General features: G+C 41.8%; 1 protein-coding gene and 1 pseudogene across 5 annotated transcripts; both read right to left on the bottom strand.

Moving 5' to 3' along the window:
• Positions 1-42546: 42546 nt before the first annotated feature.
• On the bottom strand, positions 42547-42665 carry LOC133364655 (5S ribosomal RNA; annotated as a pseudogene).
• Positions 42666-128222: 85557 nt separating this feature from the next.
• Positions 128223-283470, bottom strand: DCHS2 (dachsous cadherin-related 2). Of its 5 annotated transcripts, XM_061584521.1 has the most exons (21): positions 281206-283466; positions 209497-209688; positions 203195-203426; positions 194481-194717; positions 191419-192438; positions 189252-189439; positions 186595-186694; positions 180963-181120; positions 178358-179198; positions 175844-176083; positions 171147-171281; positions 170621-170830; positions 167167-168021; positions 157320-157430; positions 149522-149733; positions 142436-142587; positions 136896-137026; positions 134377-134663; positions 134141-134279; positions 133587-133648; positions 133333-133421 (listed from the first exon to the last, which is right to left on the bottom strand). In XM_061584521.1, the coding sequence occupies exons 1-20, from the start codon at positions 283084-283086 to the stop codon at positions 133626-133628; spliced, it is 7344 nt and encodes a 2447-aa protein (XP_061440505.1). In that variant the 5' UTR covers positions 283087-283466; the 3' UTR covers positions 133333-133421; positions 133587-133625. The 5 variants fall into 5 exon arrangements, with proteins under 5 accessions (XP_061440502.1, XP_061440504.1, XP_061440503.1 ...); XM_061584518.1 differs by lacking the exon at positions 133587-133648 and having other exon boundaries at positions 128223-133421; positions 281206-283467; XM_061584520.1 differs by lacking the exons at positions 133587-133648; positions 281206-283466 and adding an exon at positions 266369-266502 and having other exon boundaries at positions 128223-133421.
• Positions 283471-288358: the final 4888 nt, after the last annotated feature.

The raw sequence follows: 288358 nt of genomic DNA, 5'->3' as shown, positions 1-288358 counted from the left end.
TCATGTGTATTGATTTTAATGGGTCTACTCTCACTAACACTGGATACAGCTCCTAGTTTCTTCCCCTCAAACATGGAAAACAGAGCTGTGATAACCCTGAACTGTTCTTCTCAGTTTGTTATTGGGAGGTAACTATTATTGGCAGTGAAATTGTTTGATAAGGACAGGGAGCAAAACTAGCCTACACTTTACTTTGGGAAAGTTATGATTGTATACAACATTATGGCAGATAGGTCTCCTATATGGCTGGGATTCTACTCAAAAGTGTACTTAGCAAAGTGGCTGTTTCTGCCCTCTTCGCTTTTCCAGGATCCTGTATATGGTGTTGTGGCACCAACACTTTGGAATTCACTCCCTTTAAATATTAGACAGGCACCATCTCTGTTATCTTTTTGGCACCTACTGAAGACCTTCCTTTTTCAATAGGCCTTTTTAAGTAGATACCGTATCCCAGTCTGTGTCTGTATTGGAATTGCTTTTAAAGATACTTTTAAAAAGATTTTTTTAAGATTTTTGTTTTAATAGGTTTTTAAAAAGACTTTGTTTTTAACATGTTTTAGAGTGCTTTTGATATTTTTGTTTGCTGCCTTGGGCTACTTCTGGGAGGAACGGCGGAATATAAATTTAATAAAATAAATAAATAGGCACAGACTATGTTACAATTTCACCTGTCAACTGCAGTCCTATTACACAAGTTCACTACCACATATTAGATTAAGCTTATCACACCAACTTACATAAATATATATGACACTACTGTCTCGTGGCTGTATACTATAGCCAGCATGGATTTTTCACATTCTGCAATATTAAATTGAAAATACCCCCATGCCATTCTGATGCTTCCCATAAGCTCATTTCAAAACAAAACCTTACAAAACTTATAGTCCTGAACTCAGAAATGCTTGCTTAACAACATTCTCAGTTTTCATGGCAATACACAAAACAGTCAGAAAGAATCGAGAGTTCAAAGTCTAAAAAAAGAGACAAAAACCCCATAGCCCTTCTGGACTTTTTTCTGTCAGAGTTCTCACAATCTGTTGAAATTCATTAAAAATCAGCCATGTTCACAGAGTACCTGTAATCCTAATACTGACCTTGCCCCATACTCTGACCTTCATCTCCTGCAGTTTAAAAGTTAATTTAATGGCTGGCTGTTTTTTAATTGATTTAAGAAATTTTGGCTGGAACTCAATGATAATGTTGGGCATGCTCAGTAAGAACCGTCAGTGTTCTAAAAGCCAGACTCCCAGCTGCTTGTCTTGCCTAATCAGGGGGCCACACCCACACCAGACTTTGATTGCAGTTGAGACAGTCATTGCTTCCCCCAAAGAATCCTGGGAAGTGTAGTTTCTGAAGGGTGCTGAGAGGAGACTCCTATTCCACTGACAGAGCTCCAGTGGCCAGAGTGGTTTAACACTCAGCCACTCTAATTAAAGGTCTGTGAGGAGAACAGGGCATCTCCTATTTATTTATTAAATTTATTAGTCACCCATCTGGCTGGTTGTCCAGCCACTCTGGGTGACGTACAAGATAAAAAACAATACATTAAAACATTAAAATTTAAAACCATAACAGTAAAAACCTAACCCACCCCAAAAGCCTGCCTGAAGAGCCAGCTCTTCAAGGCCCGGCGGAAGCTCATCATAGAAGGGGCATGGCGGAGATCATTTGGGAGAGAGTTCCACAGGGTGGGGGCCACTATTGAAAAAGCCCTCTCTCTAGTCCTCACCAGTCTAGCTGTTTTAACCGGTGGGATCGAGAGAAGGTCTTCTGAAGCTGATCTTGTTGAGCGGCATCCCTGACGATGCTGGAGGCGCTCCTTCAGATAGACTGGGCTAAAACCGTGTAGGGTTTTAAAGGTCAAAACCAACACCTTGAATTGGGCCTGGTAAACAACCGGTAGCCAGTGCAACTCCTTCAGCACTGGAGTGATGTGATCTTGCCAGCGGCTGCCTTTAATCAGATGAGCCGCCGCATTCTGTACCAGTTGCAGCTTCCGGACCGTTTTCAAGGGTAACCCCACGTAGAGCGCATTACAGTAGTCTAGGCGAGAGGTGACCAGGGCATGTACCACCGGTGGGAGCAGATGGTTGGGAAGGTAGGGGCGCAGCCTCCATATCAGATGGAGTTGATACAGTGCCGCCTGGCTCACAGCCGAGACTTGAGCCTCCATGGACAGCTGGGAGTCAAGAATGACCCCCAGGCTGCGGACCTGGTCTTTCAGGGGCAATCGTACCCCATTGAGCACCAGGTCCACATCCCCCAGCCTTCCCTTGTCTCCCACAAACAGTACCTCGGTTTTGTCAGGGTTCAGCTTCAGCTTATTCCTTCCCATCCAGCCACTCACCGACTCCAGGCACTTGGACAGGGTTTCTACATCCAACCTCAGTGAAGATTTAAATGAGAGATAGAGCTGCGTGTCATCCGCATACTGATGACATTGCAGCCCAAATCTCCTGATGATTGCCCCCAGCGGCTTTATATAGATGTTGAACAGCATCGGGGAGAGGATGGAACCCTGTGGCACCCCACAAGTGAGAGGCCAAGGATCCGAGACCTCATCCTCCAATGCCACTCTTTGGTACCTACCAGAAAGGAAGGAATGGAACCAATGCAATACAGTGCCCCCCATGCCTAACCTCTTCAGGCGGTCCAAGAGGATAATGTGGTCAACGGTATCGAAAGCCACTGAGAGATCAAGGAGGACAAGGAAGGTGCATTTGCCCCTATCCCACGCCCTCCTCATATCATCTACCAAGGTGACCAAGGCTGTTTCAGTCCCATGTCCAGGCCTGAAGCCCGATTGAAATGGATCCAGATAATCTCCTAGCAACTCTTAGCACCCTTCACTAACTACACTTCCCAGGATTCTTTCAGAGAAGCCATGACTGTCCAAAGTGAAATAAAGGCTTGTTGTAGATGTGGCCAGGGACAGCTTTGGATTAAATTTGGGTGGGAGGCTACATGTGCCTGCTGTAGAATAAAAAGGTGGGGGAAATGCTGAAAAGCAATGATACTGTTCACAATGTTTTCCTTTTGGAAAGGAAAAGAGCTTCCCTTCTGCCCAGTGCCCACCCACCCAATCTCCTCCTCTCCCTGCCCCTCCCCCGGGTCAGTGTTGGAGTACGACCTGGGAGACCAGGGTTCGAATCCCCACACAGCCATGAAGGTCACTGGGTGACCTTGGGCCAGTCACTGCCTCTCAGCCTCAGAGGAAGGCAATGGTAAACCCCCTCTGAATACTGTTTATCATGAAAACCCTATGCATAGGGTCACCATAAATCGGGATTGATTTGACAGCAGTCCATTTCCATTTTCAAACATGATTGCACAGAAATAAATCCCACTGAACTCAAAAAGTATGCAAATGATCAAACCCACCCTCCCTTCTCCCTCCTATTCCCTCCTTCTTGCCCCTTCCCTCCCCCTTCCTTTGCCCCTCCCTCCTGATCCCCATCCCCTTCTTCCCCTCCTCCCTCCTCCCCTCCTCTTCCTCCTCCCCATGGTAAGTTTTTTCTATCTTAAGCATGATTGCACAGAAGTAAATACCATTGAACTCTATAAGCCTGAAAATGATCAAACCTGCCGTCCCCTCCCCCTTTCTTTGCCCCCTCCAATCAGTTCCTTCCCCCTCCCTCTCCCCCTCCTCCTCCCCCATGGTTAGTTTTTCCTATCCTAACCATGATTGCATAGGAGTAAATCCCATTGAACTCAATAAGCATGCAAATGATCAGACCTGCTTTCCCCCTCCTTCCCTTCCTCCTCCCCTCTCCTCTTCCTCCTCCCCTGCCCACTCTGTCCCTCCCTCCTTCCCCCCTGGTCAGTTTTACCTATCCTAAGCATGATTGCACGGGAGTAAATCTCACTGAACTGAATAAACATGCAAATGATCAAACCTGTCCTTCTCCTGCCCTCCCCCTCCTACCTGCTCCCATCCCCCTCCTCCCCTCTGCCCTTCCTCCCTCCCTCTTCCTCCTCCTGCTCCCCCCCCATCCCCTGTGGTCTTTTCCACTTATCCTAAGCATGATTGCAGGGCAGTAAATCCCACTGAACTCAATAAGCATGCAAATGATCAATCCATTCTCAGCAAACTTGCACAGGATCCCATTTCTTACCTTCCGGATTAAAAAGCAGGGAAATTCACTATAGGCAAAAAACCCTTGCGGTTTAAGAATGTACCTATAGCCATCAGATATTTCTATCAAACTTGAAAAAGCAGGGAAATTGGGCAGCTATAGTGAATGCACCAGGGGAGCAGGAGACCTGACCTCCTCTCTGAGATATTGGACTGCCCTACAAATTGGTCAAAATGCAAACACAATTTGGGTTTGTCTTTCACAGTCCAATCCACTTCCTGTGTAGCTTGGAAAAATTTGGTAACAAGTTAGTAGTGCTAAAGACTTGGTGCTGGAGTCTGGATCCAGGACCCATTGATTTTAGTTTTACAAAATGACACACCCAGTTAAGGATATCGGGTTGCAACATTGGAGTGCCCTGCGACCAGCAGAAGTTCTGGGCCAAATGGGAAGCAGTGGCATCTCATAGAGGACACCCTCCCCTTTCCTAGGGTGTATGATTTGTCCTGGCCCAGAGCCGATTTTGGGGTGGGAACCCTCAGCTACTTATTTTTTATGATTTTATGACACCATTATGCATTTATGAGCATTTCCGAAGCCTGATAATTTTAATTGAATAATTTCATTGTTATTCTTGACAGGGAGAGTCTCCACATCACAGTGATATATGATACAGGGTACCCCAACATATATTTTGGGGTTCAGAGACATGTAAACTTTCCTTTGGAGTTGCTGTAGCTGTGAACTTTAATTTTTTTTAATGCTTTGAACTTTCAAGCAAATAAGTAACTAGAAACCAACTTCAGCATGGTGACCACATAACCAGTTATCAGGGATGATGGAAATCGTAGTCCTACAACATCCGGAGGGCACCATGTTGGCTATCCCTGGTCTGTAAGGCCCCACAAGTAACTTTTGTTGTTTGTTGCAATACATACAAGAACATAAGAGCCTGCTGGATCCAAACAGTGTCCCATCTAGCTAGCATCCTGTTCTCACAGCGGCCAACCAGATGCCCTAAAGGGAAGCCCACAGGCAGGACCTGAGTGCACGAGCAGCACTCTCCTCACTTGTATTCCCAGCAACTGATATTCAGAAGGATACTGTCTCTGACAGTGGAAGTAGAACATAGCCATCATTGCTAGGTGCCACTGATAGCTTTATCCTCCATGAATTTGTCTAATCCTCTTTTTAAAATCCATCCAAGTTGGTGCCCATCACTGCTTCTTGTGGTAGCTAATTCCATAGTTTCACTATATGCTGGGCAGGACCAGGAGAAGGGATAACATTTATTCTGGTGGATTACTTTTGATGTGTGCATTTTCTGTTTACCTACATTATTTCTCTTAAGTTCTACTTCTGACGGTTCAATTGTGCATACATGTCTACCCAATGAGTTCAGTGGGACTTACTCCCTGGCCAGTATGTACAGGATTAAATTACCTCTAAATTATACTGTTGACAAAAAAAATTACAAAGGCAACTAGTAAAGTACTAAAGTTTGCATTTTTCTTTGATGATAGGGGATTGCCATATTGATCAAAATGTGTTTTACTTGAAAGGGGAGGGGTGCTGCTCTGGTTTTTGCAGCACAACACAGGCATGCCTTCAAGCACCACAGCAGAACACCTGATCAGTACTGGTGGCAACATAATGACTGTAAAAAGACATTCCTTGTCTTATGTACTCTTTGAGCATCTTGTTCTTTTGAGATATAACAGAAATGTATTGTAAAAGCAGCATTTCAAGTGTAAAATTTGATTTCAAGTGAATTATATGTGTGTTGGGGTATCATCATTGCTGGAGGTGAGGTGGGTTGATGTGAGATTGTGTTATGCCATTCTTTTAATCTTATGGATAAAAAATTACCCTCTGTGTTTTTTTTTAATGTTGTTTTAGGTTACTTAGATGTGCGGCAGCCAAGGCCAGCACTTTGTAGGCAATTTTTTTTAAAAAGTAACTAAAATGTAATTGTAGTGATTACTTTTGAGTAAAAATAAAGTAATCAGTTACTTTCAGAACAATTGTAATTGTTCTGAATATTACTTTTTTGGGCCATGTAACTGTAATTGTAATTTATTACTTTTTTAAAAGTAATCTTCCAAGCCCTGTGAGAGATGAGGGAAGTGTCATTGCCTACTATGTTGGAAAAAGTGGTTTCTATATCCCCAGGGTGAGAGCCTGGTGGGCATAGTTTCTGCCCCCTTGAGTGAGAGACAAGGGGGAGTGTTTGGTATGAACGTTGTACTTAGATTATGTGTGGGCATTATTTGGCTATACGTAGATTTGAGTAGTTGTCATGGTGATTTTTATGGTATGTACATGTGAGTATGCTCTTTTTAGGATGTGGAATTATGTGAGTGCTTGTAGAGTTGTATTTGAGGTAAGCATGAGTGTGTTGGTTTAGAATGTTGATATATTTGAATACAAATGTGCTGATCTTGTAAGGGTGTCTTTGAGTAAACTAAAAGTTTTTTTTTCAACTGTAAGACAAAATTTTGTTATAAACGGGGACAGCTGTTTTAATTATTTTGCTTTTTATTATACTGTGATTAAGAAATGAGCTGATTTGTTTAATCTATTATGTTTTAAAATAAGCTTGTTTTAACTTTTTTCCCTTGAAACCTAGGGAATATTTTGTTTAGTTTATTATGTATATTATGGGGGGGGGGTTTTCTTGTATTTCTTGTACTTAATTTTTTATGCAATGTTTATATTATGTTGATACTAAAGAGGATGTTTTGTTCAGTTAATTGTATTTTATTGAGGTTTTTTGTAGTTGATGTTTTGACTTGTTATACACCACTTAGAGTTTTATTTAAATATAAGTGGTATATAAATGGTCTAAATAAATAAATAAATAAACAAGAAGATTCCTGCCTTGGTTTATTTTCACCTCCTAATGCCCCAGCAAGGGAAATGAGAATTCAACATCTTATGAGCTTTTTAAAATGGTAAACCACCTCTGAATATCTCTTCCCACGAAAACCATATGAACACAGTATCCAAAATGCAACACAAGATAGTTCTGGAAAATGAGACCCCCAGGTCAGAAGGCAATCAATCAACTACTGGGGAAGAACAAAGGACAAGTACGAGTAGCGCTGTGACTAATGATGCAGCTGGGACAAAGCCAAACGGAAGCCCAGAGGCTGATGTGCACAGATGCGAAAGGAGAGTCTGGAGTTGTACGCCACACACAATACGAACATGGAATGTGAGAAGCATGAACCAGGGAAAGTCAGAAATAGTCAAGCAAGAAATGGAACGTATCAACATTACAATACTTGGTGTGAGTGAACTAAAATGGAGAGGAATGGGACATTTTCAATCAGGCAACTACAAAATATTTTATGCAGGAAATGAGAAATTAAGAAGAAATGGGGTTGCTTTAATAGTGAGAAGTGATGTAGCAAGAGCAATTAGGAGCTACAACGCAAGGTCTGAGCGAGTGATATCAATGAGATTAAACGGGAAACCTATCAACATAACCATCATCCAAGTCTATGCTCCAACAGCAAACGCAGAAGAAGAAGAATTGGAGAGATTTTATGCAGAAGTACAGGAAGAAATTGATCACACACCAAAACAAGATGTGCTGATAATCATGAGGGATTGGAATGCAAAAGTAGGGAACAGAGAAGAATTAGGAATTGTGGGGAAATGGGGCCTAGGAGACAGAAATGAAGCAGCAGAAAGACTTATTGAATTCTGTGAAGCCAATAATTTGTTTCTTGTGAACACATTTTTTGAGCAACTGAAAAGACAACTGTACACATGGACATCACCAAATGGTCAATATAGGGATCAAATTGATTATATAATTGGAAACAGAAGATGGAGAAGTTCCATACTTTCTGCAAAAACAAGACCAGGAGCAGACTGAGGTACAGATAATGAACTGGTCGTATTGAAAATCAGAGTAAAGCTACAGAAGAAGAACAAAGCAATCATAATGGCAAAATACAATTTAAATAACATCCCAGAAGAATATAAAGATCAAATAAGGAACAGATTTGAGGCTTTAAACTTAGTTGACAGAGAACCAGAAGAACTATGGAATGAAGTCAGAGACGTTATCAGGGAAGAATGCAAAAAGACAATATCTCTAGTTAAAAAGACAGAAAGACCTCAATGGATGACTGAAGAATCTCTTAAAATGGTTAAAGAGAGAAGGAAAGCAAAAGCAGAAGGAGAAAGAAACACAGTCAGAACCCTAAATGCAACAATACAGCGATTAGTACGTAGGGACAAAGAGAACTATTACAATAGTTATTGTATAGAAATAGAAGAGGACAACAAAAAGGGTAGAACAAGAGCCCTGTTTCAAAAGATTAGAGAAATGAAAGGGAAAATTAAACCACGAGTAGGGATGTTGAATAAATCAACAGGGGAACACACTGAATGACCAAGATGAAATAAAAAGAAGATGGGAGCAATACACTGAAGAACTCTATAAAAGAGATGCCAGGATGACAGATTCATTTACGGAGGAACCGTATGATGAAGAACCAAACATTTTAGAATGCGAGGTGAAAGCTGCTCTTAAAATACTTGGAAGAAACAAACCACCATGAATTGGCATACCAATAGAGTTGCTACAAGCTACTGAGACTGAATCTGTCCAAATTTTGACAAAAAGTTGTCAAGAAATATGGAAAACTAAACAATGGCCCACAGACTGGAAGCATTCCATATACATTCCAATTCCAAAGAAAGGGGATCCCAGGGAATGCAGTAATTATCAAACTATAGCCTTCATATCCCATGCAAGTAAAGTAATGCTCAAGATTCTACAACAAAGGCCCTTACCATATATGGAGCAAGAAATGCCAGATGTCCAAGCTGGATTTAGAAAGGGAAGAGGCACCAGAAATCATATCACTAACATACGTTGGATAATGGAACGGAGCAAGGAATTTCAGAAGAAAATCACCCTGTGCGTTATAGATTACAGCAAAGCCTTTGACTGTGTAGATATGAAAAACTATGGAATGCTTTAAAAGAAATAGGGGTGCCTCAGCATCTGATTGTCCTAATGCACAACCTATACTCTGGACAAGAGGCTACTATAAGGACAGAATATGAAGAAACCGATTGGTTCCCCATCAGAAATGGTGTGAGACAGGAGTGTATTTTATCACCCTATTTATTTAAACTATACGCAGAACATATACAGAAAGCAGGATTGGACCAAGAGGAAGGAGGTGTGAACATTGGAGGGAGAAATATCAATAATTTAAGATATGCAGACGATACCATACTAATAGCAGAAACCAGTAATGACTTGAAACAAATGCTGATGAAAGTTCAGAGCTTGGAAGATTACTTTAAAAAAGTAATAAGTTACAGTTACATGGCCCCCAAAAAGTAGTAATTACCGTTACAATTACAATTGCTCTGAAAGTAACTGATTACTTTACTTTTACTCAAAAGTAATTGCTACAATTACATTTTAGTTACTTTTTAAAAAATATCACATCCCCTCACCCCACCCCCAGCAATGATGATACCCCAACACACATATTTTTTGTATATATATATTGCCTCCAGCTCTTTTCTCCTTCCACTCCTGTCAATTTTTAAACAATTGTTTTCTCCACACCATCTCACTCTCCACCTCCTCCCTTGTCACCTCCTAAGCACCCATAGAGCATGAAGGAAGAACAACGCTGCACAGAAGCCCAATTTGAAGCACATGATTTTTATTCACAAATCAGAGGAGCAGAAGACCTCCCCTGCTCCCCCCCAAGTAATGCATGAAAGAAATGCTGGAAACATTACAATTACTCCTCAAAAGTAATGAAGTTACTACTCGTTCTATTACCAGCAAAATGTAATGAAGTTACCCACTCGTTACTCAAAAAGTAATAAATTACAAGTAATTCGTTACTTGTAACTAGTTACTTCCAAGCTCTGTGAAAGTTAAAGAGGAAAGCTCAAAAGCAGGACTACAGCTGAACATCAGAAAGACTAAAGTAATGACAACAGAAGATTTATGTAACTTTCAAGTTGACAATGAGGACATTGAACTTGTCAAGAATTATCAGTATCTCGGGCACAGTCATTAACTAAAATGGAGACAATAGTCAAGAAATCAGAAGATGGCTAGGACTGGCGAGGGCAGCTGTGAGAGAAGTAGAAAAGGTCCTCAAATGCAAAGATGTATCGCAGAACACCAAAGTCATCATCATTCAGACCATGGTATTTCCAATCTCTATGTATGGATGTGAAAGTTGGACAGTGAAAAAAGTGGATAAGGGAAAAATCAGCTCATTTGAAATGTAGTGTTGGAGGAGAGCTTTGCGAATACCATGGCCTGCAAAAAAGACAAATAATTGGGTGTTAGAACAAATTAAACCAGAACTATCACTAGAAGCTAAAATGATGAAACTGGGGTTATCATACTTTGGACACATAATGAGAAGACATGATTCACTAGAAAAGATAATAATGCTGAGAAAAACAGAAAAAGAGGAAGGCCACACAAGAGGTAGATTGGTTCCATAAAGGAAGCCACAGACCTGAACTTACAAGATCTGAACAGGGTGGTTCATGACAGATGCTCTTGGAGGTTGCTGATTCATAGGGTTGCCATAAGTTGTAGTCGACTTGGAGGCACATAACAACAACAACACCTACCTGACTAAAAAAAGTGTGACAAACCTTCTTCATTGCACACAGTAGCCTGTATCTACGCCAAGGCTTAGCTGGGCATTATTTACATCTTCCTGAGCTATGTGGTGATCATCACTTTTCACTGATTGAGGGGATATGTCTTTGAAAGGGAACTGGTGTGGCTGTCTGGATCACAAATTACATACAGCTAAGCTAACTCTTGTCACACATACAGGATTTCTAGTGTCAGGCAAAAAGAATCTGGATCATCAATTTTCTGTCCTTAACTGTTATTCCCCATCAGATGGTTTTGATTAGAATGGCTGTTGCATGAAAGTTAGCTGCAGCTTGTTGATATGTGGGGAAGGTTTGTTGTGTGGGTGACGGATCTCCACGGTGATGGCTCATTTCAAAATTTACTAATGTGGTCAGCTGGCCTGGCTAACGCCATTCTGCATAGCAATATAAATAACACATGCTACTTGCAAATAGTTCAGAAACATGTTTTCTGCGGAGAGGATTTTTATGCGCTGAAGGGATAAAGGGTCTCATAAGATCATTGCTCTATGCCTTTTTTTGGTTTTATGTATGAATCCATTTTGACTCCCAATATATATACTAACATTGAAATCTTTCTCCAAATGTGGATCTTTAAATAGCACCATCCACGCACAAAGGGGAGGTATCAGTCCGCTTGAGGAAAACACAAGATTTGGAGGAGCATACAAAACATTTGGGGAGGGAACAAAAAGGGGCAGCCCAAACAATCCAATGAGGACTGAGAATGGTCAGTAATCACAGCATGCTGACTTGTTGGGGGAGGGGTGAATGGAAAACTAGGGGAGGGGGGAAGGAAGAGCATAGCTAGCTAACTGGCATCCTAAATAGAAACAACATTCCACCATTTCATTGCAAGTCCTTGCTGTGATGGATAAATAAAACCTCCATGTCCAGAAGCATTGTAGCTATGAATGCCAGGTGCTGGTGCATACAGCAGCACCTTTACGCTTCAGTTATGAGCACCCAGAGACATCTGGTTGACCCCTGCAAGACAGGTCTACTAGATTATGATCCAGCAAAGCAGTTCTTACATTTCTGTGTTTGTTCAGTTCTTTCCTTGTGAATGATGAAGCCATACTGAACAAGTATTGATTTTTTTTGTCTTATAAATACATCATTCATTATTTCGTAGTTTGGCAGAAGCCATATGATCTACACAGAAGCCTGGATTTGGGACATGGAACTCCCGTCAGCCCCAGCAAGCCTGGCTAATGGTCACTCAGGGATAATGGGAGCTGGACTCTAACATTATCTGGAGGGCCACAGGTTACTCACCATTGGCCTAGATACTACAGTTTCCAATATGAAGGTAGCCAATAGAATCTGGGCTTTGGGGTGTTTGGAGGGGTGGCTTTAGACAGTGGTGTATATTACTTCAAATACTTTCATGAGCCCCCCTCTTTAGATGCATATGGGGGCTAGGGTTACCAAGTCTCTGGTTTTTACCTGTAGACTCTGAATTTTGGGAGTCCTCTCTGGGTCTCCGAGTGAGTTACTTTAATACCCGGAGTATCTGCTTTTTTTTTTTTTAAGTAAGTTTATAGGTGGTCTGGTTCATGACACCAAAATGTCAGCTGCTGCCCCCTGCAACTTCTATTAAATGAGCTTGTAAGCTGGCTGCTCTAACCCCACACTTTCAGGTTTGTAGCCAATAAGTGAAGTCTGGGTTGTGATTGACAAGGGTATTGTTGACCTCCAGGCAGTACCTAGACCCCATTGCAAAGCCAGAACACTGTTGCTTTTCCCTGCTTATCTGAAAATCTCATAAATTGAGTAAGTATATAGCTTTCAGTCTTTTTCTTTCTTGTGTGCAGGAGCCAAACAAGTTAAATTTTCCTGGGCTGTTGAAGAAGGCACTGTTTTGAAAAACTTTCAAATATGAAGCTTTAATCCAGTACTCACTTTTCTGGGAGTAATGAAGAAGGAAGTAAACCTCATTGAATTCAATAGGACTTACTTTTGAGTAGACATGGTTAGGAATGTGCTGTAATTTAATGGGATGTTTGAGTGAACATAGCAAAGAATTGTGTTTGTGTTGTAAATCTTTCTCTCCCCTTCCAATCCTATTTTTAAAGCAAGTAGGCAGGGCTTACTTAGGTATCACTGCTTTTGTTATGTAGGAAACTAATACTGATTTTATTTTTTTAACAAAAATGTTCTGCAATGACCAACTGGTTTTGACAATAAACTATTATATTAGAAGTTCCAGTCCTGTGCACACTTCCCTGTATGAGTAAGCCCCATTGAATACATTGGGACAGATTAGGCTGTGAGATGGTGAGTAGCCCATGATCACCCAGTAAACTTTATAGCTTATTTCCACTTTAAAAAAATAATTAAAACAATTTACAGGCAGGCAAAATTTATTAATTAGATACACACAATACATTTAAAGTACATCCAACTCACATTTAAAGGACATGACTTCCCCTAAAGAATCCTGGGAAGTGTAGTTTCCCCCTCACACTTATTGTTCCCACCACCCTAGGCGGCAGATCCTGGAAAGGCGCGGGTGGCAGGCCACACCAATTTAGGGGAACAAGGGATAGATGCATAATATCTATCCCCTGTTCCAGGCCTGTCCATAACCAGAAAACAACTGGGGGACGCAGGACTCCATCCGACCTTCGACTGCTGCTGTGTAATGCCAGGTCTGTGGTACAGAAAACAACGCTCATCCATGATATGATCCTGGATGAGAACGCAGACCTGGTGTGTATCACGGAGACCTGGCTGGATGAGGCCTCAGCTCCTACACTTGTGTCCAGCCGGTTTCCAATACGCACAGCAGCCGAGGGTCGGTAGGCGGGGAGTGGGAGTGGCAGTCATCTATTGAGGGTCCTTGGTCTTTGCCAGGCCCCCTCTCCATGAGACCAAGTTTGTTGACTGCATGTACTGGAGGTTGGGCCCAAAGGGCAGTCTAGGGATTCTACTTGTGTACCGCCCACCCCGCAACACAGCAGACCTGTTGGTTTTGGGGGACTTCAACGTGCATGCCGAGACCGTCCTCACTGGAGCCCCTCGGGATTTCATGGAAACCATGACTTCCTGGGAACTGCACCTTAGTAATATAGGGCCCACCCATGTAGCCGGTCATGCTCTTGACATTGTGTTTGTCTCGGGAGGGGAGGGAAGTGCTCTGAAAATGGGGGCTGTTTCTTCCAACCCCGTGTCATGGTCAGATCACTACCTGGTGAATATGGACCTCTCAATGCCACACACCCTCCGCAGGGGACAAGGACCTATTCAGATGGTCCGCCCCAGATGCCTGATGGATCCTAAAGGATTCCTGAATGCGCTAGGAGATCTGGAGCCAGTGGAAGGTCGCCCGGTCGAAACCCTGGTGATGGAGTGCAATAAGGAGATCACTAGGGCAGTAGACCGGGTGGCTCCGAAACGTCCTCTCCCCCTGAATAGAGCTCTGATAGCACCCTGGTATACACCACGGCTCCGGGGTCTGAGACAGGAGGTGAGACGACTAGAGCGCCGGTGGCGGAAATCGCGCTCTGAAGACGATCGGACACTGGTTAGAGCAGCAATAGCTGCCTACCAGGTGGCAACAGGGGCAACAAAGAAGGAATTCTTTGCTGCCTCTATTGCATCTGCAGAGTGTTGTCCCAGGAGGTTGTTCCAAGTGGTCCGAAAGCTGGTCGGTCCAGTTGTTCAGGAACCCATGGAGCATTCTAAAGCCTCCTGTGACATATTTGCTAAACACTTTGCCGATAAAATCGAGCGCCTGAAGAGCATGATTCTGGACGCCGTGGATACAGGAAGTGAGCCAGAGACGGCCAGTTGCATTCCGGTACGCTGGGATCAGTTTCAGCCTCTTCCCTCTGAGGAAGTGGACAAGGTGCTTTCTACTGTGAAGCCAACCACCTGCTTGTTGGATCCTTGCCCCTCGTGGCTCATTATGAGCTGCAAAGAGAGAGTGAGCGGAGGGATCGAGGCAATGGTAAATGCATCCTTGGAAGAGGGTGCAATGCCATTGGCCTTCAAGGAGGCAGTCATAAAGCCCATCTTGAAAAAGCCCTCCTTGGATCCCCAAGAGTTGAATAACTTCCGCTCTGTCTCTAATTTACCATTCCTGGGCAAGGTGATTGAGCGAGTGGTGGCCAAACAGTTACAAACACACTTGGATGAAGCAGATTATCTAGATCCATTCCAATCGGGCTTCAGGACTGGACATGGAACTGAAACAGCCTTGGTCACCCTGGTGGATGATATGAGGAGGGCGCTGGATAGGGGAGAATCCACCTTCCTCATCCTCCTGGATCTCTCAGCGGCTTTCGATACCGTTGACCACGGTATCCTTTTAGATCGCCTGGAGGGATTAGGAATAGGGGGCACTGTTTTATGGTGGTTCCGTTCCTATCTCTCAGACAGGCACCAACGGGTGGCATTAGGGGATGAGGTTTCTGTCGGTGCATGCGTATAGATACCACACAAGTAAGAAATTCTGGTGCCGGATAGATTCAGTAAATAAGCCACGCCAGGCAAGTTTCTTGTAAGAGTCTTTACTGACAAAAGACATTAGACACAGTTCTCTCCAAATGACTTTCCCCCACACCAGAGCTTCTGCAAGAGCAGCTTCTTATCTACCAGGTTGCCCTTGCCAACCACCTGCTGGCCTTGAGGAACCTAGCAACCCCTCTTGCTCTGTTTAACCCGTTTATTGCAGGTTTCCTTCTTTCACTGAAAACCCTGTCTGTGAGTCTCATAACTTGCATTACTGATCAACAGCCCCCACCTGAGACTCACAGATCACAAAACCACATGTATCTTATTTTCAGTTATACATTACAATTTCAATACACACATATATATACACATCCTTTTGTTTCTCTTTACAGTCTCTGTTTCCATTTCAGTTTTGTTTCTTTATTCATACAGGATATACAGCAATTTCTGTTGACTTTATTAGATAACACTCATATATATATTTCATTCTTCAATACAGTATTTCCACATTAGATCCATAGTTTCTTTGTCTATTGATCCTTCTTTTTCCCATTCTACAGGATATTCATCTGTCTCATCATTCTTTTGTGTAACGTTAAATGTGAATCTATGAGGTGGTTTTCCTTTCGTTTTTCTTTCTGACCGTCTAACAGTATCTATTTCCATTTCTTCATCACTCTCGATTTTACTTGGTCCTGCACCTGTGTCTGCACTTGTTCCTGCACTAGTACCTGGCACCTCTTTATCTTGCATTGCCATGTCTTCACTCCTCAGTATTTTCACAGTACGTTTGCCACTTTGAATTAAGTCAGTCAATGCGGTTCTTAATGGTATTTGATGCCCAAAAGGAACATCTGCTGCTTTCTGCTTGCTTTCATCATCAAGTATTACTGTTTGACTGTCTTTCCAAGGTTTATCTATCACCTTTATGCTTCTACTTAACACTAATTGTTGTTTCTCAGGCAACCAAATTCTATAATATGAATTCTGAAATCCCAAAATGCGACCTGCCTGAGCTCTTGGGGCTAATTTACCATGCCTTTTCTGCTTTGAAACATGCACCCAGCATTTTGCTCCAAAACGCTCTATGTGTTTTACCCTGGGTTTTCTTCCTGTTAATTTCTCATAGGGAGACATGCCTATGATTCTGTGCACAAGGCGGTTCTGTATGTAAGCAGTGTACAGAATACATTCACCCCAGTAGGTGTTATTCATGTCTGCATCAGCCAGCATGGCTCTCATTGAATCCTGCAGCGACCGGTTCCTCCTCTCTGCAGTTCCATTGGAGGATGGTGAGAAAGGAGCAGTGAGACTTTGAATTATTCCTTTCTTTTCTAAATATGTTTTAAACGAATTACTGGTAAATTCTCCTCGATCTGATTTGATATTTTTGATAACAACCCCATATTGTGTCTCTGTCCTCTGTATAAATGCCTTTAATTTATCTTCTGCTTCACTTTTCTTTTTCAATAAGAATACATGTGTAAATCTGGAAAAATCATCTACAATCACTAAATAAAATCTTGCCCCACCTTTTGAACACTGGAAAGGTCCAGCCAAATCCACATGTATAAGCTGATAAGGTTTCGTGGTAGTACTTTCAATGCTCTGATTAATTGGAGTCACTGTCATTTTTGTTTTATAGCATACCTCACATTCATCCACATGCTCACAATGTGTTAGTTCCAAATCTTGACTATGCTTTGGGGTATTTTTCACTTTCTCAAAATGTGCATGCCCTAATTTTCTGTGCCATTCATGTATACAGTTTTCGTGTATGTTTTTATTTACTCCTATCCAGGCACATGTGGGTTCATCAAGCTTGCTCTCTACCATAAACATTTGGTTCTGTAATTTCCCTTGCATACAGATTTCACCATCTTTTCTCACAAAACATCTATTCCCTTCAAATGTAATTTTACAACCTATTTGAGCTAGTTTTCTCACCGATAGTATGTTATATTTTAAACCAGAAACTAATAACACATCTGTCAATATAGTTCCCAAATTACTTAACCTGATTGTGCCTCTTGCAATTGCATTCTGAGTCGATCCGTCAGCCAGGTAAATCTTCTCTTGCACTGGCTTTGATGTGTAAAATAAACTAGAGTCTGTGATCAGGCAATTAGATGCTCCGCTGTCCAGAAGCCATTTAGAGTTAATTAGTTTATTGTCCTCCTTAGCAATAAAGTTCACACTTGGTTTCTGATGTCCAAAGTCCCTGTTATTTCTCTTCTTACTTAAACAATGTCTCTGTATATGTCCACGGGACCCACAAAAATAACATATTTTATTCTCTTGCCTGTTTCTTTGATATTGTTGTTGTTGTACAGCCTCAGTCTCTTTTATCTCAGTACTCTTACTCTCTTGTCTCCTATTCCATTCTTGTTGAAGTTTCTGCTCTACAAAGTCCAGAGATAAAGTTCTGTCTGGTAAAGTCTCCAAACTAGAGACCAGTACATCCCATTTTCAATCAAAAGAAGATAACAGTATATAGACCATCTGAATGTCACTATGATGTACTCCTCTATCTTGAAGTTCAGCAAATAATCTACGAAATTCAGCCAGATGCTCTGTCATAGTCACTTCATCTGTAAAACGCATCTGATAAAGCTTCCGCGCTAAACACAGCCGGCTCCCTGCAGTTTGCTGCACATGAGCGGTTCTTAGCTTCTCCCACATTTGATTAGCTGTCGGCTCATTACTCACCAGCAACAGTTGAGAATCAGACAGCCCCAGAGTAATAAAAGCCTTCGCTTTCTCGTCTTTCTTCGTCCACGCTGCTGAAGGAGCTGCCGGAGGGGGGGTTTCTACGACATCATTCAAATCTTCTTTAATCAGAACTGCTCTCATTCTCCATTTCCAGCTGGAGTAGTTTACAGCATTCAATCTCTCCATCGGCATCCCGGATGACAGGTTTACAGCCATGTTGTCCACTCTTTACTTGCCTCTTTCTTGCACTTTCTTTTCTCTGCAGCAATGTCACGTAAACAACACTTGAACCCCTTACTTTGTGTGATAAGCTGGGCCCATAACCCCTGTCGGTGCGTGCGTATAGATACCACACAAGTAAGAAATTCTGGTGCCGGATAGATTCAGTAAATAAGCCACGCCAGGCAAGTTTCTTGTAAGAGTCTTTACTGACAAAAGACATTAGACACAGTTCTCTCCAAACGACTTTCCCCCACACCAGAGCTTCTGCAAGAGCAGCTTCTTATCTACCAGGTTGCCCTTGCCAACCACCTGCTGGCCTTGAGGAACCTGGCAACCCCTCTTGCTCTGTTTAACCCGTTTATTGCAGGTTTCCTTCTTTCACTGAAAACCCTGTCTGTGAGTCTCATAACTTGCATTACTGATCAACAGTTTCAGACCCTTGGCCTCTCAATTGTGGAGTGCCACAGGGTTCTATCCTCTCCCCCATGCTATTCAACATCTATGTAAAGCCGCTGGGGGCCATCATCAGGAGATTCGGGCTGCGGTGTCACCAATATGCGGATGACACTCAGCTCTATCTCTCGTTTAAGTCCTCACCAGAGTTGGCTGTGGACACCATTTCCAAGTGCCTGGAATCCGTAAGTGGATGGATGGGAAGGAATAGGCTGAAGCTAAATCCTGACAAGACCGAGGTGTTGCTCGTGGGAAACAGGGGCAGGCTGGGGGACATAGACCTGGTGTTCAATGGGGTAAAATTGCCCCTAAAAGACCAGGTCCGCAGCCTCGGGGTCATTCTTGACTCCCAGCTGTCCATGGAGGCTCAGATCTCGGCAGTGAGCCGGACAGCTTGGTATCAATTACATCTGATAAGGAGACTGCAACCCTACCTTCCTGCCCATCTACTCCCACGGGTGACACATGCCCAGGTCTCCTCTCGCTTAGACTACTGTAGTGCGCTCTACGTGGGGTTACCCTTGAAAACGGTCCAGAAATTACAACTGATACAGAATGCAGCGGCACGCTTAATTAAGAACAGCCGTCGCCGTGATCATATCACTCCGGTGTTAGTAGATCTACACTGGCTACCAGTTGTTTACCGGGCCCAATTCAAGGTGTTGGTATTGACCTTCAAAGCCCTATACGGTTTCGGCCCAGTTTATCTGAAGGAGCACCTCCAGCATCACCAATTATGCCGTCTGACAAGATCAGCCACGCAAGACCTTCTCTCGGTCCCACCAGTTAAGATAGCGAGGCTGGTGCAGACCAGAGAGCGGACATTTTCAATTGTGGCCCCCACCCTCTGGAATTCCCTTCCTTTTGACCTTCGCCATGCCCCTTCCCTGATAGGTTTCCGCCAGGCCTTGAAGACCTGGCTGTTCAGGCAGGCCTATGGGATCTCTGGGGTGGGTTGCTTTTAATATTGGTATATTAATTATTGTTGGTGGTTTTTATTGGTTTTTATTGTATTTTATCATGTACATGTACGTTGCCTAGAGTGGCCGTTAATTCGGCCAGATAGGCGACTCACAAATAAAATTTTATTATTTATTATTATTATTATATTAACAAACTACAGTTCTCCGTATTCTGTGGTGTGATTCATGTGCTTCAAATATGTGTTGAAAGTGCTGTAAATGAATGGTGTGGATCTGTCCTAGGTATGATGTGCATTCATTAGTGAATTGAAAAGAACAATTTTAAAAGATACTTTTTTGAGCAGGGGAAGGGTTGTAGCTCAGTGATAGGGAATATGCTTTGCATGTAAAGGTCCAAAAGTCAGTTTCTGGAAAAGACTATTGCCTGGAATCCTGGAGAACCAATGCGAGTCCATGTCATCAATAGCGAGCTAGATGGTACCAAATGGCCTGAGTTTGTATAGGGCAGATTCCTGTGTCCTCAAAGTGAAAATAGACCCAAGGGCCACAGTGACTTCAAAATTTATTTATGTATTTTATTACAACATTTAAATATCACTTTAATATGAAAAATCGCAAAGTGGTTTACAGAAGGAATTAAAGCAATGAAATTACTGCAAAACAGTTAAATACAGGCATTTAAAAACGTTCAAAATAATAAAACCGACAATGAGTTAAAAACAGATAAAAAACACAATTGCTTCTACATGCCTGGATACGCTCGACTAAACAAAAATGTTTTTAGCAGGTGCTGAAAAGAGTACAATGATGGCGTCTGCCTAATGTCAATAGGCAGGGAGTTCCAAAGTGTAGGTGCTGCCACACTAAAGGGCTGATTTCTTAAAAGAGCAGAACAAGTACTATGTGGCACTGATAACATGAAAAGCACACCTTGAATTTGGCCTGGTAGCAAATCAGCAACCAGTGCACATTTCAGAGCAGATGTATTATGTGCTGATAGGATCTCACTCATGTCAGCAATCGTTGCACAGCATTCTGCACTAATTGCAGCCCTCCAGTCAGGTTGTACTGCATGGGGATTTCTGTGACCTTGGTTGTCTAGCTGCCAGGATTTTGTTAGTTTTGGTTTTTGGTTAGGAATCTTGACTGGTTGTGGGATCCTGAGTTTTCTGCCTTTCCCATAGGAATTGTGTTGTGGTTGGTATGGTATTGCATTTAGGAAATCATCACTGTCTCTTCTTATTCTATTTGCATTTCATTTACCTCTGACCTCACTCTCTTACATCAATAGAAGCAACAACAGTGGTTCCATGTGCTCAGCTCAACCCCTTTAAAACTACTGATGATGCGCCTTGTTGGTTGCATGACAGTTTGTTTCTTGCCCAATAGTGGTAAAAGAGAATTCACATCTTGGGAATTGTGGCTGCAATTGTTGTTTTCCCCAAGCTACTGCCTGTGAAGGTGGACCAAATCTTGTATATTTTCTCTCTGTCTATTATTACTCACTGGAATTGGATTGGCTGACAAAGTGAGTTTATAGCAGCCCACAGGGTAGGCAGAAAAGGATAGAGAATCTTCTTACTCTTATTCATTTCTCAAACCTCTTTCTGAAGTTAAGGTCAGTCTGTAAAGACATTTGGAGCAGCCATGTTAAAAGGCAGGGGCAGGGCATTCCAGGCAGAAGGCTGCCAACCCTGCTTTGATATCAATATCTTTGCAGAGGATCTCTAGACAAGCCTTACCAACAGCACCATCCTAACCATGTCTACTCAGAAGTAACTCCTATTGTGTTTGGTATAGGGTTTGGTTCCTTAGTACATGTGTTTAGAATTGCAGCCTTCAGGAGCATCCATCTTTATTCCTGAGTCTAACATCTAACATCTCCATAACACTAGGCCCCTTTCTTCGTGCAGTGGCCTTCTGGTGACTGGCCTGGCCTGAGGGCACTTAAACCTTTTTTGCCAGAAGCAAGTAGGCTAGATTAAATGTTCCCTACCCAGGCTCCATCTTTTAGCTAAGATTTCTATCTTAGTTTTCAGTCAGAGAAATGTTTTTTATTGAATGGTATGCTCCAAGCAACTGTGGTTGATAATGTATCATGATTAATGATATCACTTGGGCCTGCCCCTGTGACATCACTTGGGCCTGCCCTTGTGACATCTCAGGCCCATCCCATGACATCACTAGGGCTCACACCTGATATCTCAGGTTTTGGGATGCTGACCTGGCAACCCTATTGGGGGCCCTTCTATTCATTCTACTGAGTGGGGTCTTGGACCTCTGCCTCAAATTCCTGATGGCAAATATACCACTGAAATGTAGCACAGAAGCATGGCAATTCTTGGCTGTATCTACACTTATTAATAGCACTCATAGTTCTAGCATTAGCTCCACATAATTTATAATGAGTTTAAAGATAACTGTTCTGGCCCAAAGTGTTCTTTTGGGGGGAATGGCAGAAGCTTAGTATCATTTTCACTTTTCAATTTAATTTTCAACATTTATGCTGCAGGATGCTATTAAATTAAATGGGATTTTTTTGGGGGGGGACTATTTAATTTGATAAATTGATGCTTATCACTGTTGCCTTAAAATTCCTTTTAAAAGACTTAAAACACACAAGGAGTATTTTTAAGTATCCCTCAAATTGATTTCAACCTGAACTTTGTCAAATTTCTAATTTTCATAAGATTTTATTTTATTTCTTGGAAAAATATCTAACTTTATAGTTCCAAGAGGCCCTCAAAGCAGCTTACAAAAAAGTCTTTGCAGTAAAAATACACTGAATACTGTATTGGGAACAGCAACAATGATTTTCCATGTAGTGCCAGCTTGCATCAGGTAGAGTTTCTGACCTCACCCTTGGCATTCCCCTGTTACCATCCTTTGGTGTTACTCTTTGTCCACTGCCTTCCAGGAAGCAAAAGGGTCTCTGAGGACTAGGAACTTACTCAGCCTGTGACAGATATTCCCTTGCTGGCAGCTGCTAGCAGGAGTAACTTCTGAGAAGGAGCAGTATTATCTTCCAGTGACTGGCCATTGGGGCAAATGGGGCACTGCTCCACCAACAGAGCCAGTGTGGTGTAGTAGTTAGAGGGTTGGACTGGGAACTGAGAGACCAGGGTTCGAATCCCCACTCCGCCATGAAGCTCACTGGGTGACCTTGGGCCTGTCACTGCCTCTCACCCTAACCTAACTCCCAGGGTTGTTGTAGGGATAAATGAGGAGGGGGACAACCATGTGCGCCACCTTAAGCTCTTTGGAGAAAAGGTGGGATATAAATGCAATAAATAAATAAATAAAAACATAAATAAATTTCAGTCTGCCCTTAGCCAGCCCCCACCTGCCTACCTGCCTTCTTACTTACAACCACTCCAGAGGGTGGCACTGCCTGTCACTTTCCTCCTCTGCAATATACATTGAAAGTAGTATCATACCACCTTACACAGTCATAGCTTCCCTAAAGAATCCTGAGAACTGTAGTGCTGAGAATTGTTAGGTGACCCTTATTCCCCCCAATTCTTAGAGTGGTTTAACAATTAATCTCTTTTCCCAGCGAACTCTATTTCCGCCTGCAGGGTTAGTCCTACTAGGAGGCACACTGTATCGATTCAAGTTTGTCCTTTGTCTGCTAGCCACTTTTACAGATTCATTTTTTCTCCCACAAAAAATAGTGATATTAATATTTTTTGAAGGAAATCACAATCATTTTAAAGGAAATATCAATATTTTGAAAGGAAATATGGATACAATTATTCTTAATATCAATATCTTAGAGGGAGAATTTTTTTAAAAAAAATCCATTTTCTAAAATAGCTGGGGAATAGCTACAGAAAAATCACTACAGAAAAATCTCATCTGCAACAACAGAGAATATGCAAATTAATGGTGCCAAATCCAACTTGTGTGGAATTCTAGCACATCTCTAGCTGCTGGCATAATGTAGACCAGGGATGGGAAATTTGGGGCCTTCCAACTCCATGGCCAACATGGTCATGTCCAAGATAATAGTCCATCAACTGTAGTCCAACAACATCTGGTGGCCACAGGCTCCCCATCCTTGATGCAGAAGATGCAGTTGGGTGTGTATAGTGTTTAATAAACCCCTTAAATTCCATATCCCCAAATATCAGAATCTTAGACCCAAAACACAAATTGATGCCTCTATTCGTAGCCCAAATTGTTACATATTATCATAAACATAAACGGATGGGGCTATCAATTTATTTTACATGTAACAGGTGTTTTTTTACTGTTGATTTGTGCAATTAATAACTTAGAATAAAATATCCCATTGCTGTACCCTTGTACTTCATTCTTATTCTTCAGTATGATGCTGTTTCCGTTAAATGTACTGCACATCACTTCAATTATTTATTCACTGACATTTTCAGGAATGCATTTTCAGTAGTTTGATTATGCAAAAGTAGCCCGAAGAGAGTATGCATTGCCAAATTTTTCTTTGGTCGCTGCTACTGATATCTCATTTCATATGCCAGTGTGACTAAATAATAAGGTAAGGGAGCTATAAAGCCAAAAATTACACACACAATTATTACACATGCATTATATATAAATTGGGGTGATTATTCAATGTCAAATTCAACAAAATTAATGAACTATAAAAACACATCTCAGGAAAAGCACTTGGAAACTTCTGTTAAAATATAGCATGACTACAAAAAATTATCAATTACTTTATCCCAAAGTTTAGCAAAGATGCTGAGAAAACAAGGTAGCAGACATTTATATAATTCCATGCTGGAATATGGAATGGAGAAATCTGAAATATGGTGAACATGCCTTCATTCTTTACCATGGATCCTTCTGTTAACACTTGCATTTTAGTTTTGCAAGGTCAATAATACTATGATTGCCTAAGAAAATTTAAATCAATCACTGATGGATCAAGAGCCGCTATAGTTATTGGCTGTGTTTGGACATAATGCTAAATCATGGTTCAGTGTTACAAGAATGAGACTAGCACACACAGACACACCACAGACTCATGTGCTCCCCTCTCTCTCCTCCTGTAGCATAGCTGAATGGAAGAATTTAGAAGCTTCAACTTTAGTTTTAGATTAACTGCAGTTTGGGGCTCCGTCCATCAACCTTGGGTCCCCAAATATTGTTGGACTACAACTCCCATCAACCCCAGCCAGCATAGCCAATGGCCAGCAATGATGGGAGTTGTAGTCCAACATCTGGAGACCCAAGGGTGGTTTAGGATGTCATCTAAACCCTAATGGGTGATTAATCATAACTATGGTTAATGAAACAAGACAACTTCATAAACTGTGGTTTGAAGATGGCTTGTTTCCACTAACAGTAGTTAAGATTAAACACAGTTTGTCCAGATTTGGACAACACAGTAAGCTACGGTTAATAAAAAATAGATGTGAACATTTCTGAGTACCTCATCATGGCTGTGCTGGTGAGGGGAGAGCATGCAAGCCCAAGGCTCATTATGCCTCATTCTCATAATGCTAAGCTATGGTTTAGTATTACACCCGAACCAGCCCATAATGTTACTATATATAGGTGATGAATGATCTCCAAAGAGTAAAAGATTAATTCATAGTACTATGAACAGAATAATGTGATGAATTTTGGGGTTTATTTCAACATGTGCTGCTGTTTATTTCAACATGTGCTGCTGTTGTCTCTGTGTGTTTGAAAGTGTGATTAAGGTACTGGTTTTTGGGACCGCTGACATCACAAAGTTGGCATTGGAAGGAAAGGAAATCTGAACCATTCCCAATCTCAAATTCCATACAAAAACTGCATTATTTTAGTTACCAGAAGCAAGACAAACAAACGTCCAATGACAAACCTTTCAAAACCATAGCCAAAGGCTGACTAACCTGTGACCCTCCAGATCAGGAGTCACCAACCTGTCACCAATAGGCACCATAGTGCCCTTGAATGTTTTATTGGCACTCCTAGCAGGTAGTCCAGAATCAGCTTTTTAAAATGAGCTTTAAAAAAGTACATCTCTAGAACCCCTAGAAAGAACGTTATAGAGCAAAATGTACAGTTACTCTTCTAAGCAATTTATGTGAAATGAGCCAGTCCGGCTGCTCCTGCCTGTCAGTGTTATTAACCAATGAGTGAAGTTAGAGCTGTGATTGTTAAGTGAGTTGTTTGGACACCAGGCAATAGGAATCATTGAGGTTCTAAAGAGTTACTGTTTTGCCCTCCCTTTTAGTGCACTTTTCCTGCTTCTGTCTTTTCCCCCAGACCTTGGAATCTCCATAGTTTGCCCTTCCCTTTTCCCTATCAACCAAGATGAATCTTGTTCTGGGTTCGCCTGAGATCAGGTAGCACCTAGAAGTTATTTTCTGCAAATACTACTACACAGTAAATGTGGGTGAATGTTACAGAAGAAGCTTAGGCACATATCCTGGTTTATTAAGAATTAATTGCATAGTTAAGTTACAGTATAATGGTGTACATGTCTACTCAGAAGTAAGTTTCTTTGTCTTTAGTGGGGCTTACTTCCAGGTAAGTGGGTACAGGATGGCAGTTTTAGGCTTTGTTTTAGGGTTGGCCCTGAGGAAAAACAGGATTCCCGAGCTTTTAACAGCTGTGTGGCAGGCAGAAATTCAACAGGTCAAACCTTTTCAAGTGGAAATACAATTACAGCAAAATCTTCACTATAACTACTCTCTAATTTTGTGTTATGCCACACTTCCTTGACAGCCATTTTGTGTTATGCCACGTCTCCATGGTAGCCATTTTGTGACTTGTGCCTCCAGCACTCTCAAAATTTGAAATGTGCCCTCTGGTCCAAAAACCAGGTTGGTGACCCCTGCTCCAGATACTATTGGATTCCAACTGCCATGAGCCCCAGCTAGCATAGCCTATGGTCAGAGATGATGGGAGTTTTCTCCAACAGCAACTGGAGGGCCAGAGGTTCTCCATCCCTGCTCTAGTCAGTCTAGGATTTTTATGATGCTATAATGCCATTGTGAAATGGCACATTTCACAACAAACAAAGCTTCAGTCTCAGCAAATTCACATCAGCCAAATGCATAGACATACATTTATAACTGCATGAACCAAGCTGTGATAGATACACTTCTCTTGTGATCTTCATCACAGCAGCACATGATAGAAATTGCAGTGGGTATAATTGGGAACATTAGTTCACACAATACACTTCTCCACATGATTCATGTGGCTGGAAATAAGTTTTTTGGAATTTCATGGTGGCTGTAAACCTGTTCAGGCATTTGCCAACATGCAGATGGGTGCAAGGTGTACATGCAAGCCATTTGCCAGTGTCCACATGTACGTGGGCATCTCTTTAGATCTTTGCAGATTTATAGGATTTCCCAAAGTGTCTATTGTCACAGCACAATAGAGAGCTCCTAATGAGCAACTTACTCTGGCAAAGGCTGAAAGTGATTGGCCTTCATCCACCTCTCCATCTTTCTTTCTTTCTTTCTTTCTTTCTTTCTTTCTTTCTTTCTTTCTTTCTTTCTTTCTTTCTTTCTTTCTTTCTTTCTTTCTTTCTTTCTTTCTTTCTTTCTTTCTTTCTTTCAGAACTAGAGAGTCTTAAAGACCAGGGCCAACCCCCTAGTCTGAAGACTGGAATGTCTCCTGTACTCTGTGGCCTTCCATCTGCTGTGCTCCCTGCACTGTTGAACTGCCAATGTACTGTCAGAGGCACTCATTTCCTCAGGTCCTGGCGGAAGTGCCTTTTAGGGTCCTGGCTTCAGTTCTACTGACACTGGTGCTCTGGGACCTGATTCTGCCTGCCAGCTTCAGGTTCAGTTGAGCCCTGATCACTGCCATCAGGCTCAGAGCCAGGAAGTCACTCTGGATAGTTAACCAGTGACACTATAGCTTCAGACTTTCTGTCCTGATCACTGCTGGAGTCAAAGTCATGACAGGAACCCCGATAAGACAAGGTTTCTAATCATGGGGAGGTTTCTAAGTATGTTCAAGGGGACATGCTTACAGACTCTCTGTAGACCTTCATGGTAGGCATGTGAAGATATAAAGAACTGCACACCTGGGGACATTAGGGTGGGGCTTGTACCCCATCCATGTCTATAGCCCTCACATGTTCACACATTTGCCTGATTAGGCTTGTTTATGTACATAAACAAGTTCTGCAATGGTATCTTGATGCAAATCAGCCACAGATGCAAGACAGGAGCAGGAGGAAATTGCTCAGTGAGTTATGCTGAGTAGCTGAGAGTGTGTGTATGAAGGCAGGGCTCAGTAATAATTGAAATTAGCATATTTTCAAGATGCAAGTATTTTGCTTCCAAAAACACTGATAAAATACAAATATACAGCTTTCCAGTTGCTAGGCTTGAAGCTTTGGACTTAAAATTCAATTGGCAGAATATCTAGTGTAAGCTTACATAATGTGTGACTCGTCAAGCTGAATGCAGCCCAGAAGACACATATTTTTGTTTGCCAAGTGCTTGACTTAGCTACCCAACCCATTCCCCCCCCATTTGCAGTCTGAGGCAGGTTTATTAAAAACTTGGTGGGATGTATTTGGTTTGATGGCACACACATTTGTAGGTTTGATAATAATAATAATAATAATAATAATAATAATAATAATAATAAAATTTTATTTGTTAGTCGCCCATCTGTCTGACTTAACAGACACTCTGGGCGACTTACACAATATAAAACACAATTTAAAACATATTCATACAACAGTAAACCACCTGTTAGTAATAGCCTAACCCACCCCAGAAATCCCATAGGCCTGCCTGAATAACAAGGTCTTTAAGGCTCGACGAAAAGCCATCAGGGAGGATGCATGTCGAAGGTCAAAAGGAAGCAAGTTCCAGAGGGTGGGGGCCACGACCGAGGAGGCCCTCTCTCTGGTCCGCACCAGCCTAGCTGTTTTCACTGGTGGGACCGAGAGAAGGTCTTGTGAGGCCGATCTTGTTTGGCAGCATATTTGGTGATACTGGAGGCGTTCCTTCAGATAAACTGGGCCGAAACCGTTTAGGGATTTAAAGGTTAATACCAACACCTTGAATTGGGCCCGGTATACAACTGGCAACCAGTGTAGCTCCATCAACACTGGGGTGACATGATCCCGGCGACGGCTTTGCTTTATTAAGCGTGCCGCCACATTCTGTACCAGCTGCAATTTCCGGACCGTCTTCAAGGGTAACCCCACGTAGAGCGCATTACAGTAGTCTAATCGAGAGGAGACCAGGGCATGTATCACTCGTGGAAGCAGATGTATAGGAAGGTATGGTCGCAGCCTCTGTACCAGATGAAGTTGGTACCAGGCTGCCCGACTTACTGCAGCTACCTGGGGCTCCATGGACATTTGAGAGTCCAAAATGACCCCCAGGCTGCGGACCTGGTCCTTTAGGGGCAATCTCACCCCATTAAGCACCAGGTCAAAGTTTCCCAACCTTCCCTTATCCCCCACCAGTAACACCTCGGTCTTGTCAGGGTTCAGCTTCAGCCTGTTCTTTCCCATCCATCCACTTACCGACTCCAGGCAATTGGACAAGGTTTCCACAGCCAACTCTGGTGAGGATTTAAACAAGAGATAGAGCTGCGTGTCATCCGCATACTGGTGACACTGCAGCCCAAACCTCCTGATGATAGCTCCTAGCGGTTTCATATAAATGTTGAATAGCATGGGGGAGAGGATAGAGCCCTGTGGCACACCACAATTAAGGGGCCAAGGGTCTGAAACCTCATCCCCCAACGCTACTCGTTGATATCTGTTGGAGAGATAGGAACGGAACCACCGTAAAACAGTGCCTCCCATTCCCAATCCCTCCAAGCGATTTAACAAGATACCGTGGTCAACGGTATCGAAAGCCGCTGAGAGATCCAGGAGGACGAGGAAAATATGTTCTCCCCTATCCAATGCCCTCCTCATATCATCCACCAGAGCGACCAAGGCTGTTTCAGTTCCGTGTCCAGTCCTGAAGCCTGATTGGAAAGGATCTAAATAATCTGCTTCCTCCAAGTGTGTCTGTAACTGTTTAGCCACCACACGCTCAATCACCTTGCCCAAGAATGGTAAATTGGAGACTGGGCGAAAGTTGTTTAAATCTTGGGGGTCCAAGGAGGGCTTTTTCAAAATAGGTCTTATCACTGCCTCCTTGAGGGCTAATGGCATTGCATCCTCCTCCAAGGATGCATTTACCATTGCCCTGATCCCTTTGCCCAGTCTCTCTTTACAGCTTACAATGAGCCATGAAGGGCAAGGATCAAGCAAGCAAGTGGTTGGTTTCACAGTAGAGAGCACCTTGTCCACGTCAACAGAGAGAAGAAGCTGAAACCGATCCCAGCAGACCGGATTGCAACTGGCCGCCTCTGGACCACTACTTGTAACCACGACGTACGGAATCTTGCCCTTTAGGCGCTCGACTTTATCAGCAAAGTGTTTTACAAATGTGTCACAGGAGGCTTTTGAATGTTCCATAGGTTCCTGCGCAACTGGACCGACCAGGCTTCGGACCACTTGGAACAACCTCCTGGGACAGCACTCTGCCGACGCAATAGAGGCAGCAAAAAAATGCCTCTTTGCTGCCTTTGTTGCCCGCTGGTAGGCCGCTATTGCCGCTCTAACCAGTGTTCGATCGCCTTCAGCGCGCGACTTCCGCCATCGGCGTTCTAGTCGTCTCACCTCCTGTCTCAGACTGCATAACCGTGGTGTGTACCAGGGTGCAGTCTGAGTTCTGTTCAGGGGGAGAGGACGTTTCGGTGCCACCCGGTCTATTGCCCTAGTGATCTCCTCATTCCACTCCATCACCAGGGTTTCGACCGGGTGTCCTTCAGTAAGCTCCAAATCACCCAGCGCATTCAGGAATCCTTTGGGCTCCATCAGGCGTCTGGGGCGGACCATCCTAGTAGGTCCTTGTCCCCTGCGGAGGGTATGCGGCAGTGAGAGATCCATATTCACCAGGTAGTGATCTGACCATGACACAGGGCTAGAAAAAACATTCCCCATTTTCAGATCACTTCCCTTCTCTCCCGAGACAAACACAAGGTCAATAGTATGGCCGGCTACGTGGGTGGGACCTATATTACTTAGGTGCAGTTCCCATGAAGTCATGGTTTCAATGAAATCCCGAGGGGCTCCAGTGAGAGCGGCCTCGGCATGCACGTTGAAATCCCCCAAAACCAATAGATTTGGGGTAAACAACCGCACAGCCGAGACCACCTCAAGCACCTCGGTCAGGGAGTCTGCTGTGCAGCGGGGTGGGCGGTACACAAGCAGAATTCCTAAACTGCCCTTTGGTCCCAACCTCCAGTACATACAATCAACAAACTTGGTCTCGTGGAGAGGAGGTCTGGTGAGAACCAAGGACTCCCGATAAATAACTGCCACCCCCCCTCCCCGCCTACCAATCCTCGGCTGCTGTGCATATTGGAAACCCGCTGGACACATGGCCTCAAGTATGGGAGCTGAGGCCTCATCCAGCCAGGTCTCCGTAATGCACACCAGGTCCGCGTTCTCATCCAGGATAAGATCGTGGATGAGCAATGTTTTCTGAACAACAGACCTGGCGTTACATAACAGCAGTCGAAGTTTGGATGGAGTCTTACATCCCCCAGTTAGATAGACAGCAATGACCTATAAACATTGTATAACATGGGTGATACTGAAAATCATGGAGGGATATGGGAGGAGGCATTTTTTTATATTTTGCTTAGGGTGCCAAGATGCTTGAGGCTAACATTGTTCTGCTCTAGATTCTGAGCCAGAGCTCCAGAGCTGGAACAAGGCAGAATGGAGCGATTAAAGTGAAAGACCCATGTCTGTAATTTTTAAATACAGAAATATTTATTTAAACTGAAAACTACTGCATAGCATTTTATAGGCCTTTTTCAGTAACTGAAACTCTTGACAGCTTCTCTCAAAGTCATCGGAAACAGATGTGCAGAATTCCTGAAAAGGGGAGGGGGAAGATGAGGAACCTACAAAGTGTTACTGGAGGTTGTGTGTCATTTTGAATTTTAACAAGCTGCAAAGATCACTGAAGATGCAGTAACTCCCTTTCGGATGACTGCACAACCACCTTTCAAGCAGAATGAAGAGCAGTCCACGCTGCATCCAGAAGCAGACACCAGAGAGTCTGTGCCAGTGGTAAGAATCCTGCTGGTCTTGAAACAGGCTGCAAGACTACAAGTGTGGGAACTGGGTGGTTTTTACTGCAATGGAAAACAAGAGATGGCCTTTTCTTTTCTAGCCTGCATTTGAGATGCTTGCTCTTTCTTTCTTTCTTTTTGGTTTAATGAGCTTTCTACACCATGCTATGTTAGTGAGAGGAAACACATTATTCTTATTTCTCTCATTTAAAACATTCACAAAGTGAACTTGAGTGAGTTATGGCACAGCTTATATGCAGTTTTGCACACCTTAGCCCAGGCCAAAAAGAAATGAACCTAGCCATTTGCTTCAGCGCCCACAAGTCTCATCCCACAAGGAGGCGCTCTGTCATCAGAATATCTAAACAGCTTATCCCACTAATGCAGTGCATGAGGCATATATGTTGTTTACCAGATGTGTGGCAGACCCTCTTCACCACCTGAGGAAGCATACACAGCTTCACCATGGGAGAAGGATTCAGAACAGGCACCATGGAGTGGTGAACTGAATAAATTTAGGGCTGTGCCAAAATCTGTCCTTCAGTTTCTCATTTTTTTTTCCCCTTTGAAGAAGGCCCTGCCATTTTTCTGCCTCATGTTCAGGACACTTTAATATTTCGGTGGATGCTGAGTTTTGTGCTTACCTTTTCATTGCAAGGTGGCTGAGGGTGGTGTTGTAGTGACAGGGGAGAAATTTGTTTCACTTTACATTTCAAGATGTATCTACTTGGGATGGTGTAGAATATTTGCAAAATCGGATTTGGTATCGAATTCTGGGATAATCCTCAAGTTCGTCTCATTGTTGAACGGACTCCCACACTTCGTGTGCATTCACAGCTGTTAGTGACACCATAATATTTTTTAAAATCCACAGTGAGAATTATGTAATTATTTACGTAATTATTTTTGTAATCTGCTGCTGCTGCTGCATACATTATATAAATATACAGCAGCATAAGCAATAGTGGAGAAAAGTAAGTAATTTTTCAGAAAAATAACAACAACAAAAAGGGGAGAACTGGGAATCGCAAAAACTAGAGGAACACAATTTCTAGCGAATAGGAACTAGCAGCCCATTTGACGAATTGAGAAACAGAACGGAATCAGATAGCGAACCCCATCCCTAGTATCTACCTAACGCACTTTCTGAAACACTATGTGATCAGCCAAAGAACACAGCCATTCTTTGACAATTCTTCAGATTTTGCAGTTCTGTTCTTTAGCCAAATACTGTGTACACAAATGCGTATACTAGGGTAAAACAAACATTAAAATGCATATATTATTGAAAATAACATACAAAAATGCATTGTGTTAGGGGAAATTGGTTTGCAAAAACGTGTATGCTAGGCAGCATTGCCTAGAAAAATGTGAGTAAGGGGAAATTTCCACAAAAATGCTGGTGAATGTTCATAAGGACTTTAAAAAAAACAAGCCAGTAACTGATGTGGAAACATGGAGAACGGACAACTGGAAAAATGAGAAACTGAGGGAAACTGAATTTTTAAAATATATTTATTCTATTTATATACTGCCCTTCCGCTTTGAAGGAGTCCAGGGCAGCAGACATATCAATGATAAAAATCATTTTTAAAAATGCATTTTAGAAACAGTTACAATCATTCGAGATCTCAGGGTTGCCAGGAACTGTATATTTCAGCCTTCAAAAGCCTGGGTAAACGGGAATGTTTTTTGAAAATTTCTCCTGACAATTATTAATGAGGGAGATAAATACACTTCACCAGGGAGGACATTCCACAAATGGGGAACAGCCACTGAAAAGGCCCTGCCACAGGTCAACACCAACTGGGCAGTCCCCAGTGGCAGCACCACCACCAAGTCCTCACCCGCTGATCATAGGGTCCAAGATAGTTGATACTGGGGAAAGTGCTCTTTTAGGTATTTGGGTCAGATACATTTCATCCCTAGTAGTATGTGTGTATTTTCCAGTAAAAATTCTCCAGCACTCTGTAGCCTCCCTGACTTCCCGCACTTCCTAATCTGAAAAAGACACATTGGAAGAGTTTGATGCAAGAAGTTGGGGAGGCCACCGAATGCAGACCACTAGTGAAATGATTTATAGAATGAAAAGGACACTTACAAGTACAAGAAAGGTAAGCATGACAAAATCCATTCCCCACTCCTGAAAATTTAGCTGAAAATGTCTCTCTCCCCTTTGATAATTTTCAAATGCAGTATTTTTTCTCAGCAGTTGCTGGAGAATTTTTTCTCAGTAGCTGCTGGTCAAAAAACTGTGGGAGAAAGTTTCAGCACAGCACTGAAATAAATCCATTTCAGATTCATTTTAATCTGTTGTTGTAACACAAGAAAAGGTATTAAGTAAAAGATCATAAATGAAGAAATAGGTATGTTTCTGGCAATAAAAATATGGGGAGTGAGGTCATATGAATCTTTTGGAGAAGCAGTCAATTTTCTAACATGGTTTAAAAACTGGATGTGTTCCTTGACATACATTAAGTTACTGTAAAAATGCAGAAAATGAAAAAGCTATTATTGATGCAAACAGCCAGTTTGGAAAAAACAAAAACAAATTAAAGGCCAGACTCTGGTCCCAGATCTGTGTAGGCCAAGAAACACTGGAACGTGCTCCAGTTCCATATTGGGTCCATAAAGTAATATAAGCTCTCTTGAGAAGCCAAATTCTAGATAATTTGATTTCTAACTGATCCTTCTGTGAAAGATAGGAAGCCCTTATGGAAATATCCTACAGAACATATATTTTAAATGTTGTTTGTAATTTCTCTGCAGCAGCAGTGTGTGAGGGGTGGTGGTCCTGTGCTTGCCAGGGAGGGGCTGGGCTCGGGCAATGAGGTCGGGGTGGGAAACCTGGGTTGCCAGTGACACCTGTAGGGCCACCATTGCCAGCTGGAGCTCCCCCCACCTCACCATGACCTTACCATGCCCCATTCCTAACCTGGCAAGCTCAGTCCTGCTGCCACCAGGAGGACACTGCTGCCGCTGCTGCTCCGCCCTCTCACAAGCTGCTGCTTCTCTTTACAATTGTTCATTGTGTGACATTAAGACTTATTTGCAGTAGCAGCCAATGAGGCAGCATGTGCAGGATGGTGTTGCTTACCTGGCTTTCTGACGCCATGCATCACTGCTGGTTACCAAGAGGGGAAGGGGAGCTCCTCACAGCTTCAACCCTCCTTCTCTTGGTAACTGGCAGCAATGCATGGCATAGGGGAAGCATTCCCAACACCATCCTGCCCATGCTGCCCTGCTGCCCACTACTGGTTACTTGAGAATAAGTCCTATTGAACTCAGTAGAGCTTATTTCAGAGTAGACATGCGTCTGTTTGCATATGAGGGACAAGGGGAGAGAGTGGGTGCATATGTGAAGAGAAAGCTCAATGTATCTCAGTCACCCTTCAGTGTAACCAAGAGATGGACAGAGCTATGAAAATAAAGGATGGCTGTATGCAGATGAGCAAGGACAGCAAGCTTTGTAGACTGAGATTTGGATCTAGAAAACCACTGCCACCTTTCTCCTTCAGTAGGAGGACCAGCATTAGCTTTAGGCTGTTGCCATGGCAGATAGAGAGAAGTAAGCTTTTATCCCAAGCTGGGTTTGTGTTTCCCCACCTACTTCCCTCCCTTCAGCAGTAGCCTGAGAGCTGAGACTGAAGCAGGATGGTGAAAAGAGGAACCACAGCTCGGAAGGAACCAGGCCATCTCTCTTGCAATAGTTGCAAAGGATCTGAGGGACATTCTTGGACACCACTGAGATTGGGACAAAGCATGGGTGCTGTACTGACACTGGAGCCACCAAGACACCAGGTCACGGCTGGGGGAAATGTCGTCGTCATCATTCATTCATTCATTCATTCATTCATTCATTTCTATTCCACCCTTCTACCCTAAAATAGGGCTCTCAGGGCAGCTCACAATAAAATCATGTGTATGTGTTATGTGCCTCCAAGTCAATCACGACTTATGGATCAGCGACCTCCAATAACCTCTGTCATGAACCTCCCTGTTCAGATTTAGTAAGTTCAGGTCTGTGGCTTCCTTTATGGAATCAATCCATCTCTTATTTGGTCTTCCTCTTTTTCTACTTCCTTCTGTTTTTCCAACACAGCTGGTATAGCACAGTGGGGAGGAGAGCCTGCCTGGGAGTCCAAAGTCTGTGAGTTCAAATCCCCCCTTGTGTCTCCTGGGTGTCAAGGGCCAGCTAAAGATCACCCCCACAGTGAGTGGCTCAGGGGTTATGTGTCCTGCCACCTGTACAGCTGTGGGCAAGCTGCATAGTCCCAAGGAGCCCAGTTGCCCCCCAGCTGGCACTTGCGGACAAGGAAGGGGCTGGCTTGCGCAGCTGTGGCAAGCTGAGCAGGCCCTAGGCAGCTGGGGAGGACTAGCCTCAGAGGGAGGCAATGGTAAACCCCCTCTGAATACCGCTTACCATGAAATCCCTATTCATAGGGTCGCCATAAGTCAGGATCGACTTCAAGGCAGCCCATTTCCATTTTTCTGTTTTTCCCAGCATTATTGTCTTTTCTAGTGAATCATGTCTTCTCTGTGTCCAAAGTATGATAACCTCAGTTTCATCATTTTAGCTTCTAGTAATAGTTCTGGTTTAATTTGTTCTAACACCCAATTATTTGTCTTTTTCGCAGTCCATGGTATCCGCAAAGTTCTCCTCCAACACCACATTGCAAATTAGTTGATTTTTCTCTTATCCGCTTTTTTCATTGTCCAACTTTCACATCAGTACATAGAGATTGGGAATACCATGGTCTGAATGATCCTGACTTTGGTGTCCAGTGATACATCTTTGCATTTGAGGATCTTTTCTAGTTCTCTCATTGCTGCCCTCCCCAATCATAGCCTTCTTCTGATTTCTTGACTATTGTCTCCGGTTTGGTTAATGACTGCTCCAAGGTATTGATAACCTTTGACAAGTTCAATGTCCTCATTATCAAAGCTGAAGTTACATAAATCTTCTGTTGTCATTTCTTTAGTCTTCTTGACATTCAGCTGTAGTCCTGCTTTTGTGCTTTTCTCTTTAACTTTTATCAGCATTCGTTTCAGATCTTTACTGGTTTCTACTAGTAGTATGGTATTGTCTGCATATCTTAAATTATTGATATTTCTCCCTCCAGTTTTCACATCTCCTTCATCTTGGTCCAATCCCACTTTCCGTATGATATGTTCTGCATATAGATTAAACAAATAGGGTGATAGAATACACTCCTGTCTCACACCCTTTCTGATTGGGAACCAGTCGGTTTCTCCATATTCTGTCCTTGCAAGTAGGCTCTTGTCTAGAGTATAGGTTGCCCATCACAACAATCAGATACTATGGCACCCCTATTTCTTTTAAAGTATTCCATGTTTTTTTTGTGATCTACACAATGAAAGGCTTTGCAGTAATCTATAAAACACAGGGTGTTTTTCTGTTGAAATTCCTTAGTCCTTTCCATTATCCAACGTATGTTTGCGATATGATCTCTGGTGCCTCTTCCCTTTCTAAATCCAGCTTGGACATTTGGCTTTTCTTGCTCCATATATGGTAAGAGATTCTTTGTTGTAGAATTTTGAGCATTACTCTACTTGCATCGGATATTTAGGCTATAGTCCGATAATTACTGCATTCCCTGGGGTCCCCTCTCTTTGGAATTGTGATGTATATTGAATGTTTCCAGACTGTGGGCCATTGTTTTATTTTCCATATTTGTTGACATTTTTTGTCAAAATTTGGACAGATTCCATCTCAGTAACTTGTAGCAGCTCAACTGGTATGCCATCTATTCATGGTGATTTGTTTCTTCCAAGTATTTTAAGAGCAGCTTTCACCTCACATTCTATAATTTCTGGTTCTTCTTCATACTGTTCCTCTGTGAATGAATCTGTCATCCTCGCATCTCTTTTATATAATTCTTCAGTGTATTGCTTCCATCTTCCTTTAATTTTATTTCAGTCAGTCAGTGTGTTCTCCTGTTGATTATTTAACATACCTACTCTTGGTCTGAATTTCCCTTTCATTTCTCTAACCTTTTGAAACAGGGCTCTTGTTCTACCCTTTTTGTTGTCTTCTTCTATTTATATACAATAGCTATTGTAATAGTTCTCTTTGTCCCTACGTACTAGTCACTGTATTATTGCATTTAGGGTTCTGACCGTGTTTCTATCTCCTTTTGCTTTTGCTTTCCTTCTCTCTTTAACCATTTTAAGAGTTTCGTCAGTCATCCATTGAGGTCTTTCTCTCTTTTTAATGAGAGGTATTGTCTTTTTGCATTCTTCCCTGAAAACATCTCTGACTTCACTCCCTAGTTCTTCTGGTTCCCTCAGCTAAGTTTAAAGCCTCAAATCTGTTCCTTAATTTGATCTTTAAATTCTTTTGGGATGTTATTTAAATTGTATTTGGGCATTATGATTGCTTTGTTGTTGTTCTTTAGCTTTACTCTATTTTCGATATGACGAGTTCATGATCTGTACTGCAGTTTGCTCCTGGTCTTGTTTTTGCAGAAAGTATTGAACTTCTCCATCTTCTGCTACCAATAATATGATCAATTTGATTTCTACATTGACCATTTGGTGATGTCCATGTGTACAGTCGTCTTTTTGGTTGCTCAAAAAATGTGTTTAGCTTCACAGAATTCAATAAGTCTCTCTCCTGCTTCATTTCTATCTCCTATTTTCCCACAATTTCTAGTTCTTCTCTGTTCCCTGTTACTGCATTCCAGTCACCCATGATCATCACAGCATCTTGTTTTGGTGTGTGATCAATTTCTGCCTGTATTTCTGCATAAAATCTCTCCATTTCCTCTTCTTCTGTGTTGGCCGTTGGAACGTAGACTTGGATGATGGTTATGTTAATAGGTTTCCTGTTAAGTCTCATTGATATCACTCACTCAGACTTTGCTTTATAGCTCCTAATTGCTTTTGCTACATCACTTCTCACTATTAGAGTAACCTCATTTCTTCTTAATTTATTATTTCCTGCATAAAATATTTTGTAGTTGCCTGAATGAAAATGTCCCATTCCCGTCCATTTTACTTCATGCACGCCAAGTACTGTAATGTTGATACGTTCCATTTCTTTCTTGACAATTTCTAACTTTCCCTGGTTCATGCTTCTCACATTCCATGTTCCTATTGCGTGTGTCGTATAACTCCACACTCTCCTTTCGCATCTGTGCGCATCAGTCTCTGGGCTTCTTTTCGGCTTTGACCCAGCTGCGTCATTAGTCACAGCGCTACTCGTACTTGTCCTTTGTTCTTCCCCAGTAGCCCAGTGAGTGCCTTCTGACCTGGGGGTCTCATCTTCCAGCACTATATCGTGTTGCATTTTGGATACTCTTTTCATAGGGTTTTCATGGTAAAAGGTATTCAATTGCCTTCCTTTGAATCTGGACACATCTTAGTCTGGTGTCTCAGCTTTGACTATTCCGCCTTGGGTAACCCTGCTTGGAGTCTAGCCTCTTGATCTAGATTCCTGATGGCATTGCTCTCAGCTTCATCAGTACTCTCAAACTCCCTCCCCACATTAAGGTGTGCATCCTAGAGAGGGAATAAAATCATACACAATAATAATAAAAACATTAAAATATATAAAAATACGTAATATAGAGTTAAGAAATCTAGGCATTGATATTAGCAAGGGACTAAAGAGGTAAAACTAAAAAAGGAGGAACTAAAATCAGTTTCAGACTCAGCCTTCAGTCCCTTCCAAAGGCTCTCCAGAAGAGGATGGTTTTCAAAAGTCTCCAGAATGTCATCAGGGAGGAAGCATAGCAGGCTGCTTTGGGTGGGGTATTTCAGAGCTCGGGGGGATGTCTATAAAGGCTCTCTCCCATATGCCTGTCAGTCTGACGTCTTTCATTCCCGGCATTCAAAGGAGACCAGAGGCAGCTGATCTTAAATCACAAACAGATACATATGGGCTTAAGCAGTCCCTCAGGTACATTGGTCCATGGCCATTTATTTTTAATTAATTTATTTATTTATTAGATTCATATCCTGCCCTTTCTCCCAGTAGGAGCCCAAGGGTGGCAATGTAGGCATTTAGGGTTTTAAAAGTCAAAATCAGCACTTTGAATTGGGTCCAGAAACAAATTGGGAGCCAGTGGAGTCAATAAAGCACAAGAATGATATGATCCTCCAGTCGCAATCCAGTTAACATTCTGGCTGCCGTGTTTTGAATCAACTGCAATTTCCAAACTGTTTTCAAAGGCAACCCCACATACAGCATGTTGCAGTAATCAAGCCTCAATGTCACCAATGTATGTGTTACTGTGGCCAAGTCAACTGCTTCCAGAAACGGGCGCAGCTGGTAAACCAGTTTGAGTTGGCCAAAAGCACTCCTGATTACCATAGCCACCTGATATTCAAGCGGTAGAGCAGGATCCAGGATCACTCCCAAACTGTGGACATGATCTTTCAATGGGAGTGCAACCCCATCCAGAACAAATTGCAGTCCTATCCATGACACAGCTTTCCCCTTGACCAGCAACACTTCCATCTTGTCTGGATTGAGTTTCAGTTTGTTAGCCCACATCCAACCCTTCACAGCCTCCAAGCACCAGTTTAGGATGAGTACTCCCTTCCTGCAGTCAGATGGTAAGGAGAGAGAGCATATTGATGACATTGTACTTCAAATCTCTGGATGACCTCTCCCAGGAGTTTCATATAGGTGTTAAATATTATATAGATGTTAAAGAGTGTGGGAGACAGAATGGAACCCAGCGGGACCCCTTAGGCCAGCGGCCAGGGGGTCGAACAGTAATATCCAAGTACCACATTAGGGGACCTGTCTGCCAGGTAGGACTGGATCCACTGTAAAAGGGTGCCTGTCAATTCCATCCCAGCTAGATGGCCTAGAAGGATACCATGGTCGATGGGGTTGAAAGCTGCTGAGAAGTCCAGCAGCACCAACACAGATGCACTCCCCATCTGATGCCAGGCATAGGTCATCAAGAAGGGCGACCATGGCAGTCTGACCCATGACCCCTAAAAGGTATTCCTGAGAACAGTGGAAATCAAAGTTCATGACAATACTAAATAATTACTTTGACATTATGCTACACATATTGGGAGATCACTGTGTTACACAATAATTGCTATAAGTTTTTCCTGGAAAGGCCACCAAAATGTGATTTCCTGAAAAAGATGAGGCTTAAAGGAGGACAACTTATGGAAGTGTTCCCAGTTATATCAAACCTACATGCAATCTAGCCCACAGTCCAATTAAGTTGGGGTACTTGGAGTTAAGTGTATTTTTTTGGTGTGCCCCTGGTTAATGTTTTTCATAACTCCTCTCAAATATAACATGGAGCCAATCAACATTTCAAATAATGCCTTGAATATAATTATGGCCAGCCAGTGAAAACTAAGCTGATTGCACAGAAATCAACTGTAAAAGGAGAAGAATCATCTTGTGTTTTCAGTGGAGAAAATATTAAAGAGCAGGCAATATTATACATAATACTCACCACAAAGAGTATGTTGTAAGAGTGAACATTGTAATTCATTTCTGAAATATGTTGCTGCTTTATACTGTCTCTTGTTTATGAACCCAAGAGCCTTAAAAGAAGGGAAATAAGATAAGCCATTGGAAAATGACTGAGAAGGGGAGCATGTTCATATTATACCACATGAAAAGGAGGGGGGAATTATTTTGTAACGAGAGATAGAGCCTGGGAAATTGTTGTGGATTTTTTTTTTTTAAAGAAAACGAAGCTCATGAGTCTTAAAAGAGGGAAACAACACAGTAATGGAAAATGTCCATTTTGAAGTTGGAAATATATCTTAGGTCCTAGGCAGGCTGACTCTATGGACTGGCTTTAGTGGTACCATAGACATGCCAACAGAAACAGAGTCATCTAGCTTTGTCATATATGTGTCATTTTAGAACCACTTGTAAAGATTATTTACTGTCAGCGTACACACAGCTGCTTTGACTGGAGGCATGCTGGGCTTCTCAAACAACCCTTTGGAAGTAGTGCAAGGAACTGTCACACAGGTTCCTGCTCCACCCCTAAGGGAGCAATTAGTGCTGAGGTTAGAATTGTCAGGGACTCAGGAGCTTCATTGTTGGGAACTTCAGTGCCTAATGTTGGGAAAGTCAAAGCAAGCTTCTGTAGACTATATGTGTTTAGCACTCACATCCTTTTCTGGAATGAATGGGGATATGCAACACTGGCCCCTGCAGTTAATAGACAGTGTGAAGCTTATGGATCCATTTTTGCCCACGTGGTTTGAAATAAAACTGTGCTGGCAAAAGCACCACGCTTTGCAAACCCTAACAATCAGTTGATTGCTGTAGCTTCAAAGCACTATGCACTGGGCTTTGCATGGGGCTTTGCAGATGCCTACAAGTTCCCTTTTGGCCCAGGTGCATCCTTACCTGTCCCATACCTGATGTCATATATGTAGGTCAGGTGGGTGTGACTTGGCCAAAACAGTCTTATGAGCCAAATGGGGAGCCTGGCAGGCCTAATTAGACCTGGGGACCAGAGGTTCCCCAACCCAATATAACCCTTTTGACAGTTATAAGAAACCCCAAAATTCAACAATCTGCCTGCTTTTTAAAAAGCAGGAAAATAGCAGAGTCTCTGCCAGGAAAAACCCAGGAGCCCTGCTTCAAGACCACAGTAGAAGAAACTTGAACAGAATTCTGCTCTCAAGAAAACAAATTAAAAATAATTAGAATGCTGAATGTGTAAGAGGAAGAATTGTTGTTGTTATATGCCTTTAAGTTGATTATGACTTATGGCTACCCTATGAATCTTTATATATACCGGGAATACCGGTATTATACTGGGAATACCGGATGCCGTAGGCTTAAAGGAAGGCAATGGTAAACCACCTCTGAATATCTCTTACCATGAAAACCCTATGAAATGGGTTTTCATGGTAAGAGATATTCAGAGGTGGTTTACCATTGCCTTCCTTTAAGCCTACGGCATCCGGTATTCCCAGGCAGTTTCCCATCCAAGTACTAACCAGGCTTGACCCTGCATAGCTTCCAAGATCAGACGAGATTGGGTGTGTTCTGGATAGTTTGGCTGTAGGCTATGAGGAAGAATATGATCAGAGAAATAATAGGTTTATCTGAGTTCATTTTTGCCCAATAAATTAGATGGAACTATTTAACTTGGTGTTTTTTTTAAGTTAGAATTTAATGGATTAGATTAATTGTTCTGAGGAGTTCTTGGTGCTGTTTTTAATCCTGTAATCTTTTAAGTAAAAATTGTCTTCATCATTTCTGATTAAAACACATGCATACCCCAAAGTTTTCTTGCTCATTCATTGTTATGCCAAAGAACCACTCTTTTTGGATATCTCACTCAGTAGTAAATTTCAGCCTCAAATTTGGGGAATTCGTTAATGTAGAAGATGAAATATTTTAACATCTGAAATGCTGCTCCTCACTGACTCTTCTTTAGTTCTCTATATATTTTTAAAAGGTGAAAAATTCTGGAGAAAATATTATTGTGCAGTTACAATGCCAAATAATGGTTCGTGCTCAAATGTAAATGATGTGGATGAATTACATGAAATGAATGGTATTCAACCATCTGCAAGGGAGGCTAACAGACAAAGCAGCTTTTGCTGGAAGCCATCTGCACAAACACTGAGCAACTTCATAAGATCCCTATTTGGTAACCCATGAATTGAAGTGGTGTGATCTAGCTCCCCATTACTTGACTGAAGCTAAAATAGTAAGGGAGTTTCTTTTGCTATTATAATTATTGCAATTGGGGATGCTGGGATAATATCAAATGTAATACACTAAGAGGGTCTATTTTTCCTCCTGTCATCAGGCTAAGATATGTCTTTCCCCAACAGTGAGTGATTCTGAAACTTCATGATGTTCACCTTATCCATTAGTGTGCTTGATTTGCCTCATTTGAAGTTGATTCTCTCTCTGTGACTTTCAATCCCTTCTCCATTAATTGGATTGTAAATACTGCAGAAGTACTTCTTTGAATGTTGCAACTGGTTTTCCAGATGTTGCTCTTGTCACAATGATTCATATGTTCATGATTCTTGGCTTGATTGTTGACTACAACAGGCTGTCTTAAAGTTTGCTCTTACAGAGCACTTGTACAATGACTAAATCATCACTTTTCTTAAAAGGAGACTTCTCACATAGAAAAGTTGTAGTGAAGGAAGTTCTATTTTGTTTGTTTATTTGTGTTTTGCTTTTATGCAAACACATGTTAATAGCTTGTTTTAAAATACTGTTATTAAAGTTATAACAATAACATTAAAGTTATTAAACTTTATTGTGCCTAACTGAGGGATTGAACAAGGGAGCTAGATCACACCTCTGAAGATTTAGGATTTTAAAAATGTAAACATTACATTAGACCAGCCAGTTGAAAACAAGTACTTTTATCTGAAGTAACTGATACTGACTAGATTGCAAGTCTTTCACGGAGATCTACTATCCCTTTCAAGAGATAATCTCTAGCATCCTTTCAGGAAGTGATGAAAACAGCTTTATTTTCCTGTGTTGATAGGCTTTCCTTAAATTTGCTAATGAATGATGGGATTGGCTTTCTTATGTAGCACGTCTGCTGTTAATATGAGAAAGTGATGATCTACTCAAACTTCAAGATTTGATGTGCATTGCCAGGGAAGAGATTATCAGCATGAAATAAAGACTCCCTCATTCAACCTTCCAACACTGCCCTTGGCCCTGTTGTGGAAAGATTTAAAAAGCAAGAGTTTGTCCACCTACCAATATTAGGTAAGCAGCAACTGCTGAATGATGGTCACTTTGATCTCATATAGCAAATCAGTATAATGGGTTGAATCCAGTGACTGTGTGAGGGGAAGGAAGCTAGCAGAGTCAGTCTAACTCCCCTTCCTCCTCTAGAGCCCCCTGTGCCTGTCTCCATGTGGTGGCGGCGGCGGCTCTCTGCAGGATGCCTCCTGAACAGTGTAAGATGTGCTGCAGAATTGAGTGGATTGATGGCAACTCGCACTGTTGTGACTCGCATCAATCTCACCTCAGTTCACATTGATAGAAATGCAAATTGTAAGTGAAAAAGAGGAACAGTGTTTTGTGAAAGGAGAGCCACAGATGAGTAGCTCTTCCCCTTCACTCAGCCCAGCCCAATGGTATGTGCTGATTGCATATTGTATATCACAGTGGGACTCTGTCTTAGGGCATTATTTTGGAGCTGTTCAGGATCTTCATCAATCTGCAATAAAATATGCAGGTATGATAGGACATATATAAGGAAGGTTTGGGGGCTCTTGGAGACCCATATATAAACAGTAGTCTATGATTAAGAGTATCTGAATTCTTTAGAATCAGCCCTTCTGAAACAGGGTGGAGATGAAATCTGAAATAATGAAGGATTTCCTATCAAGAACACAGGTTGATGTGCAGCTGTTCTGCCTTGAATGCTATTATCAGAACAAGCCATTGGCAGACAAAATATATGTTTATATGCTCACCAAAGCTTATTTTTACCAGTTAACTACAATATGAAGCAGAGTCTTAACTGCTATGAGCATTACCTGCTGGGTACTGCTTATCCCAAGAGCCCTGTACATAGACCAAACATAGTTTTTGGAACGTTTTTGGAGCTCTATTATGACAGGAGTCCCATTTCCACTTATAACCACCACATTCAAGAGAAATATTTTAATTCATAACCAAGAGTCCAGTGATGCCCTTAAGTTTATGTATTATCAACTGCAACCATATTTATATATGTTACTTTTTTAAAATGAAAATGATAAACATCTGAGGTTCTGCAAAACCAGGAATAAGAGAGGGTTCCACTCTGCTGTACAAGTGAGGCGCTTAAAAAGGTTCTCGTAATGCATTTTCAATAAAAGATTTATAAACGGAAACATCTGACTTCTATTTTTCAGGCTAGCAACTACATAAAAAAAAAAATCCTGGAGGTTAGAAGAAAAAAGTTCCATTAAACCACCTCATTGGATCTCATTTTATGATCTCTCTAGAGACCCATGCATTAATTCAGGGTGAGGGTGATGTCCCTTTTATAAACCACAGGAGAAAAGAACTTACTGCATGGGTCATAAGTCACAGGAAATATACAGGGTCTAGCTTTGTCTAAATAGTATTAGGTTTGAAATTAAGCAAGTAACAGTTAATTCTGCATTTTGTAGTACTGTTGTTTCATTTTCACTTAAGTTGTGGTTAAAATTTGATCACTTGAACAAGGGAGACTTCATTATTTCACAAATGCTTTGGAGTATGTTCTTCAGGGTGCAGACCTCTCTGCCTGACGTTAAATAGCTGAGTGGAGATTGGGGGAGGCATACGTACATGTAAATTCATGCACACGGAGAGGAAGTGCTAGAGCATTACTTCCCTTCCATCTGCTTCCACATATTGAGAAAATAAATAGTGCTAAGTAGGCTTGGCTTGCAGTCAGGGATGGGGCACAAATCTGATTAAGCTCATTTAAAAGGGAACTTACCTAATTTGCACTTTTTGTATTGTTTTGAAAAACAGTACATTGGTATCTGTTGGTAGAGCTGGAAAAGACCCCTGTCAGAGAGCCTGAAAAGTCTCTGCCAGACAACACTAAGTGAGATGGCCCAATGGTCCAACTCAGTATCAGGCAGTTTCAAATGTTTACATGTACATAACCAGGAATTGCAGGTGAGAAAGGCTGAGGTTTACAGACCAATTTGAAATCACCTGCCAAATCTTTTGCTGTAAACATCCAGAAAGTGCACCACAGGTTTGGAGGTGGGGAAAGAGGTGGGGAAAACCTCTATAGGGTTTGAAGAGGTTGGTCTAGAAAAACAATATTATCAGCCATGTACATCAGTTCATATGGGTGTACTATCCCTTTTTACAGTTATTTAGTGACCTCAGGAAAACATTTTCAAGCTGTTGTCTCAATTACTATTTGTTAAATGATTTTGTTCAGGAATAATTATCACTGAATTACTTCACATACCTTCAGCATAGCTTACTTGCTGCTGTTAATAATAAACTAATGAGATTTTCAGTCATTCATGTAAAAAGAGAATCTGGTTTTACCAGGAATGGTAAAGCAGCATAACATCTTACAAAGTGGGCAACGGTTGAAAAAACTGAGAGTTGGAGTCTTTTAAAGTGCCTACTTTTCATTGTATCTAAAAGTGGCAAACAACCTAATCACAACTACTACCCCCTTTCCCATTAGAGAAACATCCTAATGGCCAAGCCTAGTCTGTGAAATATTCTCTCAAGAGAAAAGTTTAATCACTTAATCCATTTAAAATTGGCCTGAACTGAGCAAAAGTATTGAAAAAAATTGACTGTATTATTTGGTATTGTCTACTGGCAAGGGCAAGCTTGGAATTATTATTTAATCAGATGTTTCCAGTGCTAACATCTATCATTCTATGGAAGGTCACCAACACTGCCATTTTGAAAGTGTTGGATTGTAAAATACCACATTAGGAACTTCAGGATGAGGGAATGTTTTAAGTACACACTGGTATTTCAGCAAGGCTTCTGGGAAGAGATGACACCTTTTCATGCTACAGATGAATAAAGGTTTTCCCAAGCTATCCAGGACACATGGCATTCAGAGGGGACAATATGGATATTAAGAAGTTGTGCTGTAATGCCTAATAATTTCAACAGATTTGAAGAGGCAGCTGGACAGCCATCTGTCATGAATGCTTTTATTTGGATTCCTGCATTGAGCAGGGGGTTGGACTTGATGGCCTTATAGGCCCCTTCCAACTCTACTATTCTATGATTCTACACTAATAGGCAAAAACCCTTGAAGTTTAAGAATAAACCTATAGCCCACAGATATTTCTATCCAACTTTTAAAAGCAGGGAAATTGGGCAGCTATAGTGAATGCACCAGGGGAGCAGGAGACCAGACCTCCTCTCTGAGATATTGGACTGCCCTACAAATTTGTCAAAATGCAAACACAATTTGGGTTGGTCTTTCTCAGTCCAATCCCCTTGCTGTGTAGCTTGGAAGAATTTGGTAACATGTTTTTTAACTTTTAAAGTGCAGAAGATGAAGGTCAGAGTATGGGGCAACGTCAGTATTAGGATTATAGGTACTCTGTGAACTTGGCTGATTTTTAATGAATTTCAACAGATTATGAGAACTCTCAGGGAAAAAAGTCCAAAAGGGCTATGGGGTTTTTTCTCTCTTTTTAGACTTTGAACTCTCTATTCTCTCTGACTGTTTTGTGTATCACCATGAAAATTGAGAGGGTTGTTAAGCAAGCGTTTCTATGTTCAGGACTATAAGTTTTGTAAGGTTTTGTTTTGAAATGAGCTTATGGGAAGCATCAGAATGGCATGGGGGTATTTTCAATTTAACATTGTAGAATGTGAAAAATCCATGCTGGCTATAGTATACAGCCACTCTCGTGGCTGTATAATGAATAAGAACCTTTTTAATGTTTCAGAAAGTCATGGTGCCCATGGTGAAATAGTTATGGCTCTTCACACCCTTGTAAACCTTCCAAGAGTAGGATGAGTGTAAATGTCCAGATGATGGCTTCTTCAAGATCAAAATGTTAGCACTGGAGCTGAATGCTTGCAGAAGCCAAACTATAACAAGATTGCTGTTGATGGAACACAGTTTACCTGGATATAATCACACTGAGACTATGGCTTTAAGAAAACAAGAAAGCTTACATTTATTGTAGGAAATACATATAGAATAGGAAAGATCCTAGTTCTAATTTAAAGGTGACAATGGAAAAAGCCGTGCTTGCTCTTTCATCTCAGCAGGAGAGAGACAAAGGAAAGATGTCTCCTCTCCCAAGGTGGGATGAAGAAGCACAGGAAATGAGGTTAGGTTATATATCCGAGGAGCATAAGTCTAGCACTTAAAGGAAGGTCAGCACTCAGCACAGATTAGGTCAGAAAAACAGTTTGGGAGGCACAGAAGTCCCCATCTCTACCTACTGTTCTCCATGCAAACCCACCAGCAAGCTGAGTTGTATCCCATCACTTCCAACACAAAATGCCCACCTCATTTCAGCAGATATAAAGCACTGTGTGAATAGATCCTAAACACACTGCCAGTTGGGGATGGGGGTAGGCTTCATCTTAGCACATAGACTGTCATGATCCCCCTGAGTACTCTGATTCAGAACAGGAGTGGGAGGCACTTGAGGAAGAGGACTCTGTAGGGGAGGAAGGATGGGACAATCAGCCAACATAACATAAACGTGTTGACAACCCCCTTCCCAATGTTCCTGGATATACTGATTAGCTGAGAGGCTGCTTCTCCCTCACCAGCGGAAGAGAGGGGGGCTATTAGAGACTGCAGAGGCTGTTTCCCAGGCAGAGGATGATACAGGTCTGACAATGTTTTCCAGCGAGCAGGGCCGGATTAAGTTGAGGAGGGCCCCTAAGCTGATTGGTGTTTGGGGGCCCCTTCTCCCTACCTTTCTGCTTTTTTTCACGCAAGCTTGCCATCAATCAAGATGGTGGCCTGTGACGCCCTTCCCTGGTTCTCCCTGTCAGGTTCCCACCTGCTTGTGGCTACTGCCTTTCACTAGGCACCACCAGGGATACCACCAGTCCGGACCGCCCTTTATATGGTTTCTCACTCTGCTCTAGCACAGATCTCACTAGATCCCCCTGCTAGGCAGCACCACCAGTCACGTCCTATAACCAATACTTCCAGAGACTTTGCCTGAGTCTCTCTCTAGCTGGTTACTTTTGTGACTGTGTGCTTATGCTGTTCCCAACCCCCTTGTATCTTTATAGATAACGCATACAACTCTGGGTTGCTCTGGATACTTGAATTGTTATTATTCCTCCCTTCACCGCTGCCACCATTAGATACTGTTTCTGTTCAGCCTTGGTAATTACCTTGCCCTCCCTTCTGGTATGTATATCCCCCAGCCAAGGATCAGGCCTTTGGTAAACAAAATAAGTATTTATTAAATATCAGAAATAACAAGATTAGTTTTAGAATGTTTCACAAGCGTATGGTTTCATCTATTCCTGTTTTGTACTTGACTTATTATTAATCAGAACTCCAACTCCCTCTTTCTCCACACTCCTGACCTCCACCCTCAAACACCTCTTTCTCCACACTCCCAACATCCACCACCAAACACCTTCTTCTCCACCATACTAACATCCACCCAGATTCAACTGTCATTCTTCCATCTATACTCCCAGCCATTCAAACGCTCAGCCAATCATCCAGCATTCTACTGCTCATGTACTCCCCCCTCCTCTTTAACTCCACTTACCATATGTCTTCTATATAAACAGCACATACCATATTTACCCTACAAGCAGGAACATCACACGGCCAAGGTTTCCCTAAGGGGCTGAAGCCTCTGCTGCCATCTTGGTTGATGGCAGCAATGCGCGCGTGTAGCAAATCAGAGGAGCAGAAGACTTCCCCTGCTCCTCCCCCAAGTAATGCCCAAAAGTAATGCTGGAAACATTACAATTACTCCACAAAAGTAACAAGATTACTCTTAGTTCTATTACAATCAAAATGTAAAGGAGTTACCCACTCGTTCCCGAAAAAAGTAATGAATTACAAGTAATTCGTTACTTGTAACGAATTGCTTCCAAGCTCTGGCCTATTGTTACTACCTCTGTGCTTTGTAAGAGCATCTGAACCATCTTCTCTTTCCACAATACTGAGCTGGTACTGTTAGTTTGCAATAATAAATATTCACTTCTTTACTTACAAGAAAATGCATCTGCTGCCATTTTTGGGTGGGAACCATTAGTGCCTATAAGTAACTCGTTATTTTTAACGAGTTACTTTTAATTCGTTACAATTTTAAATAACGAGTGGGTAATTCCATTACATTTGGCAAGTAACGGAACGAATAGTAATTTCCCTACTTTTCAGCTTCAACTTTAACGTTTCCACGTTAGGTTGGACGTTACTTGGGGGCGGGAACAAGGGGAAGTCAGCTCCTGGCTGTGATTGGTTAACACAAGACATGTGCCTCACACTGATTGGACTTCTGCGCAGACTGTCTCTTCCCTTGTGATCTGAGTTAGGAGGCACGAGGGAAGAGATGAATAGGCAGGGGGAGCCTGCTAGCGTCTGACTCTGAGAGGAAAAAATGGACGCCGAAGGAAAAAGCCAGGGCAAGGACAACAACGGAGGAGAAGGCTGCAGCAGAATGGCGAAGAGCTGTGGAGGTGAGTGACGATGATTTGTGTGTGTGTGTGCCCCGGTGTGTGTGTTTTCGGCTGGAGTCTCTGGTTTTGGGGGGGGCTCCGGCTCTCTGGCTACCACCCCTTACTCTCTGGACTCTCCGCTTCAATTTAAAAAAAAATTAAGTTTCTAGGTGGTCTAATTCCCGAGATATACACCAAAACGTAAAACCCCCCTGCACAACTTTTTTTTAAACAGATCATGCTCTAGCTACAACTCCCATCAGCCCAATCCAGTGGCCATGCTGGCTGGGGCTGATGGGAGTTGTAGTTTAAAGTAACTTTTCAAAGCTCTGGCTGCAACCCCGCCCTTTCATGATTGTGAGTAAAGTGCAGACTTGTGTTTGTGTTGTAAATCTCTCTCCCTCCAACCCTATTTTTAAAGAAATTAGGCAGGGTTTATCACAGTTTTTATTATGTAGGAAACTAATACTCATTTTTTTACAAAATGAATGAAGTTTATTTATTTATTTTTATTATTTTATTTATATCCCACCCTTCCTCCCAGTAGGAGCCCAGGGCAGCAAACAAAAGCACTAAAAACACTTTAAAAATCATAAAAACAGACTTTAAAATATATTAAAACAAAACATCTTTAAAAACATTTTTAAAAGCTTTAAAAACATTTTTTTTAAGAAAAAGTTTAAAAACATATTAAAAAGCAATTTCAACACAGACGCAGACTGGGATAAGCTCTCAACTTAAAGGACTTGTTAAAAGAACAAGTTCCTTATCACTTGAGGCTGCAGTTTTCCCTGGTTGAGTAAGCCCCATTGAATACATTGGGACTTGCTTCTGAGTAAACAAACATAGGATTGCACTATAAATATCTTTACAGGTTATAAAAATAAACATATTTGATAGTCATGCTTATATAAATATTTTCATAGAACCATAGAATAGTAGAGTTGGAAGGGGCCTATAAGGCCATCAAGTCCAACCCCCTGCTCGATGCAGGAATCCAAATCAAAGCATTCCCGACAGATGGCTGTCCAGCTGCCTCTTGAATGCCTCCAGTGTCGGAGATCCCACTACCTCTCTAGTAATTAGTTCCATTGTTGTATGGCTCTAACAGGAAGCTTTTCCTGATGTCCAGTCGAAATCTGGCTTCTTGCAACTTGAGCCCATTATTCTGTGTCCTGCACTCTGGGATCATTGAGAAGAGATCCCGGCCCTCCTCTGTGTGGCAACCTTTCAAGTACTTGAAGAGTGCTATCATATCTCCCCTCAGTTTTCTCTTCTCCAGGTTAAATATGCCCAGTTCCTTCAGTCTCTCCTCATAGGGCGTTGTTTCCAGTCCCCTGATCATCCTTGTTGCCCTCTTTTGAACCTGTTCCAGTTTGTCTCCATCCTTCTTGAAGTGCAGAAACCAGAACTGGACGCAGCACTCAAGATGAGGCCTAACCAGTGCTGAATAGAGGGGAACTAATACTTCACATGATTTGGAAACTATACTTCTGTTAATGCAGCCTGATATAGCATTTGCCTTTTTTACAGCCACATCACACTGTTGGCTCATATTCAGCTTGTGATCAACGACAATTCCAAGATCCTTCTCGCATGTCGTACTGCTGAGCCAAGTATCCCCCATCTTATAACTGTGCATTTGGTTTCTTTTTCCTAAGTGTAGAACTTTTACTTCCACCCAGTTTTGTCATGCTGTGTCCCTATAAGTATCCAATTGCATACTATGGTTGTACAATACTTCCTTTACATTTTAAGTATGCCTTGGGGTAGTCATGGTTCTCCATTGTTTTCATCCTGAGGGGCAGATAGGCTGAGAAATGGTGAGTAGCCCATGGTCACCCACTACACTTTATAGCTTATTTTCATTTTGAAAAATTAATTAAAACAATTTACATGCAGGCAAAATTTATTAAGTGAATTCACACAATATGTGTAAAGCACATCCAACTCGCATTTAAAGTGCATGACTTCCCCTAAAGAATTCTGGGAAGTGTCATTTTCCCCTCACAGTTATAGTTCTCACCACTCTTAACAAACTGCAGTTCCCATGATTCTGTGGTGGGATTCATGTGCTTCAAATGGGTGTTGAATGTGCTTTAAAAGAATGGTGTGGATCTGCCCTAGGTATGATGTTCATTCAAGAGTGAATTGAAAAGAACAATTTTAAAAGATACTTCTTACTCTTACTCATTTTTCAGACCTCTTTCTGAAGTAAAGGGTCAAATCTGTAAAAACATTTGGAGCAGCCACATTAAAAGATAAGGGCAGGGTATTCCAGGCAGGGGGTTGCCAACCCTGCTTGGATATGGATGTCTTTGCAGAAGAACCCTAGTCAAGGTTTACCAACAGCACAGTCCAAACTATATCTACTTAGAAGTCAGTCCTGTTGAGTTCTATGGGGCTTAATCCCTTAGTAAGTGTGTTTAGAATTGCAGCCTTCAGGAGCCTCCATCTTTACTCCCCAAAGCTCCCATCTAACGTCTCCACAATACTAGGCTCCTTTGTCTCTGCTGTGGCCTTCTGGTGACTGTCCTAGCCTGAAGGCACTTAACCCTTCTTGCTGAAAGCAAGTAGGCTAGATTAAATGTTCCCTACCCAGGCTCATATATATAAAATATAAACGGCATTTTGTCAAAAGTATTTTTGTCTACATTTTATACCTCATCCTTGGTTTTCCAAGCTTGGCATGGAATGCTTCTCATACAGAATTAATTTGAAATGCTGCATATTTATTATCATAATCATCATATTCAAAATAAAAAATATATGTACCGCCTTCAAGTTGATTCCAACTTATGGTGACCCTATGAATAGGGTTTTCATGAGGCTGAGAGGCAGTGACTGGCCCAAGGTCACTCAGTGAGCTTCATGGCTATGTGGGGATTTGAACCCTAGTCTCATTTTGTTCTCACAACAACCCTGTGAGATAGTAGGTTAGACTGGCCCAGGCAGGGTTATTTAATGACCAAAAATGATGCAAATAGGATCTCTTTTAATTGTGCTATCGACCTGCTTACTTCCACTCTGACTGGGGCATCTTGCAGCATGGGGAAGAGATGGGGGCACATCACAGCTGAAGTTCACCCACATAGGAGCATTATCTCTTGTTTATTACAGAGACGCCTGTTGCAGGTTTTGCTGCTGAGAGCAGCAGTCAGTTAGTGCGGCCACTTGAGTCACAGCTTGTTGATCCTGAGGAGGCAAAACTAGAAAGTGAGGTTCAGAAAGGAGGCCCTGTGCACGAGGAGGAGGAGGGCATGAAGCAGTGCCAGTTGCCCACAGCCACATCTGCAGAACAGCAAGTACCATGGTTTGGCTTTGAGAAAGCTTGTACATTTGTGAGCCAGAGTGGGAAAAATGTTGTTGTACGATGCAATTACTGCCTTCCAAGGATCAAAAATCTGAGATCAGCTGTTTCCTCCTCATCCAATGTGAAGAAACATTTTGAGGTAAGCCTTTGTCATGCTGGTCCTCAAAGAGTGTCCATTGTCTATTTATGTTTAAATTGTGAAGTTCCTCTTCCATTTTTTCTTGGATTCATGCTTTGTTCTTCTTCCTCAGAGGGCACACCCTGAGAAGCTGAGAGCAATTGAAGAAGCAATAAAGGCAAGGAGACGTGGCCTTCCTGAACCAATGCATGACACCCCTCCTCCCAAAATGCTGAAGCAGCAGCAGACAACCCTTGAGAGGTGGGGATCTGGCAGGGATCTGCTTCTTCTGGCAGCCTGCGTACACCCTCGCTTCAAACTAGATCGGCTGGAATTGTGTCAGGCCACCACCCATACCAACAAGTAAGAACATTAGGGAAGCCCTTTGGGTGGATTACTCCAAGGGAAATGTTGTCTCAAGGGAGGCATCAGAGGGCTTAAGGTGGTAGGCAGGGGCTGGGCCTTTTCTTCCTGGGGCTCCTCATCACAACCTTGGGTTGCTGCAGGTAATCCTTAAGGGTCTGCTGTGCTGCCCCATGAGTGTGGTGACTTGGTCACCTTCCTACCTTCCATGTCATCATCCACAGGCTCAGGCTGGACCCTGAACCAGGGGACATGACAAGCATCAGGAAATGAAGAGCAGATGATGGTTTCCTAACATATATGTGTTAACATATCCTCTCTCTTTCTTAGATACACAATGGAAGCCTTGTTGAAAGCTGAAATAAAGATGGGTGTACTTAATGAGGACAGTGATCAGTCTTCAGATAAAGACCAGGAAGGAGATGACTTAGAAGATGACTTCTTTAACTTTCTGCCCCTGGGCAAGAAGTCAGCAGTGGACACTGCTGAGGAGGAACTGGTGAGGTACCTGAGGTCTCCCAGCAGGGAAGTGTCATCACTCCATGGCTTTCCACGTGTGCTGCGGTGTTTTTTGCAGCACAACACAGGCATGCCTTCAAGCGCCGCAGTAGAACGCCTGTTCAGTACTGGTGGCAACGTAATAACTGTAAAAAGACATTCCTTGTCTGACATGCTCTTTGAGCATCTTGTTCTTTTGAGACATAACAGAAACATGTTATAAAAGCATTTCAAGTGTAAAATTTGATTTCAAGAGTTGGGGTATCTTCATTGCTTGGGGGGATGTGAGATTCTGTTATGCCATTATGTTAATCTTATGGATAAAATTTTTTATTCTACTACCCCCTGTGTGTGTGTGTTTATTTTTAATATTGTTTTAGGCTTCTTAGATGTGCAGCAGCCAAGGCCAGCACCTTGTAGGAGTTTTTTAAAAAAAGTAACTGAAATGTAATTGTAGTGATTACTTTTGAGAAAAAGTAAAGTAATCAGTTACTTTCAGAGCAATTGTAATTGTAACGGTAGTTACTACTTTTTTGGGCCAAGTAATTGTAACTGTAATTTATTACTTTTTAAAAGTAATCTTCCAAGCTCTGCCTATAACAGAGCTTTCTTTCTGAAAACTAAAAAGAGCCTGGACAAAACAACAACAACAACAAGGAATTCCATTCTGATTCCAGTATTTGGGGTACTTTTTTACCCCATCAGATGAAACTTATTGGGGTACTGAATGCCCCATGCAGTTTTTGAAACAAAAACTGATCCAGAAAAGTAGAATTAAGGTGTCTGCTTCTGACACACACACATGGCTTATTGTAGGGCATTTTCCTAATCCAAGATACATTAGAAATTGAATTGGGGTAGTAAATGTTCCAACCACCTGTCTATGTCAGTTTGTTTTTGTTTCTGTTGATGAAAGTTAAAGATCAGATGGTGGAACACAGCCTCCCCCCCCCATCCCCAGTATATTTCTTAGTCCCTTTATTTCCCTCTGAATTTTTTTATTTTTTATTTAAATTTTTATTTCATACAACAAAAAACAACTTCTTGATGACACAGTGGCCCTATCTGCACTATACATTTAAAGCCCTATTATATCACCTTAAGCAGTCATGACTTCCCCCAAAGAATCCTGGGAACTGTTGTATGTTAAAGGTGCTGAGAGTTGTTAGGTGACCCCCTATTGCCCTCACAGAGCTATAATTTCCAAGGTGGTTTAACAATCAATTGGTCTTCCTAGGGAACTACAGTTCCCAGGGATCTTTGGGGGAAGCCATGATTGTTTAGAATAGCATAATAATGCTTTAAGTATATAGTGCAGATGGGGCCAGAGTCTTAGGGCTCATTCACATGGGAGCTGAACTCTGCAGTAAAGATGCAGCATTTGCCATCACAATAGATTTCCGAGGTTCACACTTCCTACTTTCAAATCCACTGTTTTCCTTTCACACAAGTAGGCTTTCCTCTGGAAAGGTTGAGTATCACTGTTTCCCTGTGGCCCTGCCCCTTTACTACCTCCGGAGTATCGATATTGCTAATGGAGAAGGGGAGGGCTTTTTTCTCAGTTTCATTGTTTCTTGTCAATTGCACGCCTCTCCCTGATGAAGCAGGAGAGTGTGGGGGTGCAATTGACACGAACCTGTATGAAACTGAATAGAGGGGGGAGTGAGTGAAAAGCAAAGTAGGCAGCAGCTGCCACAGCTTTTGCAAGCAGCAGAGAGAGAGGGAGCTGACAATGGGGCATAAGAGAGCCTGCCCACTAAAACACTGAGGCAAAGCACCTACACGGAGCAGTGCAGCGAAGCTGAGACAGTTTTGCCTTTCCTTTTCGCTTTAGAATTGGATTAGGTTGATACGGGAAAACTGTGTGATAGCTGCTGATTGCATGCAACATCATGAGAACCACACAAATTAAACAGGGATGCAAGTAGCACCAATTTCACAGTAAGTTGCCGTGTGAACAAGCCCTTACAGTCAAGCTACCCAATGTGGCAGATTGCATATTTGAATGCTTCACCATGTAAGAACTAAACAGTACATGTAAAAGTACCTTGTCAGACAGAAGGTGGAGCTAGAACTCCATTGTGGATCTCTCATTTGCAGTTTGAATCTAAGACTGAACTGCACCACATGATCAGCCTCCTGTAGCTCAGATCCATGTTCGACTTCTTAGACTGAGAAAATCAAGATAGCACATGTACTTTGGTATAAGAGGCATTGTATATTTAGCTAAATTTGTGCTCATCAGCTTGTCCTAAAATGTCAGCATTTTATGATAATTTACATACATATGGAGTATTTCAGGGTTTTAATTAGTCATAGCCATTGAAAAAGAAAAAGTTAAAGAGTTCCATTGCTGTAACAGCTGCTCTTTAAAAAAATCTTTCATCTGGTTTCTCTCATTCACTGGCTTAACCTGTATGTCAAGGGAAGGAACTTTCATCCATCATCTACTAAGCATGTGTTGGGATGGCCTAGAAAGTCCATCGCTGAACTTTGAATCTTTCCTTTCTGTATTCCATCAGACAGTGGAATATATAGTTAGTTCTCACTATATGATTAATCTCTTTTTGAACCTTTGTATTTTGTACATGATATCTACACACTTTGTTTCAGCTTTGCACCATTATTCTATTTTTTGTGGAACTTAGATTGTGGTTTTTGTATTTCGTTGAGGTTGTGAATATACTCAGTGTTATTTCATGGTGTAATTCTACAGAACCATAGAGTTGGAAAGTTTAAAAGACAGACTGTACTGCTGCAAGACGTGCTTATCTATTCTCTAACCAAGCACAGTTCAGCCAACACACACATGGATATAAAACTGGCCTCAAAGTGCCAACACATAGTGAATTTTCAAACTCTCTCAAAAGAAACCAATACAGCTTGAGCCTATGGGAAAGTAATCTTTGGTTCAGTGCCACTAGCTAACTAGGTCTTGGCAACAAACATGTGACCTATCACTGTCACCCTGCAATATGCAAACGTTCAACCAGCTAAGAATACTTTAGGGTTTTCATTGGCTAAAATAAAGGATGCACACAAAATATTTTCAGACAGCACTAGAACAAATTCTGCATTACACCGCTGTGGCAAAAGTGCCACCTCTGAGACCATCTAGAATTTGGTTGAGAAATAAAGGAATTTGCCTCCTTTTTATGAATGTTCTTGTGTTTACATTCCATTTTAAAGGGGAAGCAGATATGTTCATTAAAAAAACAAGACGGGAATGAAATGAAGGCATTCTTTACATTATCTCAGTGACTTTGAATCATTCTACCATATTGTTATGGGTTTGGGGTTGAGATGGATGATTTCTATGAATCCCCTTCCAGCCTCTGATTTGGAGACTTTCGCCTAGGGGTGAGAAACCCACTCTGCTGGTCAGATGAGTTTCTTTTGTTAATCTAATACAGTGGCCAGGTTGGTTAATGTGTCTATCAGGTGCCCATCAACTGGTGAATGGGCCAGGGAGATCCTTTTGTCACTGAAACTCTTCAGGAGAGCCTCCCCCCCTCCTGGGTTCTAGGAGAGGCTTGTGTAGTTAGTTGTGTCTGAGAAAGGCTGGGAACGGGAGTCAGGCAGAGAGACTGGCTCTCTGCACCATGGCTTTGGGGTGCCTCCTGTAACCCTGATGGGAAAGCTGGATATTAGACTGCTGATGCCTTGAATCCCTCCATCCTAAACTCAGGTTGGAATGTGTGTAAATAAATAAACCATATTATATAAAGACACCACAGTCTCCTCTGGCCTTCTTCCCAAGGAAACCAAACCCTGGGTGAGTGCAGGGACCCCTGGAAATCTCACCGCTTGGAGATTGGGGTGGCACGCAACAATATCTTTGATAGTCTTATTTTAAATCTTTGTTCTGAAAACATCTCAAAGGTCAAACCTCAAAGATGTCTAGCTCATGCCATTAAGTATGTAAATTGATTTTAAGAGTTTATAAAAACAGGCAAGGAGTACAAATTCTAGAAGATTAAATTCTTGCTCAGGCAGGGGTGCAGTCGTCCAGGGTCACGGGGGTTCATAGACCTGTTACTTTTTTGGGAAGTCAGCTCCCTGTATATGAGCCAATCAGCATGAAAAGGGAGCATGTTAGCCACTGAAAAGAGTCCTTGTCTTTTTGTGCTGATTGGAGCCAATCAGAATGAAAGGAGATGAGTCAGACATTGAGAAAACTCTTCTTATTTGCTAACACACAGCTTCCCCTTTCATACTGATTGGTTCCTAGGGATGTCTGTTGTGGAGTGTGGCCTCACAAGACAAGGGAGACGAGGGAAAGTGGAAAAGGAGGCATGGCACCATTATCATGAAGGGACTCTGCACTTCTGAATTTCCCACTATTCTACTGCGCTCAGGATCTCATATATATTTTCTGCAGCTATAAGCACCAAATATTTGATCCACATACAATGCTTAACATAAGCATGTGTGTGTGCTATGTGCCTTCAAGTCGATTACAACTTATGGCAACCCTATGAATCTGTGACCTCCAGTAGCACCCTGTTCAGATCTTGTAAGTTAAGGTTTGTGGCTTCCTTTAAGCAATCCATCCATCCCTTGTTTGGTCTTCTTCCTTTTCTACTCCCTTCTGTTTTTCCCAGCATTATTGTCTTTTCTAGTGAATCATGTCTTCTCATGATGTGTGCAAAGCATGATAACCTCAGTTTCATAATTTTAGCTCCTAGTGATCGTTCTGATTTAGACTGCTTTCACACTGCACTTTATTCCATTATTCTGATGATTTCTTACCTGGTAATTTGCACATTATATTTATCTTTCACATGACACACAAACTAGCTTCAGAACTCTAGTGGAAGTTTAGTGCAAATTTCCATGATAAATGATACCAGAAATAATCTGTTAGCAAGGGTGGGAACCTGGAAGATTGCAGGAGTTTTTCGCTAGCTGCGGCCGCTCATGTGACAGGCATCCCAGCATGCAGTGCGTTCCTGCCCTTTAGTCGTGCTGGTGTTTTGTTTTTTTGTTTTTGCCTGGTGAATGTTGTACCAGTATTCCAGCATTGGCACAGATACCAGCAGCATTTTCCACACGCACCCCAGTCTTGATACAACTAAAACAATTTAAAAAGTCAGATCCTAAAGGGAGAGGGCTTGGATGGCAATGGGATGAGATCTTAGACCTCCTACACAGTGGGGAACAGTGGGCATGGGTGAGGGACAAAAACAAGCTGTGTGAGTTGTGCAAAATGCCAGTATATCGGCTGAAAAAGCTGCTGTGCCTTAACGCAACAGGTACTGCAGTTTGAAAGGGATTTTAGAAATCGTGACAGAAGCACTACCTTTTAAATCTGTTAAACTGACGCAATCAGCTCTATGTGTGAAAGCAGCTTTAATTTGTTCTAACACCCAGTTATTTGTCTTTTTCGTGGTCCATGGTATCAGCAAAACTCTACTCCAACACCACATTTCAAATGAGTTGATTTTTCTCTTATCTACTTTTTTCACTGTTCAATTTCACATCCATACATAGAGATTGGGAATAACATGGTCTGAATGATCCTGACTTTGGTGTCCAGTGATACATCTTTGCATTTGAGGATCTTTTCTAGTTCTCTCATAGCTGCCCTCCCCAGTCCTAGCCTTCTTCTGATTTCTTGACTATTTCTTGTCTCCATTTTGGATAATGGCCACATTCACATGAGACATTTATTCCACTTTTATTCCACTTTAAACAGTCATGGCTTCTCCCAAAGAATCATGGGAAGTGTAGCTTGTGACGGGTGCTGAGAAAACTCTGAGAACTGTAGCTCTGTGAGTGGAACATGAGTGTCCTAACAGCTTTCAGTACTCTTCACAAACGACACTTCCCAGGATTCTTTGAGGGAAGCCATGACTGTTTAAAGTGGAATAGTAGTGGAATAAATGTCTGGTGTGAATGTGCCCGACTGTGCCAAGGTATTCATAATCCCTGACAAGTTCTTCCTCATTATCAACGTTGAAGTTACATAAATCTTCTGTTATTACTTTAGTCTTCTTGACATTCAGCTGTAGTCCTGCTTTTGTGCTTTCCTCTTCAACGTATATCAGTATTCATTTCAGATCATTATTGGTTTCTGCTAGTAGTATGGTATCATCTGCATATCTTAAATTATTGATATTTCTCCCTCCAGTTATCACACCTCCTTCATCTTGGTCCAATCCCGCTTTCCTTATGGTATGTTCTGCATATAGATTAAACAAATAGGGTGATAAAATACACCCCTGTCTCACACCCTTTCCGATTGGGAACCAATAGGTTTCTCCATACTCTATCCTTGCAGTAGGCTCTTGTCTAGAGTATAGGTTGCCCATCAGAAAAATCAGTTGCTGTGGCACCCCCATTTCTTTTAAAGCATTGCTTAGCTTTTCGTGATCTACAAAACACAGAGTGATTTTCTTCTGAAATTCCTTGGTGCGTTCCATTATCCAATGCATGTTTGCCATATGATCTCTGGTGCCTCTTCCCTTTCTAAATCCAGCCTGGACATCTGGCATTTCTCGCTCCATATATGGTAAGAACCTGTGTTGTAGAATCTTGAGCATTACTTTACTTGCATGGGATATTAAGGCAATAGTTCAATAATTACAGCATTCCCTGGGGTCTATACAATAACTATTGTAATAGTTCTTTTTCCCTACGTACTAGTTGCTGTACTATTGCAGTTAGGGTTCTCTCACCTTTTGCTTTTGCTTTCCTTCTCTCTTTAACAATTTTAAGAGTTTTATCAGTCATCCATTCAGATCTTTCTCTCTTTTTAATGAGAGGTATTGTCTTTTTACATTCTTCCCTGATAATGTCTCTGAGTTCACTCCATAGTTCTTCTGGTTCTCTCTCAGCTAGGTTTAAAGCCTCAAATCTGTTTCTTATTTGATCTTTATATTCTTCTGGGATGTTATTTAAAATGTATTTTGGCATTATGATTGCTTTGTCCTTCTTCTTTAGCTTTACTCTTATTTTTGATATGACCAGTTCATGATCTGTACCACAGTCTGCTCCTGGTCTTGTTTTCACAGAAAGTATGGAACTTCTCCATCTCATGCTTCCAATTATATAATCAATTTGATTCCTATATTGACCATTTGGTGATGTTCATGTGTACAGTTGTCTTTTCAGTTGCTCAAAAAATGTGTTTGCAAGAAACAAATTGTTGGCTTCACAAAATTAAATAAGTCTCTCTCCTGCTTCATTTCTATCTCCTAAGGCCCCATTTTCCCACAATTTCTCATAGTTCTATGTTCCCTACTTTTGCATTCCAGTCTCCCATGATCATCAGAACATTCTGTTTTCGTCAATTTCTTCCTGTACTTCTGCGTAAAATCTCTCCAATTTGTCGTCTTCTGTGTTTGCTGTTGGAGTGTAGACTTGCATGATGGTTATGTTAATAGGTTTCCCGTTTAATCTCATTGGTATCACTTGCTCAGACCTTGCGTTATAGCTCCTAATTGTTTTTGCTACATCACTTCTCACTATTAGAGCAACCCCATTTCTTAATTTATCATTTCCTGCATAAAATATTTTGTAGCTACCTGACTGAAAGTGTCTCATTACCATGCATTTTAATTCACTCATGCTAAGTATTGTAATATTAATACATTCCATTTCTTTCTTGACAATTTTTAACTTTCCCTGATTCATGCTTCTCACAATCCATGTTTGTATTGTGTATGTTGTACAACTCCAGACACTCCTTTCACATCTGTGCGCTTGAGCCTCTGGGCTTTCTTTTGGCTTTGACCTAGCAGCATCATTAGTCACAGTGCTACTCCCAGGCTATGGTGTGAAGGCACATGAAGCCAGCACCCTGCTGAAGCTAAGCAGGGTCAGGTCTGGTCAGTGCCTGGATGAGATACTGTCTGGAAACCATATGTAAGCTGCCTTTGGTTTCTATCATGAAAATAAAGGTGGGGTATAAATGTAATAAATAAATAAATAAATGCTTGTACTTGCCCTTTGTTCTTCCCCAGTAACTCAATGAGTGCATTCTGACCTGGGGCTCTCATCTTCCAGCACTATCTCATGTTGCATTTGGGATATTCTGTTCATAGGGTTTTCATGGTAAAATGTATTCAGAGGTGGTTTACCATTGCTGCTTTCTGAGTTTGGATGCATCTTAGTTTGGTGTCTCAGCTTTGACCATTCCGCCTTGGGCGCCCCTGCTAGGAGTCTAGCCTCTTGATCTAGACTCCTGATAGCATTGTTCTCAGCTTCTTTGATACTCTCAAACCTCCTCACCACGTTAAGGTGTGCATCCTAGAGAATGACCTAAGCATGAGTTACTTTAAATCTCTATTTTTGTTTTGTTTACAGAAAAGTAAAATTCAGTTAATTTCAGCTTCATTTATCTATAAACAAATAATACAAAATTACACAATTTATCACATTTCTAATATGAACCCATTAAACAAGTCTGAAAAATAATTCATTAACCAGTGTAAAAATATAATACAGTCACACATACATCATCACCAAATTTGTCACTTCAAAAATTAATGAATACTGACCATTTCTTACATAGAATTGTATGTGCCTGAATATAGTATGTCAATTTATGCATTACAGCTATGTTCCAGATCTTATAAAATAACTCAACAGATACATTATGCCCCCCATACATACCAACTTACATTTCTGCTGCTGGCAATATATTTATAACAATGTCAACATCTGTATTATCAATGCATTTTGTCAAATAATTGAATAATATTATAAATACCTTGTTTGGGATATTGTTCCCAGTTATCTCCTCAAACCTTTGATGTTGTCACATTTCCAAAAATATGCAAGGAACCCCCCCCGACTGCTTCCTTGAATGAAGGAAGAAAGGCCAAAAGGTCATAGAGTTCCGTTGGTACATCTGGACTTTGAGAGGAAAGGAGAAACTTTGAATGTGGGGATAGCTTTGTATAGTTTGTCTGCATTACCAGTCTCTTGTTAATGCTGCTGCTGTTGGTTGACTTGAATAAATACAGTTCTTTAGCCATATATCAGATTTGTGGAGGTGCAGTGGGCAAAGATAGCTATCCAGACATCCAAATTGGGGGCCCATTTTTCCTGGGTAGGGCCAGATACAAAAACGAAAATAACCCCTACCTGGGTGCTGACCCAAGCGTTATATTTGTAAAGCTCTCTGTGCAGGGTGTGTTTGTGGTGATGAATAAGTGTGGATAATGGAAAATTAAGAGAAATGTTTGCAAGCAAAACTGTAGATGTCTTGAATATTTTTATGAAACACAGTGCGCACCATATATACACATATGTGGGTTCCTACCAGGAAGAAGGGCAGGAAATAAATTTAATAAATAAAATACACATTGGTATCTGTATATTTTAAGTCATATGCTGTTAAGAACTGCATTGTTCTTTCTGAAGAAAGAGTTATGGCTATTAGGTAGATTTTCGAAGAATAACTTAAGTGCTTTTACCACCTAGAGGACATAATATCACAAACAGGTTTGGCATCAAAACTTCTGGAAGTTGGAGACAGAGTAAAAATGTATTTAATTTCTCATTGTTTACTGTAATTTGAAGGGTAGAAAGGCACCCCCCATTATTGCATAGCACAACCACATATAAGATGAGATGTTTTGTTTAAAAGATTAAGATTTTATTAATTTATTTTAGCAATATAAAAGGCTGTGGTGGTGGGGAGAACTGACCTTCATTCAGCATCCAGTATCTGTGGTGCTTTTCGTCAGTTTTGATTGGTAATGTAGCATACCAGCTAACAGGATATTAATCGCATAAATGCAATTAATGGGAAGATACCTTTAAATGTAAATAGTAACCATAGAGAGCCTGATCAGCATTGGGACAACAGGGGCTAGGGAGGGAGATTTAACCATTTCCCACCTATTGGTGTCCCTGCAACTACCATCCCCCTCCCTCCCCGAAGCTGCTATTTGCACTGGGAGGAAAGCCCCCATTGGTGCGAATACCAACACCATTAAGAGCTTTGGGAGGGTGGTAATCTTTATGATAAGGGAGTGGTTAATCCCCCTCCAACAGTCCTGATGCTGATCAGGCTCCCCTGAAGCTGTTATTTATGCATTTTTAAATGTGGACATTAGGTGCATTCCCATTATTACTGTCACATCTAGAATGGTCCTAAAAGTCTCAGTTAAAAGGCCCAGGAAGTCACCAGTTTGAATCTTATCTTTATCACAAATATACTAGATGACCTTAAGCAAGCCACTGTCTCTCAAGTTCTCCCCCCTCCGCCTCACCCTTGCATTTGCATGATGGGGATAACAATACTGACTTATCTAATAGGCTTATCAGTTTATTGATGGCAAAGCAAAGACACAGGCTGGTCAGTTTCACCTTAAATCAAAGGCACAGGCTTGAAAGTTTATCCTCAGCAAATCAAGGCTGGTCAGTTTCACCTTTTAAAAAAAGCCTTCCTTAAAAGGTTTGCTCCTGGAGGTTTCCTTAACTGAGGTATTACTGTACATAAGCAGCAGTTCTTGCCAATAGATTGGGGGGGGTATAGGGGGCCCAATCTACAAACAGTATACCAGGGCAGGAAATCCTGCTGGCACCCCACCCCGCATCCATACTTGTCATTTTTTAAAAAATTGAACAAACCTACAGTATAGGTTTGTGTGCAGTATAAAAAATTGCAAACCTTTATTATTAAGGCCATAATCATATGCACTCGAGCTTTTATTTGGAGTATTGATCTATCTGAATGTATTATTTACAGACTATGCTGAGCCAGCAGAAGCAGCTTGGAATCTGCCTGCTCTCCTTAATCAGAGTAGCCTCTGAAATGACAAGAGGCTTCCTCTGATGAAGAAGCCTATTCCTTCATTGTCAAGATGGTAATAACCAGTAGGAAACCAGAACATCTGCTTTTATGTAAATAATTAAAATGCATGATTTATTTAATGGATTTTGCTTGAATTAATCTTTACCCAGACAAGGAGTTAGAAAAGATTGCACAGCTGGTTTTACTTCTTGTTATCACCTGATACCTTAAAAAAAATCTACACAAATTCCTTAACTACAATAGATTTATTACCTTCAGCAGAGTTACATGGTGTGACTATCTGCTCACTCATTCATTTTGTCAGCCCTGGACTCATTCTGCTATGTGCTGTATGCTACAATCTCAAAAAGTTAACCATTTCGATAAAAATGTCTAAGCCACAGGAAAAAGACATCTGCGCTGCAATCCTGCCAAACATTGCATGCAAGTAAGTCCACTGGGGAGAGGCATGCAGCAGGGGCAGGGGACTGGGAAGGAGAAGAAAGGTGAAACTACAGAAGATTGGCTTCCATAAAGAAGTGGGAGGAGAGCCATTTGCCAGGACCACCCCAGAGGCAGCCAAGAAGCAACTGGATGAAACTACAAAAGAGCATATTTTAGGCACCATATCACACAAATCCTCCTAGCAATAAAAATGTCTGGGCAGGGGATAAATTCCAAACGGGTAGCCATGTCAGTCTCTTGCAGCAAAACTGGCAATGAGTCCTATGGCGCCAGTAGTGTAGTGGCAAATTCAGAAGTGCAGGGTCCCTTCATAATAGTCACAGCCATGCCCCTCCCCCTTTTTTGCTGCAGGGTTGAGAGTGAGATCCTTGTTAATGCCTTCTCCAACAACAGACGTCCCTAGGAGCCAATAAGCATGAAAGGGGAGAGTATTTGCTACTGAGTAGAGTCTTCTCAGTGGCTGACACACCTCCTGATTGGCTCCAATCTGCAGGAAAGGATAAAGAAGCATGTTAGACTCTTCTCAGTGGCTAACACACTCCCATTTCATGCTGATTAGCTCATAAGATGCTAGGGATATTAACCCTGCTCCCAAAAAAGTAAGGGGTCTAAGTCCCCTGAGACCTCAAACGACTACACCCCTGCATGGTGTCTTAAAAATTTTGAAAGTTGGCCCTTTGACTCATGAGACAGCATTCTCCTTTATATCCTTCAGTTTCCAACACAGACAAACTCAGTGGATGAAATAAAAATCAGTCACATAAACTCATTGCCCTCATCAATAAAAGGAAAGTAATACGACTTTACAGTGCATCACAAGATTGTTTTGAAAATGAATAAGATAATTTTTCTCAGTGTTCTACACACTCTGCACTACCTTGATTCTAAAAATATGCTTAGATGTGATAGTTCAGTGGAAAATTGTCCAGAACAACCAATAATAAAGGTCACATTTACTACAAATATTAGGCCCACAAGGTGACATTGAAATAGTTCCAGGTTACCATCTAATTCCATGTATGTACTATCCTTCATAAGGTCTCACCCCTCTGTTTATGTGCTACTGAACAACTTGGGCAATTATGGCTGTTATGTCAACTCTGTAGTCAGTGTCCCAAAATTTAAATAATAATATATAGGAAACAGTGGAATCTAAAATAGTAATATACAAAAAGAGTGGCAGGTCATGGTCTGAGATCATATTATGCCTTGCTCAAGCATAGATACCATCTTATCCCAGTATATAACCCAGCAGGTCACGGTGTTCTACAGGCGATTTTCTCCTTGAAGTCCCTAAAATATTAGAAGCTCACTCCACAGTAACTTGGAGCAGAAACTTCGAGTGTTGCTGCTTCTGTTCTGTGGAACAGCATCCCAGCTGAGAACACAACAGGTGCCCTCTATTTGTACTTTCTGGAAACCATTGAAGAGAATTGAAGACTTTTTTGTTTCAACAAGCTTTTTTAGCTAGCTCAGAAAGGTCTCTGCCTTAGGTGTTTATTTTGAATCGTTTTTAAACCTATCTTTAAAAACTATTTCTAGTTGATTGTATGTTTGTAAACCACCTTGAAACTAATGTGGAAGGCAATTCATAGCATTGATCAAATAATAATAAAATTAGCAAAGCAGGTCTGGGTCTAGTCAGGACCTGGATAAGGAGACTGTTTGTGAGTCCCATGAGTATTGCCTTGAGTACCACGATGGAAGAAAATATATTAAATAAATAAATTGTATATATGCACTCCTATCACTGTTTGTGCTTCTGAGTATGCACATATTGAAGGTACCTAGGGAAGCAGGGAGCTTTAGAATCATAGAATCATAAAATAGTAGAGTTGGAAGGGGACTATAAAGTCACTGAGTCTAACCCCCTGCTCAGTGCAGGAATCCAGCTTAAAGCATACCAGCCAAGTGGTTGTCCAGCTGCCTGCTTTCACCAAGGGCTTCCTGGACTAGCTTTTTCTTAAGACACACAATATGAGGGTCCAGTGCTAGTTGCCATAGACTTTCAGGAGATTGAGACTTTTGAGAATCTTTTCACCTAGATGATTCAGGGGGGAAATACAGCTAAATTTGTGCTCCCTCCTTCCTTCCTGTCAGTATTTTTATGCATACCAACTCCTTACCTAAATGTCTAGCTATATAATATGCAGTCAACAATCTAATTTTGTTGTAAATGGAAATAGACATAATTTTCCATGTTCAGCCTTCCAAATAAGTTCTCGAGAATGTTAAAAGCATGAGCTCTGGGCAACAATGGCCCTTTTCATGCTAATTAGTGCAAAGCTTAGCAAAATGGATCATTGATCATTGGCATGGTGGTCTCTAGCATTCAGTCCAGTTTCAAAAACTGAGTGATGCTGAAAAGTTGGATGCATAAGCTGAATATTCCTCTGATGAAAAACTACTGCAGGTTCATGTTGCAAGTCTTCATGATTATCTTACACTTTTATACTAAGTTGGAGAAGTCTTACAAACCCGACATCATCCTTTTCCAGCTGTTTTATAAAATTCATCTTAAACCTGAAAGGTCATTTTGCAAGCACAAATAAAAGCAGCAGCAGTAGTTTGCTAGTTTAAAATGCCCAACTATCCTTTATTTATGAAAATGCATACCACCTTTCAGCCCTAACACAGAGTCTCAAAGTGATTTACAACAAAAGAAAATAACAAAAATTTAATTTAATTAAACACAATTACAACTGATTATTAAAGCATGTCATTAAAACAGAGTAAAAAAGGTCAGAGTTAATTAAAATAAGAAACCATTAAAAACCAAGTGGAATGAAAATGATCAGCCTGAACGTCATCAGGGCTAGAGCCAGACTAACATTTCAGGGAGGGAATTGCATAACTGGGTGCTGCCACAGAAAAGTCTCTGTCCTGTTTCCACCAGAACATAGGACTCCTTGACTGGCAATGCCTAGGCTTGGCTTAGAGACTTTAGCAAAGAGGGGGAGGGAGGTTGGTTAAGACAATCCTTTCACCTGTCAAATGTACTGGGATGGCCAGTTATCTGACACCAAGGTGACTCCCCCTTTCCACATCTGATGGTTTCTCATGAACCACCAAAAATTGGTTAAAAGAATTAAAGAAAGATCTCTTCAGTAAGGTCCTGACTAGTGCCAAATCCAAATAACAAACATGTTCAGTGGCAAGTGAACAAAAAAAGAAGAGCCATCCAGCTCCTAGGGTTACATAGGGGTATCATGTCTAAAAACAAATGTGGGACATCCTTCTGGAGGCATTTCAGAAAGCTGAACACCTTGGAGATGCAATGTGCACCCAATGTACTGTACACCCAAAGAAAAAGTGATTATATAACTTTGTCTTGAATTTGAAAAGCCTCTTTCACAAAGGATCTGGGCTTGGACTTGAGTGTCATAGTGGAGGAAAAGGCATAGGTGGCAAGTTCATGGGACATCCTGAGCCAGTACCACAGGGCTGAAGCCCAGCCATGAAGGCAACTCTGTCCTAATTATTTTTAACAACATAATCTTGCCTTTGTTGAAAGGTGTGAGTTTGGTAGTTCTCAGGAAGTACAAAAAGGGTACTTGATTTAATTAATCTGGTAGGGAACTATTTACTCACAACTGAAGATTTCTGGCCTAATTGTAGCATTGTTTGCATTAGCTATGATATTGGATTCCAGAATCAATTGGGGATAGGGATGGGATCTGTTGGCAGGTGCTGGTTCGAAAGCATTCTGTCGAACTAACAGGCCAGTATCGATCTGAGTTCAGTCTTTGTCTGATAGCCACAGTTTTTTCTGTTCCTTTTACCCCCTGGAAAAAATATTATATTAATATTGATATTGATGTTTTTAAAAGAAAATAGCAATAATTTTAAAGGAAATAGCAATAATTTAAAAAGAAATATCAATACTTTGAAAGGAAATATCAATTTTTTAAAAAGGAAGTATTGATATTTTGAAGGAAATATTGACAAATGAATAATAAACATTGTTCTTAACATTTATATTTTAGAGGGCAGATTTTTTTTAAAAAAATCTGTTTTCAAAAATAACCGCAGAAAGTCACTACAAATAAATCCGATCCACAACAATAGAGAAGGAGCAAATTAATGAAAAATTCTATACCAAATCAGAATTGGGCAGAATTCCAGCACATCCCTAACTGGGGTAGAATGCAATCTCTTGGCATGTGCTGGTGCTAGTACTAGCTAATATCATAGGGGCTTTCCCTGAGTGATTACCACTCAGTGATTCATTAATTGTTCTTTCCAAACTCTGCACAACACTCATGAATAAATTTATAGACCAATTCATTGATGTAGCATGATCCACCAGAATAATAGCAGCAATACTTAGCAGAAGGACAGCATCTGGCTTCTGCATAGAAACCAATCAGGTCCGTTATAATTTAGCCTTTTCCCTGCAGCCACTTTTAGCAACCACAACTTGTTCAAGCAAGATGCGTAACATTTTACATGTTCGTAGCTGGCTCTGCCTTGCTTCCTGCTTTTCTACAGCCTTCAGTTGGAAATGCAAAGGCCAGCGTATATTACTAAATGGTCTAAGTGATACATGGCACAAACAGTTTGTACTTTTGAAATAAATTGTGGGTTCCTTGCCAACAAACTGCAATCCATTTACTTTAGAACTTTGAAATGGCAGAACCAGAACTTTTGGTTACAAAATATTTTAGGTAATTTATTGCTTTTAAATAGTTCTTGTTTAATGACCTTTTTAATGTTTAAAATAAAAAGAACTTTGGAGTGTGTTTATACATTCGCTAGACCTGCTTTTCCCAGTACATGACATACACCCTCCTCACTTTTACTGGACAAACAAGTTTTTAAGCGTGACTTCAAGAAATTTAATTCTCTAGTTTACTCCCACTGATATCATCCATGATCGGTCATTCTGCTCCATTATTTAAGTTTTCCCCAGAACTAGTAACAATGTTACTATTCATAAAATATGAAAACAGGCACCATGTTCTTAGCTAGGCTTATTTATTTATCATTGGCCAGACTTCAGCAGGGTTTAATCTTAGAGTCCCTTTTCAATGTTAGCTCTTAGCCATCGATTATGTAAAGAAGAAAGAAAAACTATAAGCAGGTGAGGCTAAGGAAAGTATTCCTAAGGCTGAAAGTGTGATTTCTAGGTTTGACCTACCATCTAATTTCTGAACTCAGAACTGCTCTGTACATGTAGCTGAATGAGGTAGAAGAGTTCTGAGATGGAAGAATGGAATTATGTTTATGAATTCTTTTTTAGTTTTATGTTTACTCTACCTTTCATCTATGATGAAATTACCTTCTGGTAATTGCTAATACACGATCCCCTAAAATATGGTCACCACTGATATACAGCAATAAAAACTAAAACTATCCTTAGATTACAGCAAAGCCTTTGATTGTGTGTAGATCATGAAAAACTATGGAATGCTTTAAAAGAAATGGGGGTGCCACAGCATCTAATTGTCCTGATGCACAACCTATACTCTGGACAAGAGGCTAATGTAAGGACAAAATATGGAGAAACCTATTGGTTCCCAATTGGAAAGGGTGTAATACAGGGGTGTATTTTATCTCCCTATTTGTTTAATCTATATGCAGAACATATCATACAGAAAGCAGGATTGGGCCAAGATGAAGGATGTGTGAAAACTGAAGGAAGCCACAGACCTGAACTTACAAGATCTGAACAGGGTGGTTCATGACAGATGCTGTTGGAGGTCACTGATTCATAGGGTCGCCATAAGTCATAATTGACTTGAAGGCACATAACAACAACAAATCCTTACAATGACATATTCAGCTGACAACGTCCATAACTCCACACAACTCTAATATGCATATATGGTCCACACTTTCAACTATCTCCCAAAAACCTGAATGAATAAAAGCACCTTCATCTGACATTCGAAGTTCACCCATGAGGGGTACAGTCAAATTTGCAAAGGAAGGGAGTACCCTAGTTGGGATTCCATTGCAAAGAAGGCCCTATTCTGCACTGCTGTGGAAAGTACCTTTCCCGTTGGTGGATCCACAAGCAGGGGACTTTCTTTCAAACAATACCTTTTTGGAATTTTATACAATCCACTATTTCACATTTGTGCACAGTCTACTTGTCTCCCAAAGAAGGTGATTTGACCCCAAGTTGAAATTAAAATAATTGTGGGGAACAATGTCTACTGGCCTCTATTAAATTTCTGGAGGTTAAGTTCAGTTCAATTTAAATTCTGGGTGAAACTTAAACATGGTGCCAGATTGTTATCTGCTGTTGCCTCTTCTTCCCTAGTGTGGATCATATGGTGAGAGAATGTGATATGCTGTTGCCACTATGCAGGAACCTCAGACATAAAAAGCAGAATTCACATCATATTTCATTGTGCATTTTTATGTGAAACTGAATCAGGCAACAGATATTAGAACTGATGGAATAACATTAACCCTGTCTAGACACAATAAAAGATACACTATATAACAATATACATTTGATGACAGAGAGAAACAATGGATGTAAAGACTATCCGGCTAACATCTCTATACATCTGTATACATCTATACATCTGCTATAGACCTTTGTGCACAAGCTTGATTTACAGCTCAGGTACCACAGTGAGGATGTTCTTTCAATTTTCGCTTCCATATTTGAAAATAAGAACAAGATTACCTCTAGGTCCTGCTACCAATTCTGGTTGGACCAGTTTTTCAGTGATGTGTGGGGTTAGACATGCAATTTCCTGGACTAAATGACTTTGCATTTGAGTTCCTTGACCTTCCATTCAGTTACTGGAGGCGGGGACTGCACTACAGATGGCTCTGGCTAAGAAAATAACAAAAACAAGCCTGCATTTTGCTACAGGGATAGCATGAAATTAGTTAGACACAAAGTAATGGAACAAGTGTGACTAGGCTAATTGTAAACTGTTATGTACTATGTGGCAGTGCAGTTACAAGAGTTCATATGGGGAAAAATGTGGTTACATTCAGTAGTTAGTTCTAAAAAAGAAAAACAAGTTCTAGTACAGCCATCCTCCTCTGGAAACTCCAACTCATAACCCCAGACACTTTGTTGTTGTTATGTGCCTTCAAGTCGACTACCACTTATGGTGACCCTATGAATCAGTGACCTCCAAGAGCATGAACCACCGTGTTCAGATCTTGTAAGTTCAGGTCTGTGGTTTCCTTTATGGACTCAACCCATCTCTTATTTGGCCTTCCTCTTTTTCTACTCCCTTCTGTTTTTCCCAGCATTATTGTCTTTTCTAGCGAATCACGACTTCTCACAATGTGTCCAAAGTATGATAACCTCAGTTTCGTCATTTTAGCTTCTACTGATAGTTCTGGTTTAATTTCTTCTAACACCCAATTATTTGTCTTTTTCGCAGTCCATGGTATGTGCAAAGCTCTCCTCCAACACCACATTTCAAATGAGTTGATTTTTCTCTTATCCGCTTTTTTCACTGTCCAACTTTCACATCCATACATCGAGATTGGGAACACCATGGTCTGAATGATCTTGACTTTAGTGTTCAGTGATACATCTTTGCATTTGAGGACCTTTTCTAGTTCTCTCACAGCTGCCCTCCCTACATTATGAGTGTTCAAATCTCTTCATGTCGAATGAAGTAGTTCACAAAGCATCCATACGTCTTCTCAAAGGTAATGGTGCTGCTGTTGTTAAAATGTGGGTTTAAAATTGTGGCTAAGGTCCAGTGAGCCTTTCAAGGCAAAATAATGAAAGACAGATTGGGAGGCAAGAGAAAAACTATCTTTTCTGGCAGTCAAAACCCTCTTGCCTGTGTAACTTTAGTTCACTTACTTAACTTTAAAGATAGTTATGAAAACTGTTGTTCACAAATGGGGTATATACAGACAACTCTTTACCAAATGCTGGGTAAGTTGTAATTTCTACAACACATTTAATTTTGTGTATATTTTGTTGCCTTTATTGTATCTTTTGTCTAACAACAGTAATAATATTGCAGGTTTTTTGTGTAAAAAATTCAGCACAATTTTGTTTTTGTATAAAGGTGACCTACAAATTCACATGGCATTTCTTCACTGAGATCATCTTGAGAGGCCCTTCATAATTATAACACAAGGACTTCTCAGTGGCTTTAGCACTCCTTCCTAGGGAGGTCTGCTTCACCACCACCACCACCCCCGGTTTGATGACCTTCTGCACTTATGCAAAGGCTTTTCTTTTTTGACAGGCATTTCACTTCTGCTTTCTTTTTTAAATCTCCCTGGTACATTATTCTCAACTGTGCTCTTCTGTTGGTTTTGTATTTGCTAGAAAAGTTGTATTCTCACTATATTCAGTAGCTTACGATTTATGTTAAGCCTTTTCAATGGATAGGTAGACAAAAATATTTTAATAAATAATAATTAATAATGCTGGGCATAATAACCTGTTGTTAGTGTCATCTGACAATTTTCTGGTGAAGAAAATTTTCCCACACAGAAATTTGGGAGAGCAGGAGAATAGTAACATTTCCCTCAACAATTAGCAGGACTATATCTGTTTGTTTGCTTGCTATATTTTTCGAATGTCTGTTATACCTGAAGGATCTCAAGGTTGTGTACAATCTATAAAATGCAAGCATAAACAATTAAGTTAAAATGAAATTGAAAGGAAAACATATAAACATAAAATAATCAGAGCAGCAGTGAACAATTCTCCTACTCCAGTCTTCACCAACATCAGAAGGTCATCAGCAAGGGAGAAAACCACACCTCCAAGAAAAGGGAATTCCACAAATGGGGGCTGCTACAGAGAAGACCCTATCCTAAGTCACCAAACCACAGATCATATCTATTGATAGAATCATAAGAAGGATCTCCCCTGCAGAACGCAAGGCCCAGGTTAGCATTCCATATTTCCCTCCCATGGATAGACCTAATAGCAGCTTCAGAGGGTTAACTGAACTGAGGCAATAGCACAAGGGGTAGGTTAGAATCATAGAATAGTAGAGTTTGAAGGGGCCTATAAGGCCATCAAGTCCAACCCCCTGGTCAATGCCGGAATCCAGATCAAACATTCCCAACAGATGGCTGTCCAGCTGCCTCTTGAATGCCTCTTGACACTCTCCAGTGTCGGACAGCCCACTACCTCTCTAGGTAATTGGTTCCATTATTGTATGGCTCTAACAGTTAGGAAGTTTTTTCTGATGTTCAGTCGAAATCTGGCTTCCTGCAACTTGAGCCCATTATTCCATGTCCTGAACTCTGGGATGATCGAGAAGAGATCCCGGGCCTCCTCAGTGTGGCAACCTTTCATGTACTTGAAGAGTGCTATCACTCTTAGATACCATCTTCTTGCAGCAGCACTGCTCTGATCCAATTCTGACTCTCCTGTATCTGTCTTAAAGTTTAAAAAGAATGTTGGGAGATGCAATCACAGATCTTTCACATTATGCATGGTTTGTTCCTTCACCTCTAGCACAACCTCCCCTATTGACAACAGCTCCAGCAGTGAACCTTAAAAACTTCAAGCTGGAAAACACACAGTAGTAGTACATGTGGTAGAGTGGAGCCACCTTCCCAACACTGGTGTCACTGTTGCTTACCTGGATAGGGCTGCATGAGTACATCCCACCTGTGCAACGACTTGGGCCACCATATGGGCCACTGCTGAAAACACATGCTTTTGGCCTGGATTCAGGAAGCACATACTGTAGATACCCATGCCCGAACATGATCCTAACTTTTTCCATATCAAAGATAGTTGTGTATCATGCCAAATAGCTGTTTCAAAAGGACCCTGTCACAAAAGAAGCCAACTGAACTTTGCACTTAAACTCACTAAGAACACAAGATTGGTATCATTTGCTACATTAGCTGATGATGTCTTCTTATGCTAGCTCTTCTTTATGTTCAAAAGAAATGAGGTGTCTGGTTTTTATCATACTCTTTACGGACTGCAAGTACTACATATATTATTATTCTTTTTAGAGTTACCAGAAAGGATTTTTTTATGGGGCCAAATACAGTTGCCAACATGTCCATTGCTCTACAAGCATTCCCAAAGAGCTAAATGATTCCTTGCGTAATGCTGCTAAAATGCAATTTTATTGCAGCAACTTGTACTAGTAAAGGATTGACCCGGGATGTTGTTTCTGCTACCATGACATGTAATCTCTGTTATGCTGCGTAATTGTACTGCATAATTGATATGCCATAAATGTAAGTTATTTTTCCCATAATTTATGGGAAAAAGTGTGTCCATCAAATAAGTAAGTTGAATTATAACCATCCTTCCTATAAGAGCTTTAAATCAATGGAGTTATGCTAATAATAAATATGCCCAGTTATACTTGCATTTTGAATTTACAGGTACTAGGTGCTAAATAAACTAACTCAATAAAAACAGATTGTATAGCAAACTATTCATGTGAACTTTCACCAGAATGCCTATTTTACTACATTTATTAAATTGCACAGTTAAAGAATAAGGCATAACAACTGGTGTGTTATGCTATGAATTTTTTAACAAATTGTTTATTGTAAATGTTTTCAAATACATGAAATAAGGGGACATAATGTCCAACGTTCAAAAGAGGCAATTTCAATAAATAAATAAATAAATATAATTACAATAATAAAGGGAGGGATGAGTGGTAAGGAGGGGAGAAGAGAGAGAGGAGAGGAAGGAGGGAAAGAGAGGGGAAAGAAGAAAGAAGGAAAGAGAGGAAAGACAGAGAAAGAGGAGAGGGAGGAATAGAAAAGAAGCTAGAGAATGAAGAGAGAGATCAGAATAAGGCATTGCTAAGGAGTACTGTAGAGGGGCATATGAACAACATCCGAATTATAATATATCACTATTTAACATATATATACATGACAATAAGAAGAGCTATGAGGAATGTTAGGGTGAGATACAGAGGGATGACTTATATGATTCTAGAAGTTTTCAACCAATGACATCTCTCCATAGAGAGTCATGGGTGGAGGGGGGTCTCCAGTCGTGTTTCTTTGTTGCAATATGGCTAATAAACATGTACTATTTTGTGTGAAATGTATCTTCCTTTGATTGGTTATGTCATTTTCTTTGTTATTGCATGTGTTCTCCATTTGTTGGCACCATTCTTTCATTATGTCATGGTAAACTGTTTCCAGTGGCATGCCATGATGATGTGATCTGCTGCAAGAAAGGAGATCAGTAACTCTCTGAAGTGCAAAGCCTCGCTGTCTCCCTGGAATATTGAAAGGAGAGCTGCAAGTGGGGCGGGTGTTTTGTTGTTTTGTGATGAGTCCAGTTTCATGGACTACTTTGTTCCAAAAAGTCTGGATGACTGGGCATGTCCATCACATATGGAAGTAGGTACCCCTCTCCCCACACTCCCTCCAGCATGATGAAATAGCATCCTTAGTGATTCTGCTGAGGGTGTGTGTACCATCTGTGAATTAGTTTGGAAGAGTTCTTTTTCAGTCTGGCTGATGCAGAGTGGAAGATATTTTTCTCCCAGACAAAGTTCCATTTGGTGAGGTCAATCTCAGTGTTAATATCTTGTTCCCATATGTTGCAGAGACTGTCTAGGGTTCCAGTTGTTGCTTCTAATTGTAGTTTGTACAGTGTTGATAGTAAGCCTTTAACTGTGAAGGAGCTCCAGGAGAGCAGATTTCCGAATGGGGTCAGAGTTTTAGTGCTTTGTTGTTTGAATGAGGAAATAGATATAAAGTGTTGTATTTTATGGAATTGGAACCAGGTGGAGGGGGGGACCCCAGTTTTTCTCTTATTCTCTGTGGGGTTATGGGAGAAGAGTCAGGGAAGAGAAGTCTAAGGGTATAAAATCCTTTAAGTTCCCAATTCTGAAATTGTGTCAGTTTGTCTATTGATTGGGAAACACACACACACGCACACACTCACCCCAGTACCCATATCCTGGACAATTTGTACTAAATTTACTTCGTACTCTGAAGTTTATTTTCTAGTTTGCTTTGAAAATGTTTATTCAAGAATGTTATTGACCCTTTGAAAATTAAATTGAGGTTATCAAAACCCAAAACACAGAAGACAAAAGTTAGGCTTTGTGATCAGAATTATTAACTGAGCTCCCTGTATGTGGAAACTGTGTCAAATATAATGGGAAGAAGATATGGGAATGCACATTGTGGTTTTCCAGGGGTTCTTGTTTGTCTGAATCACAGGACAGCACTGTAAACTACCATGATGTAGATCATTGATGGGACCAAGCGCGTATTTGATATTAGGTAATGCAATGACAACAGGTGTTGTAAGCAATGTGCTCTTCCTGTTCTTCATAGTTCGGATAAATGGTCAAAGTGGATGTTTCACATCTTCCCCCACACACACACACACACATTTTTCTTCACATCAGACAACGATATGCCCAAGCTGTCTTCACATGTGGAGTGTATTTCATCAAGATGAAAGTTTCACTTGAATTGTTCCAAAGAAGTGTGAAGCATGGAAAGCATGAGTGACTCATACTTCTTGCTTATTCCACATGATGAAGCTGTTATTATACTCTCTTAAAGAATTCTGAAATCTTGTTCAAAACAACTCTCCCCAGGTTCCATAGTATAAAGTGATGAGTGTTAAATCACTTTAAAACTAGTGAATATTTAAGAACATAAGGAGAACCATGCTGTGGATTAGACAAAACACCTCTGTGGTCCAGCATTTTGTTCTACGTGCTGTGTGAAGAACCTCCTTCTCTCTGTCCTGAATCTCCTAACATTCAGTTTCACTGGATTGCTCTGAGTTCTCAGATTGTGAGAAAAGGAGGGGGGAAGGACTTGTAAAATGGAAGTTTCCAAAAGGTGCCATCTACATTGCTCAAGCTTTGTCCAGATGCTACAATGGATGTAAAGCAAACCTGTATTCATTCAGCCATGAGTGACACTAGTTTCTGTAGCACATAAGAAGCAATTTGTTCACCAGGACTGTATTTCACTTTTCCCCCCCTTATATGCAAACAATGAGAGGGGTGACTAAAAGTGAACACAGATCTTTCCCACTTATTGAGAGATTATAGTAAAAACGTGCAAAGCCTAGTCAAAGTTTGAAATTATATTTACACTTAATGTTCTGCCAAAATATTTCGGATGTCAAAATAAGTTTGCATCAGAAAATAAATAATTGGACTATAAATAAATCTTATCTACTCATTAGTAAGTCTATAAAGCTAAGATGAAACCAACCCCATTTCTTAGTTTCATCTACATTAACAGGCTGAGCAGCTTTGCTCCCTTTGAAACTGGTTTCAAATTACTTGCAGATGGCTGGAGGTAGATGAAAGACTCTGTAAAGGTGTTCCTTATTCTATTCTTTGGTCCCCAGACTATTGGACTATGTGCTGACACTTGGATGCTTGTTTTACAATATCATTTGACATGTGGGATTTATGTGTCAAAATTTCATTTAAAGCCAAGAAAATGTTAACTAGTAAGTACAGTGAAACAGCAAAAAGGCTGTGTGTGTGTGTTGTTCTTTAAAAAAAAAAAGCAGGAAAAAGACAGAAGTCAGAAAGTTGGCCAGTGCCAAGTCTTCTTAACCCAGTACCAAATGCACACAAATTTGAGTTGACTGCCAACAGACTCAGATTCCTTTGGTGTGCTCTGTTGAGATTCTATTACTGCCTTTATCATTAAGAAAATATTGTAAAAAAAATGGTACCTTTTCTTTGACTCCATTAATAAGATAAACTTGTTGGTCAAATTCCAAAACCACTGGAGCCACATTTAATTTGCTGCTTTTTTATGGATTAAGGATTTGGTATGCTGAGATATTCACTAATATAATGGGAAATTGTAGCAGCATATCTGAAGAGAAGGTTTTGGAATTTGCCGTTCAGTCTTTACAGCAACCTCCGTTTGCATATATTCACAATTAAATGCAACTAAATTATTCTGTAATGGTACATGCAGTGGTGTGCCATCCTTAGACAAAAGTAATAAAAACAGAAATCAGCTTGCCTTTCAGCTGCTTGCATAAGAGGGTGCAGTGCTCAGTAGTGTCTTAAGCCCAGGACACCTCCCACAAGCCAACACTGATGCTCCTCACATTTGTTAAGGCTGTGCTAAGGAATGAGGCCTTGTTGGCTTTTGTGTTTGTTTTTGCTGTGTGTTTTTTTCCACCTGGAGAAGGTGGAGCTCTGCCAAAGCCTATGTGTGCACTGCTTCATAAAATATTAGGTGACATACTTCTTTATTTGGAGACAAAGAAAAACAGTGAGCTAAACAAACTTGTATTGCATCCCTCACACAGTGGTTCAGAAAGGAAGTTGTTCATTTGAAAGTCACCCTCTGGCTTTTCAGGAATTCTTCACCAACACAAACAACCTTCAAGGAAGCTGTGCAGCTGTGGGCTTTTACCTGCAAAAGGGGACTGAACTGAAAGACCCTGAGGACCACCCTGCTGCATCAGCCCAAGGGTCCACATAGTTCAAGATCCAGTTTCCAGCGGTAGCCAGCCAGGTGCTTCTGGGAAGCCTTGGATCAGAACATGAAGTCCACAGCCCTTCCCTGTCTGCTCCCCAGAAATTGGTATTCAGAGGTGTCTTGCCTCTGAAGCTGGAAGCTTTGTACAGCTGACATGGCTGATAGCCATTGATCAAGCTATCCTCTCATGAATTTGTCTGATATCCTCTTAAAGCTAGTGGCCATCACCATATCTGATGGCAGTGAATTTCATAACTTGATTATGCTTCACATGAAGAAGTATTTTCTTTTGTCATTCCTGAATCTACTTCTGAATCTATCTACAGAAAAAAAAGGGGGCCTTTACTTTTTTTAAAAATGGAAAAATAGAAAAAAATTGGATTATGAAACATTTTTCATAAAAATGGGTTATAAAATATTTTATTTTAGAAAGACGAATAAATGATTAAGACAGGGTGTTCATATGTTTACTCTCCCAAAATTTCTAAAAACTATGTAACGGGAACAGAGATATGAAGGCCCAGGAAAAAACACATTTTTCTTTTCTTTTTCAATTTTTCAGGGAAAAAAAAGGCTTTTGGGGAAAACCCCCAGAAAAAAACCCCTTTTCACTTGCATTTTTGTTTTTGTCTGGGTTTCACATCTCTAAACAGGAAGATTATGTACAGTATTATATCATTACAATTCCTGTACACTGAGGACAAGAAAGTCTTCAGTTGTATATTGACTGTACAACTCTCAACTGCAAGAGCAAGATGCATTTTGCCTCTAGGAGGCACCACCATTGACACAAGAGAAGGAATCAGTATCTTTTTTGCTTCTGGGCTTCTTCATGTTTGCATAGTTGGTGAATCTGTTTCTGTCCTAATGACTAGGCCTCTACGGCCAGGAAGTGAGAGACTGTACAGAGCAACACAAAGAAGCAGAAGCTGATAGAGATAGCTCAGAAAATGAAACTGATTAAATTTCAGGAAGTATTAATTGAGACTTAGCCCCCCCCCTCTTTTTCTCAGCTTTTTCTATGGAAATTAGTAGGGAAAGGTAGAGCATGCAGAAGGTCCCAGTTTCAATCCCTGGCATTTCCAGGTAGGGCTGGGAGAGACTCCTAAGTTGAACCCATGGAGAGCTACTGCTAGTGCAATACTGAGCTAGCTGGACCAACGGTCGGACTCAATATAAGGCTTCTTCCTGTATTCCTGGTGCTTTATGCCTCCTTGACACTGTGGTGAACTGGAAGAGACACAACAATTTTCATAATACATACTAATTTTCTTTGTTTTACTATAATGTAAACTGGGAAAACTAAAGAGATGCTAGGTTCCTTACAGTTCAGCAGCTTGTAGCTCTGTTTATAACATTATTTTCTTTTGTTAAAAAAAGTAAATTCAGTTTGTAATCATTGTCTGAATGAACTGTACTTTTAATACACAAAACATGATAATTTTATGGCAAACCAAATTATACAAAATAAATTTTATGTTCCTAAAGTAACAAAGTGACTTTCAATCTGTAAAGAGTACTAAAAAGAAAATAAGTATCGCACACTTTTCAATTTTCCCATAAGTTTCTCTTTTTTGTTTTTGTTTTTTATAATGGAAAAAAAAAATCTCCCGTTGCTCCCATGGCTTCAGAGTTTTCCAAAATTTTACATCTCTAGCTTGGTGTCAGTGTCATTCCACCAGAACACAATCTTAGTATTTTGGAAATGCATGAGGTTGAGACCCCAGGGATGAGCCATATATAGAATCATAGAATATATCCAAGCTGCAGCAGCTGCTCTCTCAATGATCTAGGAGACGGGGGTGTAAAGAGCTAAAACTAGAAGTCTGTTTTGTGGGAATAACCTGGACTAAGGCAAACTTTGATTCTTAGGGATTCTGAGGGGTTTAATGAGCTGGAAGGCAGATTTACTGAGCCATAGAGGGGGTGTAGTGAAAGCTTTGAACACTGTGATCAGCTAGCTCTTCCAAATACAAGGTCAAGACTGGGGAATATTTAGCTCTCTCAGGGATTGCAGAGATGCTAAATAGGTTCTGAGTGGTATTATCTGTCAAGTTCACACTATTGTCAATCAATTTGATTGGATCACCCCAGATTCTAGTACTGAGACACATTTCTCATTATCCAACCTTCTTCATACCATTCATAAGTATATAAACCTCTCTTCTGTTCCCCCCCAAATATTTTTTCTAAACTAATATTCACCAAATGTTTTATCCTGTCTTCATATGGAAGTGCTGCAAACCCTTGATCATTCTGGATGCTCTTCTCTGCATCTGGCATGCCCTTGGCTTATCTTTAATGTAGCGCTAGAACTTACCTTATCTTTGACAGATGACTATCATGTTCAACTTCTTTCATTGCTGCATATAAAGGTCAAGTATCTGCCTCACTTAAATATATTGTTGCGTGCCTCCCCAATCTCTGAGCGGTGAGATTTCAGGGGTCCCTGCACTCCTCCAGGGTTTGGTTTCCTTTGGGAAAGAAGGTCAGCGGAGACTGCGGTGTCTTTATGAAATATGGTTTGTTTATTTACACACATTCCAACCTGAGCTTAGGATGGAGGGGTTCAAGGCATCAGGAGTCCAATATCCAGCTTTTCCATCTGGGTTGCAGGAGGCGCCCCAAATGCCATGGTGCAGAGAGCCAGTCTCTCTGCCTGCCTTCAGTCTCCAAACATTCTCAAGACACCACTAAACTACAAGCCTCTGCTGGGCTCCAGGAGAGGGGGGGATGACAAAAAGGTCTTCCTGGCCCATTCACCGTTGCTGGGCAACTGATAGGCCCATTATCTTACCTGGACACTCTATTTGGTTAACAAAGGAGATTCATCTGGCTAGCAGAGCCAGCCCCCAGCATAGGATTCCAAATCAGAGGCTGGAAAGGGGACCCACAGGAATCATCCATCCCAACCCCCATGCTCATAACAATATCTAACTTGGTACTATATTCTGGCTTCACCCCATATACTCCTGCTCAGCAACTGCGATCTCAGATGGGGCACTGCTGAGAATACCATATGCCCTAGAATAATCAGGCTTTAGTGTTACAACATCAAGTCTCTGGAATCAATTATCAGCTGAAATTAGATAGGCACCTAGTGTCATGATTGGGCTTTACTGATTGTAACTGGACTGGGATATAGCAATGAAGGTCTGGAAACATCCATATAGTATATATAGTAATCTGCTTTCTAATCATTCATATGGCATTAGAAAAATGAGCAAAAATATTTTTCTCTATTATTTCTAGCCTGACTTGCAGCTTTCTATGGTTTCATTTCTTTTCATTTATTCTTGGCCTCCAAATTAATTTAGCCATGTTAGTGAAGGTAAAACCAGGTTATCCTTGTATTAAAAAATAATTCAGTTTCTGAGATGCGATAGACGTTTCTGCAATTAGTGAACTAATTCTTTACAAACAAAAAAGGCCCAGAAGCCATTCCTATTATACCTCTCACACAGGGAACTGAGCAATGTTTGCCTGTCTTTCCCAACTCTAAAGCCCAGATCCCATGTTACATTAAACTGCAAACGATGGTCTAATGTGTTTTAGAATGTTCTTAATTGTTTGTTAATGCTTTTCTTTTTGTTTGTTATTAAATTCTTTAATTGATGTGTTTGCTGCCCTTGACTCTTTTGGGAGGAAGGGTGGGATATAATTCAAACAACAACACACAACAAGAACAACAAGCAATGTGCTCGTGCATGCTGCTCAAAAGATCCTTCAGTGCTCCTTGCCCACTCCTGCTGCCGCCACACCATGGACATAGAAAGCAAGAGGCTGGCTTGTCATGCCATCCAAACCCAGGCTTGTGACGCATTTCTCTAAAACAAACCTTGAATGGTAACTGGTAAGCCAAACCTTAGTTACCAGTGTTGTTTAACTATGGCTTAATGTGATGCGTGGACCAGTCCTAAGAGTCTCCTAGCTCTAATTTATATAGCTAAAGCAAGCTTAACTCTGTGTTGGATTTAGACCTAGGGGTCTAACTTCATGTTATGTTGTGTGGCTTGCAAACACATCTGGAGATTTTAAAATATAATTGTAAGTATCCCCCACCCAACAATTTCTAAACTGCAGCATATAAGTTAACCCCTCCTCCCCAATCATGGTTCCAATGGAAACCTCTTCTCTGTGCTACAGTTAGCAATGGGCTGGGGACTTCCACTGGTGCCAGTGAAGCTTTGGGGGCAATTTCCATCAGGATTATGACTGAAGAAATGTTTTGTGGTTCCAATGGAAAATACCTTCCTATGATTACATTCTTAAATTCGCCAGACATGGCTTCAAGCCACACAAGTAATGAAACATATAATTAGCCCTAACCTTTAAGATAATATGTGTATATATAGTTTTGATCAAGATCAATAAACACCTGTCAGTATTCAAAGATCAGATTTTGTCCTGTTTAACCTAGGGTGCTCATGTGTCCCATTTTCCAGAATGCAGTCATCTATATGAAGGGATCCTGTGTTTGAAGGGCTGTCTACCGTGTTTAACCTAGGGTGGCCATGTGTCCCATTTAAAGATAAAGAACCATAAGAAGTGAGAACAGGAGTCATGAAGTTGCCCAACAACAGTTAGCATCTGGACAGCAGACTGAGTAGGCACACAGATCACTTGGTGATATGCATCGTGTTTCTATTTAAATTATAAGAATGATGTATAAGTTTGCACTTATACATATAAATTAGCATATGCAAATGTTATGCAAATCTATGACATCATTTTTGTGTGTGATGCATTTCCTCTTTTTTAGCAATGTGTAAATGGCCAAGGTAGTTTAATCTAACAAAGGCAATGGTTAGAGCAATGCATGCTGTATATAAATATTTCTTACCGATGCTAACATAATTGTGTATCAGGTGGCTCATTACATAGCACTGCTTTATTCCTGTGGAGCTTGTATAGCAACTTCTTGATCACCGATGGAACAAGTGAGGGTAATAACATCTGTGTCTTTTAAGGCCACTAGGAAAAACAGGGACATAGAACAAGAGACGGGATTTAAATTTATCCAAAATGTTCTTCCCATACATTTAGCATAATTTGTATCATCCAATCCATATCTTAGATGCCAGAATTTGGTTAAGTCATGCAATCTGGCTGCCAATTCTAATTCTTCTATGATTAGTTGATACATGCCATCTTTTTTCTGTTTTAGAAGCTGTTTATAACTACAACAGGCCAACATGAGCTCCTTCTCTTTACCAGAGGACCTTTTTTCCTCAGGGGTCCATGCCAGCTTATGTAAATGTTATTGTGCCTTTTCACGCTTCAGTTAAAACCAACTCAGGGATTCTTCCGCTTTTTCTATTTGGTTTGTTGCAGGAAAGAAGTGACTTCAGCTCTTGGACTGTATCTCATATGCTGGTAGATCTCTCATTGAACAGGATGACTTAAAGTAGATACTTTAAGACAGGGCTGGCTAATTTGTGGCCCGCAATCCAGATATGGATCGCCAAACTGTGTGGTGTGGCCCACCAGCACCTGCAGCTTTCTTTCTCAATCTGAATTTTTAAGTATTTGAAGAACAGGTGACTATTTTATTTTCAGTCGTGTTATTTTGATCCCGCCCTACAGTTTGATCCAAAACAGAATCCTGTTTTGGAGAACCCCAATGACACAATTTCCAATCAAATATGACTTTGAAATTGATAATAGTACATTATGTGATCCTTGTGTTAAGTTTTAAGTTTACTGTTTTAGAAGAAGAACTGCCATCATTTATTTATGAGTTCTTCTATTCCCTCATCTCTAATCCACTTTGAGAAACAGAACCACCCAGAAAGTGGTCATCAGCCACTTTAGAGGATCTCTAAAGAGTAGACAGGAATCTTTTATTTCTGATCTCAGCTTTAACCATCATGTTGCTCAGATTGGAGTTTTCCTCTGTCTGCTCATAAAGAGTAGGAAGCATTTCTGCCCATCCCAGCACTGGAGTGAAGGCAGAGGAAAATGCTGCCTTATATTCTTAAAGAGCAGGCACAGGGATTTTATCTTTCAATCTCAGTGCTAAGATCGGATCTTAGCACTAAGCAAGAGGGTGCACAAGTTGCCATGCAAGCAGAACATCATATTTGGATTTGTTTCACTTTTTGCACACAGTGCTGTAGGGCAAAGCGTAAAATAGTCCTTCTGCAAATGGAAGGATCTAACAAGAATCCCACACTGAGCTACAGCCTAGATTCTGACTGACTCAGATGAGGAGGTGCTGGCTGAATCCATCAGACCAATGGCCCTGGAGGGAGAGGTACTAGAAATCAACCCAGCAACATGATGAGGCCTGAGCCACAACCCAAAACCATAGGTTCAGGGGCACTCCAGCTATGGCCTCCTGAGTTGGCACTTCTAGAGCTCACCCCCTGCACACCCCCAAGCAACTGATCCCCTTCCATGCCAGGGGCCTGCACCTGCATCTCTGTGTCAACTAGGGTTGCCAGGTCAGAAGCATCCCAAAACCTGAGATTTTAGGGGCGGACCCAAGTGATGTCACAAGGTGGGCCCGAGTGATGTCACAGGGCAGGCCCAAGTGATGTCATTAAGCATGATACATTAAGCATCAATCACAGTTGCTTGGAGCATACAATTAAAAAAAATCTGACTGGAAATTAAGCTAGACATCTTAGCTAAAAGATGGAGCCTGGGTAGGGAACATTTAATCTAGCCTACTTGCTTTCGGCAAGAAGGGTTTAAGTGCCTTCAGGCCAGGCCAGTCACCAGAAGGTCACTGTAGGAAGAAAGGAGCCTAGTGTTGTGGAGATGTTAGATGGGAGCATTCAGGAATAAAGATGGATGCCTCTGAAGGCTGCAATTCTAAACACACGTACTAAGGGACTAAGCCCCCATAGAACTCAACAGGACTTACTTCTGAGTAGATATAATTTGGATTGTGCTGTTGGTAAAGCTTGACTATGGATCCTCTGCAAAGACATCCATATCCAAGCAGGGTTGGCAACCCCCTGCCTGGAATGCCCTGCCCTTATCTTTTAATGTGGCTGCTCCAAACTTCTTTACAGATTTGACCCTTCACTTCAGAAAGAGGTCTGAGAAATGAGTAAGAGTAAGAAGATTCTCTACCCTTTCTGTCTGCATAGATGCCCTCATCCTTCCCCTGCGCCCAGCAGAAGCTCTGGGCTTATTTTTCCTGTATGTCTTTTTCTGCTTTGATTTTGTATAGATGCCCTCTTCTGTGCCCGGCGCCCAGCAGAAGCTCTGGGCCAGGTGGGATGCAGTGGCATCTCATAGAGGACACCCTCCCCTTTCCTGGGGTATATGATTTGTCCTGGCCCAGAGCAGATTTTGGGGTGGGCACCCCCAGTTACTTATTTTTCCTGTATGTTTTGGTCTGATTTGATTTTGTATAGATGCCGTCTTCTGTGCCCTGCGCCTAGCAGAAGCTCTGTGCCAGGCGGGACACAGTGCCATCTCATAGAGGACACCCTCCCCTTTCCTGGGATATATGATTTGTTCTGTCCCAGAGCAGAGTTTGGGGTGGGCACCCCCAGTTACTTATTTGTTATGATTTTATGACATCATTATGTATTTATGATAATATCAGAAGCCTGATTATTTTGATTGCATAAATGTATTGTTATTCTTGACAGGGAGAGTCCCCCGATCACAGTGATATATCATACAGGGTACCCCAACATATATTTTGGGGTTCAGAGACATGTAAGTTTGGTTTGAAGTTGCTGTAGTTGTCAACTGCTCTTTTTTAGTGTTTCGAACTTTCAAGCAAATAAGAAACTGGGAACTAGGAACCAACTTCAGCGTCGCATCAGTTAAATAGATTAAACAGTCGCGGGGGGGCGGCTGACATTTTGGTGTATATCTCGGGAACCAGACCACCTAGAAAGTTAATTTTTTTAAAAAAATTGAAGCTGAGAGTCTGGAGATTAAGGGGTGCTAGCTGGAGAGCCGGAGGGCCCCCCAAAAATGGGAGACTCCAGCCCAAAACCGGAGACCTGGTAACTCTAGTGTCAACCCACTAATGTAGGCAACACACATAGAAGTAATTGTCAGAAAGGATGTGTGCCAGCCAGACGCCAAGCCAGAGACCTGCCCTTTTAAAGCCTTCTACTCTTCGAGGAAGGGGTGAAATCCATGAGGGATTATCTGATCCTGGAAGTACAAAAACTTTAACTTTGCTCTTTGTTGGACTGAGTTATTTATTTGGAACTTTCCTTGACACATTGGATCCTTATCAAAATGAGGATAGGATAGAACCTTCCATGAAAGGAACGGCACTTTTGAACCCAACTCTCTCTCTTCAATCGATCATTATTTCTCATCCAGTTTCTTTAATATTAATATACCAAACTATACCATGAAAGTGAAATTATATTTAGTGTACATGTTTTGTTTTTATTTGTATGTTCTCATTTCTCACAACAGCTTTCCAAACACGACACCAAAAGTCCTCATAGTGTCTCCGTTAATGGAACTGTTTGTTAAATATAAGGCCATTCATATATACACCTGTTCAAAATTATTTCCATTACCACAAATTCTATCTTCTGCACATTTTTTTTAAAAAAATGGGCTATTTTGGGGAGGGATAGTAATTTAATAAATAATTTAAAAAAAACTTTTAGTCATTTAATTTGCATGAAGTCTTCCTGTTTTTCTAGTAATTTCCCTGACAGTAATCTTCTTTATCCTGGGTGCCAAGGTACTGCAAAGCAGAGATTACTGGCCAATTTAAATCACAATCTTTTTTTCCTTTCTTCTTCATTTAGGGTGAGAATCACAGCTGCTACCACATCAATTAAACAAAATACAATCAACAAACTTATTAAAGGGACGCAGAACCAAGTGTGGCAAATGGGATGGAAAGAGTACAGGCAAGAAGAGGAACGCCTCTCCCGATATGAACCTACCCATACACTTCGTTCAACATCGAAGGCCCTCCTCTGGGTGCCTACTCAGAGGGAAGCTTGGAGGATGGCAACAAGAAAAGGGGCCTTCTCAGTGGTGGCCCCCGAACTGTGGAACGATCTCCCTGTTGAGGTACGCCTGGCGCCAACATTACTATCTTTTCGGCACCAGGTTAAAACCTTCCTCTTCTCCCAGGCATTTTAACATTTTAACATCTATGTTTTAACTTTTTAACATTTTAATTCAGCATTTTAGTATACTAGTATTTTTGTAGTTTAGTATGTTTAAATAGTTTTCTTTGTGCTTATTGTATATTGAAGTTTTACTGTTGTGAACCGCCCAGAGAGCTTCGGCTATGGGGCGGTATAGAAATTTAATAAAATAAATAAATAAATATTAAACTGGCTTCCCACCCTGTCCGGAGCCTGGTCCACAAGACAACAATAGAAACATTAACTTTTTAAAAAAGTCAGCACAAAGCAAATCCATTTGTGTTGGTCTTGTTTAGGTCTGTAGTTGTGAGAGAAAGGTATTCCTGGGAAGATACCTAGCTGGTTAATTTCACTTGCTAAAATCATATGCCCAATGTTTTATTTCATGTTCCATTGCCAGTGCTGTAGATATAAATGTATTCTTCAATAGTCAGTTGCAGATTAATGGTTCATGAACGGCTGGTTGCATTTAGCTAAAAGAGTCTACATTGCATTGACTATAATTTACAAGGGTTGTATCTGCGTTATAATTACATTGTCCTGTAAGCAAATATAATACAATTCCTAGGTAGTTAACTTCTGCCAACATCCCAAGGGGATGGAAACACTGAAGACTTGTACTGTTTGATTTGCTATTCATCAGGTATTCTTAAATAAGAACGTCTGCATTTTGTTAACTGTTTTGAATCAGTGTTTTGCTACCGATATTCTACAAGTAGGTTCAAATGAACCTTTTCACACTACTGTGGGTGTATGGAGAATAAAGACTGGGGTTATCCTCCAATAAGATTAAAAGCAGATACAGTGATTTATGATAAGTAATTTGTCCGTTCACTTAGTGTAATAATCCTTGAAGTGGGGAAAGGGAGGGACTTACTGCCATTGCCAGGAACACAAATTTTAAAACAGGATAATTCCAAAGAATTCCAAATTAAAAGGTGTGAGTCTTCTCTCTGACTATACTACATTCAGTACAAAAGAAAGCACTTCTTCAAAACAGTGGATAAGTAATTTATAGAAATGACTGCCACAAGATGTAGGGATGGTGACTAACGGAGGGCCAAATCAGACATTAAACAAGCCTCGCTTGTGTGCATGTTCAAGAAAGATTCAAATGCCACTTCAGTCGGCTTTTGCATGTGGAATTGGAGGAGCCGTCTGGTCCTTTGCCTCAGGCAGCAAGACATCTTGGGCCAGCCCTGGCAGAAGCTGATCTCTGCCCTCCACTTTCCAGGCTAACAGTATCGCACTTAAAAAAGAACCCCATGGGTATAGCTATTAGGCCTAATAGTTTAGAATGGAAACTTTATCTTTGCTGACATCTCTCATGTCATGCTTGTGTACTTCTAGGGTCATTGGGCATTCATTGCAACAGAACATGATGGACCTTTGGCATGATCCAGCAAGACAATTTATTTACTACAAGATCTGGGCCAATAGGTAAGGATACCATGTACAAAAGTCATCTCTGGCCTCATCTCTTCACTTTTCCCCAGTGTCCAAATTATAGCTACAGAATGACACTGCTAATGGTTGACTGCTCCAGTGAAGCAAAAGACGGTCCTCCGAAATAAAAATCTCCAGTTGGGCTCTTACGCTAGTGCTAAGCATGTGATTTGCAGAGCACTGTCTCAGGACTACTTTTTAGTAGTGACTGGCCCGAGGTCGCAGAGTTTCCTGGCTGAGTGGTGATTTTTACTGTAGTCTCCCAGGTCCTAGTCCATTTAATTTCCCTGCATTTTATTCCACATTCTGTAAAAAAGGGGGGGAGGGGGAAAATAATATTTTCCCATAGGTGTGGAAATGCTTGGGATCTCTTGTTAACAGTCCTGTGTGGCACCTTTTAGACTAACCAATTCAGGCTGCAACCTTGTACATCCTTACTAGGCAGCAATCTTCAGGGAATTCAGATGGGACTTACCACTGAGTAATGTACGGTTATTCTGGCATGAATCGACACTGCATATTTTGACAGCAGGGAGCCCTTCTGAACTACGTTGGTGCTAAATATTAATAAAACTACAATGTTTACGTGTCCACTGCTTCTTTGCAAAGGAGGAAGTTCCTTGAATCTATTGGTTATTTCGAAGTTTGAACACATTCTAAAACAGCAAATTTTAAAAGAAAGAAAAATGAATGTGTTCTAGCCTTCCACCATTCTTTGTAGGCACCCTATTTATGGAATGCCCTTCCCTTCAAGGTGTGGTTGGCACATATTTCACACTTTTCTTTCCACTCAGGCATTTGCAGGATGTTATTGGTCAGACTATGTTAGAACCTAGCAGTTGAAATCGCTCTGTTATTTTTAAAGATTGTCATCTTTATTAATGGCCTTTTATTTGCTCGCATTTGTGATACGGAATTTGATGTGTGCTCTTGTTTTAAATTGAGTTTTATTGTGATGAACTCTGCCCTGAGATCAGTTACAATGAAGGGCAGGCTAGAAATATTTTAAATAAATAAATACAATAAACAACTCAGTCCCATAAATTCAGTATCACAGCAAAGACCTTGCACTGGGTCTTAATGCCTGGGGCAGATAAAATTATTGGAGGATTTTCAGTTAAAGAATGCTAGGGACTCCCTGAATCAGCTTCTCCCAACCTAGGGTCTCCAGGTAGTGCTGGGCTACAGCTACCTTTATTCCTGACTATAGAGGCTAGAGCTGATGGGAGTTGTTGGTAACTTTTGGAGGATCAGGTTCTCCATCCCTGCGTTAGATGGGCTAATCTGCAAATAAACCACTTATTCAGTGCTCTGCTTTAGTTTTTCACTGCTTTGAGTGGGTTGTCAACCAAGGGTGGGGAACACTGCCCTGAGACACCTCTAAATGCTGTTTTGATGAGAAATTACTGAACTTGAGATATCGATGCATTGGCTATGAAATGATTCAAGAAAAGTATTACTAGCACACTTGCCAGGTAGAGGTGGTTCATAAGCTACCACCATCACCTCAACACCATGATTCACTTTCCTTCCAATATATCTAATTGTATATTTTTGTAAACCGTCATGCATGGAGGCAGGACGCAGCAGGAGGGTGACAGGCAAGTGAGGCGAAGGAGTGAGGGAAGCAAGGATGATGGGCGAGCGGGGGGAGTGAGCACATGGGTCAGGCAAATGTGGGCAGGGGCTAGCAGCAGTGACCACATGGATACCATTAAGCAATTGAGGCATGGTGGCAGCAGCCTAGGCAGGCGGGGGGCTGGTAAGCTGCCTAAACAGGGTGGCAGGGAGTGCCTGGGTGGCTGTTTTGGGAGTTGTCAGGGCTGGGGGAAGCTTTTGAGCATTGCCTGGCTTTTTGTGTATGTGTTTTGGAGTGCCGTGTGTGTGCGTGTGCATGCGTGCATGTGCGCTTGGGGTGTGTGGCTGGGGGAGCCTGGGAATCTATCATTCTGTAGCAAGTTCTCTCCACTAGAGAGAAGGCTGTCCCCAAGCATAGGATGCCAACTTTAGTGGCTCCAGCCAAATCACTGCATAACCCAAATTAAATTGTACTGGTGCCAGGTTATGAACTTTTTCCAGTTTCTGAATTCAATTTGAATGGTAAAAATGTGTTTAGGATGATATCTTTAAACCACACACAGTCTCCCTCCCTCCCTCCCTCCCTCCCTCCCTCTCTCTCTCTCTCTCTCTCTCTCTCTCTCTCTCTCACACACACACACACACACACACACACACACACTTAAACAATGTTGGGTTACAGTCACATTTTCAATGTTTCAAGTCTTCTCTAGTTGTGGTCATTCTTCATCGCAGATTATTTTACATCCTTTCGAGGCAGATTTTGCAATATTTTCCAACCGCCTTGATCCATGATTTTAAAATGTTTCTCTAGATTACTTCCACATACTAAAACATTCAACAGAGTTGTCATTCACTTTTAGCATATAGTGTCTTATGCATGCAGTTTTGGCATCAGCAACCAGAGTAGATGGATTTAAAAGAGGATTAGACAAATTCATGGAGGATAAAGCTATCAACAGCGAAAACCCATGATGGCTATGTTATTTCTCCACTGCCATGCCTCTGAATGCCAGTTGCTGGGAATCACAAGCGGGTAATGCTGTTGCGCTCAGGACGGTACAGCTTTTGGGCTTCCCTTAAAGCAGGAAACAGGATGTTGGATTAGATGAGCCATTGGCCTGGTCCAGCAGGCTTATTATTATTATTAAATTTATATCCCACCCTTCCTTCCAAAGAAGCCTAGGATGACAAAGCACACAAGTGTTAAAACAATTAAAACCATTTTTACAGTTTTTACTGACTTTATTGTGTATCAGTTACATAATTAGGTTTAGTTTTCAATTTGTTTAAAATATGTTTTAATTGTATTTTGGATGTTTATCTGTTGTGAACCGCCCAGAGAGCTTCGGCTATGGGGCGGGATATAAATTTAATAAATAAATAAATAAATAAACAAATAAATAAATACATAAATAAATAAATAAATAAAACATCTAAATCAATTCCAATACAGGTGCAGACCAGGAAGTCTCTATTTCAAAGGCTTGGTGAAAGAAAAAGATCTTTGGTTGCAGATGAAAAGACAGCAGAGACAGAGCTTAATATGTAACATATGGGAATTCCTAAGAGCAGGTGCCATGACATTAAATGCCCGATTCCTATATTATGCAGAACGGATCTCCTGATAAGATGGTATCTGCAGGAGGCCCTCTCTGGCAAAGCACAGTTGATGGGGTATGTAAGGGGTGAGATGATCTTTTAGGTATCCTGGTCCCAAGCTCTATAGCAGCCTTTCCCAACCAGTGTGCCTCCAGATGTTGTTGGACCACAACTCCCATCAGCCTCAGCCAGCATTGCCAATGGTCAGGAAGATCTAGGGCCTTCTCAGTGGTGGCCCCCAAACTGTGGAATAGTCTCCCCGAGGAGGTGCGCTTGGCGCCGACATTGTTATCCTTTCGGCACCAAGTTAAAACCTTCCTCTTTTCCGAGGCATTTTAATTTAACTTAATTTTTAAAATTTGTTGTAACTGATTTTAGATTGTTTTATTTTTATATGTTTTGTTGTATTATATTGTGTGATTTTATTGTATTTCTTGTGTTCACCGCCCAGAGAGCTATTGCTAGTCGGGCGGTATAAAAGTCTAATAAATAAATAAATAAGATGGGAGTTGTGGTCCAACAACATCTGGAGGCACACTGGTTGGGAAAGGCTGCTCTATAGGGCTTTACACTTCAGAACTAGCGCTTTGAATTTTGTCCATTACCTAACTGGTAGCCAGTGTTTATGTTCTTAACTGGTCATATTAAATGATTCATTTTAATATTATTGTGAAAGGCAAGAATATATCCTTCAGGGTTGTGGTTAGAACTTTGACGATATTAATTTGACAAATCATTGTTTGTTTTCTATAACAAGAAAGGAAGGAGATCCATCAGATCCACGGAATTATAGACCCATCAGCCTTTTAGATGTCACATCTAAACTCTATGGGCGCTTCCTATTAAACAAGCTCCTCGTATGGGACTCCACCAACTCCATCCTTCACAATGAACAAGCCAGGTTTAGGAAGGGCAGGTCTACTGTCGATCATGCATTCGTCCTTCAGCATCTAATATATAAAACCACCACAGGCCCTAACAAGTCCCTTTTTGCGGCCTTTGTAGATTTCACTGCGGCCTTCAATCTAATTGACAGGGACCTACTATGGTGAAAACTGGGCCAGACTAACATTGACAAAAGGCTGCTATGGCTTATCCAGACCCTCCACCAGATCAATACCTTGCAGGTCCGGTTGGGTCTGCAGGGCACCCTATCTCGCCCCATCCAGATCGAGAGGGGAGTGAAGCAAGGCTGCATTTTGGCCCCATTTCTATTCAACTTTTATATCAATGATATCATCCCCGCGTTGGCATCCCTCTCCTTCTTTCCGCCATCGGCCGGGTCCTGCAAGATTTCAACACCGCTTTATGCTGATAACTTGGTCCTCCTTTCCTTGAATAAAATTGGGTTAAAAAGGATGCTCGCCCGCCTGGGTAAATTTTGCCAAGAGCAGCATCTGACCATAAACTATTCTAAAACCAAGGTCATGATTTTCGGCAAGAAGAGACCTAAGTCGAATTGGCCTTTAAATGGGCACCAATTGGAACAGGTTCAATCATTCAAATACTTGGGCCTACACCTTGGTGAGAAACTTTCCTGGAAATATCAACTAGAGGCAACCAAACTCTCATGTGCCAGAACAATAGGCCAAACCAGAAGGTTTTTCTACACCCGAGGGGGATAATTAATTGATCCCATGCTTAAAGTTTTTGAGGCCAAAATCTTGCTCCAAATCCTTTATGGGGCAGAATTGTGGGGGGACCCGGTAAAACAGACGGTGGAAGTCCTCCAAAATAAATTCATGAGGCAGATCTTGGGTTTGTCCCAGGGGGTTCCATCAGCCCATCTGAGAGCGGAGCTTGACCTGCCTTCCCTTGCAGCAAGAATCGACCTAGCATACTTTAGATATTGGCGGAAACTATTTAGGATGGAGGGCTGCTCTTTACTGAAACTTTGTTGGACAGAGCAACTCAGGACGGGGGGATGGGCCACCAGGTGCCAAGCAAAATTAGCGTCCTATAATCTCTCCATGAGGGAATTTTCTATTCTCAGCCAACACGCCCTCAGGAACTGGGTCTTTGCCCTTGATGCGTGCCAGGATCGGGCAGTAATAGCAGTAGCCCCTTTCTCCTCCTGGTCCCCCCTAGTTAAGATTAACCATGCCAGACCACACTATTTTGAAGTACTAACGCACGCCCCCTTGCGCCGGGCGTTCACGGAACTCAGGTTTCAAATGATGCCTTCGGCTCATCTGGATGGGAGATACCTGGGAATCCTGACCAAGGACTGGAGATGTGTCTATGGGTGTAACCAGATTGAGGACATTGCCCATTATTTGTTACACCGACCCCTGTATGAGGACCCTAGAAAGAAATTTCTAGCCCATTACATCTGTATGTATATCCACGCTGGGAAAAATTCCCAGGACCTGGTAGGTGAACTTTTAGCCGACAACTGTAAACAAACAACAGTTGCAGTGGCCAACTTCGCATTGGCCGCTAGGAAGCTACGGGCGAGCCATATTAAGATTTATAATGTTTTATGATTATCTAAACTGGAACTACCTTTAGTCTCCTCGACGTTTATTTGTATTTATCTGTTTTTATACTTTCTGTACTTTGCAAAGGCCTTTGGCTATATGCAATAAAGTTTGTTGTTGTTTGTTTTCTATAAAGTACAAATACAAGTCATTTGCAGGTGTTCTCTACATGACTGTAATTGCATGGAGAAGGGAAAATGGTGTGTTGTCTACTGGCCCTGCCCCCCCACTCATTCACACATTTATAAGACATCTGTAAAAATAATGATTCCTACAAGCAGGGTGTCCATCTGATTAAGAATTCTGACTGTGCAGGGCTCCAGATCACAGAAAGAGCCTACATGCATTCTGCAGGCTTTCATTTACAAGTGCCCCCTCAACAGGTGGATGTAGGAGATGCAGCCACGCTCTCCCATTCCATGCAATGATATTTGCAAAGGGGGGTGTCATGGTGGCCTGGTTTACACATCACACTAAGGACAAATCATGGCTTAGCATGAACATGTAAACATGCAGGCTCCCAGGGAGGAGATTGCAGCTATTTGCTCCTTGCCCCCCAGCTAAGCCATGGCTTGACTTTATTATTATTATTATTATTTATTAAATTTATTAGTCGCTCATCTGGCTGGCTGTCCAGCCACTCTGGGCGACGTACAAAGTAAAAACATACAAATACATTAAAACATTAAAAATCTCAACAATAATAATAAAACCTAACCCACCCCAAAAGCCTGCCTGAAGAGCCAGGTCTTCAAGGCCCGGCAGAAGCTCATCATAGAGGAGGCATGGCGGAGATCATTTGGGAGGGAATTCCACAAAGTGGGGGCCACAATTGAAAAAGCCCTCTCACCAGTTCTCACCAGTCTAGCTGTTTTAACTGGTGTGATAGAGAGAAGGCCCTTTGAGGCTGATCTTGTTGAGCTGCATCCCTGATGATGTTGGAGGTGCTCCTTCAGATAGACTGAGCCAAAACCGTATAGGGTTTTAAAGGTCAGAACCAACACCTTGAATTGGGCCCGGAAAACAACTGGTAACCAGTGCAACTCCTTCAGCACTGGAATGATGTGATCTCGCAGGCTGCTGCCTTTAACCAGGCGAGCCACTGCATTCTGTACCAGTTGCAGCTTCCGGACCGTTTTCAAAGGTAATCCCACATAGAGTGCATTACAGTAGTCTAGGTGAGAGGAGACCAGGGCATGTACCAGGGCGTGTCATCTGAACCTGGGCTCGTGGTTTAGCTCTCTCCAGACTAAACACGAGCTGTAAACCAGCAAAACAACTGAGGACAAATGAAGCGGCTGTGATCTCCTCCCCAAGAGCCGACACAGTCACATGTTCACACTAAACCATGTTTTGGCTTAGTGTGACATGGAAATCAGGCCAATGAGGTGTGAAGTTAATTAAGACTCCTGTAGAAGAGAACTATTTACTGTCTTCGCTGCACAATTTAAGACACTAAGTCTCTACTCAGAAATAAGTCTCATGGAATTCAGTGGGTCTTTCTTCTAGGTAAGTGAGGTACGATTGTAGCCTGATTCTTGAGAGATGCACCTCAAACTCTGGTTGGATGTTTGATTTTGGCATTGAATATTTACTATTTAGTAATACATCTCTTCCACTGTAGTTCCTAATTTTAATATCCACACTCGCTATGAAAGTATTTTGCCTCTGTGTTTCATATATTTAGATTTATGTGGAGGGTTTTTTCTTCTTTTATTTATTATTTATTTATTACACTTATACCCCACCTTTCTTTTCATGATAGAAACCCAAGGTGGCTTACATATGGTTCCCAGGCAGTCTCCCATCCAGGCACTGACCAGACCTGACCCTCCTGAGCTTCAGCAGGGAGCTGGCCTTATGTGCCTTCAGACCATAGCCTGGGACTTTTGCTTGTGGTCAACCCTTTAGGGAAGTAAGAGGTGAATTAGCACTGGTTCCAGTTCAAAGACAAAAGAGGGAGGTGGGCCTTTATGCTATGTTAATTAGAACCAGGGTCCAAGTCACTGTGACCTATGTTAATGATGGTTGTTAGAATCTGGCCTATATGACAGGTCATGATGAAATGAATACCTTCTTATTAGTTGTTAGGCATCACATATAAAAGTTTTTAGAATACATGTTTAGGTCTTCTTCAAAGACAGAAAGCTACCATTACAAGGAAGGACAGAGGGGAAAAGATAAAATATTTTAACATTTTTTCAGACTATAGCTTTTAGGCAAAGAACTTTTTTAGGAAATGTTGAAGCATTGTTGAGAAACTCTGAGGCAATAACAAGAGAAATACTGGAGTCTGTATATCAGTGTTTGCTGCAAACAAGAAGTCTTTGCCAGAAATGAATACTTGACTATGTGTTTCTTGACAGAGATTCAATGGGCCTGCTAAATGTGAAATCATATAAACAGTGTGAGCAAATAATGTGCTATTGATGCTGACTATTTTGCAAAGGGGACAATGAGCATGAAAATCAGGATAATACAATGCGTCAGTTTCACAGAAACATATATTAGAAACAGAGAACTGACATGGTGTTTTAATTTGGTGGATAAAATGTTTTGCTTGCCTCAAAGAAACAAGTTTATTTTCAATAACACTCAGAACCCATTTTTGTTCCTCTTTCTAGACACATTCCCAAGAAAGAGTAGCAGACAATTTTGCTACTAAATGGGCTTCCTATGGCACACAAAGCAATTTTCTTAATATTTGGGATGGTTACAAAAGGTATGTAAAAAGCTTTTCCGCACCAAGATCAAATTCACATTTTTATATCAATTGCTTGCTGTCGGCAAGTAGTCTTGGGAAGCCACTGATGAAAGAGAAATAGGATACAGAGTTTCCTTTTACCATTGTTGCCTCTCAGTTCTATTTGTCAAATTTACTGAAAACAGCCTATCAGCATAGCTTGGACAAAAAAACTGCCTCTGTGGCTACCCTTCTCTCCACACGTGGGCCCCAGCCTTGAAGATATCTGTAGGATTTGAGCTAAATTGAAACTTGCCATCAAACACCATGTAGTTATAGATATTTGGCAGGTTTTTTTCTTGGGAATGTTTTAACCATCTGTACAAACAAACCAAAACCTGACTGTAAAAGGAGTTAGTTTTTTAAAAAATTATGTAGTGAAGGCTTGAAGACATGAATTTATTTTAGCCCAATATTTAGAGCTACACAAATTGCTAAGCCAGTACTAAAAGCCTCTCATGGGAAGGCTCAGTTCCATATATAATGGGCCTTCTGTGTGCCCTTATCTGACCATTTCCCTACGAGTGGTGAAGCTTTGCTGTGTACACGCAAACATTGACAGGGCATGTGCGCAAATGCTCTGTGTACTTACAAAAGTGTGCACAGGAATCTAGATTGAGGTAATTAAGGAGGGGAGTAAGGTTGGACGGAAACGTACAGGTAAAGCTTTTGGAGCAACCGAGGCCATAGGGCAGAATAGGGAGTTGAAAGCAGCAAGATAAAATCCAGCAGAATAAATGTAGAATTCTGCATTTAGGTACAAAGAATCAAAGGCACAAACATAGATTGGGGGAGACCTGGCTCAGAAACAGGAAATGTGAAAAGGATTTAGGTATTCAGTTGATCACAAGCCACCAGTGCAATGCAGCTGCTAAAAAAGCTAATGTAGTATCTGGCTGCATAAACAGAAGCATCACACCCACATCAGGAGAAGTAATACTTCCACTCTATTCTGCACTGGACAGGCTATATCTAGAGTATTGTATCCAGTTCCAGGCATTATATTTTAAGGACACTGACAAACTAGAGCATGTCCAGAGGAGATCAACTAGGAAGGTGCAGGGTCCAGAAACTGTGCTATGAGAGAATGGTTGAACAAGAAGATAGAAATGTTTAAATGGAGAAAATTAAGGACAGGTTTTCAAATATTGGAAGGAGTATCATGCGAAAGACAGGGCAGACTTGTTCACTAGTGCTCCAGAGGGCAAGACTAGAATAATACAATCAATTGCAGGGAAGCAGATTTCATTTGCTAGAAATTTCCTAACAGCAATTGGTATTCTACAGTGGGACAGGCTACCACGGCAAGCAGTAGGCTCTCCTTTGCTGGAGGTATTGAAGCAGAGGCTGAATGGACATTTGTGAGAGATGCTGCAGTTGCAACATACACTGCAGATTATGTCTGAGGCTGAAATAAATGACTGCCTAGATCACTTTTAACTCTGATTCCATGACTGTTTGCATCACACTTTCAGATACCAACCTAAACAGAGATTGTAAGCCTTTATCAGCTCTGGAATGGAAGGGAATAAATGATACTTTTTCCAATTACAGTGAATATAATGAAGAACTTGCTTCATTGCCTGTTGCCTGTTCAACATCTGCCCACCTTAGCAAAATGTTGGAGCTATATCATTTTGGAGCACTGGCTATTGCTTTTGATATGATGAACCATGGACTTACAAAATACATTCTCATGCACCCTGTGCGGATACACCAATGTTCCATAATGAGCCTCAGTCTACTGAGATTACATGATTGACGTTTGAAAACAGTATCGTTTAAAGACAACAAAACTGCCAGAAGACCCAACTTTTTGCTCTAAAATTGGCAAATATCCCATAGACATATTTGAATGAAGAAAAAAGATTAAACCCTGAACTATTTTCCAGGTTTAATGAGGTATCCAAGCTATACATGAAGCTTCATTGATTAGGAAGGAAGCCCTGTTTCAACAATATGGCATCCTTATTTTCTTACTGTCATTGGCCATGTGAGGCAATGGGCCCTTAAAAAGTACAAATATTAAATAGGAAAACCTTGAGAGTTATTTAAAATATATTATTTATAGGTTCATCTTTTGGATTTATGAAATGTAAAGCTGTTAGCACTGGCAGTCTGCTTTATGGATAAATACATACAGAAAACAGAACCAATAAAAATGTAAAGCTTGCTAAAACATATTGAAAACATTGTTCAGGCTTCTGCAGAACTCACAACAAAGAGGATTCACTGAGATGCCATTATCGTAACCTACTTTGGCTTTGGCAATTATGAATAATTCAGCTCTAAAAAAAGGGGCACTACTCGTCATAAACTCATTAAAGTCTGTGCTGCAAGTGTTGTGCTTAACACTTATTTCTAGCTATCTTTAATTCACTGAATATTCTTCCTGAATTATTTGGCAGTTGACAACAATAACATTTTTACCAATCCAAAACTTTCCAAAGAAATGTGTCCCAGGCTTGATTACTACAGTGTGGGCTCATATGGAAATATGTTTTATAAAATGAGTTATCCCTAAGAGAATATTTCTCAAAAAGTAAGTATGATGCTTGTTTTACTCCAAAACTTTCTTGTCCTGAAGCAGTACTGATGGACCTAGACAGTTTTGTGGACTGAGCCCAGAATTTGCAAGCCACGAAGCCCAGGAGTATAGCTTGCCTGTCTGTCACTGATTTTCCCTACCAGAAACCTCCAGGTTGACTATTCTCCATTGAAGCTATTTAGCCAGAATTCCCCATCCAAGTCAGTTTGAATTACATTTTCAGATATAATTTCTTATTCTCTCAAACAATATAATAAACTATACTTCCTTCAGGAAAACATTTGTTGCCATATCTTCATATAACTGTTTGTCGTTTTATGGACAGTGACATTTTTGAACTTTTTATAAACCTCCATTGCTCAGCAGAATGTCTTGCATCCCATTCTCACAAAAGTTGTGCCCGGGAAGTCTAAGCACTCTTCTTCCTCTCATATGTATGCTGGTCAAGATCCAGCAGACTACCCACTGCCATCCTATGGAGATTGAACAGATCCCACTAGATAGCCATGGGTGAATTGGTCAGTTTCAGTTCTTTCAGTTTCTCATTTTCCGAATTTTAAATTCAGTTTTCCACATCTCTGCAACAATCTGCAAACTAAAAAAAACATTTTAGAGTGAATTTCTTCTAACATGCATATTAGTATGCAATTTTGCCTAATTTACATATTTTTGCAATGCAACTTTCCACCAAAATAATGCATTGCTATATAATGCCCTGCTTGCTGCGTAGCTGGCAGGCTGGGCACAATTGCAGGTTGGGATGAAGCTGCTGCCTCCATCTTGAATGAAGGCAAAGTCGCACATCGCGTCTATGATGCGAGCGCGATGCAGCAGAACTTAGGGGTGGAGCTGCTGTGCTTATTTAAGCCCAGCCGCCCCTCCTACCTTCCTCTTGCAGCTGCGACATCGGCAAGGGACAGATGGAGCAACGGAGCAGCGAGGAGAGGACATCGGCAGCGGCCCTTTTAACGCGGCCGCGTGGTTGGCGCCATTTTGGCACTTGCTTTTCCAGCCATTTCGGCAGCGATTGTGGGCCGAGCGAGGCCTGAATTGGCCTGCTTCAGGAGGCGCGTGGCTTTTAGGCTGCGCTGCCCCACGGCTGCTTAGGCAGCTAATTTAAATAAGGCAGGAGGCGCGTGGTTCTCCGGCTGCGCAGCCAAATAGCTGCTTGAGCAGCTTGTTTAAACAAGACACACATATACAATCCCCAGGCTGGGGGAGATGGTACAGCTGCAAGCCCTTCAAGCATCATTAATATTACTATAACACTATAAGGGAGTATATAAGGGTTTATTACATTCATATTGTAATTGGTATTATTTGTTGGGCTGGTGACCAGTAGGCATTACTGTCTCTAGTTGTTTTCCATGAAGCCTGCAAGTTTGAAGACATAACTGTGGTTAAGGGGGAGATGTCTATGCCCTGTCTGGGAACGGACTGCCAGGGCCGTTGCTATGGTAGCCATCTGATAGCGACTGGGAAAGTTCTAACAGAGTCTGTGTGTTGTCGTCTTCTGAATTATGCCTCTGAGCTGAGAGGCTGTCTTTTGTTTATAATCTATGGAGAGAGATGTACCAGAAGGGGGGTGACTGAAGAATCTCTACATGTATTTACTCTTAAGCCTCTGGCCTTAATGTCTTTCAATAAAGACTCTTAACATGCTCTGAAGAAGTTTCTTGCTCAACTTAACTCCAATGTAATGTATGCTGTTTCACACAACAACGCACACACGCCAACAGTGGTAGCAGAGGATGGTTGCGCTCCACAGCGCATTACACGGGAGTAAGTTGCTGGTCTGAACTGCAGACGGAGTTCCAGAGAGGGCAGCTTGACCAGACGGAGGTGAGCAACATGGCTGTAAACCTGTCTGGGGGAGGCTTGCCGATGGAACGACTTAATGAAAAGAATTATGGCAGCTGGAAGCCGAGGATGCGGGCTTTGCTGATAAAAGAGGATTTATGGGACACAATAGATGGACCCATTCCGGCGGTACTGACTGCGGCTTGGACGCGTAGAGATCAGAAGGCGCAGGCTTTTATGCTTCTGGCTCTATCTGACTCTCAACTGCTACACGTGAGAGATGTTACAAACGCCAAGGAGATGTGGGACCGGTTGGAAGGCATTCATGTGCAACAGACCGCGGGATCTAGATTGTGTTTGGCACGGAAGCTGTATCAAATGTGCTTCACGGGTGAGTGCAACATGAGTGAGCATCTCACGGAATTCAGACGCCTGTTTGCTGAGTTGACGGACCGAGGCGTCGAACACTCTGAACTTCAGAAGACCTATCTGATTCTGGCTTCACTTGATGGGACTTGGAATAATATGGTCATGGCTTTCGAAGCCATGCCTGACGGAGGCTTGAACGTTGCGTTTATTGAGGAAAAATTGACCCAAGAATGGCAGCGGAGACAGGAGGCGAAAAGAGCCGAGTCGATGGAGGCTGTCAGGAGGCCAGAGGTGAAACATGCCGTGCCGAAGGATAATAAACAGGAGCAGCAACAGAGGCTGAAGGCTTGTTTTGTTTGCGGAGATCGACGACATCTCCAGCGGGGTTGTCCAGTAAAGCGAAACTCCAGGGACGGAGGCTTGAAGCAGGGAAGTGTGAACTTTGTTTGTAAACAGAACTCTCAAGATTTATGACCTGTGAACTGGTTGCTCGACAGCGGAGCAAGCCATATATTAATTAAAGACAGACATTTGTTTTACGTTTCAGAAGAAGTGAAAGACTTTGTTTTACTTGCTGATGGATCGCGAAAGAACGTTGAAGCTCGTGGTCTGGTGAAATTTGACAAGCTTGGCATAATGTCAGACTGTTTGTTTGTTCTGGAATTGGCTCATAATATTTTATCAGTTAGCAAACTGGTGAGTTGTAATTATTCAATTTTGTTCCACAAAGACCAATGTTTTATAATGAGGGGAGATGAAGTGTGCATGCAGGGAAGCCTTAATGATTCACAGTTTGTAATAAAGAGCAGTCAAGCAGGGTGTGCTGTGTTAAACGCTGAGGCACAGGTACATCAGGGCTGCGTCCATGAATGGCATCAAAAGCTGGGGCATGCAAACCTTGACACGATAAGAAAAACCCCTTTGCACAGTGAAGACATGCGTTTAAGAGACTGTGGACAGATAATGGATTGTGATTCTTGTAATCAAGCTAAAATGACTATTGCACCAATAAACCGGGAGGCCGAGAGAACCACAACAGCTCCCTACCAGCTAGTACATGTTGATTTAGCAGGGCCAATAAATGCTTCACGAGGATTTTGTCATGTTTTTCTGTTAAAGCATAAAAGTGAAGCTGAGCAGAGGCTGAAACTGTTCATTAAGAGAATCGAAACTCAACACTTGGTCACGGTGGGGGCTATACGCTCGGACCAAGGTGGGGAATTTACGAGTAAAGCATTGAGTGACTTTCTGGAGAGTAAGGGAATAAACCAGAATTTCACTGCTCCACACAGCCCGTTTTCCAATGGAACTGCTGAGAGAAAAAATAGGGTGCTTGGGGAAGCAATGAGAGACATGCTGCTGGATTGCAGTTTAGGGAATTCTTTCTGGGCAGAAGCAATTCTTTATGCGAATTACATTCACAACAGGGTGTTACACAGTGCTATTGGAATGTCTCCTTATGAGAAACTTACTGGCAGAAAGCCTAGAATACAACACATTCAAAAATTCGGGGCAAGGTGCTGGATCCACATTCCACAGGGAAAAAGGAGGGGCAAGCTTGCGCCCAGAGCACAGCAAGGTTTTGTTTTGGGATTTCAGAATGCATATTACAGAGTTTGGTGTCCAGAAACACAGCAGTTAATTCTGAGCAGAAGCATTAAAGTCTCAGAAAAGCCTTGGGATCAAAGGGAGACAGTCCTTCTTACAGGAACAAATGACACACAAACACAAACACGAACACAATCACAGAAATTTAAGCCAGATGTTGACATTAAAGTGGAAGGTACACAAATACCTCTCAGAGATGCTTTGAATGAGCTCATTTCTGGAAAACGCAGATCAAAGAAACGAAAAGCTGAGGAAATGGAAGCTCCTGCGCAGGTTGTGCCAAGCACAAGCACAAATGGGGGGGCAGAGAGAGCCAAAGCTCTGGTTCCTTTAAGTCGCTCCACGAGAGCGAATTTAGGCAAACCGCCTGACAGATTTACTGTGGGATTAATAACAAGTCCTGGCATGAATAACGTTGTAGACATGGATCCTGAGACACTTTATTTGACATGTGTTGAACCAAAGTTTGAGTGAATAAAGTTTGAACTGTACTGTACTGAAATGTATTGCAAGAGGTATTGTAGAAATGTATGACTGTATGACTATGTATTATGGAGATGTATTTCATGTGTATTTTGCAGTCTTAATGGAAAAAAGGGAGGCTGTTGGGCTGGTGACCCGTAGGCATTACTGTCTCTAGTTGTTTTCCATGAAACCTGCAAGTTTGAAGACGTAACTGTGGTTAAGGGGGAGTTATGTCTATGCCCTGTCTGGGAACGGACTGCCAGGGCCGTTGCTATGGTAGCCATCTGATAGCGACTGGGAAAGTTCTAACAGAGTCTGTGTGTTGTCGTCTTCTGAATTATGCCTCTGAGCTGAGAGGCTGTCTTGTTTTTTATCTATGGAGAGAGATGTACCAGAAGGGGGGTGACTGAAGAATCTCTACATGTATTTACTCTTAAGCCTCTGGCCTTAATGTCTTTCAATAAAGACTCTTAACATGCTCTGAAGAAGTTTCTTGCTCAACTTAACTCCAACGTAATGTATGCTGTTTCACACAACAACGCACACACGCCAACATTATTTGCCTTGGTAGATAATAATAATACTAAAGCAGTAATGCCGCCCAAGACAGGAAAAGGGGTGTGTGAAAGGTCCCCTCATAAAATGCAGGCCTTGGGGCAATTTTAACCACCACCACCGCATACACATGGGATAGGTTTTGGTAGTGGTTGAGGTGTTTGGAATGTGACCCGGGAGATCGGGGTTCGAATCTCCCCACCAGCCGTGGCTGCAGGCTCAGAATTAATTACGGGAGAGGAGGCTGCACAAGCCTTTCGAGTCTCACCAGGCCCTATTTACACCTCTTTGGTTGCCAAGGCTGGGTGTGAGTTCAGCCTAGGTAGGGGGCGCAAGACAGTGAAGGATATAGGTGAGGCCTTGGCAGTCTCTCTTGGCCATTGTGCAGGGTTCTTTGGTTCAGCTTGCAGCCTTTGCTTGACTTGGGCCTTTATTAGGTTCAAGGTACTTTATTTTCTTACTTTTATTACATGGTGGCTGATTTGGGGGGTGCAGAGCTCTTTGGTTAGGCTTCTGACTTCCTGCTAGGCCCAGGAATATTTGGTTGAGGTAGTTAATTCTATCATTATTATATTACATGGGGCCTTTGTAGGGCCGAGTGAGCCTTTTGGGACTTTCAGCCTTCCTATTTGGATACTAATGGTGTGCAGAGATGACAGGGTTTGCTAGAAAAAGTCTACATCACCATAACCTAGATGACAGTGATCCTTTTCCAGATGTCAGTTACGCATTCCTGGGTAACTCTGAGACAGGAGTTGCATTTATTTGAATTCAGTCTCATATCAAACACAAAGCATATGGCATTTGTTATAATTAAAGAAGGGCATGCAAACTTCTGCAAGGAATTGAAGGTCTAGCAGATGATAGTGTGGCTGGATGGTTGGATGGCAATAAAGAGGAAAGACGGATCACTTATCAGGACCTTATCCTCATTGCCAGGATCTTGGACTTTACTGAAATAGGAGCTGCCTTGACGGAAGATTAGACTGTCTTTTGACACAGAGGCTGCATTTTAAGATCCAGGCAGACTCTTCACCCTTTCCTGATGATTTTATAACAATAACAAAACCTTTCTTTGTTGGGATTTCTGATAACAATTATCTGAAATCTCTGCGCTTTAGGGGAACTGGGTTAGCTGCAATGAACTAGTAGTTGGTAAAGTGTACTTACTCATAAATGATTTCCTTCCCTTTTGCAGAAGGATATATGCAACAGTGAGATAGGAGGCAAGAGCCCTTCACAGGGGTAAGAAGAAGCCCCCAGCATAAGCTGCTCAGGGACAGGTGTTCCTCCCCGGTTAGACTCAAGGTACTACGAACTTTGCTTGCAGGCTACCCGGTTTAAAGGAAGGTTTGTCTGTGTTATGGTGTTTTCCTTTTGGTTTCCCAATCCCATACTCCAACTCCCAGCCGGCCTTCATGGCCTCCAACTCCATGCTGGCCTTCATGGCCTACAATCTGCAATCAGTTTTCGTTATGGCAGTAATTTGCCAGGGCAGAGTGTAAAGATGCAAATTACACCTGATTCACCACCAGTCTTATTGAACGGTTTTGGCTGTAAGGGGTTCATACCTGATAGTTTAGGTACCATGCGCTACACTTCATTTCACATGGTGCGCGTATGTGGCAGAGGTGCCTTATGCATTTATGCAGTAGAGCATTGCCTATGGACTGCTATATTTCTTACATGAAGTGTTCCAGATCCTCCTGGCAGGGGGCAATTAGGAGACAAGTGGCCTTAGAAGCAGTAAAGCACTATCTATATGATTGGCTGTTCATGGGTATGGCAGATTTGGTGTGCATGTTAGCACCTGAGGTCACAGTTTATAGTATGGCTATGTAATTGGGGGTTCCCTTGACAATGGGGAGTTGTTCACCCTTCTGGGTATCAAGACTGACCCTGGGGCCCAGGGCTGCAAGCTGCACATAGACATGTTTTCACTGTTGCAGACTGGGATCCTGGAGTTTTCAGAGGCCATGCAAGGTTTCCTTTCAGCCCTCCAGCTGTTAGGGGTCTTTTACGGGAGTCATGATGCCCTGGCAGGGCTTGCACAGCCTTACTATAGGTTCAGGGTCATGGCTGCCTTTTGCGCCGAGCTGGCTGTGTGGCCCTCTTTCCTGCAGCTGCAGGCCTGGATTAGGGAAGGGTTAACTATGGATGTCACCTTTCATGAATTCTTTCCTGGTGTGTTTGATTTCAACATGGGCAGAAGGGTTCATTAGCCATGGGCCAGATTTCGTAACCCCCTTATATTTAAGAACACTAGGATTAGGGCCGTGGATTCCATGGCCCCTGGCACACTCGCCAGCTACCAGAGAGTGGATAGGGAGTCACCTGCTGAAATTCCTAATGGATGGCAGGAGAAGGGGCCTATCAGTCCCAGCACTTAAAGGTAAGCTGGCAGGACTTTCCTTCCTAGCTAGGCTGGTGGTTTTTCCCTATCTAAGACGGACTAGAGATGTTTGGGGCGGACCGTACATTTGACCATGGGATCTGGAGAAGGATATTTATTCTCCCATGCAAATGAGGATCCTCTCACGAAATACCAGTTTGAGGTCTCACAAAGTCGGCCTTGCAGGGGCTAGGGCATGACCCCTCAGAGTTGGGAATCCACTCTTTTTGAATTGGTCCTGCTTCTACGGCAGCAGGGCTTGGGTTTTCCCAGGCAAAGGTGCAGGCCGTTGGACTCTGGTCCTCGGGCGCTTATAAGGGTTATATGCATTTATTGGCCCTTGCAAGTGAGGATCCCCTCACAAAATACCAGTTTGAGCTCTCGCACGGTGGGCCTTACAGGGGCTGGGGCATGACCCCTCAGAGTTTGAAATCCACTCTTTTGACATTGGAGCTGCTTCTACAGCAGCAGGTCTTGGGGTTTTTCCCAAGCGAAGGTACAGGCAGTTGGATGCTGGTCCTCTGGCTTATAAGGGCTATATTTCCCCCTTTTTCGGAGGGCCTGGGAATTCTGCAGCCTAACTTGTTATAATTATTTCGCTGCTGGACATTGCTGGATGGGGACGGAGCAGATGCGCATCCTAATATGTGGCCACAGCATGGTCTTTGGGGCAGCCCGGAGGGCCGCGAAATCGAACATGGGCTCACAGCTGGGCCTCAGTAGATGGGCTGCAGTACAGTAGCTTGGCCAGAGAGGAATGCGTTGCGATGGGCTCCTACCCACTTTTGTTCCAGCTAGGTGCTGTGCGGACAACTCTGCACGTGGTGGTCATTCACCTCGGTGGTAATGACCTTGGCGGGATGCAGGGCAAGGCCCTCATCGTTCAGGCATGTATGGACATGCAGCTGATAAGGCAACAGTGGCCTTCGATACGTCTGATGTGATCAGACACGCTTCCACATCTGATTCCAGCAAGGTGCTGTGCAGACAACTCCGCACGTGGTTCAAGGTGCTGTGCGGACAACTCCGCACGTGGTTCAAGGTGCTGTGCGGACAACTCCGCACGTGGTTCAAGGTGCTGTGCGGACAACTCCGCACGTGGTTCAAGGTGCTGTGCGGACAACTCCGCACGTGGTTCAAGGTGCTCTGCGGACAACTCTGCACGTGGTTCAAGGTGCTGTGTGGACAACTCCGCACGTGGTGGTCATTCACCTTGGTGGTAATGACCTGGGCTTGATGCAGGGCAAGGCCCTCATCGTTCAAGCATGTATAGACATGCAGCGGATAAGGCAGCTTTGGCCTTCTGTATGTCTGATACGGTCAGACATGCTTCCACGTAGGGAGTGGCGTGGGGTATGGGACCCATGGGCTATAGATAGGGCACAGGAGGTCAACTGAAGGATTTGGTTGGCTCTTCTTGGGCACAGAGATTTAACCATTCCACATCCCCACATTCAGCACTGGCAAGGGTGAACTTTACAGGGCCGACGGCGTTCACCTGTCCGACACAGGTAACAGGTGTCTGCGAGAGGTGCTTCTCGGCAGTGGGGCAAAGGGGGACTAAATAGAGATTTGTCCCCCTTTTGTGGCGGAAAGGTGCGGGAAGGGAATAGTTAAGGACAGCTAGGTGGCCCCCTTAGGCACCTTTGGAGGTGATTGGCGGTTCCAGAGGCCTGTCTGTCACGGCTATGCAGCTCAAGGACAGGATATAGGCTGCCTTTGGGGCCAACTCATCTCATCTACCCAGGGGTTATTTGGCCCTGGTTGGGGATGACGTGGGAAGGCCCCCCTACTCACCTACAAGGTGTGGTCAGGGTAAGGGGTAAGCAGATGGGCTTGCCCTTACCCCAACAGGGGCTGGTTGCCCGAGAGCTGTTTGGCAAGCTACTTGCTCATAGACAGTTCCCGCACCTAGGCTTCCCTCTGCAGGTCACTTTAAATTGGGTTTTTTCTTGCTGTAATTTAATAAAGTGGCCCTTGTTCAACCCAAGCTGATGTCTCTGTGTTTTATTTCGTCCCTTAACTGCAAATGTTATTTTCACTAGTATATGCATTTTATGGACCCTTTACCCCAATATATACATTTTTGTCCATATTATTTGGCTGGAGAACTGCACTGCAAAATTTGGGGAAGTGCACATTTCGAAGGATGGCTGTGTTTCAGTTCTTCTTTTTTCCAGAAGTGTGAATTAGGTAGATTTGCCTTTAAATGTGAACTTTAAATTTTCTCCCATCCCTAACCAATAGATAACGTTTTAGGAGGTAGGATTACCGATGTCAAATCACAATCTCATACTGGGACCGATGTTAACATATTTTAGCATTCGCTACTCAGCTCAAAGGTTTTCTAGTAACTTGGGCATCTGTGGACATACTCTGATCTCTAGATACAACCCAACAACAATTTAAATTGGGATGGGCAAAGAGAAATTGCAAAAGATATACAGCTTGGACCAGGATACCTAAAAGACCGTCTTATATACCCAGTCGATCACTGTACTCTGCAGGTGAGGGTCTGCTGCAGATACCATCTTATCAGAGGTCCGTTCTGCACAACATAGGAAACGGACCTTTAGTGTAATGGCACCTACCCTTTGGAATTCCCTCCCCTTAAATATTAGACAGGTGCCATCTCTGTTATCTTTTTGGTGCCTTTTAAGTTGAGACCTTATCCCAGTCTGCATCTGTGTTGGAATTGCTTTTTAAGATGTTTTTAAACCTTTAAAAACAAAAAAATTATAACATTTTTTTTTAAAATGTATTTAAAGCTTTTTAAAAAAATGTTTTTAAAGATGTTTTAATGTATTTTAAACTCTGTTTTTATGATGTTTCAAAGTGCTTTTGTTTGCTGCCCTGGGCTGCTGCTGGAAGGAAGGGCTGGATATCAATCAATCAGTCAAGGTATTTCCCTAGGAAAGACAGAAAAAAAGCAGCAGAAACTTAAAAAACGGGCACATGACAGTAGTCAAACCCTGCCCCTTTTTACTGCAAATCCTGGTGGGATCAGCTTGAGTGTTTTTCCCCCCACAACTGATTGGCAGATCAGTCCTTTCCCCCTCCAGGTGTGGCCAATGGAAACACTTTACTGTAGGTGACTAGTGTGCTTACAGCCCAAGAGTCATCCTTTAAGACCAAAGCATGCACCAGCTGCATTTGGGTCTTTGTGCATGTCATGAAATGAAGCACAAGTGGGGTTAAAACTAAAATTAATTTATAATACTGCTGAGATGCCTAATTTAACAAGGGAGCCAAGAACAACAACAACAATAAAAAATGTTCTAAACAAAAAAACAGTATGGGACGGACTCTTCAGCCACATTCTGAAAATGAAGCCAATAAAGCACAATAAAATAATGCAATCAATCAATAAACAGTAAACCAGGCAAGAACACATAACATAGTCAAATAACTATTTACAAACTGCAAAACTATTTACAAAGATTTAATTCATCTTCATGCAGATGAATTAAATATTTGTAAATAGTTTACACTTTGTAGATAGTTATTTGACTGTGTTATGTGTTCTTGCCTGTTTTACTCTTTACTGTATGGTTTTTGTGCTTTACTGACACTCTATTCCGCTTTGGAATTATTTCACAATTAAAAGTAGGTAACAAAATTTATAAAATAAACCCCATTCGCTAAATCACCCCGGCTGGAATGTGTTTTTGAACTGTGATAATGCCTCTTGCTTGCATGAGAGAGGTGTGTTTGTGTGTGTATAAACTTCTGACTTTTGCGTGGGTAAGATGTAGGCTACTGTACACATCTAAGGGTGTTTTGCTTCTGGCCCACCTGTCATTGGCACACAGGCCCTGCAAGAGGCCTATGCCTATGAGGGAATGTGGCCCTTGACCTATAATTGCCTATGAGGGAATGTGGCCCTTGGCCTGAAAAAAGGTACCTAAACACTGTCCTCCTAATGAGAAAAATTATGCCCGAGCCCTATAGGAAAATCTTTGCAATCAAATAATTTTGCAGTACAATCCTATGGTGTTCAATGGGTCTTATTCCCTAGTAGGTGTGTTCAAGACTGCAGCTTTAAATACTGTAATAGAACTTTCAAGGTCTTATATTCACAATCTCAAAGTTCTTGTAGATTTTTCAAAGTATGCAATATAAATTTTAGAAATGGCAAAGGAGACCATTTATGTTATTTATTTACTCTATCATACATTTCCATATGTGCCCAAACTCTAGCTATTAGTTACTACTGAGTCAAAAAGATGCTGAACACTGGAATTCAGGCAAGAAATACATACCTGATTCAGGACTTTTTTTCACAAAAGAAAAGCAATTATAGTTCTGCTTTGAGTGTATGGGACTCATTTGAAGACTATAGTAAGAAGCAAATTACCTCTGTGGCATCAGCTAAAAAGGACAGCTGAATGACAGATTAGAAGAGACAGAAAAGGAAATGAAGGAGTTGGAAGCAAAATAAGCAAGGTCTGAAGACCAAAAAGAGGAGGATCATGTTACTGGAATTAAGAAAGGAATGCAATTTTCCAATTAAATATGAAGAAATACTTTTCTAAAGAGTAATATGGGATAACAAATCTAGAAAGCTAAAAGCCCACTCAAAGCAGAATTACAATGAAGTTGTCTCTATTGCAGTTATTTGGACTCTTATAGAATATGTATTATCATTAGAGGTCTCATCCAAAAGCCAAGAAATCAATGGAGAGACCCCTGCCCCAATTGTATTATTGTTCTCATGACACTGAGAAAAACTGGATTCTGCTTTCAGAAGACATTCTGACATCTTTATATTTTGAAGCAAAGCGGCATGATAAAAGTGCATATGCCCATCACATGCAAAAAATTTTTTTGCAAAGTTATTATTAGTGGAAGATCTTCCATGGCGCAGAGTGGTAAGCGGCGGTAACGCAGCCGAAGCTCTGCTTACGGCTGGAGTTCGATTCCAACGGAAGGAGGAAGTTGAATCTCCGGTAAAAGGGGTCAAGGTCCACTCAGCCTTTCATCTATCCGTGGTCGGTAAAATGAGTACCCGGCATATGCTGGGGGGTAAAGAAAGGCCAGGGAAGGAACTGGCAAACCCACCCCATATATACGGTCTGCCTAGTAAACGTCGCAAGACGTCACCCTAAGAGTCGGAAATGACTCGCACTATAAGTGCGGGGACACCTTTACCTTTTTTATTATTAGTGGAGACTCTATTCTAGCCTGACCTCCCCCCACACTCAGTCTGCCACCTACTTCATCTGTCTAAAGACTTAGGTCGCACCCACACCATACATTTAAAGCATTCTTATGCCACTTTAACAGTCATGACTTCCCCCTAAGAAACCTGGGAAGGGTAATTTGTGAAGGGTACCGAGAACTGTAGCTCTACAGGGTGTTTCCTAACAACGCTCAGCACCCTTAACAAACTACAGTCCTTGGGATTCTTTTGGGGGAAACCATGATTGATAAAGTGGGGAAAGAGTGTGTTAAATGTATGATGTAGATGTGTTCTTAGAGTGCAGGGTTGTGGAGCCAGATGCTGCTGAGCTCCCATCAGCCCCAGCCAACATGGCTAATAGTCAGATATGGGACTTGTGGTTAAATATCTGGAGGGCCACAGTTCCCATTCCCTGCAACAGTAAGTGCATCTAGTCAATCTTTAATGTTTTAATCATGTTACAACAGAATATATAAATTAAATATTAAGGGACTTTGCATATTTAAAATTAGATCAAAACTCCTTCCCTCTACTTAATTATTTGCTTACATTAGAAAAACAAATCAAGAGATTTTCCATAGGAGGAATGCCATCATGCGGGGTTATAGCTCGACCTATCGTCCGAAGGCAAGAATGTTTCTGAAGTCAAGACTAGGGGCGTCAGGCCCCTCCCACTCCCCAGTTCATTCTTGCCTTCGTACCGAACAAGTTTGATATTGATAGCGTAGCTTCTAGCTAAGTCATTTGTGTATTTGTCTGACAGGGTGTGGAAGTTTTGTTGTCTGTGTGTTTCACACTTCCCTTCCCTCTGTCTTGTTTTTCACATCGTTTGTTTCATTTTCCTGGGGAATCCTTTGGGGGGGGGTTCTCCCTTGCCCGGGCCATTTTTCTACCTTTTTCCCAGGTTTTAGCCTAACGGCTCTCAGAGAGACCGCGGCCGCGGTTTTCTCTTCTCTCAGGTGGGAGCTTGCAGCTGCAGCTCCCGGCCTCTCCACACCGCTTGTTTTCATGCCCATTCGAAGTCACGTCCCCCACAGGAGCCTGCCCTTGAGGCTTCCTTTTATCTTTTGTTCCTGGCCGTCTGAGTCGCCGCCTTCCCGATACGACCACGGCTTTTTCCGTCATGGCGGTTTATGCCTAGAGCCTGCAGCTGCGGCTCCTCATACTATCACTCCCCCCCTCCTCGCTCTGCAGCAGCTTTAAATCTTGCCGCGCCAGTCGCCCGCAGGCTGCGGCTGCGGCTTACTCAGTCTCCCTAAGCCTATAATCACTAGGGGATTCTGCTGGCCGTCTTGCCTCTCTGGCAGACTCTTTTCCCTGGCTTTTACAGCCGCGATCGAGCCTTTCAGCCCCGCGGCTCCAGAGCGTCTCCTTTTTAAATTGGAGGCCGTTTTTTCATTCGCTGGTGCTCCCAGGGGACCGCCATTGCTTCTTCATCTCCACAAGCCTTCTCTGATTGGTCAATTTTTCCCGCTCCTTCTGCTAGCCCATTAGTATTGCAAAGGGGGGTCTCTATTCCACGGGCTATGGATAGCAGAGCCCAGGCCTTCTGTCAGCTCCCACTGTGTGACCTGCCCTTTGTGTGTGTGTTCCAGATAGGATCCTATAGTCTTCACAGGTTCCTCCATTAAATCTGCTACTGCTGCTGGCCCTGGCAACTATTCGATTACTGCTACTATCTGAACCAGTATAATCTCTTCTCTCCACTGACTGTGCACCTGTGACTGTTTCATTAAGACTATTAATACTACACTGACTGTGCACCAGGCTGATCGATCTTAGTGTGCAGAGGCTCTTGCTACTATACAAGATTCCTTTATTAAATCTGCTACTGCTGCTGGCTCTGGCAACTGTTTGATTACTGCAACTATCTGAACCAGTACAATCTCACTGTGACTGTTTCATCAAGACTATTGCTACTGCACTTGCTGTGCACCAGGTTGTTTGAACTGTACATTCTACCCCATTCGTGACCATGTACAAAGGCTGTTGATACCATACAAAGCTGTTTGATCTGCACATTCTGCCCCATCCGTGGCCATGTACCAAGGCTGTTGATACTTTACAAGGCTGTTTGAACTGTACATTCTGCCCCATCCGTGGCCGTGTACCAAGGCGGTTGATACTATACCAGGCTGTTTGAACTGTACATTCTGCCCCATCCGTGGCCATGTACCAAGGCTGTTGATACTATACCAGGCTGTTTGAACTGTACATTCTGCCCCATCTGTGGCCGTGTACCAAGGCTGTTGATAATATACAAAGCCGTTTGAACTGTACATTCTGCCCCATCTGTGGCCGTGTACCAGGCTGTTGATACTATATAAAGCTGTTTGAACTGTACGTTCTGCCCCACCCGTGGCCGTGTACCAAGGCTATTGATACCACGCAAAGCTGTTTGATCTGTACATTCTGCCCCATCCGTGGCCGTGTACCAGAGCTGTTGATATTGTGCAAAGCTGTGCAAATATTACATTCTGCTCCATACTGTACCACACCTGCGGATACTGTGCCAAGATATCTGGACGTGCATTCTGGTCGTGTACTAAGACTGTTCATAGTGTACATTCTGCCCCATCGTGGCAGTGTACTTAGCCATCAGCCAGTGCATTCTGCCCCAGTCGTGTGCCGTGTACTGAGCCTGTTTGGGTCTGTACATTCTGCCCCATCGTGGCAGTGTACTGATACCCATAGAAAATATAAGATGGCGGAGCAGTGCATTCTGCCCCATCGTGGCAGTGTACTGCTACCCTTAATATATATATGATGGCAGAACAGCCAGAGACAACCCAGGCAACCATGCTGAAACAACAGCCAGAGACAAACCAGACAACCAAGCCTAAACCACCTAAGGCGGTCAAACATAAGCATGCTAAAGCGGTTGCCAAAACTAAACATCTTTCCAGCCACAGCACAACCAAGCAGCCTCGCTATGTCTCCGTTCCAGTTCCAGAGGGGTCAACCCGTGCACAGCTAACTACCCTCTTTCATTCTCCTGCCGCTTCCTTTGATGAGGAGGACTTTCTGGGTTTTCCTGAACAGCCAACAGTCACCCAACCTGGGGCTTACTCTTCTTCACTACCTGTAGGGCCGTCCGCACTTCCGCCTATCCAAGAGCAACTGTCTACATCTCCGGGACTGCAGCTGTCCCATGAGTTCATTTCACACCTTCTAGGGCATGCTATTGTTTCTCGCTCAGAGACAGTCACCATCACAAGTTCCCGCTATCCCTCAACACAGTGGGGACCAATTTGTACACAGTGAGACGAATCCTTCATGTTCTCCAAATCCGTTTGACATTGCCAGGGGCAGGTTTGTTGATGACGTCTCTTGTGCGGAGGAGTCCACATTTGCGCTGCAAGACGAAGGAGACGACTGGAGTGACCATTCGGAACATGAGCAGGATACATCCTATCGCCTCTTCGATGCCTCAGATTACCAACCTCTTGCGCGCAGAGTGCTGAACACCCGTGCCAGATCCCATCACTAAACTGGCCAAGGACGAATGGTCTCACCCTCTACAACCATGCCGATTTAATAACATTGCGGACAGACTTTATCCTTTGGCCCCGGACTTTACTACCAAACGGGCCGTCCCTGGCAGAGACGAGCCAATTTCCAGTTTAGTTTCCAGATCCCTCTTGCCAAGGGAAGGAGAATCTCATTTAAAGGATGCCACTGAGCGGAGACTGGACTTTGCCTTATGCAAGACTCATAGGCCACCGCCTTTCCTATGCATGCATCTACATCAGCCTCTATTTTCGCCAGGGCAGCGATGATGTGGTTGGATGACCTCATCGAGGATCCCAATCCAGATCCTGTTTTTCTGCGCAGATCGCTTATAAAATTGTGCAAAACAGCTGCTTTCGTGGCCGACGCCACCTTGGACGCGAATCAGCTAGGAGCACGCGCCATGGCGGCTCAAGTTGTTGCCCAATGGACCCCCTGGCTTCGTCACTGGCAGGCCGACTCTACCGCCAGAGTTAATCTATCACAGGCACCTTATGCCGGGTCATTACTTTTTGGCGAGGAGGCACTAAAGGCAGTGCTTGTTGACCCTAAGGACGCTCGAAAGCCTGTCTTGGCCACCGTCAGAAACATCGAGCGCAGACCTTTTAGACGTTTCGCTTCGTACTGCACGTCTCAGCCCCTTCGAGGAACGCGGCCCGGGGGACGAGGCTGCGAGTTCCCAACGTATGATTTCTGCTCCTCCAGAGGAGGCTGGAATAGATATTTCCAGGGTAGAGGCCCACGGTTGCCTAGTTAACTTCAACAAAAGCCATCTACAACCAACCCAACATCTACAGCATCTAGGTGCAATGTTGGACACCCTGCAAGCGACTGTGCTCCTGTCACCAGATCGCATAACGGCTATCACAGACATCACAAGATCTCTGATGCACAAAACATCTGCAGACGTCATGCTTCTCGCCAGGGCTCTCGGAATGTTGGTGTCCACCATCCATATTGTGCCATGCTCTCGAGCTCATACTCGCCAGCTACAGTGGGCCTTACTACCGTTCCAACACGACATTGCCAGCTCAAATCATCGAGCAATCCCCTTGAGTCCCACACGGCGCTTGTCATTCCGCTGGTGGACAAGGGTACAACATCTCACCCAGGCACTCCATTCAGAGAACCCCACAGGACTGTCATTACCACAGATGCCAGTCTCCTTGGCTGGGGAGCCCACTGCAACTCCCAGTTAGTTCAGGGAGTTTGAAACACAGCAGAGCAAACTCGAAGCATCAATTGGCTGGAACTAAAGGCTGTCCACTTAGCTCTACTTCATTTTCAGTCTCTCTTCCACTTGGACCATGTCCTCATTCGAATGGACAACACGTGTGCCAAATCTCATTTAAACAGACAGGGAGGCACCAGGTCCCGACCTGCAGAACCTGTCTTCCCTCATATTCGACGGGGCAGAACAACATCTGCAATCCTTGCAAGCAGAACATCTAAGAGGAATTTGGAATGTGACAGCAGACTGGCTTAGCAGACAACAGGTCTTTCCGGAAGAATGGAAGCTTCATCCGACCGTTTTCCATCTTCTCCAGCGTCGTTTTGGCGCCTTCTCAGTCGACCTCTTTGCCCCCAGTCGCAATTGCCAGCTACCCAGGTACTTCGTGCGATACCTGGACACGACAGCGGAAGCGGTGGATGCCCTATCGCTACCGTGGCCGGATGGCCTATTGTACGCCTTCCCTCCAATACCACTGTTAGCCAGAACCTTGAGGAAGGCACGGCGCGAGAGGGCCAAACTGGTTCTGATAGCTCCATATGGGCCCCGTCGACCGTGGTTCTCGGATCTCCTTGCCATGTCAGTAATGGATCCATGGACACTCCCGGTCAGGCCAGACCTCTTATCCCAGGGTCCAATATTGCATCAGGATCCCAATTGGCTCAAGCTAGCAGCGTGGCTTTTGAACGGGGACATTTGAGATCGGCTGGCCTGTCTGATGCTGTAATTGACATTATTTTGCCCTCGAGAAGACCATCCACTGCTCGTATTTATCAACATACTTGGGTGGCATTTTCCAGGTGGTGTCAGACTCAGCACCTCGATCCTTCACAGGCTACAATACACAGGTGCTGCAATATCTTCATAGGGGCCTCATGATGGGATTCAGATCCAACACATGGCGTCGACATGCATCCACTCTGTCGTCCATTCTCTCAGTGCCCTTCACTGGTGCCCCTATTGCCTCACATCCATTCATCAAACGCTTCCTCAGAGGCACTACCCTACATTCACCGGCTGTAGTCCACCGTTTTCCCTCATGGAGTTTGTCAAAGGTGCTGCAGGCTTTACAACGCCCTCCGTTTGAGCCCCTCAGGACTGTGCCTTTACATTTGTTGTTATTCAAGGTCCTGTTCCTGATCGCAGTCACTTCTGCGAGACGAGTTTCGGAACTGGGCGCATTGTCTATTGCTCGCCATCTTTGTGTCTTTCACAAGGACTCTGTTGTGCTGAAAACTGATCCTTCCTTCCGTCCCAAGGTCAATTCAGTTTTCCACTGCAACCAGGACATTGTTATTCCTTCATTTTGTCCGAATCCTACCCATCCTCTTGAGAAGGCTTGGCATTCGTTGGATGTCCGGAGGGCTCTCAAGACCTACCTGTCCAGGACCCAGGAGATTCGACGAACCGAGTCTTTGTTTGTATCCTTTCATCCAAGGTCTATAAAGTAGCTAATTCCTCCTTATCCCACTGGTTGCGTGCATGTATTACTTTAGCTTATGAGTCTCTTAAGCTTCCGGTTCCAGCTAGTATAATAGCTCATTCCAGTAGGTCAGCGGCCACTACGGCTGCTTTTGCTACCAACGCTCCTGTTGCTGATATTTGCAGAGCTGCTGTTTGGTCTACCCACACTCGTTTATAAGGCATTATAAAATAGACCGTTATGCCTCTGCTGATGCCTCTTTTGGCAGGCGAGTGTTGCAACAGGTTCTTAATGATGATTAGGATGTGGGTGGTCCCTCCCTGTTATGGGTTGCTTTGGTACATCCCGCATGATGGCATTCCTCCTATGGAAAATGGACCATTGGTCTCACCTGAAGGGTGATTTTCATAGGAGGAATGCCATCACGACCCTCCCAGTTGGAGGAAATTTGGATGCCTAGTTGGAGGATACCTAGATTTCTTTTCTAAGGTTTTTATATATTCCTGTTACGCTATTTTATTACATTCACTAGTGAAATCGAGACTGCTATTAATGTTATATCACTATGTTAGAGTCATGTTATTCTGAATACTGTTATTGTATTATGTCTTTGCTGGTAGGCCAGTTGGCCCTTTTTTCTGCACTTTTAGATATCTCTCTGGACTCGCTGCGAACGAACTGGAGAGTGGGAGGGGCCTGACACCCCTAGTCTTGACTTCAGAAACATTCTTGCCTTCGGACGATAGGTCGAGCTATAACCCCGCATGATGGCATTCCTCCTATGAAAATCACCCTTCAGGTGAGACCAATGGTCCATTCTTGCTAAATCGTAAGGAAATGCACTCCATTCCTGGCATACCAATACATACACCATACTATTTTGTACTAGATTCCAGGTTCTCTTCCTCTTCAACATATTCCCTGCTGCTTTATATCCACTACATTGCAGGGATCAATTCACTGTTACCAGTTACATCACTGGTACTCCATTTCTTCCAGGTGCAGAGTATGGGCTGAATCCAAGTCCTCCTGCAATCTGTTTGTCCTGGCAATGTTGGCTGAATCCATGCTATTCTGTTCTTTAATTCAAATGGTAATTTAGCACTTAAACTTGCTGTATTTTTGAAAAAGTTTTTTTAGCAACATGTAAGTTTATATCAAAGGATTTACTTCCATATTATGAAAAAATTATCAGTGAAGACATTTCCTCAAAGCAGAAGACATTTACTTTGAACAGGCAGAGCCCCCAAACCTGAAGGTCCAGCTCCGATCAGAGCATTCTGATAAGGGAACAAGATAATTACCATGAACGTTCAGCAACACATAATTTTGCTGGGGAAGAAGACTAGAATGTAATGCACCCATGGTTTTGCAGCACATGAACTTAATAAACAAGTTGTCTAACAAACAAAACCTAAATGCTTAAGGTCAGTAAAAGATGTGCAGATATATGTCCAGTGGGTGAGTGGCTTCTGCACCAACTGTTGCTTGTACAGCCACCAGCTGTTGGGTAGATGCTGTTGATTTAGGACCAGGGAAAATACTTCTAACAACTCCTGTGCGCAGACTGAGGCTAGAAAGCAGGGCACCATACTGAGGAAATGGGAAGGGAATTTACCTCAAGTGGACAGGCTACGGACTTTTTACACTGAGGGTAGAGTTTGAAATTAATCACATAAGAAGCTGTTTGGCTAGATGGAGGCTGAGGAAAAAGAAGAGTTTCCCTCAATCTCCTTCCAAACTTGTCAGTCATTCTGGCCAATATTCATCACTACTGTCAAATGGTCAGCTATGCTATCTCTTCTCTTGCATGGATACTAGGTTTCTTCAGAACTTTATGTCATGACTTATTATGTAGACATCATTAGGCTGCTATACCTCGTGAAATTAATGCATAAATGGCTATGAATGGGTCAAAGGTTACTGAAAGCCTAGTGCAGGTGTCACCAACCTTTTTAGGCCCATGGGCCCATTGGATTTTTGAACAAATGCCATCAGCCCTGCCCTCTCTGATCACTTCTGTTCCCCCCTCCACTGGATTAAGACCTCTCTTCCCAAGAGACAGCACACACACTGGTTTTCCGAGGGATCTTGGTAAAGTTCAAATCCAGTAGAGTTATCATCTGAGCCTTGAAAAGCACTTGGAGCTGAAAGAGAAAGTGGAAAAGAGCAGCATCCTTCCAACTTCTTTCTTCAGCTCTATGAACTTTTCAAGGGAGAAAAAGGTATCCACTCTCACCAACTCATGACCAAGCGGGCCAGGGGAAGACCTCAAGACCCCCATAGATGCTGGCATAATTTTCTAAAGGACAGTAAGGCTCACTCATCCCAGGATGGTTGATGTTATAAACAGTACTCTGAACAGAGTTGCCATCAATGCAATCTTATACCCCAACCTTTAATTAATATTTGCCTGGGTAACAATTATATAATTAAGATTACAAATAGCTGCATCTCACAGAGTGATGTAAACAAGTCTACTATGAATAGCTTTGTTTTTAAAAATGGAAGTCTGAACTATGCATGATATTTGGCTGTTATTTCCATATGTTAAACTTAAAAGATTTATTATTATGGCATATGTTTTTGTGAGGCAACGTCCACAGTTAGATGCATAAACACCTTAAGTAGTCTGGTATATATTCTGCAAGTACAGAAAGAAGAAAATGAAAAATGTGTATTTTTCAATTGAGGCCAAAATTAGAAGCAATGCAGATGATAGCTGTATGTGTGCCACTGTACTAAGCACAACACTGTGGCATGTACAAATCAATTTGGTAACCACTTTACACATCTGATGAAGTAGTTCTGGCCCACAAAAGCCTACACTACAATAAATTAATGAGTGCCACATGTATATTATTCTGCATGCAACCCTTTGGAAATGCTTTGTTGTTGTTGTTATGTGCCTTCAAGTCGATCAGACTTACGGCAACCCTATGAATCAGCGACCTCCAATAGCATCTGTCATGAACCACCCTGTTCAGATCTTGTAAGTTCAGGTCTGTGGCTTCCTTGATGGAATCAATCCATCTCTTGTTTTGCCTTCCTCTTTTTCTATTCCCTTCTGTTTTTCGCAGCATTATTGTCTTTTCTAGTGAATCATGTCTTCTCATGATGTGTCCAAAGTATGATAACCTCAGTTTCACCATTTTCGCTTCTAGTGACAGTTCTGGTTTAATTTGTTCTAACACCCAATTATTTGTCTTTTTCGCAGTCCATGGTATCTGCACAGCTCTCCTCCAACACCACATTTCAAAGGAGTTGATTTTTCTCTTATCCGCTTTTTTCACTGTCCAACTTTCACATCCATACATAGAGATCGGGAATACCATGGTCTGAATGATCTTGACTTTAGTGTTCAGTGATACAGCTTTGCATTTGAGAACCTTTTCTAGTTCTGTCATAATGGCCCTCCCCAGTCGTAGCCTTCTTCTGATTTCTTGACTATTGTCTCCATTTTGGATAATCCTTAACAAGTTCAATGTCCTCATTGTCAACTTGAAAGTTACATAAAACTTCTGTTGTCATTACTTCAGTCTTTTTGACGTTGAGTAGTAGTCCTGCTTTTGTACTTTCCTCTTTAACTTTCAACAGCATTCGTTTCAAATCATTACTGGTTTCTGCTAGTAGTATGGTATCATCTGCGTATCTTAAATTATTGATATTTCTCCCTCCAATTTTCACACCTCCTTCATCTTGGTCCAATCCTGCTTTCCATATGATATGTTCTGCATATAGATTAAACAAATAGGATGATAAAATACACCCATCTCACACACTTTCCGATTTTGAACCAATCGGTTTCTTCATATTCTGTCCTTACAGTAGCCTCTTGTCCAGAGTATAAGTTGCGCATCAGGACAATCAGATGCTGTGGCACCCCCATTTCTTTTAAAGCATTCCATAGTTTTTCATGATCTACACAGTCAAAGGCTTTGCTGTAATCTATAAAGCACAGGGCGATTTTCTTCTGAAATTCCTTGCTCCGTTCCATTATCCAATGTATGTTTGTGATATGATCTCTGGTGCCTCTTCCCTTTCTAAATCCAGCTTGGACATCTGGCATGTCTCGCTCCATATATGGTAACGGCCTTTGTTGTAGAATCTTGAGCATTACTTCACTTGCATGGGATATTAAGGCAATAGTTCGATCATTACTGCATTCCCTGGGATCCCCTTTCTTTGAAATTGGGATGTATATAGAACGCTTCTAGTCTGTGGGCCATTGTTTAGTTTTCCATATTTGTTGACAGATTTTAATCAAAATGTGGACAAATTCAGTCTCAGTAGCTTGTAGCAACTCTATTGGTATGCCATCTATTCCTGGTGATTTGTTTCTTCCAAGTATTTTAAGAGCAGCTTTCACCTCACATTCTAAAATTTCTGGTTCTTCATCATATGGTTCCTCTGTGAATGAATCTGTCATCCTGGCATCTCTTTTATAGAGTTCTTCAGTGTATTGCTTTCATCTTCCTTTTATTTCAGTCAGTCAGTGTGTTCCCCTGTTGATTATTCAACATCCCTGCTCTTGGTTTAAATTTCCCTTTCGTTTCTCTAATCTTTTGGAATAGGGCTCTTGTTCTACCCTTTTTGTTGTCTTCTTCTATTTCTATACAATAACTATTGTACAGTTCTCTTTGTCCCTACGTACTAGTCGCTGTATTGTTGCATTTAGGGTTCTGACTGTGTTTCTGTCTCCTCTTGCTTTTGCTTTCCTTCTCTCTTTAACCATTTTAAGAGTTTCTTCAGTCATCCATTGAGGTCTTTCTGTCTTTTTAACTAGAGGTATTGTCTTTTTGCATTCTTCCCTGATAACGTCTCTGACTTCACTCCACAGTTCTTCTGGTTCTCTGTCAACTAAGTTGAAAACCTCAAACCTGTTCCTTATTTGAACTTTATATTCAATAAATGCAACTAACTTCTTTAAGCAGAAAACTTAGTTAGAAGGTCACTACTTAAAGATATTTTTAGCATTTTTTAAAAAATATTTCTATAGCTATGGGCTCTGTTCCAGGCTTAACTGATCATTTAGAAATTAATGAGAAGTGTGGCACAACCCTGCACATGCTTACTTGGAATCAAGTGCTATGTATTGCCAGGTTAAATATACACAGGCTCACAGCTTTAGACATAACTAACTTTCTCTAGATTAGGGATGTGTTTTTCTTTGTGTAAAAAATAAAATATGGCCAATAGTTTTCAGTTCATTTGGTACAGAATTACACAACTGTTTTCACTGGCTGTTAAGCAAGTCAATCCGGAGTGGCAGGCAGCCAAAAATTCCAAAACAAATAAACTGTCTTATTTTATAGTTTTTGCACTTTGGGCTTAATATGTTTTTCCACTAACAAGTTCTGTTCCCGCATCACTAGTATATTTCTCCCCCACACCGCCACACCGATCAGAAAATAGACTTTTTGAGGCAAGTGAAAACTAAACTCACAATAACTTAAACAAATTACATTGTTTACACAGAGAATAAAAAAGTGAGGTGAAAAGAGCTGACATGTGATTTACTGCAGACTCTTTCCTTGTATATTCACATTTTTCAGTCCAGCCACACATGAGACAGAAATACATCTGCTTAATGTAGTTCGCAGTTTTGGACACAGAATTAGTAAATATATATATTAAAAAGAAAAAATTTAAAAAATTGGCAGAACAACATTTCTTAAGTCTGATTATCCCATGCAGAATGGGGCATATATTTGACACACACACAAAAAGGGATCAGCTTACAGCTAATGCTTTCAAAAGGGCATGCAATAAGAACTAGATCCAAAAGTCAAAAGGCAGCACCACTCCGGGCAGCAGAGGACTTGCTTGGTGTTGCAGAACAGGGGACCATTTTGCTATAAAATAAAGATGACTGGATAAGTGTTTTTTCAAGTGTATGATCACCTGCCAGTACTAATCTAGAAGTGCCTAGGGGAACCTAGAACTAATACACACCAGCTGTCAGAGCTGCCCAAAAGGAAAAGCAATGAATCTTTAATCTTGTATAAGTTTTCCACCATATTCTCTACATCAGGGATAGTTGATGTGGTGCCCTCTAGAGGTTGTGGAACACAACTGCTGTCAGCACCAGCCAGCATGGCCAATGCCAAAGAATATGAGTGTTGTAATCTACAACATCTGGAGGGCACCATGTTAGCTACCCATTTTAAATAAATAAGGGTGTTTGCAGGAACACACATACTGAAATCTTGCTCTGCTTTCTTGAGCAGCAGTCTCTCAACACTGAGGCACTGCTTCTAAGGAGCAGGGGCAGTGCACATTTTATATAACAGCAACAGGCTGCAGATGGAGAGGCAGTTGGAAGTACAGCTCACTGTTATACCAGCTTCCTCCCTGCCATCTTGCAGCATCAGTGCAAAGATTCTGTAGAGACGAGGAGTTGCATACACCTACGCCCTGTGTCAATTGTAATTAATACCACTGCTTACAGTTTGGGATAACGGCACATAGTAGTACATTTTGATGACAACATGGTAATCCTGGGAAACAAAAAGAACAAGGGATAAAACACTAATTCGTAACAGTGACATATGTTTTAATGACATCTATATTTAAGAATTTATTTATTTTTTGGTTTCATCCTCACGAGTTCATAGAATCGTAGAATCGTAGAGTTGGAAGGGGCCTAAAAGGCCATCGAGTCCAACCCCCTCCTCAATGTAGGAATCCAAATCAAAGCATTCCTGACAGATGGTTGTCCAGCTGCCACTTGAATGCCTCCAGTGTTAGAGAGCCCACTACCTCTCAAGGTAATTGGTTCCATTGTCGTATAGCTCTAATAGTTAGGAAATTTTTCCTGATGTCCAGTCGAAATCCGGCTTCCTGCAACTTGAGCCCGTTCAGCACAATAGAAACAATTTCCAGGATTGTTGGGACATTTAAATGAACAAATCTTATCCCATCATCTAGGTTTTCCCACCTCTCTTTTGGGCTACCTTCTGTTTTTTTGCATTCTGAATATCATTTCTGAATACAGCAATCTGCCATTTTCTATCAGGAAGTAGATTCAGAAAATTTTTTTCATAGCAAACAATTAGTGTTACTTTGAAATAAAATTTGTGTAAGGTATTTTGAAGATGGTATCTAACTCCAGTCAAATTAAACCAGATTTATCCAGGATATAACAATACTTGCTGGAGATGTAAATCTTCAAACATGGCTATTTTACATATATTTCAGTTATGCCAAAGAATGAAACCTTTTCAGCATCTGTGCTAAATAAAATAGAAAGTATAGCAGGATGTATTCTAACAATAAATCCAATAATAAATTATAGAGAAATTGATATTTATTAACCAATGCTCAACTGACAATTAGTTATCGTTGCCGGAAAATAAATATCCCCATATTAGGTAACTGAATCAGGTTGGGAGAATGTTCAGATGGTAAAAGTAACAAACTTTATGAGAGTAAGGGAAAGTAGACCCACAGATAACCGCTTTGTTGAGAGTTAGGCTCCATTTATTATGCATTGGAGCAATAAAACACAGGAGAATGTTGAACCACAAATAAAGTTGGGAATTTTGTAAAAATGTTATGTTTTTGATCTTCTATCTCACTTCTTTAAATAAATTAACTAATTACAAAATATTCATTTCTGGTCTGTATTTGTATATGTATCTGTATTAGATTTTGAAAATTAAATAAATAAAAGTTCCAACAATTGCATAGAAATCTGATGTGTTTCTAACACTGGCTGTTTGAGGATGGTAGGTTATCTTGTTTATTTATTATGTGTTTCAACAATTTACATACATCTTAACAGCTGTAGTCTCTAAGCCATGAACAATACGGTTACAAAATATAAAATAGAGATAAAAATCAGAGAAACATATAAAAGTGCCTGTTGAAATGAAAAGGTAAGTAAGTTCAAGAAGACTAATGAAGACTAAATGGCCCTTCCCAAACTTTGAGTCCCCAGATGTTGCTGGACTGCAACTCCCATCAGCCCCAGCCAGCATGGCCAACTGTCAGGAATTATGGGGACTGTAATCCAACAACATCTGGGGGCCCAAAGGGTGGAAAAGGAAGGACTAGAAGATAGTATTATCCATTAAGAACAGGTAATCAAAATGTATCAGACATCTATATTTTTAAATAAATAAATCCTTAATCCCAGCCCCTGGAATTCCTTTCTTTGTCTTTGTGAGAATGGGGTAATTGGAACATCTCTCTAGATATAAAATTGTTAAATATTAATCTCTATGGGGGATAATTGTTCCAGCTGTACAGTGATCCTCTATTGGTAGCCAGTTGGCTACCAATATAGGGTATATACCAATATAGTATATATATCTAAAAAGCTGGGTATGGGGATAAACTGGGATTGGAACCAAGCCCTGCTTACAGCATGTAACCTATGCCAGTTCTTTAAAACTAGGCCTCTTAACTCAGTAACACCTTCCTCCTCTGGACTACCTCCTTTGGTAGACCTGGGCCAGGAAAGATTCAGAAATCCAAACATTGGATATCCTTACCACTGAGTATTTTGCCTCGATACAGTAAAACGAAGAAAAATAAAAACTAAGATTTCACAGTAGAAAAAATATAAAAATTATATTTAAAATACTGTTACATTTTTAGTTATGCAATTATACAAGTCTTTGTCATGACCTTACATTTTTGGTTATACTTTGTTATATATGTACATATTTTGCAAATACAGAATTCATAAATTAATGTTGCCCATTTCATTTGTTTTGTTTGGTATGCTTTCATATCAGGAAAAAAACCTGCTATGTGAGAGAGCTAGTGTAGCATATCTTATAAGCTTTAATAAACTTTTGTGCTTTGTATAAAAAGCCCGAACAAAAATCATGACTAAAATTTTTTTAAAAATGCTTGTAGCTGGATCCCATTGTGGCTATGGAAAGCAAAGAACCATAAGCAAAAGTCATTCTGTACCCAAGAGCTGGAAAATCCTGGCTGTGCTTAGTCATCAGATAAGTGTCACTCTGTCACTTTTAAACAAGTCCAAGGGAATATGCAATTGCATGGTGGCAACTGAAAGAAGGCAATCCAGTGACACCAAATATATCTTTTAGACAATCTCAACGTAAAATGCATGGAGACTCACTGAAATCAAAAGCAAGGTTGCCAGACGCTATAATCAAGGATGACATCTCAGCATTCTACAATGATTAGGAATATATCTTTGATTTGTTTTGCCATTCTGAATCCATCATTACTTCCAGCGTATTTTGGAAACAGTATTTATTTATTTTAGCCCTCTTACCTTTAGAGATGCCATTTCTACACAGAAGTCGATGAAGATATTTTGAATCTTGAACACAGCAGTTCAGAATAAGCAATCATTAAATGTGAGTCCAGAGAGTCAGTCTTGCACCATTCTTGTTCTAGATGCACTCAAGGAAAACCAAACCTTTATAGGATCTTTTCCTATTCACCAAAAGCCAATTCTAACATTTTACTCAAGGTGTTGTAATGAAGGTGCGAAGACATATAATTACATAGTGAAACAAAAGAAAACTAAAAATATTGGTAAACATATGCTGATTTGATACAACAAATATGCACACTTTGAAATGTGTGCGTGTCTATATATATACTACTACATGCATTGAATATTATGTAGCATCAACTTTTTTTCTTTTTTTGCTTCAGCTGAAGTGTGCTTGGCTCAGGAATCAGAGCAGTTGGAGAGAAAGGACAAAAATGTCGCTGTCTGTGTCCAATTGGCAACACCAGAGCATATGTTAGACCAGCTAAAATAGTGACTCCATGTGCCCCATGGACATCCAGCAAGTTTCACACATCCTCGTCAATTGACCTGAGGTTAACAGTAAGCATTATGTGAAAGTTCTGTTCCACCAGGGATGCTCCTAGATGCTTAGGACATACAGAACATTAATATCTGGGGTCTGCAGTAGAAATCTGAGTTGTACAGCATTTTGTAAAGAAAGATCAAGAAGGTCCCTGACAGGTCTGAAGTACATTTCGCAGTGAATTATTTAGGCAGGTAAAAGGTTTGACGAAGTCATTTTTAGCTCATAAAAAAAATACAGATATAGACATGACATGCAATGCTCATTAAGGAGCATGGCAAAATCTTTTAGCTAAATGTTCATTTAACATTTTAAGTCAATGATAAATAATCTATACTTGAACTACTTCTGTTGAAAGTTCACATGCTGTTCCACCAGAGCACACTCCCTTCAGGCTAGGATGTGAGATGACTGGGGATGCTGTAGGTGTTTGTGTAGTAAGCAGAGACAGAGAAGGAGAAAAACTGGGAGTCATAGCTGATGGCGGGTATCTCAGGTGATGGATGAGGGGTGAGCGTGGGTATTTTTTAAATGCCTGACCTGGCAACAGAGTTGGAATTTGTGGGGGAACTGTCTTTAAACCAGGCTGAGCTACAGAAGTAATGAGAGGAGGGGGAAATATGAAGGATTTCCTCTCCTTAGGAAAGCTATGCATTTTAATGTTTTCATCCTCCAGTTCTGCAATATCACTGAACACAGACGCGAGAGGCTTAAATCTGGGTTCCCAATTTAGCAAGTAATCCCAGTTATAGTTACCTCTGAGATCCTCATCAGAGTCAACTAGGGTAGCAAGAGATCCATAATAAGAGTTCTGGTCATCACGTATGAAGATATGTTCACTTGTGATGTTTGTCGTAATGTCTTTTTCCTTTATCCCCATATTATAATACGTTTGAGATAGCTTTTTATTGCAAGCGTACCTTGTATCACATTCTCTTCCCTCTCCTCCACTTCCATATTTGAAAGATTGGACAGTCTCTATGTTGTGAGAAACGGCCAACACATCAGTCTCCTCAGACTGACATGAAAGTGGGTCAGAATCTCTGGGAATTCCCGAATCTGGAATACTTGAGCCTCGATCACTTAAAGCTGATCCGGAACCCTTCCTGCAAGGATATTTATTGATCCTCTTTATTTCCTCATCTTCTGCAGTTTCTCCTTCTGCAGAGCCATGGCCACTAGAGTCTGAATGCCTACAAGGATTACTCATGTCCCTTCTCTCTTTGATGCCTACCAAACTTAGCCACTCAGCTATGGTGCCTACTGGAAGGGTACTGGCTACATGGATCCGGGATTTCTGAATGTCTTTAGGAGCACTATTTTCCTGGTCTAATTTCAAATCAGTAGGTGAGGGAGATGCCATCTCTTTCTTCACACTGGAATTCACTATTTCTTTTTGTCTGAATCTAACAATAAGCACAGCAAAACTAATGGCAAGAAACAGGAACGCTACAGTAGAGGAAGCGATGCTAATGGACACAGTTTGCATGGGCAACATGGAATAACTCTCTGGAGCATTAGAAATGTTTACCAGAACTGTGCATGTGCTGGACTTTGAGTCCAGCTTTGGGCTATGAGCTTTTATAAGTAGTTCAAGAGTATCATCTGTCCTCTTCATACTGCTTCTTTTCCTCTGAAAAGGCCTAGTTAAGGAGAGGGACCCACTGCTGTGGTTCACAGAAAAGAAAGGAGACTGTTTTAGCAAAGTGTAGTGAATGACACCATCCAATCCTCCATCATAATCTGATGCTGTCACTTTGCCAATCAACTGCCCTGCTTCATTATTTTCAGGGAAATGAAAAAAATACTGATCTTGGTTAAAAACAGGGTCAAATTCATCAGCCCCCTCGACATCCACTTGAACAGTAACCGTGGCTGTTGAATTGCTTCTGTCTTTGGCCTGAACTATGAAACAAAACTTATTCTGATCTTCAAAATCAAGCACCTGTTTGGTGAGGATATCTCCAGTCACAGGATCTATGAAAAACATGTCATGATCTCCAGGCGTTCCATGACCAGACAAACATGACGACTGGATGGAGTAAGAAAGTTGACCATAGGGTCCAGTATCAAAATCTAATGCAGAAATTGTGCAGACAAATGAAAAAGCAGGCAGATTTTCATGTATTCTGCAGTCTAGGCTGGGAAATACAAACATTGGGACATAATCATTAGCATCGAGGATGCTGATAAAAACTACAGCAAAAGCCACATTTTTTACACCAACTCCTCCATCAGAGGCTTGAATAGTCAGACTGAATTTCATCATTTCTTCATAATCCAAAGCTCTGACCAGGTCAAGGGAGCCAGTTTTCCCATCTAAATGGAAGTGTCCCTTGTCATTTCCAGAGATGATACTGTAAGTGATGTCTGCGTTAGGTCCAGCATCACAATCATTAGCTGAGACTGCTGTGATATGACTGCCTACTGGGAAATTTTCTCTGACATTAACATGATATTCCAAACTGGTAAATACAGGTGGGTTATCATTAATATCCAAAACAGTGATTGACACTGTAGCTGTGGAGTTTAAAGAAGGAGTTCCCTGGTCAGATGCAAGAATTAACAATTGGTAAGATGAACTTCTTTCTCGATCCAGAACACTTCTCAACACAAGATTTCCAATTAGTTTACCTGGAGATTCTGGCCCAATGATACATTTTTCCATCTGGAATTTATTACTACCATTACCACCAATAATAGCATAATCAACATAGGTGTTGTCATGTGTCCTGTCATAGTCAACAGCTGAGAATGTTAGCAGCCTCTCTCCAATGGAGACATTTTCACTGATACTGAGATTATATGCTGGCACGGTAAATTGAGGGGTATAATTATTCACATCCTGGATCTGTATGACCACTGAAGTAATAGCACTCAAAGGAGGATTTCCTCTGTCACTGGCTTCCACATGGAGCTGAATAACTGAATTCTTTTCCTGGTATGTCACTGTCTTAACCAGATATAGTGAGCCTAAAACAAAGTTTAAAAAAAAAAGAACAACCATATTTTATAACAAACTTTCAAAAATAGAATCATCATGATGACTCAAGTTAAAATCCCCCGCCCAGCATTTCCTAAAAAAGAAAGAGTCGTTATTTGAAAAGATTTTAAGCTTGCAACCCTGTACCCAATTACCTGGGTGACAGCCCTACAGAATTCAATGGGACTTTTCTTCTAAGTAGATAGATAGGATTGCACTATAAGAGAGAAAAAACACAAAATGCAAGCTAATATTTTCTTTTCCAGTTGGAACACATCTAGGCTATAGTGGGATATGACCAAACAGTGGTCTGAGAAATGTAATTCGTTTGAAAAATTATTAAATATGGCAGATCTCATTATTCTTTATATTTCTGGAAAATTCTATGCCTTACAGTATGCCTAAATGTAAGCTATAGTTTAATTTTGTGGTGGTGGTTTTTTCTTTGAAGTCATAAAGTAACTAATAGCCTGGTAAACACACCAGGTAAACAAACAGATTGCTATATGCTCATTATGTATTCTCAGTCATTTGGATCTTCTCATCCCCCAGCCCTGCCAATGTTTTACAGGCATGAATGACAAATTCAGTTGTCCTTGATGTGTGTATTATAAGAAATCCCCAGCAAATATGAACTTGAAAAGGGAGAAAAAATCACTTCATACTGTATTTCCCATATTCCACATTATTCAATATACAATGAACTCACCATTTTGTGGATCAACAGAAAATGTATCAGAGGAGGGGGAAATTCTGTAGGATAGTTTTCCATTGTCCTCTGAATCTTTGTCTGTAGCACAGACAGTCAAAATAGAAGTGGTTATAGGTCTATGTTCTGGTATCATCACCTAAAGGGGAAAAAGGCCACTGTGTCTCAAGAACACATGAACAGATGTTTTCATAGCAAAAGCTTTGAATTACCTACTGTAATGCTTCTTTTCTTACCAGATATGCATCCTGAGTAAATACCGGTGGATTATCGTTAATATCAAATATAAATATTAGAAGTTGTTCTGTGGTTTGATGCACAGAATCTGAAACTCTGATCAACAGTTCAAGCCGTGTGGTTTCTTCAAAATCTAATGCTTTCACCAATGTGATTATTCCCTTGTATTGGTCGATTGCAAATTTCATTCCAAGATTACCATCTTCAGCAAAACTGTAGTGAAGAGGTGGGCCTAGGTCTGCATCATCTGCCGATACTTGCATCACCAGGAAGCCAAGTGGGGCATCTACAACAATCATACTTACAAGTGAGATATCGCAGTTGTTTTGCAAGTTTTATATAATGTGAGCCCACCATAAATGCCATATTTTCAATAATAAACTCTAGGGGTTGTATCCAAGTAAATTCTACTTAGAGTAGACCCACTGAAACCCAAGTTAGTCATAGCCATTAATTTCAATGTGTCTACTCTGAGTAGAACTAGCACTGGATACAAACCTAGGTGTACAAAAATAATTAGTTCCCAAAAATCTTACGAATATTTTAAAGGTAAATTTAAAAATAATCTGGATGATAATGCTAAAATATGCACACAGTTCTGAATCCTTTGGGAAATTTTTGGAAGAACCCTATCCCCACACTGTAAGTAAGAAAACTGATTTGCTCAACAAATCAGTGGCACAATCTTCCTTGGCTTTATAAAAAAATAATTAAAATCTAGCCCTGCCCAGCCTCTGTATTTATACCATGCAAAGTCATTCCAGGCCAGGGCAAGCATCTCTTACCCTTTGTACTCTGGGTCACAGCAGATGAATAGCCAGACTTTTAGCAATATAAGGTCTAAGGAAACACTGCCATATGTGTTTGGTGTTCATTTGAGACCACCACTGAAGGGGGGGGCTACTAGGAATGAAAAGGAAGTTAATAGCTAACTGGATGGAACTACTCTCTTCTTATGTCAGAAAATATTTTGGAAGAATATAATTTTGTCTGTATGTTTCCAAAGTGGTCCTTATTTGATGCCCAAGTACAGTATTGAATATCTGGTATGCAAGTTGCGTATTTTGCAATCTAAAGTTCATTTCCCAGTTGATTCACAAATTTCATCCACAGGTGTGTTCTTCAATGTCAATTTACCTGAGTGATACTATAATCCTAGAGAAATTTATATAGAAGCCAGATAAGGATAAGCCATGCCACTTCAGGATTTTTGGCATGCCTGTGTCTGACCTGTGTGTAGCAAATACATAAAAGCTTTCCACTTCTGGGAGTGACATGCATCACTCCTATGAGTGAAAAGTCAAAACACAGAAAGAAACTCAAAAAGGGACTTTATTTTTAATGGCTGTTGTATCATATCTCTTTCCTGTGTTGCTCTTTAAGGGCAACAGTTAAGGTTACATGGGAACACTCCTTGTCTCAGTTCTCAAAAGTGGAGATGCTGGCATGGGAAGCCATAATGTGGACTCATTCCATGTGATCTCAACCTTCCTGCAACAACTACCATGCCATAAAATGCAACATCAGAAGAGGGACTAAAGTGCTGGAACAAAATTGCTGAACATTCCAACACAAGCTAAGATATTTAGCCAATTCATTGCAAAGTTACGGTATTTCAGTGTTACTTCGGTCAATAAGTTGGGAATGCTGGCTTAAGAACTACATTTCTTTCTCTAAAAAGGAAATATAAATTGAAAATAAATCTTAGGAATTTGACATCTGAAGCTCAGAGGAGCATCTTTTATCCAATGTTTTGGAATTTAAAGCAATAGATGGCATTTTTTAATATGCTGGTTTTAAGTTGCTCGCAAACAGAAGCTTCACAGTTAGCAAAAATGTGCCATAGAATATATGCTACTCATAGAAATTTGTGCTTTTTGAGCAAATATTTACAAAAATTTCCCCATTTTTATTACAGAAGTAAAAAAAGACAATGACCCCATTCACACCTAACTCTAAACCATGGTTTAACATTACAAAGACAAACTGCAGTGAACCTCAAGCTCACATGTTCCATCCTCCCGTCTCATTCTTTGGTTGGCTGCAAGTTCAGAAAACTCTGATCTGTTTTAGATTAACCACAGCTTGCTGTTACTTCTGAGCCCTAAACTGTAATTAATTTTAACTATAGTTTGTTGAAACAAGAAAGCTTATAAAACTACAACTTAAAATTGACTTTCTGCAAATAATAGTTAAGATTAACTACATGATAGAAGTGAAAGCTTGTGAATTTCTCCCTGTGGTTGTGGAAGAGGGGAGGGTGAAATGTGCCAGCCAAAGGTCCATGTGGCTTGGGCCATGTAACCATAAATTAGCCTTCCCCATCCTGGTGCTCTCCAGAAGTTTCCACTATTCTCTCTCCCCCTTTATTCCTGACCATTGCCCATGCTGTCTGGGTCTGACGTGAATGGTGGTCTAAAATCTGGAGGGCACCAGGTTGGGGAATGTTACTGTAAGCTATTATTTAGCAGCATTAGGTCCAAACTGGCATAATCTCATCTGCAGTTACCACTCTTACTTTCAGGGAGCTCCACGATGCCTAATGGTTGGATAGTCGGAATGTTGTCATTGATATCCACAACTTGTATTTCTACTGTGCTTGTAGCAGATAGCCTGGGGCTTCCTTTGTCAACAGCTTGCACAACTAACCTGTTAAAGAATTAGTCAAAAATGGGATCACTGCCGGCCAGCAGTATTACATAGGCTAATTAATATACATATCCCTTTATTACTCAAAAGAAGTGCTAGGTAATACTTCATAAGGGAGATGGATGTTATTTATTTGTTACATTTGTCCTCTCCACCTTTCCATAAGCTCAAAGCAACTCAATCATTTCCAAAATGAAATGCAATTGTTTCGGAAAGATGAATAAATACTTGCCTGGGGACAGTGGAGGCCTATCACTAAGTGCAAGCCACCCTATACCTCCATTCCTCCCAAAGCTATAACCCAGTCCCTTCTCTGTTTCTTACATTTATATTCAATACATTACTTCACACTTAGTGACGCTCTGGACTTCTTTCTGTCCACCTTCTGTGCTTGCCAACCATCTTTGGACAGCACCGCTAATCACAACTATCACTATGGTCCCACCCCTATCTCCAGGGGTAAAAAAAGCTTTTAAATAATACATTTCAGTAGGAGTGGCTTAGGGAGGGCAGGTGACCCCTCTAACCCTCCATTTTGATTTTATTTCCCTTGGAATAAACTCTAGCCAATCAGCAGTTCCTCAGAAATGCATTCAAAGTACCACAGCAATAGCGCAGGATTATGAAAAGCCTGTCCAACTATTCAGAGGCGTGCATTTCAATCTGAGCCAATCAGAGGCATGTATCTGCAAGAGGTTTCTTGCTCTTATCTGAGGCGGAGTTACTTTCCCCTCCTCCTGCAAGCAGCAGCAAGCACAATCTTTTTTTCTTTTCTGAGGCAATATGTCTCTGTGAGTTCATTGTTCAGCTTCTGGGTTCATCACTGCCATATGAATCAACATTTCGGAGTGGTGGAAAATGACCCCAAAAGCACGTGTGGCTGGCTTGGGGGGGCCAGGAAGGATCACCAGATTGTGGTAAGTAACAGAGGAAATTATCTGCCTTTAACAGCACAATCCTACACAATGTATACCTAGAAGGAAGTTCACCGAGTTTGATGACACTTACTTCCAGGTTATATGTGTATACACACCTGTGAATTAACTCAATCAGATTTTCTTCTGAACAGACATATATAGAATTGTGCTGTAAATAATTTAAAGATGTATCCCAGATCTGTAAACAAATTTGGATAAGCTAATCAAATCAACAATTTCAAAAATTATTCCTCTGAAAATGAAAAAGGAAATAGCTTTAATTTTTTATTATTTACACAGCAGTTTTTTCTTTGGCAGCGTTCAAGGAAGGGATTCAATTCAAGAACCACCAAAACTATAACAAAAGGAGCAGGATTAAGGGCTGACGTTAAGACTTCATGGATATCATGTGTTTCATAGTGTAAATACGTTTAAATTAGTAAGCAGTATTTTTCTCTACAGTATTTTTTTTTCTCTGTTAGAAGTATGTATTTTATAGTGAGTGTCAGTATAATCTACTTCAAAGCTTGGGATACGGCATGAATATACATTTGTAAAATAAATATGCAGAATTCATCTTCTCTTTCATCTTTGACACAATAACTTCCTTTCAGAAGTGACAAACTGAATTCTTTCCCATAATTCACATGATGGCGCTGAACATAAAAAGCTGCAATTTGATCTATGGAGTCTAATGCACACAGGTTCTGCTGTGTGAGTTTTTGTGGCTTAAAAATTGTCAGAACACATTACTTGAATTACAGACTTGTATTCAAGTTTGTAAACATGCATAATTTCATATTTTGTCTAGAACATATATCAATAAGGTACATATGGAGAAATTTACTAAAATAATCGGTTTCTTAAGTTTCAGTGTGCAACCCCCTGCCAAGTTTCATAAAAACACAACCAAGACATTCAAATTGAACTTCTGTCAGCAGTTCCCTCTGAAGCCCTTAACATTTAACATTTTCACACAAGTTTAGGTCAAAGAAGAGAAAAATTTGAGTTTTGAAAAAGTGAGGTCCAGGATTTCAGCTTGGGTAAAACAAACAAACAACAAATCTGCACCACAGTTTGCTGTGTGGTTGGCCTCAGTCACAGATAAATAGAGGGAAAGATGTTTTAAAAATAACAATTCATTTAACAATACTTGAAAGTATTTATAACTGTGCATTCTTGATTTAAGAAAAAATTAATTTATTTTAATGTATATATACACTGGATGCATCAGATGCATCAGAAAGCACAAGCTGCATTGGACATTTTAGGGAGTCCTTCAAGAGTGAATTTTTGGCTGACAGAAAAAGGGAAGAGCAGAGTATGCTCTGAGTAAGGGAAACATTGAATCCTGTGTACATGGAGAGGTTTCTTGGTCAAATTTTTGCACATGTGCCATATGATCTTAAGTTTTTCACACTGACTTCTTTAGAACAAACTATTGCAATTTGGTCAACTTGTTTTCAACAAGCTTTTGGACCTTTTGAAGCATGGCCCATTTTGCCATGCTCATCTTGACTCCAGTGACGCCATTCTCTCTTCCAGGGACTGCATAGCAATTGTGGGGATGTATACTGCTCCATGGAAATTCCCAAGTGCAACTCAAAATAAATGGTGAGTCACATGAGGCCATGGACAAAATTTTGATAGGAAAAGCTCACTGTGAGGGCAATTACAAAAAGGACTATAGAAATCTGCTGCCACTAAAAATGGTTTGGGAGTGGGTTCGTTGTCTTCACCTTGTTTTGTTTCTTAAGTTTTCCTTTTTGTAGTTGTCTTTGGTGAGGGAAAGAATTTATGTATCTCCAGTGTTTTGAATATACCTCTCAAGTATATATATATATGTTGGTTTAAATATCTGTCAGTTTGAAAACACTGAAAATTTATTTTTTATTTTAAAAAATATGTCAATGTAAGGGAGAGGTGCAAAATATTACAACATTGTAAGCCATCCTAAACCTACCAAATGGATCTACCTGTGTGAGTTTCTGCAAGACCTGCTCCCTGCATTTCTGGCTGATTTCCACCTGGCCTGGAAGGGCGGGGCCCTGTCTCTCTCCAGCTGCAAAAGCAGCAACTGCTGAAGGGGCCAGAGACCATCTACCTGTGTGAGTTTCTGCAAGACCTGCTCCCTGCATTTCTGGCTGATTTCCACCTGGCCTGGAAGGGCGGGGCCCTGTCTCTCTCCAGCTACAAAAGCAGCAACTGCTGAAGGGGCCAGAGACCGTGTGTGTGTATGTGTGCGTGTACCTGCTGCTCGGGATGTCTATAGACTACTGGGGTTTTGTTTAGTATTATATGTTATATTTTACTCTATGTTATATTTTAGTCTATGTATGCCGCCTAGAGTGGCCGTTAATTTGGCCCGATAGGCGGCCTAGAAATAAAATTTTATTATTATTATTATTATTATTTCTTCTTGATCACCCCAGAGTGCAGGACACAGAACAATGGGCTCAAGTTACAGGAAGCCAGATTTCAACTAAACATCAGGAAGAACTTCTTAACTGTTAGAGCGGTACGACAATGGAACCAATTACCTAGGGAGTGGTGGGCTCTGTAGCACTGGAGCCATTCAAGAGGCAGCTGGACAGCCACCTGTCAGGTATGCTTTAACTTGGATTCTTGTATTGAGCAGGGGGTTGGACTCGATGGTCTTCTAGGCCCTTCCACCTCTACTATTCTACAATGCTATGATTCTATGACTAAGGCAGCCTTTCCCAACTGATAATTCCCATCAGTCCTGACCATTGGCCATGCTGACTGTGGCTGATAGCAGCTGCAGTCCAACAACATCTGGGGACCCAAAGGTTGGGAAAGGCTGGACTTAGGTATTACAAATATCTGATTATAATATATATGATGGTGAGGAGGAGATTTGGACACAAGTAAAAGAGGTCACAATCTCATGGAGGATAAGGCTTTTAAAGGCTCCTGGTCATGATGGCTATGTAGTACTTCCAGTATGAGAGGCAGCATGACTGGATAACTGTTGTTGGGGATCACAAACAGAAGAGGGCTATTGCACTCAGGTTCTGCATGTGTGCTTCATATCAGTGTCTGGACAGCCACTGTAAAATCAGAATAGTGGACTAGATAAGCCAGCAGGGCTCTTGCACTCAACTGAAGTTACAAATCAATGGATCATCTTGAGCAAGGTGCAGCACCTTGTTCTCAGTTCTACCCAGTATCTCAGAGCTTCTATGAGGATGAATGGGAGATATACATAGGAAGCTGACATATACTGATACATGCCAATAATCCACATTATTTTTATTGATTAAAATATTGAAGACCCTGTCTGAGTTTTTAAAAAAGCTTGAGAATTTATAACATAGCTATCTAGGTCCAGTATTCTAATATGTTTGCTAACTATTTCCCAAAATCTCAGACAGACGTCCCCACCCCCATGCTGCTACCTGAGTCCTGGAAATATCAGGGATTGAAATCAGGACCATGTCCATGCAAAGCATATGCTCTGCCACTAAACTACTGTCTGCCAAGTTCAAGTGAAACCAAACGTTACTAGATCACAATAAAAGCAAAAATTTGGAAGTGAAAGCAAGTCTATTACTATGTCCCACAGACTACAGTGATAAGCAAGGTTTCTTCCGTGAACAATAGCAATGAGTTGTTCTGTATAAACTCTCCCAGTTCTTAAATTGGCTTCATGAGTGTCATGAAGAAATCTGGAAAGCTTAAACCCTGAGCCTGCTCTATGTATTAATTCATCAGTGTTTTGCAAATTTTATAACCAATAGAAGCATCATTGTGTTGTATATTGTGGTTTGCATACAATTTGGGTGTCAGCAGGTTGTAAGCAAGAACGCTGTCAATCCAGATATGCTATAGGTCGAGGGCAGAGAACCATTGGCCTGGTGACTAGACGTAGCCACTTGTTTAATTTCACCTAGCCTCTGGGCATTTAACAGGGAGTTCCTTCTCTCCCCCAATGTAAAGGAAGGCAAAGAGAGCAGCCACTGAGGAAAGGTGCTCCAAACACCTTTTAGTAGTACCATTCAGCTCTTGCCCATATGCTTTTCCTGCTTGAGCAGAAATGTTCCCTGACAGAAGGAACAGGTCTGTGGTCCTCACCTCTCTCTCTCTCTCTCCTCTCCAGGAATAGTTATAGTGTTACTTTTGTTAAGTCAGTGGGTCCCAACCTGAGTAGCCAAAGCTTCAGGAGATGACAATACCCCCGTCTTATATTCCTAGGCACAGCAATATTTTTATTTAACTATTAATAATAGTTATCATCGTCATTTATTACCTGCCCTTCACCCAGAGGTCCTAGGACAGGTTACAACAATTTTAAAATATGGCATTAAAAACAATTAAAAGCAACCCAAATGCAACTAAGGGCCTATAATGTCAATCAATTAATTCAATTAATGAATGAATATTTCTATATGCCCCCCGCAAAAAACTGCAGCATTGATAGAAAAAAAAGTTCACTGCCCAGGTATAGACTTTATATTTGTTATAAACAAACCTATATGATGAAATGTCTTCGCGATCTAGGATTGTATTCGTTGATATAATTCCTTGAGCTGAATCAATAAGAAAAGCTTCATTTGTGTTGCCAGATATAACTGAATATTCAATTTCTCCATTTATTCCTGTGTCATCATCTGTTGCATAGATCTATATGGGGATAAAACTCACACTTATGCTGAGTCAGTCAGCTCTAAATTCTGGAACAGGAATGGTTCTAGGATGCATGCATGCAATGCTCTTTTGGTAAAATTGAGGTGCTGACACTCATATCTTGACAAAGTGTTCTGGGTGCCAGCCCAAAATGGCTGCTATGGGCAGCAAAAAAAGAGGTGCCGGTACCCAGTACGAGTGAGTATTGTCACAAAAATAGCCCTGTACACTGGTGCCCTGCTGTACTTTGTCTATGTAACAACTCTGTTTCTACTTGGCTGGATCAACAGAACATGTTATTTTTCCACATACGTGACAACAGGTGCATCTGTAGTTCAAAAGCGCACATTAACTGGTTCCATTCTCCCCCTTGGGGAAGGGCTGCAGCTCAGTGGCAGAGCATCAGCCTTGCATGCAGAAAGTCCCAGGTTCAATCCCCAACATCTCCCGAGAGGGCTGGGAGAGACCCCTGTGATGTTCCTATATTAATGTATATATGGTAAGTGTTGTTTTAGAAGATACATGGTAAGTGGAGTGAAAGAGGAGGGGGAGTGAATGGGCAGTAGAATGCGAGATGATTGGCTGAGTGTTTAAAATGGCTGAATGTATAAAAGGAAGAGTGAGAGTGGAATCGGGGGGGAGAAGAGAAAGAGTGGATTGCTTGGTGGGGTTTGAGAGAGTTGTTTGCCAGGAGAGAGTGGAGAAGGAGGGAGGTGGAGTTCGGATTAGTATTCAGTAAAACCATATGCTTATGTGCCTTAAGAAGAAATCTTGTTAATCTTGTTAGCTTTGTTATCTGTAATAAATACTTAATTTGGTTTACCAAAGGCCTGATCCTTGGCTGGGGTTTCACAGACCAGAAGGGAGGGTAAGGTAATGACCAAGGCTGAAGGGGAACTGTAACAAATGGTGGCAGCGGTGAAGAGAATAACAATACCAGTATTCAGAGTCTCTGGGAATACTAGTATTGGGACATTACTGGTGGTTGCCTAGCAGGGGGATCTGTTGAGATCTGTGCTAGAGCGGATAGGTAAACCATAAGAGAGTGCGGTCCGGACTAGTGGAGTCCCTGGTGGTGCCTACAGACAGGCAGTAACCACGAGCAGGTAGCCACCTGACAGGGAGAGCCAGGGAAGGACACATCACATGTGGTGTCAGTAGCGGTGGGATACGAACAACAGAGAATCCAGATACGAATAACAGAGAATCCAGATACAGTGGTGTGGCAAACAGAAATAACAAAACAAGATTTCTTGTGAGAGTGACTGGCAAAGAGAGTGTGGCAAAGAGTGAGTGAACTCAAACACCATGGCTGAATATATAAAAATGAAAAGAGAGGAGCTGGTGGAGAAGTGCATAACATTCAATTTACCTCACGAGGGTAAAGGGGTAGATGAATTGAGGGTAGCACTTATAGGATTTGCAACTGCCCAGCAAAAACAACCTGTCAGAGAAGAGACCCCAGAAGGATACTCAACCAATCCCGCTTATATAGAGTATTTGAGAGAGAAGTTAAGATGGGAGCATGAGTTGGAAATTGAAAGATTGAGGAGGGAGGCTGAGGAGAAAGAAAAGCAGCGAGAGTTGGAAGTTGAGAAGTTGAAGATGGAAACTGAGAGAATGAGAATGGGGTTTGAGGAGAGGGAGAAGCAACGAGCAGTGGATGCCGAATTACAAGTAGAAAAGTTAAAATTTGAAAGAGAAGTTTCATTCTGATGAAACAAGAAAGGACAGAGATGGAGCAAAAATAAAAATTACTCCAAAGGACTTTGCTGTCTATGAGCCTGGTCAAGATCCTCAAATTTACCTCAGCACCTTTGAAAAAGCAGCTCAGTTGTGGGGGCTACCTGAAGATAAATACATGCAGTATTTATCAAACCTGATTAAAGGGGAATTGGCTGAGGTATACCAATATTTCCCCTCAGACAGGCCCGTCACCTATGCTGAATTCAAAGAAGCAGTGTTTAAAAGATTCAGACTGGGGCCTGATTATTTTAGAAAGCTTTTCAGAAATTGCCAGATACAGACAGGGAGGTCTTTTGTGGAACTGGGAGCAAAGTTGATGGATATATTTGGAAAGTGGATGAGTAGTGCCAAAGCTCAGTCAGTGGAAGAGGTGAAAAGCCTCATGATACTGGATCAATTATACCATCAGTTACCACCAGAAATAAGGCTCCTGGTCAAAGACCGTTCCCCTACATCTGTGCAGGAGGCCACAGAGTTGGCGGATCACTTTGCCTCCAATAGAACTGGCTGGGTGGGGAAAACATCAAGAGAGTTTAAACCCAGACCATATAGTGCTGGCAGAAGGGATGTGGTACCACAGCGAGTGAGTCCTCCAGTAAAATCTGAAGGGCACAGGACACCCCAGAGTGGATCTGTGTACCCTAAAAGTGAGGAGAAATTATGCTACAAATGTGGTAGACCGGGGCACCTACGTTTTCAATGTGAGGTTGCCAACCCCATTAGTAATCCTGCTCAGACAAGGGCCGTGAAAACAGAGCCCAAGGCTTTAGAAACAGCAAAAAAGGTTCAGTTCTGCCAGATAAACTGGACAGAAGTAACAGACCTTGATTCAAGTCTGAGAGAGGAAGTGAGTGTACAAGGGGCAAATTATTGGGCATTGCTTGACACTGGTGCCGCTCAGATGATACTGAGGCCAGATTTAATAAAATCTGAAGAAATATTACCTCAGGAAACAGTGACTATCCAAGGAGTGAGGGGTCAACCAGAGAGTTTGCCTGTGGCCCTAGTGAAAATGGAATGGAGAGGCTAAAAGGGCCAATATAAAGTTGGTATTAATGCCCAGCAACAAGAACCAGTAATACTGGGAAGAGATGTTATGGGGGCACAGGGGAAAATATATGTAGTGACCAGACAGCAAATTGGCAGAGAAAAAGAAGCCATATTAAGGGGGGCTGAAACAAACAGGGTGGAATCTGTTAACCAGCCTCAGGTCACCATAGCAACCACTAGCAGGCCTGCTGAAGGAGACAAAATGTATCAAGTGGTCTCTGGGAAAGAAGCAGAGCAATTCAGGGAAGAGCTGCATAAAGATATAAGTTTGAAGCAGATAAAGGAACAAGCTCTGACCCAACAGACTCCTTTCACTGACAAATTGAGGAATCAAGTTGTGTGTGAGAATGGGATTTTATATAGATTGTGGATGCCTGCTGAGAGAAAGGATGAATGTGAACCAGAGAAGCAATTGATAGTACCTAGCAAATACAGAACCAGATTTAATGGAGTTTTGAAGGGCATGATGGGATGCTTCTTGTTTGCATACAGAGAAGTCCCTCAAGAGTCAACAGGCTTCTCACCCTTTGAACTCATGCTCACTAGAAAAGTGAGGGGACCTTTGGAACTGCTAAAAAATTCATGGGAAGGAACTCTGGGAGAGTACAAAACTTCTGTAGTAGATTTTGTATTGGAATTCCGCAATAAATTAACATCAATGATGGAAGTAGTGAAAGAGAATTTGAGTCATGCACAGGAGAAGCAAAGTTACTGGTATGACAGAACAGCCAGAGAACGTGTGTATGATGTGGGAGATATGGTTATGGCGTTCATACCCAGGAAACATGACAAATTACAGGCTAACTGGGAAGGACCATATACCATCAGAGAAAGGCTTGACACAGTGACATATGTAATTACCACAGACCAATTAAACAAAAGCGAAGTGGTTCATGTAAATATGTTAAAGCCTTACCATACCAGGGATGCAAAGGTGTTGCAAGTTACCTTATTCCCTGAGGGAAGTGGGCCTGAACTTCCAGATTTGGTACAGGAAAGCAAAGACAAAGGAGGGGTAGATCAAGTGGAATGGTCAGAGGAGGTAGAGGAGGAAGTAAAAGAAGAGATTCTGAGAGTTTTGAAAACCTATAGGAATCTCTTTAGCAACAAACCTGGCCGAACCAGTATAGTTATACATTCCATTGATACTGGAGATCATGCCCCAATCAGATCTGTTCCGTACCGTGTGAATGGGAAAGTTTTGAATGAGATCAAAAAGGAGGTGGAAGATATGCTGGAATTAGGAGTGATCAGGGAATCCATTAGTCCCTGGGCCTCAAGTATTGTCCTGGTTCCGAAAAAAGATGGAACGACAAGGTTTTGCATTGATTATCGGCTAATCAATAAAATTACTGTCCCAGACGTGTATCCTATGCCTAGGGTAGATGCTATGTTAGAGTTATTGGGGGCAGCAACCATTATCTCTACACTAGATCTCTGTAAAGGATTTTGGCAAATGGAACTAGACGAGCAATCCAGAGCCAAAACTGCCTTCAGTACACCAGATGGGTTATATGAGTTTGTGACCTTACCCATGGGACTAAGGAACTCACCAAGTTCATTTCAGAGGCTAATCAATACTGTGTTGCGAGGCATGTCAGATTTTGCAGTGGCCTATATCGATGACGTGGGCATTTTTAGCAAGTCGGTGTCTGAGCATGTCCAACACCTGACAACAGTATTGGAGGCCTTAAGAAAAGCAGGCCTCACAATAAAAGCTAAGAAATGCCAGTTTGGACTAAAGGAAGTAATCTATTTAGGACATAAGGTGGGGAGTGGGAAAATCACCCCCTTATGGAGCAAGGTGGAGGCAATACAAGCGTGGCCGATCCCCTTAACCAAAAAACAAGTAAGGGCATTTCTGGGTGTGGCTGGATTTTATAGGAAGTTTGTGAGAATTTTGGGGGAAATAGCAACCCCCTTGCATGAATTAACAAAGAAGAAGTGTTCTGAGCATGTGGTATGGACGGATGAATGTCAGAAGGCTTTTGATCTACTGAAGCAAGCCTTGTGCCAAGGACCCATATTAATAGCACCAGACTATGAGAAACCATTCATCGTGGCTACAGATGCGTCGGACCTGGCGCTGGGAGTCGTCTTGCTACAGGAGAGAGAAGGCACCAGACATCCAGTGGCGTACCTGAGTCGCAAGCTGACGCCGAGGGAGAAAAACTATTCGTCGGTCCAGAAGGAGTGCCTAGCGGTCGTGTGGGGACTGAACAAGTTGCGCTCATACGTGTGGGGACGAAGATTCACAGTGACTACGGATCATCGGGCCTTGTTATGGTTGCAGACTATGAAAAACCATAACACTATGCTGCAGAGGTGGTCCTGGGCTCTACAGGACTATCAAGTGGACTTCCAGTTCATAAAAGGCAAGGACAATGTACTGGCCGATGGACTTTCCAGGCAAGTGGCTGGGACTGCAGTGACGTGACCAGACAGAGGAACAAAGAAAGACATTTTCCCCATAGAGACTTTTATTTGTTAACGCGACGTATAAATCCTGGAACAGGAATAATACTCTGCTGTTGTTTAAGGGGGGGGAAATGTGATGTTCCTATATTAATGTATATATGGTAAGTGTTGTTGTTTTAGAAGATAACCACTTAGAAGGTAAGTGGAGTGAAAGAGGAGGGGGAGTGAATGGGCAGTAGAATGCGAGATGATTGGCTGAGTGTTTAAAATGGCTGAATGTATAAAAGGAAGAGTGAGAGTGGAATCGGGGGGGAGAAGAGAAAGAGTGGATTGCTTGGTGGGGTTTGAGAGAGTTGTTTGCCAGGAGAGAGTGGAGAAGGAGGGAGGTGGAGTTCGGATTAGTATTGAGTAAAACCATATGCTTATGTGCCTTAAGAAGAAATCTTGTTAATCTTGTTAGCTTTGTTATCTGTAATAAATACTTAATTTGGTTTACCAAAGGCCTGATCCTTGGCTGGGGTGTCACAGACCAGAAGGGAGGGTAAGGTAATGACCAAGGCTGAAGGGGAACTGTAACAAATGGCGGCAGCGGTGAAGAGAATAACAATACCAGTATTCAGAGTCTCTGGGAATACTAGTATTGGGACGTTACTGGTGGTTGCCTAGCAGGGGGATCTGTTGAGATCTGTGCTAGAGCGGATAGGTAAACCATAGGAGAGTGCGGTCCGGACTGGTGGAGTCCCTGGTGGTGCCTAGAGATAGGCAGTAACCACGAGCAGGTAGGAACCTGACAGGGAGAGCCAGGGAAGGACGCATCACAACCCCTACCGGAAATCCTGGAGAGCTGCTGCCAGTCAGTTTAGGAAATACTGAGCTAGATGGGCCATTGGGTCTGACTCAGTAAAAGGCAGCTTCCTATGCTCCTAGTGTCACGTGGAGTGACTTGCTTTGCCTACGTGGAGGGATCAGAATCCTGAGATCAAGACGTACAACAGCAGGGCAAGTTGTATGCAACAAAGAAGGTGCAGAGGATGTGCGTATGGCTTCCAAAACTCTAGTTCCAGTTTTATATTCAAACCAGACCCATAAATATTTCATCGATATTTAGCAGGTTTCTTTTTTCATTTTGTAGAGTTCACAGTTCCTTTTATTGCTCCTTGTTGCAGCACAGCGCTGCATACTACAGAGATTAATTTTACATTCATTTTCTTTTCAAGGTTTACATTTCCTCCCTATATTCTGTCAAAATGAGCTCTTCCCCATCCAGCCCCCAAACTAAAAGAGTCAGGATGCTCAGCAACAGGGACCCTGGGGAGAAGGGACGTATTTAAACTTTGAGAAGAGTGACCCACTGTAGGTATTTCAAATGATCCTGTCAGAGAGGAGAGTCCAGTTAGATAAATTAAAATGTGTGCAACATGACAGAGTGATTAGCAGACAATTAACTACAGCAAAAGTGTGTATGCCACAGCTAGTAGCATATTAAATAGGATGGTTTGAGATATAGGCAGAATCTATAAAACAACAACTGCAGACTGTCAGACGTACACCGAAATCACTGAAATATTTTAAGCTTCTAAATAAGATTATGACAGCAGTGGACAAAAAGGCTTACAGAACCGGGTTAGAAGGGACACCTCACCCACACAGCTTTGTAACAGCATGACTATAACCAATTGGGGGGGAACCCCAATTTTAAACACAAGTTTGAGGTTACCTGCATGATGTATGTATTGAAAGCCTGGCCCTCCCACACTGATGTTTTGAAATAGTTTTGCTCAAATTGAGGTGCATTATCGTTCATGTCCTGTATCAATACTGTCACTCCACACACTGCTGAAGTCAAGCCATTTTCAGCTAAGACTGCAAAATGCACTTTTTTCCTCACTTCGTAGTCAAGTAATTCAGCTTGTTTTACTGTGATTTCACCTGTTTTGTTTGAAGAAAACAAAGAGAAGATATATATTCAGGAATATATATACATAATTTGCCGCCCTGGGCTCCTGCTGTGAGGAAGGGTGGGATATAAATCAAATAATAAATAAGTAAATAAATTAAAATAGTGATGCATTTTACATAACAAATAACTAAACTGAGGTAAATAAATCTGCAAATGTCAGCAACACATGGACATTGATCTGAAGTTCTCTTTTGTAACCACTTTATATTATAGAACTAGAGTTTGTTCTCTCACTTCGATCACTCTCTAAATCAATGCACAGAAATGAAAACCATAACGGCAATTTGGCAAAAAACAATTTTTTTATTAAAAAAATCTTAATAAAAGTAGTCTAACCAACAATCTATATTAAAGTGGGACAGCATCTGTTTTTTATTAGCCCAACTCAAGCACTACAGCAACTAAAGAAAGGCTGGTGGAAGAGGTCCCGATGAGGGCTGGTGGCACACTCTTATCTTGATGAATCATTACTACCCCAGTAGCCAACATTTAGAAGGCAGGACAGCCCTACCCTTTTGCCACAAATATGTGTCTACACCACTATCACTGCAGTGGATATACTCTAGAATACTCTGTGACAGAGGATGTGCTTCAAAAGATTAATTAATTATTCACTGCCAGTTTTTCTACCATCTTTGTATATCACATGAACATTCTTTTCTGCATTACCCCTGCATCAAAGTTGCCTGATTGGCATCTGAAGAAAGCTCCTTATTTATTACATTTATATTACACCTTCATTCCAGTATGAACATAACATACAAAGGAGTGCCATCTTGGAACTGGACCAAACCTAGCACTGCTTAGCTTCAAACAAAACCACTGTACCATATGCTTTTAGACCATGCTTGAGAACCATGTGTCATGACTATTCTACAGCTACCAATGTCTGTTTCCCTGGAAACTCACTAACACCTAAAGCAAGATTTTTCTATTTGGCCTGGCTGTTAGGCCTAGCAGTCACAGAGGTGGTGAACGGTGGCCAGTACCACAGCAGTCTGCAGGTGACAAAAAGAACTGCACACTGATGGGAAAATACGCATTATGATTCAGTATTTTCACATCTTGCAAAGGGGTAGCCCTGGTAGTCTGTCAAAGCAAAAAACACTGAGTACTCCTGAGGCACATTAGAAACACTAACAAAAATATTGTCATTTATTAGCAATAAATCTCTTGGCCTTTAAGGTGCCACAAGTCACTTCGTTGTATATTAAAATCACAGATCATTGCTACCAGCAGGATTACCCCTTAATTGGAGCTATGCTCCAGGAATGTACATACTGGGGGGGGGGCAGGGGGGAGAGATGACTTTTGCTAGTTCTTCCCTCCCCCTTTGGAACAGTGTGGGAAGATGTAATGGGAGCTGCAAGGAAAAAAGAGAATTGGCAAAAGTTACTTCCTTCCTCTACTAGTGGGATTCCACCACCACCACCACCACTGGATCAAATGCCTCCTATGGACAGAAGGACTCTTCTGGTCTTCAGAAGGTGAAGTCTGGATCTAACCCCATTCATTTTTTATCTTTTTGTAAAAGCATTCAAAACTCCACCTTGCTGGAAACAGTGGTACTTGAACTGCATCTGGTTTATTTACAATTGTGTGTACATGACTTGAAGAGCTTTCGATCATTTAAATAAATAAATACTGATCCACGAGGTTTATATCCCACAAAAATAAAAGCCCTGCTGACAAACTACTTCCTGGGGCAATCAAATGGGGCTGTCACCGGTTTAAGTGCACAGAGAACTGGGACTGGGCACAGGCTTCTTAAATTAGGGGTGGGAAACCTTTCTACCTCCACACGAGAGATCCTTATCAGAATCAACCTCGTGGGCCAAATTTAACAGGTGGTGGGCATCCCCTTGTCAATCACATGATGCCACAAGATTGACAGGTAGGTTGCCCTGCGCACCTGTAAAAATCCCATGCGCCTGCTGCCATCAAGGGAAATTTTAAAATGCAGGCTTCTTTCTCTTGCTTCCCACAACTGCAGGGGCAGCAGTTGGTTGGGATGAAGGGGAGAAAGTCTCCCATTTGTGCCCCGCACCCCTTGCTAGCAGCAGTGGCGGCGGCAGCAGTGGGGGGGGAGAGAGAATGAAGGGGAGATGTTCTCCCCTCCCCCCCCTTGATGGCAGCAGTGGGGGTGGAAAAGAAAAGTAATGGGAATCCCTTTGCGATCTTTCCCGCACTTCTCCTTTCCACCCTGCTTTAAAACGGCGGCAGCAGAGGGGAGACAACAGGGGGATACTTTTTCCCTCTCCCCCCCACCAGCAGTGGCAGCAGGGGTAGGAAGAAGTGTGGGGAAGCCCTTGGCAATTCCCTGCCCCCGTGTCTCCTTTCCATTCCCCATGTCAGAGGTGCAAAAAGAAGCAGCTCCGCTACTCTTTTAAGGGAACAGGTGGTGGGCAGTGGTGACATGGCCGCTGCCATCACACCACCTACTGCTGAAAAGAGAAGTGCAAAGAGCCTTAATCTCCAATAGCCACTACTACTACTACTACTACTACTACGCTAGCTGAAGTGTAAGGGGAATGCAACTGCCTCACTGACTATCCTTTAAGATGAACAAAGGAATTCTGTGCCCTTGCCTCTCTCCCTACCCCCACCTGCCCTCACAAACCACTTGCATGGTAGGGGCTTCCCCATGCTGGATTGCAGGCACAGCAGTACCAAGAGTACTATGTCCTAGTCATAGGACTCTTTCTGGAAGGAAGGGCAGCATATAAATATAATTCATCATCATCAATATGGATTCAGTTATGTTTCTACTGTGCACAAGTCAGTACCTTGGTGCAACACAGTGTTCAAGACTTTACTGAACAGCAAAGTGCAGGACAAGGCTGTATGAGTGTAAATAGTGGCACTGAGCTCCCATCTCTGTAATCATGCCTCAAAATAGTTTGAAAGAATCATCCCAATTGAAATGGGTCTTTGGTTCGCTATGATTATTCCACCAGTATAAATACACACACAAATACACATGTATATAGCTTGACTCTTTTATTAACAATCCAATTTTTGAAAACATCTTATGTAAATGTTCCCAAATGTGTACTTGATTGAGATTAAATAAGACAGTCATGTTAATAAAATAATTGATTATTAAAAACATACTTGAGGTTTAACTAAGCAGTAGATCTCTTTCCACAGCCAGAAGGAAGTTATGTTTTCAGCAATCAGATGGTATTCATTTAGCACACAGCAACTTTACTCATAAAATCTAGCCTATGGATGGTTTATGTGAAAATCTTTTAAAAAGACATACTTTTATGTTTCGATGGATTTTCCACAAATATACAGAAAGTTTAGTGCCCTTTTCACATCAATATTTGTAACACTGTTGAAGTTAAATATGAAAAATACCACATTAAACTCTTTATGGAGTTGGATAATTAAAATTGATGTGAAGTTCAGAATCACTCTGCATGATTGATCACAACTGATGTCTAACGTATTTTATTTCTGAACACTTTAATGAAAAACAGTGAACTTAAACTACAAGTGTCAGTTGACTTATCAGGAATTCAGATCAGAAATCTAACAAGAATTTGGAGGGAGAAATGCCTCAATTAAATAGAATTCCACAAACTGTATTTTGGGGGGTTTTCTGTATAAAGCTATAAATGGCTTGGCCCCGAGAGAAAGAGAGAGAGAGAGTGCAAGGTATGCAATGTATTCTGATATACAAAAGATTTGAGTGAACAAGGGGTGGGGGCTAGAGTGGGTGGTTAAAGGGCAGCTAAATATGGTGCATGGTGTATACAACTACAGATGGGATGTTGCATGCTTATGGAAATAGGCTGCCTCTATTCTCATTGGGTCTACAGGAGGAAGAAGGAAGGGTGGTGTATATCATTATTATTTATTAAATTTATATCACACCCTTCCTCTCAGTAAGAGCACAGGGCAGCAAATAAAAACACTAAACACTCTAAAACATAATAAAAACAGAATTTAAGAAATCTTTAAAACATATTAAAAACATCTTTTAAAAAAACTTTAAAAATATCTTAAAAAGCAATTCCAACAAAGATGCAGACTGGGATAAGGTCTCAACTTAAAAGGCTTGTTGAAAGAGGAAGGGCTTCAATAGGCACCAAAAAGATAACAAAGATGGCACCTGTCTAATATTTAAGGGGAGGGAATTCCAAAGGGTAGGTGCCATTACACTAAAGGTCCGTTTCCTATGTTGTGCAGAACGGACCTCTGATAAGATGGTATCTGCAGCAGACCCTCACCTGCAGAGTACAGTGATCGACTGGGTATATAAGACAGTCTTTCAAGTATCCTGGTCCAAGCTGTATATCTTTTGCAATTTCTCTTTGCCCATCCCAATTTAAATTGTTGTTGGGTTGTATCTAGAGATCAGAGTATATCCACAGATGCCCAAGTTACTAGAAAACCTTTGAGCTGAGTAGCGAATGCTAAAATATGTTAACATCAGTCCCAGTATGAGATTGTGATTTGACATCGGTAATCCTACCTCCTAAAACGTTATCTATTGGTTAGGGGTGGGAGAAAATTTAAAGTTCACATTTAAAGGCAGATCTACCTAATTCACACTTCTGGAAAAAAGAAGAACTGAAACACAGCCATCCTTCGAAATGTGCACTTCCCCAAATTTTGCAGTGCAGTTCTCCAGCCAAATAATATGGACAAAAATGTATATATTGGGGTAAAGGGTCCATAAAATGCATATACTAGTGAAAATAACATATAGCAATGCATTATTTTGGTGGAAAGTTGCATTGCAAAAATACGTAAATTAGGCAAAATTGCATACCAATGTGCATATCAGAAGAAATTCACTCTAAAATGTTGGGTTTTTTTAGTTTTCAGATTGTTGCAGAGATGTGGAAAACTGAATTTAAAATTTGGAAAATGAGAAACTGAAAGAACTGAAACTGACCGATTCACCCATGGCTATCTCGTGGGATCTGTTCAAACTCCAGGGCTGGCTCTAAAGGGCGGCCAGGTCGGGCCCTGGCCGAGGGCCCTGTGGTCCACAGGGGCCCATGAAGGTCCCCTCGTTATGGTGAGAGAGCCGCAGATCACAGGGAGGGAGTTGCCCGCTCACTTGCTCATTTGCCGTCCCAAGGGCCCATCGTTATGGTGGGAGAGTAGCACTCCCCTTCTGCTGCAGGGTGCCATGGATCGCAGCAAGGGAGCTGCCCGCCCGCTTGCCAGCCCACCTGCACCCATTCACTTGCTATCTGCCCCTGCCGGCTCCCTTGCTCACCCTCCCCCCCATCGCTCAGCCTCCCCCCCCGCTCGCTCACCCGCCTGTCCGCTGTCCCGAGTGCCCTTCATTATGGTGGGGAAGTAGCGCTCCCCTTCAGCAGCAGGCTCCCTGCCGCGGATCGCAGGGAGAGAGCTGCTGGCCAGCCCACACATTCCCTCTCTCCCTGCCTCACTCTTCCGCCTGACCTCCCGCTCCTCCGCCTGCCTGGTAGGTAGGTGGGGTGTGCGTGCATGTGTGGGTGTGCCAGGGCCCAGGGCAGGCTGGTGCCCAAGGGCTCCAGCATGCCTGGGGCCGGCCCTGTCAATCTCGATAGGATGGCAATGGGTAGTCTGCTGGATCTTGACCAGCAGACTTATGAGAGGAGACACATAGGAAGAAGAGTGCTCAGACTTCCCAGGCACAACTTTTGTGAGAATGGAATGCAAGAGTCACTGCTGAGCAATGGAGGTTTATAAAAAGTTCAAAAATGTCACTGTCCATAATACGACAAACAGTTATATGAAGATATGGCAACAAATGTTTTCCTGAAGGAAATATAGTTTATTATATTGTTTGAGAGAATAAGAAATTATATCTGAAAATGTAATTCAAACAGACTTGGATGGGGAATTCTGGCTAAATAGCTTCAATGGAGAATAGTCAACCTGGAGGTTTCTGGTAGGGAAAATCAGCGACAGACAGGCAAGCTATACTCCTGGGCTTCATGGCTTGCAAATTCTGGGCTCAGTCCACAAAACTGTCTAGGTCCATCAGTACTGCTTCAGGACAAGAAAGTTTTGGAATAAAACAAGCATCCTATATTGTGCGGAATGGACCTTCTGGTAAGATGGTATCTGCAGGAGGCCCTCACTTGCAGGGTCACATTCAGAGACACATTTTCAAAGACAATTACTGGTACTGGTACAATAGTTGTTCTATCTACCTACACTGAAGATGGGGATTGAGCTCACAAGATTTGGTCAGAGAAAAGATCACGGATCTTCATTTCATTATGGGAATGGGGAAAAAAAGAAAAACAGAAAAAGGAGGAGAGGCAGAACAACAAGGAGGGAAGTCAACCCAAAGGCTTAAGAACAGGGAGGCAGCATGCCACCAAGGTCCCCCACAGTCTCATCCTCTTTTCTTTCTAGGAAACTATTCGATCTACTGATTTGCTATGGTGTTTGTGCTTTCACTCTACTTGGTTCCTTGATTCTAGAAGATATATATTACATGCATGTGTGAGTGCACATGCGCACGCGCACACACACACACACACACACTTGAAAAAGCAGATTTGCACCGCACAATTGAACTAATTAGGCAAAACAAGTAAGTATTTGCAACTTTGCTTGACTTGCATTTTGTTTTTAACTTACTGATTTATTTTGAGCAAACTGAATTTTCTGGGTATTCACTACAAGAGGTTTTTGCTGCTCAATATATCGCCTTTTTACTAGCAACTTCTTGGTAAACTCTGGTGACTTTTTTGCCTAGGGAATTGAATTTTTGCCTAAGTCATGGGTGGAGAGCCTGAGGGCCACATTCCTGCATTGGGAACTTCCCACGGGCTGTAGGTAGAACTGGGGCAAAAGTGGGTGGTGAACTGGATGCGGCTCTTACCTTTGTACAGTTGACTAAATTCCAGGCATCCCAAAGTCACAGGTCCCTACAGACCTCCATCCAGGCAACTAAGAGTCATTATCACAGATCCAGGATGTATTCTAGGCAGGCAAAAACATTTGAAGAATTGCAAAACAGGACCACTAAGGGGTGTGGCTTGGGGAGAGAACAAGACCAAGTGAAAGTCCTAAGGGTCACATGGAGGATGCCTAGAGGGCTGCATTTGGCCCCTGGACCTCAGGATCCTTATGCCTGGACCTAAGGAATAGAAAGGATGACATCTGGAGGCTAACAATTTTGGTAGTTATTAGATTACTAGTGTAGTAACATGAAGGGAAAAACCAAACCTCATTTTGGTGTCAAAGTTGGATAACTTCTGCAAACTGTTATGAAAATCTATTCTGACCGTTTTCTCATTTAGGTGAGAAAACAATGATACTGATCTCAATTTCATCACTAATATTACCATGGAAAAATGAATCAGGCCATGAATTTGTTTTGTAGAAAAGCAATCCTATGAAAGCTTGATTTTAGCAACACATCTTTGTTAAATTTAAAGGCCAAAAGCCAACTTCTACTGGCACTTAAATAAACTAACACTAACCACTGAGATAATGTTTATACAAAAGCAATCATAATTCAAGTGTAGAAAATATTTTACTAAAGCCTCAAATGGTTTTAGAACAGATGCAGATAGATAGGTTGATTTACCCATGATGGGATGGATGTCGAAAATATCTTCATGTTCACCGATGACTGTGTGTTTTAAATTCTTTCCCATCAAACTACGGTTGTAAGCAGCTACAGTGAAAACAGAGGTGCCTAGAAAAACAAGAATATTTTGCAGTGACTAAAACTTGGAAAGATTTTATCTTAACCAGTTATTAATTTATTCCATGTGAGGTCAAAGTTTAGCCATCCATCTCCTATCTAGAGGATTTTTGCAGTGTTTATATAGTCATATAATAACTACAGGTTATTATATTCTATTCTCTATAGTAGCTCTGTCAGCCTCACCAACCAGACAAACGTATTCATTAGATTATTTCTTAAACATAACCAATCCACATTTTGGCCATGTAAAGCTGGAGACAACAGGAGGAGAGCAACCAATGCTACAGAGGGCTTTGGGACTCACTCATTCTAAGACACAATAGAGCTTAAGAACATAAGAAGATCAGACCAAAAGCCTATCTAGTTCAGCATCCTGTTCTCACAGTGGCCAACCAAGTGCCCACAATCTTGATATGAGTGCAACAGCATGCTCTTCATTCATGATCCTCAGCAACTGATATTCAGAGGCGTATGGGCTCTGATTTTACTGGAGGTAACCATCATGACTAGTAGCCATTAATTTTTCATTACGGTAAAGCACTTGCAGGCTTTAGATAAGAGATGTTGCATTCTGAGTGGGCTCACACACCTATTCGTCCTAAACAGGCTGTGGGGAGAAGGGCCTTCTCCCTGACTTCCTTGTCCCAGCACTTTCCATTTCCTTTTTAGGATCTGAGTCTCTCCACTCATTTCTATTACTCATGATATAATTAATAGCCATGGATTTGCCTAATCCACCTTTAAAGGCATTCATGTTGGTGACCATCAGTAAATCTTGTGGAAGTGAAATCCATATTTTAACTGTGTGATGCATTAAGAACTTCATTTTGTCTGACCTGAATCTCCCAATCCTTGGAAAACCATTGGCTCTACAAAATCTTCTCTATCCACTTTCTCCACACTATGCATAATTTAATATACCTCTATCATGCCCCCCTTACTTTTTGTATAAACTAAGCCGCCTCACATTTTGTAACCTTTCCTCATTTCGTTTGTTCTGACTCTCTCTCTCTCTCTTAATACGTCCAAGCATTCACTGATGAAAGACAACTTGTAGAAACACATGATTACAGAAACAAATGAATACATGATGGCACAACCTAACGATCTGACAAAGCATATGGTCAGATAAGCACAAATAGGGTTGCCAGCTCTCCAGATTTCACCCGGAGACTCTGGATGTTTGGAGTCCTCTCCGGGTGAGTCGCCGTAATCTCCAGACTTTCAGCTTTTCACAAGATATAGACCCAAATGTCAGCTGCCCCCTCACCCCCTGCAATTTCTGTGAAATGATCTCTTAGCTGGGTGCTGGGTGAAGTCAGGGTTTTGATTGACAAGGCCTCCAGGCAGTACCTAGACCCTGTTGCAAAGGTAAAAACTGTTGTTATTTTCCTGTTTATCTGAAAAGCTCATAAATTGAGTAAGTATATAGGTTTCAGCAGTAACAAAAGTTATGCAGAAGTGAAACAAGTTTAACTTTTCCTGGTTTGTTAAAGAGGGCAGTGTTTTGAAAACCTTCCTAATATGAAGCTTTAATCCAATACTTGCTTTTCTGGGAGTAAAGCTGCAATGCTAATCCCACATACCTGGAGTAAACCCCATTAAATTCAATAGGACTTACTTTTGAGTAGACATGGTTAGGATTGTGCTGTAAATTAATGGGACTTTTGAATAAACATAGCAAAGGATTGTGTTTGTGTTGTAAATCTTTCTTTCCTCCTCCAATCATATTTTAAAGCAATTAGGCAGGGCTTACATAGGTATTACTGCTTTTATTATGTAGGAAACGAATACTGATTTTATTTTTTTAACAAAACTTCTGCGATTACCAACTGGTCTTGACAATAAACTATTATATGGGGTATATGTATTTTTACATCTGCAGTGTGTGTCTATATATGGAGTCTTCCCAACAACCCTGTGATATAGGGTTGGTGACTGGAAACCAAGGCGCTCACAACAAGAAATCCCCTTAAAATCCAATAACCACAAAAACAAGTATAAACAGTTGCAAAACAGCTTAAAGTGGCATCATTCTCAATTTTAGATTGGGTGAGTGAAATTCCTTATCACTTGCGGCTGCAGCTCTGTGCACGCTTCCCTGTTTGAGTAAGCGCCACTGAATACATTGGGACTTGCTTCTGAGTAAACAAAACATAGGATTGCACTACAAATAACTTTACAGGTTGTGTAAATAATAAATATCTTTGACAGTCATACTTATATAAATATTTCTTCATACTATGTTCCAATAGGTATCTGATTTCACACTATGGTTGTACGGTATTACTTCCTCTACATTTTAAGTGTGCCCTTCGTCCTTGGGGTGTTCATGGTTCCCCTCTGTTTTCATCCTGAGGGGCAGATTAGACTGAGAGATGGTGAGTAGTTAGCAGCAGAGGTGAGAATGAACAAAAGGAAGTAAAAGTGCTAGCAAACTATGCAGTGGCCTTTACAGAGTCCAGAAATCAAAATAAGGGAACGGCCATCTCGCAATGTGCTGGTGTTAATCCCCAACCATGACCAGATCATTTGAAAACCCAAATACAGGGTAAAATTTGGATGGAGTTCTAAATGAACTGGTCTTGCTTGTTTTCTTGCTTAAAATTCAGCTTGTTCTTCAATCAAAATATTATTTACTGTGACTAAGGATGCACTAGAATTCTGCTCAATTCTGATTTGGTACTGAATTTTCCATTAATTTGATTATTCTCTATTACTGTGGACCGTATTTTTATATAGCGATTCTCTGCTGCTTTTTTCAAAAATGGGTTTTTTTGAAAAAAGCCTCTAAAATATCAATATTAAGAATGATAATTTTATTTTCCTTTCATTTATTGATATTTTCTTTTAAAATATTGGTATTTCCTATTAAAAGATTGATATTAATATCAACATTTTTGCAAGGGAAAAAACAGATTGGTAAAACAGCTGCTAGTGGACAAAGAATGAACTCGAATTGATACTAGCCTGTTAGGTTGACAGACTGCTTTTGAACCGGCATTGGCCAATGGATCCCATCCCTAACCGCAACCCAATTTGCTTTGTTTTTTAGAGGAAATAAAATGTTTTTAACAGTACTACTAAGGAAAGGAAAAAGCCAAATAAACAAACTTTTTTAAAAAGAACAAACCAGAATACAGTCAGGTTTCAAAGAACCACAAAACAAAACTCATTGGCTTAGTTTCTTTCAAATGGAAGACCTCTGCTTCCATATACTGCATGGCAAACGCCTTTTGAAAATGAAGTATTTCAAAGTTAGTTTGTGATATGGCATTTGGGTGGAAAGGGGTGTTCAAGTTGGTCAAAGAAAAAAAGGCAAAAATTTCAGTGGGTTACTTTTTTTGGTGTTGCAAGAATTAGCCTCGAGATGTTTCACCAAGATTTGCACAGTTTGTTATTAACATCAAAGAGAGTATACTGTTGTTCACAGAGATCCTTAAATCCAGAAGAGAACTGATCTATCAGAGAAAAAGGCATGAAATAAACAATCATTCTGTTTGTAGCATAAGTAGAAAAAACAAACAAAACATGAGACATTATCCTAACAAAATACATCACGTTTAACTGTGATTAAGTTTAGAAAACAGTTACCAAGATAGATCTTTGTAAAGATTTCATCAAGATCTAACAAGATTAAAGCTATGAGAATTTTAGCCAGTTGTGAAGCCAATTTTGTAACATGGAAATTGATTTTAATCAATTATGATGGATTCAGGTTACTGTACAATGACCTTTTCCAAATGAGATTTTATTATATTACAGGAAACATTCTGTAAATACAAACAGACTTACATTTTGGGTCAAGAACATGCCGTCTCTGTAGTTTGGCTTGATGCTAATGCAAAAATCTTTATGCTTTATTTTTAAAAAACAGCAACGAAGAAATGTTAACCGCCTTGCTATTTGCTGCTAAGCTAGCCACATAAGCAACATCTATATAGAAACTATGCACAATGCTATTGCAAGGGCTCAGTTGCTTATGGGAAATTACTAACAGAAAACATGAATGATTTCAAGTTGTACTGAAATAAAAAATGTAGAACTTGCAAATGTGCAAAAGCAGAAATTAAACATTACACAAAATTAAACATGGGGTTCTGATTACTGATCAGAATTGCTGCAACTTCTTCCTCAAAAGTCTCACACTGTTATGTAATAGAAACCTCCTGACAAAAAGGCCTTTTGTCTTGTACAAACTATGCACACTGAACACATGCTGAAGTAGCAGAATAGCACTCACCTCCTTTCTTCCATGAATTAGTCACAATTTCAATATGTATATGCATAATATGCACCATTTATATCTCTTAGATTCAGCGTATGGCTGCATGACTGGGTGTGATTTTAGATGGTTACCTGCCATTTAGTTATTACAAGTGGGTCCCCACAATAAAATATTAAAAGTGTATCCCTAGTATTCATGCTGTTACCTGAGCCTGTGCTAGAGGGAGCTATTGCCTCTGGATCAAAATAATTCACTCTCTGTGGAGAGGTAGCACTCAAGAGCCCCTCACAAGGTGAAAGTGTGCCTTCTTGACAAGCTTTCCTCAGGAAAGCTGTAGTCCCCCTTGATGTCCCCTTCCCTGTCTCCTTCCCCATGTCCTCTGCTGCTGCTCATCCAGCCTTTTCCTCCCCTTCCACCTCTGCTCTTGGTTCTTGCTTTTCCTTCCCTCCCCTTACATCTTTCTCTACACCTCTTGAGCTTTGTCTTATCTGTCCTCTTCCACAGCTCTGTCCCAGCTACCAAGGTTGTGGAGTCAGTACATCAAACCTTTGACTCCAACTCCTCTATTTTTCTACTGTCTGACTCTGACTCCGACTCCTTCATAAATGACAAATGTATATTATTTTATTTATTTATTTATTTGATTTATATCCCACCCTTCCTCCCAGCAGAAGCCCAGGGCGGCAAACAGAAACGCTGAAAACACTTTAAGACATCATAAAAAGACCTTAAAATACATTAAAACAAAAAAATTAAATTATTCATTTTATTTTGAAGCCGGAGTCAGAGTCGGTACATTTCTACCGACTCCGACTCTGACTCCACCCAAAATTGCTTCTGACTCCACAACTCCAACTCTACAGCCCTGCCAGCTACATTAAAAATCTTGGATTTCTCTACTAAAAGTTTCTCTGGAGCTATTTAAAAATAGCTTCTCAATGTGAACCCAGAAACAATAATAGTTCTCTTTTATAGCTATGTGTCTTTTCCTCCATCCTCTTATGCTGTTTCCGCACTATTCTTCCTACTCCTCCCCCACCATGCTCCTTGCCTTCTCTCAGTTAACCTTTCCTGCCAGCTAATTGCTGGCACCTTTGAAGCATAGTAGGTGGCCACGACTATGCCCCTTCTTGTGTGGTGGCCACTTCCACCGGATTTAATCTCCTCTTCTCCCACTTTTCTTATGCAACTCACTCTCAATGTTCCACGGCTACTGAGCATGATGAGCCTTCCTTGGGCTGTTATTTGTATGTTGTTTTACTCTCTCAGGTTTGATTTTTAAAAATTTATTGTACTTTTTTTTGCAGGTACTTTGTTCTCCCAAGTATGATAATTACTTCCTTTTTGTTGTTGGTGCCCCCATTTTGGCTACAAAGCTGCCAGTGTTCTGGGATCAAGTTCAGCATTAACTTGAGTGGTGGCAAATTAAGGATGGGCAAATCGATCAATTTTGTTTTCTCTTAGTTTCTCATTTTCCCAGACTTTGCCAAATTTCCACATCAGTTTGCAATTTAAAGACAAAAAGTCATGAAAATTCATCAGCATTTTAGTGCAAATTTCTCTTAATATACAAATTCCTAACACACATTTTGGCAAAGCAATTTCCCCTAATATAACACATTTTTGTGTGTTATTTTCACAAATGCATGCGTTTTATGCTAGTATGTACATTTTTGTACACATTATTTGGCTGGATAATTCCACTGCAAAATTTGGAGAAGTGAGGATTTCAAAGGATGGTTGTGCTTCAGTTTTTGGATGGTTTCGGAAAGTGTGAATTAGATAGGTTTGTTTTCAAATGGAAACTGAACTGAATTTCTCCCCCATCCCTATGGTAAATGAATGGAAGTGGGCAGGGATGATACTGCTACCCCAGTGTGCAAATAGGCATAAAGAATGGTATTCCTGAATTGTTAACTTTCTGTCTCTTGGATGCCCATATTAATAATGGTACCAGTTAAAACAGAGCAAAGAAAATGTCTGGTCTAGTCAGAACTTCTAAATCCTATCCTGCAAACTGTCTCTCTCCAAGAGTCCAAGTTAAAACAGGCAAGCTCCCGCATTTCCACTCTAAATATTCCCTCCACGTGCTTTAATCAAAAGTATCCAAATTTATTCTTATTTATGTTTATTACTATTTAGCAGCAGACTGTTTCTATTCTCTTACCACAACCCCTTAGGGAATTTCCATAATGTCAAACTACACCCCTTACAAACCCATATTTGTAACAGACCATTTCAATAACAGATTAACTCATTGAATTTTAATAATCACATGCATATTTCCTAAGAGCCTTATTCAAAAGACCATGAAAGAGGGGGGAAATAATTTGTGTGAGAACGTGCTAGCATTAAACTTGGGAAAGCATCACCACACCCACCCACACAGATTCAAGAGTCACAAATGGCTGCGATCAAGCAAAAATAAGAAATTGAGAACCATAGTAATAGCATCCTGTTTCCTGATGAACAAACTCACAGACAATCTGCTGATTCAGGCAGGTAAGGGTATGGAGCAAATGTTGTGCTCAACTGAAGTAAACATACACAAATCAAAATGACTGCCTTGAAGAGAGGAAGTGAATTATAGTTGCAAACCAGAGATCATAAGGAGAGTTTTCACTGACTACTAGTTTTCTAGATGAGCAACAGCACTAGTTCCAATTAAAGCTGCGTAGACATGCTGTCAGTGGAAAGACACTGAGTAGACAAATAATTTTCCAAAGTGCAACAAATTACACAGCTATAGGCACCATGGAATTGTACCCTCTATCAACAAAGGTATTTAAACAAAATAACACACTATCTCCCCAGCCATTTTTGTTCATATGTACATCTACTGATCACAAAGGAATAATAAAAACTGATTGCATGATCTTTTCAGAGTTATGCAGCCTAATTTATTTCTGCTAAGAACATAAAAACCAACAACAAAAAATTCTATAAATACATTCAAAGCAGGAGACCATCTAGGGAGGCGATTGGACCCTTGGATGATAAGGGAGTCAAAGGTGTACTAAAGAACGATAAGGAGATTGCAGAGAAGCTAAATGAATTCTTTGCATCTGTCTTCACAGTGGAGGATATAGGGCAGATCCCTGAACCTGAACTAACATTTGCAGGAAGGGATTCTGAGGAACTGAGACAAATAGTGGTAACGAGAGAGGAAGTTCTAGGCTTAATGGACAACATAAAAACTGACAAATCACCGGGCCCGGATGGCATCCACCTGAGAGTTCTCAAAGAACTCAAAGGTGAAATTGCTGATCTGCTAACTAAAATATGTAACTTGTCCCTCGGGTCCTCCTCCGTGCCTGAGGACTAGAAAGTGGCAAATGTAACGCCAATCTTCAAAAAGGGATCCAGAGGGGATCCCGGAAATTACAGGCCAGTCAGCTTAACTTCTGTCCCTGGAAAACTGGTAGAAAGTATTAGTAAAGCTAGATTAACTAAGCACATAGAAGAACAAGCTTTGCTGAAGCAGAGCCAGCATGGCTTCTGCAAGGGAAAGTCCTGTCTCAGTAACCTATTAGAATTCTTTGAGAGTGTCAACAAGCCTATAGATAGAGGTGATCCAGTGGACATAGTGTACTTAGACTTTCAAAAAGCGTTCGACAAGGTACCTCACCAAAGACTTCTGAGGAAGCTTAGCAGTCATGGAATAAGAGGAGAGGTCCTCTTGTGGATAAGGAATTGGTTAAGAAGCAGAAAGCAGAGAGTAGGAATAAACGGACAGTTCTCCCAATGGAGGGCTGTAGAAAGTGGAGTCCCTCAAGGATCGGTATTGGGACCCGTACTTTTCAACTTGTTCATTAATGACCTAGAATTAGGAGTGAGCAGTGAAGTGGCCAAGTTTGCTGACGACACTAAATTGTTCAGGGTTGTTAAAACAAAAAGGGATTGCGAAGAGCTCCAAAAAGATCTCTCCAAACTGAGTGAATGGGCGGAAAAATGGCAAATGCAATTCAATATAAACAAGTGTAAAATTATGCATATTGGAGCAAAAAATCTTAATTTCACATATACGCTCATGGGGTCTGAACTGGCGGTGACCGACCAGGAGAGAGACCTCGGGGTTGTGGTGGACAGCACGATGAAAATGTCGACCCAGTGTGCAGCAGCTGTGAAAAAGGCAAATTCCATGCTAGCGATAATTAGGAAAGGTATTGAAAATAAAACAGCCGATATCATAATGCCGTTGTATAAATCTATGGTGCGGCCGCATTTGGAATACTGTGTACAGTTCTGGTCGCCTCATCTCAAAAAGGATATTATAGAGTTGGAAAAGGTTCAGAAGAGGGCAACCAGAATGATCAAGGGGATGGAGCAACTCCCTTATGAGGAAAGGTTGCAGCATTTGGGGCTTTTTAGTTTAGAGAAAAGGCGGGGCAGAGGAGACATGATAGAAGTGTATAAAATTATGCATGGCATTGAGAAAGTGGATAGAGAAAAGTTCTTCTCCCTCTCTCATAATGCTAGAACTCGTGGACATTCAAAGAAGCTGAATGTTGGAAGATTCAGGACAGACAAAAAGGAAGTACTTCTTTACACAGCGCATAGTTAAACTATGGAATTTGCTCCCACAAGATGCAGTAATGGCCACCAGCTTGGACGGCTTTAAAAGAAGATTAGACAAATTCATGGAGGACAGGGCTATCAATGGCTACTAGCCGTGATGGCTGTGCTGTGCCACCCTAGTCAGAGGCAGCATGCTTCTGAAAACCAGTTGCCGGAAGCCTCAGGAGGGGAGAATGTTCTTGCACTCGGGTCCTGCTTGCGGGCTTCCCCCAGGCACCTGGTTGGCCACTGTGAGAACAGGATGCTGGACTAGATGGGCCACTGGCCTGATCCAGCAGACTCTTCTTATGTTCTTATGACCTTGTTTACTTGAGGGCAACTCCCACCAAGATCTGTGGGGCTTGCTTCCAAGTAAGCATACTTAGGATTGAAGCCTGTGTCTAATTTACATGCTCCTTCATCTAGGCTGAACAGGAAGAACTTCTAACTGTGCAGTTCCTAGTACTTTCTAGAGCTGGAAATTATAGATTACAGTATGCATATATATGCAAGATTCACACAGGACAGAAATATATCAGTAACATATAAGTAACTGATGTGGGGTATATGCTCAGATATGTACCTGTACAACAATTAAAGTGTAACTCTGTCTGAGGAATCCAGCATGACACACAGCAAAAACATTTCAATCATCTTGCTGACTTCTGATATTACACATGATCAATGCTATCTAGGAGAAAAGTGGAGTTAAGTGGTAGAGTATATCATGGAGAATGCCCAAAGAAGGAAGCTCCGATCATGCTCCTTTCAAAACCCAAATTGATAGGTAGAAGTAATACCTACTTGCAAAAGAAATTCAGGCTCAAACACCAACTATTAACTCATTGCTGCATTTGCTGTAAGAGTTACCCCTGTGTTACCTCAGACAACACATTTTTGGCTGCAATATAAAAAGACAAATCATGACTAGGTACCCACCTATTGCACTATTTTCAGGAACCGTTGCTTTGTATTCAGTAAGGCTGAATGAAATCATCTCTGTCTGTGCTTCTGAGTAGATGGCCAAAAGAGCAGTAGCTGTTCTAGCTGGGAGCCCTTGATCAGAAGCCACTATCAGGTGTGTAATGCAACCTTCAAGAGGTAAAGGTTCTTGAAGAAAAATTTCTCCTGTGTTTGGGTCCATCTGAAACATAGATTCTGGCTTCACAAACCTAAAAGTCACAGCTCCATTTAGTCCTAGGTCTACATCATTGGCTCTCACAGTAGCTATTGTCAGATTTATAGGTGCCTGCGAGGGTATATGAGCTATGACAGGGTTCTGCAGGAAAAAAGGACTATTGTCGTTGACATCCTCAATATGCACAATAACTGTAACACTCGTGCTTCTTGGTCCCAGGATGCCAGAGTCTGTTGCCAAAGCCTTAAATACATATTGAGGTTTTCTCTCCCGGTCCAGCAGTTTCGTAGTAAATATCACACCAGTAATCCTATCAATGGTAAATGCTCCAAGCATGTCCTCAGTCAGAGAGTATGTGACCTCTCCATTTGGACCCTCATCTGCATCTGCTGCAAAAAGTTCAAGAACTGCTGACCCTTCTTCAAGATCTTCTCTCACAGATGTTTGATAATGGTTCCTTGCAAACAAGGGACTGTTGTCATTTTCATCCAGGACTGTGATATGCAGTTGGGTCACAGAGCTTCTTGGTGGGCTGCCCAAGTCGAAACACTCAATAACCAGGGTAAAGTTGCTGACAATTTCTCGATCTAAGCTGCAGGTGGTGAAGAGGTCTCCTGAAGTTTTGTGCAATGCAAAATATCCTCTGACATTTCCACCTTTAAAATAGAGTAAACATTAAAAAAATGAACACACTAGCTGACCGCTCTCTTTATAGGATCACTCTGTTAACCGCAACAACACAATCCACTTGATAGCAATGTTTTTGTACCTGTGGTCCATAGGTATGCTTTCCCAACTTTCATGAGACCTAAAGCCTGCATTTCATTTAAATCAGCGGATGGTAGTGACAGTAAATCCAAAGCATCATCTCAATTTACACAGCAGCTATTCTGCCAGATGTCCTCTTCAAATCAAACTTGTAAAATCTATATTGCTCCTGAATAAGGTACTCTTTCTGCCAGCTTCAGTTACACACTGGAATCTACAAAAATGGTTAATGAAAAGAGGTATTTTGGCTTCTTCCCCTCTACAAGATGATATGTGAAAGCAAAGTTTTATAGCATTGCCTGTAGAAATTGAATGAATTTTAGAGCAAGAAATTGTGAAGGAATATAAAATAATATTTTTATCAATAAACACAGCACGTGGCTTTACATCAGGTCAGACTATTTACCCATCTTGTCTAGTACTTTCTATCCCAATTGGGAAAAACTTCCAGAGTCTGAAGGAAGGGCTTTCACATCACCTGCTATCGGATCCTTTTAACTGGAGATGCCAGGGACTGAACCTTGGAATTCTTCCACGCACTCTACCTCTGAGCTATGGTCCCAAAGCAGTCAGTTCTCAAACTAACATAGAAACCACTCAAGAGACACAAAATCCCAAGGACCAAGAGTAAACAAAGCCACACATTTGGTTGCAATTCTTATCAGTGGCAGGTGACAGAAATATATAATCTGGAATAATGAAATGTGTATGGACTACCGCTCTGCACCAATATCTCTTTGGGCCTGTGTTTGACAAAAAGGTCAACATGAAAAAAAGTGATCTAACTCAGAATATTCCTAAATGTGATGAAAGCCTCCAGTTTCAGTGATTCAAATTTAATTAAGTTTTCACAGAGAGGGCTTTAAGAGCACATGGTGAAATTTATTTTATTTTATCAGATTTTTAGACCACCCTTCATCACACACAGTGATCCAATAAACATACAGCAGAAAACAACAGTGAAATACAGTAGTTACAAACCAAACAGCAGTGCAGAAGAAACCTGAAGCATTAGGCAACATCAACTAAATTCCTCCAAAGGCCCAGGAAATTTTTTTTTAAAGTTGGCAATGGAAGCCCAATAAAGTTGTCACCATCCATGCATACCAGGAAAAGGAAATTCCTCAGTCAGAGTGCCACAACAGAGAAGGTCCTGTCCCGCATTACCTTACAGTAAACCATGTTTGCTGGCCCAGCAACAGGATGAATTCCCCTCCCACCTGCTGGATCTAGATCAGTTGGTATGGAAGAAGGCACTGACAAAGTATGGGCCCCAAGTCACACAGGACTTTCAAAGTTAATACTAACACCTTAGATTGAGCCCAGTAGCATATAGGCAATCAGTGCAGATCCCACAAAATAGGTATTATATGATAGCATGCAGAGGTACCAGTCAGTATTTGGTGGCAGCATTCTATACTAGCCAAAATTTCTAGAGCATCTTGAAAGTAAGTGGAACGTGAAGCACATTACAATAGTCTAAATGTGAGATTACAAATGGCATGGCTATCCTGATCCAGGAAAGCAGCAGCTGGTGCACAGCTGTAGCTAGTAATAGGCACTCCTGACAGCAGAGACCATCTGGGTCTCCAGTGACAGTGCTAGATCCAGGAGTACACCCAGACTACAAACTTGCTCCTTCAGAAGGAATGCAATTCTGACAAGAACAGGCCACCTACCCAATTCCTAGATATGAGAACAGCCCACCAGCAGTGGCTTCCTCTGGTCAGGATTCTGCTTTAGTTTGTTGGCCCTTTTTAAGCCCATTACTGCTTTCGGCCACCAGTTCAGCATTGACATGGCTTCATCCAGTTCAGATGAAACTGAGAAATAGAGCTGGGCTGTCATTCGCAGATTGCTGACACTGCACTCCAAGACCCCCACATCACCACACCCGGCAGTTTCATATAGATATGCACTGGAGACAGAATAGAATCCTGAGGGATCCCACAGCACAATTGCCAAGGTGCTGATTAGAAATATCCTAGTGCTGCTTTCTGGAAATGGCCCTGCAGGTAGGAGGAGAACTACCATTACACGGTGCCTCCAACTCCCAACTTGCAGCCACTCTGGGAAGAAACCACAGTTGATGGTATCAAAAGCCACCAATATGTCAAAAATCAACAGGGTTGCACTGTCCCAGTGCTGACCAGTTATTAACCAGAGCAACCAGAGCCATCTCAGTGCAGAAACCAGGCCTGAAGCCAAACTGAAATGGGTTGAGACAATCAGCTTTATTCAAGCATGCAAAGGAATACTATTTTCTAGAAGGAGTGCAATAGGGTTTCATTGTGGAGAGTACCAAATTAGTACAAAAACAGGCCTGTTTCTCACAATAACCATATGATTTAACCATGCCATGCCATAGCACAACAAACTCAATATGTAAAAGAATACAAACAAAAAAACCTCTTAAGAGATCAGAAAATATTAAATTGTGGCATCTCGATTTTTTTAAAATTCAGAGCATAATACAATTCATCTTACCAATGATCCGATATTGCACAGTTCCATTACCAGCAGCATCCTTATCTATAGCCAACACAGTTGATACTGTTGAAGGCTCTTGGTTCTCCATAATTTGGATCTTAGAAACTGGAAGGAGGAACTTGGGAGTGTGGTCATTTTCATCCAGTACTCTGAAGACAATTGATGCTGTACTGGATAAAATGGGAGTTCCGCTGTCTTGAACTAGAACTAAATAGAAAGGAGCATTTGAAAGCCAGTTTACAAAAGAAAGATGATTTAAACTGCCTACCACAATATCAAGATAACAAACTCTACATGCCGTTCTTCTTAAGAGTCCGTTCAACTTTATGTTTCTGAATGTTGTGCTGCTATTGTTTTGCTACGTTTTCTTGATATGGCATACAAACCATAAGTAACTTCTTCCATGCCAACCTCATTGAAAAAACTGAATTACTTGCAAAATTTGTACAACATCCATTCAGCTGAAGGACGTAGATGACTCTGCAACACCAAACTCTTTATATAGCATCACAACTATTTTTACCTTTAATAGTGAAGATATCTTGAGTCTCCCTGTCAAGTGAGATGGCTGTTGTAATCTCTCCAGTATCTTGGTTTATTTGAAAAAATTCATATCCAGGTCCTGATAAAATTTCATACTGAAGTAGAGAATTGATACCTTAAAATACAATGGGGAAATCGGTAAATTCTCTAAACGTGTATCAAACCTCAATATTAATCAGCTTGATACTGGCTTACTAGCTATTTTCCTGGGGAAATTTTTGGTATGAAAATGACCTAGGTATTATATGACTGCATGCACAGTCCTAGGTTAAATTCCCAGCATCTCTAGTTAAAAAGGATCAGGTAGAAAATGACATGGATGGCCTCTACTGAAGTCCCTGTACAGCTGCTGCCAGTCAGAATAGACAATACCTGGATAGATGGACCAATGGTCTGACTCCGTATACAGCAGCTTCCCAAGTAATTTTGGACACCTGTATTTTTGCATTACCCACAGTAGGAGAAGCAACCTTAATTAAGCAAAAACAAATCTTTACTAAAAATAGGGTAGGCTTCAATACACTATTTTTATCACATTATGAGGCAATATTTTTAACCAGTTTGTGGAGAGGTCCAAGTGAACATTGGCTCCTGAAGAGATTGACAACTTTTGATTTGGGCTGTTTTCACATTGCACTCTATTCCATTATTCTGACGGTTTCTTACCTAGTAATCTGGGTATTATATTTGATCTTTCACATGCTGCACAAGCTAGTTCCAGAATTCTAATGGAATGTAGTGCAAGTTTAGTGCAATTTCCGTGATAAATAGTCCCAGAAATAATCTGTTAGCAAGGCTGGGAACCAGGAAGATTTCAGGAGTTTTTCGCTAGCTGAAGCCACTCATGTGACAGGCATCCCAGCATGCAGTGCATTTTCACCCTTTAGTCAAGCGGGGGGGGGGGGTTGCCTGATGAAAATTGTACTGGTATTCCAGCATCAACACAGATAGTAGCCGCATTTCTCTCACACTCACCTGTGTCTAATGGGGAATTTTTAGATACAAACAGTAAGCAAAATATATTCTTTTAGACAACTATAGGGTTTATAATGTAGAATAGTATAGCAAGCCAGCTACAAATCCTCTCCTTGGAACTGACATCCCTGCCTGTAACGCAAATGTGTGTATAGTAACTGGTATGTATGGTATGCTAGGTACAGCCTGGCTCAATAAGACAAGATAAGGGGAACAGAACACTGGTACTGAACATCTCTGTACTCTCCAAGGCCTGAGAAGGATTAGCACTAGAATGTATTAGCTCATAGTAGAAATGTGCTGGTATGAAACTTGCTGAATATTACCTGATTGGCTAGAAAATAATGTAGACAGTGTAACATCTATGTAATGCTTATGTGTAGCTTCCTCATTGGGATATGCTAATGTCTTTGTCCTGGAATGTATAAAAAACCCAGGCAAGCTGTGCCACGTTGCAACTCTCCACCACACTCAAGGGAGACTGACCGTGCACACATAACCAATAAAGGCCTACCTTTGCTGCAAGCCTGTGTCTTCAATTTTCTCAAGGACCCTCGGTCCAACAGACTGTCATGTCGATAAAACTAAAATAATTTTAAAAGTCAGATCCTAAAGGGAGAGGGCTTGCATGGTGACGGGATGAGATCTTAGACCTCCTACACAGTAGGTAACAGTGTGCATGTATATAATGGGTGTTGTATGAAAACGTGCTGTGTGAAAGATGGTTCTACGAAATGCCCGAATATCAGTTGAAAAACTGCTCTTCTTTAACGCAACAGGTACTGCAGTGTGAAAGGGATTTTAGCAATCAGGACAGAAGTGCTACCTTTTTAATTCATTAAACTAATGCAATCAGCCCCATGTGTGAAAGCATCCCTAGAATAAGCTTGTCTATCATCCAGCTACTGTCTTGCTACCTCAGGGAGGTGTGTTTCACTATTTGAGAATCCTGTCTTCTTGATTTTTATTCATGCATCTTACTTTAGAGCCCAGGGAGCTGCAACTACTGAGTTTATATGGTAATTCATATTACTTTGTTACCATGCAAAATCAATACCACTTTCCGGTATGCTGCAAGAGAAAATGTTGTTTATTAAATTTAGCAGCAGTTTGTTTGTTTGTTTCTACAGCTGTATGCCTTCTGTAGCAGGAATCCTGCTTCCCATTCACATCTTTTATTGCTTCAGAATAAATTGTTCCCATATTTCTTGTGGTTTCAATGCTCTTCAGAGGAAAGCATGGCACCATTTTCGCAACGTGTTATACAGCAAAGGCACTGATAGTATTAACTATAATGGATTTAATCCAGTATTTTGAGGAAAAGATAGCAAGTATACATCTCAAGTTATTGTACATTATATTGTTTGCAACTAAGCAAAACTTCATTCCAGTCAATTGAATTGATTAAACATTTGTCATTGTTACATATGAACATATATTTAGGGATGCATACTGACCACAGGATTTGGTTTGGACCCGGATTCGGGTCTCTACAGGGTTTGGGAACAGCCTCTTGAGGAGTACAGTTCGAGGGGTTTTTTTTCAAAGGAGATGCTGAAAAACTCTACCTCTTGCAATGTAAAAAATGGCAAAATTAGGCAATTTTAGATTCTGGACTTCATGGAGTTATTGGTGGTGATGGGAGTCTTTTTTGGATGTTAATGTGGATTACTTCACTTACTTTAACACATGGTACACCAGCCCTACTCCATTTGGGACCCTCTTGTTCATTCTCCTGAGTATGGCCCTGGAGCTCTGTCCAAACTCTTGCCCTGATTAAATCACTGGCAGTGCATCTCTTTGCATTCAGGTCTGACTCTTTTAAGAAGACTTGCTTATACTGCTGGAGTTAACAGCAACATAAAAACAACCCAACATGATGAATTGGGCTCACACAGGTTCACCAAATAGCTGTTCCACTTTAAGGTCACTTGTATATAACCAACTAATCCAAGTCCATGTGTAAAATTGTGGTCTAGATTTGTGGACCAGCAATGCCTCTCTGATGCGCCTCCATTAGAGAGTTTTACATCTGATCTCTATGCAAGCATGCATATGAAAAACATTACTTTGGAACTCTTTCCTGACATTGCTATTTCAGGGAACCCCAGGAGCAAGTTCCTAGGTTCTTCCTGTGTTCTAGTAATAGGACCACCACAGAAAAATCCAGGTGGACAACTAATTTGAATTCAGTGTGGGAATAATCCCCAAAGCATTCCTGCAATGAAAACAGTAATAGTAGACCTGAAGGTTACTGGATGAGAGAGAAGAAAAAGAACCAAGCAAATACCTTCCTCCTTGACTTGGTTGGTCCAGAATTATGAACACCTATAGTTGGTCTCCTATCAAGTCCTCTGCTTGCTCAAGTTTCTTTACAAGACCAGCAGACACTCTGCTGTCACTGTCATTGTGTGTCCAGTTATGTACAGTCAAACCCCACTAAAATCAATTGGACATTAGCAAATGCAACCAATGCTGCACCCTAGAATTGTGAAAATACTGTTTGTTGAACAAAGATTCCACATGAGCCAACACCCTTCTCTGTTTGTTTTTAACTTAGCATTTGGGGAGAATTAAAATACAAAGGAAGCCTTCATACTGCTGCTCCTGTAGGTTACATTCCCTTTTCAGCTGCACTGAACGAAACAGATACTGGGATTACAGTGCCCCATTCTGGCCAAATCAGATTAATGCATGCTGGCAATTACCATTAAGCATGTCAAGTTTATCGAATTGCTTTTGAAATAGTAAAGCTAAATGGCTAAAAACATGCTCCTCAAAACAGTACAGACAGTTATCCTCATAAATCCCATGTGCTTTGGTTGGCATCCACTGTTGGAGGCATTCAATCCATACAAAACTTGTCTGGTGAGAAAGTCAAAATCTTCCTCAGCACCCTACCCTGCTATGGAAGTTCATACCTTCCTTCCACAGATCCCTGCTCTGTACTTTAAGAAGCACGGTCGTAAAAGAAGGGCCATAGCTCAGAGGAAAGCAAGTTTTGCAGAAGGTCCAACGTTCAATTCCTGCCATCTTCAGTTAAGAAAAAATCAGAGAGTGATGGGAAAGACCTCTGCCTGAGACCCTGGAGACCTGCTGCCAGTTAGAGCAGGTAATATTGGGCTACATGGACAAACAGCCAGACCTGGCACAAGGCAGCTTCTTATGTCCCTAGGAATAGCAGTTGAAACATGATGGTTATAATCTAGTTACACTTATTTAAATTCCAGGACTGCATCCCTTCTGCGTCAACTTAGTGGCCTGTTTCGCATGTCACACTTAAGCCAAACCATGACTTAGTGCAAACATGCAGGCTCTGGGAGAGGAGATCCTCCCTGTTCATCCTCCTGTGATGCTGAACTACGCCGCAGCTTGACAGGCTTGTGGTTTAGCTCTCTCCAGACTAACCCTGAGCTGTAACCCAGGTCTGTCCTATGGTTTATGGCTCATGGTTTGTCCAGAAGAGCTAAACCACAAAACTGTGTATGGATGACATGCTAAGCCAAGCCAAGCCAAGCCTTACCTCAGGACACCAGCAGGGTGACCAGGGAAGAGCAAAGTGTAAAACTTAATCTGCTATTCGACAGTAAAATTCAATCTTCAGTTTAGGAGCTTGCTAGTGCATAAACTGAAAGAGATTAGACTGTCGACATTTTGTCTATTTGAAGGTAATGTCTGTAAGCTCTTTAGAAAGCATACTACCTGAATCTTTATCTGTGGCTTCAACTTTAATCACAACTGCTCCTGGAACTTCATTTTCACAGATGGAAGATTCATATAGAGATTTTGTAAACATTGGCACCTCGTCATTTACATCAACAACAATTATTATCAGACTCTGAGTTGCAGATAGAGCTGGAGTACCATTATCAAGGGCCACAACTGTTAAGTTGTAATGTTCTTGGCATTCATGGTCCAAAGCAAAGACAGTAGTTAGCAGTCCTGTTGAAAGAGGAAAAATTATCATATGGATATTGATTTCTCCCAATACAGTTGCTGTTTCAATAATGCATTACTATGGCTTGATGCAGATGTCATGCCAAATCCATGGTTTGAACTAACCATAGTTTAGAAGCCAAACCAAGGTCTGAGTTCCTAAAGAACAGAGAAAACATTATGTAGCTTACAATGCAAACCTGCCTTTGCATACTATAGCCACAAGGAAGAGGACCCACCTAATGGATCATTTCCCTCTTTATTAGAATGATGCCCCCCTACCTTCAGCCACTCATTCTCCATTACAGCATAAGAACTATCATGCAACCCTCTCTGTCTCCTGAACTTCTCCAGGTCAGCTGAAAAAGTTGGCCTCAAGGCAGGCCTGTAGCCAGGGGGGCAGGGAGCAAACAGGGGTGCTGCCTCCCCTCGAGCTGTGCTTCCTCCCTATGATTTTTTGCAAAAAGTGTCTTTAATTTGTGACATGACAGACAATGACAACCTCCTTTTAAAGAATGACAGCTTATTTTAAGAACAGGAGCAATTTAAGGACTCTGAAAAATTAAGTGAATAAGGCAGGGTGAGTGCACAATAACAGCCTCATCTGGAAGAGCCACCAAACATCTGCTTACTCAGGGTTTTCCCTAATTGAGGGTGGATTTTTCATGATCACAATCACCCTATAATTACTTAAGTGATCCTGAAAAAAACAGCATGTCCCTTGAAGAGTTAATGTTAGAACTTTGTATTATGGGCTACGGTTAGACACCACCCCTTGGATTTTCCTTTGCTCTACTTTTCATTTTCATTTGTGTTCTCTACCAAGCCAGCAATAAAGAAGCATGTTTGTTTGCGTGCAATAATAAGGAAGAGTTTGTTTATTTTGCAGTTATTACAGTGAATAGTGCAGGACTGTGTGCTTATTGCTAAAAAGTGAAATAAAGAGATAACTTAAAGTGATCTGAAAAAATGGCTACCTTTTACTCTTTAAAGCACTCACTATACTCACAATCATAATCTTTTTTTCTTGATTACTTAATGGCAAAGAATGAAAACAGCCCTAGAGGAACAGAAATATTGCTGTGTACATTACAGTTACCTAGCTAGCTAGGGGCTGGCTACCTAGACTGTAACTCAGGCCTAATTTCTGATTTCCCAATATATGCAGCTCAGCATGAGGCCTTTTCAGGGTTTGTTGCCAAAAAAATCAACCCTGCCACCAGAAAAAAATTTGCTTACCACAGTTAGTTTCCAATTGCTTAGTTAGTCCTTAGTTAGTCCTTTATATAGCTGCCAGTTTGATTCTCCAGCAGAAAGGAAAATCTAAAGATCAGGAACAAGACTAGAAGGAAGGACTCTCAGGGAGGAGTTAACAAACACACCCTAAAGTATTTGTTTTCTCTCTGTCCTTCCTGAAGTGTGGACAAGTTTGTTTTTAAGTGGAATCTAAAATTGAGATACCTAATGCAGCACCAGGAGCTCGCTGTCATTACCTAAGTACTTCAGTTCATGAAGAATCAGAACATAGACAGACCACAGATGAAAGAGGACTATAGCTATAGGCAAAAGCAAGCTTTTGAGAGTGGATTTTCTGGGGATCTCTCAAAAATGGGAGAAAGTATTCACCAAATTAAACTTTACTCATGTAACTTAATACTTTCTCTGGATGGAGAAGAAGTGAAGGGGAAGGTCGCTGCCTTTCCCTTTCCCATGTCCTCTCCACCAGGGGAGGGGTAAGTGGCTGGTGCTATGTGCCTGTTCTTCCCCCCCCCCCAAAATGTTCCACCTAACAAGGCTGGCTACAGGGCTGCCTCAAGGGAACAAACACCCATGTCTTGTTTTCAGTAGGCAGATAGCTTCCATACCCCTGCTGGCTTTCTCCCTTCAAAACTTGCTTTTTGTTTATATAAATCACAGAGCAAAGTATAGTTTGCAAATTTGCTTCAAACCATGGTTTGTGATTCTGATTTGTGAGCCAAATGCCAGTAAATGAATGGGTAGTACATGCCTTCTCCTTACAGAGATGCTTAACTTGCTTGTCTACTTCCTGTTTTCCTTGACACTTTGTTACCAGGGCTGAAACACTCAATTAGAGTATGCATTTCGACTGTCCTTTAGTAATTGTTAAATTCCATGCTGCAGAATGCTTATAATTTTCCACAGTGCTCTTGTACTATGTGCAATCAAAAGGTTGTTTTCATAAATTAAATCAAAAGACGAGATGACAATAATACCCAGTGCAACTTCAATGGGGCTAAAAGACCTTTTTTTTAACCTTACCTGAATTTTTATCTATTACAAATGCATGGTCTGTGTTGTTTGAGAGAAGATGGTATGTGACTTGCCCATTCCTTCCTAGATCTGGATCCTGTGCGACTATGTGATGCACCAATGAGCCTACCTCTGCATCCTCTCTAACGTAGGAAAGAGGAGATGAAACAAAGGTAGGGTGGTTATCGTTGACGTCCAAAATGACAATCTTTGCTGTCAACGAACTCTGCCTGCGATCACTCACATTTACCACCTGATCTGCTGCCAGCACTGTGAGGACAACAACCGGAGTCGTCTCTCGATCAAGAGGAACTGCTGTGATTACGTTACCATAAGAAGGGTGAATTAGAAATGGATTTTCAGTGAAGTCATTCCTGCGTATAGAATACTGAAGGTTGCTGTTTAAAAAACTGCCATCTCCATCTTTTGCATTAAATGTATACACCAAAGTGCCCACGGGCACATTTTCCTCTATCCCAATTACAACAAAGTCATCCTGGAAAGCCGGAGAGTGGTCATTTTGATCTTCGACGTCAATACTGAGGAAAACTGTGTCATTCCATGGAGGACTATTCAGATAATCATTTACAACAACTCTAAGGAAGTAGTGAGATGCTGTCTCATAATCAAGTTCTTTGGAAAGAAATAGATCCCCACTAGCATTGTCAATTTCAAATGGAACATGGGAATCTTCTTCAAAGATACTAAAATGCTGTTTGTTGTTGAAATGAGGATGCTGACTAGGCAGTTTTAGAGAGCACAGCATTTGTGCAGGCCTAAAATTTTCTGGTATGACCAAATGTCTGATGTTTTGGAAAGGAACAGATTTCCCTTTGGGAAGTGGAATTATCTGAAACAAAAGAACACTTTTTTAAGACACACACCACTATCATGGTTGGTATTTGTTTAAAATATTCTTTATTTTTTCTAGGACATTAATTGCTCACAGTCTGAGCACAAACACTTCAGTTAATGCCTCAAGAACTCAATAGGCAGCACAAGTGTTTACACTCACAAGATGTTCTTGTCTATAACACCTCCTCAGCTTCAAATGTGTCATCCCTAATAGCTTAAAAAGTTTTTGCGCTTGAAAGAATAGAGCTCCCAGCATATGATAAATGGTTTATCAATTGATTTTGCAGAAAATCACAGCAGAAATTACTTTGGTGCAAACCTTTCTAAAAGTCTCAAACATTTCCAAGAATCATGATCCACGACCCGCATAATCAGTTAAAACTACAGTGGATTCTTTAAAACTAATTACAATAATTATCTACTTTTTGGCAATGTGTTACAAACCTTATATTTATCTGGCAACATAAATCTTGAAAAAGGCCCATAATTGAGGAAGTAATATTCTAGAATGGTGGCTGCATGATTTCTTATAAAAAAAATGAAAAGTGGCAAACGACAATGTAAATCTCCTCAATACTATGTAGAAACAAAAGGGAAAAGCACCACGCAATGGACAAAAAAGGCATGCTCTGGTGCTTGGTAGATTTATTGAGGCTCAACGCGTTTTGGAGTAATCCTTCCTCAGGAGCAATGGAGATCTGTTTCTTTTTCTCTGCCTGCACAGTGCCAATTCTTTATCCAGCTGCACACTAAATGAACACAGCTGGATAAAGAATTTGAACTGAGAAAAAGGCAGAGAAAAAGAAACAGATCTCCATTGCTCCTGAGGAAGGATTACTCCGAAACGCGTTGAGCCTCAATAAATCTACCAAGCACCTCTCTTTTGTCCTTAATACTATGCAACATTGTGCATCTTGCATGTCATTTAACCAGATGTGTAAAAATCACGAATGCTATCTCCTTATGGGATGTAATATGGTGCTTCCGCCAGAAAGCTGAAATTAAAGGTATCTGCTCTAAAAGGTATGGTCTTTCTATATAGGGGCAAGCAAGCCTCTTTAACTGAAGCTGTTCAGTTCACAGATAACAGTAAGTATATATACCCTGAAATTGACCTGAATGAAATACCCTGGTTTGAAATACACCAGGTTAAATAATCTACAAAGCTGCATGCATTTGCACATTTCTGATTTGCCACTTTTGTTTGGTTTATAATGGAGCAAACCTACGACTGTGATGTTAAATGGGTGTATTAAGAGAAGCAATCTCAAGAGAACCCCAAACCTCCAATTAAGAAGACATTTAGTTACCTTAGTCTGTCATCAGGCCAACAGGGTCAGACAAAAGAACAACCTGATGCAGATATAGAGTTGGATCCCCACTAAATTATCATAACAGGGTCCCATTGTAATCAACATTGATTACAATGAAATCGATTTCACATTGTATTCAACAGAATCTAAGTGCAGCTTAGTTCAGAACCATTCCATATATAAACAATATAGTTCTCTTTTGTGGTGTTTTCAAGTTTTCTCCCTCCTTCTGATAGCTTCTGCTGAACGGAGCAGAAATGACAAATGTTCAGCTCCAAATCTGCAGCTCTTATATTTAAAATCAAATAAACATTTTATCTTTTCACAGTGTACTGGCTCAACAGAGAAATATATAAATTGTGGGGGAGAGGGTGATCCAGGCATGCTTTCCTATCTCTTGCTCAGGATACTTTATTCAAGACAACAATATCTGTTTAAGCCAATACCTCAATGTTGATGACTATTTGTCCTTGAAGAGGAGGAATTCCCTGATCAGTTGCAGTGATCACCATACGATAGCTTGAATGCCAATTATACAAAAGAGCTTCAGTGGTTCTTAACTCACTACTGCTGCTGTCAATCTGAAAGTGACCTAAACTTTCCCCTGGAAAAGATACATCACTATTAATATACCTGCACATCAGGAAGCTGATATATAAACAACACGTTTCAGAACCAACTTAAGTACTGAGCACAGTATCTAACAAAGTAGTTCTCTCAGCACAAGGGCTTCTGGCTACGCAACCAAAATTCCTTTACCTTTCCTTGTACATCTCCCATATGTCCCCTAAATCTGTTCTAGGATTTCCCCAAACCTTCTAGAGCAGATTGGAGGAGGACAGGGGGAGCGCAGGAGGAAAGAGAAGTTCTGTTGCACAAACTGAAATCCTTGCACTAATGGAACTACTTCACTGGATGCTGCCCTAAGTGGTTGCAACAGATGATTCAATAAGCAATGGTTGCATATTGAATGGTTATGCTGTGTAACTACCAACCAAAATGACAAAGTATAAAATACACAGAATACCATGGAACACATATTTTCCTCCACCTGTGCACCATTTTTAAAACTACAATATAAATGCCCTTATGTGTGCTTATGTACCATAAAACAAGATCTGAAATGCTTTAGTGAAAAATTGGTGCACAAACTATAAAAAATAGTTTCCCCTGATATTTCCTTTAAAATTATTTCAAGTGGGGAAAGGTTAACGAGTGGGGAAAAAAACTTGTGACGATGAGGCTGAAATATATTTAATGTAACCATTCTGTATAGTACATTATTTTATAACAATTCCTGAATATTAATGTTACTCTGTTAAATGTTTTCATAAATTCACTAATAGGCAAAAAAACTTGCAGTTTAAGAACGTACCTATAGCCCACAGATATTTCTATTCAACTTTAAAAAGCAGGGAAATTGGGCAGCTCTAGTGAATGCACCAGGGGAGCAGGAGACCTGACCTCCTCTCTGAGATATTGGACTGCCCTACAAATTTGTCAAAATGCAAACACAATTTGGGTTGGTCTTTCACAGTCCAATCCACTTGCTGTGTAGCTTGGAAGAATTTGGTAACATGTGCCACTGAGCATATGGTGAGTGGTGGCAACACCTGCAATCAGCCCAAATAATAGAAAAAAGACATGTGCTGTGCTGATCTTGTTTTAGCAGGGAGGAAGCAACATTATTAAGACAGTTGATATTTATTTATTTATTTATTTATTATGAGATTTGTTAGTTGCCCATCTGGCTGGATAGCCAGCCACTCTGGGCGACGTACACGATAAAATAGTATATAAAACAGTTAAATTTTAAAAACACAGTAAAACTAGCCCATTCCAAAAGCCTGCCTAAAAAAACAGGTCTTCAGGGTCCGGCGGAAGCTCATTATAGACGGGGCATGCCGTAGATCATTTGGGAGAGAGTTCCATAGGGTGGGGGCCACAATTGAGAAGGCCCTCTCTCGAGTCCTCACCAGTCTAGCTGTTTTGACAGGTGGGATCCAGAGAAGGTCTTCTGAGGCTGATCTTGTTGAGCGGCATCCCTGTCAATGCTGGAGGCGCTCCTTCAAATAAGCTGGGCCACAACCGTATAGGGTTTTAAAGGTTAAGACCAACACCTTGCATTGGGCTCGGTACACAACCGGTAACCAATGCAACTCCTTCAACACAGGAGTGATGTGATCTCTACGGCGGCCGCCTGTAATCAGACACGCCGCTGCATTTTGTACCAGCTGTAACTTCCGAACCATTTTCAGGGGTAACCCCACGTAGAGCACATTACAGTAGTCTAGGCGAGTGGTGATCAGGGCATGTACCACCGGTGGGAGCAGATGATTGGGAAGGTAGGGGCGTAGCCTCCGTATCAGATGGAGTTGATACAGAGCTGCCCAACTCACAGCCGAAACTTGAGCCTCCATGGGCAGCTGGGAGTCAAGAATGACCCCAGGCTACGGACCTGGTCTTTCAGAGGCAGTCGTACCCCGTTAAGCACCAGGTCTATATCTCCCAACCTTCCCTTGTCTCCCACAAACAGCACCTCGGTTTTGTCAGGATTCAGCTTTAGCTTATTCCTTCCCATCCAGCCACTCACCGACTCCAGACATTTGGACAGGGTTTCCACAGCCAACCTTGGTGAAGATTTAAATGAGAGATAGAGCTGTGTGTCATCCGCATACTGATGACACTGCAGCCCAAATCTCCTGATGATTGCTCCCAGCGGCTTTATATAGATGTTAAAAAGCATTGGAGAAAGGAAAGACCCCTGTGGTACCCCACAAATGAGGGGGCGGGGATCTGAGACCTCCTCCTCCAGTGCTACTCTTTGGTACCTCCCAGAGAGGAAGGAATGGAACCACTGCAATACAGTGCCCCCAATACCTAACCTCTGCAGGCAGTCCAAGAGGATACCGTGGTCAATGGTATCGAAAGCCGCTGAGAGATCGAGAAGGACAAGGAAGGTGCATTCGCCTCTATCCCACGCCCTTCTCATATCATCTACCAAGGCGACCAAGGCTGTTTCAGTCCCATGTCCTGGTCTGAAGCCAGATTGAAATGAATCTAGGTAATCCGTTTCTTCCAAGTGTGCTTGCAGCTGTTTAGCCACCACCCGCTCAACTGCCTTGCCTAAGAATGGCACATTTGAGACTGGGCGAAAGTTGTTCAGATCTTGAGGGTTCAAGGAGGACTTTCTTAAGATTGGTTTTATTATCGCCTCCTTGAGCACTGATGGCATTACTCCCTCTTCAAGCGATGCATTTACCATCAGCTTGATTCTCTCTCCCAGTCTATCTTTGCAGCTCATGATGAGCCACGAAGGGCAAGGATCAAGTAGGCAGGTGGTCGGCTTTAAAGTTGAAAGCACCTTGTCCACTTCCTCAGAGGGAAGAAGCTGAAACCGATCCCACGCCACTGAAGCAACACTGATCACCTCTGGCTCACTCCCTGTATCCACAGTGTATGGAATATTGCTTTTAATACGATCGATTTTATCCGCAAAGTGTTTAGCAAACTCATCACAGGAGACCTTATCATGTTCCAGCAGTACCAGAGCAACTGGACCGACCAGGCTCCGGACCACTTGGAATAGTCTCCTGGGACAGCACTCTGCAGATGCAATAGAGGCAGCATAAAAATCCTTTTTTGTTGCCCTTATTGCCACATGATAGGCTGCAGCGGCGGCTCTAACCAGTGTTCGATCGTCCTCAGAGCAAGACTTTCACCACCGGCGCTCTAGCCGTCTCACCTCCCGCCTCAGAGTTCGCAACCGTGGGGTAAACCACGGTGCCGTCTGAGTTCTGTTCAGGGGGAGAGGGCGTTTTGGAGCCACTCGGTTCAGTGCCCTGGTGATCGCGGCATTCCAGCCCTCCACTAGGGCCTCAGCTGAGTGGCTGTTTGCTTGCTCCAAAGTATCCCCAAGCGCATTCAAGAATCTATCTGGCTCCATCAGACGCCTGGGGTGGACCATCTTAATGGGCCCTTCAACCCCGCAGAGGGTTTGCGGCAGTGAAAGGTCCATCCTCACCAGGTAGTGATCTGACCATGACAAGGGGGTGATAGATGTATCCCCAATTTTCAGACCACTCCCCTCCTCTCCCAAGACAAACACAAGGTCGAGTGCATGACCGGCTACATGGGTAGGGCCCATTGAAATAAGGTGCAGCTCCCAGGAAGCCATGGTTTCCAAGAAGTCCCGAGGTGCTCCAGTGAGACTGGCCTCCGAGTGCACGGTGAAGTCCCCCAACACCAAAAGGTTTGGGGACTGCACCCGCACATCCGAGACCAGCCCCAGCACCTCAGCCAGGGATTCCATCGTGCAGCAGGGTGGGCGGTACACGAGCAGAATCCCTAGACTGCCCTTCGGTCCCAACCTCCAGTACATGCAATCTGCCACCTTGGTCTCATAGATTGGGGGTCTGGTGATAACCAAGGACCTTCGATAAATAACCGCCACTCCCCCTCCCCAACTACCAACCCTCGGCCGCTGTGCATACGAAAACCCAGCTGGGCACATGGCAGCCAGAGTAGGAGCGGAAGCTTCATCCAGCCAGGTTTCCGTAATACATGCTAGGTCCGATATAATTCAGATGGGGAATGCATGGTAATTGTCATGTCAGTGAGCAAAATTGATAGAACAATTGATACATATCAATGAATTTCCCTTTTTTTTAGTGGGATTTCTTGTTGATTGCACATCAGAGGAAGAAAAACAAGCACCAGCATTCTGGCAGTTATTATAGATTTACTAGGTTAATTATTACAACTATAATTAAAAAAAACCACCAACTCATTTAATGTATATAAATAACTTAATGGCATTTGAATACAATTCTCTACAATTGTTTCAGAAATGACTCCCAAAATCCAGCTGTTAAAGCAGTGTCTGATGCATCTTAAGCAAAGAGCCATGTTTCAAAGACTAATAAATTTATCGAGGCATGACCTTTAACAGGCTATAGCCCAACTCATCAGATTGCAATAGAAAGTTAGTCTGCTAAGCTTCCATGGGACTCCATCATTTGGAAAAAATAATTTCCTCCTTTTGCTCTTTTTTAATAAAAAGCTGGGGGCACTGCCATTGTTTTCTGTTAAATGACTCATGAATAAAGTGTGTAGTGTATGACTGCATATATTTAGCAGTAGAGAGAGTCATTTTTGCCCTGCATTTTTAATTTAAAAAAAAAATAAAATAAACAGAACCAGGCTCAAAAGTGTTCCTAGTTTTACTGTTGTAGTAAAAGGAAAGATAAGAACATAAGAAGAGTCCTTCTGGGTTAGACCAAAGGCCCATCTAGTCTGGCTTCCTGTTCTCACAGTGACCAACCAGATGCCTGTGGGAAGCCAGCCAGCAAGATATCAGTGCAAACACAGTTTTGCTGCAGAATTCTATCCAGCAAACTCCCCCAACAAAGGATGAAATGAGATCTACACAAGCCCCATTATTTGCTCACATTTATCTTTTGATCCCTGTTTCAGACTGTCACTGTCAAGTCCTATAGGAAGATTTCCAGTTAATCATGGGAAAGGAAAGGTCATTTTTTCCACTGGGATGGTAAAAACATTTGCCTCAAACAGATGAAATCCTAAACTGTACTGAACATGTTTTAGTTAGTATTTTATTATCATCTTAATCCTGGGTGAGTTAGTGTTTTCAGTTGAGAATTCTATGTGCAATGAAAAAAAGCATTGAAGGATAAAATGGTGAAAAGGGCTGCCCATGATCTTACAAATACTGCTATTTAGGATTGAATAGAGCAGAACTTGCTATACATGTACCTAAAGACATGTCGATTATCAGAAAAAATGGAAAACTGGACATTTTTACAACTTTCACTTGGAATCCAGGTCACAAAATACACCTCATAATAAGCAGCCAGCATGCCACATGGAATGGAGAGGTGTGGGAATTCCACTTAACAAACATGAACCAACATTTAACTGGAAAAAAGAGACATTTCCAAGAGCCACCAAGGACAGGTTCTTGCTAAAAGTTTATGCTGTACAGTTACTGCTTCCTTGACGACATATTTTGATGTCATGCACTTTCTTATTTGTACTTGAGAAGCAGGAGATTCTTACCTGAGGACAATGAATATAACACTAACCCGTTGTTCCCAGAATCAAGGTCCTTGGCAAATATGGTGGCAACCAGTGTTCCTGCTGGTTGTCCTTCCAAAACCTAATTAGCAAGCAGATTGATTAAAATCGAACTTTCCAAATTCCAAAGACCAACAAAATTCATGCATGTTAAAGAAACATTCAGAACTAAAGTGCTAGAAGGGACTGGCAGAGTGCTAATGGACAAACATACCCAGGGCTTTGTGGGTTTTTTAAATCAGGCAGTCAGAGCCAAAATGCGCAACTACAGGGGGGAAATCAGGCAGTTCAAAAATTCAAGTCATGCAAAGTTGTATAATATTAGGTGATGCAAAACGTGAACCTCAGACCCCGATCAAGCATACCCATTTCTCCTCCCCCTGCAGATTCCACTACTACTCTCCACAGAATATTCTAACGTAACACCCTTCTGCATTATTGCTGTCAAATTCTCAGTTCTGAAGATTTTCTCCTACTCTGTACAGGCTTCTAAATGTCATGGAATGTGACTCTAAGCAAGAAAGCAAGCGTGTATGTACACATGAGGAAGATGCACAGGTGTGTTGTAGTACCACATGCTTTTCATGTGAATGGCGCGTGTTAGTGAAAGGAGGTGCAGCTGGGCCCCTGACTGAAGGCTGTGGTTTTTTCCCTTCTCCAGGTATCTATTTAGACTTGTGCCTGGCAAGGTCACAAGCTGTTGCCACAAGCCGAAGGGCGAGAGCCAAAGAGCTCTCATGCTGCAGCTCTCAGTCGGGGCGAGCAACTTGAGCACACATAGCTGGCCTTTAAGACATTATGGAGTATGCCAGCTTGCTGACAGAGAAGGAAAGATGCATCTCTAAATCTCAGCCCATGGGCATACAACTAGTGCTATTGCAGATCAACCTTTTTGGATTGAACTCAGGATGAGGGTGTCACCCCGTTATTGTTGTTATGAGTGTCATGTGGGGGAAGAATGATTGTGGGTGCTCCCTGGTGAGAGGAAGGAGCTCCACAGGTGGGGAGTCTGTAGTTTTGCCCCACCTTTTGGTGAGAGGATAAATTGGGGAGGTAGCAGCAGAAGTGGGAGTGATGTTGCTACCTGTACATACATGCTTGTGTATTTGGCTGGTGGGGCTGGTTGCCTCTGTGGTATTTTTATGCTTTGATCTGCCAGTAGTTATTGTGCTTATTTTGTTAGTTGTTTTAGTTTATATTAATGTCTAATAAGATCTTTTAAAATGTTTTGTATTATTTTAAATGTGCAATTATGTTTTTTATTGTTTTTATGATTTTTGATTATACTGTAAACAGCTTACGGGCTTCTTTTGAAGTATGAAGCAGTATACAAATTAGATGATAATGATAATACCACCACCGGGCAATTTGAAGTTTTCCTTTTAAAAAACCCTAGGCATACCTCATCCACAGATATACACGCACAATAACTCTCTTTCTGCAGCAAATGTCCATGCCGCAGCCTACCCCTGCAAAAAACTGGATTTCTCTCACAGATTTATCTAAAATACTGCACTGGCGTGATTACAATTTTACAATAGTCTTCTCTTAAAGAAATATTATTGGAACTTTTTCCAAAGGTTTGGCAGATAAAAAATATGGGCAAGTACCACTGAAAATTGTGACTCCTAATTTTTCTAGAGGGCTTACTACTATAGAATTATCACATTACCAATGAAGCCAAGCCACTCAGGTAGCAGTCAAAATAAATTATTTTCTGTTTTACTATGGGGATGTATTCAACTAAGTCCTACTCTGAGTAGAACCATTAAAATTAATGAACCTAAATTAGCCATATCTAATCACTTTAGTGGGTCTGCTCTGAGTAGGACTAGCATTCAATATCACCCATAGAATTTTATTTGAAATGAAGTCAAACAAAAGGTGTTTCCAATTGCCCTTAACTAGTGATCTTGTCAAAATAATTTGTCTCAATGAGAAGCTCCTTAGATGTATTTTGCATGATGAGGTGCCAGCAGGATAGCAACTGAAGCTGTAAAGCTATAATAAATGTATTTATGTATGTATTTATTAAATTTCTATCCTGCCCTTCCTTCCAAGAGCCCAGGCAGCAAACAAAAACACTAAAAGCACTCTGAAACGTATTAAGACAAAGCATCTTTTAAAACATCTTTTTAAAAAAGCTTTAAAATAAAATTTAAAAAATAAATAAATATAAAAACATCTTTAAAATGAAGGCATGTTACGGGCTAGTAGCATATGCCATAGATATAGAAAGAGTACATTGAAAATTTAGTTTAAATAGATTAGATCTCACTGGCTAACCAACCATGCATCTCCTAATCTTATGTCAACTGTGCTTTTTAGCAGTTTTTCCATATTCCAGTTCAGGCATTTGACCACAAGATGGTGCTCAAAACAAATTAAAATGTTTTATTGTGTGCTGCAGCAGGATGCCAAGAAGTGTGTTTTCACACATGAGGCTTAACAGGCTTTTGCTTACATTGGTCTGAAAGTCAACACCTACACTGGATGGAACATTCATTCCATTTAAAAATGACTATCTTTCATATTCTGTCATATAGTAATAAAATTCACACATGACACAAAGGTGTTTTTTTTTAATGTTACACATGAAGAAAAGAAAGAAAAAAAGATCCAGCTCAGTTCATTCAAACCTTGACATGCAGCTCTGCTCCAGGCAGAAGCTGTGGGAAGTATGGGTGGTTATCATTGACGTCAGTAACTGAGATATAGGCAGATACTGTGACATTATGTTGCAGGACTCCATGGTCAGTCACCAGAGCAAACAGATGGTGCTGAGCTTGCTCCTCATAGTCTAATGCAACCCAGTTTATAATTTCACCTGGAGAAAAAGAACAATGGAAATAGCACTATAGGCTGCATATGATAGGTTTTAATCAGCTGCACAAGATTTATAGCACACACTGTTAGTCACGCTTGTCACTTGATATGCATACTGTATACTGTACAGAGCTAAGCAAGATCCTGTCACTCAGCTCAGACTTGTTTACTCTGGGGTCATTATAACTTCATTGGACTCCAAGTGACTCTACTTTACATACAAAAAGCTAACTTTAAAGCCAGATGGCTGCTCTAAAGAAGCCAAAGTATTTTCTTCTCCCTGCCAGCAGAATAACAGAGTGAAAATTATTTTAGTTGTTGGCCAGCTGGCTGAGACATCGTATCCTGGGGACCTCTCATCACAGACCCTTTGGAGAGACCAGCAAGCATTTTCTTCACTTTGCTGTAGGGCTGAGGATAGTCCGCAGCCTCGAAGCCACTTGCCATGACCATCTGGCCTTCTTTATCCTAGGGTTTTGGGGGCTTAAGAAATTCATTGCAATGGAAGTGTGCTATATTTCTTTGATCTTCACATGATCTCTCTAAACCATCTCTATTAGCCATTTTGCTTTACTCATTCTCCAGACGGCAAGCAGGAGAGAGTCGTCTCAGATTCCACATCTGAGTAGTACAGGGCTTTTTTGCCAGCTAGCTTCATCACTTGTGCCTGATTTTCATTCCACAATCCCTTCCGATTGGTTTTCAATGTTTTATTTTACCTTGTTAAAATATCTGTCTTTGTTTATCTTGGGTTTGGCCTTTTAATTCTACAGCAACCTTCACCTCCTCAATATGCTGATCCCATGCTATACACAGTTATGATATAAAATTATTAGACTGTTTTCACACCATTGTCCTTGAATCATGGCCAAAGAGGGGACAGTATTAGGATAAAACAGGAATAAACAGCTATTAGTGCAGACCTGGAAGAGATTTTTCAAATAATTTAAGAAAAAACCCAGTGTGTAGATTCAGGTGTGGGTATGAAAAACACAGTATCCACTGATAACATGCAATGAAAGGATCTGACCTGGAAGTTAATTGCTCAGATCAGTATAATATATGTAATGTATTAACTCTGTATTAGTGAAATCTTTGAACTTTGCAGTAATCCACGTACTTTTAAATTATATTCCTGTTATAAGGGGATTAACTGCAGGGCAACAAGAATGGACTTTACATCCCCGAATGGTTGTAAGAATCTTATACTTTGAGCCTAGAAGGACAAATACCCACCAATTACTATGTAATGGCTTGATGACCTAAAAGTCCTTGCTACATTTGAGCGCGCTTTCTATAAAAGCCAACTTCATCTGGATACATATTTGGACAGCATATTGATCTATATGTGTAAACTAAAATGATGCATAGATAATGAAATGTTCTCTTAATGTAGGCTAAGGCTTTTTCTTTTCTCATCCTCTTTTCCCTTTCTCCTTTCTTTTCTTAATGAAGCTGCAGTAATTCTCTTTCAAAAAATATGTAATATATGTGCAGAATGGTGGAACTGCTTATCAGCAAACTTTGCACTTTTGCATGAGTGTGAACACCTTCACAGCAGGCGATTTGTAACTATCTTGTGATAGCATCAGCAGCATCATACCCAGTTATCATCAGAAACCATTCTTTTGGGCTGCTGATCATTGCTCAGTAATAGTTCAAGTGATGATGTTGATGATGATAAGTAACTTGCAAGTAATATTATTTACAAATCTCCTTTTTCTATATCTTGACAATTTACTGTGAGTGAATAAGATTTGAGTGAATGAGGTAGGTAAATCCACCAATGGAGAAGTAATTCCGTTGTTCCTTTCTTTGTCTGTCTGTCACATTTCACTTTCAGCCCTGAATTTGGATGTCCAATTGTGTCCATTCACACACATGCATACACACAAACCCACAAACCCATAATTCAGCCACTGTTTAGCAGAAGACTTAACATCCCACAAGGAACATGGAGAAGATTGTTGAACACATTACCTGTATTGGAATTGATTTTGAAATATTTTCCATCTGATAAGAGGAAAAAGGAGAGCTGCCCATTTCTCCCAGAGTCCTTGTCAATTGCTGCTATTGTGCCAACCACACCTCGGGGTAATGAACTCTCCTCAATTTCAAAAAAATAGGGGTCACTCATAAACACGGGAGAATTATCATTTTCATCAATCACATTAACTATTACTGATGTACTTGCATTTTGCCCTGACTTGTCTGCTGTGCTAGCAACAAAGGCTCTAAAACTGTGTGTTGGCATAAGTTCATAGTCTAAAGGATTCTGTAGGTAAATCACACCCGTTTCTGGATTAATTCTAAATGAAGCAGAATCTAAGTTATGCTCCAGGAAGTACACAACATTCCTAGGACGACGTTGGAGATCTAGCTTCCAGGCTTGTAATTGCAGAATTCTGGCACCTACAGGAGCTGTCTCACTGACTTCCACCTGATACACCAAATTTTCAAAAGTCAAAGAGGGGCGTCCCTTGTGTTCATCAATTATCACTCTCAGGATCAACACAGAACTCAGGGGAGGACTTCCATGATCTTCTGCTGCGATGTGTACTACTGTGTGTTCAGGCTGTTCATCAGCAGCCAGAGCTTTGGCAAGATAAAGCACCCCAAGAACAGGATCAATGGCAAAAGCACTTGATTGATTGCTTACAACGGTGTACTGGATTGCCCCATTTAGCCCACTGTCTTTGTCCTCTGCATGAGCAATGTAAAGAGCTGTGCCAGGTACCGTGCTTCGCGATATATTTATCTGATCAAATCCCATCACAAACACTGGAGGGTTGTCATTAACATCAATCACGGTTATGTTGACCTGGGCACTACTGTGGACAGTGGAGCTTCCCAGCTGCGACTGCACTGTAAGAATAGTATGATAATGGGTTTCATGGTCAAGTTGTTTCCTGGTGCGGATGATTCCATACTGAGGGTCAATAGAAAATCTTTCATAGGGATCACCAGAGGAAATTCTGTAAGAAATTGTTTCCAAGAAATCTGTAAAAAGGACAACAAAAAGCCCAGTGTCAAAGAATAAGCATCCAATTGCTTAGAGGATTCACTTAACCGAATATGCTCTAGAGCATTTGAGAAATGCATGCCACAGCAGTGTTAAGTGAGCTGAACAATTTAAACCTCTCTTTGGATGTTGGTTTCCTAAGTTTCTGATTTTTTTCTTTTTTGTTGTCGTCTCCAGAGTGTAGTAGAAAAATGGATACTGTACAGACTCTACCTTAAAGACACATAGTTAGCCCATTTATGGGATCTGTCTTTTCACCCCACAGGTGTGATTAAATTTGATGAAGAAATCAATATCGTTTCTCACATTTAAAATATTCTTTATCCACTAGGGCAGGTTGAACACAGGAATTCCACTCTAAGCATACACATAAAACTTTCCACTATAGTCAATTTTAAGACTCCGGTATAACTGTTGTGAGAGCTAACGGTCAAAACCTGAACCACTGCACAAATCAGGAAGTTGTAACATAAACAGAAAATGCATGAAGTGGGAAAAAGAGAGGCTCTCAAAGCCTAGGGAAATTAACATTTCCCAGCAAACTGTGGAGTGTCAGAATCGAAACTTCCTAGGCCACTGTTACAATGTGCTTAAGCAATTAATGCATTTGCTTCTGCAGAGGAGAAAGTTAAGTGCTTGTACCTAAAGTTGCATCTTTGCTCTCTCACCGTGTTCCTTAATATATTCATTGCCCAAGCTGCCCCCAAAACCACAACAGCAGCCCCATGGTAACTTAGACCCACAAATTTATTGCAGCTTGAGGTGCCTCTTCAGCCTATTTTTTCAGCTGATAATGGTCTGGTTCTCATATAACACTAAGCCATGATTCATTTAGCCTAGGCTTTCCCAGCCTGGTGCCCCCCAGATGTTTTAATCTACAACTCCATCATGCCTGACCATTGACCATGCTGGCTTCAGATTATGGCTCCAAAGGTTCTGGAGGGTTCCAGATCAGGAGAGGCTGGTCCAGCCTACCATGGCTTGTTTGAACGTGCAAATCCAGCCCAGCAAAGTAATCATGGTTTAGTAGCAATAAACTACAATGTGAAGCCATGGTTTGTTTTTGGTTTATGAATCATGGTTTGCTTTAACTATAGCTTGGTGTTATGTTTGAACCCAAGATATTTACTTACCATGGCTTGTTTGGTGCTCATCAAGCTACAGAGACATGAGGCAAGGTCAGGTGGAAACAAATCTAGCTTTGGAAAAACAACCCATGGTTTGTTTGCTCATTGGAGATGAACAAACCATAACTCAATGTTAGCCATTATGCAACAGGAGTTATTTTAAAAGTTCAGGCTCCTATCCTCCATTTTTCATAGACACTGTGTTTGAACAACTGTTCAAACAACTTTGCCTATGTATAAACAGTACACATCTTTGTCCAGCACAATTCCCTCCAGTCCAAGGCATGATCCACTCACACTAGTCACAGAGCTCATACAGTAAGGATTCCAATAAGATTTGATAAAGACCTGTTCCCTCTCCTCTCAAGTCACATACATGCACAAACACAGCATAACGGAACATTAGAGAGAACAGGAGGTCTGTGCACACTTCCAACATCCCCATCCAGCAATACCTTACTTTGATATGGCTGCATGACTTTCCATGTGTGCAGGTGGGGAGGATGGGATGAAACAGAGCTCTAAGGAATCCTTCCTACATTCTCTGTGTCTGTAGTCAAGGATATATACCCAATATAGAGTTTGAGAGTGATAATGGGAGTATGTTTTAAAAAGAAAAGCTACTTTTGTGTGTGCATATGTGTGCATGTGTGTGTGTAAGCATGTTTGTTTATATCTTTTATTATCATCTTCCAAAGAATTCACATGGAAATACTTCATCAAAACCATTTTGGGAAAACTCAAAGCTTAGTTTGCATTCAGTCTTGTGTTTTCTCCATGCCTCCATGCGTATTGAAAGAATAAAAGAACACAATATTGGCTGCATATGTTTATAGCCTGTAACAAATCAGAGGGTGCTGGAATCTGTCTGAATGTATTCCAAGGCCACTTACTCAAAGGCTCCCTTGCTTTCACTGTTCCAACAGCACTTCCTTCAGGGGCATCTTCAGGGATGGAAAAAGTGTAACGTGATCTCTCGAAAACAGCAGGAGCCACAGCAGTTTGCAGGATCCTCAGAGTCACAACTGCATTAACAACAGAAAAAAGACCACCTCCATCCCGGGCAGAAACAATCAACAGCACACTGGAATGTTCCACATTACTGAGAGCTGATATCAGGTAAACGATTCCTGCAAAGGAGTAGAAAAGATATGGGACAAGAATTTTTTTTCTCCTAGTCATTTTAAAATTGTTGTTGTTATATTTATTTATTTATTAGATTTGTTAGTCACTTGTTACCCAAAGGTCTCCAAGCAACTTACAATATTAAAAACAAAAATAAATATATCATGCCATTAAAAACAAAATAATAAAACAGCAAGGACCTACATTTAGCTCCAGGAAGCTTTGGCAGCACAATAATATAACAAAACAAAACAAATAACAAAACATCATCTCAGTTTATCAAATGCCTGGGGGAAAAGGTAAGTCTTTACCTGGTGCCGAAAAGATGACAATGAAGGCCCCAGATGGACCTTACTGAGAAGGACATTCCACAAATAGGGAGCCACAACTGACAAGGTCCTCTCCTTTGTCACCACCCTCTGAGCGTCCCTCAGTGAGGGGGCCTGGAGAGGAGCCTCAGAAGAAATTCTAAGGGTCCAAGTAGGTTCATATCAGGAGAGACGTTCCAAAAGATATTGGGGTTCTGAGCCATAAAGAGCTTTATATGTTAAACCCTGCACTTTGAATTGAGCTTGGAAGGGTACAGGCAGCCAGTGTAATTGGAACTGAATCGGTGCTATATGATCTGCTCATCTTGATCCCATCAGCAGCCGGGCACCTGCATTCTGCACTAACTGAAGCTTCTGAACTGTTTTCAAAGGCAGCCCCATGGAAAGTGCATTGCAATAATCCAGCAGAGATTACTGTGGCCAGATTATCCCTCTCTAAACTGGATCGTAACTGGGCCACCAGCCTAAGATGATGGAAGGCACTTCTATGTATGCCTCAAGTGACAGCAATGGATCCAGGAAAGCCCCCAGACTACGAACTCACTCTTTTGGAGGAAGTGTGACCCCACCTAGAGCAAGCCCCAAACCACTCACAGAAACCACCCACTAAGAGCAATTCAGACCCACAAGTGTTAACCTCAGAAATTAATCTCAGAATTTGTACTTTTGTGTGTTAGTGTGCCACTACAAGAGCCCTCCTGAGTAGACAAGTATATCTCTATTCTATATTTTGGAAAGTTGTTTATCTGTTCACTATGCATTTAGGCACCTCATGATATTGTAACCAAATTTTGCATGAAGTTTCTGAGATCAAGGAGTAGGTTTTTGTCTTTGTTTATATACAACAGGACACCATTTTGAATCAAGGTAGTGGACAAAACCTTTCAAAACTGCACTGATTTTTTAAATATATATAAGCATGTAAATGAAATTCATCTCCAAGCCAAGATCATAGCACAACCCTATTAATATCTTGAAAATAAGCCTTACTGAATTCAACTGGACTTACTGTCTTGGCCAACCCCATTGGATTCAGATTCAGACTTACTGGTGCGCTTTTCTCCATTATGTTTAATACGGAATTTCAGCTTTGTCAATTTCATAAATCAGCTTACAGGATACACAGGATTCTGTGTCTCTACATAGCAGTACAGAGCATGACTGCTCAAGTTAAGATAGTGTTGCACCAACCAGACATGCCCCTTGAGACTCTTTCTCAGAGCAGGCTCTCTCTTTGCATGGGGAAGGTGTCTCTGAATGGGACTGGGTTAACAGGTGGGCACTCCTACAAACAGGGTGAAGAGTGGGTATTAGTTGTGCCTGTTTGCACATCTGCTGATGTGTCCTCGGCAACAGGGGTGGAGATAAGTCTGGTACATTTCCTTGGACACTGTCTCTGGTCCAGCTTCTGATTTCCCCCCCTTTTCAATCAGAGGCAGCAGCAGTGGCTGGGGTGACAAGGTAGGGGGAAGAGGAACAGAGGCTGGCTGGTTACCAGACAGCAGTGTTTCTTCAGTTGGAACTGAAACTAAGGGGGTGCTGTCACTGCCTGAAGTGCCGAAGCCTTCTCCTAGTTCAGCCTCCTGCTGTTGTAAGCCACTGGGTCCCAGATCTCCTCCTCCTGATCACTCCAGGAATGCTCTAGCGCCACAGACTCACTTGGACACAGGTGGCAACCAACTCTTTATAACTACTTGGTCATTGAACCAGCTTCTCTCTCACACACACAAAAACAGCTTCAAGAAAATAAGAACATCATCTTTAGAAGAATGGATTACTAAAGTCTGGGATATCATATGTATGGTGAAGCTTACAGAGGATGTAGATATTTAGCCAATATTTTTGTAGAAAAATGAAGTGTATTTATAATTTTACTGTGACAAACGTAAGATAATGTAGACCCATTATCCTGGAGCTTTGTGATACTTATTTGCTTTGTCTGACTATAGTATAGTGATGGATGGAAATGGCCTTCAAGTCGATCCCGACTTATGGCGACCCTACGAATAGGGTTTTCAATGTAAGTGGTATTCAGAGGTTGCTTACCATTGCCTTCCTCTGAAGCTGAGAGGCAGTGAGTGGCCCAAGGTCATGGCTGTGTGGGGATTTGAACCCTGGTCTCCCAGGTCCTAGTCCAGCACCTTAACCACTACAACACACTGGTAGTCAGCCTTAAATCTGGCTATTAGATTTTTTTCTTTCTCATTATTTTTTTCTTCCTTTTATATATTATACTGATTATAAATAAATTGACATTTTTAACATGTTAAAAAAGAACAATTTTAAGTGAATGCCTTGAAGACCATTGTAAGCATATGAATAGCACCTTATTTTTTTCTTTAGGATATCCAATATCTGTTTCAATTTCTTTAAAACTTCATTGTCCACATATGCTTGATTCTAGGAGGTGCATTTTCTAGCCATGTGTTTTTTGTGTTTTCTTTTCCATTTAATAGAAATCAAATTAATATGTTTTCTTCTGTTTGAGCATTACACAGAAGACACTGGGATGAAATATAAGAATTCAGGAGTGGAAGGAAAATAGCTGCTAGTGCTGTTCTATTAACACTTGCTCAAGTGTTCACACTTTGCTAGAATAGTAACGTTCTATACCATGTCTCTTACTTCTGTTTCTGCAAAGAAAATGTGAAAATATTCTAGCCCAAGAAGAGCAGCCCATCCATGAGTGGAAGATGCCTTCCACATCTGAAGCGGCACTTTTGGAACCAACCCATTACGCTTAATTCTCATCTATTACAGTCTGAACAATTATTTTAGTCACTGCCGGGAGGAAGGGTGGGATGTAAATCCAACAATAAATAAATAAATAATAAAATAAAATAAAATAAAGTTTAGCGTAACTCAAGTTTTCCCACTAATGAACAAAATGTTCACGAGTGCTTCTGTCCAACAGCAAGGCTCAACTTTTCAACAGAGGCTGCAGAGCAACAGACAGCATGGAAATTCTGTGAAGAACCAGGTGTCAAAAATCAATGGTAACAGCGGTGAAGCGGTATGGTTGCTTTTCTCTATAGTGAGCATTTTCTTTTATGTACTCGTTGGAGATCAAAACCACTTCATACAAACATAAGATTTGCCTCATACAGAACCAGATCTTAGGTCTAGCTAGCTTAGTATTTTTTACACTGACTTGCAGCAGTTGTCCAAGGCTTCAGACAGGAGTCAGAAGAACAGTGAATAAAAACATCTGACTTAACCATGCTAGTGTTGTTTCATCAGCTGAATGACTAATTTGGGATACAGCGTTAAGAAGGAGATTTGAAAAAAAAAGAATGGAAAACAGATAAAACAGATAAATACTTACAGACAACCAAAGGTGCAGTTAGCAAAATTTCCATCTTACATTGCCAGACCACTACAACAACAAACTACCTCTTGATCACGTTAAATCTTTTTTAAGAACAAACACATATACCAAAAAAAGAAGTGTGTTTTGTTTGCCCAGCATGAAAGAAAAAACTGCAGTAAAATGGCTCAGTTCAGACAATGAGCCAAACTCACAGTTAAGGAAGCTCATCTACAGATTAGGATATCTGAAATGATAAACCATAGTTTGGGACTAGCTTGGAAACTATAATCAGGAGCTATTGGTTTGTAAACAACTACGGTTTGTTTGATGTCTGAATTGATAGACTAGGGAGAACCCATAGCCTAGTTGTCATGCAGGTGCTTTGCATGCAAGAAGTCTCCGGTTCAATCCCTGGCATTTCCTGATAAAAGAATCAGGTAACAAGTAATGGGAAATATGTCTTCCTGAGACGATGAAGAGCTTCTGCCTGACTAGATAACTGCACAAAGAGGTTCGAGTGCTGTGTAGAAAGAAGTGAAAGTAGATGAGCAGCACTAGACCATGATTTACCTCTATAGTTGGAAGCATATGGTTTGGGATAATGTCTGAATTGTCCCATACATATTATAGTTAATGTACAACAAAATATTAGAAGATCACATACATTTACAGTCACTGATATACTGATCAATCACAGTAATAGCTACGCAAAAGGCTGAATAGCTCCTTCCTTCCAACCATCTCTAGACTCACTAGTCTTTGTGAAAAAAGTTTCTTGAAGTGCTTAGTTTATGTATTCATTCATTCACTCAAAAATTCATATGCTGTCCTTCCAGAGCAGTATGCATAACAATGAAATCATTTTTAAAACTAAATTTAAAATGCGATTAAAACAATCACACATTTTTAAACGCTGGGAGAATTAAGTAAACTTCTGCCAGTGGCAAAAGGAGAGGAGAGCCTCTCTGGGGAAGGAATTCTACACACAGGGTGCCACCACCAAGAGGATTCCTGTAAGCACCACCCAGCTCACTTTAGACTCCTCTGGAGAAGTGCTTCTGAAAATGAGCTCAGTGATCCCTGTGCACAAGCAGGTTGTTGTGGAAGCAGGTGTTCTTCAGGTAAATGGAGCACCCAACTCATGTAGGACTTTAAGCACCAGCAGCGTGAATTGTGTTTGGAAGCAGACCACTCGCCATTGAAGCTCTTTAAGCATAGGTGAGCTGGATTCCTAACAACCAGTCTCACTTGGCTACCTAGTGGCTATCTTTTGAAGCAACTGCAGATGACTTTGATGACGTTCCAGGGAGTTGTGCAAGGCATGAACTTATATAGGAAGTCTGGCATTAGAAAAGATATGCCAATCTGGAGACTACAGATATTTGTTATTATCCTTCAACACTTAATATGAACATGTTTAATATTAGCATTACTGTGCTTAAAGCTAGGATGCTGAGGAGTAACCGCATCAAAGGAAACATGGAGCCACCAAAGCCATGGGAAGGACACAGATTTTGTTACAGATGTCCTGGGATGCAAATGCAATTCCTCACAATTTGCTCCATGCATAAACAAGGAATCTATTAAATAAATAAATAAATTGCAAGGATGCCAAAATCACACCTCAGTAGCGGCTGCCGGTAGCTCCATGTCAGTGCGGCTGTGCAATCCACTCCGGGTTTTAGTCTGAACTTTTTGGCCTAAAACCTGGACCGGATTCCACTGCCCCCTGATATGGAGCCACCTGCCACCACTGCTCCTGAGGTACCCAAAGCTAGCAGAAAGAGAGAGAGCAGTACACATGTTATGCAGGTTTTTGAACTGTAATTTGAGCTATTGGACTATCAGAATGGGTCCCCATCCTCCAAGGGGCTTAGCTGCTGGATCAAAGTTCTGACCAGATTATAGCAGTCTCTGAATAATTCTCATAGACAAGAGTGCTTTGGATTTGCTTCATCTACTGCAAATTCCCTGCCAAGCAATTTTAAACCGTAATTGTTCCTAGTCTTCTCCGTACCTGAAAATTCCACTCAATCTTGCTTATGTTAAATTCTATGGTGCTTTTTAACAGTGACATAAATCTATTAGTGGGTAGGCTCAGACCACGAATAGGATTTCCGTTATTGAATGCACAACTAGTTCTCAAAAGGTCAAAGCTAAACGCATTAACCTAGTTCTATTTCAGTGGCCTCAATATGTTATCAATTACTTATGCAGATTAGACAAAAAAGTAATGAAGGCTTTTCTTCAAAAGGATGTGGTTTCAGAATGTTCCAAAATAAATGATTTCAATCTTACAATCTGTCTTTACTCATGTTAGCCCTTTCATGTATGCATCAATTTTGTTTTATTACACACAATATAAAAATGCCACGTGTAGTTTAAAAATGAAAAAGGATTAATTCTTCCTGTAATAAAGTATAAGATGAAATCACATTCACAATCAAATCAAGCTTTACACACATACACACTTTAATGCTATGTTATTTTAGTTAAAACCTGTGTCAGAATAGATCTTCTACATTTAATTTCTGCTTTGCTAAGTAGAGCCAATAATAACAGCCCCTGTGATTGAGGTAAACCATTATGGCCCACAAATACCGCCTTATATCCAGAATGCTTTATAGCTCAAACCACCAAACCCTGTTCTTAAGCAAGCCCTTCCAAAATGATCCATGAAGTCCAAGATGAGTTTGTCTCCTAGTATTACAAAAGACTATATGAAGGCAATCATGATCCACATGCAGGCATTTCTGAGAAAGTTAACTGCTTTAACTGGAGAAGAGTAGCTCAAAAACTAAACAGCAATCATTGTGTCCTTTCAGAAGATCATTTTTAGCACATTACAATTTCAGCAGACTAACAGCCTCCCCACAAAACCCAGCAGCCAGGCAAATTCTGTTTACATGTTGCACAATTGCATAGGGAGAACTTGGTTTCCCACTCAAGGAAGGAACTCTGCTCAATAAGATGTGGGGCATAGGTGTGGCAGAGGAAGAAAGAATTAGACTCATGCTTTCCAACATTTTCAATCCCATGGCACCTTGAAGACCGACTAAATCCAACAAAGTTTGCTTAACCCCACTGAAATGGATGGCACCTGGTTGGCCACTGTGAGAACAGGATGCTGGACCAGATGGGTCATTCGCCTGATCCAGCAGGCTTTTCTTATGTTCTTAAATCTTAATGCAGTGTTGGATTTAGGCCTAAGGCACACTTAGTTGGGAGTAAGCCTCACTGAATGCAGCAGGCCTTACTTCCGAGTAAACATGCTTCCGATTGCACTGTAACAGGACTTACTATAGCATAAGCTTTCATGGACTAGATTCCTCTTCATGAAATGCATTCTACTGGAAGGTTGTTTCATTCAAAACAGTTAATAAAGATGGTGGAAATGATGACATTGTCTTAAATGGAAGGGTGGTGTGGAATGATTTGTTCCCCCCAAAAAGTGTATATTCCAAAGGTATCATTGGATACAGACAATAAATTGTTTATTGTGCACATCTGCAAGGAATATGCTCTTAAGGAAAACCTGTAGCTTGCTACAACTTTACACAAGTAGATGTTATATTGGTTAATGTGTCCCTGTGAAATGAGATTCCCTTCGAGGACTTCCATTGTAACATAGCACTATAATCTAGAACTGAATTATAGATTCACCCTCAGTTCCACACTGTTGCTACTTGTGTAGCGTGGGTTCTAATCTACTGATAAATGAATTATTTTTTTAAGAGTGGATTATATGTATATCCCACCTTTCTTCCAAGGAGCTCAAAGTGACGTACGTGGTTCTCCTCTTCTCCACTTTATCCCCACAACAACCCTATGAGGTAGGTTAGGCTAAGGGGCAGTGACAGACTGTATGTTAGAAATAGTGATGCCTGTCCTCTATATGAATCTCAGCAAAATGTAATTAACCCAGGTAAAGCAACAGCCCATCAAAAGCTACAGCACTCTTACTTTTCAAATATCTTTATTAACGGAAAGGTGCTCATTTTATGTAAGTAGTACATGAAACTGCAACTCTCAGCTTCAACACATTTACCCTTACCATCCTAAACTCCCTGATTTGGCTCATCAGTGAGAAATAAAATGAATTGGAATTTGTCATGGGGGAAAGCTACAGTCTTCTACAATGAGAAAGCTGCAAAGAGAGGGAAAGAGTCTAGCCTGTGACAAATGTTAACTCATGAATGTCCTTCAGGAAATTTATTAACTGTCTTTTTATGTGAAAGTGGAAGAGAGCACCCAAGAACTTCAAATCTCTCAAATTACTTCCATAAATCTAGGAGCTAAAACACAGGATCAGCTGGCTCACCTATCTTGAATTGTACCACTTAGACAACTTCAAATATTTGAGATGCTCTTCATGTAAAAAAATTGCCTCAAAGCTACAACTTCAAGGAGAAACCAGAACCTTTCACCATTCTGACCTGCTAAGTTTTATACAGTGAAGTGAAGATGGTCACTGACTGTCTTGGTGGGCCAGAAACAACCCACATACCTTTTGTTACCTGATCCCGTTTCAAGAGTTTGGGAGCCAGATGAAAAAGCTACTTCAAAGTATGTAATTTATTACATTTATATCCCATCTTTTTTCCATGATGGAACTTAAGGTGACATGCATCAGGTTACTAGATGATCTCCTATCCAGGCCCATACCTGCTTAGCTTCAGCAAGTTTACTGCATTATCATGTGTCCTAGGACTAAAGGCAGTTGGACTTCTTTGTTGGACTCCTTGCACTAAAGCAATATGTGGAACATTTTGTTTTCACTTCAAGATCCTATATCAACAGTATGTGAGTTTAAATTGTGGGTCTAATGCAGTTTGTATCATACCTGTAGATGCATCCACTGTGAATAGGGAAGAGAGGTCACCTGGTAGCAATTCATAAATCACAACTCCATATATTCCAGAATCCTTGTCTGTAGCAACAACACTTATGATTTCTGTTCCTGGCTGTGTATGATTGCTGATGCTCGTCATGTAAGTCACTGGGTCGAAGACAGGGTGATTATCATTAATGTCTTCTATCTCTATATGAACAAAGGCTTGAGCGCTTAGCCCACCCTGTTGAATAAATCAAAACAAATTCTAAGCAAAATGTCAATTATAACAAAGCACTGAAGGTATGAATGTAATTAGACATGTTTCACCTTTCTAGAGCTTAGCTAATTTGCATTAGCCAAAGTGAAAGTGTGCCTGTTTAAAGGGTAGCAATGTAATGTAACTGAACGTAACTAAACAATGCAAAAATTATAAACCTGTTTACTTTAACCTTCCTGCAACTAAAGAAGCCATCATAATCAGCATCCATTGTTAATTTCAAGTTACTCTGAGACTAATATCTGTACTTCCTAGATCAATGAAGCCAATGAAGCCCAGTCATTTTCTCTAGAGCTGTTGAGGAGACGGGGGCCAGGGACGTGATGCTTCCAAAATAGTTGGAGTATCCTGGAAGCACAGATCCAAAGGAAAGTCCAGTCATCTTTTCCAGCTTGAAGCTGGAGCTGAGACTTATTTTCACACTGCACTCCCACCAGCTGCAATTCGAAGAACAACCCCCTGCCCCAGCTCTTAACTTGAGTAAGGGATTGAGTAATGAAGTGTTCCATTCAGCAGGTACAATGCCAAGTCAAAGACAAGATCCCACCCCTGGAGGAATGACAAGGTCCTAATTACCACAAGGTTTTGCTTGGCCGCAGAGGACAACAAAAAAACCCTCTGTCCCTAGTGGAGGGTTATACAGTGCCTTGCAAAAGTAGTCAGACCCCTGATCAATGCTCTCATATTACTGAATTACTAATGGTACATTATAATTTCATTCTGTATTATATTTTATTTTGAAACATAAGATCCTCCGGAGAGTCAAGGTAGATGGAAAAAGGGAACCACAACTGAAGGAACGTCCTTCATTTTTATGGAGTTTATTGGTCAACAGGGAGCAATTAGCCATCCTAAATGCCCCTTCCGTGCCCACAGCCTTTGAAGATAAGGAGGGCTAGACAGTCCCACCCAGGGGTCCTGATGTGCAATACCCCCTTTTCCTGATTTTTGATCTCAGGAAGCAAATAAGAGATAACAGATAAGATTCAGTTGCACCTTCTTGACTTTTGCAAATTGCCTGTCTGACACGGAGCCTCAGATCCTCCTCAGCAGGGTGTCCCAGGGATCCCCAACGCTCCCAGAATCCTCTCTGGTTGAACCATTTTAGCTTGACCAAAGTTAGCTATTCTTGACAGCGCAAACATAACACTGCCCATGCCTCAGGACATACCATCCCTATAGTGAAGTATGGTGGTGGCAGCATCATGCTGTGCGGATGCTTCTTATCAGCAGGGACTGGGCATCTTGTTAAAATGGAACGAAGAATGGATGGAGCAAAATACAGGGCAATACTGCAAGAGAACCTGCTTCAGTCCACTAAAAAACTGAAGCTTGGGAGGAAATTCACTTTTCAACAGGACAATGATTCCATGCTCAAGGCCAAAGCAACATTGGAGTGGCTCAAGAACAAAAAGGTAAATGTCCTACAGAGGCCCAGTCAAAGTCCTGATCTCAATCCCATTGAGAATCTGTGATGCTCTTTGAAAGTTGCAGTCCACAAGTGACTTCCAACCAATCTGAACGACCTGGAGCAAATCTGCCAAGAAGAATGGGCCAAAATCCCTCCGACACTGTGTGCAAAGCTGGTACATACCTACCTCAAAAGACTTAAAGCTGTTATTGCATCAAAAGGTGGCTCTATCATATATTAATGCGTGGGGGTTGAATATTTATGCAAGTAACATGTTTCAGATTTTTATGTTTCTTACAAACATTTCCCAACATAAAACCAATGTCACCTTACAATAATTGATTTTGAGTTTCAGTGTTTCAAAATAAAATACCATACAGAATGAAATTACAATGTACCATATGTAATTCAGTAATATGAGAGGGGTCAGTGGTTTGACTATTTTTGCAAGGCACTGTATGTTTTAATTATTTCAATTACCACTAGGGGTAAGGACAAATGGGAGCCAAGAGAACACTCCTCTACCGATGCAGATCTTACAAAAGATTAAAATGGATTCAGCATAAAACCTTCACATAAACACCTTCTCTGGCTATCATTTGAAACACCAAAGATATAAAGACATGTTAGTCTATCACTCTCTTTTAACACTGCACTGCTTCCTTTAAACTAAATCAGTAGTAGCGCTAACAGTCATTCTTAATCATTACAGATATCAATACAAAGACCAAGCTTCAGGAGCCACATTACCTCCCCCTCATTATTCTACCCTTCAGTTGTGGACTTTTCTTCCCTTTTCCACAGGAATGATAGCAAGTACAGCTAAAATCTACTTTTATAATATAAGATGGCATACCATGCCTTCCACATGGGAAAATGAATAGAGATCTCCCCACCTTCAGTTCAATACCAATTAATACTAAGTTTGCATAAGTAGTCAGCCAGTCATACAATCAATATATAAATTATGTATACTTCCTCTGCTAAATCTTAATACCTGTTGTAGTTGTTTTACTGTTCTGTACATCACTTAGAGATCTTTTTGTATATTGAGCGGTATAGAAATAGTCTAAATGAATAAATAATGCCATTGCATATTTCAGAATGTTCCTTAGTACAATTCAATAGATACATCATCTCTGCCACGAACACTGGTAATACCCAATCATGTTTTGACTATGTCACAACTTTTCATCATTCTTGTTTTGAAACTCTTTGACATATAAGAAACTATGATCTCTTAGAGAAATAAGATCAACAGCAGAATCATACACATGTTTATTTGTAGGTAAGTCTGATTATGTTTAATGGCTTACTCCCCTGTAGGAGTAGGATTGCTGCCTAACTCCTGTAACAGACTAGAGTGCTATTATCCTCAAGTGTACAGTTCACCTTCAACTTAATAGCAAGATTCTGCGACAACAGCTGAAACTGCTTTGCGTTACTCTAAACCATGAAGGTCTGCCCTGCTACTTAAACAGAGGACTTCATACAAAATCTACTCTATAAAATAACATCACCCAGAAAACTATACTGGGTCTTTTGTTTATTGTTTTCACATACTGAGCAGGGATTGCTATGGAGTTGAAGCATCCATCAACATTATTTCTCAATGAGCCTTTCATTTTCCCCTACAATTGCTCATATGGCTGCATTGTCTATTTAGGCTTCCACTGAGATAGCAATGCTATAGTAGTTACAAGAAAGCATCGTGAAATGCCTGGAGAAAATAAAGAGAACTAATGTACATTGAAGACAACATGGGTCTGTGAATGCTATGAATAAATTTGGTGCTGGGCCTCACATGAAAAAGAAGAAAATTTATGGCATTTCCTTTCACCAAAATAAAGTGTGCACTAATGCTAAAATACCTGAAAGATTGTCTTATTTGCACTCTGGTGGTGAGGGCCTCCTGCAGATACCATCTCATCAGGAGGTCCGTTTCACACAATATAGGAAGAGGGCCGTTAGTGTTGTGGCACTGACATTTTGGAATCCCCCCCCCTTAAATATTAGATGGGTACCATCTCTATTATCTTTTTGGCGCCTACTGAAGACTTCCTGTTTCAACAAGCCTTTTAAATAGAGACCTTATTCCAGTCTGCATGTGTGCTGGAATTGTTTCAAGATGTTTTTAAGGTGCTTTTTTTTAAGGTGTTTTATATATGTTTTTAGTGTTTTATTGCTTGTTTGCTGGCCCAAACCCCTTCTGGGAGGAAGGGCGGGATATAAATTCAATTATAAGCAAAATAATAAATAAAAAAATAAAAAGAAGGCTAATGCTAGGAGTTGCAAAAGTGTTGCTCCAGACTGCTTCCTATGCCCTTGGAAACCTCTCTTTCCCATCCACACTAACCAGATGCTATAGTGCTGGATCAAAGTATTCAGCTTATGCTTTTCAGATTATTTTGGGAGGTGAGAATGGGGTGAAAAGCATTTCCAAAGCCCTTAGGAGAATGGGGAAAGTGATGAAAAGCCACTTCCCTTGTACCTTCCTTAGTACCTCATGCCTAGGCATACCCAGATAGCAAAGCCTATGTTATTCCACATTCCACTTCACACACACTCAAAGGCTCAGCAAATTGTTAATTAAAGAAAACAACAAAGGGCATCGGGCATAGCCTGTCCAAACTTACAGGACTATAGCTGTGGTTGAATCCATTTGTTACATCAAAACAAATTGCTTTCTACCATAAAGGGTTTTTAGAAGGATTACCGAGATGATCCATGTAAAGCATTTGGATCTCTCCAAAGCTCTATATAAATACTAACTATTTATTAAAGTTCCATTTACACACTATAAACAAGAGTAAGAATAGAAGGGTAGCAAGCAACAATGGATACTATAGCTGATATAAAACCTCTGGGTGTTATCCAGCAATACCTGGACAAAGTTAGCAAGGGTAATTTTTAAGATCTTGTTACAGAAAACAGCTGCTACTGCTAGCCTTGTAACTATGACACTAATACTGAGAAAGTCAGAAAATACATAATAGATTATCCAGAATATTAAGATTGATGCCTCTGTTTATTTACCTGGAAGTATGCTCCACTGAACTCAATGGGACTTACTTCTGAGAAATAAGGATAGTGCAATTAGATATGCTATTACTTTAAGATAAAACTGCAGTTATCATCATATATTGTAAAATGCAACTGCACAATTTGCCTTCAACTCTTGGAAGACTTTGATCATTTTGTGTTTAAAGCCCAAGTAATTTATTCTTGTAGAATTATGGAGTTACAACTGTAAGTGGCACTCAGCTTACATTACAGTACCTGCTTTTCCCCCTTCACTAGCATTCAATTTGTGTAACAAATAAGAGACCAATATAGTGCCTTAAATGGGTTTCCAAAGGGGGTGGGGGTAGGCAGGGATATCTGTGCTAGTTCCCACACACACACACACACACACACAAAGTAGTTCCTTTGGTAGTTATGATGAGCCCTTCATTTTTCCATAACAACCTTGAAATATAGAAATGACAGTATTTCACTGTAAAATTCTGATTGTTCAAATCTGACAAGTGATATCTTTAAAAGTTTTTTGTACTTTCTTTTAGCTGAAACATTTAGAAATTCAGAGCACTGTGGCAATAATACCAAATAATTTGAGTTTAACAGCAATATAGACTGACAAAAGAATACTAAATCAAAATTCCAATTATCAGTGTGACTACAGTATTGTCTCACAATTTGCATTTAAAACTTCATCAAGTTGTTAAACAGAGGACACTTGCATTTTGCTTTTCCACCCAAGTTTTTTTTCTCTTGTATATTTTAGTTTCAAATTGTGGTAGCCTAACAACACTTGTGTAATTCTACCCACATGAAAAGGAAATGAGACTCTAGGTGCCTCCTGACTGTCACTATTTTGCGGGAGGGATTCAAGCACACACTGGAAATGTAAGTCTGTGTAATTAAAGTGCTCTGTCGCCCTAGTGCAAAAAAACCCATCTCAGACTTTTTGCAGTTAGGGAAGTGGTACAGAAATACACCATGAAGTGTGGAATAAATGAACGATTAACGGGAAGACATATAAACACCCTGCGAGCAAATCAGGATGAATGTTCATTGCCATATAAATGCCTTGCAAACAAATCACTATGAAAATTCAATAGAGACCAGACATAACCTAGTCTGTATAAGTTTTCCATAAGCAAATCAGGATAAACAGGTCACCTGGGAGGACTCCACAGCAATATCGTTCACAAGCATAGGAGGAAAACAGGGTACTACACACTAATAGGACTTTTACAGAAAAAGAAATGAAACACACATCACTCTGGGCCAAACTTTAACATGTGGAGCAACTGCATCAATCTTAAACATATCCCAACCCCTATACAAAGCAGGAAGGTGTCTATTACACAAAACAAGTGAAATGTGAGCCCCCTTCCTCCAACTTACCTCACTGTATTCCATGCTTGAGGCAGTTTACTAAACCACAGCTTGATTGCCTGAACCCAGCCCAGTGACTTTTTAGTTTATTAACGAAACTGATTTAATACTACTGATCTAGGAAGCTCCCGATTGCCAGAGATAGTGACAAATAGTTACTTTACCTTCACAACTGAACAACACATGGGTGCAAGAATGGCATTATCAATGAATGATACTTACCCCATCTATTGCTTTCACCAAGAGATCATATATAGATGGATCCTCTTCCCTGTCAATGTCCTGTGACACACATATGTGGCCGCTGTTAAGGTCAATCTGGAATGCTTTTGATTTTTCATAATCATGGAATCCATCATACAAAAAATACTCAATATGGCCAAAATTTCCTGAATCTCTGTCTGTTGCCTTAACCTGCAATGACACAATTAATAAAATCCCATTAATTCTTCCATTATTATTGATGCATCCCACTCATTATTTTTCAAATAAGATGTACTTTTTGATCATGATTTAGTCTGCAGTCCTACACACGATGACCTAGGACCAAGTCTGATTGAACTCAATAGGATTTCCTTCTTGAGAAGACATGCATAACATTGCACTGTTTATTTTTAGAAGTATTCTGATTAATTTTTGGATAGTGTTCAGTGCTGTTAGTATTGAGACAAGAAAGGTTACCATTTCCAGGTCTAGACTGGCTGAATGGCATGGAAAACTATATCCATAGCAGAGTAGTGCATGTTTCTTGGGGTAAGGCTCTGTAATAAAGAACCAGCTAACCTTCCTCTCCCGAATACACAAGGAAGTGTCTGGTAGGAAAGGACAAATTTTCTCAAGTGTTTATTTTTTCCAAATAATTCCCTACGCTAGCAAGATGCTAACTATTGTTTCCTGCTTGCATGCTGGACTAAGCAAACTCCCATGATCCTCTTGGATTGGAGGCTGACTTTTTTGCCCACCCAATCTCCTGTTCCTCCTAGAAGTCCCATGCCCCTGGGTATGAAGAAGAATGCTATACTATAATCTATAAATTGCTGAAACTGATTTTAGAACTGGTAAGTGTAAAGATTAGCTATAAAATATTGTGCTTTCTTCATGTCAGTCAATCTACTATTTCTCTGTTCACTTTATACTGAGTCCTTTGAATAAATAGTGTTATGAGCATGGGGGTTGGAATGGATGGTTCCTGTGGGTCTCCTTTCCAGCCCCTGATTTGGAATCCTGTGCCTTGGAATAAGGAACTCTCTGCTGGTCAAATGAGTCTTTTGTTAACCAGATAGATTGGCCAGGTAAGATAATGGGCCAATAAGTTGCCTAGCAACGGTGAATGGGCCAGGGAGACCCTTTTGTCATTGAAACTCTTCATGAGAGCATCCCTCCCCTTCCTGGAGCCCAGCAGAGGCTTGTAGTTTAAGTGTGTTCCAGAGAATGGCTGGGGCTGCAGGCAGGCAGAGAGGCGATCTCTCTGCACCATGGTATTCGGGGTGCCTCCTGTAACCCAGATGGAAAAACTGGATATTGGACTGCTCATGCATTGAACCCCTCCATCCTACGCTCAGGTTGGAATGTGTGTAAATAAATAAACCATATTTCATAAAGACACCGCAGTCTGCGCTGACCTTCTTCCCAAAGGAAACCAAACCCTGGAGGAGCGCAGGGACCCCAGAAATCTCACCGCTCAGAGATTGTGGGAGGCGCACAACAATATCTTAAATTAGAAACTTAAGGTTGAACAATGAGGCCATATTTTATTGATGTGGTTGTTCTGCCTAACACTACTTAATTGCTAGAAGGAGAGGGGACCTAGGTCTGTCTTTTTTCAAAAATAGATGCAATCCAAAGTAAGTTCTACTCAGAGTAGGCCCATTGAAACATAAGTTAGCCATGGCCATTAACTTCAATGGGTCTACTCTGAGAAGAACTAGCACTGGATACATGTTAAATTTGAATTTCCACATATTCAGACTTGATATTAAAATGCAGAGGTAGTGGCACTAGTAGTGGATATTGCACAAGCAGGCTTACCTCACAAGAAAGGCAGAAGCTAGGGAGTGTATCAGCTGCAGACCCAAATCAGTCTAAATCAGGTTTCAGACTCTGACTGTCCAAACCTGCTCACAGAGTTCTTTAAACTCTGATATGCTTTGTGTCACAGTGGTACAATGTTTCTACAGTGAAGATCACCTGTTTGAAGGTTCCCCCACATGAAAAGCATTCCCCACAGACATTAAGTTTCCAGTATAGTACCATTAAGTACAATTGATGTTTCTGATTCCAGACAGCAAAATGTCCTTAACTTTGGTATTTTTATCTGGCACTTTTGGCATAAAACCAAAGTATTTACTTTAATAACTACAGCAGTGCAACTAGAAGAACACTGCTTTGCTATTCCACAAGGCACATAATCAGCTGTGTTACGCTTCTACTATCTCTTTCCTAAGGCACATTAATGACAAACCATTTAATAATTAGATTATAAGTGGTAACTTCTATAGCACTTTTTGGCATATAAAGTGTTATATTATTCTTATCTTGCATATTAATCAAAATACAAGGTGGAAAAAATTAATGGATGTGTGCCAATGGTCTACTCTTATTTCTTCATTACAGTCTTCAAAATGCAATTAACTAATCCTCTACTAGATTCCTCCTCATTAGGAGGGCTAATAGCTGATCCAACTGTTCAGAAAAAGCACATGGAGAAAAGCACATGGCATTAGCATTATAATGCTTCAGAATGCAGATGGGAATTGCATGTTTGATGGAAGGAAGCATGTTACTGAGAAGGCTGAACTAGCCACTTCTTCCATGGTATTCCATGCAGAGGGGCTTTTTTGACATAGGAGGACATTAATTCAGAAATGGTACAGACCCAAAGGGATATTCAGATACATGCAATTGCCGAAATCAAGGGGATACATTGTACTCCTCCCTGACAACTGCAATGTAAATACATCCTTCAGGTTCACAACAATACATACATGAAACTTACATGAACACATGGAGGGTTGTAGCCAACTCTGAGCTGTCCCTCAAAGATACCAGTATTTTGAACTGAAATTTCCAAAACAGCCAAGTGATCAATAAAATACTCCTCAGGATACTCCTTTGCAGCTGTGCGTAAAACTTTAGCCCTGAATTATTTTTTTAAATCATGCAAAGATAAACTATTAACTCTTTCTAATATTCCCTAGAGAGTTATTGCAGGCCTAAGAAGAAAAAGTGTTCCAAGCTCAACTTAGTACAACCTTCAAGATGGTCATTAGGAACTTACTACTTTTAGGTCTGAAATCTCAATCTTCTGAAATAAATATTGCCCTCACAGAACTGTTAAGAGGATAAATGATGTAAGATGTTACATTCATTATATAAATGCATTATAATAACTATTGTGATACTTCCTGTCCTGTTGCAGTATAACAGATGGTGACCCACAGACCCCCTATCACTTTGCTTTCCAATTTGAAATCTTATATCTAAAATTCACTACAGAAGGTATGCCACTGATGGTATGCCACTTGACAGCTGATCTTCCATCTCACTATCTTGCATCCAGCCACACTGTGAGCTGTCAGAAGTCCTCATGACATGCTTATTACCCTGAACTCTTGCAGGCTTTGCCATTACACCATTGGGAACTTCAGCCTAGACCAGGACAGCAAGTATTAAAGGCAGCATGTTGTGTCAAGTACAACCAGGAAGTTCATGACTGTTAGAGGATAACTTATCCAGGTTCAATTATCTTGACTTGTATTCCAATAATAAATTACTGTGGTCAAAACAAGATGGAATGAACATGCCAGAATAAGTGCAGGCTTGCCAGTGTATGGGTGACAGAGCAGAAAAGTTAACTGCTCTTTGAGATGTGGGAGGCAGATGAATTCCGTCACATACCTCTCACCTAAACAGTTTGGAAGAGCATGGAAATATTAGATTGCATGAAAATAGTGGGGTTAAGCTCAAACTCTCTTTCAGCTGAATATTGGGTTTAACTGGAGGAGGGGGCCATGAGATTGAAAAATATACAAACACTCAAGTTACACGGCTAAGTGAAGTTTGCCATGATAGTGTTTTCCTCAACTTCAACCCTGACAAAATTGGAACCGAGAAGATGCCTGCTGGAATAATAATTTTATTCTGATGAATTATAGTAGTTTGTCCCACATTGTGCAAAATATGTATTTGAACAGAAAATATCTGGGTGGAAGAATAAAACTCTCTTCTGTATGTTTACACCACACAAGCCTATAAATACCCAGATGTCAATGCTGCAAATATCTACATAAACATAATTTTGAGTTTTCCATTATGCATAAAACTTTTGAACTATAATATTTTACAGTAAAGTCACTACTCTATTGTCTTAGGCAATCAGGTGAATTCAGACATAATCCCTTTAACCATTCCTAAATGACTGGAAGCAGATCAAGGTATCACACACTTTATGTGGGCTGTGTAGTAGGCCACATTATGGCTGTATGGATAGACAGGCTATTTTGTGCTCTCATTGACCATATTTGGATACAAAACTGAACCATGGTTATGTATTATGACAGCATGCCAAGGTTACATAGCTCACACACTTCCCTCTTCCTCTTTTGCACAGAAGGAGTGGAAATTTAAAGCTTCTGACTATAGTGTCAAACAAATCATTGCTTCTGAATAGGAGAAATTGTGGTACAAAGCATTGGTAGTTAGCAAACAAGGCTATCACCTGTGGTACAAACTACAGTTTGCCCATATTTTTTCAAAAAAAATACTGAAAACTTTATTTACATTTCCTCCATTTGCATGCATGGTGCCCATGATTCAGCAGCCCACACCCTCCCTGTTTGGGAGAATAAGAGAGCTAAGAGTTTCTAAAAACAAAAAATTCAAAGATTGACTAAGAAACAAAATAAAAATATAAACATTCTATAAAATAAGATCCATTAAAACAATACAAAGTGTCTATCTAAGCAAAAATATATCTAAAACCATAATGTATCCACTCACGCCAACACAAAAATGAACACCAGAATGACCACAAATAGTGCTGTCCAAATGCCTGGAAGAATAAATATAGTTTCACCTGATGGTGAAAAAATGACAGCGTTGGTGTCAGGCAAGCTTGCCTGGGGACAGCATGACATAATTTGGAGGGGGGGGGACACAAAAAAGGCCCATTTCCTCACTGTCACTTACTAGCCAACTCTTGAAAGGAGCAGAGAGAGAAGAGACTCAAATACTCACTTTGGGAGAAAGGGCAGGAAGAAGAGTTATTTTATTATTATGAATAATAATAATAATAACAACAACAACAATTTGTTGTTGTGTGCCTTCAAGTTGACTACGACTTATGGCTACCCTATGAATCAGCGACCTCCAAGAGCATCTGTCATGAACCACCCTGTTCAGATCTTGTAAGTTCAGGTCTGTGGCTTCCTTTATGGAATCAATCCATCTTTTGTTTGGCCTTCCTCTTTTTCTACTCCCTTCTGCTTTTCCCAGAATTATTGTATTTTCTAGTGAATATAATAATAATAATAATAATAACAACAACAACAGCAACAACAACAATAATAACAACAATAATAACAACAACAATAATAATTATAATGTCAACCTCAGCAGTCTGGGCAGGGTCAAATAGGGAAATACGATTCCTGAGGTATTGGGGTCCTGAGCCATGTACAGATAATCCTGATCTGATAAAACTACAGATTATGAACCTGGGGACAAGCTCTATGCTAATCATATAATTGTTGAAAGATTAAGAACAGTTAAGAGAAATTACTTCTTCACACAGTGCATAGTTAAACTATGGAACTCGCTCCTACAAGAGGCAGTGAGGGCCACCAACTTGGATGGCTTTAAAAGAAGATTAGACAAATTCTAACGAAGGATAAGGCTATTAATGGCTACTAGCCATGACAGCTGTACTCTGCCACCATAGACAGATGCAGTATGCTTCTGAAAACCAGTTGCCAGTAGCTGCAGGAGGGGAGAGTGCTCTTGCACTCAAGTCTTGCTTACGGGCTTCCAAGGGGCACCTGGTTGGCCACCATGAGACAGGATACTGGACTAGATGGGCCACTGGCATGATCCTGCAGGCTCTTCTTATGTTCTTAATTGCAATTCCTTCTTGTCCCCCCCCCTTTCTTTGTGCATCTAGCTTTAGGGCTTTTTTCAAACCAGGATGTGATCCTGTTTTGAACAGAGCTCTCAAATCACAGTTGCCCAGTTTGGACATCATAGAAAACTTGTTCAAGAAATCAGGTTATAAGTGCTGAAACTAGGTATGTGAGGGGACTGGAGTGGAGGAAGTATATATTTGCTTTTTGTTTATAGACTGCTTAACCAAAAAAAAATCTAAGGAGTTCACATGAAATAGTGTAAGATATTTAACAAAAAATATCAATAAAATTAACAAACACAAGTACACATTCTAAAATTATCAAAAAGATAATTAAAATTAAAGAATTTAAGAACAAGTAAACAAAAAATTACATGTCTCAGTAGGCTTGCAACAAAAGCAAAAAGGTTTTAGCAGGCATCAAAAAATATAGTGAAGGCACCATCTCAAGTTGATAGGCCGGGAGTTCCAGAGCACAGGTGCTGCCACACTAAAAGATTGATTCCTCACAAATGCAGAATAAACATAATATGGCATTGTAAAAGTACAAGTTCCACAGATCAAAGTGGTTGAATGCGCATGTATGAAGTAAGGAAATCCGTAAAGAAAACTAGTCCCAAGCTGTAGAGGGTTTTATGTAACAAATCAGCAACCAGTGCAGATCTCTCAGCAGAGTTGTAATATACTGATAGGATCTCACTCCTGCACTAACTGCAGTTTCCATCCAGACCAAGCAGAAAGGAAGCCTCATCTAGATTAGTTTATCAGACCATGATCATAATGGCCCATAGCTCAGAAAAGTACCTTACTGACTAAACATCACCTTAATACAGTGAGCCATCTAACCACATGAGAAATCTGGAGAGGTCTTATTACTTGGTAAAGATCTCAGCCTTTACCACAAACAATACAGGATTGAAAACGTCTTATTTATAAACAAACAAACTTTTATCCCACCCATCCTCTCTTAGGAGCACAGGGTATCTTACAACAATAGAAACATGAGACACCAATTTTAAAACACAGTTCAAATCTTTTTTTAAAGAGCAGTAAAAGAAACAAATGGACCACAGGGTGCACTGGCTCTATTGTCAATAACCATCTAAAGGCCTGGGTAAACAAGTAAGTCTTCAATTTTCACTTAAACTACTTGACTGTTAGAATGTTCCCTGGGAGGGGATTTCACAAGTAGTGTGGCACCACAGAAAATGCTCTCTCTCTCGCTCTCGCTCTCTCAGGTACATACCCTCCTCACCTCAGCCAAAGGGTGGGACCCCAAGAATGTAGAAGGTAGAACCTAAGGAGGCTGGTAGGTGTGGGGACTCTAACAGATACCTGGGTCCCAAACTGGTTAGGGTTTTGCAAGTCCTTGAATTGGGCCCAGTTGTGAAAGGACATAACAGTTGTACTATCATAACCCAGTCATTTGTATTGTTCTTCAAGATATGAGTAAGAATCAGAAAATATAAGTGCTGGGACTTTTTTACTATGATGACCACTTGCTTTAGTTTAGAAATGTTACAGACTTACAGATCATTGCAGGACAAACGTAAAAGCAACATACAGCTCCCATTAATCATGTTTTCTTCCTTAGCATTCTTTTTAAAAAAGCAAAACAAAACAAACATTCATGTCAGAACTTTTTTTAAAAAAAACCAGGCAATACACAGTACAAACGCCAGTGTGGCTGCCAAATTTAATTAGGACAATTAGAATGTTTTGCTTAAGAGAACTGAAGCCATTATTACAGTTAGAGAGTGATATACATTACACTGCAGCTAATCATGTGTAAATTATAAGCAGTACATTCTGAAATGTACTTAGTATTGAATACAAAGTAGGTTGTGATTCCTACTATAATGATAGAAGCTGTTGAAACATATTATCCATTCATTTATTCAGCATAAATCCTGAAGGAACATATAACCCATGTGCAAACATTAGGAAGATCAATATGTAAGCAGATGTTGAGAATCTAGTTAATCAGTCTATGACAGTCTCATATCATCACAGCACAAGGTCTGTGGGGAGGGGCTACAGCTCAGTGTTAGAGAACATGCTTTGCATGCAGAAGGTCCCAAGTTCAATCCCCCTCAACTCTAGGTAAAGCTTGGGAAAACTCCTGACTGAACCTCTAGACTCAGCTGCTATCATTCAGACAAACCATACAAGGCTGCTTCCTTTGTTCCATATTTTGGTATAAGGCTACCATTTCTGAAGGCAAGATAGTGAACAATCACCTCAATTTAAAAGCAGAAATACATAGAAATGCCACTGCAGTCTTACAAGTATTAATGCAATGGTATTAACAAATCACAGTCAGCCTTTCTTGAAGATTTAGAAAGGAAAGAGAATGAAGATCAGAGTATCCAACGGGGGACTCTCCAGATGTTGCTTAACTACAATGCCATCAAACCTCATCTCATGGTTTAGCTCTCTCCAGGCTAACCACAAGCTGTAACCAAGGCCTGTTCTATGGTTTATGGCTAATGTTTTGTGCAGGAGAACTAAACCATGAGCCCGGGTTCGGATGACACACTAAACCTAACTATGGCTTAGCCCAGTGCAGCAGCTGAATCACGGGGAAGAACCTGCACACTCACGCTAAGTTATGGTTTGGCAAGCCAGGCCAATAGCTTCTCAAATTTGATTCTATAATTATCATCTGAAATAGCCACCTTTGTTTATTAGCAGTTGATGCCCAGTTGCAGAGAAACATTTGAAGAAACATGTAGAATTATTTAGCAGTTCTAAAAACGTATCTCAGCTATTTTGAAGCCTCCTAAGCGATATGGCTTTCTGCATATATGAAACCTCAGATTTTTGATACCTTTGCATGAGCAAACAACAATAATTTCTGAAAGCAGCAAGTCCTGGTTTATAAGTCTGGCCTCCTGCCACTACCACTCTTTTGTACTAAGATTTAATATTTGAAAGTGAAAGTGAAAAAGACAACTAAGTTTGTACCTATAAGCAGATGAGTTGTAAAAAGACATAAGTCTGTAAATCGCAACCATAATTACACTAAGAAATCGAGGGTGTCATAAAGCACAGGCTGTTTTGGTTTATCTTTTTTGCCAGGGTGTATGGAAAATTTAAAACACAGCCAACCTCACAGCTTGTCTCATTTATGCAAACTACTTTTTAAAAACCTCTCCCATTTTCTCAACATAAATAATGCAGTTGGCAACAGATTATATTTCTTCCAAGACATCTTGTAATCATATAGGTTCATTTTTCTTGTCTCTTTCCCCCATGACAAATTTTACCTATGTTTGCCCTGGTTGAGTATCACACACATTTTGTCAAATAATGTGAGAGCTGTCAACCTCATTTTCAGGATAGGACTGTTCTTCATAACCAAACCAAACAGGGAATGAAGAAAGCTTTGAATGTGTCACAAGGACATACTTCACTTCCGCTTCTAAATCAAGTTTATCTCTTTGAAGCTTCCTGTAACATGCAGACAGCAGATCTTAGATTCTCACGCTTCCACAAAAAGCAAGTGTTCAGTTAAGCATGCTTTCAATAAAATTAACAAGGGTGCCACTTCTTTAGCAGAAATGAAAAATTGTTTATTCAAGGGAATTCAGATTAACTGAAACTGAATGGGACTTACTGGCTCAAGCTGTCAGAATCCATTCATTTCTTTTAAAAAAAGGGCTGAGAAGAGAAAACACATATGTACAAGACTTGACAAAAGTGCTGCTTTGAGAAAAGGTTCCTTGCATGTACCTCCTTGACTGCAGAATAAAAGACATTTACTGTAAATTACCTGTGGCTGCGGACATGGGTTGGGTATGATCAAATGAGACTTTGGGTGGGATCAGATTGGAGACTCTTTTATACCTATTTTTCCCTTTGAGCCATAATAAAATTACCAATCATGCAAACCCCAGTTCAGCTGTGTGAATACATGGAACCCTCTTTGAAATGCAGGAATTTAGGTTTTTAACTTCAAACAAGATGTTCTGTACTGCCTGTCTGATTATGGAAAACAGGATTAGAGTAATCACAAATTACAAGTAGAGCTGCTGCACTCATCTGTTGCTCAGCTGTTGTGGTGTGACTCCCTAGGAGGAGTCCTGCTGTTCAGTGCTCCAGCTAGTCTAGAACAGGAGTAGTGTGGAGGGAGGCGGGGACAAAGAGAGAGAGAGAGAGAGAGGCAGTCTGGAGAGGGAGAGGAAAAAGCACTTGTGGATTCTAAAGATCGTTCACAGGTTCTGTCAGATGTGATATTTTAGACATCTGAGTAAGTAAATTCCAAAGCTTCCCTCTTTGTTTATTTTTTTTTCTTTAGAACTGAATTGGAGATAGGGCTACTGGGAAATACAGCTCAAACTCCTCATTAGGAATGGAAAGATCTGTCTGTTTCGGTTCTCTCAGTTTCTCATTTTTACAATGTTAAATTCAGCTCTCTACATTTCTGCAGCAATCTGCGATTTTTTTAAAAAACAAATCCTCATGAAAATTCTCCACCATTTTAGTGTGAATTTCTCCAAATAAACACATTTTTGTAGGCAGTTTTGACAAAAGTATGCATTTCTGCAAGCCATTTCTCATCTCAGCATGTTATTTTCACTCATGTATTCATTTTTATGCACACATTCCCCTAATATATGCATTTTTGTAAATGTTGTTTAGTTGGTGAACTGCATCCCAAAATTCTAATAAATGCAAATGTTGAAGGATGGCTGTGTTTTGGCTCTCATATTGTTTCAGAAATTGCAAAATCGATAAATTCTGCTTGAAACGCGAACTGAATTGAAATTCTCACCCATCCCTACCCCTCATACAGATAATGGCCAAGCAGACATGATCAAGGCTGACTGATGGCCAGGCACAAGACCAGTCTAACCTGAAAACTTACACATTTATCTGGTTTAAGGAAACCAATAGACTGTGTCAGTTGCTAACTTTGAAGGCTGGGACAACATCATAATCCATGAATCTTCTGATTTCAGCCAAAATCACAAGAACATAAAAAGATCTTTGCTAGATCAGACCAAAGGCCCAATCTAGACCAGCATCCAGTTCTCACAGTTGCCGACCAGATGCCTAAAGATGCAACATATAAAAGCATGCCACATTTCTATAAATTTTGTGTTTTCTTGCCTACCATCTTGTAGTGCAGCAAGTTTATTTAGCTGCAATTGCTAAATTTAGTTGCACCAATTGCCAGGCTTTCCTTATCCATTCCTAGCACGTTAAAGTTTTAGAATTGTTTTATTGTTTTACTATTACTAGCTTAACAGCATGCAATAAATTAGAAATTGCAACTCAGTATACTCAGCCTGCTCCGGGCCGACGATGCCCACCTGCATGTGCCACCTACCTGTCCCGCTGTGGTGAATGCAAGACGCATGCACACATCCCTGCCATCAACCAAGATGGAGGCAGGAGCATCAGCCCCTTAGAGAAGCCTCGGCTGCCATCTTGGTTGATGGCAGGCATGGACACACAGCATTCACCACAACGGGAGAGATAGGTGGGGCATGCAGGTGGATGTTGCAGGCCTGCGCAGATGTGGGGGGATGCCTGGAAGCTCCCTCTCTGCAATCTGTGGCAGGATCAGGAGCCGACGCTGCTGCAGACTGTGGAAGGGAAGCACTACCCTCCCATCCTAAGGAAGGGTCCTTCAGGGGCCCTCAGCCAGGGCCCAACCTGGCCACCCTCTATACTTTAGGCATGTTTAATTAATTATTTTCTAAAAGCATTATTTTTGGTTTCACTATTGGTTCACAAGCCTTTTACGTTAAGATCTTATCCCAGTCTGCGTCTGTGTTGGAATTGCTTTTTAATATGTTTTTAAACCTTTTTTAAAAAAACTTTTTATTACTTGTTTTTAAAAAATGTTTTTAAACCTTTTAAAAAAAATGTTTTTAAAGATGTTTAGTTTTAATGTATTTCAATGTCTGTTTTTATGATGTTTTAAAGTGTTTTAGTGCTTTTGTTTACTGCCCTGGACTCCTGCTGGGAGGAAGGGCGGGATATAAATCAAATAATAAATAATGTGACCACCCTCTGAATATGAAGACAAGATCATGACACATGCAGATAATGTGCTGCTAACCCGCACTTCCAACATGCATGCAAATTATTCTTAGAGATTTTGTTCATTTTTTTCAATGTCAAATATCAACAGTATAATAGTTTTTATTTTAAAATAATAATATATATAATAATAGTTTTTATTTTTTTAATTGTTTAATTGACAGATAGCTTTACTCCAGGGAGAAAGGTGGCTTCTGTTCCTTTTCTGAAACATATGTTTTTATTGTACAGCTATAATTGTTGTAAATTATTTTTCCCCTTTTTTCTTCAGAATGTTCCTCCCTTTTATTTTACATGTTTCTATATTACTGCATAACTAGGGACTCCCCAAAATATTCAAAATCCACTGCCATATTTTGGGGTTGCCCTGATTTACCTCCAAACTTGACCACCTAAGTTTGCTATTAGGATACACAAGTAGTTGCAGTGAATCCTTCTTCCTAAGAGAAGTGCTACAAGTTCCAACCAGTCAGTCCCTCCAAGGAGGGCTTCCCTCTTTTCCCCTCACTGACCATGTTCCATTTTTCTTTTCCATCTGTCACTTTACATTATTATTATTATTATTTATTGTTTTTATCCTGCCCCTCTGCCCATAGGAGCCTTGGACAGCTGTCACCCACCATAAAACATAATTAAAACAAAACTAATTAAAATCAAAATCAATAATAAAATACAATGCAGCAGACAGCAATACTTGGACTACTGAGATCCATTCCAAGTATATACCAAAGGCTTGAACAAAAAAGTATGTTTTAAGCTGTCACCTGAATTATGCCAGGGTGAGGGATAGTCTGATCTCTACCAGGAGGAAATTACACAACTGAAGCCCCACCAGGAAGAGGATGCTGTTTTGCATCACCATTCCATGGGCCAAATCTGTCAGGGAAACCACAAATAGGTCCTCCCTCACCGATCTCAGAGCACAAACCAGATGTACTGGCAGAGGTGGTTAAGTGAGAGAGATTATGCTGGCTGGCTGAGTAGGGGGGTTGCACTTGGTTTGGCATGCAAAGATCTGAGTAGTAGCCTCAGCCTCCCTCCCCACCACCCTTACCAGCAGAGAGACCACCATTGCTATCTTATGAATAAAAATAATTATTCTACTACATCTGTATGTGTGTGTTTATTTTTAATGTTGTTTTAGGCTATTTAGATGTGCAGCAGCCAAGGTCAGCACCTTGTAGGCTTTTTTTTAAAGTAACTGAAATGTAATTGTAGTGATTACTTTGGAGGAAAAGTAAAGTAATCAGTTACTTTCACAGCAATTGTAATTGTAACGGTAATTACTACTTTTTGGGCCATGTAATTTTAACTATAATTTATTACTTTTTAAAAGTAATCTTCCAAGCTCTGGTAAGTAAACATTTCTTCTTGTATTCCTGGATACCTAAAAGAGTGGAAGCTGTATGGTGTTTAAGTCTGTTATAAGCAAGAGACTTCTGTATGTGAATGCACTATTATTTGCCTTAAAGCTTAGCACTGTATAGTGACCCTACACACTACATGCCTATTTAAATATTATGCCCTGATTGCAACCATCTTTATATTTGTCTATGTACTGTGCACAGACTAAGGCCAAATAAGTCTGTATGTATGCTCTATACACCAGCCAAGGCCAAATATAGTCTGTAACTTTATGCACTGGCTGCAGCCAGTTACTTTTATTTCTAAACCAGACTTTAGTATAGAAATAAAAAATATTATATTTATATTTTCCGCTGTGGGATCCTACTTTCATATCCTGATACATCCTCACTTCCAATGGGAACTTCAGTTGGATTTCTTTTTCTAGGTTTACCTACTCCAGTCGTCCGCTGTTGAAAACAGGACTCACTTAGGTGAGAGCAACATTTGTCATATAAGACCCTGGGTACACATAAGCCTAGAAAAAATATATAGAACTTTCATCCCTGTGCATCCACTAGATAAGTATCTGGGCGGTAACATGTCACTGGGGAGCTGATTCAGACTACACCTAAAACTCTTGCAAGTGTCCTGTCTACATCCTCAGGTGGCAATAACCAAAACTGATCCCATAAACTATTGGATGATACTCTAAACACTTCCAAAGGAACTGTCTCAATTGTGGCACAGATGTGAATGACTTTACCCTACAAAGAAAAAAAAGAAGAGAGGCAGAAAATAGGGAACTATAAATAAGAGAAACCTAGAAACAACACAAACACAATAGAGATATATGTGATAAACAATTGATTTGCTATTTACAAATATCAGAGATTTAGCATCTCATATTTATGACAATCATGATGCATTTATGAAAGATCAAGTCTTCTAAAAGCACTTTGTGCCCATTGTCTTCTAGTGCTTACAACAGCCTTGAAATGTAAGGTAACCTTTTAATTCCCATATTACAAATGAGGGCTGAGGTGGCTTTTTGAGGCCAACTAATAAGTTTGTGGCCAAACTGAAATAGTAATTAAATGCAGGATATCAGCAACTAACCTTCAGCAATTTGTACCAAAAATGTGCTAGCAGCTGTTGCTATTGTGCAGTTTTAAGCAGCTATTGTGTTAACATAAGAAAGCAGAATTTGATAATGTGTACAATTTTATTTCCTTACAAATAGGATGGTACACAACTGTTAGTTCTTAAACTCACATTTTTGTCATGATGGGAAAGGGATCTCTCTATCTGCTCCATTTGTCTTCAGCAACATTACATCATTTGAGCTCTATCTCTTTCTGCTAAGACAAGATAAACTGCTAAAAGGGTTTTTTAAAAAAAAAATTTAAATGGCATATAAATCTTGTTAAATAAAAAATGAACCCTGACTGCCTTTAAATATTATACAAGAAAGTCAATATGCAAAATGTTTGGGTAGGACGTTCTGTGAAATAAATGCTTCATACATCAGTTGAACACATGCACTGACTCAAACATAGATATATACTAAAGAAAGCACCTTACTAACCACTACACTTTGGCAGTTACTCAGATTAATAACACTGCCAAGTATCAGAGGACTACTGCCAAACAGTAGATTACAGTAATTATGCAATTGCTCAAACTGCAAGACTCAAAAAGCTTTATCAGCAGTTATGAAGAGTGTATTACTATCAGTATGTATTTATACAATATTTTTAATCCCCCTGGTAAGGGTTGCCAGGTCAAAAGCATCCCAAACCCTGAGATTTCAGGGGCATGCCTTAGTGATGTCATCAGGGCAGGCCCTAGTGATGTCATGGGGGCATTCCTTATCTCGTGGATAAGGAATTGGTTAAGAAGCAGAAAGCAGAGACTTTCAAAAAGCGTTTGACAAGGTACCTCACCCAAGGCTTCTGAGGAAGCTTAGCAGTCATGGAATAAGAGGAGAGGTCCTCTTGTGGATAAGGAATTGGTTAAGAAGCAGAAAGCAGAGAGTAGGAATAAACGGACAGTTCTCCCAATGGAGGGCTGTAGAAAGTGGAGTCCCTCAAGGATCGGTATTGGGACCTGTACTTTTCAACTTGTTCATTAATGACCTAGAATTAGGAGTGAGCAGTGAAGTGGCCAAGTTTGCTGACGACACTAAATTGTTCAGGGTTGTTAAAACAAAAAGGGATTGCGAAGAGCTCCAAAAAGACCTCTCCAAACTGAGTGAATGGGCGGAAAAATGGCAAATGCCATTCAATATAAACAAGTGTAAAATTATGCATATTGGAGCAAAAAATCTGAATTTCACATATACGCTCATGGGGTCTGAACTGGCGGTGACCGACCAGGAGAGAGACCTCGGGGTTGTAGTGGACAGCACGATGAAAATGTCGACCCAGTGTGCGGCAGCTGTGAAAAAGGCAAATTCCATGCTAGCAATAATTAGGAAAGGTATTGAAAATAAAACAGCCGATATCATAATGCCGTTGTATAAATCTATGGTGCGGCCGCATTTGGAATACTGTGTACAGTTCTGGTCGCCTCATCTCAAAAAGGGTATGATAGAGTTGGAAAAGGTTCAGAAGAGGGCAACCAGAATGATCAAGGGGATGGAGCGACTCCCTTACGAGGAAAGGTTGCAGCATTTGGGGCTTTTTAGTTTAGAGAAAAGGCGGGTCAGAGGAGACATGATAGAAGTGTATAAAATTATGCATGGCATTGAGAAAGTGGATAGAGAAAAGTTCTTCTCCCTCCCTCATAATACTAGAACTCGTGGACATTCAAAGAAGCTGAATGTTGGAAGATTCAGGACAGACAAAAGGAAGTACTTCTTTACTCAGCGCATAGTTAAACTATGGAATTTGCTCCCACAAGATGCAGTAATGGCCACCAGCTTGGATGGCTTTAAAAGAAGATTAGACAAATTCATGGAGGACAGGGCTATCAATGGCTACTAGCTGTGATGGCTGTGCTCTGCCACCCTAGTCAGAGGCAGCATGCTTCTGAAAACCAGTTGCTGGAAGCCTCAAGAGGGGAGAGTGTTCTTGCACTCGGGTCCTGCTTGCGGGCTTCCCCCAGTCACCTGGTTGGCCACTGTGAGAACAGGATGCTGGACTAGATGGGCCACTGGCCTGATCCAGCAGGCTCTTCTTATGTTCTTATGTTCTTAGTGCTGTCATGGGATGGGCCCTAGTGATGTTATAGGGGTGGACCCTAGTGATGTCATTAAGCATGACACCTTAAGCATCAACCACAGTTGCTTGGAGCATACCACTCAAACAAAAAACTTTCTGTGGCTGGAAATTAAGATAGAAATCTTAGCTAAATGAGGGTGATTTCAGGTCCAGTTGAAGTGACAGGATCATTCCTTCTCATCTGCTTAGAGAGCCTGGGTAGGGAACCTACTTTCTTCTGGCAAGAAGGGTTTAAATGCTCTCAGGCCAGGCCAGTCACCAGAACGCCTTTGTAGGAAGAAAGCCTAGTGTTGTGGAGATGTTAAATGGGAGCACTCAGGAGTAAAGATGGATGCCCCTGAAGGCTGCAATTCTAAACACACTTACTAAGGGATTAAGCCCTATAGAACTCAACAGGACTTACTTCTTTGCTAAATGAGGGTGTTTCCAGGTCCACCTGAAGTGACAGGATCATTCCTTCTCACCTGCTTAGGGAGCCTGGGTAGGGAACATTTAATCTAGCCTACTTGTTTAAGTGCCCTCAGGCCAGCCCGGTCATCAGAAGGCCATTATAGGATGAAGGGAGCCTAGTATTGTGGAGATGTTAGATGGACTATTGTGGACTAGTATTGTGTTAGATAGACTATTGTCCACTTGTATTGTAGAGATGTTAGACTCAGGACTAAAGATGGATGCCCCTGAAGGCTGCAATCATAAGCACAATTACTAAGGACCTAAGCCCCATAGAACCCAACAGGACTTACTTCTGAGTAGATATGGTTAAGATTGTGCTGTTGGAAAGGCTTGACTAGGGATCCTCTGCAGTGATATCAATATCAAAGCAGGGTTGGCAACCCCCTATCTGGAATGCCCTACCTGCCTTTTAATGTGGCTGCTCCAAACTACTTTACAGACTTGAACCTTCACTGCAGAGTGAGGTTTGAGAAATGAGTAAGAGTTCCTGCCTACTCTGTGGGCTGCTATAAACTCAAAACAGCCAAACCAATTCCAGTGAGTAATAACTGACAGAGAGAAAACATACATGGATTGGTCTAACTTCACAGGCAGTAGACTGGGAACAACAGCAGTTGAAGCCACACTTCCCAGTATGTGAATTCTCTTTTACCACTATTGGGCAAGAAACAAACCATCATGTAAATAACAAGGTGCATCGTAAGTGGGTTTAAGTGGGTATGGAACCACTGTTGTTGCTTCTACGGATGTAAAGAAGTAAGGTCACAGGTAAATGAAATGCAAATAGAAAAAAGAAAAAGAAAAGATAGTGATGATTTCCTAAATGCGATACCTTACCAACCATAACAAGATTCCTATGAGTAAGACAGAAAACTCAGCATCCCACAACCAGTCAGGTTCCTAACCAAAACTAAAAAAAACCAATCAGCCAAAGTCACAGCAATTCCTATGCAGCACAACCTGACCCAGGGGCTGCAGTTAGGACAGAATGCTGCTGCACGATTGTTGTGAGAATCGCACATAATACCTCTGCACTGAAATCTGCACAGGTTGCTGATTTGCTACTAGGCCAAGTTCAAGGTGTGTTTTCCATGTTACGGGTTCCACATAGTACTTGTTCTGCTCTTGTAAGAAACTTTAATGTGGCAGTACTTATACTTTGGAGCTCCCTGCCTATTTACATTAGGCAGTAACTTCATTGTACTCATTTTGGCACCTGCTAAAAACATTTTTGTTTAGGCAAGCCTACCCTGGCATGTAGAAGCTATTATGTTTTTTATGTTTTTAACTCATTGGTAGTTTTATTATTTTGAATGTTTTTAAATATCTGTCTTTAACTGTTTTTGCCAATAATTTTATTGTTTCAATTCCTTCTGTAAACCACTTTCAGGTTTTTTACAATAAAGAGGTTGTGAATAAAATACATGAATGAATTTCAGAGTCGCTGTGGCCCTTGGATCTCTTTCCTCTTTTAGGAACAAAGGAATCTGCCTTCTACTGAATCAGGCCATTTGATACCATCTAGCTCAGTACTGATGACATGGACTAGCATTGGCTCTCCAGGATTCCAGGCAATAGTCTCTTCCAGAGATTGAATTTTGGACCTTTGCATGCAAAGCATGTGCCCTACCACTGAGCTACAGCCCTGCTTTAAAAAGTGTCTTTTAAAATTGTTCTTTTCAGTTCACTAATGAATGCACAGCATACTAGGGCAGATCCACACCATGCACTTAAAGCACATTCAACACACATTTGAAGCACATGAATCCCACTACAGAATCATGGGAACTATAGTTTTTTAAGGGTGGTGGAAACTATAACTGTGAGGGGGGAAACGACACTTCCCAGAATTCTTTGGGGGAAGTCATGTGCTTTAAATGCAAGTTGGATGAGCTTTAAATGTATTATGTGGATCTGCATTACTTCATAAACTTTGCCTGCATATAAATCATTTTAATTAAATGTTAAAATGGAAATAAGCTACAAAGTTTCTGGGTGATCATGGGCTATGCGCCATCTCTCAGCCTAATCTGCCCCTCAGGGTGAAAACAACAGAGGGTGACCATGACCACCCCAACGAAGAAGGACACACTTAAAATGTAGAGGAAATAATCATTTGTAAATAATAATTTACAACCATAGTGTGAAATCAGATACATATCAAGACACAGTATGAAGAAATATTTATATAAGCATGAATGTCAAAGATGTTTATTATTTACACAACCTGTAAAGATATTTATAGTACAATCCTATGCATGTTTACTTAGAAGCAAGTTCCAATGTATTCAATGAGACTTACTCAGACAGGGAAGCGTGCACAGGAGTGCATTTCAGTGATAAGGAGCTTCACTCATCCAATCTAAAATTCAGAATCATACCACTTTAAGCTGTTTTGCAACTGTTTTATATTTATTTTATGGTTATTGGATTTTTAAATGGCTTTATTTCTTCTTGTGAGCTGCCTTGGTTTCCAACCCTACCTCACTAGTTTGTTGAAAATATTCTATATACGCACACTGGAGATGTAAAAATACATACACCCCATATAACAGTTTATTGTCAAAACCAGTTGGCTATTGCAGAACATTTTTTTAAAAAGCATTAGTTTCCTGCCAAACAAAAGCAGTGACACCCAAGTAAGCCCTGCCTAACTGCTTTAAAAAAAAGGGTTGGAGGGGCAAAGATTTACAACACAATCCTTTTCTATGTTCACTCAAAGGTCCCCTTGATTTTCAGCACAATCCTAACCATGTCTACTCAAAAGTAAGTCCTACAGAATTCAGTGGGGTTAACTCCCAGTATGTGGAATTAGCACTGCAACTTTACTCCCAGAAAAGCTTCATATTGGGAAGGTTTTCAAAACAGGTTATAAGACAAATAAACTGCCCTCTTCAACAGTCCAGTAACATTTACACTCATTAAACTCCTTAATTAGAAAAGTATAACACTGCAGCATGTACACTTTTTAAAAGTTCTGTTCAAACATTATTTGAAAGATAAAATGTATAATATGCCATTTTTTGCAAGTAATTAAAAAACTGCATGTACACATTTATTATAATTATAACTAAAATTGTTTACTGTGTATGCCCACCCAGATCCTGCTGTGATCTTCTGTTGTAGTGCAATCCTATGCATGTTTACTCAGAAGCAAGTCCCAATCCTGTACAGAGAAAGTACTCTTTATGCTGCTAAAAGCTATATATTTACTGAACTCCTGATGTGAGACAAGCAGGAAAAGGAAACTGTTCTCAGAACTTGAAATGGGGTTTAGGTATTGACTGGGGGGGGGTCAACAAATCTTGTCAATCACAAACCTGACTTCACTTATTGGCCAAAAACCTGAAAGGGCAGGGATTAGAGCAGCCAATACTAACAGAAGTTGCAGGCGGGATGACATTTTGGTTTATATCTTTTGAACCAGACGACCTAGAAACTTAGATTTTTTTTTAAAAAAAATGAAAGCTAAGATTGAGGTGACTCACCTGGAGACCAGTGGAGGACCTCCAAAAACCAAAGATTCTAGGCAAAAACCAGAGACCTGGCAACCCTACCGTGCTTCCTCCTCTTGTCTTAAGGAGGGGAGGAGAAACCTTCTCCACTTCTAAAAAGATATTTCCTAAACATTTGAAATAGTAAGATTTGAGGACTTCAAGTGGATTTTTTGGAAAGTATCTTTACGACTTGAAATGGGCAGATCAGTCTATTTCCAGTATACAGCAATTTTATATATGTTCATTCGCAAGTCCATTCCCTCTCAAATTAAGATCAAATTAAATACTATTAAATATATATTGTTTCAGTGTACACGTCTAAACCTATTGTATCCTAAAATATACATTTTAACACATTTTGGTACTTTACATCACAAAATTTGTCAGAATAGGAATTTTTCAGAATAGGAATGAACACAATGGTAATATTTTACCAATGAGGCCTGTGCTTCCATATTACACTATAGTATTGTATTTATTTAATATTGCACTACATAGTACTGTATTTTCAATTGTTCTGGATTTAAGTATTGTGTTTGACATTTATTTTGGTCAATGACCAAAATAAATTATCTAAATTTATCTATCAACTCCTGAGTGTTTCAAATGCATTGCTTTAAAACTTCAGTAACAATTTTAAAAAAAACCCTGCTGACAAGTAGAAAAATGAGTTCTTACATGCTCATGCATGCATGACAACACACATACACATACACACCAATAAACTGTTAGGGCTCTTAAAGGTTAAGAGCAGAAGGGACTTTCATTCACTTTTGAAAATTCATTGAGAAACTGGTTTCATAAGGTTCCACTTAGTTGAATGAATGGGGAATATCAGCAGAAAACAAACAAGCTGTTAACAAAACAGCTATTCTTGATAGGTCCCTAAGGCAATATAAGTCCATTTCCCCCCTTCCCATTCTGTCCAAATACTAAATAATCCTTATGTCCGCACACAGAAAGTCCAGGTCTTTCATAATATTAATCATATCAATATTTCCATCATTTCACTATTCACAAGGGTTTTTGTCACACAAAGGCACACCAGTATGTAGAAAACAGTGATGGGGAACTGGTGGCCCTCTAGATATAGTTAGACTCGCCGTCATCCCTGACCACTAGCCATACTGGCTATGGCTGATGAAACATGGAGTCCAACAACATCTGGAAGACCACAGTTCCCCAAGACATAAGAGTGAATTACAAGCAAGAATCAAATTTAATGAGATAATATTGTAAGGTACGACATGATGGCCCAATTAGAGCAGAACCCTGACTACCCAATTCAAATCAGCTACGAACCCCACAATAAATAATAATAATAATAATAATAATAATAATAATATTTAATTTGTTTGTCGCCTATCTGCCAATTAGCCACTCTAGGCGACGTACATTAAAATGAGATAAAATACAAAAATTCAAACACAATCACATAATAACAATAAATAAAATATTGGACAGTCATCGGTACATATAAAAACAGTTATAATAGCAGCATACGACAGATGACAAAATCATGGAGATTTACCCATCCCAAGGACCTCATAGGCCTGTTGGAATAGCCACGTCTTCAGGGCCTTGCGGAATACGTCTAGGGAAGGGGCATGTCGGAGATCACATGGGAGGGAGTTCCAGAGAGTGGGGGCCACCACAGAAAAGGCTCTCTCCCTAGTACCCACCAACCTAACTGTTTTGGTTGGCGGGATTGAGAGAAGGCCTTGTGTGGCAAACAAGGTTTGTTGCTGAGTATGTGATCTTTGGGAGTATGAGGTATGGAAGTGCCATTTGTGGGGTATACAGGCATGACTGCCATGATCTGGGCAACTGCAGTGGCTTTTTATTATGCTTCCATGATTATGTAAATTGTAGTTGCAACATTTACAGCCACCAAATGGAGGTATGACTTCATCCAAATGATGCCTTCATGTAAGCTCCTCTCGGCCACAAGTTCAGCACATACTACTCATTATTTCTGAAAAGACTTAATAGTATACTGTTGGCTAGAGTGACCAGCATCAGAAACAGGAGAGAACCTAAGAACCTAAGAAGAGCCCTCCAAATCAAACCTAAAGGTCATCTAGTTCAGCATCCTGTTCTTACAGATGCCTATGGGATGCCCACAAGAACATGAGCACAACAGCACTCTCACCCCTCCTGCGGTTTCCAGCAACTGGCATTCAGAAACATGCTGCCTCCAACCATGTAGGCAGAACATAGCCATCATGGCTAGCAGGCACTGATAGCCTTATCCTCCATGAATTTGTCTAATCCCCTTTTAAAGCCATCCAAGTTGGTGGCCAGAACTGCTTCATGTGGGACCAAATTCCATGCTTTAACTATGCACTGTGTAAAGAAGTACTTTCTTTTGTCTGTCCAGAATCTTTCAACATTCAACTTCAATGGATGTTCCCAAGTTCTAGTGTTATGAGAGAAGGAGAAAAGCTTCTCCCTATCTACTTTCTCCATATCATGCGTAATTTTATACACATCTATCATGTGAACAGCTGCAATGACAAGAACGTTTACATCAGCCAGTGTTAATAGATGAAATTCTAGTAAACAAAAAGGTATATATAACACTGCAAAAAGAAACTGGAACCAAGAAAGCTTTACCAAAGGCTTTGCATAATTAGGCATGCACATTCATTTCTTGGAACTGGTGTGAGTTTCATTCCTTTAACAACTTAATCAGTACTTTAAGTACATAATATTTGCAAAATCTGTATTGCAGGCAATTGTCTAAGGTATATTCCGTTAGAAATTTTCAAGCACAAGTTTCAATAAATGACTGCAACTCAGTCTGACATCAGAAGTCAGTTTCAATCTACACAGTCACAGTGACCTGCTTCAAGCCCAGACCAGTGGCAAACAAAAAGAAAGTCATTAACTGGAGCTAAGCTTGAAAAGAGAGTTCCATTTCACATTTCACAACAGCAGGGTCAGGTCTGGTCAGTGCCTGGATGGGAGTCCACCTGGAAACCATATGTACGCCTATCATGAAAAGAAAGGTGGGGAATAAATGTATTAAATAAATAAATAATAAATAACATTATTTTAAAGGATTTCCCTCTGGAACTCTGATGCTTCAAGACTACGTCAACAGCCTCTATAGTTCTGCTGAGGGTGTAATGACTATGACTTAGTTGTCACAAGCAGATAGCTTAAACTATCTTGATGGTGCCACTTGGGGACTCCTATGACTGAACTCTCCCCTATTAAAGAAATCCCTGCATATAGAAAACCATATACGAAGGAGAAGGATTCTCCCTGACATGCTAGTTTTGAGTATGAACGTTCCCCATCTCTTTTTGGGGTGTGGGCAGAGCTTGGAAAAGTTACTTTTTTGAACTACAACTCCCATCAGCCCCAGCCAGCATGCGCTGGCTGGGGCTGATGGGAGTTGTAGTCCAAAAAAGTAACTTTTTCGAGCTCTGGGTGTGGGGTAGAAGCATTCCCGCATGTGAATCCCAACCTGCACTCCAAGTGGTCCAGTCAAAATGCAGATTTAAAAACAACAGAAAAAGTAATTATCCTTAACCATAAACATGAAAGATATTAGAAGATATTTTCAATGTCCATCAACTTAAAAGAGTAAGAAAACTGGTTGGATTCAAAACTGCACAAACAGAAGACCACTTATGTAATGTATCATTAGTGTCCTCACCTGCCCTCTAAGGTCCACTGCATCCCTGAAAAGCCTCCTAAACAGTGTGGGCTGCAGTGGAAAAAGCCCCCCCCAAAAAAATATTTGGCAGGGCACCTGTACATGCAGAGTTTCCTCATGCAAAGTACCTCCAGTCATTTAGGAAGACTCCCCCACTTCCACTGAATGCCCCCATACCATAGCACGCACACCCCACTCAGTAGTGTGGTGACAAACTCAGAAGGGCAGGGTCCCTTCATGCTAGTCCTTTCACCCCCTTCACAGCCATGCTCTCATACAACCTTCCAAGATTACAAAATAATCTGGCAAGGCTTAAATACTGCTTTCTGCTTCTCTGTTATTGTCACCATTTGACTGTCCTTTCTCTTTGTCAGTGACATTGCTTGAATTACTAGATACAGTGTCTACGCGTTTATCTCCTGATGCTACCAAACTGCCTGATTACGTAGATGGGATGCTATCATCAAGATTCACTGTCTCTTCTTCGGCAGTTACCGAGTTGTTACTATCCACAATGTGGCTTTTGGAAGTAGGAACTAATAAAAACTCCTTTCAGTGGCTAACACACTCCCCTTTCATGCTGATTGGCTCATAGGTCACTGGAGACATAGGGGCCTGATGGGACCTGGCTTCCAAAACAGTAAGGGATCTAAGACACCCCTCCAAAAAACAACAACCCTGGATGATTACATCCCTGATCTCTGCTTATTAGAGTCCTCTAGTGAAGCTTTTCAGGGGGCTGCAGGGGGAAGGAGAGAATTCCCTGTGTAAGCAGCCTTCATACTACCCATAATATATCAATAAAAACTGTAAACTGCCTTGAGACTCTTCATGTAAAAATTACAAGCCAGGTTATTTTCCTGAACAGTGTCTTGCACGTCATAACCCCTAATCACTCATTAACAATCAAGTGAGAAAGTGAATTAAGCCACAAGAAGCTGGGTCTGGCCTGATCATTATCTCCCTGGGTGACCCTTTTTAGCCTGCATTGTTTGATTTCAAAGCACTTCCAAGAACCAGCAATCAGTGGATGGCCAGGGCTGAACCCCCCCTTGCAAAGTACTCCATATGACCCAACAATCAGCTGATCATTGGCTCTTTCCAAGCTTATTGGGTCCTGACCCAGGTCTTTACCTGCCCCAGATTATATATGACATCAGGTACAGGGCAGGTGTGCATGGCTTGGCTTGGCTCAAATGGCCAAATGGAGAAGCCTAGTTGGCCTAATTAAGCTCATGAGGCCAGAGATTCCCCACCCGTACATGAACTTCAGTTCACATTTTAATATGATCCTAATTTGCATTTCCTGAAACAATACATGAACTAAGACATTTGAAATAAAGGTATTCAAAATTTGCACTTCTCTGAATTTTGTGATGCAGTTATCAATTTTTTAAAAGTGTATACTAGGTGAAATGTGCATTAAAAGGATATTAGCAAAAATAACAGACAAAAAAGCATTATATTAGGAAAATTCCTCACCCAAAAATGTATATTAGAAGAAATTTGCACAAAAATGCTGACAATTTTGTATTTTCTTCTTTAAAGAAATTGTAAAATGTGGCAAACTGAAGGTTGGAAAAATAAGAAACTGAGAGAAGCCAAAATTGACAGGTCTGTCCATCACTACTTATTTATTATTATTTATTTATTAAATGCATATCCCATCCTTCCTCCCAGTAGGAGCCCCAAGCGGCAAACAAAAACACTTAAAACACTCTAAAACATCATAAAAAAGACTTTAAAATACTTCACCAGTAAGACTTTAGGAACATCCCACAAACATCTTACACCCACTTCTTACATGCAAATTGACACAATATTGAAAAGCAGTTCACGTGAAGTTGTTTTGCAATGATTTCCCCTAAACTGCAAATCCAAATCTAACAACCTAACTGGGGTGAGGGGGTTGGAGGGAGGCTCCTGGATCTTACCTGGCTGAGATCAATGAATCCTATTTCAGAAATTTCATCAGATGTTAAGGAACCAGAAATAGGAGTCACTTTCTCTTTTACAAGTCCTCCTTCTAATGTAGTATCAGAAGCTACCTTACATTAATTTATTTTATTATTTATTTTATTCAATTTCTATACCGCCCACAGCCAACGGCTCTCTGGGCGGTGTACAACATAAATATAAAAATACAGTAATATAATAAAATCACATAATAAATACAAACATACCACAAAAATTCCCCAGAGCTAAAAATATATTACATTAAGGAAGGATTTCATCCTCTAAACCCAAATATGTACAGTATCTAGCACACCATTTATTTATGTGGGGCAAAATCCCAAGCCATATATTTTAAAAAAGTTTTGGTCCATGTAGTTGCTTTTGTGCACTGTATTATAAATTACTAACAAACTGGAGATGCTGTGCATTCATTGAAAATGACTGGATGTGATTAATTCATCTAAGCTGTTATTCTTAGGAATGTCACTGTCGTCAATTGGCCTCAAAATTAGCTCCTATTAGCAGACCAGATAAAACTTTGATCTGTGTCCTTAATTACTTTTAATCACTTGACATCTTAAATATAGTATGACAAATTGTGTCACTGGTTCTTTTATGGTTGTGTCAAATAGCATTGTGATGAGCAAAACATGCAATTCTAATGCAAAAGATTCAGCTGCTATGGGGTTTTGTGAATATTTGTCTTCCGCACATGAATAGATTAGGTCTACAGTACTTAACAAAAAGTATAACTGATGCAAAGGACAATGAAATGACTTGACAATGAACAATGTAACAAACCAACCCACAATAAAGTTAGAGAAATAACGTTAGCCAAGAATGAAAACATCTAAATAATAATCTGAGGCATTTGAACTCTGAAAAGTAGCTGCGTGTCTCAAACAGTCCAAATTTGATAGGGGAGAGGAGGAAGGACCAGGGACAAAATGAGAGAGAACCTGACAGGTGCACAAAAGTCAATTTATTGTCCAGTATTTCCACTATTAAAACTTTTCCTCATTTTAGATGAGTAGAAAACACATTTGGTGTCTCTTTGAAAGTACAGGGTTGCTCCTGAGGAAGCGTTTTAATAGTAAAAAAGCACTGGGCAATAAATTATCTTCTGTGCACCTTGAACATCCCATTCCTTGAAACAGCCTAAACAGAGGTAATATTATATATTTAAATTGGACCAAACATCCCTTCCTTCATGGGACCATTCATCACCCACAAAAGTGGGAGGGGGAATGCTGGCTGCCCTTAGCAGCGTTCCCTTTGAAAGCTGGGACAGAATACCCCAAGGGAATTATTCACTCCCAAGATATTCGGTGTGGTGGTGGAAATGACTATATCCATTAATTCTGTCTTAATTTCATCCCATCCTGGAAATACTAACAATCACTGGGCCACATACTTCAGAGCCCAGCACTAATATATATATATATATATGAAAAAGAAATAATGTTGTTGAGTTTCTTCCTTTGGTGATGGAGCTATCACACCCCAAAACTCCATTATGTCAACTAAAACATAGTGCTGTCCTCATTTAGAAGCAAGGAGATGGCTCCTACAGCTGCTTTCCATAAGAGGAAAAGAAGACTAATCCTAGTACTACAATTACGCCTAGGAAAAAAAGTCAGTTCAATTATTTTTAGTGCTTAAAACAAAATAAACCAACTGTTTTTTTAAACTTACTATGATATCTTTAGAATGTATAGAGATAATACACATGCTGAGATCCAAATAATCAATTTGCATGCTCAGAAAGGAGGGCCAGAATAACCTGCATGCAAGACAGAACTGTTTTTGACACAACAAACCCCAATGCCAAAGAGGCAGCCTGCTATTCTGTTCTGAATGAATCTTTTTTTTTTTTGGAACTAGGAACTGCTGTGTCAAAACCAACAAAACTCTGGCTATACAATGTATCTCTCTTTGCATGTCTGTCTCATTTCTTTGAATCACCCCACAGTTGTTACAACTCTCTACAAAATAAGTTCTGCAAACGAGATGTCATATGTTCTTCCTAATTCTTTCTACAGTAGCATCTTATTTTACCACTAAAATGGTTCTTTGTGAGGATTGTGTGGTAGTACCAAGCAAGCAATAGAATGGTCTGAACTAGAAACTGGCACCACTGCTTTCTCATGTTATTAAAGCACTTTCTACTTCATAAAATATGCAGGTCAGAAACACACAGGCTTTCATCCTTTATATATATATATATATATATATATATATATATATATATATATATATATATATATATATATATATACATAATTGTGATTAACCAAACAGAGGTTTTTATTATATTAACAAAATGTTTCAGCTTATATATATACACACACACACACACACACACACACACACACAATTCCGTCATATACAGTAATTGTTTCTGTCATGCTCCTAACAATGAACAAAAAATCACTTTCACAGTAAACTTTATTTTGTCTATGAATGAAGAAAAATGTTCACTTTTGTTATATAGGAAAAAATAGAGGGCAAAAGCCAAGATGCTAGAAAAATAATAATTTATTGTGTGTTCAAACCTGGCGCGTTTCAGCCTATAGGTTTTTAGGCCTTCATCAGAGGATTGCAGGCTATCGAGAAATTCAAATGAGCAGACCGCTTACAACAATATAAACACCTTTTGTTATGTAGGCAACAAAGATTATATTGCTTATGAACACAATACTTATTATTCTATATTCTCTACATTATGCTGTAACTGATTGTTACTTGGAGAGATGAAAACAAGGAGGGAGAGCATGGTATTTTGATCTTATGACCAAGACACTCAGTGTCCCAAACCAATGAATGCCAGTCCTCCAGTGGCACGGGAAATGTCGTAGGCCTGGAAAAGCAGCTGTTACATTTCTCAGGCTCTCCCAAGCCCCAATTTCACAGTGAAGTATCCTGTTTTACAATGAAAGTGGGTGTGTGGTTTCCTCTTTCACTGCAGAACCTGAACTGTTTGTTTCGGAGCTTCTCAGATGAAAGCAGTTGGACATGCTACAGCTGCAGAACTCCAGAAGATAGTGAATGAAATTCTGTAATAAAATGCTACCCTTGGTTGTTTTAATGGCATAAAGCATCTAAACTGGAAATTTATATTTTGGGAATTACATAGTAATTACTTTTATGTGTTATCCAATAAGCCTTCACAGCTGGATTTTGACCATTTTCTGTGCCAACAGGCAATGGGGTGGGAAGTGGGGAAGAGTGACAGTTACTGTGGATCAAAAATAAACTTTCACAATGCTTCAAGTCCTAAAAAAACATACAACACAGCTCCTAGTTCCAAGGTTTTGCTTCTTGCATTATTAAGATCTGCTTTTGAGAAAAGGAAGGTGGTTAGGACACACAAACACATACACTTAACAACATTCTGTCACTGCTCCAAACAGTGACCCAAATGAGTTTCAACCAAGAAATAATATAATTAAAAGGTCATATCATAGACAACCCAGTTAAAAACATATTCTAAATCAGTGGTTCCCAAACCTTTTCCCAATGGACCACTTGAAAATTGTGGAGGGTCTTTGCAGACCACTTAAGCATTTTTCTGCCTGTTGTAGCAATTTGAATTACAATTTTAATTTCACAGAATATTTGAATTCTGTGAATATTTAATGTGGACACACCACAGACCACCTGAATGAAACTCGCAGACCACCGATGATCCACAGAGCACAGTTTGGGAACCCGTTCTAAATTAACAAGCAAATGTTTAAAATATTTGTTTTAATAACATGAACATATTAAATTCATCCTCTCTTGAGCCCCAGATCTCCCAGGTGGACCATGTAGAGATGTCAGAGGAGAACGAGGCTTTTGAGGACACTGAGGGAGGGGGAGATGCTGACAACCTGCAAGTTCCCACAGTCAGCCCTCCCGTTGATGCGGCACCTGTTCCGATTGCAAGCACTCCAACAGAGCTGTTGGGAAGCAATCTCGCACGTGCGCCAACTCCACCCCCCCAGGATTCCCCACCTTGCACTTCAAAAGCTTCTCCGCCAACCTGCTCCCCACCCACCGAGGTTGAGCCAGCACCTAGCAAGCCTTTGCTGTCAGATGAGCAGCTGGAGGCTCGCCCCTCTCACCCCTTGTGAGATGACGCGAGAAGCGGGACTGTCAGAAGGTGATTCTTCACAGGAGTCAGAGATTATGGGCAAAGACCTTCCCTATTTAAGGTGGCGCCCCCCTGACTGGGTTGCTGAGTCAACTTACTCCACATGCTGCACAGAATGCCTAGGTAGACTAGATAGGGCCAGTAGTGAGTGAGCATAGTCAGGTCTATGAAGTGCACTGCTTTTGATGTAACCGTTACTCTAATAAAACAAGAATTAATTCCAGTTTCGCCTCCATCTCATGTCTCGCACTCTGGGCAGGACAGCTTGACTCAGCCATCATCTCTCTTCCCTGATGCTCTCATGATGGACAACATGGAGACTAGCGGTGGCACTGAAGGGGGACTCCCAGTGACCCTTGAAGCCTTGTACGCCGAGCTCCAGAACCTCCAAGACATGACCCAGAACTTACAACTCGAGGACCAGAACCTTCGAGCCCTGATCACCCAGGGAGGCGCAGCACCGGTGCCCACGCCACCTGCCAGAATCATCTCCCATGGGGCTACCCTCCCACTATGGTGGCCAGAGTGACCAGTTCACCACATTCCTTGCCCAGTGTGAATTTTACATATGTGTACGTCAAGCCGAGTTCCCTACCAACGACTTGAAGGTGGCCTTCATCATCAGCCTTCTGGAAGGAGAAGCCGCCAAATGGGCCACCCCATACCTGATCAGAAATGATCCCATCCTGGGGCAATACACTGCCTTCATGATGAGCACTGCTTATGATGTAACCGTTACTCTAATAAAACAAGAATTAATTCCAGTTTCACCTCCGTCTCGTGTCTCGCACTCTGGGCAGGACATCCTCATAGTAAAAAAGTGTAGATATCAAATCCACTTTTAGAAGACATAGGACTGGGTTAAGCTATGCAAGCTCATTTATTATGATTTGGACTTTTCAGATACTCATGTTATGAGTGGGACTGTGTTCAAATGGTCCTGATTCTATGAGTTGCTGTGGTGGCACCAAGTGAATACAAAAAGGACAGAACAAATTCAGGAAAAAATATGTTAAGTCTTATTTAGCATTATAAAAGCAAGGAATATTGAATGTTCAGTGATTTTAGGATTAATCTTTTATTATTTATAAAACAAACTTCAAAATTTATATGACTTGTGCTGTTGTAAGACCCGACAACTTATTATTTATGGATTGCTCATGTAATCTTTAATTTATATTATAATACAAAATACACAAAGAGGATAGACTGAGTCTGTAACACTATACATAAAATCATCAAATGGACTTACTCCCCAACAATGCAATCAGTCTACTGCCCTTTCCCCAATACCTTCTGCTGGCAGCTATCCTACACTGCCAATGCCTACAAAGCGACACAGTAAGAGCACTTGCAATGCGGTGCCATAGCGATGGTGGGAAAAGAACCAGTCCACTTGCTGGGCATCTTGGAGCCTTTTCAGTAATGCTGCTGCATGCACAAGAAGTGAGGAGTGGAAATGCTTGGTAAAGAGACACATTAAAAAAAAAGTCTTCCCAGTCTCTTGACGGTTATTAACAAGATTTGAATTAAAACTGCACTCAATGTTGATGCTTCAGGTTGTGCCTCAGTCCCTCACCGAGAAATGAAAAAGAATTCAATTCATCCCGTATTATTGCACAGCCAATGATATGAATCAGAGCTTTCTCTACATATCACAAAGCCTTCAAAAACAAGCATGGGACTTGATGGAATTCTTTGGTAGATAAACAGACATTTCCAATTAAAATAATCTCCCTGGTGTGGTAAAATATTTTAGTTTCATTATTTTGTATGCATTGCAATGTAGCCCTCTATTTTTCTTCTGCATATATGCCTGTATAATATTTATTTCAAGCATGTGATGAAGCCATTTGCATTATTAAAAGCATATCCCTCAGAAGCAAACCCAAGAATAATTTGGTAGTATGGGTTTGATGTTACGCTATCACAAAAATCTCACAATGACAGCTGCTTCATCCCTTCCCTATCCACAAATTTCCCCACCATCAGTCCTCGGAGAGAGAAGCCTTTTGCCCCAAAGCTTATAGGGCTACTAAAGGTAGATTTTAAGATTAGGAGGCACAAAATAAATTATTTCACATGGAGGCACATGCTTTAAAGTGCTTGGAACTCACTCCTGTGGTACTGGACATAGTGCTGTTGCTGGTGGAAAGAGTACCTAAGAGCATTTTGTAATGTTTTGATCAAGGTGCAGCCATTCCTGGAATAGGCTGATATGGCCGCAGAAATTAATTTACTAGTTACCTCCAGATTTGACAACTTGCAACGTGCTCCACTCTACATGGAGCAGTCTTTGAAAAGTGTCCATAAACTTCACTCTCTCCCTCTTCCTCTCCTTCCCTCCCCAGTTTCATCCCTTCCTCACTACCACCCCCGGCATGTCAATTAGGCTTTAAAGAAAATAGTTCCCATTGGTGCCAATGGGACTTTCTTTCCCCATGTCCAACTGCCACACAGAGGAAATTCTGGGGACATTTCAGCATGTGACAAGAAGGGGGATAAATTCTTCTTCCCCAACTGCTGTCCTTCTGATGATCACCTCCCCCCCCCAATGAGACAATTCACATGACTAGGAGTTTTTCCCCCTCAAGCCTAATTGCCTTAGGGTGGGCCAAGGAGGGGAAAGGGAAGGCCAGATACAAAGGCTCCCCACAGGCTGGAGCTCATCACAAGCCAGCAGTTCCCCATCACTGGTTTTAATACTGCCAGTAGACTATTGTCTGGAATTGGTAAGGTGAAGCAAATTATTCCATTTCTTTCTATCTTCACTGACTGCCAATGTGCTTCAGGGTTCAACTTAAGTAGTTGAGTCATACCTATATAAAGACTTAAATGGCTTTGGTCCTGGTTATCTTGCCTTCTTTGAACCTATTTCTTCACTCTTCCAGGTTCCCCAGCCACACTATCTGATGTGTGGCGGATGAGGATGAGGAGCAGGGCCTTCATTGTTGTGATAAAAGTCCCCAGCCTTTGTGGGATCTGTGGACACATTTACCAACCACAGAAACTGTCATGGGCACCACACACATACCACAACCAGGCACACACCATAGTTTGTTCTATTGACTAAAACACAATGCTTCTTTCAAGCCAAATTTCAGCAGGGAGAGGAGAGCGGATGCTGTGGGTGCTAGGAAAGGCTTGTGCAGATGCATGGGTGTCATGTTGATGATCCCTCCTACAGAGTGGAGTACTGTGCCCCAGGACACCAGTCTGGTCCCAACCAAAAGCTCATCCCATTGCCAAATTAAAGCATTACATTTTAGGTTGGCTTTCAGTGAGAGTTGGTTTATTTTGCATAGGTTTATTTTTCCACTATTATGCCAATAGTATTAGCTGATAATGTTTTTTTAATGCCGTTCTTTGTTATTTTGCTGTCTGCTCTAGTTTGTCTACATATATTTATCGACATGTTTCCACTATTTATATAAAGAGAGTGTATATTTTTTTACACAAAATGAAGTATACATATGAGGGGGGCAAAACCATTACCACCACCACCATCACACTTCACTGCATTTAATTTCTTGAAGGAATTTTATCCCAGTGTAGCTCAGATACCAAAAATGAAATCAATATCCCTTCCCCAGACATACTCACTCACCTGACTTCTTCATTACACTTAGCTACCAGGCTACGTTACTCCTGTTCTCCTAACCTTTATGATTAGATCTCAATGGATTTAACTGCTTTGATTGTCTTTTTTAATGACTTTTTATGTGTGCTTTGGTTATTTCTGTTTTTAGCGTGTAGGGTTAGATGGTCTTTTTATACTGATCCAAAATTAGAAAAAGTTAGTCATGCTTAAGTCCTCTGGAAATAAAAAAAATAGTTGTGACTAATTTATGTCCCGCTGATTTCAATGGGACTTTTTCAGATTTGTGGTTTTAGTTGTATTTGTGAGCTACTGTTGAGAGCTTTCATAGTACAAAGGTAGGCTATAAATCAGCCTTTCCCAAACTTTGAGTCCCCAGATGATGCTGTACTACAATTCCCATCATTCCTGACCATTGGCTGTGCTGACTGGGGCTGATGGGAGTTGTAGTCCAATAACATCTGGGGATCCACAGGTTTGGAAAGACTGCTATCTTAAATTAATATATATATATTAATATTAATAATATATAATATATATAATATTACTTAGAGCACCAAAGTGCAGCAAGGTAAGATAGGGGAGGTGGCAAGATTTAACCATCCACATTCTTCATTCCACTCCACGTAAAAAATTAACTGTCACCTATTGCTTTAAGTGTAAGTGAGGGAGGCATTTGAATTAAATACACAAGGCTGCCCCCATCATGTCTGATTTACTATCACTCACTTTATTAAGACTGGAAATGCAAACCTGTCCAGCCTGCAGTTTTGTATAATCAACCAATATGCAATGGTCTACAAGATGATACAACCCATCTTGCTTTGTACCATACATGCAACACATGTGGTTGATTGCTTTAAGACAAAGAGTTGCTCTTATTTATGATAGGTTATTTGAAATCAGTAATTTTGTTGATTTAAACAAAATAAAGCTTTACACTGTGACATATGCTCCCAGATAGTTGTTCTCTCTCTTTTGCTTATGCTAAATTATTTGCATAAGGAGAGGAACACGGGATCTTCTTGTTCTAGGAAATTGCCACACTTTTTTGGCAGCTACAACACTTCCATTTTAATCCCACTAGTTTAAAATGTTTACAGCTATGAATGTTAATACTGTCAGTGTGTCTTTAATTATATACTCAACAAAACAAAGAATCAGCTGAACTAGTACACATTCATAATTAGACCTTTCTCTAGAGTGCTTTTTATCTCCTACATTTAATGACAGCCTCACAGAAAATTAGTAAACTATTATATTAATTCAGGTTATAAAAGCTGATAGAGTAACCACTATCAATTTGGGTATAATATAGCCGACTACATCCATTTCTGTATTATTGTAACTGCAAGCTTGTCCAGGGCTCCTGTTTCTGTTGCTTGTTAGATATTGAACAATTTTTCAACCGATGAATTAAAATGACCCCAAGAATGTTTATAACTGCAGCATAACCTGGGAAAAGTCAGAAAGACACTGGATATAGCCGCCAAGGAGAATGCACTGTGGTTCTCACTACCAGCATAGGTACACTTGTTTCATGTTTTAGGAATTACCCTTAACTGTATTTTGCAACAGATTGGCAAGGGTGGAGAAGTGAGAGATTAGGCCCACAGCATTCAATTAATTTCCTCCTATTTAGAAACTTAATAAAAATCCTCTGACCTAAGAGTTATCTGAGGTGTCATACATGCCTACAAAGGATCATCTCCCTACCCACCTCACCCCATACTTGTGTTGCATCAGAAACCTTTTTTGAAACTTCTAAGAGGCCTGTCGAGTGGCCAGGGCTGTGGAGTCGGTACGCCAGACCTTCGACTCCAACTCCTCTATTTTTCTACTGTCCGACTCCAACTCCTTCATAAATGGCAAATGTATATTAACTAGTTATAACACATTTACTGGAGTAAAATGGTAGCACAAGGCATTTCATCACCACCACATGAATCCAGAGCTTGGAAAAGTTACTTTTTTGAACTACAACTCCCACGAGCCCAATCCCTGGGGCTGATGGGAGTTGTAATTTAAAAAAGTAACTTTTCCAAGCTCTGGATTCACGTGGTGGTGATGAAATGCCTTGTGCTACCATTTTACTACAGTAAATGTGTTATTACTAGTTAATATACATTTGCCATTTATGAAGGAGTCGGAGTTGGAATCGGAGTCAGAATCGGTACATTTCTACTGACTCCGACTCCACCCAAAATTGCTCCCGACTCTGACTCCAACTCCACAGCCCTGTGAGTGGCTCGCAAGACTCCTGTTAGGGGTGGGGAGAAGCTCTCGCGCACATGGCTCTTAGGATCACCAAAATAATACATAGCTTCACAATTGTAGAAGCAGTGCTGTTCTCCCTAAATTGTATTAATTTTTCACCTGTCACTTTCTAGAAGTTTCAAGCTTGTAAATGTCTAGATGCTTCTACTGATGCCAGTACCCAGGTGCAATAACAGATTCTCTGAGAAAGCATGATGTGTTCCAGGAATCCAATCAATAGCTCTTATTAGTGTTAAGAAAGGCTACAGTAAAACTAGGATCATACAGTAAAACTAGGATCAATATATGTTTTTACGTAGCCCTTTATTCTTCACTACTTTTGTGGGTTTTTCAGAAACAAATGCAAAGTAATGTGTACTCTAAGCACGTCTTTGGATATATAAAGTTATTTTGGCAATTGTTGATCATGGGTTTTTTCGTTACTGGTTTGCATTACCTATGGGGGAGAGCAATAGCAATATTTTGTGGATTAAGGTCCAGTCAAACTTATCTTGTAGTCCCAAAGTCGTTAACATGGTGTCTATGGGTGCACATGTGCCCACAGAAGTCTTCCCTGGCACCCACAGAGTCCCCTCCCTCTGCTGAAATTAGGTCAGAAAGAAGCGTTATATTGTAGCCACTATATCAGGTTGCGGTGTGTGCTTGGTTGCTCTGTGTGTGGTGCCCACAACTGTTTCTCTGGTTTTTAAGCAGGCCAACAAGCTCTAAAAGGTTGGTGATCCCTGAATTAGCCTGTACTAGACAAGTCTGTAATCAATTTTCACCCATGCTATAAAAAGTTTGTATCATATGAAATCTCCACAAAATTCATCCTGCGGTTAAATTCACGGGCATCTCAAATGGCACGTAAGAAGCCAATCCCGGCTTCTGCAACTCAACATATGATGGGTTGTCTTCATACAACTGGTGCAGCTCATCAAAACACAGGAGAAAGTCAACATTGGCTGGATGCTGCTAATGCACAGAACACTGAATGAAAATACAGGCTTGAATTAGTTATGATGGCCTACATTTGGCCTAGGTTACTTTCGCCATCCCCAGACCTGCATTGGGTGGATGCTTTCACTGACCATATGAAAGAACCTACAAAATGAGCTTTTGTTGAAATCAGCCAATGAACAGCAACCTAGTGTTTCACTTATCACACTGAAACATATGTTGGTTAGTCCCGTGTTGCAGCTATTTAGCATGAAAATGCTCCTATATGCTTTTTTAAAAAACTACTAATGTAAATGGGAGATTGTTGGCAACACCACATTAACGATATACAGATTTAAAACTATGGTTTTTAATTTAGAAAATCCATAGCGCTCTCTTGTTTTTTACTTTTTAAATGAAAACAGAATGCTCAAGCAGCCTAGTAGCAGCATAAAACCATTATAAACTGTAGTGACGCAAAAACAATACTGAAGGCTAGAACTTCAAAGACATCTTTAAAAAGAAAATGAATAAACAAAAACGTTATCCCAGAAAATGGAGCCTTGCCTCAAGAGTCATCAAAGAGAACAAACAAAAATACTGACCAAATACATTTTTGTTTTGCATAAATGTCTTGGTTTCGAGCCATTGTGGAAAAAAATCTCAAACACAGCTTTGAAGGAAATTATCTGTGTAAAATCAAACCAAAAGACCAAAGGCATTACCACAGCATGAATTAGTTCTTCTAGCAGTTTTTAGGAAAATAATTTCTTTCCACTCTCATGCCCTTTTTTCATGCATACAGTGTGGTTCTACATGTTGAAAAATGTTTTATTACTTGCTTTCCAAACTATTATAAATCAAATGCACTCCACTTATAGACTTCTACTACACATGCTTACATCGAACCATGGTTTACACCTAAGACAATCGGGCAAATGTTTCCTGAAGATTGCATTAACACAAGATAATGCTCATCGCCCAAAATCAGACCTCACCATGTTCTGTACCAACAAACTGGAACAGCATATAGTCCAACACTATTCAAATTTGGAAATACTTTTAGTATATAACTACTAGTTACACTAATATAGGGTATTTCACTTACTCAGAAGGCAATCCTAAGAGTCTCACCCACATTAAGGACTCTCTAGGCTTCCTGAAGAGAAGGTGGGGGATGGAGGGCATTGAAAGCTGCTTTCCTTTCCAAAAGGAAAACAGCCAGTCTGTGCTTGCTAACATGAAAACTGACCAGCTTCAGTCACAGCAGAGGAAGAGGTGGCGAAGGTAAAGGATGGAGGTGAGAAAGCAACTCTCATTTCCTAAAACATTGTTAGAAACAATAATAATAATATCACTATTTGGGGGAGAAAAAAATCAGACTGATAAAATCAATGGATAGCAGGCCAATAGCAAAGATGAACTGATACCGCCTATCAGGTTGACAGAATGCTTTCGAAGTGGCACCAACCAACAGATTCCATCCCTACCTGTGGGAGCTGGAGGCAAGACTCAAAGTAACCTAAAGGGCCTGGGAATGAGATTAAGTAATGAGGAGTATATTGCTCCAGCTTTGTTCTGAAGCCTCCAGAAGTCTGAAATATTGCACAGAGAGGTGTGTCTTCTAGGTCTCACCTCACTGGAGATCAGTTAAAGAAGAAGAAGCCTGTTTCTGAGGCATGCACTCCAATAAGATTGATGTCCCCTTTCACCCCAAGGACAGCTTCAGGACAACAGTGGGCTCCTTAAACTCAGGATTAATTATTAGGAGCAATCTATCATGATCCAGGACTCTAACCTCTCATCTTCAAGGAAAGAGGTCATGAATACAGAAGCTATCTTCGACCAGGAGGACGATTCACCCTCAGAACCAACCTTTGATATCCCCACTTCTTTGAGAGCCCCAGGACAAAAGAATGTCAGCACTTCTCTGGCCTGAACAGGTCACATTGCCTTCCTCAGACTCAGAGGCCATACTAGAACCATGGTCTCCCCTGCACCACCAGAGTCAATCCCTCCTAAAACAGGCTGAGCTTCCTTAAGAATAGAGGCTCCACTCATCAGAGGCAGGACTAGTTACTAGAGCAAGCTGCAGCCCTACTAAAGGCTTGAATATTGCTGGCTGTTGGAGCAGTATTCACGCCTGCCTTGGACTTCAAACTGAGGTGCCACTTTGAGCTATCCAGAGTGCTAACTGCTTCACTTGTTTGCCTTTTGGAACTTTGACCTCTGCTTTGCTTATCTGGAGCTACCCTCTGCTTTGTTTGACAGACCCCATTATAATCTATCTAACCTTTGCTTCATCTGATCCTGCTCAATGGATTCTGACGTCAGCTAGTTTGACTTTGCCCTGCTGAAACCCGGCCTCTGATTGATATTGCTTAATGGATCCTGAATTAGGAGTAATTCCTGACCTTGTGTCCCTGGAATCTGTGCCTCCACTCAGGCTAGAACCCCATTCCCTTAACTAGGTCCACATTATGGGACTGAACATAGTTATCACTATAAATGTATCAGCAAGGAAACACTGAAAAATTAGAACATATCAGCCCTTCGTAGGCTTCAGACCACAACTATGGCATGGTCCCTTATGGTTCTTCCTCCTATACATTGACATCCCTGATTAAAGCCATTATTACCTTCCTCTCTAAACCCTACACTCTTCTTTGGTCATAAAATAGTGGTGCCTGTGATATGGTAAACATGGAAGCTTGTCTTGCAATGCATACTTAGACTATGTAGTTGCTTTTACATGGCAACTAATTTTGCCAACAGGTTATTCTGTAGAAGCAGGAGGTTGAGACTTGATAGGCCAAATAATGTATGATACTCCCCATGACAGCCTTCGCCACAACCCCTCCTCCTCCCTACTATACACCATCCACCTACCCTTTACACTCCTTCCCCACAGGGTATGCTTGAAAGCCATCTGAACTTTGAAAATGAGACTTTTAGACAAATTTCCCTCTCTTACCATGCACTCACCTGATTATGGTATTCGAGGTCGCTGCCTAACAATGGGCTCTGCACATTCTCCTACTGCTTACTGACATTTAGCAAGCAGCAAAGCACACAAGAGATTGTTGCCAAGCAACAGTTCCAGATGCTTATACTTCTCCCTGTTTGAACACCACTACCCTACCTAAACATACCAATGAGAGCAAAACAGGAACGATCATGTCATCAGATTTAAAGTGTGCACCAACACACAATTAGGGCTTTTTTTTACATCAGTCTGTGCCTTGCACCATAACATCCAAAATGATTGGATATTCAGAGTTCAGCATAATGACAGAATTGTTCATAGTATTCATTATTTAGAATAATTTCTGGAAGGCTATTTTCAGGTCTATCGGCACTTTCAAAGCAAACACATGGAATGTACAGAAATAACAACTCAATGTATAACAGCTTTAAATAGTTTCTGTGCGTGGAACTGTACATCCAGTACTTTGGAAATTACATTGAACCATATGCATTTGTTTTTATTGGTAAGAACAATAAAGCATACACAAGTTGTTTGTCTCAAGCATGTCTAGGAGGTTTAAATAACTGCCCTTCCCATCACCCTTTTCCAAGTACCAGATGTAAGTACCGTCACTGGAAGTGGACCAGACACAAGCATGACAATCCAATTCTCTGTATAAGGGGGAAGGAAAAACGTGGTCTAAGAGAATCCCAAGGTCACTGCAGGAGACTAAGGCATGTGTCAGGTCTGGAAATTCATACATTTGCTCATTCTGTGTGTAAAAAGTAGTTACAATGCTATTAACACCTCCAAGCTTAAAATAATCCAGACTTCAAAAGTGAAGAGGCTATTCCAAACATACAAGTCTAAAAATAATCTGACCTTTATGGAAAAGTGTGGATTGCAGGCAACAGAAATCTTAATCGTTAGCAACGTCTGGTTTATATATTTTTTAAAAAATGTTTTGTTTGGCCCCAAAAGAGGAAATAGAAGAGAGACAAGAGAATCAGAGATGAATGGCCACAGCCATTTTAAAATTGGGAAACTCTGATAGGGAACAAAGTTTCAAAGAGAACTTATTTCTTAAGAGGAAGTCGTTTTCAAAACTCGTGGTCTTAATTTAGTTGTACCCATGCTTCTTCATAGTTATGAAGAAAACAAAGGGCTTCAGCATTTCTATCATCAACAATGTTTAAATGGCAAGGTTCCCAACAAAGTAAGAAAACACTATAAGGATTTCATGGCTAGATTAAAAAGAGTGAGAGACCCAAATCACTATATGAGGATAATATAAAGTTGAAAATGCAACTCCCAGGAAAAAATAGCAATGCTAATGACCATACATGTCCAGGTTACATAGACCAACAGTATATAAAGGCATTTGTTTCACTAATACCCACTGCACCATCCATCATTTATAGTTAGTATCTTCAAAAATTATTTGCAAGGCAAAGGTCAACAAGCTGGCATTCTAAGATAGCAGTGGTGTGTTTTTTAAATGAAATGTGTCCAATCCCCCATCCCCATTATGACGATACAATTGTACCAAAGGCCCAACAAAAGAAAAATTATATTCATCTGACACCTAAAACAATTGCAGCAGCATTGGCTTCAGCTGAACATTGTTTTGCACACTTCCAAAGGTGTGTGTGCTATATAGGTTTCTTCTGTCAACATGTGCCTTACCCTCTAAAGACTGGTGACAGGAAAATGGATCAGTTCTTAAAAAAAAAAAAGCCCAAACAGGAGAGGCAGGTTAAAAGGGAGCAGAAGGCCCTTCAATTACCCTCATCCAGGCTATTTAGAGCTTTTGGTTAATACCAGCAGTTTGTATTGCACCTGGAAGCTGATTTTGATCTTTCAGCACAAATGTTATATAATTATAGCAGATCCTGATTAACAACCTAGATGCAGGATTCTGGAGACCTTCAAAAAGATAGCCCCAATTACAGAAATCTAACCTAGGCATTACTAGAGCACAGAAAACAGCAACAAGCTCATTTCTTTCCCAGAAAAAGCGTAGCTGGAGTACAAACTGATTTTTTTAACTATAAAAACCACAAACTTACATCAGTAACACTGGACCCCAAAGCATCCCCAAACTGTGAATCGTCATCCTGCACAGATTAACTAGCATCCTCCTGGCCCACTGATGCTTGCACAAGCAGTACAGTGTATTGCAGATTGAGCTTCAATTTATTTGCTTTCATTGAGCCCATTACAACCTACAAAAACCTGTACAGATTATCTACCGAGGCCTTTTCTGGATACAATGAGAAAGAGAAATAGAGCAGATTGTAATCAGTGTACTGATGGCTCTTCATTCCAAACCCCCAAACAACCTCCTGAGCACACAGATGTGTGAGACAACCCTTAGATTAGAATTCATAAGTGATTCAATACTCATCTGTGCTAAATCAAATGCAAGTAAGCAACATCATCTCATCCTGTCTTGTTTCATGAAATGTGATAGGCAATTAAAAGGGGATAACTCCTGAGCAGGAGAATAAGTGACTTTAAATGCTAAGCTATGTGTTATCTCAACAAATATATGATCCCAACCCCATACTTGCAGAGGAGGGGGAGGAGGGCAATTACAGCCATAGTATTAATGTTAGTCCACTAGGAACTATTAGTTGCTGGGCTTGAATGCCAGCAACTTTTTCCCCCAGAAAGGAAATACTTGCTGAACTCACCCACCTCATCAAAGGTTCACATTGCAATGAGCTCAAAAATTACAAATGTGTAAAAACCAACCGCTTTTGATTGCCTGCTATGCCTCACAGGAAAAATATAAATACAGGAAAATGAGCTTTTGAATACAATCAATGCAATCTAGGAGCATTGCATACTTTCCTTGTGTCCTATGCCCAGAATTCAGCCAACATTTCAGCAAGCTACACGAATATGGAATCCTCCTGGGACATTTTTTGTGTTAACCATGGGAGGCTGATCGCCCATCATTTTTCCTCCTCTTCACCTAATCAGCGTCTTTCTGACCACTACTCTCAAAACTCTTATTTGTAGCCATAAATCAAGATTCACAAAGTCAGCAAAATATTTAATTGACATTGCAAACATTCATCTTAGGAATACAAATGAATATGCTTTGCAAATTCAGGCTTTATCAGCCCTTTGTTTCTGTGGACAAAATAATAATGATGAACTTAGGGATTCCTTTATAGTACCACTCCAAAAAGACAAATTTTAAAAACAACTGTAAAGCACTTTGTACTCCAAGAAGCACAACAGAACTGATAAGGAAGAAGAGCACAAAGAATATTAGATCTGGGTCTATGCTTTTTGGAGGGAGGGGAGCACTTTTCATATCACAAATAACTACATTTTGCTGAATCAATTCCTGTGGCAAGTTGAGAAAAGCCCTTTGACTTGTGAAAGAAACCTGCTGCATGCACAAGGGTATCTCTGGATCCAGGCCATAACAGCTTCAAAGACAAACTTTTTTTTATATACTGTGTAACGGAGACTTAAAGAAACCAAAAATGTCAGTATAGTAGCATACAAATGTGGGCTGCAATATATATGTAGTCTATAAATACACTAAAAGATTTTATATTCAGGGATCACCCTTCTTCCTGGGGTACAACTTAAATCAAAGTTGGCAGAAGCAGAGACAAATTGGTTACCAGTTCACCAAATTACACACTTTTCAGCTAATTTGAAAGTATCCAACCAAGCTACCAGACCACTTTGACCCCTGGAACATTTAATATGTGATGTCTGATTATTCAAAAGCTCTAAAACACATGTGAGAAAAGGACTTAAATTATCAAATAGAAGGGAATGACTAGAGCAGAATTTGGGATAAAAAAACTTTCAAATCTGTGTCTGCAAAAATAAGAGAAAATAATATTAAGATTGTACAAAGGTGGTATTACAGTCCATTAAAATGCCACATTAATCTGCAAATTAGGGGCTGTGATCATCTAGGGACATTCTTCCATATGGGATGGAGCTGAAACTGTTTTCAGTTTATTACAGTGATGCCATAGGGCATCACTGGCCATATGGCAATATATCTGCTCTGTACATATGTTGATTGGGTACTTGACAGACTTGGCCAGAACCCATTACCCTAACAAAGAAACTAGTCTGACCAGTTCAGCAGATTCCTTTACCACAAACTCCATCTCTACAGACAGAATTACAGCCTTGGAGGGTACCCACAGATATCATCCATACCAGTCCCCCAATCCTACAACACCTTTTTAATCTGTGTGTGTTTTAATGGGCAGTGATTACTACATGGAATTGCCACGGTGTTATGTTATGCTTCTGTTTATAAGCTACACAGAGCAGGCATAGCCAGACTTCAGGCTTGTGTGATGTGCTTGTTTTCTTACTAGAACCCCAAGGCCCACCAGCGTAAGCCAGGTGCAGAGAATAGAGCCAGATGCAAAATGATAGTTCAGGTCACAGAGACATTGGAAGCTGTACTTCATGAACCATAAACTAGAATGACCTGCATATACATGTACAAATTATATCAGAATTACTCCCAATCAGGGTTTCTCATACTATTTTTTTTGGGGGGGGGGAGCTTTTTTCTTTCTTCTTTTTTTGCTGAAATCTGTGCTGTGTGTTTCTTGGAAGTTTTCTTCCTCTGCCAAAGAGGTTTCCATTTTTCTGCCTCATTCTTGGGTTTTGAACTTATCTTAATATTATGAGGTGACATAGGTGTTGTTCTTTGTAGTAAACATTTCTACAGCACTCTGTAGCCTCCCTGGCTGCCTACACTTTCTGATCTGAAAAAGATTCCAGCTGGAGGATTTGCCTCATGATGCCTTTCCCTCAGCTTTGACTGCAGTGGAGGCACCCGGGAAGGCTGCAGAGTGCAGACTGCCGATAGTGGGGAGAATTGTAGAATGAAAGAGAGGAGACTTGCAAATACCTCTTGGCCACTTCAAAAGTAAGTTTAGTGTGACAAAACCCACTCATGAAAATTTCACTGAATTTTCTCTCCCCTTTGATACTTCTTGAATGCAATTTCTTTTCTCATTAATTGATGTAGAATGGTCAAAAATATGGAAGACATTTTTGACACAGTATTTATTTATTTATTTGTTTATATCCTGCCCTTTCTCCCAAACAAGCCCAGGTCAGCGGTACTCTCTTCTTTGTTAATCTCCAGTTATCTCCATGTATTCTTACACCCTCTTTCTGCATAATCTCCATTCCAGATTGGGGAACTCACAGGCACACAATTGCTGGCCCTTCTTTCTCCCCACAACTTCTTCCTGAGTTGATTTCTGACCCCAGTTCATTACACCCTCTGCCTCCCTCAGTCACAGCCTGTGGAAAGAAGGGCACAGGTACATGTAGTTCAAAAGCAACAAAAGTTTTTGTAGTCTAGATCATAGGTCTTGGTGGCACTGTACTGATTTACAGCATATTTCATTTAACAGTATCCAACCCTGGCTTTCCAAGAGCCTTTTGTTTATGTCCTCACTACCTCAAGATTATTTACCTGATATAAAGAGATCAGAATCTGAGTCAGACATTCCATTTGAACATATGTCCTCACAACCTCTGTGAGCTTGTGTGAGAGAAAAAATTCATGTGCTGAAAGAAGCTATGATAAATTATTTAAAGAGGCCGACAATGCAGCAACTTCATCCCTGAGGAAAGGAACTAAGAACAAATTGAACCCAGCACTTTAGAAGGTAAACAAACAGAAATAAAAGAAGAAGAACTGGAAAAACAGCAATGGCACCAAATAATAAACAGAAATTGATGGTCTCTTGAACATTCAGTGGTATGCATAGAAACAACAAATATGACTTTATTAACATTTCTAATAAAGGCAGCTGAGGTTCATAATGTTAAAGTCAGTCAGGTCAACACAGCTCATAAGCTTGCCTTTTACCTTACAAATTCATTATAGATTGACAGCCTGAGCAGAAACCCAAAGAAATTATTCTTTCTAAATGAACACTAAAAAATGTTTGCTGTGGCCATGAGACAGTATCTGGTTGCAGGGAGAGAGTGTATGGTCTTTAGACAAATTATGCCCTGCTAATGACTTGTTTGATGAGCCCATGGATTCTGGTTTGGAGAAAAGAAGACGCAGCATGGACTGAAGTGTGCCTCTGTGCCCAGTTCCTCAGGCAGGAGTAGGGAACTGGATCTGTCCAGTGGGATGGATCTTTCTTTCCCATGTCCCTCAGGCCAAGTTTGACAGGTGGGCACCACATGGTTGGAAATAAAAAGGTTTTTTGCTACTCACGTGACACTTGAGAGAAGTCAACAGGACCTCTCTGTGGAGGAAGATCCATAAGCAGGCTGACTCAACAGAAAAAGTCTTGTCTCATGTCTCCACTAAACATGCTTCTGAAAGTGAATGACACTGTGGCTTAAGTTGTATCTAGCGCAAGCAAACTGGGAGTTGAAATGTACTGGGTATTTGAAGGAATTCCTGCTCCTCCCTGTCACTCTATAGACTCTTAGATCATGGTGGGGAACTGCCAGTGATCCAATGAGAGTGCCTTTGTTGCCAATCAGTGCTTTTTGGCTGTGGTTGGCCCTGTGGGAGAGCACCCCTGCTGCCCTTTTCTGAAAACTTGCTGGGATACTGGTGAAAGGCCGTGCCCACAGGAGAGTTGGGAAGCATGCTACTCTATGGTCAGATTAGTGGGCAGGAGGGGTCTCAGCTGGGGATGATGGACCTCTATGTGAGGGGTGGAGCTGAGAATCTAATCAGAGCAGTGCTAGGACTTGGTGAGGGAAAGGTGAGAGCAAAAGAGGAGAAGCAGATAAAGGTAGAAGCAGAAGGGAAGAAGAGGGAGGTGAAAGAGGAGGGGAAGCCGGCACTGAGGCTGAGGGAATTAGTCCCTTCCCCAGAGGAAGAGGGATGAGCACTCCCTTGTACCTTCCAGAAGCTCTATTGGGTGAGGTCTGAGGCCAAAGTCTTGATCCCAGCTCATGTCAGCTATGTACTAACTGGCTGCCCAATATCTAATTCTTGAGCTGTCTTCCAGAAAGAGCCAAGCGAGATAGGCTGGAAGGAGTTGAAAAGGCTTCCTCTCCAACAATCTAGAAAAGAGAAGGACTTACCATCTGGAAGACCTAAAGAGCCTAACTGAGCAAGGCTGGCTCTGAAACCTAATAACTCTGACCCTAGTCCTGGGAGTTCCAGTCTGAGGTGGCACCTGACCAGAGCTTGGAAAAGTTACTTTTTTTGAACTACAACTCCCATCAGCCCAATCCAATGGCCTTGCTGGCTGGGGCTGATGGTAGTTGTAGTTCAAGAAAGTAACTTTTCCAAGCTCTGCACCTGACACATGTCCTGAGTCTAGATACAGTGAAAAGTGTGAGTTGGAACTCACTGAGAAGGAACAGAAGGGACATGGAGATGGCTCTGTAGGTGAAGAAATGGTGGACTTACTTTTTTTTTTTTCAATTAATTTTTATTCCAATTTTCAAAACCAAAACAATACAAAAGAAAACACAAATCAATAACTAGTACAATACAAAAAGAAAGAAAATATATATATATATATATAAAAGAAAGAATATTGACTTCCGATTTGTCATAGTTCAGCTATAAATCTATAATATATAACAAACCTATCTCTTAATAGATTATAAAATCACCTTCCTCCAACGGTTATCTTAGTTGGTTTCAAATCTCATTAACATCATATCATTTTAATCTTCCACAAAAAGTCAAAGAGAAGTTTCCAATCCTTGAGATATATGTCAATCAATTTTTTTTCTAAATAAACATGCCAATTAATCCAACTCATCAAATCTACTAAGTCCAGTAATTTTAAATCGCTCTTCTGTCATTATCCATATTGGGTCCATCTTCCATCTTCACGCACCCAAAAATCTTGCTGTCATAGTCATATAATAAAAGTCTGATAGGAATTTCCTCCATCACAGATGTTTTCTTACCATCAAATCCAAACGTATCACTGAAGTGTTGTTGCAAAGCCGCATCTCTGTTCCTCTTTTCCACATGATACACTAGTACATCTCTTGAAGGTTTTTCCATTGACACAAAACAGGGATTAATTCTGTTAACTTTCTCCATTTCAAGTTCCATCAAATCCTTCCAGTCCAAGAATTTTCTTGAACCGATAATATCTTTATCTCCAATCTCTTCAATTCCTTCAAGGACAGCACTGAATTCCAAACTATAATATTTGTCTCCAGGATCCATCACAGCCAGAAAATCCAAATCTTTTTTCATGTCCATAATTAAGCCAATCTCCATAGTTTGAACCTTGCCTTTAATTTCTCTTCCATCCTTTTTTTGTTTTCCAGATCTATCTTTATTCTCCTTTCTCATAGAATCCTGAGTTTCTTTCAGCTCCTGTCTCATTTCGTGAAATTCAATTCTCCACGCTTGTCTATTATTTCTCAGTTCTTGTTTTATTGAGTTAATCCCATTCATTATTTTCTGAAACATGTCTAGAGATAAAGTCCCTTCTTGTACATCCATGATCTTCTTAATTGTCATTCTTAAAACCAAAGGAACAAAACTCCTTCAATTTTCAATGTCCCAAACAGAGAGCAGCTTATTTCTTTAACCAGTTACAAAGGAGTTAATCTTTCCAGCAAACTAACGTCACACGCTAGACAGCCCTTATCTCTTATCTGCCCAGAAGTGTAAGAACGGCTTTAGTTCACAGCGTCGAAATAGCTAGTAGCAGAGAGAATGAGCAGATTCGTCAAAAAGAAAAAAAAAAGTAGATCAAGAAAAATAGTCCCAGTCTTATCTCTTTCAATCAGAAATCTCTCATCCGTTTAATCTTTAGAATGCTATTTTCCATGTCAGCTTTTTGCAATAAAAAAAAAGATACGCTATTTATATTTTCTTCCCCCTTAGTTCCGTGAATAAAAAAAGGAAAGTCTTACCTCACCTAGGTTATCTCAATTGCTGTTACTTTGACAAATCTCTTTAGCTGTATAGATAAGAAAATGATGAATGTAGACAGGAGGATGTTTGCCTGTTAATCCGTATAAAAAAACGGGTCACTTATCCAGCTGAGCTAGCATAAAAATCCTCGCTCTGTCTGAGCTGCTGGAAGACAGACAATTCTGACGAATTCCAGACTCCAACAATCAAAACAAAGCTATGTAGGAAATCTCACGTTTCTTCTTTAACCGGAAGAAATTATTCCCAGTCAGAAAAGAGCCTTCTGACTGAATTTAAACTGGAAAAGTTTCATCCAAGACGAGAGCTCGTCTCAGAGGCTGCACAGGCGTAGGGATCCTCCTGGGAAGTCAAGAAATGGTGGACTTACTTGATTGGACTTGGGTGAACTGAGGTCCTGGAAAAACCCATATGCATGTGCTGTAAGGTATCCTCAAATAAGTATATTTGTCTCTTGACATCTGCTTCTGGTTGTCCTTCAGAGTAAAAACTGACATGGAAAGAGCAAAGAACCAGTGGAGCAGGAGGACTTTGACATGTCCTTCCCCCTGCACCAGCCCATAGCCATCAAGGAAGGTCCTAAATCTGGTGCTTCTGCATTTAATGGTCAGGTAGTTGGCAGCATGGAACAGGGCCTTATCAGTAGTGGCACTAGTGGCAGCTGGTGTCTCCGTGTCAATGGGGCAGTGGAACCTGCTCCAAGGTACTTCAGCTGAAGTACTTTAGACAGATCCTTGAAAGTTCAGACTAAAACCCAGCGCAGATTCCAGCGCTTCACTGATATGGAGCCACCAGCTGCCACTGAGAGGCACCAACCTTATGGAGCTTTTTCTCATAGGAGGCCAAGTGGGTCCTCTTAATGAGCTACTTTGCAGAAATGAGTTAAGGTCATCCTGTTTTAGACAGTCTTTTATTTTTTGAAGTGGTAGCAGGCAAGATGGAAGTGATAAAATTTATTTGATATTTACTCTGTTCTTCAACTCAAAGGGTTACTCAGAGTGGCTCACAAATGAAACATGTTGAAGCAGCAGTAAAATTACCACATTATTATGTTTAATTCTAAAACAGATTTCCTAAAATAGCAAAAGTAAATAAATTATTAAAAATAAAATAAAAACTGGAGAATTATTTAGGGAGGAAAAAACTAAACTAAGTAACACATGCTCATAGCCGCCACCGCTGCCCCCCCCCCCAGCATCTGGGCTTCTTGTGATTTTTCCGTATCCCCCAAATCCTATATGGAATAGTCTGATAAAATGGCATTAATATTTATCATATGTTTAGGATGTGATACTTTCACTTCTTGATAGCCTTTCAAATATTATGACACAGTAAAAAGTAACATGTTTATCTTGTGCCAGTAACCATCCATTCTAATGAAGTATGTAGCTATGTGACTGCTTTTGCATGAAAGCAACTATAAAGCATGTTTTATGATGCATGGATTTTTAATGTTGGTCTAGTTCATTTTTAGAATCATAAATTCTGTGATAGAATAGATGCAGTATACAGGCTCCTGTCCAGAAAACTACTGAAGCTGAACTACTTCCATGTAAGACTAGGACTAGAAGAAAAAAACCAAGGAGCTTGTATAAAACTTTGATGAGGTCAGTGTGATGTTCCTGTATTAGTGTATATATGGTAACTGCTGTTTGTATAGGAGATACATGGTAAGTGGAATGAAAGAGGAGGGGGGAGTAGATGGGCAGTAGAATGCTGGATGGTTGGCTGAGTGTTTAGAATGGCTGAGAGTATAAATGGAAGGATGACAGTTAAATCTGGGTGGACGTGAGTGGGTTGTTTTGGTGGGTTTTTGAGAGGAGATTGTGTGGAGAGTTGGTGGATGTGAGGAGAGTGTGGAGTTCGGATTAATACTAAGACAAGTACCAGAAATAGATGAAACCATATGCTTATGTGCCTTTATAAAGTAATCTTGTTATCTCTGTTATTTAATAAAAACTATATTTGGTTTACCGAAGGCCTGATCCTTGGCTGGGGTTATACAGACCAGAAGGGAGGGCAAGGTGCTTACCAAGGCTGAAGGGAAACTGTAACAATTGGTGGCAGCGGTGAAGGGAAGAATATAACACCACAAGTATTCAGAGCAAACCAGGATCGTATGCTTTATATATATTGATACAAAGGGATTGGGACAGCTTAAGCACGCAGTCACAGAGGTCACCTGATAGAGAGACTCAGGCCGAGTCTCTGGGAATACGGGTTATAGGACGTGACTGGTGGTGCTGCCTAGCAGGGAGATCTGGTGAGGTCTATGCTAGAGCAGGGAGAGAAACCATAAAAAAGGACAGTCCGGACTGGTGGAGTCCCTGGTGGTGCCTAGTGACAGGCAGTAACCACGAGCAGGTAGGAACCTGACAGGGAGAGCCAGGGAAAGGCGTCACAGTCAGCTACTCCAGAATCATTTTTTAAAGAAATGTTTAGGCATCATCCTGGGCAACAAAGCATCTAGACAGGATTTTATCAGGGCTTTATGAAGATTCTAGAGTACTAAAAAGATGTTACATAGTCCACAGCTGTAATTGGCCTGGATTTTTAAATTTTATTTATGATTTTCCAAAAAAACAAGCATACAGTACACACTCTGGATTCCAAAGTGCTTGAAAAACAATAGCAAGAACCCGGTAACCCTCCTCCGAAAAACAGTTTCAGCTCCTTGGACAGCTCCTTGAAAGTTCAACCTAAAACCCAGAGGAGATTCCACCACCCAACTGCCATGGAGCCATTAGCCACCACTGGAAGGTTCTAAGTGGGCCTTCCGAGGAAGGACATTCCAAAGGTAAGAAACTTGCACTAACAAAATGGAACTTCTCCTTCCTCTCCCCTGCAGCCCTCCATGTGCCCTCAAAATCAACTCTAGAGGATTGAGGGATTCTCTGGAGAAGATGGGGCACAGGGGGAGGAGAGGAAATGGAAATGCTGCTGCACCAGCAGAACTCTGCAGAGACTACTTTGTATACTACTCAGACAGCAGGCGCACCCACAGAAAGTCCAATATATCATTCAGTGGGTGAATTAATGCAGGAGAAGGCAGCTCAGCAGAATATTGGATCCTGAGCCATGTAATTAATCTTTAAAGGGCTAGAAAACTAACTACTAAAAGACTAACATAGCTCCCTCTCTGGAAGTTGCAATTTTTGTTATGTGCCTTCAAGTCGATTACGACTTATGGCAACCTTATGAATCAGCAACCTCCAATAGCAGGAAGTTGCAATATTGAATCTGAAATCATATCACACTCCCATTAAAACTTGTTTATAAATGAAAATCTGGATCTGCAAAGTAATAAGCTCATTAATTTTATGTTGATAGCCACTCGTCAAGTGGTAGCACATTGTTGGAATGATTTGGTGGGAGTGTCAGTTGATAGATGGTACAGGAAAGTATGGGAGATTGCATTGTTGGAAAGGTAACACAAAGCTTATTGTTGGCTAGGGGGACAAAAAAAAGATACATTCATAAAATGTTGGAAGCCATTTATTTTGTTTACTTCAAAGGAGGAAATTTGGAGACAAGTCCCTCACCTTTTTAATGAGGCTTTGGATGACGTGAACATTCTTTGTGTTCTAGGACAAGAACATTGGAAAACTTCTCTAGCTGATATAATTTAATCTGGATGTAAAAGATTGAAGCATGGGGAGCATACAGGGTTTATGTGATGTGATTATGTTTTGAAAAATTAATAATAATAAATATAAAAATCCCAACAATTCCCATTACATTTATTGTGTTTCTTTAAAAAAAACTTGGGTGAAACAAAATGAATCACCTTAAGTCGTTCCCCCCCCCCAATACATAATTACTAACGCTGAGCTGAAACAATGGTTCAAAAGTCATTGTACACATATAAAAGCTCGACAAGGAAGATTCAATGTAGACATGGAATATTTATTTAAATCTGAAAAAGTACTTTACCTTCAGGGTGAAAAACTCTAATGAGATGTATTTGGCTGTTTTTTCATTCCACTTCAAAATATGTGTTTATCAGGACTATGGTGACAAGGAAAGATTGGCTTGTAAGCAGAAAACAGAATGACCTTATGAAGGTCATATTGCTGCAGCCAATTGATTGAACCTTAATTCAAGTCATGGATCAGGGAATTCAGTAAAATGTAAAGTAGGGAACCAACTGACATAGCACAGAATGAGCAATGAGCACAGCATTCCCCCCACACTCACTGGAATCAATGGTTTTTCCCAATTTAAGCATTTACATTACTTTTGCAAGAAATTGATCAGATTAACAATAGTAATTAATACTAATGGCACTGAAGGAGTTCAGTGGAATTAAGTAATGCCAATAAAATAAATAAATCTTCAATTAGTCTGTAAGGCTCAATTTTTTAATTAAAAAAACCTACAAAAATTAAAATACTCAATTTTGTACAGTAATTAAAATTAAAATAGAAATGCCTAGTAAGTTGATACTGATGTTCAAGAGGTACAGTTAAAACATCATTGCACAGCTATGTCATGCAGAAAGTCATGCAAAACTGTTACCAAAGGCTCAGAGGATAATTCATATCCCATGAGTTTCCCCTCCAGATTTCCAAAATGTACATGACTGAAACACAAATACTGATATCTATGTGCTGCCATCACTTTAAGGTTCAAGGTGTTCTTGGGCATCTCACACTAATGCTCTGGGCAATTGTTCAAACACTGGAAGCAAGGATAAAAAGATGCACTGACTATTGTGCCTAGACACACTAGTTTCACTAAACTAGGAATAGCTGTAGTGCAAAGCCACCCAGCACTCACTTGCTTTCTGTCTGGAACGCTTACAGCCTTTCAACAGTAGAAGTTTGTCCAGTTGTTGTTTTTAAAGAAAATGTATCATCTTCACTACTTTGAATCTCTTACACTGTGAAACCAAAGCAAAAACAGATTTTATCAAAACTTCATGTCCATACAAAATAGCACCTGTTCTCCTCAGGGGTTTAACCAGCAGCAAGCACCATGTTTAATGTTTATGGTTTTAAAAAAATTACTTCCACTGGTGCAATTGGCAGCTTTCAGAGCTGCCTACTGGTAAAAGGTCCATGCCATCCTGTTTTCCCCCCCAAAGATATGCCTCCAGTGTGGTGTAGTGGTTAAGGTGCTGGACTACGGCCTGGGAGACCAGGGTTCAAATCCCCACACAACCATGAAGCTCACTGGGTGCCCTTGGGCCTGTCACTGCCTCTCAACCTCAGAGGGAGGCAATGGTAAACTCCTCTGAATACCGCTTACCATGAACATCCTATTCATAGGATCGCCATAAGTCGGGATGGACTTGAAGGCAGTCCATTTCCATTTTTTTCACAAATACTCCATTCTTAAAGAAGGACAGGGCTGAGTGACAGAACTTTTACTTTCCTAGAGTTACAGAGCTGAACTTCACAAAATTTCAGGGTTGTTACAACAAGTGGTAACTTGAGTAGCTTGAGAAGTTACAAACAAGAGAAAGTGAGAGGAAGTGAACTGTCCTCTTTTCCACATTTATTAAGGACATCCCAAGCTAAGTTATGCCTCTCTCCTGTGCAGAACTATGCTTACAATGTTTCCACATCTGTAGCACACACACCTCCCTTTGTGGAGCAACACAAGCCTTCAGCTTTGGACAATAAAAGTGAGCAGAGGCAGCATACAAACCATCCAAAGTTACAGACACACTGGCTTATACCATACATTAGCAGCTGGTTACAACAGCTATCAGATCTGGAACACAGATATTAAGCTGAGGAATCTCCATCAATCCTTCCAGTTCTTGTTGAGCCCCAGCTCCCCCCAGAGGGCCAGGGAGGGGAGTCAGTCGAGCCCCAACTTTCCCAGATAGAGCAGCAGAAGGAATCAGAGGTAGATGAGTCTTTCAATGACAATGAGGGAGGGGGTGCATGTGATGTTCCTATATATGGTAAGTGTTGTTGTTTAGAAGATCCATGGTAAGTGGAGTGAAAGAGGGGGAGTGAATGGGCAGTAGAATGCGAGATGATTGGCTGAGTGTTTAAAATGGCTGAACGTATAAAAGGAAGAGTGAGAGTGGAATCTGGGGGGGAGAAGAGAACTGAGTGGGTTGCTTGGTGGGGTTTAGAGAGTTGTTTGCCAGGAGAGAGTGGAGAAGGAGGGAGGTGGAGTTCGGATTAGTATTGAGTAAAACCATATGCTTATGTGCCTTAAGAAGAAATCTTGTTAATCTTGTTAGCTTTGTTATCTGTAATAAATACTTAATTTGGTTTACCAAAGGCCTGATCCTTGGCTGGGGTTTCACAGACCAGAAGGGAGGGTAAGGTAATGACCAAGGCTGAAGGGAAACTGTAACAAATGGTGGCAGCGGTGAAGAGAATAACAATACCAGTATTCAGAGTCTCTGGGAATACTAGTATTGGGACGTTACTGGTGGTTGCCTGGCAGGGGGATCTGTTGAGATCTGTGCTAGAGCGGAGAGAGAAACAATAAAAAAGGACAGTCCGGACTGGTGGAGTCCCGGGTGGTGCCTAGTGACAGGCAGTAGCCACGCGCAGGTAGGAACCTGACAGGGAGAGCCAGGGAAGGGCGTCACAGTGCAGTCGACAGCCTGCCAGTTCCCACAGACAATCCTCCCACCAAACTGAACCTCACTCCACCTACAGATGCCCCAACAGAGCCGTTGGGGGAATGACCTGGCACACGCGCCAACTCCACCCCCCCAGGACTCCCCACCTGGCACTTCAAATGCTTCCCTGCCTCCTGAAGCCAAGCCGGCCGCCTATTGAGCCTGTACTGTCAGATGAGCCGGCGGAGGCTCGCCCCCCTTCGCTCTGTGCGAGATGCCGCGAGAAGCAGGTCAGCCAGAAGGTGGAACTTCGGAGGAGTCAGAGATTACGAGCGAAGACCTTCCCTACTTAAGGCGGCACCCCCCTGACTGGGGTGCTGAGTCAACTTTCTTCACACGCTGTAGAATATGCCTAGGTAGCTTAGTTAGGGATAGTAGTAAGTTAGCATAGTTAAGTCTATGAAGCGCACTGCTTTTGATGTAACCGTTACTCTAATAAAACAAGAATTAATTCCAGTCTCGCCTCTGTCTTGTGTCTTGCGCTCTGGACAAGACAGTTCTACAAGTAGATCTACATCCAGTTTTAAGAATGGCAGCTTATGCAGACACCTGGAGAGGAATGTTAATTCCTTACTCCTAGCAGTTTCCCTAGAGCAGGGATGAGGAACCTCAGGCTTGAGGGCCAAATGCAGCTTCTGGGCCTCCTTCTCTCCAGTCCTCAGGACTCTTCCCATGGCACACCCCTCACTGAACCTAACCCACAAGTGCTTTTGCCTGGTTGAAATGTGACTCTGAATGGTGACAAAGCCTCTTGCTTACCAGGATGGAGACATGTGGAGGAGGGTATACAAATCTCTGGCTTCGGCCTGGCTAGAATCAAGCCTACTCTGTAGTGAAAGCAGGGAGCTCTTCCCCATCTGCTCTTACTGTCCTAGGAGTCAATCCCCAGCCTTGGGCAATTGATCCCAGCAAATCCTGGTTTGCCAAGGTTGTGCATGCCAACACCAACCCTGCAAGGTAGTACTGCCACCACCCTTCAACTGGTTAGCTACTCTGGGGCAAATGAAACCCCAGAGCCCACTTAAACACCTGAGCGTCTCAGGACCAGAGGCTAGATACCCTTCTGGCCCCTTCTGAAGTCTTAGGTAAAAACGTTTCTCTGTTACACGGTAGTTATGTTCAAATAGCAAGGACTGAATTTAGGAACTGACCCCTTTCTCTAGAATAAACACACATTGGTTTAAAGTAATTAAAGTTTATTAAAAAGAAAATAAGAAAAGCATAAAAAAGGTTACAAAAACCAAAAGGGTACACACAAATAATTTGTAGCAGCAAATTGAATTCTAAAACCATACACCCAAACGGGTAAGGTGTTTAGTAACAAAGGTACAGGAAAGTTTCTTGGCACAAATCAAAATAACAAAGCTATCTACCTTAGCTATACTTACAAGAGCATAGGATCTGTCAATGGATAGCCTTCTTCCCCTCAGGGAGTTGCAAGTCAAGATGTAAATGGAGCCACAACAGAACATCACCATAGGCAAAGTGGTGTTCTGAGCCTCTTCTTATGGAGGAAAATTCCCTCCCAGCTGGAGACAATTAACCAATTAACATTTTCAGCAAAGGGATGAAAAAAACAATGTTCCCACAACACCTGGTGCCTCCTCTTGGTTTCCCATAACAAAGCAAGGAGTTTTACGGCCTTGACGGAACCAGGCCCCTTCCACTGATAAGAAGGTGCAAAATTACTGTAAGCTGGTACAGCTGTGTTGTAAAAATCACCAAGTCACAGTGATGAAAAAACATCAAAGATTTAACTGCTTGCTAGCAAGCTAACAAGGAAGATGTTAAGGGGAAGAATTCCCCATAAAGCTTTGGGAGTTAGCCATTTTAAATGCAGGCCAGGGTAAGGCAGGCAAGCTGGCATGACATACTCTACAAAGAGTCACAGCCATTGCCCTGTCCACCTTTTACCTATGGCCTCATCTGATTCTGTCTCTGCCTGTCACCAAAACCACCACTGGCCTGTGGTCCCAGGAAGGTTGCCCAAGGTGGAAGGTTCAGAGCTTGGAAGTAACTAGTTACAAGTAATGAATTACTTGTAATTCATTACTTTTTTGAGTAACGAGTGGGTAATTCCTTTACATTTTGATTGTAATAGAACTAGGAGTAATTTTACTACTTTTGTGGAGTAATTGTAACGTTTCCAGAATTACATTTGGGCATTACTTGGGGGGTGGCAGGGGAAATCTTCTGCTCCTCTGATTTGTGGATGAAAATCATGTGCCTCAAACTGGGCTTCTGTGCAGTGTCGCTCTTTCCTCATGCTCTGTGGAGGGGTAGGAGGCGACGAGGGAGGAGGTGGAGAATGAGATGGGGTGGAGTGGAGAAAACAATTATTTAAAAAAATGAATAGTGGTGGTGAAGAATGGAGTGGAGGGGAAAAGGATCCGGAGGTCAAGAACGTGGATAAAGGACGGGAAGGAGGCAGCAGCAGAATGGAAAGAACTGTGGAGGTGAAAGATGACAACGTGCATGCGTGCGTGCGAGAGAGAATGAATACTGTGTTCGCACTTGGTACACAAAATGGCCTCCACCACCCTCTCTGGCTACTGTGTTGCATTTGCAGTATTTTAACTTTTTTGCATCTCAGGGGAAAATGTTTGCTTGAGTGAGTGTCCCTTAGTTGGTGGCAGGGCAGGGTCTGGGAGGTGGTTATGTGAGAGAGATTATGCTGGCTGGCTGAGTGGGGAGGTTGCACTTGGTTTGATGTGCAAAGATCTGAGTAGTGGCTTCAGCCTCCCTCCCCACTTCCCTTACCAGTGGAGAGACCGCCACTGCTATCTTATGGATTAAAATAATTATTCTACTACCTCTGTATGTGTTTGTTTATTTTTAATGTTGTTTTAGGCTACTTAGATGTGCAGCAGCCAAGGCAGCACCTTGTAGGCGTTTTTTTTAAGTAACTAAAATGTAATTGTAGTGGTTACTTTGGAGGAAAAGTAAAGTAATCAGTTACTTTCAGAGCTATTGTAATTGTGACGGTAATTACTACTTTTCTGGGCCATGTAACTGTAACTGTAATTTATTACTTTTTAAAAGTAATCTTCCAAGCTCTGGGAAGGTTTCCCTCAGGCTGAAAAAGGTTCCTCACCTCTGACCTATAACCCACACTTTATAAGATTAAACTTAAAAATTACCTATATATCATCCTCATCCATCTCCAGCCCTTTTTGGATATGTGTTGTCGGAACAAAGGGGTTTAGGACCCCGTGGATCCACACTGACCCATGACATGCCCCCAAAGCACTTCATTTTTGGTCTCACCACAAGCTGAACCATGACAGCAGTATAGTTCAAGGGACCGCAGTGGGAAGGAGGAAATGCTCCAGTGGATGTGCAGCCTTTGGCCTGCAGTTCTCTGGGTCCCAGCCATAACGTATTGAAACAAAAAGATTCTGTCTAATTGTTGTATACAAAATGCTGATGGCAACAACTGATACACAAGAACAAAAAGTCCAATTTCTCCTAATTTCAGCTGCTTTTGTTTCATCTCTGTGGCAATCATATGAAGTTTCCCTCAAAAACATGGCAGGTTTAAATAAAGACATTTGTTTCACTGAAATGATCCATTCAGCTGGGTATATCAAATGATCCTTTTGCGGAGTTCCGCCTGATGCTACAACTTCACCCAGTACTATTATGTCACTATGTCATGCAGTGATGGTGCTATGATCCCAAAGGAGTTATTCATTGCTCCTTGAAAGCAATGAGGTCACTACTTAGGAAGGGGGGGCAGGAGCACCAAGTGTGAATGGGAGACTAACACTGAGGTGATAAAATAGAGTGTGGCCTTCCACATGCAGCGCAATGGCCATATGTTGCCCACTCCTGCCATGGAAGACACTGGAACCTTTGGTAAAGGATACCACCAGCCCCTGCTAAGCAGGATGAAGTGCTCGGTACTAAAACATACATCACAGGAGAGCTATAAGGGTCATGAGAGGTCTACAATGCAAGCCTGAAAGCAAAAAAGCTGAAAGAACTGGCTGGAATTAAGCAGGGAAAAGATTCCAGAGCAATATGCTGACAGCTTAAGGCAGAGGGCCACATTCCTTTGTGGGAAACATTCCAGGGGCCACATGCCAATTGTGGGAGAAGCCAAAGGAAAACGTAGATGGAGCAAAGGATGTGATTGTTACCTTTGCACAGTATAAATCAGAAGTTTATACACACACCTCATCCTGATCCTGGCAAGCAAGAGGCACATAAAAATGGTTTTAATATGTTGATTTTATCTTGTCAAGTTGCTTTGAGACTTTTTACCGTATAAAGTGACTGACAAATGTAAATAAACAAACAGCCCACAATCCAAAGACACATTCCTGCCAGGCAAAAGCATTCAAGGATGGCATGGAGTAGGATTGCCTGGGGAGGAGCATGGCCCAGGTAGGGTCCTGAGAGCCAAACAGAGTGGCCCTGAGGGTCGCATGTGGCCCCCAGGCCTGACGTTCCCAGCCCCTGGCTTACAGATGATTAAAAGCATGCTAGAAAAAAGACAGACAGATTGGTCACTGGATTCACTAAGGACAGAGAAGAAGCAAGACAAATTAAAACAACAGAGATTTGGATTGAACATTAAGAAAAACTTCTTGACAATAAGAGCAATGCAACAAAATACAGTGATTTTCATGGAAAGACTAAATAGAAAAATATCAGAGCTACATTAAGGTAGGCAGGGGAAGGGCGCAACTGCCCCAGGAATCCATGCATGGAGGGGCCCACATTAACACAAACAATACACTTTAACTGAGAAGAGAAGGAAAGGGGACTCGAACCTACAGGTCCCTCAAAATCTGAAAAAAGAATCCCATTAATCTGGATTGCTTCAACTCAGTGAACTGGACTCCACCTTATCAAGGGCATTCAAAATTGACATATTAAAGGAGCATTTATTTCACAATTGGCAGCACAGCAGAGCTTAAAAACTCAGTTGCTACATCTTTATTTATTCAGTTATTTGGTATATTTGCCTCTCACTCTTCCACCAAATAGTGCTCATTAAATCAGACCAGGAAAATATCTGGACTTTTCAAAATGCAAAAGAACAACTAGCATGTGGCTGTGCTTACAGAATTTACTCGACCTTTCCCTGTACAACTAATGTGTTCTTCTACAGAGGAAATATTTCCTTTAGAGTGCATTGTTGGCCTGACTTCCTGCTGTGGTAAAAACACTACTCGGTTTGGAGCCTATCCAGTCATAGATCTCTGTTCCATTCATGTTGCTGCTGATGCAGTTTCTACTCCCTGAGCACCTCTTGCCATCCATGCTTGAGGGCAGTTCCCAAAAACTGACAGCCATACATTTAGGGAGATTAAGGCAATCCTAAACACCCTTGCTCAGCAGGAAGTCAATGGGTCTTGCATAGAATGTAAAGATGTACGCAGGAATGACTAATACTAGGGATGCCTATGGAAGACTTACAGAACCGAACGGTAGCATTGCCATCAAAGTAGTTAAAGCTAGTAGCAGAAGAAACAGAAAGACATTCCCTAACACCATATGTGCATACGTTTGTTTTGTTCAAGCCCTCCCCAAGTTTATCTGTATCTAAAACTTTATTAACATATATCAAATAAAATAGATAGCATGAGGCACATTCTTGGTCAGGGCACTCCAGCATCCCTTCTAAATGTCCAGAAAGTTCCTTACCTACTAGCAGTGCATTTTTTTGGTAAAAAATTGGGCACTGGTAACTCATCCCCTGATAAAAGTGCCACGGATGCCAGCACAAAATGGTTGTCATGGGTGGCAAAAAAAAGAGATGGGGGTGCTTTGTGCTGTTGAGTACTGTTACAAAACAAGCCCTGCCTACTAGTGGCATGAAATAAGGTGAGGCCTGCTAGAGAAGACCAAAGGCCTATCTAGCCCAGCATCCTGTTTCCCACAGTGGCCAACGAGATGCTTATCGGAAGCCCACAAGCAAGGCATGAGGTCAATGGCCCTCTCCTCCTCTTCCCCAGCAACTGGTATTCAGAGGCATGCTACCTGCGATCCTGGAGGTAGCACTTAACTAATATGACTCATAGACATCGATATCTTGGAGACATATCCTCAATTAGCAGGTTCCTTCTCAGGTAATCATTTCCCTCGTAGTCAGAGTGGCACTGCAAATCATCTCCAGGTCAACAACCCCCGTTCCGCGCCGGGACTTACCGGCGAAGGGACGAGTTTTGCGGCCGCAGCCGAGCCGCCATCTTTGTGAGGGAGGTGTGCTCGCAGCGCGCTTGCGCGCTGACGTAGCACGCAGCGAAGGGGCGGGGCGGCAGACGGCCATTTAGGCCGTACCGCCAGCCGCCCACCCTCACTTCAAATTTTGGCGGCATTTTCGAAACAGTCGGGATGCCCTCCTGCATCGGCGGCGCGACGCGGCTCAGATCGCCCGCCGACGCACGCAGCTTCTTCAGGCCTACAGGCCAGGCCTTGGGCGGCAGGGCCGGCGGCGAGGAGCAGTCGGCGCGGCTCGATCGCTGAGCGGCGCGGCTGGGGCGCGGCGAAGAGCCCCTGGCTCCTAGGCCTCGGGAGGTCCTCCAGCTGCGGAGGAGCGGCCGGCAGGAGCTGGATCGCCCGCCGACGCACGCGGCTTCTTCGGGCTCCTGCGGGCCAGGCCTTGGTGCGGTGGCGCCGATGGCCAGGAGCGGTCGGCGCGGCTCTATCGCGGCGCGGCTGGGGCAGTGGCGAGCCCTAGGCAGCTGCGGAGGTGCGGCCTGTGGGAGAGAGCCCTAGGCCATCGGCCGTCCAGTGGCGGAAGTGCGGCGGCAGCGGCCATCCAGTGGCCATCCAGCGGCCATCCAGTGGCGGATCAGGCGAGGCGGCCTTGTGGCCGCATTCTTTTTCTTTAATTACTTCCCAGGGGACCCTTGTGGGAAGGTTCTCAGCCCCTCACCCACCCCATAGCAAGGGAGTGGGTCCCAGCCCCATCTTGCACAACACCCCCATTGTGCCGCTTAGGGCCCAGGTGGCCAGGATTGTTGGGTGAGATAAAGGGGCCCATAGGCAGGGGACGGGATTGAGTGGGTCCCAGCCCCATCTTGCAAGGGGCCCATAGGCAGGGGACTGGATTGAGTGGGTCCCAGACCCATCTTGCACACCACCACCCCATTTGTCGCTTAACGGCCCAGGTGGTCAGGATTGTTGGGGTGAGATAAAGGGGGCCATAGGCAGGGGACTGGATCAAGTAGGGGACACGGTCCACCTGGACTGTGAGGGTGCTGCCCCCCCTCTTGCTTCCACAACGGACATAGGCCTTGGGGGGTCATTAGTGAGGATAGACCTGGCTACACTCTAGCTCAGGATGCCACCCAAAAAAGGCCAAGGTGGGCCAAAAGGGAAGGGAAGGGTCCCCAGGGCAGAGGGTAGACGCCCACCCCCTGCTGCGGAGGATGGGGGACAAGGGGAAGGCATACCATGGACCACTACACTGGCTAGGTTAGAAGCCCTGGAGAGGGGCCCTGCCCAGCCGGCAACTAGGAGAACAAAGGAACCACCCCCCAAGCGGCCCCGGGAGAAAGTGCAATGTCCAGTTGGCGGGGCTAACGCTGCAGCTATTACTTCTATCTTAGCGCGACTGGACGCGCTGGAGGCAGGGCCTAGTGGGGCCGCAGCAAGAGCGCCCGGAGCAGAAGCAGGACATGCAGCCCCAGGACCAGAGCCCAGGCATGTGCCTTCAGCGGACAACATAGGGGGTGAGTCTCCCTGGGCAGCACAACAACAGGGGCAGCCCCAGTGGGGCTGACCCCCGTGGGGGTTCCCATACTGGCCCTTTTCCCCACCAGCTGAAACCGAGCGGTATGGGCAAGCGGGGATCACCATGGGGGCAGGGCATGGTACACCACAACAGCTGCCTCCGCTAGGGGTGGCCTGTGAGCAGGTCTGGCAGGCCACTGCTGGAACAGGGATGGGAGTGGGGGCTCAGCCCTCCTGTTCCCCAGCAGAGGACACTGACCCTCTGGCCTCAGTGAGGGAAGGGGCTATACCTTTCGGGGAGACATCAGCCCCACTGGGCTTTCACCTGCTGCCCGCTACAAAAGAAAAAATTTGGAAGGGGGAGTACGTCGACTTATTCTCACTTCTGTACAGGGAACCAGTGAGGAGGGAGAAGGATAAGGGCGAAGAGGCAGAACCTGACAAGCCCAAGAGGCGGCGCATTGAACGCACTTGGGCTAATTGGTTGCCTGCATTTCTGACATACATGGGGGTGGTGATGCAGAAACAGCCACAGAGGGGCCCTATTCTGATTAAATACCTCGATATTATATATCGGGGCTACTCCGAGTTCCAGGGGGCAGCATGGCTCGCCTATGACGAATCATTTCGTATGAAGGCGGCCTTTGATACCTCCCTCCCCTGGGACAAAAAGGAAGCGGACCTGTGGCTACAGTTTATGTCACACTCCAAGCCCATAGCCGGGGATAGAACGGACAGCGGCCACCTCCTGGCCCGCCAGGCAGCAGCAGCTCCTTCCCACGGGCCTGCGGGGCAGGGGGTTCAACCCCACCTGCTCTGCTGGGAGTTCAGCTCCCGAGGCTGTTGTGGTCGTACCCCCTGCAGGTTCCGACATGAGTGCGCAATATGCGGGGGCCCGCATTCCTGCGCTGCCTGCCCCAGGGGCCACCCCTTCAAAGGTGGGAACAGGGACTCACCTGGCGCAAGGAGACCGGGAGCTGCTAGCGCAGCTCAAGGAAAGGGGTCCCAGTCCAGTTAAACTCTCCGAACTCCAGCACTTGCTCTGGTGTTACCCCCGAGTCCAAGACGCCCAATTTTTGCTACAGGGCTTTACAGAGGGTTTCCGGATTCCCTATTTGGGTCCCAGGCACCCCTTCATGTCCCGCAACCTAAAATCAGTGGCGGGTATGGAATCGGTCGTGGGGGAAAAAGTTAGGAAGGAGGTCATGGCAGGCCGCGTGCTGGGCCCCTTTGCGGCACCACCCATCCCTTCACTCAGAGTTTCCCCGCTGGGCCTTGTTCCGAAGAAGGCACCAGGCGAATTTCGCCTTATACACCACCTGTCCTTTCCCCAGGGTGGGTCAGTAAATGACTTCATCCCATCAGACCTCTGCTCTGTCCGCTACACGTCATTCGACTGTGCGGTTCGTATGGTTAGGGACTGCAGGATGGCCGCCCTCATGGGAAAGTGTGACATCAAATCTGCCTTCCGTCTCCTCCCTGTGCACCCACGGGACTTTGAGCTGTTAGGCTTTGCCTTCATGGGCAAATACTATGTGGATAGGGCATTGCCTATGGGCTGCTCCATTTCATGCTCGGTTTTTGAGCGCTTCAGCTCTTTCTTGGAGTGGGCAGTCAGGAGACGGGCAGGCCGGCAATCAGTGGTGCACTATTTGGATGACTTCTTGTTTGCGGGCCCTGCAGACTTGGGCGCCTGTCAGGCATTTATGGAGCAGTTCGCAGGGATGGCGGGGGAACTGGGTGTTCCCCTTGCGGCTGAGAAAACTGAGGGCCCGTCCACTACCCTCACTTTCCTGGGCATAGAGATCGATACAGTGGCCCAATGCTGTAGGCTCCCGCTGGATAAGCTGGTGGCCCTTAAGGGTAAAATCTCAGGGGTGGTTGGGGCGAAGAAGGTGACATTGGCCACACTTCAACAGCTGGCAGGACATTTGAACTTTGCATGCAGGGTAGTAGCACCTGGGCGCGCATTCTTGCGCCGCGTGTACGATGCCATGGCGGGCCTATCATGCCCCCACCATCACACACGTGTTACAGCCGCTCTCCGGGAGGACCTGGCAGTTTGGTCCACCTTCCTGCGGGAATTCAATGGGGTCTCCTTATGGAGAAAAGATCGCCTGTTGGAAGCGGAGCTACAGGTGAGCTCCGACGCCTCAGGTTCCTGCGGTTTTGGGGTCATTTTCCATGACTCATGGTGTCATGGCAGCTGGCCACAGAATTGGGTGCAGGCTGGCCTAACCAGAGACCTGACCCTTCTGGAGTTCTTCCCCATTGTCGTGGCCGTACACCTTTGGCTGGACAAACTGGGCAATTCCTCAGTCCATTTTTGGTGCGACAACCTCCCCACGGTACATGTCATCAACACCCTGTCCTCTAGAAATCCCAATGTTATGCGTTTGGTTCGAGTGTTTGTGCGCCAATGTCTCCGCTATAATATACAGTTCCTTGCGCGCCATGTCCCGGGTATTGATAATAGCATTGCTGATGCTCTATCACGGAACGAGATGGAGAGATTTCACCAGCTGGCGCCGTGGGCAAGGGCTCAGCCGGACGTGGTACCCCCAGCGCTATGGGAGATTGGAGGACCGAATCAGAACGGGCCATAAGCCTTTCTGTGGCACCCAGCACTTTGGCCAGCTACCAGGGGGCAGGTAGGGACCTGGCAACCTTCAGGGAGTCCAGAGGCTACACCCAGGAGTGGCCCATCCCCGTGGAGCATCTTATGGAGTTCTGCGTGGAAGGGAAGCGGAGGGGGCTTTCAGTAAGGACCATCAGAGGTAAGCTCTCAGGTCTATCCTTCCTAGGGAAAGCATGGGGCTTTCAGGACTACTCCGGTGACTTTAGGGTACGCCGGATGCTGGAAGGGTGGTCCCGTGAGCGCCCGCACACACCTGATGCGCGCGCCCCCTTTTCCCCAGAGTTACTGTTGGTTCTGCGGGGACAGTGGAGGGTGCTATGTTCTTCCCATTTTGAGGCACTGCTATACCACGCTGCGGCCCTCACCTTGTTCTTCGGGGCCTTCCAAATAGGGGAGGTGGTGGCAGGTTCTAAGACGGATAGCTCCCTCCGGGCCCTCCAGGTTTCTGATCTCAGCTGGGAGGCAGGGGGGGCCCGCCTGCGACTCAGGCAGTCAAAGACGGACCAACGCCAAAAGGGTCACCTGATTGTGTTATCCCCATGCCAACAGGAGGAGCTCTGCCCGGTCAGGGCCCTACGCATTTTTCTGGCAGCCCGTGGGCTGCAGCCAGGGTACCTGTTCAGGCACAGGGACCTCCAGCCCCTTACCAAGTACCAATTTTGGTCGGTGGCAAAGACAGCACTCCAGCGGCTAGGTGTGGATGCCCGCAAGTTCGGGACACACTCCTTCCGAATAGGTGCAGCTTTCACCGCTGCCCACCTGGGTTTTTCCAAAGGGCAGCTGCAGGCAGTGGGCAGGTGGTCCTCGGATGCATATAAGACATATGTTAGACCACTAACGGAGATGCATGAGGCCAGCAGCTAACGGCGATGTTGTCAATTTTGGCAGGCCGCTTGGAAAGATCGGAACAAATGAGCATCCTCCTCTGCGGCCACAGCATGATCTTCTGGGCAGGCTGCAGGGCGGCGAAGTCCCACATTGGAACGCAGCTGGGGCTCAGTCAGTGGGCCTCAGTGCGGTGGCTGGGACGACGGGGGATGCGTTGGGACGGCCTCCTGCCTACCTTGTTCCAGTCGGCTGTGGACTGGGCAGTGCCCCAGGTGCTGGTCATCCACCTGGGAGGTAATGATTTGGGTCTGTTGAGGGGCAAGGCCCTAATCGAACAGGCATGTAGTGACCTCCAGGCCATTGCGCTGCGCTGGCCTGGGGTGCACTTGGTATGGTCCGACATCCTGCCACGCAGGACGTGGAATTGGGCTGATGACCCACGGGGAATGGACAGGGCTCAGAAAAAGGTTAATAGGCAGATTCAGAGGGCCATGAAGGGCCTGGGGGGTTCTGTCATACACCACCCAGAGATCAAGCAAGATAGGCTGGAGTTGTTTAGGCCAGATGGCGTGCACTTGACTGACGAGGGCAATGACATCTTCCTAATGGACCTGCAGAGGGGTGTGCACCGGATTCTTATCGGGTGTGGGGCAAGGGGAGACTAAGCAGAGGCTTGTCCCCCTTTTGTGGCAAGGAAGCGCGGGGGAAAGGTTAAAAGGGAAAGGGCAGCTAGGTGACACCTTTAGGGGTGATTGGCGGTACAGGGGCCTGCAGCTTTGGGCTATACGGCCCGGGGAGGCAGAACACGGGCCGCTTTTGGGGCCAACGTGCCTCATCCGCTCGGAGTTTCACGGCTCCGGGGGGCGGTGATGCGGGTTGGACCCCCTACACATCTTCAGGGTGTGGCCGGAGCTGGGGCCTGGCACAGGGCAGCCCCAGGCTCTGGCAAGGTTTGGTTGCCCTATAGCTGCAAGCAGGCTTCGCCTGGATCAGCTGAATTCCCCTGCACTGTATGGTCCCTCTGCAGGTTCATTGGTTATAATTGACTCTGTTTTTAATAAAGTGGCCCATGATTTACCCAATGAACGGTGTCTGTGTTTATTTCGGCAATAGGCCGCAACCCCCATTCCGCGCCGGGACTTACCGGCGAAGGGACGAGTTTTGCGGCCGCAGCCGAGCCGCCATCTTTGTGAGGGAGGTGTGCTCGCAGCACGCTCGCGCGCTGACGTAGCACGCAGCGAAGGGGCGGGGCGGCAGACGGCCATTTAAGGCCGTACCGCCAGCCGCCCACCCTCACTTCAAATTTTGGCGGCACCCGCCCGACCCTCCCTTGGCTGCAGTGTGATTAATTTGGTCGCTACGGGACCGACTAGGAATTTTTGGCCTGCCTGCCTCGGTTTGCTGGCGGGTTTCTTTTGCCTACTCCACACTGTGGTTGCAGGGGAGAGTCAAGGGTTAGCACGGGTGCCTGTGGGGGCTAATAGGCTAATTGGTTCATTTTGGCTGAATAGTTTAATGGTCACTGGGCAAGGAAGCGCAGGGGAAAGGTTAAAAGGGAAAGGGCAGCTAGGTGACACCTTTAGGCACCTTTGGGGGTGATTGGCGGTACGAGGGCCTGCAGCTCTGGGCTATACGGCCCGGGGAGGCAGAACACGGGCCGCTTTTGGGGCCAACGTGCCTCATCCGCTCGGAGTTTCACGGCTCCGGGGGGCAGTGATGCGGGTTGGACCCTCTACACATCTTCAGGGTGTGGCCGGAGCTGGGGCCTGGCACAGGGCAGCCCCAGGCTCTGGCAAGGTTTGGTTGCCCTATAGCTGCAAGCAGGCTTCGCCTGGATCAGCTGAATTCCCCCGCACTGTATGGTCCCTCTGCAGGTTCATTGGTTATAATTGACTCTGTTTTTAATAAAGTGGCCCATGATTTACCCAATGAACGGTGTCTGTGTTTATTTCGGCAATAGGCCGCAACCTTGGCCTCAAGAGAACAAATGTGTTCCCCAAGAGCCAGAAGCTCTTTGCACCAAGCCCACACCCACAATTTTTGTCCACCAAACAGATAGCTGTACACGTGACACTTTGGGAAATACACTGGATAGCCTTCATGCCCCCTGCTTGCTTTCTGCTTTCACAACTGTTTGTTTATTGGCCTTAAAAATCAAACAGAAAGTTGGGATTTGAATGATCAAAAATGGAGAGGGTTGCCTGTCCTGGCTTCCTTGCAAAAACTTGCCTGTTTGCTAAACTGTTTATCTTGATGCTCCCCTTATCCTCAGTGTACCAGGATCCCTCACAAGCTTGCCTTACTTTTATACTGCTAGCAAGCTCCCCCCAACTTTTGCTGCCACAAGTTAGATCAGGAGGACCTTTTGTAAGCAATTTTAAAATTAGGATATGCGCACTACTGAGCTGCAGACACCAGTGAGAGGAAATTTAGGTCAATTGAGTCCTCTGGGAATGGCGATTTTTATCAAAGCAGTGTCCAATAACTGGTGACTAAAAGAGAATATGGGCAATATGAGCACTTCTTCAAATGCAAGGATCTAGCCTCAATGTACTCTTTCTAACCGTATACCTTGGTTTTAAAATGAAACTAAATACTGAGCTTTTAAACTGAACGTCTATACCTACACTTCAGTTTATAAACTGTACTTTAAAAGACTAAACTGAGCTTACACTGAGCTTGACCTGACAGCTTCGCCTAAACTTTTCATTTATAAGCAGACACTTCCCCTAGCTAAGGCTGCAACACTGTAAAGCACTAACAGTGCAAAACAAGGCAAACAGGAGAGGCAGCACTAGATCATCATCATCATATGAGCAGAACAAACTGGGCCATTTTGCCAGCCACAGAAGTCCCAAAGGATGCAGTAAACCATCTGAGAACTCATAAGTAGCCAATTATCACTTGCTTCTGTTTCAAAGTGTTTAGTAGGGGTTGTAGAGTAAAACATAAACTTTAATACTAAACTTCATGCATTTAATTAAAGAGCATGAACACACTACATGATAATGTGCATTCAATCCTTGACACAAACATCTTTTTGGATTGCTGTACACATTATTTGTCAATCTAAAGTGCATTCTGCTAGAACAGTGTACCGAGAATGCACATCTCTAGAGCTTGCTGCATACATGTGTACACAGAGTGCGCTTTCCCAGGTCCCCTCCTATTGGGGCAGACCTGCTGACATTGCAGGGCTGTGCCACGCCTCCTCATTATGTTTAACTTGAATGAAATGGGCAAAATAGAAAGCAATGCAGTAACTTAGCCTCCTCTGCATACCGACATATCCCTGCATATTAGTATATCAGCATACCAGTTTCTAGCTCCTGTCTTTTGGAAGATTGCAAAAAATAGTTTTTTAAAAAAGGTATGTGGAAACACTAATTGAGGGAAAAGGGAGTTTGAAAACACATCCACCCGCGTGTACCTGCTGCTTTAGATGATGTTATCGCACAAAGGTGTATACAATTGTAAAGTGCTATGTGCCAAAGCACACTGAAAAAAATGCCCCCCATGCATAGTTTCAAAGGCTATATGTGTACACAGCCAAAGTCCCTGAGACTGAGCTATTCCTTTACAAGGAAGTCAGTTTCAGCATTTTGTACACTGAAACCTCAGCCACTAAGCCCACAACAAATACTTGACAAGCAAGGCCAGAGTTTAGCCCTTAAAAGCTGGTTCTGAGAATAGGATAAGATGGTCTCATACCTTGAGGTGCTGACAAAAGTTTAAAGATGGGAAAGGAGCCATGCTACTTTGATAGCACAAACTCAGCCACAGGTGGCTACTGCTCCCCCTAAAAGTGAAAGCAACTGCTCCTTGGATAACACAGGACTGCTAGTTCTCTTTTCAGAACCCAGCATAGCCAACCAATTTATCAAGAGAAAAAGGTCTCCAGATGTCAAAAGCTACACAGAACAGCCATATCTTTGGGAAACTTCTTCCTTACCAACATTCTTTTTACTTGAAGACTCAATATGGAATTAGGCAAAGAACTAGAATGCAGTGAAGGAACCAGAGTGATATGGAAAGGGGGCCTGGCTTGAATACACCACTATTCAATAGCAAGATGGCACTTCATCATTTCCTAGAAAGAAAAACCCATTTCCAGGAAAAGATCCACCCCATTTCACTACTTATTTAGGTGTTAAAGAGGCAGCCATAATGCCAAACCAAATCAATCCTTGGTGGCTTCACCCTTTGTTTGAATACAGTTGAAACTGTTGGATGTGGCCCACAACACGCCCACAGGCCCACAACACGCCAGTCAAATACGTTTATCTGCTGCCACACGCAGGATTACACTTTGCACACATCACTGCACAGACAAGGTAAGTTTGGGGTGTCGTGCAAAAAAGTGTGATTTGCTCTGCAGTGATTGCAATACATGACCAGGGCCAGCCCTACCAACAGGCAGAGTGAGGCAGCCACCTCAACCAGATGATTTTGGGTGTCATGAAAGGGCAGGAAATTATTTATTTACTTATTGTACTGCCAAGGAGTGAGTGAGACACTTGAGGAATTTTCTTCCTGAGGTGCCAGGATAACTTGACCAGCTTCAGGTATTATATGCCCTTTGAGGGGGGTTTTGGGGGAGGGGCATTTGTTGCTCTGCTTCAGGGATGCTCCCAACTGGCAGTTCATGCACAGGAGGCCCTAGATGTCCTGTGCGTCTTGTTCAACCGAGCAAAGGATGATCAGGTGCAATAGAAAAGCGGGCCTCCACCCCTTGAATATTTGTGAAGAACAAGGAATTTCAACAGGGGCAGCTTGCCATGCCACAGTGCTGCAGGGTCTTGTAAAGCTGCATCTGCCAAATTCTCCATTTCTCCCCAACCATTAGATTACGACATCTGGTGGCAGAGCTTGGAAAAGTTACTTTTTTGAACTACAACTCCCATCAGCCCAATCCAGTGGCCATGCTGGCTGGGGCTGATGGGAGTTGTAGTTTTAAAAAAAGTAACTTTTCCAAGCTCTGTCTGGTGGCCACTCTTTCTGACCTATTGAACCAAAGGGGACCCTTGCGCTCTCCTCTTGGACGCTTCTCCCTTCCCCAGAGCCAATTACCTGGAGTAGACAATATCCAGCCTTGGCGTGTTCAGCCAGGCTGGCGTTGTAGACCCGGTGCTCAAAGACAGGCTCGTTGTCGTTGGCATCCTCCACACTGACGCTCACCAGGCACGAGGCGGACATAGGAGGCTCCCCCAAGTCCCGGGCCAGCACCAGCACCTCCAACGCCGCTTCCCGCTCGTGGTCCAGCCCTGCCTGGATGCTGAGGACCCCGCTGAGCGGGTCGAGGTGGAAAAGCGCGCCCTGGGTCTGGTGGGGACCCAAGGCGTAGCGCACCTGGGCGTTGGGGGAGCCGGGCTCGTCGGCGTCGGAGGCGCTAAGGCGCAGCACGACGGTGCCAGGGGAGGCGGCTTCGGAGACCGCGGCTCGATAGCGAGGCTGTGCGAAGGCGGGCGCCTGGTCATTGAGGTCGGCCACGCGGATGACCAGCGCTCGTTGCGAGGAAAGGGGCGGCGCGCCCGAGTCGACGGCCACCAGGCGGAGCTCGTAGACATCGCACCTCTCCCTATCCAAGGGACCCTCCACGCACAGGAAATAGACACCGCTGTCGCCGCTCGAGGACCGCAGCGAGAAGGCGCCTTCGCCGCCCTGGAGGCTCAGCGCCACGCCGCCTCGTGGTGCGGCCTCTCCCTTTCTCTCCTCTTCCTCCTGCTCGTCTGGGTCCGAGACGGACACACGGGCCACGTAGTCACCTGGCCGGGCCCCCTCGGAGACGCTGGCCCCGGTCTCGGTGAGGTAGAGCAGATGGATGGCGGGCACATTGTCGTTCACGTCGAGCACCTCCACGGCCACCAGGGCGGTAGCCACTTCAGGCTGGGCGCCGCCGTCGCGAGCTTCCACAGCTAGGCGGTGGATCGCGCGCACCTCGCGATCCAGCGGCCGGATCAGGCTGAGCAACCCAGTGCGCTCCTCTACCTCGAAGTAGGAAGCGGCCGAAGGGTCGCCCTGGCGTCGGCTAAGGCTGTAGCGCACTTCGCCGTTGACACCTAGATCTGGGTCGGTGGCCAAGACTCGGCACACCGAGCTGCCCGTCGGTGCGTCCTCCCGCACGCGGGCGCGGTATTCACTCTGTCCGAAGGCGGGCGCGTTGTCGTTCTCGTCCACCACCCGGATCTCCACCCGGAGGCGGCCGCTCCGACGAGGGCTTCCGCCGTCCCAAGCTTCCACCAGCAACCGGTGGGTATCTGCCCGCTCCCGGTCTAACCGTCGCAACAACATCAGATCCAGGGTATCCGGCGGGATCCCATAGCGCAACTGGAAAAACGGACTTTCCTCCCGATCTCTGTCCGCAGTTGTGTCCTGATCCTGCGGCAGCAACGAGTAGCCCTGCGTGCCAAAGCTACCGGCGTCGGGATCCCGTGCAGCGGGCAAGCGGAAGGCACTGCCAGGGGGACTGAGCTCGGAGACGTTGAGTCGTACCGACTCTCGTGGGAAACGGGGTGCATGGTCGTTCACGTCGGTGACGGTGATCTCCACTTGCACCATCTCCCCGCGCAGCGTGGCCGCCACGAAGCTGTAGCGCGCCCGGCGCTCGCGGTCCAGCGGCCGCGCGGTGCGGATGATGCCGGTGTCTGTGTGCACGTGGAAATCCGCCAACACTGCCGACTCGCCGCTTCCTTCCGACAGGAAGAAGCCGCCAGGGTGCCCTTCGCCTGGGGGCAGCCCCGCGCTAATGTCCCCCACCAGGGTGTCGGCTGGCAGCCTTTCGTCCACTGCTAGGCTGAGGTTATACACCTGTCCCGAGCAACCCCCGGCAGCGCACAGGCAGAGCCAAAGTGGGATCAGCCACCTCCCGTCGGCCACAGGCTCGGAGATCAGCCGCTCCCCTTCCCTCCGGCGGCCCCTTCTCTCTCCCTGGGCAAATTGCCGGGGCTCCATGCTCCTCTCAGGCCGCCTGGCACATCGGCAAGCCAAGCCGGTGTCACTGGTGATGCGGCTAGTTCTCTGCCCAGCAGGCGGGCCTGTGGCTGGACCAAGGCGCAGTGACCACCGCCTCCGCCCGGCCTGCCTTTGCGCCCTCGCTTCCTTGAGTCCTTTTCCAGCTGCCACCGAGCTTAGGTGCGTGGTAGCCCTTCTGTTGCAGGAGAAGAAAGGCTTGGATGCCTCCCGCCAGCACGCCCATAAAAGTTGAGGCTGGGAATAGCAAGTGCCGGAGACAGGCAGGATAGGGCAGCTCCCTGCTTTTTGGCTCCGGCGGCTGCTTGCTTCTGATGCTGCAGGAGTCTGCTCCGGCTGCTCCCCTCAGCGCCTCTGAGCTGCTAACACACCCCCTTCCCCATGTGACAGCAGACAAGGGCAAACTCCGCTTCCGAGAGAAACGGCAGCCCTGCTGCAGCAGGGGGCTGTCCCTAATTACCCAGCTGAGAGCAGCGTGGTCGGGTGCTAAGCAGCCGGTAGGTCGGCAGGCAGACCTCCGTTAATAATAACAGCAGCAGCAACAAAAAGTGGATCGTTTCTCTCGGAAAGATCTCTGTGAGGCAATGGTGGGGAATGCTAAGGCAGCAGCAGTAGGTCTGTAGTCATTCCCGAGCCTATCAGGATCTTATGGATTAGGTAGAAAATCAGGACATACTCCCCACTGGCCTGTTAAAGAGGCACTCTCTGTATGCACTGCACAAAGCCCCATGAATTTCCCATGAACAACCATCACATTTTGTCGGCAGTTATTTAATCATAATGAACACTTGTAAAGCACTTTCAGATATTCAAAGGGCTTCATGTCTGGTTGTCATCCTTACAACAGTTCTGTGAGCCAGATAAGCCTGGATTCGTATCCCTATATTGTGGATGGGGAGAGTAAGGCTGAGAGTGGCTCATCTAATGCCACCTGGTGAATTCATGCCAGAGCAAGATTTGAACGGAGGACTTCTACTGCATTACATCAGTTTTCAAAGATAAAAATAAAAACAAGATGTTGGTAAAATAGTTAACCTGTGATCAAGCTAGTTGCACTTAACTTGCATTTTTAAAAGTGGCTACCGGAGAAAGCAACACTTGAGGTGCTCCACACAAAAGTGTCTCAACATCTCTGAGGGTTTTTTTCCCATACTTCAATTTCATTGCAGTATACAGTTGGTCTGTGATTTCTGTTGCTCCAGTCTGTGCATATCCATAATGATAAGAATCTTGCATTTTTAATAGAACCTTTCAGCCACATTGAAGCCAAAGCAGTTTAAAAATTTTATTAAATCATTGTACAAAGCCATTAGTGGACTAAAACTGCAGCTCCCTCCTATAGTTAAGATCTCTTCCTTCCTTTGAAGTGATTAATGTGACCCATATTGGCATAGTTTATTTATGAAAATCCTAGAAAGAGAAACCCGTGCTGAGCATCGGAAACTGTACACTGAGGTAAGTGTGATGTAACAGTATAGTTAACCGAATAATAGTCCAAACCACATAAAGAGGATGCATGTTCCCCAGCTGGGAAATTATAATACTTTAAAAGGAGAGGAGGGGTTTAGAGGAGGGCTGTGCTTTACTTTCCTCTTGTACAAATACACCATTGCAAAATTAAGAATTGTGTGATACTCTTAAGCATTGCATAGCTGCTTTTATGATCCTGTAGTCCTGAAGTGCATGAATAATGCTTTATTACAGTAATTTTTTCATTCAGCTTTGCTAGTGTAGATTGTAGCCCCATTTTAGAGATGGGAAACTGAGGGCTGAGTTGTTGTCCTGTGCACATTTGGAAGCAAGTTCAGTTCAAGGTGGAGGGACTTGCTGCTGAGTAAATGTGCTTAGGATTGGGTAGCAAAGGGGAACGAACTGAAAATTCCTTGAAAGGTACAGTTGGGATTTAAAATGCAGGCAACTGTAGAGCAAATCCATTATAGCAACTTGACAATATTGTTTCTCACAACGTGTGTTGTACAATTTTGTCATGTCCTAATAATTGAAAACAAATGTGAACCATCCTATGCACTTCCTTGACCAGAGCTGACTCTCTGGAAGTAGGAAAGGGCCATCACTTTGTATGCAGATAGTCCCAGGTTCAATCCGAAGCATCTCCAGGTAGGAGGACTGAGAGAGGCTTCTGCCTGAAACCCTGCCTGAGCTGGATAGACCAATGGTCTGACTGTGTTCCTATGAAGCACCCAAGAAATTGTATGTAGAAATAATAGTAGCCAGCACACTGTGTTGAGATGCACAAACATGTTTCAGCAGCAAATGCCATTTACATCATACCCAGTTCTGCAAGGATCAAAAATCTCATTTCAACCCTCTGCACACTCGCTTGGAAGGAATGTCTGAGTAAATAATAGGCTGGCCCAGTGACTAAATTCTGCTCTCTTTAATACTCTGGTTCTTCTTTTCCAAAGAATAATGCAATCGTTTTATCTTTGTCTTCTTAGGTGAATAGCTCATATTATTGGAATGATAAAAAAGATACAACAGAAAAGGCAGCAGTGAGTCAGCTTCCAAATTTATCAAGGGGGAGGGCTCTGGCTCAGTGGTGGAGTGTCTGTTTTGCATGCAGAGGTGCCAGGTGCAATCCCCAGCATGTCCAGATAGGAATGGGAATGTCCTCTGTTTGAAGCCCTGAAGAGTTGCTGTCAGTCAGTGCAGGCAATACTGAGCTAGAGTTTGACTAGGCAGATTTTTGTGTTCCTATTGGAACATCAGAGTGGATGTCAATGCACACACACCCCAAAAAAGATCTCAGACTGAAGCAAAGCATGCTGGACAATGATTGCTCTCCCTTTAAAAGATATGGAGGCTATCAATTATTTGAATATCTCTAGTCCTTGTTATTGATATTATAGATAAAAATCCCACCACTAGGTGACAGAAGGTAATCCACCTTCAGTTCTCCAGATTTTTCTCCTCGACAGCTAAATCTAGTATTCACCCAAGGTTAGTAGGCATTGCAAAGCATCACAGAGAAGAATTTACTACCACTAATAGTCACATTAAGTGAAATCCAATAACTAACACTGTCCTTTCTCCCTGCCCCCCACGTTTTTTGGTTTTCAAATCTTGGGTAGGAGTCAGTAGAAATGATTGCTTTCTGCCAGTAGCTAGCTGTTTATATCAAAACTTAATTTTAAGACCACTAATTCAGGAGATTATTTTCCATTTATAAATTTATATGCTGCATATAAAGCACATTTAGAAATAGCCACGTTAGCCCCAGGTACATTGTTATCCTTTCCAGACACATCATACAAAAACATTGGGATGTGAGTATTCCTCCTTTCTCTGGCTTGCACCCATTGCTTTGGAATGGAGACCCATCCCGAAAATACAACACAGTCTAAAGTCAGTTACACCTACAGATAGTGGCAGGATCCAAAGAGCTACTTAAGTCCAGCCTGGATGCTTGCATTAGGAACAAGGAAGCCACCTTATGCCGTGTCAAACTATTGGTCAGGGCTAGTTCATTATTGTGTACAATGTAGACTCTAAGATTGACTGGCAGTGGCTTGCCTGTGACTGCCTGGAGTAACCAGGATTTGAATCTGACAAAGCATGTACTCTGTCACCAAGCTAGGGCCTTTCCCTACATTCTTCCGGTATGAGGAACAGTTTGACCCAAAGCACCCTATGTTGAAAGTCATCTTTCCACCTGTGATTTTCCTGCCACCATACAGGCTGCATCTATTTACTCTAGTTTATGTTGCCCCCCCCCCAATCTGCAAGGCAGAACCAGAGACAAGCATTTATTATTTATCTACTAATTGTAGATGTTGGGGATAGCCAATACGATCCCCTCCAGATGGGCTACAATTTCTATCAGTCACAGCCTGCATAGCCAATGGTCAGGGATGATGGGAGTCTACAGCATCTGGAGGGCACTATGTTGACTACCACAACATACATATTCATTTCAATCAAGCTCCTGAGCCCAAAAACAACATATGTAAAAACAAGCAAAATCTACAATGCATTTAAAACAAAACAAAAGAAACCTTCATTAATAATGATGTTAAACTAAAAATAAACACCAGGAAGATTTTTTTGAAAAGTCTTTACCCTATTGCCTAAAAATCATCAGAAAGGATGCTGGGTGAATTAATGAGGAAAGGAGTTCCAGAGACAGAATGCCACAACTGAAAAGGCCCTGCTTTTCATTGCCACCAGACTCCATACTTAGGAAGGTGGAGGCACTGAGTAGGTCAGTAGTCAGGTGCATATGGGCGCTGTACCCGAGGCCCAGATCATTTAGGACTGTATAGGTCAAAGTCTTTCAGTTGTGACTAGAAACAGATTAATGACAAGTGCAGTTCTGTAAGAACTTGGCACGATTTGTTTCCCAGTAGTAGTTAGCAGCTGCATTATTATATTTTGAACCAACTGGAGCTTCTGAACAGTCTTCAAAGGCAGCGTCACAGAGCATACTGCCATAATTTAATCTAGATATTTTATTGTTACGTGCCTTCAAGTCAATTACGACTTATGGTGACGTTATGAATCAGTGACCTCCAATAGCATCTGTCATGAACCACCCTGTTCAGATCTTGTAAGTTCAGGTCTGTGGCTTCCTTGATAGAATCAATCCATCTCTTGTTTGGCCTTCCTCTTTTTCTACTCCCTTCTGTTTTTCCAAGCATTATTGTCTTTTCTAGTGAATCATGTCTGCTCATGATATGTCCAAAATATGATAACCTCAGTTTCATCATTTTAGCTTCTAGTGACAGTTCTGGTTTAATTTGTTCTAACATCCAATTATTTGTCTTTTTTGCAGTCCATGTTATTTATTGATTGATTATTTAATTTGTATCCCGCCCTTCCTTCCAGCAGGAACCCAGGGCTGCAAACAAAGTGCTAAGAACACTTTAAAACATCATAAAAACAGATCTTAAAATACATTAAAACAAAACCGTCAAAACATTTTTTTTTAAAAAAAACCTTAAAAAGGGTTAAAAACATTATTAAAAAACATATTAAGCAATTCTAACACAGATGCAGACTAGGATAGGTCTCAACTTAAAAGGCTTGTTGAAAGAGGAAAGTCTTCAAAAGGCGCCGAAAAGATAGCAGAGATGGCACCTGCCTAATATTCAAAGGGAGGGAATTCCACAGGGTAGGTGCCGCCACACTAAAGGTCCATTTCCTATATTGTGCAGAACGAACCTCCTGATAAGATGGTATCTGCAGGAGGCCCTCACCTGCAGAGCACAGTGATCGACTGGGTATATAAGGGGTA

This window comes from Rhineura floridana, chromosome 9 (genome assembly GCF_030035675.1).
Source record: "Rhineura floridana isolate rRhiFlo1 chromosome 9, rRhiFlo1.hap2, whole genome shotgun sequence".
NCBI classification, from domain to species: domain Eukaryota; kingdom Metazoa; phylum Chordata; class Lepidosauria; order Squamata; family Rhineuridae; genus Rhineura; species Rhineura floridana.
Note: the sequence above shows the minus strand (reverse complement) of the source record. Positions and strands in the feature narration are given on the sequence as shown.

Bases quoted from the DNA above. Each gene is read 5' to 3' on its own strand.
- DCHS2 (XM_061584518.1), bottom strand. From the start codon at position 283,086: ATGGAGCCCCGGCAATTTGCCCAGGGAGAGAGAAGGGGCCGCCGGAGG. The intron at 189,440-191,418 runs GTAATGTGTTCA...CTTTTTCTCCAG, and splicing joins CAAAATCAATTCCAATACAG to GTGAAATTATAAACTGGGTT. The intron at 137,027-142,435 runs GTTTGTTTATAA...ATTCTTTAACAG, and splicing joins GAAGACATTTCATCATATAG to GTTAGTTGTGCAAGCTGTTG.